This window comes from Schistocerca americana, chromosome 11 (assembly GCF_021461395.2).
Source record: "Schistocerca americana isolate TAMUIC-IGC-003095 chromosome 11, iqSchAmer2.1, whole genome shotgun sequence".
Lineage (NCBI taxonomy): Eukaryota > Metazoa > Arthropoda > Insecta > Orthoptera > Acrididae > Schistocerca > Schistocerca americana.
In genome coordinates this window covers 87,206,430-87,494,787 of record NC_060129.1, presented here as the reverse complement: position 1 = coordinate 87,494,787, position 288,358 = coordinate 87,206,430, and the positions used below count along the sequence as shown (strand labels likewise).

Genomic DNA, 288,358 nt, shown 5'->3' with positions numbered 1-288,358 from the left:
ACAAGATGATTTAGAACAATATGTAAACACATGTGTGCTTGCAGCACCAAGGGCTGCTACTATAATCCTATAAATATTGAAACCGTAGAGCCTGATTTACAGACAGAGAACGGAGATACGTCGTTGCTCCTGTTGGATTGAACACAATGGAAGCAGAATTTATAGCACAAAAAAACCAGTTATTTAAAGAATAATGTAGAGATATAAGACAGAATTAATATTAACAAATGTGTCAACAATTGTTTTTTTTATTTTGTGCATGTAAAAAATGTTAATAAACAAAGTTATTTAAAATGTGTATTTATCTTTCATTGGAAGAGCACCAGTGCAAAACAAATATTATGCAAGATATTTACAGATATGATAAATACGTCATACTATTCTGCAAACCCTCAATCATACATACAGTAAATATATTCACTCATTGAGTGAATAGAGCCAGTATGGTACAGTGTCAAAAAATTTCGACGATATAAACACAAATTTAAACAGCTTAAGAAGGGTTCAAGTTCCTTGCAAATACCCACATACTTAAAACAGAGATATGAGCAACTGAAGACGGTATTGACTTTGTAAGAGGAGGTCCAATAGTACTACCTTCAGGTTTTCTGTTAGGACAATGCTTAGCGTTTGATGCTAAAAAGGTTTGCAAATCTGATCTGCCTGTAGATACATACATCAAATTGTATTACATCACATCGGTTCCGAGAGATCCAGAACCTGTACAGAAAACTGAAGTAGAATCAAGATAAACATCATTTCCGCCCTTTTCATTGGTCATGAAAACCACACACTGCATATTGTTCCACCATACAGCGAGACCTTCAGAGGTGGTGGTCTAGATTGCTATGCACAACGGTATCTCTAATACGCAGTAGCACGTCCTCTTGCAATGATGCATGCCTGTATTCATCGTGGCATACTATCCACGTCAAGGCACTGTTGGTCCAGATTGTCCCACTCCTCAACAGCGATTCGGCGTAGATCCCTCAGAGTGGTTGGTGGGTCACGTCGCACATTAACAGCCCTTTTCAATCTGTCCCAGCCATGTTCGATAGGGCTTATGTCTGGAGAACATGCTGGCCGTGAGATACAGGAGGATTCCAGTTACATTACATTATAGTCAGGCAGAGGTTCCGAAATCAGATATTGGATTGTAGGCATACCCAGGAGCAGTTATAGACTCAGCTCAAAATTTAATAGTGGTGAAGAGTAGACTGAAGTTTGAAACATTAGTCAGGAAGAAACAATACGCAAAAAAGTGGAATACTTAAGTACTAAGTAATGGAGATGCAAGCTTAAATGTCTCCGATACTGCAATATAGCGCATTAGCCAGTTCAGTAGAATAAGAAGGACACTTCTATAAAGAGCGATCAGAGAGAAACGGTCCAGTAAACGAAGTTCTAAAAAGCATACCTTATGAGCTATGAGCACTTTTTCACGTTCTATACTGTGGAACGAGCACTAAATAGTTTACCTCTCGCTCTTTTTGACGTCTCAGTCCTCTTGTATTTCGTTCTTTGTACATTACGAATATGTCTATAGTAGTGGAAAAGGCCAGTCACTTGTGTGCTGATAGCAAAGTTTAATCATCCTCCACTCGACCGTCATTTCAGAATCGTCAGAGTTCTGAGGTGCAGCGATCATGGTTCATTAAGTTACTTCCTCAGTTTGCACACATACCTGCAAATCCATCGCTATCCTCCGGTGGAAATGATGAAAGTAACTGTGACTGTTGACATGTATGAGCTACGCGTGGGCATAATCGAGGCATTTCGAGCCGTGGAACAGAGAATAATTTTAGGAACTGGAAAATATATTTTAGAAAATGCTGCTTGTTCCAAATATAGGCACAGAAGCTCAGGATGACTCACGAGAAATATGCACAGACAGTCCAGTTACGCTGAATTCCCTGAAAAATTACAGCAATCTTAGATAAATAAGGGCATAAATGAGAACTGCGCAAAGGGAATTGGGACAATCCGGAACCAACACCAGCAATTGTCAGAAGCGAACAGCAGTCGGTGCCAGAAAATAACAGTATCACTTCATTATCAGACAGCAGGCAGTTTTACACAGGACATTACCTACGTATTTTTCGAAACCTCTTTCGAACAAAAGAAATCAGGAGATAGATTTCACACTTCTGGAGATTGTTGTAAAGGATTATTTGCCCTTCAACAGCCGGCCGCGGTGGCCGTGCGGTTCTAGGCGCTCCAGTCCGGAGCCGCGCTGTTGCTACGGTCGCAAGTTCGAATCCTGCCTCGGGCATGGGTGTATGTGATGCCCTTAAGTTAGTTAGGTTTAAGTAGTTCTAAGTTCTAGGGGACTGATGACCACAGCAGTTGAGTCCCATAGTGCTCAGAGCCATCTGAACCAGAGAATGCCAGCTCGGAGGACAATTTCCAATACACTACTAAAACAACAGTACGCCATGATGAAAGAAATTGTAAGAGTCAAAATAAATTCTGCGGAAGCGGTTGTGCTGACAATTGATGGGTGGACCTCAACCACCAATGAGAGTTACTTGTTGGTGACAGCACACTACGTTAAAGACCTGCAGAAGGCTTTAAATACGACGAAAGGCACACGTCAGAAAAACTCTCCGAAGAACTGCGACATGTCACAAGGGAATGGGGCATTCAAGAAAAAGTCGTGTGTGTTGTTAGCGACAATGCTGCTAATATTGTGGCAGCTGTAAGACTCACAGCCTGGAAACACAACCACTGCTTTGCGCACACACTCAATTTAATTGATCAGAATGGGCTTCCGCACATTCAAACCATTCTGAATAAAGTAAAAAAAATTGTTCAATTTTTTAAAAGAAGTTCACAGGCCTGCACGAAACTCAAAATGATGCAGGAACAGTTGAAAGAGCCTGTTCTGACACTAAGACAGGTCACTGGAATTCAACCTATGATATGCTGCGAAGAATAATCGAGGTTAAGAATTCCCTAATGACAGTTATCACTCTGAATTATCCGGATCTTCCAAATCTGGCTGCAGAGGACATTGCAAGTGTAACACAGGCCTGTGACCTGTTGAAAGTTTTCAAACACTGCACGGAGGAAAGGTAAAGTGAAAATGTCACTGCTTCAAAAGGTATACTCCTTAGTCGCTCGTTGAAAAAATGGTGTTGCAGCTTTGTTAACAATGGCCGAAAAGCTAGCTAAAGACCTAAAATGACGGCTTCGAAATATACAGGGAAATTCCATTTTTTCAGATGCAACTTCATTAAATCCCCGGTTCAAATTACAAGGTTTTTCTGATAAAAATTCTGCTGAGAAGGTGAAATTAAACCTGATCAGGCACTGTGAGAAATTTGAGACGAACACATCCACTGCTACTGCAACAATCTCAGTTCCAACCACTGAATCTACTTCTAGTCTCTGGCTCGAATTTGACGAAGTGTTTTCCAGGCTGCAGAGTAGTCCACACCCGAGAGCTGCTGCAATGGTGGAAGTGGACAAATATTTACAAGAGCCCCTCCTACAGAGACAAGGCAATCGACTTCAGTGGTGGTCTGAACGGCTGTCAGTATACCCCTCGCTCTCTAAACTTGCAAAAATATACGACTGTGTATTGTTGCAACCTCCACGCCGTCTGAAAGAGTGTTCTCGAAGACAGGACACCTTATAACTGACAGAAGAAATCGCCTGACAGGAAAATGTGGAACAAATCATGTTATCAAACGGAAATCTCTGAACATTCGCCAAATCCGTTGATGTTTATTCATAAATAGATATGTATTTTTTTTAATATAATTAGGACAATCCTTAAATTGACATTTAGTGTAAGTATTTCAATAATGTGTACGAGATGAGCAATCCAACATGAACGATTATCTTTCAAGCGTGGATTCGACTCATGCTTCAGTTCCAGACTCAGAAGGTAAGCATTTTACTTTCATATTGGCTGTGCGTGCTCACACAGACTTTCGTGTCCTACATGACACTTCAACCTTGAACCTTGACCCTAACTTCTTACCGGATGAGCAACCCGGACACATCTAACGACACTGGTCAAAACACATCTAGACGTGGAATGTTTACCTACGCCGTACTCTCATCTCTATGTGAAACGGTTCTGTACTGTGCCACGTCGGTTGTAGTTCACTGACACTGTTAACGGGCTGCCAGAGTACAGACACACTTCTACAACTGTGACTGGTGCCGCTTTTACTTTGTCTAACGCTTGCCCTTAATAGGTAATTTTATATAGTCAAACTCTGCTGTCTACTATTTGTAGAACTTTTGCCCTACTTCGATTTCTGAAGCTAAAGTGTCAGTTTTTATGTAAGACTCTGATTTATGTAATATTCTGAGCAAATGCTCACTTTGCTTTTGTTTCCATTCCATCACCTGGTAGCAAGGTGAACTGATGCGACGAAAATGACGTCAATAAAGTAACATCCTATGTTCTCCTACATTTTGAAATCACTAAAGGATTCTTTTACACATCAGTAGGAGTAAATATATAGAATTGTGAAATTCGCCTGTACTTCGCCTCTCCATAAACTGATGTCAACAGCGTTAGCAGATTTTTGTGAATCGAGCTTACACACTCCATGGCTAGCGGCGCCATCTGGCAGTCGGCGCTTTCGTGTAGTAAAAACATACATACATATATACATTACATACGCGGCCAGTTCCCTGACGGCCGTAGTACAGCCACTCCCTGGTTCCTGCAGCGTTGCGAGTGACGGGCCATACCTACATCCCCACACGGGCTGAGTGATAGTTACCTCTGTCAGAGTCTGTGCAATCCAACACAATAGTGGCATTGTGAGCAGTGGACCTGTATGGCTGACGTTGCACACTGCGTATCCAGTACGACCTACTGTCGGCAAGTATAGTGCTTGATTTGTGACGGTACGCATAGGTACTCCCCACTGGTGTCTCGGTCTTGGGTAAAAAAAAGGATCGATACTGCAAATTTTGAGATGCGGTACCCCCCCGCTGCCACTCTGGAAGGTCACCACAGTATCGGAACCTGTTTTTTACAGATCAACCACTATCTGAGGTTGAAGCTGTACACCACTTACCAAATGCACTTCATGTCATTATTTTTGTCACGGTATATTAAATTTTTCAGTGTGTGCATGGCAACAAGAGCGATTCAGCTCAACGGATTATGGCGCTGTGTAATGCCTGGTGGCTCATACGTACCAATAAATATTACTACTTGTGTGTGTGAATGGAATTTTAAGCATAAAACGTATTATGCTATAGTTGACCTCTTTTATGCTACCTTTTTGTATTTTAGATCTGAAGAAGTCTCGTCAATGATCTGAAACTAGTAATTAGTAGAGGAGTTTTGGCGATCTTGAAATACGATTTTTATCCACACATTTTAACATAACAGATCGCCCATCATCCCTTTTGAAAATGGGAAATAATAACGAAAAAGAACTTTAACTTTTGTGCCCAAGGGCATATTTTGCACTGGGTTGGCGCCACCTGCGACCGCAATTCTAATTCGGTGTAAATCTCATTTGGCAACCCAGAATGCCAGTTTTATGGCGCATTGTTGAATGTCTAGTTGCTTAGTTTCATTTTCATGGTTGATTTATAGACTAACCATTATTATTAGCAGTTTGTCACAGTTGAGCAAACGTGTTTCTTTTGAGGAAGATTTTCTACAATGAGTCATAGAGACCTGAACGAGGCGGAAATTTTCGCTTAACATCTAATAGACGAACAAGTATCCGAGTTACGGGATTTCGAGTCGAATTATATAGACATTGAAGAGAATACAAACAAAGAAGATACGGGGGGGGGGGGGGGCAGTGAAGAAACAATGCACACAGACAACACTCCCAATATGCTACATGTTCTGGTAGAGTGCATCCAAAAGCAGCTCGAAGAATACGTAAAAGTGGTTCTGCGAACTTGGCCCATAAACCTCAGCGAAGAAGTACAGCTGGGAAAGAAGTATCTGAATCAATCAAAAAAATTTTCACTCCTGAAATGGTTAGGAAAATAACTGACGATACAATTGTATCATGTGAATGCAAAAAATGGATCTCTTGTTAGCGATTCTGAACTATACGCTGTACAGTAACACATACTACAATATACTGCTCTTCTTAACTTAATCTGTTACATTAGTTTGCTTTTAGGATCTAAGATGTACGTACTCACTTTGCATTTGACGATGTATTCGTTGTGACGCCTGATTTGAAACCAACAATCTGCATAAATCGAATGTTTGAAAATAAGAGTTACCTCCCCAAATAAGCAACAACAAAAAAACTAACATTGGATCTTACAACCGATACATTTGTCCGAAAATGGAATAAAAATACGTAGTTTTTATGGGTAAGTCGCAAAAAGAGACGTCCTAAGGGACTTTATAAATACAGCGTTCATGTAGGGTTTAGATGGGACCATTAGATTCCTGTGTTATAGCCTAAATGCAGCATTCATGTACGGTTTAGATAGAACCATTACATTTCGATGTTATAGCCAATAAGTAGTTAAAAGTGATGTCGCTATGAACGGTCTCGACTGAATGTATCCACAGGACGTGTGGCCTGTAATTGAAAAAGTGGCGTGCCAACGCGTCTCCTCGAGGCTTTCAGGCTTGCAGCGAAATGACCACGATGAGAAAAATTGAGGAATTGCAGCCAATATACCAGGCCCTGCCGACGATGGCCCCAACCACGCGACATTCGCGAGAGGAACAGGAGTAGGCGGGTGACAGTGTGAGGAGAAATGTTGTTGAGAATAGGTTCTGGGTTCGAACCCCAGTCCTACACAAAGCTTCACGTCACGGCACTTCAAATAAGTTACATGTGAAGAAGCAATATTTAACATCCCTCCTAGTTCGTTAACAAGGACAATAGATGCTGGGTAGGAATCCCCGTCCGTTGAAAATGTTTACGTTATGTAATTTTTAGCTGATATTTCCTAACTGATACTGTCTAAAATCGAGGTATATCACTCTCTGTACGCCTAGTTAGGAATGACTGTTAGTTTCCGTCAGTCACGAAATCTTTGCTTAGTCTACATGACCCGGGTTTGAATCCATATGCAGAACGGGACGGTTCGTCGTGTCATTTGAAGTTCATAGATATTCTCAACTAGCTGCTCGTGTAATTTAAGTTTTTAATGTCATTTTGCGTTAAATAATAAGTGCGGTATGTTACTTTGAAGAAAAAATCATGGATATGACGAACTTGCTGCGTGCATTACCTATCCGACGTAACAATGAGAGTGGTAACATTTGAGGTATGTCATTTATTGTAATAAATATAAATGTGAGCTTACAAGCGTTAAGGACAGTTTATATGTGATAAGGGGTTGCCTAATATTAGCACTATCGTGGTATTACTTTACATCTTGAGTTACTGCGATACAGAACAGTGTTTCCTAGTGGTGACTTGTTGGAACCATTTTCAATAGTCAAACGGCTGTACTGAGAGGCGATTAGAGGACCTGCTAAACAGCTGCGTTATGCGGGTTGCATGCGATTCAGGCAAAATGCAATTCGATTCGTTCGGATACTTTTGAGCATGGCTATACGTACCTAAGTTGTGTACCAGAAAGGAGTATTGTGGGTCCGATACAAGTAGGCTATTCTCACCATTTACGTACGTAATCGTTCATTGCTTACGGAAAGATTCCGGACAGTAACGTACACAGTGTAAGTACTGGCATCAGAGGCGGTACCTTCAGTGTCGGCGCTGTGAGGTCAGGAAGGGGCAAAGTGCGAGCACGTTCTGTGAAAGAAATATTAGGCGCTGCTGTGATTAATAGTAAGGGCACAGAAGTATTTTGTTTGTAAACACTGTCGGGGGTGTTCTTGGAGGCAGATTATCTTTAAAAATATTCCTACGTTATTCAAAGAATTCGTAAATAAAATATTGTCAACCGATCTGACTAAAAATTGAGCTAACTTTGGGCATAACATAAAACCAGCAAGCGGATCGAAAGCATGAGCTGTGTCGCTCAGTGACCATACTGTTACAGAAACGGAAGACGACAGACAGAAGGCGAAATACAGAGCTGCCATGAATCATTCACTCGTATCGAGAATTCTAAATTTTCCGAAATATTACATGTAGAAATATGATTGGTGTATGGATATAACAGCCAATTCAGCGAGTTTAAACTGTGCCGACCACCTCACATTAACAATGCGGCGCCTTGCCAAAATGCCGACAAAGCGAGAGAAGAGTTTTCTCGTGTTGTAATATACGGGATATTTGACCAAATGTGGCAGCTGCAACCGTGTAGGGGGGTGAACGAGATTTATGTACGCGGTCCAGAGAAGTCAACAGCAGGCGCAAGCCGCGAACTCTAAACACCGCAGCAAAGTGTGTGGAACACCGTGCGTCGGCGGTCACACATCGAACCGCGCCGTCTGCATTTCTCACAACTATTAAAAGCAGAAGGTTGCGGCCTGCGCCTTCAGATTTGCGCCACAATGCACGGACCGGTTGAGGATGGACATTTCGTCCCCATGCTCATACTTAGCAACGAAGTAACCTCGCATTTATCCGAAAATGTTTATCTCCGCCATGTGAGAGTGTGGCGTACTGAGGATCGTCGTAGTTCCTTCACAGAATAACAACGGCCCATTCAAGCTTTGTCTGTGACACTGGACAGAAAACATTAACCATCTGCGAATCTGGTTGATGCGCCGCAATTTCATGAGGATTTTCAGTAGCCCACACTCACATTGCGGAGGTTAAGTTTTTCAGATATATTCTAGGTTGCTCCGTCGCTGAAGATCAGCATGGAGGTTCATCCTCCAGTGATCCCTCCGTTTTGGCGCGAATCTGAATGCGCCAGCCGCAACCCTCTGCTTTTAATTGTTGTACGAGCTGCAGACGGTACGGTTCGAAGTGTAACAGCCGACGCACGGTCTTCCACACACCTTGCTGCGGTATTCAGAGTTCGCGGTTTGTCGCTGCTGTTGACTTCTTTGTACAAAAATCTCGCTCACCCTCCTCCACGGCCGAAGCTGCCACATTTGGTCAAACATCCCGCACATTCCAACACACGAAAACTCTTCTCTCGCTTTGTCGGGATTTTCGCAAGGCGCTGCATTCGTAAGATCAGGTGTTCGGCACAGTCTAAACTCGCTGAGGCGGATAATATTTGAGAAAATGTAGAATTCTGGAAACCAGTGAATGATTTATTGGTAGACCCGTATTTCGCCTCCTGTGTCGTCTTTCGTTGCTGTGACGGTATGGTCACTGGGTGACTCAACTCATGATTTCGATCCCGTTGTTGTTTTCACGTCAGGCCAAAAGTTCTCTTAATTATTAGTCGGAAAGGTTGACAATGTTGCATTTACAAATTCTTTTAATAATATAGATAATATTTGCACACAAAACCTGCCTCCAACGGTTCTCCTGACAATGTTAAGAATCAAAGCACTTCTCTGCATACCCAATTAATCACCGCAGCGCCTAATATTTCATTCACAAAATGTACTAGCACTTCTGTACTAACTAATCACATACTGCCAAAACTATGTAGTGACTTCAATGCTACTACCTATACTACGTACATTACCATCTGCCATCTTGCCGTAAGCACTCAACGGTGACGTACGTAAATGGTGAGTATATGCCTACTTGCATCCGACTTTTATTACTCCTTTCCAGTACACTATTCAGTAAGTACGAACATGCAACCCAACGCAATTTCGCACCTGACTGACGTACTCATAGACCAAGACACAGGTATCGTTAATAGGTAGCGTGTGTCTGAATTCCGTAATTAAATCTAGAACTTCTTTCTGTGCAGCCTCAATAATTAAAAATTAATACCCCAATGACTTTATTCTTCCTGCAAAACAATGCTGAGAAATTTATGTATCATAGTGTTTTCTAACACGTATGGTGAGCTATCAGTGCTGCTATTCATGAACTTTTAATTCACGTCTTGCTGACAGTTTACTTATAGAATCAGTAACGAGTGGCTCCTTTCCTTACCTGAAATACCGATTACAAGATACGAAGTGCCACAGTAACTGTTCTAACTTTCTTTAAAGGGCAGATGGACCTGTACTGTATCGATGACATGTACAGATAATGTACATCATTTTCGTTACCACTCACGAATGATCCTGCTTCCTGTTTATTTTTCATTTAATGCATACTGAATGTTTAGCTGCGTTCGCTGTTGCGTTCCATCTAGTAATGTAGTGTCCGAACGCAAAGCTATGACGCGATTTGCATGGGAAAATTTAGTCGATAATTTCAGATCTCCAGAGAAAAACCGATCGTAAAGGTTTGATATTTTGCACAGAAACGAATATTCTTTTAAATGGCGGTTATCGCAAGTACTGATCAGCTTTTGAAAGCCACCTAACAACTTGTTTTTGAAAATCGGAAATCGGTAATGGTTTTGTGTAAATAATCTTTGCATATCATATTCGTGGTTGACTGCTCTAATTAAGTTGTAATCTTTATAATTTTACTACAGCCTGGTTTCTCATGCCGTTTCTTTTCGAGAATGCAGCGATAGATAGCAGGCACTATATAGTGTGTCTCAAATCAACATGAATGTTATTCAGAAGGCCATTAGTAATTGATAGGCGTTACCACTGCATTGGAAAGCACGTTTCCTCATAACATTAGCAGTAAACAACTCGATTATCCATTATATCATTCAGAAGACGCACTAGATGATACCGATAACTCGAGTCATAAGTATGCACGATAATATTCTTCAGATCCATTTGTTCCTTTTTAGGCCACTCGGCCAATGGGTTAACAAAAATTTGAAAGCGCACGAAAGACTAGAACTTAATATTGCGACGCAGCAAAACGGAGCAAACGAAACAAAACCGTGGACGGGACAGCACGGTCTGTATTCGCCTGGGACGTGTTGACTGCCCGCGCCCACGTGTCAACAGGCGTACGAGGCTGGCTGCACCGATGCCTCTTTGGCAAAGGCTGCGTCCGTCTTGCGCACACGCAAATTTACACAGGTGAAAACGTACGTTTACACTAGCTACGAACTGTGTCCAATGCTGAAAAATACTGAACCTGCCGTTCCAACTGTGTTTCGATCCATGACGACATCAAACCGGACTTAAAACACTCGTCGAAATCTAACGTCCATAAAATATCTGACACAGCAATAATTATCGTTACTGTAACACTCCATTTCTTTGGCTCCGCTAACTGACAGCCGTACAGTAACCTGTCAACCCAGCCTAGACCTCGGGCTACGCAACACGTCACTTTTCCACGACAACCAATATTAGAAAAAATACGTAATATAGCAGCCATGTAAACATCACCGCGTTCTGTTGTATCCGTAAGTATATATGACGTCACGGAGTACATCATTACGCCACGGGGCAATGTCGACGCCCCCTATCGGTAGCTGCGACCTGCTCCAGTTTAGACAGCCGTCTGTGCTGGGAAAACGGGTATTTGCAGAACCTAAGGAGTGTTGATGCTTCAAAAAGGTGAAACAAGACGGAAGTCAGACAACTGCAGACTTTTTTAACTGGCTAACTACTAAATGGTTTATGACCAAATGGGCCACAAATGCGACAGCGAAATTTTCGCGAATCGCTTTTTTCTTCAGCAGAGGCATAGAAGTACCGGGTGCTCGTAAGTAAAATGTAGCCACTCACCGAAGTCCATTCTGTGTAATTACCGTATGGCAACGAAACTTGGTAGGTATGCTAAGGCGTTAATGCGAAACCAGTTTGCGCCGGAGGAAATCAGTTCCGGTTTTAGTTACCAGGTGCGAATCTGTCGTTGTGCAACGTCTCGCCGCAGTCTTGGGTGCTCATACTGAACAAATTGTGCAGCTGCCGGTTAATAACAAGATCTACATTCTGCCTTTCTCACTTGTTTGACCCTTCCTGCCCACGTTCCGTTGCCAATCCATTACATATGGAAACATTTCTATACGTCTTTCTTCCGTTGATAGAGCCATTTGGTGGCCAAAATCGAAAATAATTCCTTTCCAGTGTAAATCGGTTCCGCAAGTGGGCTTTAGTATACCACGTTTCGCTACCATACAATAGTTACAGTCCACACTGGACCCCTGTGAGTGGCTCAACTTCAGATTATGAGCACCCAGTGGTACAGTACCGTTACTGCCAGCCCAAGTATCGTGTGAGACACCACACCGTCAAATATTCTGCTGGTGGACAGAACACGTGAAGAATTAAAAGCACCCAGAAACATTGTACACATTCGTAAGTCACCAGCGATCTTACTCCGTTATTATGAGCAATCGATGTGTGCCTCAGAGAGCGAATTCCACACATTATCGATTAAATGGCGGCCTTTTTCTGAAACTGTTTTGGCTCCAGCCACTCTTCATCCGTCAACGTCACATTTCCCGACAATTCAGCACTACTATTCTCGCTACACACGAGACGTTTTGGACAGGTCTTCAATACGGTGCTTCAATTGCGTTGCATATTTTGTGATAGCCGAGTATAAAAACGGAAACCACCACACACACACACACATACTTCAATGTCACGAAAGTGAGAGCCATTTGGAGCTCAGATTTCGGGTTACGCATTATTCATAAAATTCGTGGAACTTTTATTTAATCATCCCGTCCCTCACGTGTGAAGACAGTCACTTTTATGTGACATCACGCGTCCTGTGCTGCGATTGGATGCGGCGAGCAAACTGAACAGTTGCTGTGCTGATCTACCTGTTTGCGAAGTTAAAGTTAGCAATTTCATAGTTTTGGTACTCAAATTTGCGTTTTATGACGATATGTAATCTAAATGATATACGACATTTCAGAAGTCTTCATGATTTTCAGTATTTTATCATGCTAAAATGTCGATAAATCTGACGTCAGTGGCTACCGATAATTCCCAAACGGTGACTTACCATCAGTAAAGGGTAAGGCTTCTGTAGCAGTATCTGCCTAAACGAAATAATATTTGTTATAGGTTTCAGCCAAATATAATTAGCAAATGCCGCCACAAATGTAATTCCGACGTGATTCAGTGCTCTGACGGAAACTAGCAACAAATCTACCTCGATTCTCGCAAATATTGGACTGGAAATGGCACCAATTAAATCTAGATTCTGTCGTCGTTATAGGCCGCATATAAAAATTTACACTGCAGTTTAATTGTGTCATTTGAACGTCAGATAAAGAAGTTGGCAAGTGACAGTCAATCAGCATCATTCATTCTTTGGTCACGTAAGATACGACTATTGCGCAAGCACGATTGCGACAACTTTTCTGCACAACAAGCCGCAGAGAACACGACGCGTCTCAAAGACCTCTCATGCGTTGCTTTGTCTCTTATCAGGCAAATAATAACACGTGACAGCCACACAAAGCACTGCAGAGTTGGGTTCAAATGGCTCTGAGCACTATGGGATTTAACTTCTGTGGCCATCAGTCCCCTAGAACTTAGAACTACTTAAACCTAGCTAACCTAAGGACATCAGACACATCCATGCCCGAGGGAGGATTCGAACCTGCGACCGCAGCGGTCACGCGGTTCCAGACCGTAGCGCCTAGAACCGCTCGGCCACTCCGGCCGGCGCTGCAGACTTGTATAGAGCAAAAAAATTGTGGTGTGTGATCGCTTCTCTTTGATCAGCAAATCACAAACGAAACGTGACGTCACAGAACGATAAAAAGAATACGGAAGTTTTATTTCATGAAACGCAAACATTATGATAAATTTTCAAGAATTCGCCAACAAGCAACCAAATCTTCGCCTCAGTCTAACGTAGGTTGGGGAAAGCAACAGATCGCTCGTGCATCACAACCTAAATTCCAGAAAATGTAAAAATACTGAAATAAACACAAGTGCCGCGTTTCATCGTCAGAAACATGTCGGCATGACGCAACGAGTTCTGATTGGCGAGTGGAGTACAGGATTCGGAATGCCTACGCACTGAACAACTTCGGACGTCTGATTACTTTGCAGATGAGTTAACGCCTGTAATATCTGACGTTAAGCATGTAAGCGATCAAAAGTTTAGGAACGGTTTGAAATTATTCTCAACGTGTGCTCGAAGTCGCCAAGTGCTCAAATACTGGGTGTATAACGTTCGCGTATTTCAGCGCCGTGCGTTACGTTACCTCGCAACACGCCTTAAGTTCACAACTGTGATACTTTTCTTACTGTGTGAAAGCCGTAACGGCAGGTTATACCTTTGAATGAGTACCTTACAACATTTTAGATGTTCAAATTCGGCCAAATTAAGCGAAATATTGAAAAATAAACTTCTGTCAGCCCTGCAAGGCGCAACAGAGGCAACCTGCTGTCACTCTCGGCTGGCGGTCCAGAATTACAGACAGCCACGGCTGCTGGAGTCAGTGGCAGAAGACGCCGTGTCGCACTAAAACTCACTCAGTCCGAAGTGCTGACTGTTTGATGGTTTTCGCATACTTGCGTTCTCTACGAACATTGGTTATTTCGTTGCAGTGACGTAGCCAGGAACGCGTGGTTTTCGTTTCCAACAACTGTGGTACGAGAAATCTGCAGGAATCGACAATGGTACATCGAAACACTGGCCGACTGAATGTGGCGCTATTTTCCGTTCGTTGCACGCTATTCTCGCTCAAGGTATCAGTGATTAAACGACTGTAACAAGGCGATAAATAACGAATAATAAATTATTAAACACTCGACGCATTAATTTAACAAACTATTCGCCATCCCTAATGTTCGTATCGATCCTAATTGTTAAAGTAAGACAATGTATTAAACAAGAGCAGTTCCGTCGTGAGTTACGCGACAAGCCACACAAAAGCGAGCAGAACAACAGCCGCAGCTTCCAAGTAACCCAGTGGAGGCCGGCCGCCCGCCTCACCTGTCTCTGGTGTTCTCGCCGAGAGGCTGGACTGCGCCGCACGCCGACACACGCCTGCCCGCTCCGCCACAACTGGGCCGGACAGACAGCCGGGGCGCGCGGCTGCCCCACTTCTCACCCCCACCCCCCCCACCCCCTCAAACGAAACATTGACGTCATGGGGCGGCGCTGCTAGCTCGGCCCGCGGCATGCGAGGGAACGGCTGCACCAGAGAGCGAGACGTCTACGTCCGTGTCGGCATTGCCGGACCGCCAGCGTCCACCCACGCCACAGTCCGTTTATCTCGTTCCGTGCTATACAGCTGGTAACAACCCCCCCCCCCCTTTACATGGGGCTCCCAAAACCGCATTTCGTAAACCGATTTCCCAATACCACTTCTGGTGAACGCAACGATGGAACTGAGACGCTGTATTTTGGTCACGGGACCAGGAGAGGTGTGAACAGAAGATTGTATTCGCAGTTACGCATTAGCCATTCACTGTCGTATGACAGATTTGTAGTAGATGCAACCGAGGTGGTGGTGTTAAGTCCCAAACTGCTGAGGTCATCGGTCCCCAGGCTTACACACTAATTAATCTAACTGAAACTAAATTACGCCAAGGACAACAGACACACCCACACTCGAAACTCTGCCGGGGGGGGGGGGGGGGGGGGGAGCAGCGCAGATGGCACCGACGCGATGTCTTCGGACTGTTACAGACAACAGTGAGAAGCAGGCGGCAGTTGCAACACAGGTTTCGGCGAGTTCGCTTTAGTGCGCCCCATTGTCTGTTGGCTGTTATGTGTAAAACTAACTCGTGCCCCTTAATACGAGGAGAAGAAAGTGTTCTTCCTCTAAAACGATGAAAGAAGAGTTCCCTTTCTTGAAGTACACCACGACTATACAAACATACGCTGTGTCGTTCGGTGTTTTTCATTGAACATGGCGTACGTGTCGATAAAACACAACTCACAAAGAAAAACAAACACCTGTTGCCAGTTTTTGCAAGAATTTCTAGCAGCGTAACTTTCTTTTCAAGTACGAATAAAAACAAACGGAGGAAGACTTTGGCGTATCAGGTTGAAAATTATGTCACATTCTAGCTTCGATGGCGTGATGGCAGTGGAAAAGTTTTGTGCTTGTAGGTGAAGCCAGGGAAAAGTTACGGCCACGTATGTGACACGCTTGAACAGTCGAAACGACAAGCGGTGAAGAATGTCATTTAGATCTGACGACCAACATGCATCCACACCTTAAACGCATGCAAAGATTTTTAAACAGGTTTGTACAGTCATTTGGGCTAAAATTGTTTCTTTTGAAAGAGAGAACAGCCGGCCGCGGTGGCCGTGCGGTTCTGGCGCTGCAGTACGGAACCGTGGGGCTGCTACGGTCGCAGGTTCGAATCCTGCGTCGGGCATGGGTGTGTGTGATGTCCTTAGGTTAGTTAGGTTTAAGTAGTTCTAAGTTCTAGGGGACTTATGACCTAAGATGTTGAGCCCCATAGTGCTCAGAGCCATCCATTTGAAAGAGAGTGTTGAAGCATTCCTCATTGGTCCGTCACTGGGCAAACTACAACGACTTTTGTTCCAGTGTCAGTCTGCAACCACTTGCATATTAAGCACTGCCGATAATTCACTGCCGTCCATCCAGCCCGGGAAACGCAATATATGCAGATGTAGACACCTACTTTAGAAAATGTACACATATTCTGTACTGATCGCGGCCGGCCACGTTCCATGATACACAGCCGTGACGTCGTAACATGGGCACATTCGTGTCCGACTCTGCAGCACCACATGTACAGCCCCTACCATCGACAGAGCTTGGCCTTACAGTCCTTTTACTCACGATGATACACTTAGTATTGCAAACGATTTGTCCTACTATTAAGTTTTACCATTTGAATCGTGTAATTTTTGTGCTGCTACACTTTTAATATACTCTCAAAACATATAAATGGCGTACATCTAATCGATCGTTACGGAAACGGTGATCACAAGTGCCAAATGCACAAATTTCCATCATTTTATTTTCTGCATCGGCAATCAAATCGTACAACCTTTGTTGTCAGAGGGTTTTTGTTGCAGTTTGCTTCCTCCTCAGCGAAGTAGTGCTGTGATTTCTTACACACTCCAGTCACGTATCAAATCGGTATGGGCCGGCCGAAGTGGCCGAGCGGTTCTAGGCGCTACAGTCTGGAACCTCGCAACCGCTACGGTCGCAGGTTCGAATCCTGCCTCGGGCATGGATGTGTGTGATGTCCTTAGGTTAGTTAGGTTTAAGTAGTTCTAAGTTCTAGGGGACTGATGACCACAGCAGTTAAGTCCCATAGTGCTCAGAGCCATTTGAACCAAATCGGTATGAAAGTTGCCTTGATGGCAATAGAGAAGAAATTTATCATTACTAGGTGCTCGTACGAAGTTTGGTGTCCGCTATCCGACGTGTCCGGAAAGTCCATATTAGAAAACTGAACTGCAAACTGGCACGCATCGTTCATGTACGTAATCACTGAAAACCATGTCCCAACCAGGGCAAACACAGTTGCTGAGGTAAAACTAGTGTGTGCTATTAGAATCTTGTCTTTAATATACTGAGTTTACATAGGAAAGTCTCTGAGGGGCTCAGAACATTTCTGTGAATGACGCATACTACTTTTGTTTCGATCAGACCGATGCTTCGAAGTAAGTATCAAAAATTGCAGTTACTGTTCCGTAGTTTATCCACATACGGTTCCGGAGGCAATATGCAGCAGCTTTCAGACTAATCCAGATTTCTAACAAATGAAGCTACGTTGTCTTCTTGTCTTCAGAAACTGATAGCACCTCTTAGTTCCGACAGGTTATGCTTATCCGTCCCTCCATGTGGACCACAACGTCACACACGCTATGTTAGTCTTGTGGCGCTGGTATAGATTGAGACCAGAAAGAAAAAAAACGATGAAGTCATTATAAATAAGTTCCTCCCAGTGATTTCTGTGTATGTTATCCAGCTCTCTGTGTATGCAATGCTTTATTTGAGAAGTAAGGATGTGTCTCTAGTTACTAACGGTAGCAAAATTTTGCCCACAGCTGAAACTCCGGTTCCAAACCAGAGACACCATGAAATGATGTCGCCCTTACTAACGAGGCAATGAAGCGATTTGATCAACTCGGGTAAATTCTCTGTCTTTTTTTTATTTTCATCTCTTGCGGGGATAGACTGAAAGAGCATACTGATATCTCTCTTAATCATCAGAAAACATGATAAGAAATGGTCTCTCTCGAGATGAAACTATAAGAATAGCCTTCACCTCATCTTCGTAATCGCATTTCTTTCCAGTTCGCCGCTCTGTAGTTCGTTAGTATCATATAAACGGACGATTAAAACGACACGGCGTCTATAATAAACTGCCGCCAAATCTGCTGTGGGCAGAAAATTCCGTTACAACTGCAAACAGAGTTGCTGGCGACGCCATTCTTGCGTCAGACGTCGTCCGTGTTCTTACCGAGTTAAAACCTTAGTGGCAGTTCGACAATATTTTGCCCCACGTATCGACGTAAATGATTCGACGAATTGTTCTGGAGAAACGCCGCTGTCTCGATTGAAATTACTGTTGCGAAATCTGATCTGTGTGGCCTCTCTGATAACAGAAAACGTAAAGCAATATTATGATTTCAAAAAGTCTGTACGCCCGGTTTTGCGTTGATAGCAGTACTGTAAATATTTTTGTCTGAAACCAAGGTGCGAAATATTATATACATATAAGTCGAATTTATTTTTTCGGTAATTTTTCGTCTCTCGCAACCGCAACCGACAGAGCTTTGTCACTGCTTCAGCGACTGATTGTTGCTGTTAGCATCGCGGATTGTTGCCACTTCTAACTCTCCCGCGAGTAATGGCTGTTATATGGAGTAAATGAGAATGACAAAGAAATTTGCATGCATGAGTTTATCACCGAAATGAGAGTGAATCTATATTTGAAGCAGAGACTACTTTTTAAAAGTACCCACAGCACAGCCTCGCGTATCCCTCAAGTTGCGAGTCGCGTGTACACTCCCACATGTGGGTCACACTGACAGTCGCTGGCCAGTTTTACCAACTTAACGCATCCGCACAGTTCCTGTTTCGCACTCGGCACATTCATGGATGGCCTTCTGTCTCAGCTGCCTCCAGCTGATGTTATTCTACAGCCCCGAGAAGGAGGCGATTGTGTGAGAAGATCTTCCGGAAAACGTGCAGAAATCGTCAAAAAATACCGTCTAAACGTTTTTATCCAAACCAATTAAGACATGTGATACTTTTATTATGCTCACCTGGATGACACGCGTTTTGCGGAATAGGGATAGCGGTAAGGAGTACAACGTATTTACACCTCATTGTATTGAAGACATAATGGCTAGAAAAGTTCCTCTAGAGTCAAGGCGAAGTCTTAATCACGTACGTTGGATTAGCGGATACATTGTCACCAGCCATCGTGAACATGTAATAATCAACTTGACAGCATCGTCTGATTTTTATGGATGCGAATTTTGAACTCGTGGCAATGTGTCCAGCTGTTCACCTTCTGTTTCTACAAATTGCATTCGTTAAACCGTAACAGATAAAAAACGGTCCGTCGAGGGCCTTTAACCACTAAACATGAGAGGAGGAAGACTGCATTCAAGCCAACAATTAATTTCTCTGAAAAGGCGATGAAAAGGAAAAAGCTCGTGTCAGTGGTATTATTTTGTCGTTTGGCTGATCGGCGTCGATCGGGAAAACGAAGATCACCAAAGCTTTATTTTACGGCGCCTGACTGCTTTATACACCTCTCGTAGGCGCATGTGAAACTGTGCACACACACCACGTTTCATGCGTTCGGCCATAGAGGTAAACATATACACGGAGCACACATCTATTCTTCGAAACCTAAGTGGATTAGACAGTTACGTTATCTACGCTTGGAATCAATTACTGATTTCAACAATTGATCTTGTTGTATTAGTATCACACATGTAGTAATTCAATTAACCTACTTTCCCCAACAGTCACAATGTTAATGCGATAACTATTCTTGTTACGTTTGGCCAAGTGGAACGACAGCAAGCGTTTCAATCACTGTCCTGTCATTTCTTTATTTTCACAAACGACAGAACTTCAATAATTCGACGAATTCCTCATCTTGTTGTAATGTGGCTCATTTAGCTGGCCATTTACACAGAAGACTAAATATCGGGAAGGCAAGTAGTTTTCTGGCCATTTCCTCAGGACTGCGTGTTATGTGTGGCATTATGCTTTAAGAAGTAACATCCGTAATGTTCTATTTTTGTACGAAATAAAACGCTATGGTTTTTGCTTAATCCGGTACAGATGCCGACACAATATCGAGATAACAAGCGTAACGTACCAGAAAACTTTACTAGTAGAGTAAATTCATAATAGTGGGTTAGAGGTTCTGTCGTGTCAAAAATTTTCACCATTTATAGAGTTTTAGATCTGACCACCGACATAGCCTACTTTCATCCAACCCAAGGATTCTGGAATTTGTTTGCTGCGTAGCTTGTGCTGTCGTTTGGGTTCAAATTCCCCCTGTCGAAAGAGTGTCCAAACATTCGTCAGTGCTCCGTCAATGGGCAAGCTGTAACGACTTTTGTTTCACGTGTGTTTCTGATGGTTAGCAGGCACTTTCATGATACGTCATAGCGACAGTTGACCGCCGTCAGCCCAGCCCAGCCCTAGAAACGCATATGCAGATGCATAGACCTACTGCGGAAAATTTACGTATGTTCTACATATATCGCGTTCCATGAGACACAACCGCGACGTTATGACCTCTGCACTCGTGTCCTGTTTATTACGACCGACTTCCCTACCAAACGCCAGATATGCAGCCTCTACCTTATGCTCTGTTCACTAAGATGATACGTTTAGTGTTCCAAATACACGTTCAGAGTACCAGGTAAAAGGACTGGTGACGTAATCTTTTAAAACCGTCGCCCAATCACCGGAAACACAGTTGCTGTGCTAGAATCACTGTGTACTACTAGAATTTTTAATTTGTCATTGATGCGTTGACTTTTACGTAACAAAGCGACTGTTGCACTCAGAAGATTTGCATGCATAATGCATACTACGACTCTTCTGTTTCGTTCAGATCGACGCTTCGACGTAAACATTTTGGAGCCAGTGTAGTCAGAACTGGTAACATATTGGTAGTGTGTGATGCTACGCGTTCTTTTGGTCAGAAGAAACTGATAGATCCTCTTTGTTCCGACAGATTGTACTTCGCCGTCCCTGCACGTCACACAGAGTATGGTAGTTTTGTGCCATAGGTTTATAGTAAGACAAGAAAGAAAAACAAAAGACACCTGAGATCAGTATATGTAACGAAGTGATTCACTACCGTGTATGTTACTCACCTCTCGGTGTGTGAACTGCTCTAGCAAACTTTTGTCAACGGCTCAATCGTCCGTACTAGCGACACGATGAAGCGATTTGCCCACTCGGGGTAAATCTGTATTTTAGTTTCATTGCTTACGGGGACTGAAACAGCATAGTGTTGTCTCCCTTAATCCACAGAAAACACGGTAAAAAAGGTTACGCTCTTCCGATTAAACTACAGCTAAGAAAAGCCTTCAGCTTATCATCGTAATCGCAGTTCTTTCCTGCTGACCGCCCTGGCCGACCAGAGTGGCCGAGTGGTTCTAGGCACTACAGTCTGGAACCGCACGACCGCTACTGTCGCAGGTTCGAATCCTGCCTCGGGCATGAATGTGTGTGATGTCCTTAGATTGGTTTAAGTAGTTCTCAGTTCTAGGGGACTGATGACCTCAGAAGTTAAGTCCCATAGTGCTCAGAGCCATTTGAACCATTTTTTGACCGCTCTGTAATTCGTCAGAGTCAGATAAACGGACAACTAAAATGATGCGGTGTTTACAGTAAATTGCTGCGGAAACAGCTATGGGCTGGAAATTCCGTTACAACTGGGAACGGAGTTTCTCGCGACGGCATTCTTGCACCAGACACCGTCCGTGCTCTTGTCGAATTAAAACCTTAGTATTTTAGAAAGGTCCATCGCCTTTGTTTCGGCGCCGTATCACTACCGTCGTGCTGCCAGACAAGGTGTCGACGTCTGCGACGCTGTTTCCCCACGTCGGGACGTAAATGATTCGACGAACTTCTCTACTGAATAGTCGCTGTACATGTTGGAAGTTTTACGAAATCTGATCTGTGCGGCCTCTCTAACGACAGAAAAATATAAAGCCCTTTTCTTATACAAAAGAATGTCTTGTATTTCTCTGTTTCTCGTTGACAACAGTGCTCTAAATATTTTTACGTAAAACGCTAGGCGAAGTGTTACACTTAGATGAGGCAAGTAACAAAGGAGGTAAAATGTAAGAAATATGGCGCGCTTCCCAGTATTAACTGTTCCCGTCGCTACTCATATTCAGGTCTCAGCAGGGCGTCTATTGCTGACACAATATGGTGACGTCATAACATCGATACGATCCTGCACTGCCACTGTAATCTAGTGACCCTGGCCTCAAATTCTTACTACTAAGGTATTGAAGAAACATTTTTTTCCATTTTAATGTGACTCATTTTTGCTCTAATATGCGTCAAATATGAAAACGCAAACGGCGGACATCTTTCTGACCGGTTTCTACTCTTCTGGCTACAGCCGCCAACTAATAGAATTATTAATCGCTCTGTCTGCTGATTCAGCAAAAGAATCGCAAAAATGGTTCAAATGGCTCTGAGCACTATGGGACTCAACATCTTAGGTCATAAGTCCCCTAGAACTTAGAACTACTTAAACCTAACTAACCTAAGGACATCACACACACCCATGCCCGAGGCAGGATTCGAACCTGCGACCGTAGCAGTCGCTCGGCTCCAGACTGCAGCGCCCAGAACCGCACGGCCACTCCGACCGGCAGCTCGTAACATGGAGGCTTCTTCAGACTAGCAAAACCTATTAAGGTTTAATACGTAAACATGACTGGAGAAAAGCGATATCCAAATTTTTCGTCTTCTGAATGACGTGTTCCTTGTAAACGTCGTACCGTTCACCTTGCCTGCTCAGTAAATAGGCTACATGGAAATTCGCAGCAAATATTAAATTCTGGTCGACGGCTGCGTAGTGCAATAGATCATTGTCCATATATTTTAGGTACGTACTGAGATACTAAGAGAGGCTAATATCACCGTATTTAACAGTTTCTGAGTCATTACTGCCTAATATAAAAGGAGCAATGTGACCAACGCAGTTAAAAATTTTGTTTTGTTTTTAATGCTTTGGCAATTCACCAACGGTGCATAGTCTTTACTTTCATTAATACAAATTCTGTGGTGTCTTACGTTTTAACCCAATAATAACATGACTGACACTTGTCACAATACTTATACATTTGCTACATCACTAGAGAACTTTCTGTAATCAAGAAAAGTATTTTACATCTATTTTCTTAGCGCGTTTTAAACGTAGCGTAGTTGCCGTCTACTCAGTTTTAAAGTTACAGATCACTGCCAACGCATTCCGTCATTTTGCCGTTTTTAGCAATTTCTACCAAAGATTAAGTGTACTGGACTCGTTGAGAATTCGACCAACATTCTGTCCGTGTGGCATATACACGGTGCGGACACACAATGTGACCAAAAGTGTAGGGCACAAAGAATGAAGGAACTGAGTATAGAAGCTAGAGGCTGCAAATGAATATCTAAGGCGCTGCGCCAGGGTGAAAATGGTGGTCACTTTTAACACTTACTACAAATTATTTTGTTAATTAAGTGGTGGCTCAATTGCCATTCATTTTTGTCCTTTGAAGAAATATTGAAGAATGAAACATGAACACGTTATTATCTTCATTTCTGAAAAAGGACAGTCTGGTACGTCAGCTAAGTCCGATATGCGTGTAAATGATACTTTAAATTCATCAAGTTCTCACCGAGACGATTGGTTCTGTTTACGTATCCATACTCTGTAAGTTACCCATCATTTTGAGTAAACACATCTGAATGTCAGATTTAAATTACGTTCCTGTAGCGCTGAAAATATGCAGTTTCGTTCCGTAGTTGCCGTACACAAATTCCTGTGTTTCATGCTGTCTTTCCCCCCTGCACTTTTGGTCAAATATGTTTTCCACGCCTTGTATAACGGTGCTGGATCGCTTAACCTGTACTGTTTATGTTATTCCCTTTTTACGTACGTTACACATATCTGACTGAATGACTTCCAGCCGGTCGTCCGCCTATATTCCGCCACGTCACTGGAAAGCCAGCACGCGATTCACAAGATCACGAAACCATCACCAGATTCGCATAGTGACACTGTACTGATTGTGAGCACATTTAGACACGCAGACCGTAGTGATGTAGAATCTGAATTTATCTTTCCGTTAGTTCTTCGTCTTCTTCAGACCACACAGCTCCGTCGCTGCATCAACGGTCGATTGTTGCTGTTGGCGCCACGGAATGATGACAGTTAAATTCCGTTTTTCTCCGAAGTACGAAGGATTCTACGAAATTAATAAAAACGGAAAGAAGTAACGAGCGCGGCAAGGAGCAGTCAAACTGCACGTTTCGGGTAGATTAATGCGATGACAGTTTTAAACGGTATAGTACGTACGGGTATGATTTAACAGCCATTACACAAATCGACATTCAAAGCTACGCCCTCCACACACAAACTCACTAAAGTTAACGTCCTTACCACATCTCATGTAACACACGACTGTCCTTAACTATTTCTTATGAGCTACACTTAACTAAGCCTGTAATTCATTACGAAGTTGTCTATTACTACCAGTACTCTCGTATTTTTCTTAGGTAAAGTACGAGCAAAATACTCACACGAGATAGCAGTCTTTCTTCTAGCATGCAATCATCCAGGAAACAGTTCCTCCAGCCAGAGCATTTCCTATTGCGACACAAAAAGATTTTGTAATTATCTGTACCAGGAATTCATCTCTTAACATTATAAACTGAATATTTAGTAAAAGGGAGAACCGAATTACGTACTGCATAGTGTGAATGAATGTTGCAATTTTGGTGGGCAAAAACGATAAACAACCACAAAATAGAAAGCCTTAGCTAGAAATGTGTTCCATCATAGGGCTGTAGTGACAGCTGAGTCGTTCGTGAAATCTCAATGGTGACCACAGCGGCTGAGGCGCGTTTAGAGACAGAGGAATCGAAAAGCAGCAGCACACACCGACGTGTGACGTCACATGGAACCCCTGTCACCGTTGACGACGCGTGACGTGTTTCGCCACATATACTCATTTCTCTTTATCGATGATTTCGCTATTTTTTCACTTTGGAACATCAGTATCTTTTCTTGGTATCAACAGAATGAATAATACTTTACAACCGCTATGATTATTAACAGTTTTACATTATACTTTTTACCAAGTTCTTACTCGTTAGTTACCGTATTTCGTCACTCCACACTCAACTTCGAGCAAAATACGTGTACATTTGAAACTTGGCCAGCTTTTACAGGGTACACCTCCAGTAGTAATTGGTGCATAAAATATATGTGTAATATACACGCAAAACGTAATCTACGAAAAAGACAAAGGTCAATCCGTGTTTCTGTTTAAGTGAATCACTCGAGTCTCTCCCTGCTTGGGGCAACGAACTAATGTTTGAAACTCTGCCCACAGCACAATTTAGCGTACCCTGCCAGTTATGAGGTGCTTGCCTAGTACCGTGTCCCATTCAGTGATCAGTTACGTCGATTATAATCTGTCCAGAGAGTGCCGTACAGCCGCCCACACATTACTCGATACTCTTTCTACGTAACACAAACTGTCCGGCCCTTGCCTCACGCTGCTGTTCAGATTTCCCGTCTCAGGATCCGCCGGACAGCCGGTCGCTCCCAACACGTGACTCACGACGTCCTTCTCTGAAGATAGCGTCTCTTCCAGCGTCACACCTAACTGATTATGCTTCTTGTTACCCCATGCCACGAATGGTGCTATGTTTTTAGAAGTACCCAACAAAAAGAGAAATACAACGTATTATTTTAAGTTGCTGAAAATTACTCTTTGTAGGGAGTACGGTCAACGTGATATCCAGATAATTTTTTTCCTTCCTCTTTGAACAATTATATTCTGTGTAGTGTTGGAAAATCACACGATAAGAAGGGTTTGTTTACTTCCATTGTCTTAAAAAGCAAAACAAAACATAAACTTATTTCATGGTTTTAATACATACTTATTTCATAGCGCTTCCCACGGCTTTGCTCGAGAACGAAGGCAATCTGTAGTTCACACCGCGCCGCCTCTCTGCGTTATACGATACCCTCTGGCACAGCGCGGAGGCGGATTTGAAACTGCAGCCGCCTGTCTCTCTGACATGGCAGTCTTGCCCGCTCACAGTTATTTCACGTTACCTTCTTTCATGCTAACAGGCAACAAATTTCGACGTACGGATGCTCTGTTTTGTTTCACGAAAATACGTGATTTGCGCCGAACCAGCGATACGGAAAGACACATTCTGTTGCCGCCTCGCGATGCAGAAAGCAGTTGCGGAGGATGCAGTGTAGCCGTTGGCCGACAGATGGCAATATGCGACTTGCATAAATAATTAGATGTTACAAAGAAATAAACAGTACAAAAAAGGCTAATACGTCTATCGGGCGCCATTCTGTCACACAGCCATGAAGGACAATGTATAGAGTATAATACAGGAAATAGGATTTATGATACGATTTCAAATACAGCTGTAATTGTAGAACGGAGGAGGAATGTGGAGTGTAAAAATATTTTTTTTGTCTGTCTTCCCGTTCTGGAAAAGGAACGATATGTGAATATTCACTTTAATTGCGCCAACGAGAATATGAAACGTACTTAAAAAGTGCTACATATGGCTAGCAAATGTGGTTTTCATAAACCGATCTCCGAGTGTCATTTCCGGTTCGTTATGTGACCACTTTCGTATCGATTCTCGCAATGCGGTTTCAGATGCCGGTTTTGCTACCGTATATTGAAAGTGAAAGTCGATACCAGAGCAATCCATCATTTTGCGGTTTTGAAGCATATTACATTTTATCAAAGACTAAGTATTGAACTGCTGAAAATGCGGTTAGTACTCCTGTCACGTCATGTCCGGCATATGTAACGGTACTCGATGGCAAACCTTGCTCAATCTGCACAGCTGAAGTTACTCCTATTTTTGACATGCGTTACACATACATCGCTTAACAACTTCCAAACGCGTCGTCGGCCAGTGTTCCGCCACAAGCACGAAATAGTAAAACCATCTTCGGTTTCGCATATTGACGGTGTATTGATTCTGAAACGTTTAATGGGACCTTCAGATCGCAGTAATGGAGAATGTGACTTTATGTTTCCGTTATTCCTCCGTCTCCTGCAGTCCACGGAGCTCCGTCCGTACAGCGATTCATTGTTGGTGCCAGCGCTCCAACATGTCGGCAGTTTATCGCGAGTAATGGCTGTCTGCTGACGTTAAGTCGAAACAGGAAAAAATGATAATCAACGCACAACCACCAGCCAGACTATGGATTTAGCACAGTAACAAGCGAGTAAACTTGTACACGATAAATTACGTAAATGGGGCGCACATAACTGGGACTACGCTACATAAACCCACATTTAGAGTTATGCCTTCAGAGACAAACTCGCAAAAGTTATCTTTCTTCCCAAACGAAATTAGGTATCGTTTTCTTCGCTGAAAACGACACTGACTTCCACTAACCATTGCTGGCGTCATGTTTGCATGTGCTTCTTTATACCCTCTGTCCGCATGTAAAAATAGTTCAATAATTGTAACGGCCCCCCCCCCCCCCCCCCATGAACCTTGGACCTTGCCGTTGGTGGGGAGGCTTGCGTGCCTCAGCGATACAGATGGCCGTACCGTAGGTGCAACCACAACGGAGGGGTATCTGTTGAGAGGCCAGACAAACATGTGGTTCCTGAAGAGGGGCAGCAGCCTTTTCAGTAGTTGCAGGGGCAACAGTCTGGATGATTGACTCATCTGGCCTTGTAACATTAACCAAAACGGCCTTGCTGTGCTGGTACTGCGAACGGCTGAAAGCAAGGGGAAACTACAGCCGTAATTTTTCCCGAGGACATGCAGCTCTACTGTATGATTAAATGATGATGGCGTCCTCTTGGGTAAAATATTCCGGAGGTAAAATAGTCCCCCATTCGGATCTCCGGGCGGGGACTACTCAGGAGGACGTCGTTATCAGGAGAAAGAAAACTGGCGTTCTACGGATCGGAGCGTGGAATGTCAGATCCCTTAATCGGGCAGGTAGGTTAGAAAATTGAAAAAGGGAAATGGATAGGTTAAAGTTAGATATAATGGGAATTAGTGAAGTTCGGTGGCAGGAGGAACAAGACTATTGGTCAGGTGATTACAGGGTTATAAATACAAAATTAAATAGGGGTAATGCAGGAGTAGGTTTAATAATGAATAAAAAAATAGGAGTGCGGGTTAGCTACTACAAACAGCATAGTGAACGCATTATTGTGGCCAAGATAGACACAAAACCCTTGCCAACTACAGTAGTACAAGTTTATATGCCAACTAGCTCTGCAAATGATGAAGAAATAGGTGAAATGTATGACGAGATAAAAGAAATTATTCAGGTATTGAAGGGAGACGAAAATTTAATAGTCATGGGTGACTGGAATTCGTCAGTAGGAAAAGGGAGATAAGGAAACATAGTAGGTGAATATGGATTGGGGGGAAGGAATGACAGAGGAAGCCGCCTTGTAGAATTTTGCACAGAACATAACTTAATCATAGCTAACACTTGGTTCAAGAATCATAAAAGAAGGTTGTATACCTGGAAGAATCCTGGAGATACTAAAAGGTATCAGATAGATTATATAATGGTAAGACAGAGATTTAGGAACCAGATTTTAAATTGTAAGACATTTCCTGGGGCAGATGTGGATTCTGACCACAATCTATTGGTTATGAACTGCAGATTGAAACTGAAGAAACTGCAAAAAGGTGGGAATTTAAGGAGATGGGACCTGGATAAACTGAAAGAACCAGAGGTTTTAGAGAGTTTCAGGGAGAGCACAAGGGAACAATTGACAGGAATTGGGGAAAGAAATACAGTAGAAGAAGAATGGGTAGCTCTGACGGATGAATTAGTGAAGGCAGCAGACGATCAAGTAGGTAAAAAGACAAGGGCTAGTAGAAATCCTTGGGTAACAGAAGAAATATTGAATTTAATTGATGAAAGGAGAAAATATAAAAATGCAGTAAATGAAGCAGGCAAAAAGGAATACAAACGTCTCAAAAATGATATCAACAGGAAGTGCAAAATGGCTAAGCAGGGATGGCTAGAGGACAAATGTAAGGATGTAGAGGCCTGTCTCACTAGGGGTAAGATAGATACTGCCTACAGGAAAATTAAAGAGACCTTTGGAGAGAAGAGAACCACTTGTATGAATATCAAGAGCTCAGATGGCAAAGCAAAGAAGGGAAGGCAGAAAGGTGGAAGGAGTATATAGAGGATTTATACAAGGGCGATGTACTTGAGGATAATATTATGGAAATGGAAGAGGATGTAGATGAAGACGAAACGGGAGATAAGATACTGCGTGAAGAGTTTGACAGAGCACTGAAAGACCTGAGTCGAAACAAGACCCCGGCAGTAGACAACATTCCATGAGAACTACTGATGGCCTAGGAAGAGCCAGTCATGACAAAACTCTACCATCTGGTGAGCACGATGTATGAGACAGGCGAAATACCCTCAGACTTCAAGAAGAATATAATAATTCCAATCCCAAAGAAAGCAGGTGTTGACAGATGTGAAAATTACCGAACTATCAGTTTAATAAGTCACAGCTGCAAAATACTAACGCGAATTCTTTACAGACGAATGGAAAAACTGGTAGAAGCCGACCTCGGGGAAGATCAGTTTGGATTCCGTAGAAATGTTGGAACACGTGAGGCAATACTGACCTTACGAATTATCTTAGAAGAAAGATTAAGAAAAGGCAAACCTATGTTTCCAGCATTTGTAGACTTAGAGAAAGCTTTTGACAATGTTAACTCGAATACTCTCTTTCAAATTCTGAAGGTGGCAGGGGTAAAATACAGGGAGCGAAAGGCTATTTACAATTTGTACAGAAACCAGATGGCAGTTATAAGAGTCGAGGGGCATGAAAGGGAAGCAGTGGTTGGGAAAGGAGTGAGACAGGGTTTTAGCCTCTCCCCGATGTTATTCAATCTGTATATTGAGCAAGCAGTAAAAGAAAAAAAAGAAATATTCGGAGTAGGTATTAAAATTCATGGAGAAGAAGTATAAACTTTGAGGTTCGCCGATGACATTGTAATTCTGTCAGAGACAGCAAAGGACTTGGAAGAGCAGTTGAACGGAATGGACAGTGTCTTGAAAGGAGGATATAAGATGAACATCAACAAAAGCAAATCGAGGATAATGGAAGGTAGTCAAATTAAGTCGGGTGATGCTGAGGGAATTAGGTTAGGATATGAGACACTTAAAGTAGTAAAGGAGTTTTGCTATTTAGGGAGTAAAATAACCGATGATGGTCGAAGTAGAGAGGATATAAAATGTAGACTGGTAATAGCAAGGAATGCGTTTCTCAAGAAGAGAAATTTGTTAACATCAAATTTAGATTTAAGTGTCAGGAAGTCTTTTCTGAAAGTATTTGTATGGAGTGTAGCCATGTATGGAAGTGAAACATGGACGATAACTACACTCCTGGAAATGGAAAAAAGAACACATTGACACCGGTGTGTCAGACCCACCATACTTGCTCCGGACACTGCGAGAGGGCTGTACAAGCAATGATCACACGCACGGCACAGCGGACACACCAGGAACCGCGGTGTTAGCCGTCGAATGGCGCTAGCTGCGCAGCATTTGTGCACCGCCGCCGTCAGTGTCAGTCAGTTTGCCGTGGCATACGGAGCTCCATCGCAGTCTTTAACACTGGTAGCATGCCGCGACAGCGTGGACGTGAACCGTATGTGCAGTTGACGGACTTTGAGCGAGGGCGCATAGTGGGCATGCGGGAGGCCGGGTGGACGTACCGCCGAATTGCTCAACACGTGAGGCGTCAGGTCTCCACAGTACATCGATGTTGTCGCCAGTGGTCGGCGGAAGGTGCACGTGCCCGTCGACCTGGGACCGGACCGCAGCGACGCACGGATGCACGCCAAGACCGTAGGATCCTACGCAGTGCCGTAGGGGACCGCACCGCCACTTCCCAGCAAATTAGGGGCACTGTTGCTCCTGGGGTATCGGCGAGGACCATTCGCAACCGTCTCCATGAAGCTGGGCTACGGTCCTGCACACCGTTAGGCCGTCTTCTGCTCACGCCCCAACATCGTGCAGCCCGCCTCCAGTGGTGTCGCGACAGGCGTGAATGGAGGGACGAATGGAGACGTGTCGTCTTCAGCGATGAGAGTCGCTTCTGCCTTGGTGCCAATGATGGTCGTATGCGTGTTTGGCGCCGTGCAGGTGAGCGCCACAATCAGGACTGCATACGACCGAGGCACACAGGCCAACACCCGGCAACATGGTGTGGGGAGCGATCTCCTACACTGGCCGTACACCACTGGTGATCGTCGGGGGGACACTGAATAGTGCACGGTACATCCAAACCGTCATCGAACCCATCGTTCTACCATTCCTAGACCGGCAAGGGAACTTGCTGTTCCAACAGGACAATGCACGTCCGCATGTATCCCGTGCCACCTAACGTGCTCTAGAAGGTGTAAGTCAACTACCCTGGCCAGCAAGATCTCCGGATCTGTCCCCCATTGAGCATGTTTGGGACTGGATGAAGCGTCGTCTCACGCGGTCTGCACGTCCAGCACGAGCGCTGGTCCAACTGAGGCGCCAGGTGGAAATGGCATGGCAAGCCGTTCCACAGGACTACATCCAGCATCTCTACGATCGTCTCCATGGGAGAATAGCAGCCTGCATTGCTGCGAAAGGTGGATATACACTGTACTAGTGCCGACATTGTGCATGCTCTGTTGCCTGTGTCTATGTGCCTGTGGTTCTGTCAGCGTGATCATGTGATGTATCTGACCCCAGGAATGTATCAATAAAGTTTCCCCTTCCTGGGACAATGAATTCACGGTGTTCTTATTTCAATCTCTAGGAGTGTAGTTTGGACAAGAAGAGAATAGAAGCTTTCGAAATGTGGTGCTACAGAAGAATGTTGAAGATAAGGTGGGTAGATCACGTAACTAATGAGGAGGTACTGAATAGGATTGGGGAGAAGAGAAGTTTGTGGAACAACTTGACTAGAAGAGGGGATCGGTTGGTAGGACATGTTTTGAGGCATCAAGGGATCACAAATTTAGCATTGGAGGGCAGCGTGGAGGGTAAAAATCGTAGAGGGAGACCAAGAGATGAATACACTAAGCAGATTCAGAAGGATGTAGGTTGCAGTTGGTACTGGGAGATGAAGAAGCTTGCACAGGATAGAGTAGCATGGAGAGCTGCATCAAACCAGTCTCAGGACTGAAGACCACAACAACAACAATTGCAACGGTAGAGATATAAAAAATATCACCCTCTGGCTTCATAATTATCATGTCTGTATTCACACATGTGTCATGTGACGGTCGACCACTGGTTTCTTCGCATGGCAGCGAAAACGATTTATTGCCATGAGACAGTGTGTAAATCTTGTACGGAGACATGGAAAGCGAATCGCGAAGGTGACCATTCATCCCTACAGAAAGTAACCGTCGTATTCGTCACTGAAGAATGATATAAGTGATAATATTTTCCATAATCGATCGTTCTCGGAAGCTAAACGTTTTGTCGACCCATCACCGGAACTACATTTCTCCTCAGTTCTTAGGTTTTCAGGCCATCAGCAAAATATATGCGTACAATTACAAAGACGTGCAATTTATAAAATGCTGCGAAAAGAGTTGTGAACCGAACGTTCCGTTACAACTGGGAACGGAGTTTCTCACAGCGAAATTCTTGTGACACACGCTCTCGGTGTTCTTGCCGCGTTAGATCTGAATAGCAAATTTATCCAGCCGACTGCAGCCGTGCTGCGAAAGAAGGTGTCGATGTCGGCATGCCGAAAACGTAAACAAATGTCCGATATCCTCCGCAGTCTCTCAACGCTAAGACAACAACCGCCGTGCCGGTACAAGTTACTGCTGAACGTTCTCGTCTCTACGGCCTGTCTTATAACAGAACTGATGTCCCTTAGTTTTAAGTGAATACACATAATGTAGCTAATTTTGGCTAGTAGCGATCGTAGTTTATTTACGACGCTATGGCAGCATGAAAGCGGTGGTCAGATTGAACAGTAACTACGACATACTTACCTTAATTAAGAGGTAGCTCATTTTCGTTTACTTTGACGTTTTTAACACATGAAACATGATCATGTGATTGTTTTCATTTCGAAAGAAGTGCTGTGTGGTACGTCAGTTAAGTACGATACATGGAAATGAGAAGCTTTAAGTTTATCTTGTTCTCACCGTGAAGACTGGTTAGTCCAAAGACTGAGTTTAGGTGTTCATTTTCTGTGAATTACCTTTCATTTTGAGTAAAGACGTCCATATGACTGATTTCGGTTACGTTCCTGTAGAGCCTAAAATACGCTGTTGCGACCCTTAGTTGCTAAAATTCCTATGTTTCACACTATCTATTCGTCCTACACCTTTGGTCAAACGTTTTTTCCTAATCCTGTATAACGCTGCTGGATGGCAAACCTCGCTCAACCAGCACTGCTCAAATTATTCATTTTTTTACGTACGTTACATATACGTTGTTGGATGACTCCCAACCCGGTCGTCCGCCTATATTCGGCGATGTCACTGAAGGCCAGCACGCAATCCACAAAATCACGAAACTAGTACCATAGTTGCATATTGACGCATTACTGATTGTGAGTACATTCACAAATCCAGATGGTAGTGACGTAGAAGCTGCGTTGACTTTTACGTTAATTCTCCGTCTCTTGCAGCCGTAAGACCTTTGTCGCTCCCTCAGCGAATGATTGTTGCCGCTAGCGCCGTGGAAAGCTGGAATTTTAAACTCTCCCGCGAATAATGGCGGTGGTGTGAAGTGAATGTAAACGATTAAAAAATTTACACGCAAGAGTTCGTTATCAAAATAAGAGTGAATCCTTGCTTGGCTCAGCGACGTAATGTTTAAAATTTTCTCATAGCAGAACCTCGCATAGTCCTCCAGTTGCGAAGTGCGTGTCCATTCAAACACGTGAATCACAGCCCTAGTCGCTGGCCAGTTGTACCACTGTAACGCATCTGGACTGTGCTGTTTCGCACTCCACACATTCACGGGTGGCCTTCTGTCACAGTTGCCTCCAGCTGATGTTATCCTAAACTCCTGAGAATCAGGATATTGTGTGAGAAAATCTTCCGGAAAACAGGTACAGAAATCGTAAAAGCATAACGCCAAAACTTTTTTTATCCACGCCAGTTAACGCATGTGATACTGTTATATTATGCTCACCTGGGTCACACGCATTGTGAAGAATGGGCGAAGCGATAAGACGACGTGGAACGTATGTACACTCCAGGGCTCCTAACACATAGAAGGGCTACAATAATTCCTATCGCATCAAGGTAAAACCTTAATCATATACGTAAAACTGGCGGATACGTTGTCACCAGCCATCGATTGTGAAGATGTAATAAAGGAAGTTGACAGCATTGTCTGTTCCGTATTGATGGGGATTTTAAGAACAGTGTGAGACACGGTTTCGCTTCCTGCCAATGTTTTCAACTGTTGGCCTTCTGTTTCGACAGATTGCATTCGCGCCTCCAAACAGACAAAAAGAAAAGATCTAGCGAGGGCCTTTACACACTGCACGTGAGAGGAAGAGGACCGCATTAATGTTAACAATTAATTGATTGGAAAAGGCTATAAAAAGATAAAAAACCATGTGTCACCGTTATTATTCTGTCGTCCATCTGGGCAGCATCGATCGCGGGAACGAAAGCCACCAAAGCATTATTTTACGGTGCCTGACTGCGTTATAACACGCTCGTTTGCGTGGTGAAACTGTGGACACACATCTCCCTTACCTTGGACCGTAGAGACACACACATAGACGGCGCATGCCTCTATCACTGCCGTGTTGATGTTTGCAAACAAATGGATTAGACAATTAAGTATCTGTAGCTGGAATTAAGCACTGCTTTTTACAACTGAAGTACTAGTTCTGCTAGTGTCACACATGAAGTAACTCAGTTAACCTTAGTTCCCCAAGACTCGCATTCTTAATGCGATACGTATCCCTGTTCATTTGGCTACGCGAAATGACAGCAAGCGTCTCAAACACTGTCCCGACAATTCCGTATTTTGAAGAACGACAGAATTACTCATTCGATGAATTCCTGCTCTTGTTGGACTTGGCTCATGAACCTGGCCGCTTCCACGAAAGATCAAATGTTTCCTGGTCATTTCCTCATCAGTATGCGTGATAAGTTTTACAGTACTTTATAGATGAAATAACATCCGTAATGTCTGCTTAATCCAGTACAGATACCGACAGCATATCGAGATAAGAGGCGTGATGTACCAGAAAATGTTACTGGTGGAGGACACTAATATAGTGAGTTACAGATTAAGATCATGTCGACCGACGTTCATCCCCTCTTTCAACGCTTGAAAGGATTTTTAACAATTTTGCTCCGTAGCTTGTGCAAGCAGTAATTTGGCTTGAAATTCTCCCTTTTGAAAGAACGTGTCCAAACATTCCTCAGTACTCCGTCACTGTGTATAATGTAACGACTTTGGTTTCATGTGTGTTTGTAATGGTCGGCAAGTACCTGCTTCTTAAGCAGTGCCGACAACTCACCGCCGTCTACCCAGCCCTGAAAACGCACATTCAGATGTAGACACCTACTTTAGAAAATTTTCTAACGTTCTATACACCGCGGCAGACCTCGTTCCATGATACACAATCGTGTCGTCATAACATGGGCACTCGCGTCTTACTCTGCAACGCCACATATGCCGCCCCTACGATCGACAAGAGCTTAGGCCTTATACTCTTCTATCTAGCATGATACATTTAGTATTCCAAAAGAATCGTCCTATTATCAAGTTTATGAATTTAAACTGTTCTGCTACAGCTGTAAAAACTCTTAAAACATAACAGTGGCGTAGAACTAACCAATCTTTTGGCGCACCAATTACCATCGCTTTGTTTTCTGCCCCCACAATCGAATTGTGCAACCTCTGTCACCAAAGTGTTAACGTTGTAGTTCCAGCCATCTGGGCAAAGTAGTGCTGTGATTTCTTAAACGTCCGACCACGTATCAAATCCGTATCAGAGTTGCCTTGATAATGACAGAGAAGAAATTTGCGATTAATAGGTACTTGTACGAAATTTGGTGTCCGGTCTCCGACATGTCTGAATACTCCATACTAGAAAGCTGTATTAGAAATTTGCGCGAATCGTATCTGTACCTAGTCTTTGAAACCATGTTCCAATTATGGCAAACAAATTCGGCCGATTGTTCTGTGGTCTTTCGGCGCTAAGACAACAGTCGCTGTTGCGACATCTGATCTGTGAGGCCTCTCTGATGACAGAAAATGTAAAACCTTTTTATGATGCAAAAAAATATCTGTATTCCTCGGTTTTGCGTAGATAACAGTATTGTAAATATTTTCGTCAAAAACACTGGTTTGAAATATTATAGTTACATGAGCCATGTACAAAACGAGGGAAAATGTTGGAAATATGGCGCGCTTCTCAGAATTAACTGTTCCCTTCGCTTCAGTTGCGTAACATATATTCAAGTCTCGGGGGCGTCCCTTGCTGATACAGTGTGGTGACGTCACAACAACGACACTCGCGACTCATTCACTGCGAAAGATCCTGCACTGTCGCATATGCTTCCCCTGTAACCGAGTGTGTCTGGCCTGACATTCTTCTTACTACACTAATACACTGAGTACTCGTAAGTCTCGTGCGTTTATGATGAAACATTTTTTTTTTACGTTTTGTTGTAATGTATGTCTAATATACTTAGAAAACGCAAACGGCGGAGATCTTTGCGATCGGTTTTATCTCTCTTGGTTATGGCGTCCAAGTATATAATTATTTATCGCTTTATCTCCTGATTCAGCAAAAGGATCGCACGAGTCGTGTAGTCGACATGTTTACATCGCTGTGACATCTTCTTTCCCGAAATGGTGCTGTGGTCTCCTCCACATTACGGTCATATATAAGAACAGGCCCGTACTCGTATTGTTGACAATGTGGAAACGCGTAAAGTTATCATTTTTATAGCCCCCTGTCAAGGATGCTGTGCATTCTCCATCGAATTTGAATAGTGCATACCAAGAAGCTGTGTGAGAAATAGGTGCGCAACCTATATCTACACTCTTATCAAAACCAAGCCCCAAAAAGGCTTCCAAAAATGTAACTTAATGTGAACAACGTTATTTCATGCGGTCTGAAGCTATCGGTATGAAGGTATATGACTGTTGCATTGGACAGGGAGTTATTTTTTGTATGCATTCAACCAAAAGAATTTCGCTTAATGTTTTATTAAATGGAAAAATACAGACACGGTTATGTCTACATCTATATCTACATCCATACTCCGCAAGCCACCTGACGGTGTGTGGGGGAGGGCACCTTGAGTACCTCTATCGGCTCTCCCTTCTATTCCAGGCTCGTATTGTTCTCGGAAAGAAAGATTGTCGGTATGCCTCTGTGTGGGCTCTAATCTCTCTGATTTTATCCTCATGGTCTGCTTGACTCCTTGGTGAGCTGGCCAGATTGGCCGAGAGGATCTACGCGCTTCAGTCTGGAACCACGCGACCGCTACGGTCTCAAGTTCGAATCCTGCATCGGGCATGGATGTGTGTGATGTCCTTAGGTTAGTTAGGTTTAAGTAGTTTTGTCTAGGGGACTGATGACCTGAGATGTTAAGTCCCATAGTGCTCAGAGCCATTTGACTCCTTGGTGAAGGTATGTTCTCGAAACTTCAACAAAAGCCCGTACCGAGCTAATGAGTTTATCTATCATCTCCGTAACGCTTTCGCGATTACTAAATGATCCTGTAACGAAGAGCGCTGCTCTCCGTTGGATCTTCTCTATATCTTCTATCAACGCTATCTGGTACGGATCCCACACCAGTTAGCAGTATTCAAGCAGTGGGCGAACAAGTGTACTGTAACCTACTTCGCCGGCCGTTGGTGGCCAAGCGGTTCTAGGCGCTTCAGTCCGGAACCGCGCGGCTGCTACGGTTGCAGGTTCGAATCCTACCTCGGGCATGGATGTGTGTGATGTCCTTAGGTTAGTTAGGTTTAAGTAGTTCTAAGTTCTAGGGGACTGATGACCTGAGATGTTAAATCCCGTAGTGCTCAGAGCCATTTGAACCATCTGTAACCTACTTCCTTTGTTTTCGGACTGCATTTTCTTAGGATTCTTCCAATGAATCTCAGTCTGGCATCTGCTTTACCGACGATTCATTTTATATGGTCATTCCATTTTACATTAAACTAATTAACCTAAGGACATCACACACATTCATGCCCGAGGCAGTATTCGAACCTGCGACCGTAGCGGTCGCTCGGTTCCAGACTGTAGCGTCCTGAACCGTACGGCCACTCCGGCAGCTCGCACCGGCCAGACCGACGTCGTGGGTTGACTCCTGTTGCTCTCGTGTCGGCTGCGAAGCCACTACCCCTCGCTATACGGCGCGGCCCGCTGGACTTGCGTGGCGACCTCACATGCGCCGACGCTCAAGACGGACAAGTCATCTTGGAGCTCATAGCGCCCTTTAAATCCACATGAACAGGCAACTTTTCCCCTTTCCCACCAGAGGGAGACACAAAAGCTACGATTGCCACAGCGGCGCCACAGCTAGAAAAGGACGGAGACTGCTTTACACTACTCGCTGCGGCGCGCTCTTCAAACCAGCAATTTTTTTCCACGGCTTGTACATGTTGAGCACTTCACGTCTTACAACATCTTTGTCGAAATTATCTCAATTGGTTACAGCCCTCTCACGAGTGCGATATTTCCCTGGCGATCTGAAAAGTGGGCTTCCACCGGTCTCAGTGGATAATTTTCCTTCATTGGCAATCCGCTGAACGGTTCTCAAGCCAACGCCTGTCGCTTCTGCAGTGCGTTCCTGAGATCTGGCGACGTCTGTGATAGGTCCACCGCTCTCTGCTCCGCGCTTGAAAAAAACATGTATCCTGTGCATAACGTCCCTCACCTGTTTATGGAGAGTTTGTCGTTTACCACCATCATCAGCCATGACAAGTTGCAACAACGCACTCGCCAAGACATTCACAGCAGACCGCTCAAAAAACTGCTGAACACACATTGGCTGTGAGCGGATGCGTGACGTCAGGTGCGTAGAACGAGCCATAAATAGACCGCAGTCGTTCATGGTTCCAACTATACAGAGTGTTCATTTATATTGGAGACATTGAAATATCCGAAAATCTACACATCGGATCAAACATGTTGTTGTTGTTGTTGTTGTTGTTGTTGTGGTCTTCAGTCCTGAGACTGGTTTGATGCAGCTCTCCATGCTAATCTATCCTGTGCAAGCTTCTTCATCTCCCAGTACCTACTGCAACCTACATCCTTCTGAAACTGCTTAGTGTATTCATCTCTTGGTCTCCCTCTACGATTTTTACCCTCCACGCTCCCCTCCAATACAAAATTGGTGATCCCTTGATGCCTCAGAACATGTCCTACCAACCGATCCCTTCTTCTGGTCAAGTTGCGCCACAAACTTCTCTTCTCCCCAACCCTATTCAATACTTCCTCATTAGTTATGTGATCTACCCATGTAATCTTCAGCATTCTTCTGTAGCACCACATTTCGAAAGCTTCTATTCTCTTCTTGTCCAAACTATTTACCGTCCATGTTTCACTTCCATACATGGCTACACTCCATACAAATACTTTCAGAAATGACTTCCTGACACTTAAATCTATACTCGATGTTAACAAATTTCTCTTCTTGAGAAACGCTTTCCTTGCCATTGCCAGTCTACATTTTATATCCTCTCTACTACTCCCCAAATAGCAAAACTCCTTTAGTACTTTAAATGTCTCATTTACTAATCTAATACCCTTAACATCACCCGACTTAATTCGACTACATTCCATTATCCTCGTTTTGCTTTTGTTGATGTTCATCTTACATCCTCCCTTCAAGACACCATCCATCCCGTTCAACTGCTCTTCCAAGTCCTTTGCTGTCTCTGACAGAATTACAATGTCATCGGCGAACCTCAAAGTTTTTATTTCTTCTCCATGGATTTTAATACCTACTCCGAATTTTTCTTTTGTTTCCTTCACTGCTTGCTCAATATACAGATTGAATAGCATCGGGGAGAGGCTACAACCCTGTCTCACTCCCTTCCCAACCACTGCTTCCCTTTCATGTCCCTCGACTCTTATAACTGCCATCTGGTTTCTGTACAAATTGTAAATAGCCTTTCGCTCCCTGTATTTTACCCCTGCCACCTTTAGAATTTGAAAGAGCGTATTCCAATCAACATTGTCAAAAGCTTTCTCTAAGTCTACAAATGTTAGAAACGTAGGTTTGCCTTTCCTTAATCTTTCTTCTAAGATAAGTCGTAAGGTCAGTATTGCCTCACGTGTTCCAGTATTTCTACGGAATCCAAACTGATCTTCCCCGAGGTCGGCTTCTACTAGTTTTTCCATTCGTCTGTAAAGAATTCGTGTTGGTATTTTGCAGCTGTGGCTTATTAAACTGATTGTTCGGTAATTTTCACATCTGTCGACACCTGCTTTCTTTGGGATTGGAATTATTATATTCTTCTTGAAGTCTGAGGGTATTTCGCCTGTCTCATACATCTTGCTCACCAGATGGTAGAGTTTTGTCAGGACTGGCTCTCCCAAGGCCGTCAGTAGTTCCAATGGAATGTTGTCGACTCAGGCCTTTCAGTGACTGGTTTGTAAGACTGGTTTGTAAGGTTGAAGAAATTCACAGAGTTGCATCCAGTACGGTAATAGATTTTCCAAGTTCATGTCCAGGTTCAACGCCGTGCATTCGAGACGAAATGTGTCTCAGCACTTTCTGCCTGCAAAACGCTTTGAAGTTCTGAACAATCCCCTGGTCCAGTGGCTGGCTACGTGCACTTGGATTTGGCGGCAAGGAGATTGTATTCATATTTTTTAGTGCAGCATTTCAGTGGGAAGTGGCATTATCCAAAATCTTGCTTACCTTCTTTGTCTGTCCATCCTCCCATCAAATGCCAGCAACCAGTCAGTCAGTTATTGCTCAAATCATCCGAGAGCATGTTCAGTTTACTCAAGTCAGTACCCTTAGCGGTGTCGGCAGTAATTAAAGGCTCGTCACATTCGCCTGTTTCATTAACACGCAATAGAGCAGTGAGTCGTTCTTTTGAAATTTTACTTCCTGAACAGTTTTCACCTTTAGCAGCCACGTTTTACTCTGTAGAGTTCTGAAGGAAAGACCAATCTTGTCACAGTTGAAAACACCTCTTTCTTCATAACCCTCACAAATTCCTGTTATCCTTTTTTGCCAGTCTGACGCGGTGTTTTCGTCCACTGGACTGGACTCGCCACACACGGTTAGAGAAGAGATGATGTGTCTAACCCTAAATTTGTCAAGCCACCCTACAGATGCCTTAAAATCGTTAAGACCCAACTCCTTGGCGATTCCGAGTGCTTTTTCGCGGATCAGAAGTCCACAAACTGGAAAACTGGAGAGGTATTGCTGCGAGCGCGTCAGAACTATTCGGCTGCCGACTTTTAAGCCTGCTGTGTCGGGGAAACCGCGCTTACTGGTGAGCTCATCGTTCCCAGTCGACGATTTCAGAATGCCACGTTTGTACGCATCTTAAAATGTCACTAATCGGTGTTTTTCCAGGTCTGGATGGACTTTTAAGTGCGCTTTTGGCCGCTATTGGGTACTATTTTTAAGTCTCTTTTGAATGAAGTGTTACAGGTAGAGTAGTGCAGACCTCGTTCAAAATGCGAAAAATTGTTTTAATCTAGAAACGCCCTGGACCGGCTTCCCCTGATAGCTTTCGCCCAGTTACTTTGTTAAACTTTGATTATAAGACTGAAGTGAGGATGTCGGCTCTGATGGAGATGATCGTTGCCAAACATCAAGCTGCCTGCGTATCTGGTCGTACCATTCTTACGCCTATAGTCGAGTGTCGTGACCTGGTTTCGGTTGCTGCTGTACCGTTCGTCCCTCGTGTCCTTGCTTTCCTAGGCATTGATAAGGCATTTGGTCGTGTTAATCACGACCTCCTGCTTCGGATTCTGGAGGCAGCTGGTTTTACTGCTGACACACGGCGAGTGCTCTCAACTTTGTTTACAGGTATTTCAGCGTCGGTGGTTGTTAATGGCCAACTGACACCCCCCATAAATATCCGTCGGGGAGTGCCCCAAGGAAGCCCGCTTTCAATGACTTTGTGTTGTCTCTGGAGCCCCTACTTCGGAGCTTAGCATCCCAGTTGAAAGGTTGGACGCTTTCCGGAGGGACTATAGGTGTTGGTGCATACGTACATGATGTGATGGTTCTACTCCGCAATTCTGCAGAGATACCTCGACGGAAGGCTGTAAGGGAAGATTATTGTCGGAGTTCAGGTGCACTACTTAATGAAGGTAAATGCAGGCTTCTTACTTTGCGAGGTTTTGATGACGCAGTTGTTCCATGGGCTACTGCGGTGGATCGGCATACGTCTCTCGTTATCATAATTGATCGTTGTCCACTCAAAGTGGCGACGCTCAACCTGTAGTCTGATACGGGAAAAATTCAGGGCGCGATACTAGAGCATGAAAGGCGTTCTCTTACTCTGCTCCAGAAAGTCCGAATACTGGATACATACGTTTTATGCAAAACTTATTGCGTGGCACAAGTTTATCCGCTTCCCTCGATGATGGCGAAGAAACTACAGCTACTGTCTGGTCGTTTCTTATGCAACAGACAATCTTTCGCCTACGGTATGAAATGGTTACAAAGCCTCGTTCTTTTGGGGGGGTTGGGCCTGGCTGACATACGACGGAAGACGCACATGCTATATGTGCGACGCACTGTTTTAACGATAACTCAAGAAACTCACACATTCACGTCTCGTTTGTAAAAGTTAAACGAATAATTTAATAACAAGGGTTCTGTTCTCAAGCCTGTAATTGATGTAGACGACAGAGAATTGTACTGAATAACTGTTATTCAAGAAAGAACATCTCAGGTAAACGGGAAGTGGTCCAACGATATGCACTTGAAATACAGACAAAAATTACCCTCATCAAATGCAGTATTGTTTTTTTTTGAGAGCGTTACGATAATGATAGCCACATCCACGAACTAAACTGTAATCAAAGATAAGCAATACAGGATATACTCACCAGCTCAAAACAGTTCAGAGTCCAACATGATGATTTACAGATTATCAGGCACGATTCAAAGGATAGTAACTCATACTCTGTCTATCCTCAGTTACGTAAAACAAGTGGAAGAAGCAACAGTCCTGCTCTGGAGCACGTTCAGACCTCTCGACACATAAAGTCCGTTGAGAAGTTTAAGTATGGGAGGGGCCATACAGCGCCCAGAATCAAACACCTGCATCTTCGCATACCGCTCGTTACCACATCCACGTCTCTCTCCTTCCAGAACTCGCTCCATTAAGCTCTTCGCTCGAAATGTCCCGATCTCCACTTGACTCCCGTAGTGCTCCGCAACTGTCCCCTCTTCGATTGGCCGAAAGATGTACAAAAATACATCATTATTTGACTCAAATTCGCCACTTCCCGGACTAAATTAATACACTGTAGCGCCAAAGAAACTGGTATAGGTACGTGTATTCAAATATAGAGATATGTAAACGGGTACAATACGGCGCTTCGGTCGGCAACGCCCGTATAAGAAAACAAGTATCTGGCGGAGTTGTTACATCGGTTACTGCCGCTACAACGGCAGGTTATCAAGATTTAAGTGAGTTAGGACGTGGTGTTATAGATGGCGCACGAGCGATGGGACACAGCATATCCGATGTAGCGATGAAGTGGGGCTTTTCCCGTACGACCATTTCACGAGTTTACCGTGATAATCAGGAATCCAGTAAAGCATCAAATCTCCGACATGGATGAGTCCGGAAAAAAGATTTTGCAAGAACGGGACCAACGACGACTGAAAAGAATCGTTCAACGCGATAGAATTGCAAGGCTTCCGCAAATTGCTGCAGATTTCAATGCTGGGCCAGCAACAACTGTCAACGTGCGAACCATTGAACGAAACATCATCGATGTGAGCTTTCAGAATCGAAAGCCCACTCGAGTACCCCTGATGACTGCACGACACAATGATTTACGCCTCGCCTGGGCCCGTCAACACCGACTTGGTCAATTCCAGCAGCACAATGCGGCACCCCACACGTCCGGAATTGCTACAGAGTGGCTCGAGGAGCACTCTTCTGAGTTTAAGCACTTCCGCTGGCCACCAGATTGACGAGACACGAACATTACTGAGCATATGCTGGATGCCTTGCAACGTACTGTTCAGAAGAGATCTCAACCCATCGTACTGTTAAGAATTTATGGACAGCCCAGCAAGTTTCAGCCGGCCGGAGTGGCCGAGCGGTTCTAGGCGCTACAGTCTGGAACCGCGCGGCCGCTACGGTCGCAGGTTCGAATCCTGCCTCGGGCATGAATGTGTGTGGTGTCCTTAGGTTAGTTAGGTTTAGGTAGTTCTAAGTTCTAGGTGACTGATGACGTCAGAAGTTAAGTCTCATAGTCCTCAGAGCCATTTGAACCATTTTTTGCCAGATTCATGATTTCAGTTCGCTCCAGCACTACTTGAGACATTAATCCAGTCAATGCCACGTCGTGCTGCGGTTCTTCTGCGTGTTACCAGTTTGGCTCTTCAGTGTATATTACAACAATATTCGATATAGAAATGTAATAAACATTCGGTCACACTCAGACCATTCACAATGCCCGGGATTATCCGAGCGGTCTAAGGCGCTGCAGTCATGGACTGTGCGGCTGGTCCCGGCGGAGGTTCGAGTCCTCCCTCGGGCATGGGTGTGTGTGTGTTTGTCCTTAGGATAATTTAGTTTAAGTACTGTGTAAGCTTAGGGACTGATGACCTTAGCAGTTAAGTCCCATGAGATTTCACACACATTTGGACCATTCACAAGAAACAAAGGTTTGTAGAGACATAAGTAATCCAGTGTTGTTGCGCAAGTACTTTCCCGATAAATGACAACAGATTGTCGTTGGATATTTTTGAAACAATTATTTAGACCTCTTTGTGAAAAGCGTCTTTGGCAGTATTTTACGAAGTTGGTGCCAGCTAACACATCCGTCGGATCACTTCCTACATTACCACTGTGTTATATTTGTTATTTTAGCTCCGTTACGGAATACAAGGCAAGAATCGGTGACGTACCTCGGATTACCTGCAGGTGTGGGGAATTTCATCTGTGAGGGGACGGATGTTTTTTCCTCAGTCGGCGTTTCGCTGCCTTTTAAGCGGCGGCTGCACTCGGCCGAGACAGGGCGAGTCTGGGAGCTTCTCGGAAGGAGGCGAGGGCAGTGAGTGAAAGCGGCAGAGGGCCCCACGGTCGCACACGGTCCGCCTCTTTAAGTTTCCCCCGCTCCGCGACGGCCAGACCGCTTCACAGGCCTCTCCCCGCGTTGCTGGCGGCCTCTGTGTGTGTCGGCGGGGCAGACCGCCGGGCTGCGCTGCTGGCTGTGCCAGAGTTGGCAGAAACCGCCCGCCGGAGGCGCACCCGCTGACCCACTCGAACAGGGCGAGACCGGCTGGAGGCCTGCCACGCCTGCCCACGTTCGGGGCCGCCTCTCGATTTTGGAGGGAGCAGTGCCAGTTTTCAGAATGAGATTTTCACTCTGCAGCGGAGTGTGCGCTTCTGTAAAGTTTGGAAGGTAGGAGACGAGGTACTGGCAGAAGTAAAGCTGTGAGGACGGGGCGAGAGTCGTGCTTGGGTAGCTCAGTTGATAGACCACTTGCCTGCAAAAGGCAAAGGTCCCGAGTTCAAGTCTCCGTCCGGTAGACAGTTTTAATCTGCTACAAAGTTTCGTGCCGGTTTTGTTGCTACGGCAGGACTAGCCATTTGCGAGTCGAAGCTGGCGTTCTAGTATCCTGTGTCAAGATCCTAGTTTTAATTTTGTCCTCACACCAACACTGAAGAGTCAAAGAAACTTGTATTCCTACCTAACATCGTATAGGGTGGCTCAGAGCACGCAGAAGTGCCGCAACACGACGTGCCGTGGACTCGACTAACGTCCTAAGTAGTGCTGGAGGGAATTGACGCCGTGAATCCTGCAGGGCTGTCCGTAAATCCGTAAGAGTACGAGGAGGTGGCGATCCCTGGTGAACTGTACGTCGCAAGGCATCGCTGATAGGTTCAATAATGATCATGTGTGGGGAGTTTGGTGGCCAGCGGAAGTGCTTAAACTCAGAAGAGTCACTCTGTAGCAATTCTGGACGTGTGGGGTGCCGCATTGTCCTTATGGAATTGGCCAAGTCCGTCGGAATGCACCATGGACACGAACGGGTGCGGGTGATCAGACAGGGTGCTTACACACTTGTCAGAGTCGTATCCAGACGTATCAGGGGTCCCATATTACTCCAACAGCACACCCCCCACGGCATTACAGAACCTCCATCAGCTTGCACAGTCTCCTGCCGACATGTAGAAACGTCTCTTCCAGCCTTCAACAGTCAAATGTCGGTGTTGACGGGCCCAGGTGAGGCATAAAGTTTTGTGTCGTGCAGTCATCAAGGGCACACGCGTGGTCCTTCTGCCCCAAAAGCCCATATCCATGATGTTCCGTTGAATGGTTCGCACACTGACACTTGTTGATGAGCTAGTTTTGAAATCTGCCGCAATTTCCCGGGTGGTTGCACTTCGTCACGATGAACGATTTGTTCAATCGTCGTCGGTCCTGTTCTTGCAGAATCTTTTTCCGGATGCAGCGACGTCGGTGATTTGATGTTTTGCCGGATTCCTGATATTAACGGTAGACTCGCGAAACGGTCGTGGGGGAAAATACCCACTTCATCGCTACCTTGGAGATGCTGTGTCTCATCAATCGTGCGCCGACTATAACACCACGTTCAAACTCACTTAAATCTTGATAACCTGCCATTGTGGCAGCAGCAACCGGTCTAAGAACTGCACCAGGTATTTGTTGTCTTATATAGGCGTCACCGACAGCTGCGCCGTATTCTGCCTGTTTGCATATCGCTGTATTTGAATACGCATCCGTGTACCAGTCTCTTTCGCGTTTCAGTGTATTTTGGAGGGATTGTCTCACAATTTCTGTAGCAATTGTTTTTATGAGAAATTCGTCACCTCATCAGTGTATGTACGACAGCCAGAGAAACTATCGTTCGGCACTCCTTGTGCCTCCGTATCAGCGTGCATCCTCTCGAGGGTGGTGGATATCACAATTGTTCCCCTTTTAATAATGGCAGCGCCAAATAAGACGCACCACATGCTAACTTCCGACCCTCTAAACAACATATTCCGTGACAGGCGGATACATAGAGGTGGGCCGGTTCCTCGGCCTACACGCTCTCCAGACCTACCCCCACAAGTCTTTCAGCTGTGTGGCCATTGGAAAGCTCTTCTGTACGGCACCCCGGTACGAGACGTACAGAGTCTCCGTGAACGTACTGTGCACGGCTGTGAAACAATTTGCAATTCTCAGGGGCAACGTCAGCGTTTCAGGGATTGCGCGCGACAGCGGGTTGATGGATGTATCCCTGATAACGGTGGGCTTTTTGAACACTTAATTTAGGAGAGTGCTTCATACTGTGGCAGTGTGTTCTTTTTGCGAGCGTTTCGAATAATTAATGTGTTGAAAAGCTCTATAAACTGAGATGTGACTTGAAGCGCTTCCGGGCAAACGTGTGAGGAAAGCTTCCTGAAAGTTTGGCCACGCGATTCTGTGACGCCCTGCAGAGTTGGGCGTCGTCGCCACCTGCCGGAACGAGACGACAGCTGTGGCCGCCACAGCGCCGCCCCGCTGCTCCCCCGAGCTGCGCCACTGAGGGCCGCCGCTGGCCCCGCCCCCAATCCTAGTCTGCTGTCATTGGAGACGCAGCACAACTCGAGGAATGTCGGAGATATACAAGCAATACACGCTGACATGAAATACACGATGAGTATAATTTTTATTAAACACTAAACGTATGTTCGTAAGTGCTGTGTATACAATCGCACTACACGTTGTACGAGACAATACCGGTGGAATTCGAGTGAACGGTTGTTCTCGGCTTATTAGGTTGAGTAAGAGCGCGCAGTGCTCTACAAACGTCTATCCCCGAGGACTATCTTGGGCTGCGTCTTGGGTGCAGTGTTATCCTGTTTTATGGTGCCTGTAAACATTCGAGGAAATTATACACACTGCGACATGTCACTGCACAGATAGCGTGAATTCTCCCCACGCAGACGACATGAACATAAATACTACTTACAGTAATACAGAGTCTGCAAATGCTTCATTTGTTGTGCAAAAGCCAGTGCTCGTCATTTGGATTTTTTGTGCCTACTCTTACCGTGGAAACAATAAACTATTGAGATAAGTTTGTTACTACAAGTTAGAGAATATGAAATTTGATTACTTAGTTTCCAGTGTTAAAATTGATAACATTGTTTTTTTACCAAATTGCGGGAAGACAGCTTTCCTAATTACTGAACTGACACTGAAAGTAAGATTTCCTGCCTCCAGCATTCGATTTTTTTCCGAGCACATGTTCTGCGTTCACATTCCTGCTTCCCAGACACATTTCGCACATTTTCAATCAGAATATATTTAGGTTGACGTAGCTACAAATGTAAGTAACATGTATAAATGTATAGGTCAAAGTAAACAGCGGCTTCAGTTATTGTCATCGCTTCTCAGTTTTGGTTATTGATAACTTGATACCAGTGTCTGAGTTTAATTTGTACATATCAGGTTATGTTCTTTCCACCAGTTGGTTTATACTCTGGTGTATTTGTGGTTTTTTGTTTTTACTCACTGATCGCTATGTAAAAAATTTTTGACTTCCAGCACTGAAGATGATCACTATGTGATCGAAAATCGATTCTGCCATCAATAAAACATCAATATTACGGCCAACACTGACCTTCCATTTAATTTATAAATGTGTTTGCAATTTTCTTTATATTTAAATATAATGCCGGAAAAAATCAGAACATAATTAATGTAGAGTAATGAAATTTCGAAATCAAATGGCTCTGAGCACTATGGGACTTAACTTCTGAGGTCATCAGTCCCCTAGAACTTAGAACTACTTAAACCTAAGTAACCTAAGGACATCACACACATCCATGCCCGAGGCAGGATTCGAACCTGCGACAGTAGCAGTCGCGCAGTTCTGGACTGAAGCGCCTAGAACCGCTCGGCCACTTGGGCCTGCAATGAAATTTCGGGAATACGTTTGTCTGGGTTAGATATTTAAGTGATTAATCCTGCAAGCTCACAGGTTGGTGTAAGTGCAAGATAAGCCATTGCGAATGTGAAGTGCTGATACATCAATGACCGCTGTAACCGCCAGAATGTTAAATGCAAGCGTGAAAACGTGCATTCGTTGTGTTGTACAGGTGCGGGACGCCAGTTTGTGGGCTGGAGTTCCACGGCTGCTGCACCTGCTCGGTCAGTACGGGGACGGTTGACGCTATCTGTGGATAACGCCGCCGTCGGATCCTGCAGGTGTAGGTCTGGTGTGTTGAGCACGCAGACGAGCTGGTCGGAGGTGCTCGACTGCCGCCTCCTAAGCAGCACCCAGCCGTCAGCAGTGCAGGGGCAGAGCCAGCCGTCAGAGGGGAACGGAACAGTCCTCCATCTTGCTCTCGCTCCAGGCCTCTGAAGTCGCAAATGGCGGTGGTTTGTGGAACGTGCCCTACAGGGCGTCTGGCTCGGAGCTGTCCTCGAAGTAGCCGACGTCTGGCAGTCAGGCTGGCCGCAAGGTGAGGCGCAGGTCCGTGAGGTGACGCAGGGCGACTCACGGTGAGTTTTTGCGAACCGCACAGCTGAGTGGTGCTGCCCCCGCACGTTGGAGCGCAGCGTGACGTGGCGCAGTTGCTGCGCTCGGTGACCCTGCGGACCGCAGTCTCCTGTACGCAGTTTACTGCGAGGCTCACCGTGCTTCTGGCTGTTGGTAGTTCGAAATGGAGGAAAAGCTAACTGAAGCCGTACGTGTTCGCAAAGTTCTGTATGATACAAGCCATGAAGATTACTTGAAAACGAAGCTCAAAGAAAGCTGAGAAGTGGGAGGAAGTGGCCAAGGAAACGGACACACGAAATGGCAAGTTGCATTGTAATTCATTGTTAACATTCTACATTGACATTGTTAAAACTCTGTAGCAAATTTTCGTGATGTGCTCTGTCCTGGTTAAATGTTTATAAAAAAAAAAGAAATGCCTAGGTTCCTTACAATATCATTCCTTACTAGCGTGTAGCCCTCCATATCTACCAGTGAAAACGGAATAGATGGATTTAACCACGGCTTTGATATCAATATAGAATCGAAACTGTGGTCCGAGTATATATATATATATATATATATATATATATATATATATATATATATATATATATACAAATTTTATAATGGGGAAACATAGTTACGAAAAATCGTCAAAAATTACATGTATATTGGTTATATATAATATATTACAGAAATAGGTACCTAAAAAGCATCCTTTATTAGAATGCAAAGTTGTGTCAAAATTTCAAAGCAATCGGTCAATAGCTTTCGGAGGTTAGTGCCTATACACAAACCGACAAAACATTTTTATATATAGAGATACATGTTCATCATAATAGCTTACCTTAAAAACCCATCTAGTTTCTCCTTGGTTGCAATGGGCCTTGCAGCGTTGCATCCCTGTCTGTCAATTTCATTCTTGATGAAACTATGCACTTCTTGGAATTGATCACGGTTTAATCTAAAATAGTTCGTGAATTTTTCATCATCAAATTCCTTAGTTAAAGTGAAATCCCCATGACCTAGTCTTCTTTTCATGTACGCACTTTTTTCTGGGTTTTGTTTCATCAATACGATGTAACACACCGTTTCGAACTCAAACTCAGAATCGGAATCCGATTCTGAACTTACATCTATTAACACAGCAGAAGTAGTCGCCATCTCTGCCAGAGCCAAAGTTCCTCAGCAAACTGCGTATTGGAACTGCGATCCTTCTTGCGATGACTGTCGCCGTGACTCACGCTGCCGTGAGGAATTTGGCGTGAGCCCCCCTGCCTCACCTCACGGGCCTGCGTCTCATCGTGCGGCCCCGCCTTAGAGGTGTCACCGCGGTGCCAGCTGCTGCTCAAATTATTGCTGCAGCTGCAGTGCGAGTCAGCAGAGCCGCACGCCGAACGATGGGTCCGCGCAAACTGCGACGCGACGCGACTGGGACGCGACACGCGCCTGCGCCAGGTCGCGCGGCGTTGTGGTTGCGGCACAGTTTCTCGCGCCGCGCGTCGCCCGTGCCTCGCTAGCACCGTGGGAAATTTGAGGCGGGGAGCGGATAGGTAGCCCGGCCATATGCTCACTTGGGAACGGCGCATACCAGCAGTGGTAGCATTGCCCATACGATAAATTTTGCCTTACTGTATACTAAATTTTATTGCCTTTGGGTAGTGTTTCGTTTTACGCCATTTAAGCGCATTCTTCGTTAGTACATTATACTTTTCTGTTATTTATATCTGTATAGTTTTGTTTTGTTTTTCTTCTGCCAAGAAAAATGCATACTTCAGTAATTGATGAGCCATTGGCCGCTGGAATTGTATCATATGCCTCCGCGATGTTTTCAGATCGCAAGAAGGGACAGAGGGTAGAGAATAAGGAACTAAGGAATATTATAAAATCATGTGAATAGAATCAAAGTAGGAAAGTAAAACAAGGTTATCTTCTCGCTGCCTAGTACGCTGACGTATCTGTACGATCTGTTACAAAAATTTGGAAAGCGATAATCTCCACAGGTGTGATCCCTTTGTGCTCCTGGTAAAAAGCGTCCAGGATCTGAAGTATTGAAGTCTCACTGTGATTACTCTAATATGGATGTAATAATGTAATACGACACACTGTACTACATGCATGTGAACATCACATTTCCACTGCAAGCTAGAAACAGTCGAAAAGCAGTCACAAATAACCATGTTTTTATTGGTTCGCCATGATGAGAAAATGCATTTCAATTGTTTCATGCATATTATCAGCATTAATAAACTAATTGTACAACAGGCTACACAAATGAAGAAAATGGTCGGTATTATTACGAAAGTAGGAATATCCTAAAAGAGTGTTATGATTAGATACATTTAATTTGTTGAAATGTGCTGCTGACAAAAGCAGATCTACTTTGATGACAATGTTTTTCGAATTCCAACTCACAAGGCACACATGGCTAGCTTGTGCGTACCTGTCGCGCGCATTATCCTCCGCTGCTGACAATGCACTGACCATTGTGAAGGAATAAAATCCTTTGTTAAGTTTCCATTCCAGACGCTCATTGTTAAAAATCCGGTGGTTTACGGGGATTCCACCAAAATTCCAACAGAATTGGCAATCTATTTTTGCGTGAGTTGGTAACTTTTCTCAGTCAAAGAAGCATCACCGTTTGTGAGTAACGGCCACATTTCTCTTGGTGACTGGTTTAATTGTACTTGCTTTGTCACAGTATAATTTGTCAAACTCATCTCACAGCAGCTATTGCGACAGAATTCCGAAACGGAGTGCCTCATTAAACAAGTAATTGGCAATCACAGAGCTCAGTAGCTTACGAAAAACTCATAGTGTCGTTTTGCAGTAACATAAAAGAAGAAAATTCATGTTTATTTTCATACTAGGAAGCTCTTGATTCGGTAGCTGTCGATAACTCTTAAAAAATTACAGCCACTGGAGTAAAATAAATAAAAAGGGAAGTATAAATACTGATATATCGCCATAGATAAGAAAGTTCCGGGTATTTAAGAATTGGCAAAACAGTCTCCTCCTTGTGTGCTATCACTCGCCAAACTTTCCTTTCGATGTCTCGAGCGGTTTAGGAGATATGAGAGATTTTGCGAGAAATTCATTCTCGCGGGCGTGAGATCGGAAGTGAGCGCGCTACATGGGATTCATTTTCTCGAGATCGGAGGCAGACAGAGACCTTCTACCAAGGCTAAACAAAAATTCAACATGTTCGCTAAATTTCATACGCAGCAACATATGCTATAATACGCACCAAACGCAAAATCATAGCGACCCCTAATTTTCGTTGCAAACTTTTTCAGTTTGGCGTAGTGTCTTACTAAAATGTGTACATCACAATAAGCACTGTCATTAGCGAGATTATGGGCACTTGACCACGAAGCTGGCATGTAACGCTACAAGTAAGGCTAAAATCAAATATTTTCAGTGAATAGTTTCTGTAAAATCGTTTGAGAAAGGTAACAGGTTGCGCGCGCTTCGGCTCTGTCAGCGCAGAACGTCGCCAGTCGGCACGTGCGAAGTATGGTGTACGCGTCGCAATATGCGCTGCACCCGCGCGACGCGTGTGGCACTTGCTTGTCGCGCTGTAGGGTCGTGTCACGTCACACGTGCTATACGCGTCTCAATTTGCGCCTAGCCTAACACGGCCGCCCGGATCGCGGTCTTCCTTCAACCGCACATTCCCGTGACCGCCGCTGCCAGCAGTCAGCAACGCACAGCGGCTGCATCCCCGCCACGATTTTCTGCAGCATCGCAGCTTCTCGCCGTCCTGTTACGAGACCTCGTACAAACTCACTGAGGTGTCGATAATGGCGCCTTTGTCGCCTTAAAAGTATTCTTCTCTGACATCGACTCACCACGTCCTGTATTGACGACACTTAACCAAACCTGAGTCACATCCTCATAGTGGCGCCACTTATGCGACTGGCGTGAAATTTGAACACACGTCATCTTTCAAATGTAGAAACACTCGCTCTAACTTAGATTTTGTGTCGCACAACTCCTTCTCGGCGTTGGGACTTTTTCCTTCTGTGTACAATAATTTCGCAGTAAGAAAGCAGTTTGCAGCACACATGCGTGACTCGCCGTCGCCAAGATTGCGCTCTGAACTCCACACTTGTTCTGCAGAAGAGCAGAAGAAGACCTTCCAGCACTTTTATTACGACGTACAGTTTCATTCGTCCCAGCACAAGTTCCAATCGACGCATTACTGGACATTGCTTCATTAAGAAAAATGTTTAATTCCGCGCCGTCTGTTATTTCAGAAAACTATAAGTAGCTGTCACGATACACCTTGCCTAACGTTCTATTAGAATTAAAATAAAGTGGACTGTAGAGAAACAAAACTTGTCGTAATCTACGTCTCCAATATCCCACGCATCCACACCAATCAGTAGAATCACGAGTGAGTGTGCTAACGTTAAATACGAGTATATCCAGAAAGAATACCAGCGCCATGACTCTTTCGTGGAGAAGGAGACTGAATCAGTAGTGATAGGTACTGATTTGAAAAGTAGTGATGAAGACAATTATCAGGAATCAAAGAACACCACAGCTAGGGAATTGGATGGCAGCTCGACGGAAACCTGCACGGCAACGGAAAAAGCTGATACGGTTGATGAGCTTCCGACTTTGACTTGAGCAGCTACACAGTAACGAATTACTGTAATACGTACGTACGCCTCATTTAATTTTATTTCTTAGATTGCTATAATTTACTTTGGCTTCACTATACAACAAGAGGCTGAGTATTACACATTGAGGAAATGTGCGGTGCCAGTGTGTCTGCCGTGTGGAGTGCTGTGTGCCCGCTCGCTCCCTGGCCTGCCCACACATTTCAGTAAACAGACAGACACCAGCGCACTCGCCGTGTGTTGTGCAGCAGGCAGCTCACTGTAGCGCACTCGCCTGTAACACTGTCAGTGGCGCTTTGCGAGCCTTTCGTTCAGCACATATTTGAATCACCCTATCAAAGTCTAGCGGCCTTGCCAAAGTATGTTCAGTTGGCGAGGTCCCCAGATCTGAGAGACGTTGCTGGTGTGTGGTGGGTCTGACACAGTCTTTAACACGAGCCAGAGTGCTCACAGACTTTAATGCTTCAGCTGCAGCCATGGAAGAGGGTACGAGATGCGCACAGCTACACATACATTCGGAAATGAACTTGGAATTTTAAGCTCGTGCAACTTATTCGAGAGGTCTAATTGTTTCAAAGGAAGTATAAGCAGTTGGCACTCTGATAGTTTTCAAATATTTAACTTCTTCCTTTACATCTGTCCTGATATCGTTATGGTATTCATTGATAAATAACTTGCACGCCTCGGTGAACTGATCGTCACTCACCTTTGTGTATTTCTATAAAAACCCAAATGCTTCATCTGTAATCTTCAGTGTTTCACATTGGATTTTCAAGTTATACACTAGACTGTCAATTACGACATGAAAACGTTTTATTCTGAATAAATCTTCTGAATTTACATCTGTCACTTCGTACCTGGCTTCATCACGAGATGAGTTTCTGTTCTTAGTGCATACCTCCGAAAATTTAGGACCGGTATTAATTGCGCTGGCAACAACTTTAGATTCGGGAAGAATGGTGTCCCAATTAAAGGTTATGCAATAAGCTGCCAAAGCGTCGTGTCTCAATGTCCGTGGTAGTATTTCGAGCTCGTAGTAATTTGAGTCTGTAGCCAACTCGATGTCACGATTAATCACTTGAAAGATCTTCCGTAACGTAAAGAACCCTCTGCCACAGAGTGTGTTTCAGCTGACAGATTCAACTCGACTTTCCGGGGTTCCAGCAGCAACGGCAGTCTCGCCCACGTCAGCTGCAGCCGGCGCCACAGCTTCAAGCCGAGCACGCCAGACGTGGAGTACGAACAAGTCCCAGCACACTGTTTCAGAGTATCCCATCGTCGTGGACAGCAACTGAACAGCTCGTATAGAAGCTGAACCACTCCGAGAAACGTATGTACTTCGTGAGAGGGGCACAACTAGAAATAAATTCATTTTGAGTATCATTTGACAGATAACGCACTTGTAGCGCTTTCCAGCTCTTGTGCGTCTCTGACCTGGTAATGTATTTGCGATAAATGAATCGTAGTGACTCCAGAACACTGATATTCCGAGGAAATTTCCATTATGTGGACCTCCAATTTTCTGAGATCAATCTCTGAAAGCCAAACTTCTTTGACCAAGAAATAATTCACATCAAGTAACGCAAAGCTTCCCATGTAAGATGGTAAGATGCTCTTCTGCAAACGAACAAAAGAAGAACATTACCTCTTTACTTCCTAACATTAGCTTGGTCACTGTACCTCTTTTATTTCATTTCATTTCTTCACTTTTAGGGTCCTTCCAGGACAACAGATATACAGTAAAAATCGCTCAAAACGGAATCACGTTGGACTAAAATACTTTTCCAAATTGGGCAAGTTTCCGGATTACACAAAACTCACTAGGCTACATAAAATTTGTCACGTATCATGCACAAAGGTATAGATTTATGAACGTATTTACGCAGTACGTGCACTCCTGCACAATAGTTTACTGTATATTGTACAATAGAACAGTAGACTATTACACTAATTGATAAATTATACGGCATTTTTGCATTTTTACTCCGACTTTAAATTCGTGTATTGTTGTATTTAATACACAGTATTCCTATGTTTATTTCCGTTACAGTTCACTTATTTGTCACATAAATTCGTGTATTGTTGTATTTAATACACAGTATTCCTATGTTTATTTCCGTTACAGTTCACTTATTTGTCACATATCACGGAGGGAAATTATGCGAAATTCCTTTTCAAAATCATTTACTCTACGTAATGTTTTGCACTATACTGTAGTTCCAACAGCGGGGGAGTATTTGTGTGTACTGTAACTTGCATAACATCGTTTACGCCTGCAATAACTTCTTCGGGAAATTAATTTTTCTAGGGACATAATTTTGCTCCTTTTCTTCGTGTAGATCATCTTCTGTGTTTCGGATTCCTGTTAAATTTGTTGCTGACATCCCAAAGTGGAGTGAGTTGACAGAAAGTCATAACTTCGAATGTAGTCAGCTGCACTACAAGAAATGTTTCGCATTTTAATAAATTAACCAATTAATGCTGCATTTCCTTGAGTTTCGATGGCCATAAATGCGTCTTGTTCTTGAGCTCGAAACTCCGCTTTCCTGAAGCACTTGTAACAGTTTTTCACTTCATTTCGCTGACTGCCAAGCCAATCCAATTTACTCCATCCAGGACAGATACTGGCCGTGCCAGAGCAAATTCACTTTCTGCTTCTTCAGCACAAAGAATACGAGATTGCATCTACAATCGCACGTAACGGGACTGGTATATGTAAATAGCCCCCTGGTCCACTGTTTGTGGCGGGAACCGAGCCAGTTTCACGTTTGACAACTTACTTGACTTTCTCGTGGCAGGTTGCATTGTCTGGGAAAAGGAAAACTTGGCAATTTACTGTTTTCATTATGGCGTTGAAGATCACAGCCATTCTTCCGTAAGACCGCACATTATCCATGCCTTTACATTGCCTTGCCCTGTGACTAGAAGGTTACTGAGGCCTATATTTTCGAAACAACGCGGTTTTGCCCCCTATCCAGTCACCTTTGGCGTCTGTTTTACACGTAATATATTTCCACACAGTAGTACAGTGAGTCTCTCCTGGGACATTTTTCCACCGGTGAACTTTTTACCTCGAATTGCTAGAGATTTTGAAGGCAGTGCGCAACGAAACAGACCCGTTTTATCGGTTCCGAACACGTCTTTCGGATCATAATCCGCAATTAGGTCGCACAATATTGTCTTCCGTTCTGTTGCTACACTTTGCTGCACATCCTTAGCTTCCCCACAACTTCATTCCACACGATGTTGTGCCTAGCTCTGAAACTGTACAGCCTTCCCGTGTATGCATAATCCCGGTGTTTCCAAGCTCTTTGGCTCACTATGCAACGTGGGTCCAGAAAAAGGTAAGTTATTTTCCCACGCACTTACGAACCATTCCCACATTATTCCGTTAATTTCTTCATCTCCCGTCTACTTCGCCTTTCTTTTCGTTTGCCCCATCCCAATCATCCATTCATCCGGTATCTTCTTCTTGTTTCTGCACCGTAAATTTGTTTTTTACCGCATTTGAAACGCAGCATTATTTCGTGTACAGAGAGTTGTCTTTCTCACTCGCCTCGATTATCTTAATGTTTTCATTAAGTGTAAGTGTTTGCGACTTGTCCTTGTCCTTCGAATCATTTTATCACTTACGGCGCTACTGGTCAAATGAAACGGACAGACAATAATGCAGTTAGTGCGTCATCGGAACAACACTCGTCTCCTTCACTGCACCGACTGCAGCAGCGTCCACAGCTGCGCCACAGTGTTCCAGCGTGCGCCTCCCCCCCCCCTCCCCCCCCCCTATGCATCAATAATAATGGAAAACCAGAGACCCCGCCAAACCGAGCGCTCACGAACGAAACATTTCCTTTGATGCACCGACACTACTCGCTAACCTGTTCGTTGTTGCACAGAGCGATGCAATCTGGTGTCCACGCCCGCAGCACATATGCTCTTTTCTCGTTTTGCGCCGCCGAGCAGACAGTCAGGCATGTATTGTCTTTGTGTCAAAATTAACTTTCGGCATTACACAGTAAATTCTTAATAAAGTCGTAGAATTAGCGATCCGCTTTAGACACGTTCCGCTGTGTATATTTAAAAAAAAAGTTAGCTTGTAAAAGTGTATTGAATGTTTCGGGACTGAAATACATCTACGGTTTGGGCAGTTCTGCATTGATCAAATTTTACTGTACTTTATTTTGTGTCCATTCTCGAATGAAAATATTTTCTGCATATTTCGTGTAAAATCACCTTGTGATGCGATCAGATTACCTTAGATTTTAATGTTGCTGGCAATCGTAACAGATCATAGCGACATTCTACAGCTGTTGCTATGTACATTTGTTACGCACATGCTTTGGCAGTTTTTCCGACAGCATTTAAAGGAAGCACACTTCAGATTCCATCACAAGTAGCGCGGTTTCAATGTACAGTGTCTAAAGGAAAAGTCGTGCTTTTAAGATCAAGCAAGAAATAGAATTGCGTGCAATTCACCTGCAAGAATGGTAAAGGTGACAAGAAAGAGCTGGATGGGGCACGCTGTTGCAGGATGAAGAAATTGTTTTACAAAAGCAGCGTCATATTTGCCAGCTTTGTATTCTAGGGCAGCCGAAGCCTTGAGAGACGTGGGGCCCCCTATGACGCCTGATGGCCGGGGTTTATGCCCACACCCTGTTCCCCCCGCCTTCTATCTCTTCTGGCTTTCCCTTCACCTCTTCTGCGGTAGTGCTTCTCTCCTTAGTTTTGAAAGTTTGCTAGTTTCATAATTAAAAATTGCTTTCCCCGTAATAATGAACCCATCTTAAAACCGTTTTACTTGCAGCACGGGTAATCTACTGAAGTTATATTTCCCGAAACTTTTACACAGCAAATCGTGACCAAATCTGTACACTTTGGGGAGATCTCTGATTCTGCCCGTGAGTTACGCTGCACGTTTTCGTATGGCGTACGTATAACTGCTGAGACTATCAGATTCGCAATTCATCCTTAAAAACACCTAAAGGCCCGCTACACAATCAAATAGTGGCACCAAATTTTACTCTGTGTGCCAAATATTTGAACGTGTAGGGTTTTGTTTGACACGGGGCGTGTTTGACGCGTTTGAGCGAAATTTTGATTGATGGAAAATTTGAAAACGTGGCTGACTTGTGTGCTGGTGTTTTGCCGCACATGCTTAGTGAAGTACTTTTGTTAGAATTTATATATGAGTGTATCGTGAGTCACCACAACCCGTGCAAGCTACGATCAAGCAAGAAAGCAAAATAGCACTGGCAGTTACCAAAACAGTAGACGTGTCGCATCATTCCCAGCCATAGTTTACGCAGGATAAGGTTAAGAAGAAAATCACCATTCTACGCACAACACGCAGTAAAATAAAAAGTCGAAATTCTTCCAAGGGCGATGTACGCTTCATGTTCCCACATTGTGGTACCTTAATAATCTGTCATAGAATACCAAGTAGAAGAGAATAAATTTTCTCATACTTGTGTCTTCTTTTTAAATGTGAGCGGGAAGGTGCTCCAAAGTTATTCGAAGTTTCCCTGTCCATTCGCAGAAAGCTGACGTAGCCGTCACGTTCCGAGTGTAACATTTCCCTTTAACAGGTTACAGCTCGTGTATTTCTCATTCTAAATCACCTCTCGACCAGCATCTTGTTTTCTTCTTCTCTGAAGACAGTGCCAGGGTATGTTAGAAATGTTGTACCTGCATTTGGAGCATAGACAAGCAGCGTCTGCTCCAAAAGTGAGATTAAATTAACAGACTCGTTGGTTCACGATTGACAAATAAGTGCGCGGACCTTAAATCGACACGGCAGCCGCTTCGTGTTCTCCTGTCGGCCGGTCACAGCACGGGACACGTGACGCCACACGGACGTGCTTCTGGCGGTACGACACAGCACCGAGGACGCTCACCGCAGTATTCGTGCGGTATTATTTTCACTGTTCTGTCAAATGAAGTTTCTGGTGACGGCCTGATGTGTGGGAAACCGCGGCTGGCTGAAAGAAGCAAAGCGACGCGCCGCTACGTTTGTTTACGTGTTTGCAAAGCTAAAGTACCTTATTTGGTGGACCTATACGTGCATACTACGAAAATATGCAGTTTAATTAATGCACCGCACTAGAGACCTGTCCAGAACGCGGCGTTTTTTCTGCGATTTGTCGTACAGTAGGGTGAGGAAAGTTTGTTCAGCAGTTGTCGCCACATCACTTTTTTAAACAGAAAATGAAAATCACTTTAATCGCAAAATTTAAAGTGTTTCTCTTATGATCCATCAAATTCGGATGACGTGGGACCACTACGGATCGTTAAGACTCGCTCTCAGTTTTAAATATGCAACAGTCTTGTAGTAGTAAAGTAGACATTGTTGTCTAACGTGCGGTGTTGTGTGCACCGCTTACTATTATTGTCGAGAAAAATTAGCGAAAAGTCCGCACCTGGACGTTTTAGCGGGTCGCTATCGACTCTTCTGTCACGTCTGCTATGCATTGACGCATTTCATAATATTTTCTTTTATAAGGTGTAATCTGTTAATTATAATGTCTCAAACAGAAAACCGTCCCCAGTTGTCAGAAGAGAGCGCAGGTAAGGTGGGCAGCAGAAGCCATTCATAAAACTGCCGCCAACTATCCTCCACATCGATTTGTTGTGGAATTTTAGCAGATAATCTGAGTTAAAACATAGTGAGGTGCCTCGAACAGAATGAGGTCCTCTATGTCAAGTAGCACGCATTTCGGAAACGTCAATCTCGTGAAACCCAACTCACTTATTTCTCTCACGGCATACTAAAAGCCACGAGTGGAGGCAGTCAGGTAGACCCAGTACTTCTCGATGTCCGAAAGTCATTTGAATCAGTACCACATCTACTCTTATTATCAAAAGTAGAATTGTACGGTGTATCGAGCAAAATATGTGACCTGATCGAGCATTTTTTGGTAGGGAAGACGAAGAAAATTGTCACGCATCGAAGATTCATCGGCGGATGTAGAAGTAACTTCTTGCCTTAGGGAACTGTGTTGAGATCGTAGCTTTTCGTGTTCGTGATGTCCCGTTAATGACCATGCAGACAGTATTAATAGTAACCTCAAACATTTTGCAGATGATGCAATTCTCTGTATGGAAGTAGTGTTTGACAAAAGATGCATAAAATACTCAGTCAGGTTTTTAAAAGATTTCAAGGTGTACAAAAATCGGTATCTTGCTTGAAATGTTCGGAAATGCAGTATTGTGCACTTCACAAAACGAAAAAAAAAAACGTAGTATCCTGTGGCTGTATTATCGATGAGTCACAGCTGGAGTCGTTTACAAATGGCTGCGTGTCAGACGTTCTAGGGATACGGAATGGAATGAGCACGCAGGCTCTGCAGTGAGTGAAGCAGGTGGTGGGCATCGATTTGTTGGTAGGATACAGAGGAAGTGCAGCCGGTCCGGGACTGGTTTACGAATCACACGTGCGGCCCACCCTGGAGTGGGGAGTGCTACCCGCCGATCGCGAGCTCCTCCGCGAAAGGGTCGCCTGGAAGAGCGGCGTCAGCATCTCAGTCTTCAGAACAAAAATCCAGGTCTAACGTCGACATTAAGTAACTACCACTGTACAAAGTCTCTAAACTACTGGCATCCGATTTATAAGATGTTGCGCTCGAACGAGGAAAATGACAAATTTCGCCATTTTTCGTAAAAATCGCCGATTTCGCGTCATGTTGTCGTTTACGCGAAATCTCTCTGTCCACAGCCATAACATAAATGCCCATCTCTGTTACACTAAACTTAGATAATCAACACCTGCGCGTTCGCACAGGCTGTCGTTAACTCTGTCCTGAGAATAAAGGAAGCTCGGACTGAAATGTTTCGAAATGTGACATTCCGGAGCCCTGGGTGATTAGCGATGACGTTACCTGCACAGCTTTGTTAATAGAAGGGTGGTGGCACAGTAGTGCCTGGCAGGAATGGGAAAAACCGACCGGTTAAAACCGATACCGGTATTTTAGTTCCGAATAAACGGTATTTCTTGTAACAGGCGCTTTTTTTAATTTTTTACTGTATACAGAGTAAAAAACCGTAATATCAGTTCGAAATATTGCTTTATTATACAAAATGGCAAAGGCGATCAGTGCTATTTTACTAACAATGCTGACAGAAACGAGGAACAAACACACGGCGCAAGAACCGGTACGGAGCTGCTGAGACAGCGACGTCCCCGGCCGTACGGCTGCCATCACAGTGGCACCGACAACGGTCGTCACACACCGTCGCCAGACGTCGCCCGACAGAGTCAGTCGACAGCGTGCGCACACTGCGCCCGACCTCCTTCGTCATTTTTTGACTGGGCCAAAGGAGGTTAGGTCAGGTTAGAAACTACACTATGAATCAAGTAGGTTAGATTCTAAAGACGCCCCTCTCGTTGGATACGACTACTGCATAGCGGCTTCTGTTTTTAAGGAGACGCCGAATCCGTGGAATGAGCTTTCCTGTCTCGTAAACAACGTGACGAGTACTATACAAAAAATGGCTCTGAGCACTATAGGACTCTGAGGTCATCAGTCCCCTAGGACTTAGAACTACTTAAACCTAACTAACCTAAGGACATCACACACATCCATGCCCGAGGCAGGATTGGAACCTGCGACCGTAGCGGTCGCGCGGTTACTGACTGTAGGGCCTAGAACTGCTCGGCCACTCCGGCCGGCACTACTATACACGCTGTTGTCGGAATAACCAGACAAGTTGTACGAATATATGAGATGACGGGAGAAACGTTCCATTAATACTCGAGATAAAAGCAAGTTGTAAACACTTTGGTTCGCTGTGTTTGTTTAAAGTTGCGCAGACATGCGTCAATTAACTGTCAATGAATGTCACTGACCACACCAGTAAAACACAAACATAAGGTGTAGCGTAAGATACTGTGATAACCTACAGCACTTAAAAGTGTAGCTACACACTGTGGACCACCTTTGCAAACCACATGATATCAACACAATCACTGTGTGGACCACCTTTGCACACCACTTCATATCAACACAATCACTGTCCTACTGGCATAAAACGCCAGTAAGGAGTAATAATAAGTTGTGCGCAACTAACGGCAGCCTGCCCAAAAAAGACCCAGTACAGTAGCTATAAGTGCATAAGATACGCCACGCTTTTGACTCGAACAAATTATTTATTGAGGTTATGGTCTATGCCTAAAATTTCCAATATACATTTTACCTACTTGAGGTTTCGAATAAACCTCCGATTTCAGTCCAAAATTCCGGATTACATCCCGATATATTTTCATCCTCAGGATGCCAGAAACGGACTTTAGTCAGTTTCCTTTCGCTCCATATTTACTGCATGAAAACATCGGTCGGTTTGATCGAAGAAAACTAACTCATCTGAACTTCACCGATTGTCTTCCGAAGTCTGTACGTTCGGGAGAGAAGACGTGCCGTAGTGTGACGGCGCACGTAGCGGCGTACTGATTTGAAAAGATCGTCGGTCGTCGGCGGAATCCACCGACACCGGAGCCACCGCGGGCGCCGCCTCCGGCGCACACAGCACGCAGCAGAGGCAGAGCCGCCTTTGTGGAGCACGCTTTCCAGTGGGGCGCCGCATTCTGCACGCAGCCGAGGCGCAGCCCTCTGCCCCGCGGTCCGAACCGCACAGTTCTGCTCTGCCTGCGGCCCCAGGGGCCCGTTGTCTCAGGTCCCATCTCTGTCAGCGGTTCGCACCACCACAGAGGTGGTCTGTGGCACCGCGCTGAGCTCGGCCAGTAGTGACTTTCCAGCAGCAGTGTGTGCGTGTGTGACAGTACCTCACTTTCGTTCGTGTACGAAGTCTTTCAGTTATGGAACACCTCATTCAGTTAGTTCACGGCAACCTAGTGCTGTACGACTACATGCGGAGTAAATTGAAGGACGAAATATGGAAGAAGGTTGCAGAGGAATTACGTACATTACAGCAATTGTAAGTATTATTTATTAATTAATTTATTTATTTTATATGCATTTTCACAATATACATGTAATATTAATGACATAAGTCGTTCTCTTTAGTATTGGCCTCTTTTTATAGCTGCATACTGCCATTGAAAAGAACCTTCTGGTGAATTAAAACACTCATTACATTTTTCTCTCGTAAGGAAAGCTTCACTCATGCTTCTGCACCTACTTGGAGCAGGCGACGGAAGCTGGTTGGTACTCAGTGGTTCCATGTCGTCCTCCTTGGCGGGATCATTTGACGTAATGTTATCAGTCCTCAAGTAATTATGAAGTACACATGTAGCTGTCACAATTCTATCTACAGTCTCTAGTTTACACTCAAAACGCTGTTTAAACACACGAAATCGGGAACTCAAGATACCAAATGCACACTCCACAGTTTGGCGGCGTGGCGTGGCGGGGCATGGTGTGACGTGGCGTGGCGTGGCGTGGCGTATCGTAGCGGGTCACGACATGGCGTAGCGTGGCGTGGCGTGGCGCAGCGTCGCGTGGCTTGGTGGGGCGTGGCGTGAAATGGAGTGGCGTGGCGCGGTGTGGCGTGGCATGGAGTTGTGCAGCGGGGCTCAGCATGGCGTAGTGCGGCTTCGCGTGTTATGGCGCTGTGCGGCGTGGCGTGTCGCAGGGTGGCGCAGCATGGCGTTGTGTGGCATGGCTCGGCGTGGCGTGCAGTAGCGCGTCGCGGCGCGGCGAAGCGAGGGGGGCGTGGCGCGGCGTGCTGTGGGGTAACATGGCGTGCCGTGTCATGGCGTGGCGTGGTATGTCGTGGGGTGGCGTGCTGTGGCGGGCGTGGCGCGCCGTGGCGTTACGTGTCATGGCGTGGTGTGACGTGACGCACTGTGTGGCGCGGCGCGGCGTAGCGTGGCGTGATGCAGTGTGGTGTGGAGTGGCGTGGCATGGCGTCGCGGTAAGGCATGGCGCAGCGCCGTGGTGCGCTGCGTGGCGTGGTGTGGCGTGGTGTGGCGCGGAGTGGCACTGCGTAGCGTGGTGTGGCGTGGCATGGCGAGGCATGTGCGGCGTGGCGCGGTGTGGCGCGGTGCGGTGCGGCGTGGCGTGGCGTGGCGCAATGTTGTGTGGCGGGGCGTGGCGTGGCATGGCGTTGCGGTGTGACGTGCCGCTGCGCCATGGGGCGCGGTGTGGTGTGGCTAGGCGTGGCGCGGTATGGCGTGGCGTGACATGGCGTGGTGTGGCGTCCCACGGCGCGGTTGTGCGTGGCGTGGAGTGGCGCGGCGGAGGCAGATGTGGCGTGGAGTGGGTGGAGTGGCGTGGCGTGGCGTAGCGCGGCTTGCGTGGCGTGGCGTGGCGTGGCGTGGCGTGGAGTGTTGCAGCGAGGCATGACGTGGCGCGTCGTGGCGCACCGTGGCGCCGCCTCACCTGCTTGCCGCTGGCGGCGCTCTTCGCTCGCGTAGGGTCGCGTGGCAGCTGTACTGGCGAGGGGCCGCGATCAGAGGCAACTCTATAAATGTGTACTCGATTACAGACTGTGCCGTGCTCGCCGAACTTCTGGAAGTGCTGTTGGCTTGTTAGCAGAAGTTTTTCGCATTTTCTACGACCCTGTAAATTTACTCCCCCAAACTGTTGACAATCCGGTAATAATTTCCTGCTGCATCCACAACATAAAGTGGGATGCCTATATAGCACAAATTGGATGCTCTCTCCACGACCCAGATACTTCGCAACAGTGACTCGCAGACCATTTGATCAGTTTGGCAAGAGATCGTGGGTGTGCTAATGTTGAAGCATTTGAAGTAAGAGATTCCTTTGCTGGCAAGATCAACAAGTTAATAGAACCGACCGAAACTAATTCCGGACCCGTTATATTCTTCCTTCTATTACTATAACTGATCTCGGTTACCAACTAAATGTAGCGTATATCCCGGCTTCGAGTCCCCGTCGAGGCATACATTTTCAACTGCCCCGTTGATATTTATCGACGGCTGCATCAGCTAAAGGTCTGGATTTCAATGTAATTTCATTTGTCTTGTTATTATTATTATTCATAACTCTGTACCCGAACTGCACAATATTACATAATGTAGGTATTGAATTATTAAAACTTTGCTTATTATGCAGTGCCTTTTTGTCAACAAATTTTACACTCCAAATTATACAAGTAATTATTACTAGTAAATATTGTTATTTAGGTCACAGAGAACGACTTACTCGATCTTCCAACTTTATTGGCAGTCTCAGCCCCTATATTTTTCTCGGCGCTTTGACGCTTGTAGGACGCGTTTGACAGCTGCCACAGTGGCGGATGATTCGCCACTTCCTCGACAAGGTTTTCGCCATCTGCGTCAGAAAACGAAGGAGGCGTCACACGTGAGGCCTTCCACAACAGAAATCGCGAGCGACCGTAGGAACTATTCGAGACGAACGATCGTCGTTTAATGACCGTGTCGGCAGACGGAAGAACGAACACAGTACAATTCAGAGCAATAGCGTTCTACGATAATCGTTCCACGATCATTGTTGAACGATAATGGCAACAGTCGCAACAAGGAGAACGTACCTTAAGGAAGAACAATCGTTTACACACCGTGGGCAAGTCAATCTTCGCAACACGCTGTAATCGTCAGTTGAAAAATCAATACGAGTCGAAGAACTTGACAAAAGCGACGCCATCGGTATATTGTCATTCAGTGCGTGTTTTTCGAGACTCGCATCGTGGTCTGCGGTCTACTGACGGGAATCTAAACGCACCCGGGCATCTCGAGTTCCTCAGATGTGCTGCCGCCGCAGCTAGTGCGGGACATAAGGCAACCAATGTTTCATCATCGTGACCCCCGCTTTCTCACTTCTGGCGGCGGAGCCTCTGGAGAGAACACTTGGAGAGCACTGGAACGGTCGTTCAGAAAACGCGAAACGGTCTGCTCACTCGCCAAACCTAACACTACTATGTTTTCATCTGTGGCAAAAATTAAAACAAGCATTCTGTTAGGAAACACCCACGACTGCCAAAGGCACGAAATGCCGTATAACACGGACCTGTGCTGCCGCTAACTCCTGATGTAACTCAGCGTCCAGTATTATTTGTCGAAAATCATTTTATAGGGATGCTCGTTATCAACGTTTTGAGCACTTTGTATGACAGCCGTGACAATAAACAGACGACAGTATGTGAGAAAATGTTTTTTTGGAAGTTTGTCGTAAGGTCTTATGGGACCAAACTGCAGAGATCATGGGTCCCTAAGCCTACGCTCTACTTAAACTAACTTAAACTAACTTGCACTATGGAAAATACACACTGCCATGTCCGAGGGAGGATTCGAACCTCCGACGGGGGGAACCGCACGGACCGTGACAAGGCGCCCCAGACCGCGCGGCTACCCAGTGCGGCCCAGATGTGAGTTCGGGTTTGCTTACATTTGGTATAATAGGGCATACATTTGTGGAACCTGTACTCCTGACGATGGGCAGTGGTTTGCGGGTACGTATTCTGGTGAGTCACAGAGAATGTTAAGAAGACATCGAGATATTGAAGCGAGTGTGATTTTTTAAAATACGATGATATGGAGATTGTTGATTTTGGAGTTGAGCCGGCCGGAGTGGCCGCGAGGTTCTAGGCGCTACAGTGTGGAGCTGAGCGACCGCTACGGTCGCAGGTTCGAATCCTGCCTCGGGCATGAATGTGTGTGATGTCCTTAGGTTAGTTAGGTTTAATTAGTTCTAAGTTCTAGGCGACTGATGAGCTCAGAGGTTAAGTCGCATGGTGCTCAGAGCCATTTGAACCATTTGATTTTGGAGTTGAAACTTTTCGTAAAATAATCCGAGAAATGTTCTAAGAGTCAAAGTCAAGTCGGCTGGAGTCGACTATCGCGTTTAAAGAGGCTCATGGTAGGCTACTTGTTTGTGTAAGCATGTCGACTGTTTACTCGTCTGCATTGCGGGACCAGCAGGAACTGTGTCTGCTGTCGGCAGGTCATTTCCGCTGTAAGGCTCCTCGCACGCTGATGAGGAGAAGTTGGACGTGCCACTTCTGTACTGCGAATTCCGAAGAAATGCTGTCGAGACGGCAGGGACGGCCATCCCGATCGACGCTGCCCGTCGCGTGAGGCACGAGTTACGAGGCTAGCAGCGCGACCGGGCAGTTCCGGCGCCAGGCGGGGGGCGGCGACGAGGGCTGCGGCCGACGCAGCTCACCAGGGAGCCGTGCTGGCTGCGGCGGCTGTTCAGTCCGCGGGGTGTCGGGCAGAGGAACGCGGGATCGGCCAGGCGAGTGTCATCCGCATCTCGCATCGATACAAATTCCACCCTCGTCGTCTGTCACTGCATCAGCCGCCCGGAGGACGTGATTTCGAACGTCGGTGCAGAATTCTTCCGCTTTGCTCTGCGGCCCCAGGGACGCGACACTGCGATTTTCCAATGTGTTACCCATTTACCGAGGAAGCGACGCTGACGAACGGCAGTAATGTAGATTTACGTAACGTGCACTACTGGCCAGCTCAAAGTCCACGCTGGCCCCGTCACGCACAGCACCGACGACCGTGGAGCGTAAACGCCTGGTGCGGCGCCGTAGGAAACTCCACCGTGAGTTCTCACGTCATCACAGGGCTGTTGAATAGGCACCCTTCTCTACGAACACTCCGTCTCTTCTCCTGGAAGACGGACCGCTGGATAAGAGTCAGCGTACGTGGTTCCGACAAGACGGCTGCCCAGCTCGGTCATCCGATAGGAAGCAGTGCTGCACTACAGTGGAGGGCCGCTCTCGATTGCTCATCTCTGAGGGCAGCGCTGGAAGGTGCAGCCTGTCACGAAGCCCCCGTCACAGCCTGCCGTCGCATCCCCACAGTATGCTACGACGTAACATCCAGTCTACTTTTATCTGTTCATCTATCTCTCGAACGGCGGTTGCAAGTCTGCAGTCAATGGTAAACAATTCGAGCACGTAGTTAAGTAAAGTGTAAATCTACGTTTCATTAAGAAAAATATTTATTTTGTGGGTGGCATGTCGTCAGTCATTGTGAATAAAATGTTTATTTTAAGTGTCTTTCGACTGATTACAATTTCACGTAGTATCTGTAGACAAATTTTTCAACAGCAGGCGTTTTGCCTTTAAGAAGCATTCAGGAGTCTCCTGCGAAAGACGGTCAGGTCTTGTTATTATTATTATTATTGCGAATAGGTCATCCGGCGATCACATTCCAATTTCAGTTATTCGTTCTTCGTTCTCTTTTTTTTCTTCAGGTATGTCTTCATCTGCGCACTATGTTTCTTCGTTCTGTCTTCAGATCCTTTTGAACCAGTCTTTTTAGCTACCCCACCTTAGGATCCTTCCATTTTCAATCCTTTCACCCTAAAGGCTTCGCTGTTGTTTATAATTTCCAATTTCATATTGTTGCATTCTAAATCCTGTTTCATTTCGTTGACCCAGCTTGTTGTGGGCATCTGAAAATCTTATTAGTTAATCTACTGTCTTTCATTCGAAACAGATGTCAAAAAATCACGAGTCTTCTTTTTCTCGTTACGTTTGAAATATATTCTATACTTTGGTATACTTCAGCATTACTTCATAATTGCCAACTTTCTGCTGTGTTTTGTGCTCCTAATATTTTCCTTGTAATTCGCCTTTCTGGTACTTCTAATTTATCTAAATTGTAGTTTAATGCCCGGTATACGTTTGCATGTAGGCATTCTGGCTTCACTACTGTGCTGTAATACCTTAGTTTTGCATTTTTCGATAGACGCTTTGTATTGTAGATGTCTTTGCCGATACCAAACGCTTTCCCCCTGTCATGCAACCTTTCCTCTATTGCAGAATTTTCCAAAGCATTTCGTTGCATTATCTCCCCTAGCTATTTGAATTTTCTTACCTTCTCTATGGGGCCAATATCTGTTCTGAGAAATTTTGGAGCATCTTTAACGTTTGTTACAAAATTTGTGTTTTCTGCAGAAATTCTTAAGCCGGTTCTGCTGGCTATTTCTTCCAAGAGATTTATTTGTGTTATAGTAGGCGCCACATTTTCGGAAAGTATAACAAAATCATCTGCAAATGCTAGACAGTTGATATCGATCTACTTACTTCCTCTTTCTAACCTTATAGGTGAGATGTTGTTTAACAGTCATGGGGGACTGGAATTCAGTAGTAGTTTTTCGTTCCAAATTGTTACTCTTTTCCCTAACACACTATAAAAAGAATTGGTGAGAGGCCGTCACCTTGGAGTACGCCTGTTTTTATTTTGAAAGGCTGTGAAATTTCTCCCATAAATTTTACCTTGCTCACTGTATGTTTAATTGTTTCACGGATTAGGTTTGCCAGTTTAGATTTAACGCCGAATTATCGAATTATTTTATCTATAGTTTCTCTGTCAAGAGAATCAAAAGCCTTTTTGAAATCCAAGAACATACCTACAATATCTTTTGAATTAAGTAATCTGGAGCGCCCCCCCCCCCCCCCCCATGAGCCATGGAGCTTGCTGTTGCCGTTGGTGGGGAGGCTTGGGTGCCTCAGTGCTACAGACAGGTGTACCATAGGTGCAACCACAACTGAGGGGTATCTGTTGAGAGGACGGACAACGTGTGGTTCCTGAAGACGGGCAGCAGCCTTTTCAGTAGTTGCAGGGGCAACAGTCTGGATGATTGACTCATCTGGCCTTGTAACACTAACCGAAACGGCCTTGCTGTGCTGGTACTGCGAACAGCTGAAACCAAAAGGAAACGACAGCCGTAATTTTTCACAAGGGCATGCAGCATTACTGTATGGTTAAATGATGATGCGGTCCTCTTGGGTAAAATATTCTGGAGGTAAAAAAGTCCCCTGTCCGGCCTACAAAAGAGGTCGCCGTTATCAGGAGAAAGAAAACTGGCTTTCTACCGATCAGGGTGTGGAATGTCAGATTCCTTAATCGGACTGGTAGGTTAGAAAATTTAAAAAGGGAAATGGATAGGTTAAAGTTAGATATAGCGGGCATTAGTGAAGTTCAGTGGCAGGAGGAACAAGACTTTGGGTCAGGTGAATACAAGATTATAAGTACAAAATTAAGTAGGGGTTATGCAGGAGTAGGTTTAATAATGAATAAAAAGTATGAGTCCGAGTAAGCTACTATCAACAGCATATTGAACACATTATTGTAGCCAAGATAGACATGAGGCCCTTTGCCTACCACAGTAGTACAGGTTTATATGCCAACTAGCTCCGCAGATGACGAAGAGGTGGAAGAAATGTATGGTGAGATAAAGGAAATCGTTCAGATATTGAAATGAAACGAAAATTTAACAGTCATGGGGGACTGGAATTCAGTAGTAGTAAAAGGTAGAGAAGGAAAAGTAGTAGGTGAATATGGAATGGGGGTAAGGAATGAAAGAGGAATTTTGCACAGAGCATAACTTCGGTTCAAGAATCACGAAAGAAGGTTGTTTACATGGTAGAGGCCTGGAGATACTGGAAGGTTTTAGATACATTATATAATGGTAAGACAAAGATTTAGGAACCAGGTTTTAAACTGTAATACATTTTCAGGGGCAGATGTGGACTCTAACCACAATTTATTGGTTATGAGCTGTAGATTAAAATTGAAGACACTGCAAAAAGGTAGGAATTTAAGGAGATGGGACCTGGATAAACTGAAAGAACCAGTGGTTGTAGTGAGTTTTAGGGAGAGCTTTAGGGAACGATTGACAAGAATGGGGGGAAAAATACAGTAGAAGAAGAATGGGCAGCTTTGAGGGATGAAATAGTGAAGACAGCAGAGGATCAAGTAGGTAGAAAGACGAGAGCTAGTATAAATCCTTGGGTAACAGAAGATATACTGAATTAAATTGACGACAGAAGAAAATATAAAAATGCAATAAATGAAGCAGGCAAAAAGGAATACAAACATCACAAAAATGAGACCGACAGGAAGTTCAAATTTGCTAAGCAAGGATGGCTATAGGACAACTGTAAGGATGTAGAGGCATATATCACTAGGGGTAAGATAGATACTGCCTACAGGAAGAGACCTTTGAAGAAAACAGAACCACTTGTATGAATATCAAGAGCTCAGGTGGAAAATCAGTTCCAAGCAAAGATGGGAAAGCAGAAAAGTGGAAAGAGTACGTAGAGGGTCTATACAAGGGCGATGTACTGCAGGCAATATTATGGAAACGGGAGAGCACGTGGATGAAGATGAAATGGGAGATATGATAGTGGGTGATGAGTTTGACAGAGCACTGAAAGATCTGAGTTGAAACAAGGCCCCAGGAGTAGAAAACATTCCATTAGAACTACTGATAGCCTTGGGAGAGCCTGCCCTGACAAAACTCTACCATCTGGTGAGCAGGATGTACGAGACAGGCGAAATACCCTCAGGCTTCAAGAAGAATATAATAATCCCAAAGAAGGTAGGTGCTGACATGTATGAAAATTATCGAAGTATTAGTTTAATAAGTCACAGGTGCAAAATACTAACACGAGTTCTTTACAAACGAATGGAAAAACTGGTAGAAGCCGACCTTGGGGAAGATCAGTTTGGATTCCGTAGAAGTGTTGGAACACGTGAGGCTATACTGACTCTACGACTTACCTTAGATTAAGGAAAGGCGAACCTATGTTTCTAGCATATGTAGACTTAGAGAAAAGGACCTGGAAAAGCAGTTGAATGAAATGGACAGTGTCTTGAAAGGAGGATATAAGATGAACATTAACAAAGGCAAAGCGAGGGTAAGGGAATGTAGTAGAATTAAATCAGGGGTTGTTGAGGGAATTAGATTAGGGAATGAGACAAAGTTGTAAATGAGTTTTGCTGTTTGGGGAGCAAAATAACTGATGATGGTCGATATACAGAGGATATAAAATGTATACTAGCAATGGCAAGGAAAGCGTTTCTGAAGAAGAGGAATTTGTTAACATCGAGTATAGATTTAAGTGTCAGGAAGTCGTTTCTGAAAGTATTTGGATGGAGTTTAGCCATGTACGGAAGTGAAACATGGATGGTAAGTAGTTTAGAGAAGAAGAGAATAGAAGCTTTCGAAATGTGGTACTACAGAAGAATGCTGAAGATTAGATGGGTAGATCACATAACTAAAGAGGACGTACTGAATAGAATTGGGGAGAAGAGGAATTTGTGGCACAACTTGACAAGAAGAAGGGATTAGTTGCTAGAACATGTTCTGAGGCATCAAGGAATCATCAATTTTGTATTGGAAGGCAACGTGGATGGTGAAAATCGTAGAGGAAGGCCAAAAGATGAATACACTAAGCAGATTCAGAAGGATGTAGGCTGCAGTAGGTACTGGGAGATGAAGAACTTTGCATGGGATAGGGTAGCATGGAGAGCTGCATGAAACCAGTCTCTGGACTGAAGAACAAAACAACAACAACAACAACAGTTTTTTATTGATTATTTCGTTATAGTAAGCCTGTCTGTATTATACATTATTAATCTTTGTGACTTTCTATGTTCTTAATTCGGTAGGAGTTTGCCTGATTTTGGAGAGGTACTGATCAGAATCAGATTCACTATTCGGTACTGTTTTCACATTTACAGTTTCCGTTGCACTTTTTTGCGAAATAGCCACATGACCTAATTGAAATCGTCCTAACATTGGATTAGGAGATATCCACGTTTCACCTTTTCTTGGGAGTTTCCTAAATAAGATTGGTGTTAGTTTCTGATGAGACCTTTAACACGAGCTGATTAGCTCATAACATTTGTGTTGGTTATTCTATGAGCTGGGCAGTGTTCTACTACATTTCTAAATTTCTTTCCTCTGCGTATTTGTGTACTGATGTCGAGAAATAGTAATACAATGTTCATCTATGGAATTTTAGATATTTCAGTTTCTAAAAGACAGAAGAATTCCTCTGTTTTTTGGTGGATTTTTCTCGTTGTTTTCATTTATTGTATATCTTGTTTTTGCATCTTACTGACAAGAAAGATTGTGTGTCTGAGGTGGATCTAAATTCTGTAACTATTCTGATTACGTTTTTATGAACACAGAAAGCTGTACCCCATAATGGCATCGGATTCGTAATTTTTATTGCTGGTTTGCCTTTGAAGATTTTGTAGCTACAAGAATCTACTACATTTTCTTCCAGGAACCTTTGTTTCTTGAATTGCTAAAATCTGAATTTGTTTTTTTTAAGTATTTCCAGTTTTTTTTGTTTGCCATTCTTGATTAGAGAATTCGTTTTTCCGTGAACAGACTGTTTATCACGATGAAGCATGAATGGCATCTCTATTTCGGCACTGATAAGTGAGCAGCATTATGGAGGGTTTCAATGGGAAACTGCGTGACACAACTGTAGTTGTTCCTTAAAAACTGGAAACGTACATACGTCTGTAACAGTATACTTAAGACCCATCTGAAGCACCAGGAGTCGGCGTTCAGCGTAGTTCCATACACAAAGCTGACAGCTGGCCCTCTGTCTGCATGGCTACGTGGGGTTTCCCACAAGGGTGCAGCAGGTAGTGAAGCTGTCCAGAGCAACCAGTTCCGTAACGAGGTGTTTGCGAACTGAGCCTCCCCCCCTGCTTGTCTACCCCAGTCGCTCACCCTGAGTGCAGAAGTTGTCACCGTTTCTCAGACAGTGTCGTCGTCGATAGCTTTCATTCCGTGCGTTTTCCTATACGACTTCTGTTCTACGCAGTGTACATGATGGAAGTGAGGCCGTGTCTTATCAGGGATAGTCATTGCTACCGTATTCATAGGAAAAATGAAGAATATACGAACTGGATGTGCGTCAATTATGAACGGAGTAGGTGCAAAAGTTCGTTTAAAAATTGGAAATGGTGAAATTGTTGCTCAACAGCAACATTCTTGTCCAACTGACAAAACAGATGTGGAGATAAAGAAAAGACTACATAACAGCAGAAAAAGAATTCGTGAGGAAAAGACAGTGCCTGTAGCCCACATTTTTAAGCAGGAATTTCAAGATTTGAAAGATAAAGGGTTAGAATTCGTGGCAAATATGCCGAATTATGACAGCTCCAAGACTCAATTGTGTAAGGCGGGAAGAGGAGCTATTGGGACAACCCAGAACCCTGGCTCTAGTTCGGAAATTCACTTTAGCGAAGACCTTTTGAAATTAACAGAAAGTAATAGTTTTTTGAAGATTGATGATGGCTCTGTTCCAGGCAAGAGACTTCTAGTATTTGCTTGTGAAGAAGCAGAGAAAATCCTTTGTGACAATGGAACTGTGCTTATGGATGGCACATTTGACAGCTGTTTGAAACAGTTCAAACAATTGTACACAATCCATGTCGACATCGGAAGTACAGAAGAGGCAACTAAGATATTTCCTGTTTTATTTGCTTTGCTGCCAGACAAAAGTCAAAATTTATACGAAAGGCTTTTTTCTGGATTGAAATCTAAGATGCCTGAGTGGTCACCAAAAACTGCAGTGCTAGATTTTGAAATGGCTACAATTAAAGCAATGAATTCAGTGTTCCCTGAAACTCAACTTTCCGGTTGTAATTTTCACTTTAACCAGTGTCTGTGGAAAAAGATACAGGAACTGGGATTAACGGGAGACTACAGGGATATGGAGGAAATCCGATTGTTTTGTCGCATGTGTGCTGCAATGGCACATCTTCCACTTAACACTGTCGATGAAGCATGGATTTTAATAATGGAACAAATTCCCAGTGGAGAGAAGATCACAGCATTTGGAGACTATATGGTTGATCAGTGGATGGAAAATCCTAATATATCTATTGAAATGTGGAATGTTTATAACCAACGACACAGAACGACGAATGCTGTCAAATGTTGGCATAGAAAACTGAACTCCTCAATAAATCAGAAACATCCAAATGTATACTTTCTGGTTCAGAAGCTGAAGGAGGAGGCAGTGAATGCTATTCCATTGGCCTACCTCTTGAAAAAAGAAATGAAAGGTACATAGATCTTGACAAAAGATTAAAAGACATTATGAAAACATACGAAGACTCTGGAGATTTAAAAAGGCGTTTAAAATCTCTGGCTTTTTTACAAAAAATTGAATAAGAAATTACGATTGATAAGAAAAAATGTCTTTAATTTGCTACTGTAATTCTGGACAACAATAACAACAAAAACAAGAAGAAATAAATAAAAAGAAATAAAATGAAAAAACAAACATTTGAACATGCCTATGTACTACGTGCATAGCCAGTCCTAAGCCTGGATAAAATGTGAAGGGATGTTCTTATTATCATGTCAGTCGGAAAGTTCACTGTTACGATATTTATTTGTAGTCGGAAATACGAGCGTCACCACGGAGGTGGTCTAGAGACTCGAAAAGTTGGATGATAAAAAATTTACCGTGATGTTCTGTGTGAAAAATTGTGCAGCTTTCTGTGGGCCTTAAAAATATTGTTGTTTCAAAACGGTATGTGTAAATAAAGCACACATTTTACCAGCATCAATAATTTCGCAAAGTTAACTTGCCGATTCTGGAGTTTCGTCATATATGTCATACAAAACTAATTATTTGTATTTGGTGGATTTCATTCACAAAAGTACGCTTTGAACGGTATTTCTGAAGTTCTAATACAAAATCTGCTATTTATTGAATTTTTAATTCAACAAAACTGAAATTTTACTTGGTAAATTGCTTACATAACATGGTCACTCGTCCTGCGAAGCTTACAGAATTTTTGGTGAGGAAGGCGGAATGAGGACTCAGACAGCTGGTTGCCCACTTTTCTGTCACAGTCTTTTAAACACGAACATATTTGCCTTTATTGTGCTCCAACAGTAGCATTTTTCAGCTTATTGTTATGTAGTTCATTTTGTAAAGATGAAATTCCAACTAGATGAACTTTGGTGGAGTCATCTGTATTAAGCAACGAATTTTATCATATGTAGACATCAAGAACAACACTCTAGTTATCGAGACTTTAAATGCCTCATCGAACCATAGGGAAATATTGTGTAATTTCTTTAAAATGAACACGCCCGTTGTCACGTAAATCTTTATCTAATTACTAACAGAAACCCGGCGTTCCCCAGATATTTATTCACCCCAGTTTTATGTCAGTTCATCCCCTCTTCCCTCATCTCTCTTGTCCACTTAGTCCTGCCTCGTCTCTCTATCCACCTCCTCCTTCCGCCCATCCGTCTCCCTTTCCATCTCCTCCATTTGCCCCCTCGCTCACAACACATCCTCCTCCTCTCCATCCTCCTCTCCTTTTCCATCCATCTTACCGTCTCTATCCACCTCCTCTTCCCCTTTTTCTAATAGCACATCGAATTCACAATAACACCCCTAATTTATGCATTTATTACAGTGTTCCATTAGTCATTCACCACCTTCCCCCTTTCTCTGTTTACCTACTGCTCCCTCTCTCTTGTAATCTGCTTCTCTCACTTCTCTGGATGCAACTCCTCCCCCCTCCCCGCCCCCATCACATTCTCCTCACTCCGTAAATCTCCTCCTCCGCCTGTCATGCCATCTCCTCTCTCCCTGTCTATAAAAAAATACGTATATCTGCCAACTTTCATGCTGATTGACGAAACGATGTTGAAATTATTTAAAGGTAGGCCAACCCTCCGCCATCCAGCATACGTTGGCTTTTACAAATGCCTTCCCCACGAAAACATACTTACATGAGGCAACTCCCAAGCTGATCAGTCAAACGGTGTGTAATTATGTTGTAAGGTACCCTCCATCCACCATACACCGTCTGAAATTTCACGCAGACGGTGAGGTTCCCCTTGCTTTGAAGATCAAATGTACAAAATTTCATCAAGTTCGGAGCAACACTGTGGTTTTTGTTGAAATCCGTAAGTACCCTCCACCATGCACTGAACGAAGTTTTATGTAGACAGTGACCTTCCTCTTGGCTTGGGAAATAGGGATTCATTTTTATACGCCCCGCTCCCTCTATGCCGACTTAGTTGCGAAACATAAATAATAGATTCGAACAACAGAAATCATGTAATGAATTCTGTCGTATAAGGGGCAACATAGCTATTAAATAATAGCAACGAGATTACGAGAGCAGTCACTTACAGTGTTACGTAAAATAACGTTCTACATTGTAAATTATCACGACACAAAATGAAGATGATAAGCAATGTGGGACTTACTTACGTTTGCGTTTGAAACTCTCAGAGAACTCATGTGTGGTGAGGAGGGTGGGAGGGGAAAGCAAGGGTAGCCTCAATTTGTTTTGCCGGCCAGGGCCTCTGACAGGTTTAGTGCGAAACTGCTCCTAGGAAACTCCACGGTAGGAAACCCTACGACACCGCCTGTACGACGTCCGCAGCTCGTGGTCTAGTAGCTGACGTTGCTACCTCTGGATCACTGGCCCCTGGGTTCGATTCCAGGTCGGGTTGGTGATTTTCTCTGCTCGGGGACTGGGTGTTTGTGTTCTCCTCATCATTCCATCATCATTCATGAAAGTGTGCGACACACGGGACGAAGAGTATAAAAACAAAGACAACGGGAGAGAGTCGTGGCGAGCAGTTACTGCAGCCGTTTTGGCAGAAAGGGGGATGGTGTAGTTGACAAGCAGAAATCAGATCTTGGCCAGTACTAACAGTAAAATGTTTTTCTATTATCTGCATTTATTAACTAAAGTGCCAAATGCACATTCTACATGACGACATGATCGTGACATCCTCTAACTGAAGACTTTTTGTTTATTAGTCAGGTTTTTTGTGGGATATGGTCTCATTAAGTTGTTACTCGTTGTGAGAACCTCATAAGCTACAAACACGTAACGTGTACAGATTCATGTATAAAATGCCAACAAGTGAATTGCTACACTAATAAAACTACGTCTTTGTTCGAGAATGTTACCGCAACGATCTTGCAGCGGTACAGATCGAAGCCATGATACAGAAGTAATCAGCAAAACGATCTCTGATACTTTTCCCATTATTATTCCCTTTTGTCTCATGTGCAGGAATACTTTCCATACTGCATGTCAGAGTGTCACCGAAACTGTAGCCATCATGTTTGTTAAGTGCGCAACATGCCTGAATGACAGTATCTGCCACATTCACATTGACTTCGGTTGGACGACGAAAAATTCTCCATTTATTAACTAAAGTGCCAAATGCACATTCTACATCAAACACGTGACGCATTTTCGGCCACAACGATCACTGAGAAGTGGTGAAGCAGCTGGCCAATTCAAAGTTTGATTCTAAATTTTTTAGCTAATGCAGTAGCTTTGAATATGTTAGAGTCTCCTTGATGACCAAATGACCCAGCGTTTACGAATCTGAAATAATAATTGCTGTCTGATATGGCCGTCAGTACAACAGAAAAGTACTTCTTGCAATTGTAATAATCGCTGCCTGATATGCACGGTTTAACGATTGTGACGTGTTGTCCGTCTATGGATCCCGTACAGTGAGGGAAATTTGCTGTCTTCTCATGTTGGTCGCTAATATTCTTCCACTCTTCTGTGGTGAGTTGTTTCACGTATTCCTCTTTTAACATCTGCCAAATGGTCGTGGATGTGTGCCCAATAATGCCAGCAACTGTAAATCAGCCGAGCAGAAATTGAAAATGTAGAGAACGCTTCGAATTCCCATGCCCTAGATACCTGTGAAATTTGACTTGATGCATTATAAATGGTTGGCGAAAGCCTGCGGATTTTCTTTTTACTAATTTTTTGCACTTTGGGTTTCGGGAAATCAGTCCCATTTTAAAGTGTGTTTTCTGTGCGGTATGCCGTTTATTTGTGATGATTTACATGTGTGATGTGCTAAGTGATTTGTTGTCTTTACTGTAATGCATAAAAGCACATGAAATTTTTAATTAATGATCGATCTGAATATAAAGACCAATTAAAAAATTGCACGTGTTTTTATACGTTACAGTAAAGACAACAGAACAATGGAGCACTTCACATATGCGAAACATCACGAATAACTGGCGTATCACAGAGAAAAAGCAACTGAAAATAAGAACCGTTCCCCGAAACACGTTGTGGAGAATATAAATAATGAGAACATTGTGTTTCAAGAAAGGGCGTAAGGGTGAATTACACATTATTGTCGTTGGATGTACAACTGCACTCTTTGAGCTGTAGTAGCTCGTTCATTTAACAAACGAGGTGTACAACCTAGCTTCCGCCGTTTTCCGATAGGTGGCGACAACGGTAAGCAGCGGTCGAAAGAAACAGATCGCATACGTCAGGCAGTTAGCTTGGAACTCGGTCAACATTAATCGATTTGTGTCTGCATCATAAAGTTGTTCTTGATTGAAAATGTCAGTTTACGAGCCTACTCCTCGTCCTTTTCCCTTTTGTTTCAATATGAAGGAAACAGCGGCTGAGTCTCATCGGATGCTCTCAAGCACGTATGGTAAGGACGCTATTAGTGAAAGAACGGGTCGCGAGTGGTTTCAACGCCTCAAGAACGGTGATTGTAACGTCGTAGACTGGCATAGTGGTGGAAGAGAGAATGTTTTCGAAGATGCAGAATTGGAGGCGTTGCTGAGTGAAGACTCGCGTCAAACTGAAGAAGAACTGGCACGACTAGTGGGAGTGACACAGCAAGCCATTTCAAACATCTAAAGGCTATGAGCATGAATCAGAAAGAAGGAAGTTTGGTACCGTGTGAGCTGAAGCCGAGAGACGGGATTTCTGCATCGCATTGTGACCGGGGACGAAAAATGAGCTCATTACGTTAACCCTAAACGCAAACTATCATGGGCATATCCCGGCCGTGCTTCCACGTCGACGGCCAAACCCAATATTCACGGCTCCAAGATCATGCCCTGCATTTGGTGGGACCAGCTCGGCGTCGTGTACTGTGAGGTTTTAAAACCAAGTGAAACAATGACAGGTGCTCGATATCGAACGCAATCAATGCGTTTGAGCAGAGCATTAAAAGACAAACGGCCGCAATACAGCAAGAGGCGCGATAAGGTGATTTTGCAGCAGGACAACGCTCGACCCCACGTTGCAAAAGAAGTCAAAACGTACTTGGAAACGTTAAAATGGGAAGTCCTACCCCAGCCGCCGTATTCTCCAGACATAGCTCCCTCTGACTATCACCTGTTTAGATCAATGGCGCACGGCCTGGCTGACCAACACTTCCGGTCTCATGAAGAAGTCACAAACTGGATCGGTTCGTGGATCGCTTCAAAAGATGAAATATTTTATCGATGCAGGATTCGTACACTGCCCGAAAGTGGGAGAAAGTAGTGGCCAGCGATGGAAAAACTTTGAATGATAGATGTGTAACCAATTTGTTTCATGAAAGCCTCAAAAGTTGGGGAAAAAAAGGCGGAAGCCAAGTAGTACCCCTTTTTAATATTCGTTAAATTATATAAAAAGCGTTATTTTTTCAGAACTTGTGGGAATAAGAACACCATTGCAGGTGATCTGATTACAGTGATAACTCAGTCTCCATCAGGAGGAAGTACACTCAGGCAAAAATGTAAGACAAGTGTTAAAACGATATCTCATACTATCTACACCCCCTGTACGTGACACGGACTGGATGTTTTTCATATCGCAGATCCCTGTGATTAGAATACTCAAATTGCACGTGAAACAAGACTTCCAGTTTAAATTTATTCAGCTTTTAAAATCTTATTTAGCGCTCATGCCTTCCTCTTCACTGTTATGGTGTAATGTCAACGCCAGGACGCCAGTCGGGAGTGTCAGGGAAGAGAAGACTGTGAGAAGAGGACAGCCAATCGCACGCTGACCGACCTCCCTCCAGGATGACAACGCTACAGCAGCGGCTCCTACGTGAAGGGGACATAAGCGCCGCGCCCGAATGGTGGGAGCCCACTTCGGTAGCAACTTCTATGTTAGCCACTTCGTTAGGAATCTTTATGTAGCACAAACGAAGAATATTGATTGTTTTGTATGTCTCCCTTTGCTTCCGCACATCTATCAAAGTTAAGTTTTGTATTGGCTTTGTTGTAGTAAACCTCGTTAATACGAGTTGTTTGGTTGTTTGTCTACCGAACCGAGTATGTAGGATTCCTAGACACAACATCCATCATCTTCACCAAGTGGCAGCACAGTTAAACAGCATGTGCAGTACGACACTACGAAAGCAGTGCATGAAATTGTACTGAACAAGTTGAAGAAGAAGGTTCTGTTACACTTTTAGAGCTTTAATTGCCCTTTAATTATATTCCGTAAATTCTGTGGGCTCATGGACTTTAACATTATATATTAATTAAAATAATTTTCAACAATCATAGACACAAAGAATAGAAAATAAAAAATAAGACGTACCTTAAAGTAACTGCGAGTTTTTCTTCTGCACTGTTACATTGCCTTACAGATGTAGATGTGTTCCTTTTAAATTCCGTCTCTGACCATGCTCAGAAGCATTTCAAATCAGTCAACAGGCATGCTGTAGTATTCGAAAAATTTGTCTGGATTTGCCTTCAGTTTTCTGTGTAGGAGCACAAATTTTCCCTTTGTCGATCTCTCGCTTAGCATAGGATGAATCCGGTGGTTTTTCTCATATCGTAGTTTCTGGCCCCTGTGGACAACTATCGCAGCACATCATGCGAGAACGGCATTCTTATTCAATCAGCTTCCACTCACAGTCCCGGGACATGTGTCCGCAGCCTGCACCGGCGCGGCGCACTGCTGACGGGATTTCCCCGGGCATCACACTGCGTGAGAAGTGCGCCCTGCGGCTATCACTGACAAGTGTTGCGTGAATTACGTCACAGACGCCGGCGAAAAACGCGTTTGCGAGGCTGTAGCCTTGGAGCCTCAATATTTTTCTCTCTTCTTTCTCTGGTTATTCTGCACCAATTCTTCTTCCTGATGCGTCTCAACAGCATATTCCAGTGTTTTAATTTTTCCCATTCTTTTGTCCTATACAATTTACTAATCTCAATCTCTTAGCTACAAGTACTTTGATAAACGTTGTAGGTACATATCTACACCTACGTCTATATGGATACTCTGCAAATCACATTTAAATGTGTGGCAGAGGATTCATCGATCCACCTTCACAATTCTCTTTTATTCCAATCTCATATATCGCGCGGAAAGAACGAACACCCATTTCTTTCCGTATGAGCTCTGTTGTCCCTTTTGTATTATGGTGATCGTTTCTCCCTATGTAGGTCCGCGACAACAAAATATTTTCGCATTCGGAGGAGGAAGTTGGTGATTGAAATATCGTGAGAAGATTCCGCCACAACGAAAACGCCCAAATCCTGTATGATTTGAATGACACTCTCTCCCCTATTTCGGGATAATACAAAACGTGCTGCCCTCCTTTGAACTTTTTTGATGTACTCCGACAGTCCTATTTGGTAAGGATCCCACACCGCGCAGCAGTATTCTAAAATGGGACAGACAAGCGTACTGTAGGCAGTCTCTTTAGTAGATCTGTTACATTTCGTTAGCCTTCCCCACAGTATTTTATACGTGTTCCTTCCAATTTAAGTAGTTCGTAACTAATTACTAGGTATTTGGTTGAATTTACAACCTTTAGATTCGACTGATTTATCATGTAACCGAAGTTTAACAGATTCCTTTCACCACTCATGTGCATGACCTCACACTTTTCATTATTTAGGATCAATTTTCAACTATCGCACCATACAGATATCTATTCTAAATCGTTTTGCAATTTGTTTTGATCTTCAGATGACTTTATTAGTCGATAAACGACAGCGTCGTCTGCAAACAAGACGGCTGTTCAGACTGTCTCCCAAATCCTTTTTACGTATAAGGAACAGCAAATGGCCTGTAACACTACCTTGGGGAACGCCAGAAATCACTTCTTTTGGACTCAATGACTTTCCGTCAATTACTGCAAACTGTGATCTCTCTGACAGGAAATCACGAATCCAGTCACATTACTAAGACGATATTCCATAAGCACGCAGTGTCAAAAGCCTTCTGGAAATCCAGAAATACGATATCAATTTTAAATCCCTTGTCAATAGCACTCAGCACTTCATGCGAGTAAAGAGCTAGTTGTGTTTTAATATTACTAAGAACTGCAAATAAAATGTGTCAAAAAAAGGGAAAATCAAGGAATGACAAGTTCGAAATACTAGGCAGCGGTATCATTCAGTTTTCGACCCCAATAGGGATGCGTTGGAACCTGTGGCGTGGGGAAGAGTGGAGGGAGGGTGGCAGGGAGGGGGGGGGGGTGAGATAAGCACCCGCCAAGCGCGCCGGCAGAGAGGGGGCCCAAAAGCTGACCGCCAAACATTAATACAAACAAGACTGTTTAACCGTGCAGTACTGCACATATGCGCAATCCTCCTGAACCGGGGAACAGTTAATAATTAAATATTAATGAAATGCAGTTGCAAATTGCGAATGCGATTGTAAAATTACAGTCACCTTCGTCTGCTTCGTTGCATCCACATTCGTCTCGTCCTCCAGCGTCACTTTCGTCGTCACAAAAGAGTCGGTCGAGAATCTACTTGTACGGCAATTTTTTCACAGCCATTTGCAGCAAAACTGTTTGATAAAATAAAAAAAGCTCTATTATTCACCCCTTGGACTTGTGTAGTTTATAGTTATTAAAAGTTCCTCAGTTTTTCACTTTGGACTTGTTTTCTTCCTTGCGTCCATATGTTTTTGATTTTCAAATTCATTCCTATTGAGTTCTTGGGTATGAAGTTATGTGCACTGATTTTCTTCTTGTATATTGTACAAGTAATTGTCAGGAGGGCAATACCGATTTCCTGTAAAATCACTTCGGGTGTCTACTAGGCAGCGTATTTTAGACAGTCGGATTCTGTTGACGATGTGGAGGATTTTCTTGATCAAGCGAGAGTCGTCCACTCTTGCCATATGACCGTAGAATTCCATGCGCCTTTTCCGTGCAAGTGAGGTGAACCACTCAGTCAGCGAATATAGTTCTTCCGAGCGTTTGCGCTCCCAGATATCATTTGAATTTTGGGTCTAAATATTTTCTGTTTTGCCGTTCTATTTTCTCCGTGTCTTCGACATCGGTAGGCGTCTCCGTCGCGTGGAGCACTTCTGTGAGGCCGACTGTGTGGTGGTGACAAAGGTTGGCTCTGATGGGCAGCGACTTCTTGTTGTACACATACCACGTAATTGCGCAGGCTTGCGCAGTTTCTGTACACGTGTTTTGTAAGCTACTCTTCTGTTGCTAGTGTTTCCAGCAGTTTCCTCTAGGCACTTCAACTGTTCTACTTGTGTGGTGTTACCATACTTGGTTGCAAGTGGGGAGAATTTTGGGCTCTTGCAGTCTGTGTATTGCGTTTTTTCGTAAGAGATTTGGAATCCGGTCTTGATGGCGGTCTCATGGCGTGGCTGGCTTCCTTGCTAGACCCTGCTACGGTCGCAGGTTCGAATCCTGCCTCGGGCATGGATGTGCGTGATGTCCTTAGGTTAGTTAGGTTTAAGTAGTTCTAAGTTCTAGGGGACTGATGACCACAGATGTTAAGTCCCATAGTGCTCAGAGCCATTTGTACCATTTGAACCTTGCTAGATCGTCAGCAAAAGCAAGGCACTTGATGTTCATTCGTTTACCTTCCATTCCCATACTTATCGCAGGTATTTATTTCTCCCAAGTTTGGTGATCTTATTGAGTGCTGTTGAATAGGCGTGGGGATAGTCCAGATCTAATTTGAAAAGTTTCGGAGATTTCGCCCATTAATGTTACTTTAGAGCTGTACCTGTCGGGGCCTGCTCGATTAACATAGTCGTCTCGTTCTGCACACCGCATTCACCAAGATCATTAAACAGGGTGATGCGGTCAAATGAAACGCAACGCTGTTTTGAAGTCTATAAAAGTAGAAACTTTGAAGTTTGCAGTATCGTCTTGCGGTTCCAGATCTGTTGCGCATCTGGTCGGCCAGGTCGGAAGCCTGCCTATCAAATGGCCTGTCTGCTGCTCCAGTCTGGTAAGCAGAGCATGTGAGACAATTGCTAGAAGTGAAATACCTCGGTAAATGTTTGGATCTGTACCACACGCCTTTGTGTGTAGTGGCTGGATCAAAGCAGTTTTCCAAAGCTGGTATTATGCTGTTTTCCCATATACACTCCTGGAAATTGAAATAAGAACACCGTGAATTCATTGTCCCAGGAAGGGGAAACTTTATTGACACATTCCTGGGGTCAGATACATCACATGATCACACTGACAGAACCACAGGCACATAGACACAGGCAACAGAGCATGCACAATGTCGGCACTAGTACAGTGTATATCCACCTTTCGCAGCAATGCAGGCTGCTATTCTCCCATGGAGACGATCGTAGAGATGCTGGATGTAGTCCTGTGGAACGGCTTGCCATGCTATTTCCACCTGGCGCCTCAGTTGGACCAGCGTTCGTGATGGACGTGCAGACCGCGTGAGACGACGCTTCATCCAGTCCCAAACATGCTCAATGGGGGACAGATCCGGAGATCTTGCTGGCCAGGGTAGTTGACTTACACCTTCTAGAGCACGTTGGGTGGCACGGGATACATGCGGACGTGCATTGTCCTGTTGGAACAGCAAGTTCCCTTGCCGGTCTAGGAATGGTAGAACGATGGGTTCGATGACGGTTTGGATGTACCGTGCACTATTCAGTGTCCCCTCGACGATCACCAGTGGTGTACGGCCAGTGTAGGAGATCGCTCCCCACACCATGATGCCGGGTGTTGGCCCTGTGTGCCTCGGTCGTATGCAGTCCTGATTGTGGCGCTCACCTGCACGGCGCCAAACACGCATACGACCATCATTGGCACCAAAGCAGAAGCGACTCTCATCGCTGAAGACGACACGTCTCCATTCGTCCCTCCATTCACGCCTGTCGCGACACCACTGGAGGCGGGCTGCACGATGTTGGGGCGTGAGCGGAAGACGGCCTAACGGTGTGCGGGACCGTAGCCCAGCTTCATGGAGACGGTTGCGAATGGTCCTCGCCGATACCCCAGGAGCAACAGTGTCCCTAATTTGCTGGGAAGTGGCGGTGCGGTCCCCTACGGCACTGAGTAGGATCCTACGGTCTTGGCGTGCATCCGTGCGTCGCTGCGGTCCGGTCCCAGGTCGACGGGCACGTGCACGTTCCGCCGACCACTGGCGACAACATCGATTTACTGTGGAGACCTCACGCCCCACGTGTTGAGCAATCGGCGGTACGTCCACCCGGCCTCCCGCATGCCCACTATACGCCCTCGCTCAAAGTCCGTCAACTGCACATACGGTTCACGTCCACGCTGTCGCGGCATGCTACCAGTGTTAAAGACTGCGATGGAGCTCCGTATGCCACGGCAAACTGGCTGACACTGACGGCGGCGGTGCACAAATGCTGCGCAGCTAGCGCCATTCGACGGCCAACACCGCGGATCCTGGTGTGTCCGCTGTGCCGTGCGTGTGATCATTGCTTGTACAGCCCTCTCGCAGTGTCCGGAGCAAGTATGGTGGGTCTGATACACCGGTGTCAATGTGTTCTTTTTTCCATTTCCAGGAGTGTATTAGCAATGATGGTTGGTAATTTGTAAACCAAGAGTTCACTTCCGATTGTGAGCATTTTTATTATTATTATTATTACTATTATTGACGAATTCTCCCAGAAATGGATGACGTTAAGCAAATAACTCGATCAATGTTTCTTTGAGTTCTTCTTGTTCCTTCAATAGGCTTTCACTCTTTCCGAAAATGCTTGTTTAGGCTCATCCTACCACTTAGGTCTGTACTGTTCTGATATAACTTCCCATTCGTCTACTTTGTGTCTGAAGGTGTCTCTTTCTAGAATGTCGGCTGGTCTTATGTTTGCATTATTTATGTCCTTTCGCATTTCATCTAGCCAAGGTGTGGAATTCTTAAGTGAGGTTACATAATCTATTATTCTCTTCGGTTACATAATCTACTATTCTCTTCGTCAATAGATTTTCTGGTAGTTGGCTGAGATGCCCAAGAAATTTAATTCTCCTTTTCCTAATATCACTTCCGAAATTTGAAAACTTTTCTGTTGTTTAAATTGATTGTAGCCTATAACCGTCTTGGATATGTCTTCCTCCTAGAATTTTCCTGATGATCTTTCTCTCTTATTTTTTGATGTCTTCAAGTTATTGTTTTCTGTTAGGGGTAAGTGTTTCACTTGCATAGAGGATTGCTGGTTTTATGACAGTATTGTGGTGTCGAATTTTTGCCCCTCTTCACACTGACATTTTGTTGTAGAGGTTTTGCGTTAACCATAATCCTTTTTTAATTTTTTGGAGGCGTTATTCTGAGATGTTTTCAATACCTGTCGGTTCGGTGAATTCTCCAGGGTTTTAAAGTATGGGACCCTGTTAAGTTTACTATTTTTTGTTTTCAAGCTTGCAATTTCTGTTTTTAAACAAATAAATTCTGTCTTCTCAAATGAAGTTTGTAAACCTACTTTTTCTGCACATGATTTGAGTATTTCCAGCTGTTTGAGTGCAGTCTGCTCATCCTCTGTTAGTATCGCCAGGTCGTCCGCAAATGCAAGATATGGTATGTAGAGGTTGTTTTTGGCAACGCCCAGTCGGATTGGCTCCCAAAACCCACATTTCTTGAGCTCTTTCCCCCATTCTTCCATGACTTTGTCTAGAACTACGTTGAACAGAATAGGAGAGAATCCATCACCTTGTCTCACACCTGTTTGAATGTCGAAGGATTCTGAGACGACTCTCATACATTTTTATTCGGATTTCGTGCCAATTAGTGTTTGTTTTATGATTTCTCGTGTTTTGGGATACAATCCCCTCTCTTCTAAAATTTGGAATAGTGAGGGCCTGTCTATTGAATCGCATGATTTTTTGAAATCTACAAATGTGCATACTACACCCGTTCTTGTCTGAGAGCTCGCATTTTGAGTATGGTTTTGTGGTTGAAAATTTGTCCAAGCATGATCTGTTCAGTCTGAATTCTGCTTGATATTCTGCTATTTAGGGTTTTATTTGCTGTTGTGTTGTATTCAAGAGACAAGCTGATAGAATTTTGTAGGTGACTGGTAATCGAGAGATTCGCCTATAGTTGTTTACATCTGATTTATAACTTTTTTATGTAGTGGATGAATAGAGCAATCTTCCAGTCATCCAGGATTTTTTCGGTTTGCCATTATTATTATCATTGTTATTACTATTAATTGGAAAACTAGTACAGTTTCATATTGCAGTAAAAGAACTACATAAAAACGGAAATGTGGTAAGAAACGCTTAATGGCTACACTATACTGGGATAGGTGGTGCCTGAACAATGCTGATACCTGATAGTGAAAAACACAACTATTTCAAAAAAGATTGGACCTGCTACAGGAGCGTAACTACGTACAGTCTTGAGGACCGTGGGGTGAATACCCACAGTGAGTACCCCTCTGTCTCCTGCTTGTCCACCCCAGTGCCGACAAAATAAAACGTCGCCCACACATTGTTTCTCGTCTCTGTATCACGTTTAGACCAAAAAATTTGTAGATATTTTACACCACTCATGATAAATGTTCCGTTATAGTGTTGGCCAGTCCGCAACTCGTTGTCTAATCACTAGCGTTGCTGAATGTGGATCACGGGTTCGATTCCCGGCCGGGTTGGGGATTTTCTCTGCCCGAGGACTAGGTGTTTGTGCTGTCCTCCACATTTCGTCCTCATCATCATCATTCGTGACAGCGGCTAGATTGGACTGCGTAAAAAAATGGATTGCGTAAAAATTGGGACTTTGTGCGGGCGCTGATGACCACGCACTGGAGAGCCCCACAAACCAAACATCATCATCATTGTGTTGGCCATAACACTTGCCCACGTCTGGACGCCTTTCGTTCTATATATTCAATGAACTGATGTCCGAGATCGGTTTCTGACCTGGGTAATAGAGGTAAATGATTCTGCTATATTAAGGGCACCACACCGTGGTTCAAGTAGAAAAAAAACGATTTTCGGTTTTCATCATAATTCGATAGATCACGATTTTATTCAAATACTCTGGAAATTTTTTTTCCCAGCATTTAAAGAGCATTTTCCTACCACGTGTGTTTATGAACCACGCCCACTTCTCTGTCACCCACTTTTATGCATATATTTTAGATCTTTATATCCCCTACATTGCACGTTGGGGATTTCCTTTTACTCCCAAGTGTGTTGGCTATCCTTGCAATGCAACAGCCGATATTCTTTTGTTTCGGCAGTTTGTAAAATTGTTTGTAAAACTGTTCACCGGACAGGGTTGGTTAACTAAAACTGAAATAGAAAACTTACAGGTGTACTATGGGCAGGCAATTAGGAGAAACAAAAAAAATCTGGAGGCAATGAAGAGAGATGTTTGGGCCATATTCCTCCATAAGTCCTCTACTGATGATAAGCCATGTCATGGATTGTGTTCATCAGGAGAAAATTTGTGGCGCAAATACAATAGGGCTCAGGCAACTGGAGAATCTTATTCTCACCAGGATTCTCTTCCTGCTGCTGTTATTACAGCAATTAAACTTATTTTCAGAGACTTGGCTCACCCTGACCTTCTAACTAAATGTCTGCAGGGGCAGACACAGAACCCAAATGAATGTTTCAGCAGCATAATTTGAAACTGCCTTCCTAAAACTGTATTTGTAGGCATACATACAATGTAACTAGGAGTTCATAATGCTGTTATTACATTCAGTTGTGGTAGTATTGGAAAGTGTTGGGTACTGAAAAAGCTGGGAATTAGTCCTGGTGAAAATATGATCACTGGGCTGCAACACTGCGATAAAATGAGGATAGACGATGCAGGCAGGTCTGCATCTAATATGGCCAAGAAAGCAAGACAAACATCCAGCAAGATGAAAAAGAAGGTGGAAGACCTGCTAGAGGCCAAAGAAGGGCCATCATATGCAGCAGGACAGTTTTAATTAACTGTAAGTAACAAATTTCAAAAGTTTTTTCTTTAAAGTCAATTTCCCACAAACTAAAATTTTCAGCACATATGCCGCATCATATCAGAAACTATCATAGATAAATGAATGAAGTTTTCAGAGACTCTGCATAACATAAAAAGCCGCCTTTGGTACTACATTCATTAATATTTCCCCGTTAGGAAGTTAACAAAAAGATATTTTCTGCAGAAAATACTTAATATTTTTGTTAATAAATTTAAAAAAGTATTTCTTAAAAACTATAAAATGGATATTGTAGATTTTAGTACTGTTGACTCTGTTAGCATCATGTAACATATAGTAAAATATTAAGGTCCTGCATGAATTAGTTTTTTCATTAATGGATCAAATACTTGCCTAAATTAACATGGGTTAGATAGGCCGGATGTGGTCCCCTTAACAAATGAAAGATTTCCAAAACAATATATACAATCTAACTTCTGCATCATTTTGGTGCAGTAATGTGTTCACTGTAAATAAGTATTGTTGTAGTTTGTAACCACCCCACAAAAATTTTGTAATGAATGACAATATTATTTAAGAATGCTAATGCACATTGCGCTAAGTGTAACCTCTCCACTGAAATTTTAAAGACAGAAATAATAAATGAATAGGAGCCAAATGTAACATCCCTAGCAATTAAATTTAATGACAATAAAAGTGAGAATCGCAATCTGACTCAAGTATAAGTTCTTCATAAAAAATTAAGGTCCATTCAGTGATAAGAAAATTTCAGTGATAATAATGATTCAATTAAACCGAAATATCGGTCTTTGGCCCTGTGCAAAAAATCAAAATTAAAATTCTTACCTCATTACGACACCTAATCAAATTTCTGCTCTTGTTCTTGCGCACCGCTTGGAGGAACTGCATTGCAAATAATAATATTCCCTTTTTTTTTTGTAATCTAATTGAAAACTGAAACTTTTGTTTAAGGGAAGTGGAACGAAATAGTTACTTCAATTAAATGAAAATTTTATGTAAAATTGCTTTTGAAATCAAAGTTATTATTGGGGGCACTTGTTGAAAATTAGTTACAATAGTTAAACTTTACATTATCCGATGATTATCTTAATTAACAGTATACGTCATTCAGCATCTTGACCAGTGTTGTCCCCAGACCACATCACGCAATCCCACTGGACTGCTACCACTGACCGACCGCTCTGCATGACGACTACTGGCGTACAGCACGCGATGACTACTGACAGAGTACTGCCCTCAACTAGCCAGAGCTACAGACTCGCAACGACTGACTGACAGACTGAGAACCGCTCGCAACACTCGCGCGGTCAAGAGCATACTCTCTGGTCACAGATGCTACAATGCCTCGCCATCGCTGCTATGTTAAATACGTGTTTCATAACCCTCCACTGGGGGGGCAAAAATTTGGCAGCGATGGTGAGTCATTTGGACTTGCCAAGCGCGGCAAAATTTTTCTTTCATTAACAAAATTCTACAACTTACAGAATATTTAAATGTTGTGCACGCGCACTAAGTATAAAATATATCAGACAAAGACAAAATGTGAGTACAAAACATAGTAGCAAATCAGAAAAATGTATATACAAATTATTTGACAGATAACAATGTGCACAGGCACTGAAAAAAAAATTCTTTAGCATATTCAGAACAAACAAACAGACTGGCAAAAAATATTATGTTGACAAGTGACATGAGTGCACATGCACTGCAGTTGAGAACATATCAGTAATTGATGAAATGTATGTACAATTAGTAACAAATGACATAAGTGCATACGCATTAAGGTATTGAATATACAGAATAGTAGAAATCATATTGAAAAATGAGAAAAGTGTACAGGCACCGAAGTTCAGTAGAAAACATATTAACACCTAACAGAAGTGCACATGCACTGTAGTTCAGAAAATAAAACGTATATACAATATAAAAGACAAAGTGCACATATACTGTACTTCAGGACAAATAAAAAAAAATGTCTTTAGCATTTTGGCAATAAATAAACATAATAGCAAAAAAAATCATGTCGACCAGTGACATAAGTGTACTCGCACTGGAGTTTAGCGAATTGAAAAAATGTATAGCCATGAACATAAATAATGTTAGCAAGAATGATTTTCACTATGTGACAAGAATTAGGATAGGAAAGGGAAGGATTGCATCATGGTTGTAGCACTTTAGATTGCACACAGCTGTTTTGAAAGTCCATATCTTTCCACAGAAGTACAACACCAAGTGACACAACTTGAAGTTCTTTTCCCCTCAGAATTTATCAGTGTAGCCAAGACACTGAACTGTCGTATTAATGTTTCATGTTTTCATTTTGGCAGTACATTAGGTACACCAAACAGTGGGACCATAATAACGTCTTCATCGCTCACGGTGGTGGGCAGCATGTCGTGTCAACACCACGCTCTTACACGGCACATCAACGTAGAATTAGTGCAAAACCAAATATAGTGCTCCATGATCACTAGGATAAACAGGACAAATTGACATTGCAGTAATTCAGGGTAGTTAGCTCATAAGGTGAAGGACATTAAGTCACATAATATTGTCAATTACAGTAGTAGTTTGCGGCATTCATAGCCCAGTTATTGAACATTTCTGTACCATGTATGTAGTATTACAGAAAAATGTTCATTAATTGTTTTACATAGAATCAGTAATCTTCTTTTCCTAGTTACAAAGCATTATTAAATAATCGCATTCTTTTCCAGTTACAAAGTATGGCATAGTTAATTAATCATTTGTCATTTCAATAGTAATAATCATTAGCTTTTTCCTAATTACAAAGCACTATTAAACAGTCACATTCATTTCCAATTATAAAGCATAGTTAATTAATCATTTGTCATTTCAATAGTAATAATCATTAGCTTTTTCCTAATTACAAAACATTATGAAACAATAGCATAGTTAATTAATTATGTGTCATTCCAATCTAGTAAGAATCATTAGCCTTCTTCTAATTACAAAGCATTATTAAACAGTCACATTCATTTCCAATTACAAAGTATGAACATTGAAAACAAGAGCTAATTAATGGCATAATTAATAACAATTCATTAAGTGACACTAATTATTGGCACTCAGTGGCCATCAGGTATCGAATAGTATAAAGCATTGTTCCTCATTCAGTATTATTCAGATCATTACGAAGTCATTATTAAAAATCAGTTAATTATAGTCATAGCATTAATAATCATAGGGATTATAAGTAGTCTCATTACAATAACAGTGGCAATTACTAGCCAGTTACTAAGCATTATTTTATATATATGTGTATTTTTGTTGTCTCATTAAGAAGTCATTACTCAAGTGACATACTATTCAGAGCTAATCAGTATTATTCAGAATTTTCTCAAACTGATATCACTATTTGGGACTGTTAATACATTTTTTTGTTAGCAATGCATTGCGTTGGGATCGATAATTAATTGGTGAGGCATAACACTTTTTGCTTTTGACCTATTGCTGCAAATGAGGATAGGTAACGTCATTCGTCATGAGTCAGCTGTAGCAAGGTTATGTAACAAGGCAGTATATGTGATTACATTTATAAATGGTAAACACAAATGGGTAAAAAAAAAAATGCAAGTACTAGAACAGGTATAATAAGTAACAGTTTTAGTAAGTATCATGACAAGCATCTCCTGGAAAAAATACAAAATGGATTATTGACCTGAAAGAAGAAACGCACACTATGCTAAAAAGTAGTGAACTTCGAATTAACAAGTAGTGAAATGTGTATAAAATGTGTTCCATAGCTGTCCTTTCCAAAACTTTCCGTCATCCACCTATGCAATATAACACCTGCTGTCAAAACAAACTGCAACAAATACTTAAATAACTACATAGCATAAATATAAAACTCCAACATTATCCTCATCTGTAAAGAAAAAACTTCATTATCAATCACTTCATTATCCATATTATCATAACTTCACTATTATCATCACCTGTAAAGAAAAACTTCATTATTCATAATACCATATCCTTCATCATTATTCATCAGCATTCATTATCATCTGCAAAAAATCACTTCATTACTCATTATACAACTATTCCTTATCTCTAGCATATTTCATCACTAAAACTAAGATGTGTAGTTCAGTCTGACAGCCTGCATCAATCACCTTGTATTCTGAAAGAAAAAATTAGTTAAGACTGCTATTCTACGATGAGTATAGTATATTCTTGTTAATGCTTGTTAATCCTGATCCATTTACTCTTCCTCATAAAGTTATTGCATCTTCTTTCGTTTATTCCGTAGGTGAAATTCCCATTTCTGTTGAATTTATTTCTTACACGCATCATTTCTTTCTGAAATTGATGAACAGAGATTAATGTCTTGCATTTAAATCATATACCCACTAAATAATGACTGGTTTATGGCAACATAATTAACCATACAGCATAACATGACAGAAAACGTAATATGTCAAAGGCATTGACAGTGTTCAGAGGCAAAATGTACAGATAATATCACAATGCAGCAGCAAAAATGTAAAACAGTCACGATGTTGAGATGTCATAAGGCAAAAGATGTCAAAGTCAACAAGTGTGTTATATCTTAACTATTTCACAGTGCATACAAACAAAACTGGAGTACAATCATATACACAAAAAAAGTGGAAAATGTGCACGGTCTGATGAGTAACGACAAGAAAAGCGACTTGCTAACCTTACCTTGCCGGGCACTTGCCAAGAAAAAAAAATACGATAATCATCACTAATTAGTCAAGTGAAATAATTGCATTAATAAATGACATCATAGTGTGTTGAATCATAAAGTGTCTTCATTCAATAAACGGTTTAATGTTTGAGATATGGTGGTTGCCTTTCGATTTTCTAGTTCTCAAAGTTTCGACGTGTACAACATTGGGGTGAGGGATGCTGCGAATCCGATATGGACCTGCGTATAGAAGTTCAAATTTACTGCACTTACCTTTTAATTTGCTGGATAAATAGTGTGTACGCACTAATATTTTCTGTCCAACGTGAAAGTCTCGGCGTCTACAAACCTGTTTTTGCCGTCTTCTCCGGCGCTCTGCGGCACGTTTGATGTTGTTCAGCGCAATGTCAATTATTTCGTGGTGTCTTAGTCGACGACATTTAGGGAAGTTTACTAATTCTTTAATTTTGTTTGGGGGTTCAACGTTTTTCAGTATAATAGACGGAGATAGCATAGTGGATTCATTTGGAATGGAATTAATTACATCTTGTAATGAGAGTATGTGTGTATCCCAATCAATATGTCTTTTGTGGCAGTATATTCGGCACAGTTTACCAATTTCTTTCATTAATCTTTCACAGGGGTTCGAAGAAGCGTGGTACTTGGACATATAGATCGGAGAAATGTTTCTGGCTCGTAACATGCGTGTCCATACGCTACTACGAAATTGAGATCCATTGTCAGAAATTACTTTCATCACATGCCCTACATGAAATAGAAAATGTTTTACAAATGCTTTCGAAACAGTTTTAGCAGTAGCTTTACGTAACGGAGTGAAGGTAACAAATTTTGAAGTGAGTTCAACAGCGACAAAGATGTAGCAAAAACCTCTGTTAGTTCTCGGAATCGGACCAAAAATATCTACTGCGGCCATGTGTCTTAATTTAACAGGTATAATGGGATATAATGGAGGAATATGTGAAGTGGTGTCTGATTTAGCTTTCTGGCAAATTTTACAAGACGCTAAAACTCGTCGTATACGTTTCTCCATGTTAGTAAAATAAGAGTTCTGTCTCAGTATAAGAAAACATTTTCGTGCTCCGTAATGTGCGTAACTTAAATGAGTGTACCAAATTAATTTGTTAACCAGTTCGTCAGGAATGCGTAATAACCAATTGTTGCTGTCAGGATGAGAGCGGCGAAACAGAATGTCATTGCGTACAGTGTAGTGGTTCCTAATCGTAACATTTTTCCTATCTTGCCAAAGGTGTTGAATTTCTTTCCACACATTGTCTTTATTTTGCTTCTTTGCTATGTCCTGTAATGACGGTGAAATAAAGTTTTCAAATGCAACTTGCTGAATGTACATGACACTGAAATTTGTTTTGCAGAAGTTGGTTGCTACGTCTTGCTGATTGTTGCCGAGAGAACGCGATAGTGCGTCTGCCATAACATTTTGTGTGCCGGGAATGTGAACAATCGTAAAATTAAATTCTTGTAAATATAGTTTCCATCTACTTAACCTGTCGTGAGTAAATTTAGCCGAAAGTAAAAATTGTATTGCTCTGTGGTCTGTGTAGACGGTGGTATGTCTGCCGTAAAGAAAATGCCTAAATCTCGTAAAAGCCCATACAACACATAATGTTTCAAGTTCTGTAACGGAGTAATTTCGTTCAGCAGGTGACAAAATGCGACTTGCAAATGCGATGTTTTTAATTACAGTAGAACCATCTTCTTCAATTTCCTGGAAAATGTGTACGCCTAAAGCGGTGTTGGAACTGTCGGTAGCAATGGAAAAATTTCTAGTAAGATCGGGGTGCGATAACAGTGGAGCATTCAACAGAGCATGTTTCAGGTCCATGAATTCAGAATGTGCTTGCTATCCCAAGACCAAATAGTGTTTTTACCTGTTAATTGGCATAGTCTAGGCGTGTCTAAAGCGGAATAATGAATAAATTTACGAAAAAAGTTAATTAAGCCCAAAAAACTGCGTAATTGCTTCTTCGTCGTAGGAACAGTAATGTCACGTAGAGCTTGAAGTTTTTCCGGATCAGGTGCAATGCCTTCTGCTGAAATTACGTGTCCAAGAAATTTTATAGAAGTTTTGCCAGAATGCGATTTACTGAGGTTAACTGTAAGTCCTTGTGCACGAAAAGTTTGTAACAGTTGTTCAAGAATCAGATTGTGTTCAGACCAGTTAGCTTCTGCGATAAGAATGTCGTCTACATACGTCGTAATTCTGTCTTTAAGTTCTGTCGGAAGTATTGTGTTCAAACCGCGAATAAAAGCTGCAGAAGAAATAGTTAAACCGAATGGTAATTTGCAAAATTGATAACAGTCACCAAAACAAAGAAAAGCTGTGTATTTTCTGCAACTCGGATGAAGTTGAATTTGCCAAAATCCCGATTTCAAATCTAGTGTAGAATAAATAGCTGTACCATGAAATTTCTGTAAAAGTTCCTCTAATGTCTGTGGTCGATCTGTTTCGTTAATAATAATGTCATTAATGTGACGTGAATCAAGTACAAGGCGAAGTGAGCCATCTTTTTTCTTAACAATATGCAACGGGTTTATGTACGGACTAACTGCTGGTTCAATAATTCCTTGATCGAGCATATCCTGCAATTCTTTTTTAACTTGTTCTCTATGAATATACGGAATAGGATAATGCTTAGCTTTAAATGTATCGTGCTGCTTGACTTGAAATTCATACATAAATCCGGACATAGTACCAGGAACATTGTCAAAAACTGGAGCTTGCTGTAAAAGAATTTTGTGTAAGTGCGTTCGTTCGTCGTCTGTAGTTGCACTGCTCTCTTTAACCTTATCAGAAATCAATTGCATTACGTCGTAGTCAGCTTCGTCTGGAGTATTATAGTTGTGTACGTACGTATCCGTGAACAATGTGGGATTACAGTCTATGTTACGTGTTGCGGAAATGACCTCTGTGCGGTTAATTGTTTGTTCTTCCGCAGATAATGAGTGCTGAAATTCTAAAGCCAATTGTACATTTTCATCCTTTAACATTAAATAAGAATTTTGAAAATCGATAACTGCGTCGTGTTGTACCAGAAAATTCGTACCTAAAATAACGTCTGTTGTCAATAAAGGAACAATCCAAAAATTAGAGTGGAAAGTATGACCTCCAATACAAAATGATAAATGCGTCTGTAATCTAACGTGTACTCCTTTACTCGGTACTGCTCCCTTCACTTTTGTTTTGCCTAAAGGTAATGTCGGATAAGTATTCCCTTTGTTGCACTCGTTGAAAGTCTCCTCATTTATTACTGATATAGGCGAGCCGGAATCAATTACTGCTGAGAATTTCGATGAACCAATTTTAATTTCGATAACAGGATGTGAAATAGATTTCTGAACAAATGGTCTTTCCTGCAAGAGAGTGTCTCTGATATCGTCAAAAGTAATTACATTTTCGTGAACAACATTTTGCGTGTCTGAAGTAGTGCTTGTATTATTGGAAGATGCGATCTGTACAGTATCTAGTCAGATTCTATCTGACGTGTTATTATTATTAGGAGGATTCTGTGGCATTTCTACTATTTGAATAGTTCTATTACTTCTTCCAGACGTATTACGCTCTGGATGGTACCTACTGTCGGGTTCATTCATGAGAATATGTTCTTGCGTATAATTTTGCTGTTGGTGAGACCGACTGTTATTATAAGTACGCTGATAATTGTGCTCATCGTTTTTACGTCTGTCGTAATAGTCATTCCTATACGGTGCATTACGATAGCAATTGAAATACTGTCTTCTTTGTACGTAGTTGTTTCCTTGCTGACGTACGTTACTATTTGTTGTATCAGGGACTATACGTGCACGCGGCGGAACATTAAAGCCTGGTTGACCTTGTGCATTCCATTGTTGGTTAGGTATGCTAACCGGCTGGTTTTGATGTTGTTGTTGTGAAATACCTCTATTGTTACTAAAGTGTGGTTCCTGTTGCTGAAAATTTTGACGATATTGATAATTAAAATTTTGGCTGTTATTAGAGTTTTGGTAGTAGTCGTTCCTAAAGCGTCTGTTATCTTTCCTATTGAAATTACGTGTCTGATTATAATTGCCGTACTTTTGTTGACCTTGGTTATTATACGAAAAGTTTTTGTTTACAAAAGAATAATCAGATTGCTGTACTTCCAAGAGCTGTAAAAGATCTCTGAATGCTGAAATGTTTTCTTTTTGCTGGCCCGTTAGAAGTGACACTCGTAATGACCGTGGTAATTTAGAGATGCATAATTGTATAAGTGCGGATTCACTGTACGGCTCACTCAGGTATTGGTTTTGTTGTACCATGTGCTCAAAAAATTGCGTCACACTGGGAAATTTTGAGTTCTCGTAATTCGGCAAACTAATTAACTGATCTTTAATTCCGCGCTGTGTCGTCTTCGACCAGTACGCTGACAGAAAAGCATTCTGAAACTCTTCTACTGAATAGCATTGCCTCGCGATCGCTCTCATACGAGTTGCCGGTTCGCCTTCCAGAAAACTGTAAATAAATTCAAGTTTATGTGTTACAGGCCAAGTCGGTGGAAGAGCAAAGCTAAATTGTTGAATCGAATCCAGTGGGTGAATCTGCGTTCTATCGTTTTTGAAAACCTTAAACTTTCTCACTGACAGAAAATGTTTGTAGTCGAAATTATCATCTCTGTGTGATGGAACAGGTTCAGGATCGTAAGAGAATCTATTGAACTGTGGTTGATCGGAATCTAAGTCCCGTACTCTCTGTAGATTACCCAAATTATACGCGCTGCGTGAGTCTGACAAATGTTCATAAAGTGGCGTCTGTTGTGGTATGTTATTAACTGAAATGTTTTTCATCTCTGTTACTTCTTGTTGTAAATTTGACAACTTCCTACGTAACGTGTTGTTAGATGAATCGATCTCATTAATTGTCTGCTGTAAATTTTGAAATTCAGGTGTTTGGTTAAATGAAACCGGTGCAGTATCGTCTGATTTATTGTCATTAGTATTTTCGATAACATCAATACGACTGGCCAATTCATCACATTTTTCAGTCAGTATTTTAACCTGATCGTCGGTTTTAGAATCAGACGCATTAATCTGTTTTTGCAACTTACGCGTAGTTTCGCTCAGTTTTTTAATATCAGCTTTGATGACATCGCAATCCTGTGTTAGTTCTAATTGTTCGAATCTGTCTGTCACTGTTTGAATATTTACTGTGTGTGTATCTGTTTTTGATTTAAGATCAGAAATTTCATCCCGTAATTCCGCGTTCCATTGTTCTATGGTATTAATTTTGTCGGACACTGTAGTAATATTATTGTCTACATACGTCTTCGCTTTCGCGAATATTTTACGTTTGTCTTCTTGTCTTTGTGCAGAGATTGTTTCCATGACTTGTCGTTTTACTTTGTTTTGATCTTGAATAAATTTGCGGAAACGCGTATCACTGTTTTGTATGTGCTGATTAAAGCGCTCGTTCATCTGAGTGTTCTGTTGTTCAAATTTCGCGTCTATCTTTGCGTCCATTGTGCGCGAAAGTTCTACCGTCATTGCTTTAAACTCATCCCGTAATTGTGTAGCTTTTTCAGAGCATTGTTTAGCGACTCCGCTAATTTCGTCTCTGAGTGTGTCTGTTGCGGCTGTTTGCATTTCTCTTAATTCCTGCGCAACAGACTTAATTTCTTCGCTATTTTTTTTTTTGAACAAGCTTCAATTTCCACGCGCAACTGTTCCTTAGTGTCATGGCACTGCGCGGCAACGGCTCTAATTTGTTCACTAAGCTGTCTGGAATTGTCGTCTAATTTTTTATTAAGTTATTTGAGATTTTCGTCATTATTGTCAAGTTTTTCATTTAAGTGTTTGCTATCTTCCCTAAGTTGTCTGAAATTTTCATCAATTTTATTAAATTTTTTGTCCTGTTCACTAAATTGTTGTTTGAGCAATCTTGCCATAATTTGTTCAAAGCCAAAGTTAGCGTTTATACTCTCTGTGCTGTTTAGTGGTGGATCTGGAACTTTCTCGCTTACTGTAACCATTTGGTTATTCTCAGATTTAGAAAAACGTTTGTCAGTCGGATGTACACTGTCAGACATTATTTCGGAATTAAATAAATCCGTCGTACTTTCACTACACTGACCATTTTCATTCGAAAAATTTGTCTGTACATTACTTGGATTTTCTAAATCGGGTGTGTTAAGCTCGGCAGCGGTCATTACTATAGAGCGTTCTGCGTCATCAATTGTCGTCAAATTAACAGACGAGACAATTGAGTTCGTTTGTTCATTATCAGGGTAAAAGTCATCACTAGTGGTTGGAATGCACTGATTGTTAGTGAACGCAGGATTGTCATCATTACTCTGCGTGTCAAAATTATTATCAGTCACGTTGTTTAAGTCGGTAAATTCATTCACAATACCTCGCGATACACTATTCATAGTCTTTCGCGGCATTTTTACAACAGTCACAAATATTCACAAAACAATAAGCACAAATGCAAAAACAACACACAAATACAACAGAGCAACAAATTGCCGTTGACCTGTAGAAAGAAAGTCACAAGTTAATAAAAGCGTAGCGCCAAATCCTAATTATATCTAAGCAAATAAGAGCAGATATCTGACTGTTGCTCAAAAGACTCTCAACGAAATTCGATCCTGGACTGGGTGTCGCCAAGTGTAACCTCCCCACAAAAATTTTGTAGACAATATTATATGGAAATGGAGCCAAGCGGCAATATCGTCCCCTCAGAAATATTTAAATAAAAAATTATAATAATAAACGGGACCCAAGAATAATCTCCGTGCAATGAAATGTACTAACAAAGGCAACAAAAATGTGAAATTCGCAATCTGACTCTGGTGTAAGCTCCCACTAAAATAATGAAAGTCCATTCAGTGATAATGATTATTCAATTAAATCGAAATATCGGTCTTTGGCCCTGTGCAAAAAATCAAAATTAAAATTCTTACCTCATTACAACACCTAATCAAATTTCTGCTCTTGTTCTTGCGCACCGCTTGGAGGAACTGCATTGCAAATAATAATATTCCCTTTTTTTTTGTAATCTAATTGAAAACTGAAACTTTTGTTTAAGGGAAGTGGAACGAAATAGTTACTTCAATTAAATGAAAATTTTATGTAAAATTGCTTTTGAAATCAAAGTTATTATTGGGGGCACTTGTTGAAAATTAGTTACAATAGTTAAACTTTACATTATCCGATGATTATCTTAATTAACAGTATACCTCATTCAGCATCTTGACCAGTGTTGTCGCCAGACCACATCACGCAATCCCACTGGACTGCTACCACTGACCGACCGCTCTGCATGACGACTACTGGCGTACTGCACGCGACGACTACTGACAGAGTACTGCCCTCAACTAGCCAGAGCTACAGACTCGCAACGACTGACTGACAGACTGAGAACCGCTCGCAACACTCGCGCGGTCAAGAGCATACTCTCTGGTCACAGATGCTACAATGCCTCGCCATCGCTGCTATGTTACATACGTGTTTCAAGTTCTATTATATGTTTATTACCTTACATATAAAAACATTTTTTTTAATTTTAAATTCAGTGATTAATGCGATCTTAGTAAATGAGTGTTGTAAAGTGCTCGTTTCATATAGTTTCATTTCAAAAAAAAATAAAAAATAAAATGACAATCATTCCACTTGGGTCCTGTGGAAGGTATACTAGTTTATTTGTTTTAGTTGTAAATATTTGTCATGTGTTACTGCTTTTCTGAAATGTTCTACTTCCTATAGGACCTCCTCACTACGGATCAATTGGAATGAAAGTTAATCTCATCAAATCTAATCTATCGATAGATCGGGTTTTGCTAGGCACAGCCTGCGTGTCGATAGGTATGGGATGAGCGGCTGGCAAAGCTTATAGGTGACAGTGTAGTGGGGGAGGGTGGGATCGCTTATGGGAAAATTCCCGCAGTTGTTGGTGCTAGAGCTGTGCCCTTTTTGGATTGAAGTCGGCTGGCCTGCTGGGGTGGCCGAGCGGTTCTAGGCGCTTCAGTCTGGAACCGCGCGACTGCTACGGTCGCAGGTTCGAATCCTGCCTCGGGCATGGATGTGTGTGACGTCCTTAGGTTAGTTAGGTTTAAGTAGTTCTAAGTTCTAGGGGACTGATGACCTTAGTAGTCAAGTCCCATAGTGCTCAGAGCCATTTGAACCATTTTTGAAGTCGGCTGATAGGTATCTCAGCTTAAGGGAAGTCTCTCTAATCAAGAATTCACCTTTAGAAAAAGTCAGGTGTCTACATAATGAAGGAATTAGCACATTTCATCAAATGTAAGAAGTAATAGGGTTTAAATTAGTGAAATGCACATAGATGTTGATAGTGCCATTGCTGGAATATCAGAGCATCACTTAAATAATGTGAAAGTTCATAGGCGTCCTTTACCAGTTTACAGATTAGCTGGCTAGTTTTCAAGGCGCTCTTCTCGGAGTGGGGTATGGACATGTACGTGAAAAATGGTATTCTATTTCAGTCTTTTAACACAGCAAAGCACTGCGCCTTTTATGTCTACGAGTATTCTGCTGAAGCAGTCGAATTTAGTGAAATTTAAGTATTAATTACAGTTATTGATAGGTCCCCTAACTCTGATTTTAGGACATTTTCGTTCCAGCTAAGAAGAGCTCTTGGTTCACTTTACAGAAAGCACCAAAAATTACAACGTGTACAACTTTGCTTCTGCCGTTTGCCGATAGGTGGCTACAACGGTAAGTAGCGGTCGAAAGAAACAGATCGCAGACGTCAGGCAGTTAGCTTGGAACTCGTTCAGCATAACCTCATTCAAACATTAGTCTGTTTGTGTCTACATCATAAAGTTGTTCTCGATTGAAAATGTCAGTTTACGAGCATAATCATCGTCATTTGCGAGACTCGTTACTGTTTTGTTTCAGTATGAAGAAAACAGCGGCTGAGTGTCATCGACTGATCTCAAGTACGTCTGGGAGAGACGCTATTAGTGAAAGAAAGTGTCGTGAGTGGTTTCAACGGTTCAAAAAGGGCGATTTTAACGTAGACCGGCATAGTGGTGGAAGAGAGAATGTTTTCGAAGACGCAGAATTGGGAACATTGCTGAGTGAAGACTCACGTCAAACTCAAGAAGAATTGGCACAATTAGTGGGAGTGACACAGCAAGCCATTTCAAAACGTCTCAAAGCTATGGACATGATTCAGAAAGATGGAAGTTTGGTCCCGTGTGAGCTGAAACCAAGAGACGTTGAACGACGTTTGTGTGTTTGTGAACAGTTGCTTCAGAGGCAAAAACGGAAGGGATTTCTGCATCGCATTGTGACCGGGGACGAAAAATGGGTTCATTACGATACACCAAAGGCAAAAAATCATGGGCATATCCCGGCCATGCTTCCACGTCGACGGCCAAACCGAATATTCACGGCTGCAAGATCATGCCCTGCATTTGGTGGCACCAGCTCGGCGTCGTGTACTGTGAGGTTTTAAAACCAAGTGAAACAATGACAGGTGCTCGATATAGAACGCAATCAGTGTGTTTGAGCAGAGCATTAAAAGACAAACGGCCGCAATACAGCGAGAGGTACGATAAGGTGATTTTGCAGCAGGACAACGCTCGACCCCACGTTGCAAAAGAAGTCAAAACGTACCTGGAAACGTTAAAATGGGAAGTCCTACCCCAGCCGCCGTATTCTCCAGGCATTGCTCCCTCTGACTATCACCTGTTTAGATCAATGGCGCACGGCCTGGCTGACCAACACTTCCGGTCTCATGAAGAAGTCCAAACTGGATCGGTTCGTGGATCGCTTCAAAAGATGAACAATTTTTTTCGACATGGGATTCGTACACTGCCCGAAAAATGGGAGAAAGTAGTGGCCAGCGATGGAAAATACTTTGAATGATACATGCGTGACCAATTTGTTTCATGAAAGCCTCAAATGTTGGGGAAAAAGACGGCGGAAGCCAAAGTTGTACACGTGGTGACTTTAATATTAATTTTACAAGTGACTGTGCAACTAAAAGAATGCTGAAAGATATCCTAAATTCACATCATCTAATGCAGATTATATTCCTTGTGACAAGAGTGCAGGGGAACGGTAGCACAACCAAAGACAACATTCTGGTTCATTCTTCATTGCTAGACAGGCATTCTGTTTGTGAAAGGGTGAATTGCCTTCAAAACATGACACACAAATGTTAATGGTAAAAGAAATCTGTGCGTACACAAATGTTAAACATAATTGCAAACTATTTAGAAAAGTTAACCCAGCGCCAACAGACGTTTTTTCGAACCTCATTAAAGAAGAAGAGTGGCAGGACGTTTATACTGCTGGTATCATAGACGACTGACAAATAAACGCTTTCCTTATCACATTTCTCATGGCGTTTGGAAGTCGCTTTCCATTAGAACACTGAAAACAGGATACTAGCACTAACAGGCAATCTTGGTGGCTGACTAGTGGGAATTTATAATGTTAGAAACAGCCACAATCGAGTTGCTGTAGCCCGTTACAAACAGAACTGTAAACTGCTTAAAAGTGTTATTAAGGAGGCAAAAAGCGTGATATGCAAATACAGTACCTAATCCTCTGCATAAAATTAAAACCATTTGAGCAATATAGAAGGTGAATTAAAGAAAAATTTAGTTTGTAGGGGGAATCACATAACTCTCACAGAAGACGGCTTTTCGAGACTGCTTTCTGAAACACTCGTCAGTGATACTGACAGGGGGGGGGGGGGGGGGGGGTGTGGACTGAGTCAATACCTAGATCGCTGCAGACTAAGGGCTCTCGTAGATATGACGTGGTACGTAGCGGAATACTAAAGCACTGTGATGCGTATGTTATACTAGTAATTTTTCCTTTAAAAATGGTCGGTTTCCTGAACGATTTAAGTACTCAGAAGTGAAACCACTTTGTAAAAAAGAGAAAGGGGTAATGTCGACAATTTTAGACCTTTTCTATGCCATCGATGTATGCTGAAGTTATCGAAAAGACTGTACATATAAGCTTAGTTGATCATTTTAGTTCACAAAATTTGCTGTCAAGCCATCAGCTTCATGTGCTTTAACAACTGAAAATGCTGTATTCTTTTTTCTCTCTGACTCACTCGACGCGCTAAGCAAATATTCGCGAAGAGCAGGGATGTTTTTTGATTTAAATAAGGTATTTGATTGCGTTGGTCACAAAATGTAAAAAAATAGAAATGTCGTGTGGCTAGAGCCTCCTGTCGGGTAGACCGTTCGCCTGGTGCAAGTCTTCCGAGTCGACGCCACTTCGTCGACTTGCGTGTCGATGGGGATGAAATGACGATGATAACGACAAGACAACACCCAGTCCCTGAGCGGAGGAAATCTCCGACCTAGCCGGGAACCGAACCCAGGCCGTTAGGTATGACATTTCGTCGCACTGACCACTCAGCTGCTGGGGGCGGACGGTCACAAAATGTTATTGCAGAAGTTGGGCCATTATGGAATAATATGAATAAAACCCAACTAGTTCACTCATATCTTAAGAACATACAGCGAAAGATGATGTGTCCATAGTAAATAAGAACGGGCATAACACGGAGTCTGACTGGGAGACTGTTATGTAAAGCGGGGGTGGAGGGGGGGCGGGGTTGAGAGGTCGGTGCTGGGACCGTTCCCGTTTCTTATATATGTGAATGATATATGTTTATATATGACACGTGATTATAAGATATTTCTGTTTACTGATGACACTAACTTCATAGAGAAGGATGTTGAGTGCAACATAGGCAAAGTGTCAAATGGTGCAGTTCAAGACTTGTAGAAATAAAATTTATGCTAAATTACATTAAAACTCTTTTACAGTTTCCATCACTCAGTTTAAACAAAACCGTCGTTCTGATTTACACAGAAGGGGCAAATGATAAGGGAATCTGAACACTCCAAATTCGTAAGAGATAAGCTGTCAAGGAAAGCCCGTCTCCAAAAACGTGATGTTGCTGTATTTACTATTAGTACAGTATCTGCAGTAAGTGGTAGTCGAACGTGGAAATTAGTGTACTTTGTTAATTTTCATTCATTTATGCCATCTGTTATTACTTTCTCTGGGGTAACTCCACCCGTTCTCAAAGGGTATTTTTGGCTCAGAAATGGGCAGTTCGGGCAAAACGTGGTACACGATCGCGAACCTCTTCTCGACCCCTGGAATTCTGACACTGGCCTCTCAACAGGCATTTCCTTCAGTTCCGTTCGCTGTTAACAACATGAGCCTACTGTCGAGAAGCAGCAGCTTTCCGCTCGGTTAATGCCAGGCAGGAATCCAGTCTGCACTTGGCCCGCACCTCATTTACTACTGTACTCCTGTGCATCCATTTTCGGTAAGCTGCCACGAAGAAAACAGCTCAGTCCTTCTAGTGTGTCAGGGAGTTCCTGGATAAAAGAATGAAAATTAGTGTGTTATATTGTTGATTATGCTAGTTTTTGCTCATCATCGTGTAGATGTTATCTGTTGTCAACGTTTCTGATGTTAATTTCATGTACTGTCTCGTTCCATGACCACGGACATTTCCTCGTAAATTTGGTCCTAATGAACTAGACGTGTAAAATAAAAAAAAAAAAAATAAACTACTTGCCAGAATACAATTTTCACTCTGAGCAGAGCGAGCGTTGATGTGAAATTCCTGGCAGATTAAAACTGTGTGCCAGACCGAGAATCTAACTCGGCACCTTTGCCATTTGCGGGCGAGTGGTCTACCAGCTGAGCTACCCAAGTAGGACTCACGCCCCGCCCTCACAGCCGTACTTCCGCCAGTACCTCGGCTCCTGCCTTCCAAACTTCACAGAGGCTCTCCTGCGAAACGTGCAAGACCGGCGCTCCTGGAAGAAAGAAACTTGCGGAGGCGTTGCTTGGCTTCAGCCTGGAGCTATGCCGTGTCTCCGCAATATCCTTTCTTTCAGGACTGCCGGTCTTGCATGTTTCGCAGGAGAGTCTCTGTGATGTTCGGAAAGCGTTGGACGGGGCAGGAAGTAAGGCTGTGCGGGCGTTGTTTTCGGCGAAATTGCCCCGGACACAACACCCCATATACGCCTCCTGTAATTATATGGCGATAATTGTCCTCATACCCTCTTAGAGTAAACAACGGCAATCGCGACGTGATGCAGTTTTCAACAATACAGGAATCTCTTCGACGTCCCATGTCGTGTCTTAGCAACATTCTGAGACGAGTCGAATGTCGAGCATCACGAATGGTTCTGTCCGCGTTCAGCAAAACCTTAAAAAACCGTGAAATGCTGTAGCGGCACGGGCAACGCCAATAGCCGTCTCTGGTAAGTCTTGAACCAGCATATGTTTTCCGCCAATCCTTGGCAGCCAAAGCACAGGCGTTAAATCGCTCCAAGATTCCGCGGACGCATAACATTACTTCTCACATCACGTATGTTGGGTGAATACGGTCTTCGACACAGCAATTATATTCGAGGTAATTTAGTTTTGCAAAACAGGCGTCCAGACTTTTTATTACGGTTCGTCTAAAGCAGTTTGTGTTGGAGAACCGTTAACTTCATAAATCTTGTAATCAGAGTAAGCTCGGAATTACTACAAATTGTACATGGTGCTACGAAGATGCCCATGCGAAGTGCTTGCTGTATTCGCTCGCATAGACAACGTGACATGTTCAGTACATCACCGTGCTGCCGTGAAACACACATTTTCCATGGCAATATCGCAAGAAGTTACGTATTTTAAACACTTCCTAACTTATTTTAAATGAATTTCAGGCATTAAGTTCTATGTTGAAACAAATCTAGTGTCCGTTTCTACCTGTCAGCTTTGACCAATGACATCCCGAGTGAAGGATGCCATGAGTTTACGATGTTCAAGTGGCTTGTTATTAAATTTTATCTGTGGTTGTCTTTGCGTCTGACGTAAACTACGCTGTTTATTATAAACATATCTCGATTTACCAGGTTGTGGTTAGTCAAGAACCTAAGTGCACAGCTTAAGTTGCTGCGTGTCAATCAAGTAGCAATCGTATTCTCGTAAATATATATGGCTATTTTTTGCTAATACGGCATGATTTCCGAAGGCGGGGTTGGACAGGAACTTAAAGAGTGTAGCTGAAATTGCTGCGTGTGAGGCGATCCTCAGTTGCGTCTATAATCTTGCTTCTCACAAATATTTGGCCGTCTTTTTCCGAATGTGCCACGATTGCCGAGGGAGAGGCGTGGCAGCAACCAAAGACGACAGTTACATAGGTCAATTGTAGTTCTGCATCCCTCGGTTCGTTATTTTTCGTGGTTTTTCAAAAGTGTTTGTTGTTTCTTCTAGGATTATTTACTTATTTATTGTCTGATATACGCTAGGTTAAGTGTAGTTGTCGATTCCAAAGTTAGTAATGTTTTTCGTGCTTCCAAGAGCATAGCAAGCGATACGAAAACGTCAAACCCTTGACGAAATAATTAACAGCCAATAAAAATCATGAATGATAACAGAACGTGGAATCAACAAATGGAGTGATACCATACATGGCAATACTCAAACAATGGACAGTACACAGCTACAGCAACAATAGTAGTACCGAAAGCAACACCAAAACAGATGTTGTTGTGGTCTACAGTCCAGAGACTGGCATCGTATAACAAACCATTGCACACTCCTGCTATGCACTCTTTTAGAATTTTCAAGTCGGTGTCGCTCTCATTATTGACTCCACGTTCCTTTATTACGTCATTTTCAGGAGGCGTGAGTCCCTAGTTCTTTTAGGACTTACCTGTACTCCGTCAACTCTCTCTGGCAAGGATCCCACACCGGGCAACACTATTCTGAAAGACGGCGGACAAGCGTAGTGTAGGCAGTCTCTTTAGTAGCTCTGTTACATTTTGTGTACTGCCAATAAAACGCAGTCTTTGGTTAGCCTTCCCCACAACATTTTGTGTGTATTCCTTCCAATTTAAGTTGTTTGTAATTGTAATTCCTAGGTATTTTGTTGGATTTACGGCCCTTGGATTCGACTGATCTATCGTGTAACCGAAGTTTAACGGTTTTCCTTTAGTACTCATGTGGATGACGTCACACTTTTCGTTATTCAGGGTCAATTGCCAGTTTTCCCACCATACAGTCATTCACCATGATGACTTCGCACGGCGCCGCTAATGTTTCAGGCTGCCCTATATTGCACTTCTTGTTCTTCAACCGTTCGCTCTTCTATTTCTTTCACAGTTCAGTACAGCCTCTCCCTGTTTTCACGCTTGGTCTGTGTTCAGTTTTTGATGGGCTATCCTATCCACTGGGCCATCTTACCACTAAATACGACGGGGGTGCGATGGGGAGTTAACGTTGTAAGTAGCGACCGTGACTTAGGTCTGACGTCATTGGTGGAAGCCGACAGTTGGAAACGGAAGCGAGAATTTATCCTCTATTTTCGACAGAACGCTTATTTGCCATTTCAATCATAGCTGTCTACTTCATGGAGCGAGATGCCTTTCGAAATTGTTTTTCTGTTCAAGGGGACCACACCCTGCCTATCTAACCCATGTTAATTTAGGCAAGTATTTGACCCATTTCTGAAAAAAATTATTTGATGCAAGACGTTAATATTTTTACTGTATGTTACATGATGCTAATAGAGTGAAGTGTACTAAAATCTACTTTATACATTTTATAGTCTTCAAGATATACTTTTTAAATTTATTAACAAAGAATATAAATTTTTTTCAGCAGAAAATTCTTTTTGTTAACTTTCTAATGGGGAAATATTAATGAATGTAGTACCAGAGGTGGCTTTTTATGTTATGCAGAGTCTCTGAAAACTTCATTCATTTATCTATGACAGTTTCAGATATAAGGGGCATATGTACTGAAAATTTTAGTTTGCGGAAAATTGACTTCAAAGAAAAAACTTTTGAAATTTGTTATTTACAGCTAATTAAAACTGTCCTGCTGCAAATGATGGCCCTTCTTTGGTCTCTAGCAGGTCTTCCAGCTTCTTTTTCACCTTGCTGGATGTCTGTCTAGCTTTCTTGGCCATATTAGATGCAGACCTGTCTGCATCGGGTATCTTCATTTTATCGCAGTGTTGCAGCCCAGTGATCTTATTTTCACCAGGATTAATTGCCAGCTTTTTCAGTACTCAACACTTTCCAATATTACCACAACTGAATGCAATAACAGCATCATGAACTCCTAGTTTCATTGTATGCATGCCTACAAATACCGTTTTAGGAAGGTGGTTCCAAGTTATGCTGTTGAAACATTCATTTGGGTTCTGTGTCTGCCCCTGCAGACATTTCGTTAGAAGGTCAGGATGAGCCAAGTCTCTGAAAATATGTTTAATTGCTGTAATAACAGCAGCAGGAAGAAAATTCTGGTGAGAAAAAGATTCTCCAGTTGCCTGAGCCCTATTGTATTTGCACCACGAATTTTCTCCTGATGGACACAATCCATCACATGGCCTACCATCAGTAGAGGACTTACGGAAGAATGTGGTCCAAACATCTCTCTTCATTGCCTACAGATTTTCTTTATTTCTCCTAATTGCCTGCCCATAGTATACCTGCAAGTTTTCTATAACAACTACTCGCAATCACACTTGAACAAAACTGACCGCGTGTTTGCAAGTGTGTTGTTTACAAACAGCAGAAACAAAAGAACACCGACTGCTGCATTCCAAGGATAGCCAACACACTCGGAAGTAAAAAAAAAATCCTAACGTGCAATGTAGGGGATATAAAGATCTAAAATACACTCCTGGAAATTGAAATAAGAACACCGTAAATTCATTGTCCCAGGAAGGGGAAACTTTATTGACACATTCCTGGGGTCAGATACATCACATGATCACACTGACAGAACCACAGGCACATAGACACAGGCAACAGAGCATGCACAATGTCGGCACTAGTACAGTGTATATCCACCTTTCGCAGCAATGCAGGCTGCTGTTCTCCCATGGAGACGATCGTAGAGATGCTGGATGTAGTCCTGTGGAACGGCTTGCCATGCCATTTCCACCTGGCGCCTCAGTTGGACCAGCGTTCGTGCTGGACGTGCAGACCGCGTGAGACGACGCTTCATCCAGTCCCAAACATGCTCAGTGGGGGACAGATCCGGAGATCTTGCTGGCCAGGGTAGTTGACTTACACCTTCTAGAGCACGTTGGGTGGCACGGGATACATGCGGACGTGCATTGTCCTGTTGGAACAGCAAGTTCCCTTGCCGGTCTAGGAATGGTAGAACGATGGGTTCGATGACGGTTTGTATGTACCGTGCACTATTCAGTGTCCTCTCGACGATCACCAGTGGTGTACGGCCAGTGTAGGAGATCGCTCCCCACACCATGACGCCGGGTGTTGGCCCTGTGTGCCTCGGTCGTATGCAGTCCTGATTGTGGCGCTCACCTGCACGGCGCCAAACACGCATACGACCATCATTGGCACCAAGGCAGAAGCGACTCTCATCGCTGAAGACGACACGTCTCCATTCGTCCCTCCATTCACGCCTGTCGCGACACCACTGGAGGCGGGCTGCACGATGTTGGGGCGTGAGCGGAAGACGGCCTAACGGTGTGCGGGACCGTAGCCCAGCTTCATGGAGACGGTTGCGAATGGTCCTCGCCGATACCCCAGGAGCAACAGTGTCCCTAATTTGCTGGGAAGTGGCGGTGCGGTCCCCTACGGCACTGAGTAGGATCCTACGGTCTTGGCGTGCATACGTGCGTCGCTGCGGTCCGGTCCCAGGTCGACGGGCACGTGCACCTTCCGCCGACCACTGGCGACAACATCGATGTACTGTGGAGACCTCACGCCCCACGTGTTGAGCAATTCGGCGTTACGTCCACCCAGCCTCCCGCATGCCCACTATACACCCTCGCTCAAAATCCGTCAACTGCACATACGGTTCACGTCCACGCTGTCGCGGCGTGCTACCAGTGTTAAAGACTGCGATGGAGCTCCGTATGCCACGGCAAACTGGCTGACACTGACGGCGGCGGTGCACAAATGCTGCGCAGCTAGCGCCATTCGACGGCTAACACCACGGTTCCTGGTGTGTCCGCTGTGCCGTGCGTGTGATCATTGCTTGTACAGCCCTCTCGCAGTGTCCGGATCAAGTATGGTGGGTCTGACACACCGGTGTCAATGTGTTCTTTTTTCCATTTCCAGGAGTGTATATGCAGAAGAGTGGGTGACAGAAAAGTGGGCGTGGCACATGAACACACGTGGTAGGAAAATGCTCGAAAAATTTTTTTTCAGCACAATCCTTTTCAGATTACTTAAATAAAACCTTAATCCGTCGAAATATGATGAAAACCTGAAATCGATTTTTTTCGACTTGAACCACGGTATGGTCCCTTTAAGTGTCGTTAAATAAGGTGGGGGTGATTTATCGCCTTTGTGCTAGTGCTGTTCGCATCCTTAATAATAGTTTAGTGCTCCCACATTTCCTTGGCTTCTCGTCTCCTTTGTAATGAAGTGGTAGCGTTCGCTCAAATTCCAGCTGCTGGTAGGTGATTCATTTCGCATTCAGGTCCTACTGTGCGCCATGTGCCAAACACCATAGTCGTCATTGCTTGTAAAAAAACAAGAGCTGAAATCTGTTAAACCTTTCTTTGAAGTCAGTACCGATATTAGACCGTTGTTTATCTGGTGTTACATTTACACTTACACGATAAATTTCGGCTTCAAAGTGCCATTATCAAGTGTTTTAAGTGTTATACAGTGCCTAAGAAGGCATACTCTCGTATTTAAAATACACTATTAGACACATTGTCTAAGGGTCGATATTTCTGGTAAAGCCTACTGGTTTGTTTCATCACTGAGTATACCATTTTGCAAATGAACGACAGTCTAATGGCGGTACTGACTTTAAGGAAATATATTATGACTGTGGCCCCGCATTATGAAAAATAAATCGGTTAAACATGCTTTGGAATGTCTCCGGTTGGAAACCGTAAAATATCAACTATGATGGTATTCAAATTTAAGTTAGTTACTCTTCTTTCTCCTGGCCTGTGTCCTATATCTTCACAGGGTCAGTATATTAATCTGTTAGTGATATAAGGTGGCAGGATTAATTAATTCTGTCAACTTATACGTCGTACAACAAATTTTATGCTGTGCTGCGATGATTGTCATTAGTTAATTTTCCTCAAAACTGCCGGAACGAAGTGCTCACGACAAGTCAAACCTCTTCATGCAAAATATGTGTTTTTGCTACCTCATGCCCTGATCCCCAGAACTCCTGAAGATAGACGTTGACTGTGGATATTGTATCACAGACACAGTCCTTTTGACTGTTCAGAGAGCTCACTAAACCCGCCCAAAGGTGTAAACAACCATGCCTATTAGACGTCGGGGGGCCGACAGCCGATCAGTTCCAGACATTCCATGAAGAAGAAGGTACACGGCTCGTGTTGTCTGTAGTTCAACCATGCGTAGACGGTCAACACCGCGGTTCGATCGCGTCCGCATTGTTACTTTGTGCCAGGAAGCGCTCTCAGCAAGGGAAGTGTCCAGGCGTCTCGGAATGAACCAAAGCAATGTGTTCGGACATGGAGGAGATACTGAGAGACAGGAACTGTCGATGTCATGCCTCGCTCAGGCCGGCCAAGGGCTACTACTGCAGTGGGTGACCGCTACCTACGGATTATGGCTCGGAGCAACCCCGACAGCAACGCCACCATGTTGAACAATGCTTTTCGTGCAGTCACAGGACGTCGTGTTACCACTCAAACTGTGCGCAATAGGCTGCATGATGCGCAACTTCACTCGCGATGTCCATGGCGAGATCCATCTTTGCAACCGCGACACCGTGCAGTGCGGTAGGGATGGGCTCAACAACATGCCGAATGGACCGCTCAGGTTTGGTATCACGTTCTCTGCACTGATGAGTGTCGCATATGCCTTCAACCACACAATTGTCAGAGACGTGTTTGGAGGCAACCCGGTCAGGCTGAACGAATTAGACACACTGTTCAGCGAGTGCAGCAAGGTGGAGGTTCCCTGATGTTTTGGGGTGGCATTATGTGGGGCCGACGTACGCCGCTGGTGGTCACGGAAGGCGCCGTAACGGCTGTACGATACGTGAATGCCATCCTCCGACCGATAGTGGAACCATATCGGCAGCATATTGGCGAGGCATTCGTCTCCACGTGTCAATTCGCGCCTCCGTCGCGCACATCTTGTGAATAACTCCCTTCAAGATAACTACAACATTTGACTAGAGTGGCCAGCATGTTCTCCACATATGAACTCTGTCGAACATGCCTGGGGTACATTGAAAAGGACTGTCTGTGGACGACGTGATCCACCAAGCACTCAGAGGCATCTACGCCGAATCACCGTTGAGGAGTGGGACAATCTGGACCGGCAGTAGCTTGATGAACATGTGGATAGTTTGCCACAACGAATACAGGAATACAGGCATGCATCAATGCAAGAGCACGTGCTACTGGGTACCGGTGTGTACAGCAATCTGGACCACCACCTCTGAAGGTCTCGCTGTATGGCGGTACAACATGCAATGTGTGGTTTTCATGAGCAATAAAACGGGCGGAAATGGTGTTTATGTTGACCTCTATTCCAGTTTTCTGTACAGGTTCCGGAACTCTCGGAACCGAGGTGATGGAAAACTTTTTTTAGATGTGTATAAATAGCGTTATATCAATGGCTGGAAAACTCGGGAGGATTATTTCTGTAAACATACAGGTTGACAGAGGGCTAGTGCAATCGGCGGTGCTATTTACAAAACTATACATTACTTCAGATAATATATTTTATTTTTAGCTCATGTCAAAACTCTGTACGACTGATGCGCATCTTTCAGTAATATTCGCTGCGAGATTGTTTTTCCCGCCACGTATTATTTACTCTCTGAGCGTTTTCCCGCGACGAATAATTGCTCTCTGAATGGCGTATTTATACGAGCAGCTGTCGGTTTGCGACACTTGTCTTGTTGCGCTGCCCTCGAGAGTTACATACGACGCGAATTCGAAGCTTGCAGAATTCTATAACAGAGTTCTGTAACAGAAGCTTTTATTTTCGGTTTCCAGCGTCCAGCAGAAAATTCTCTCGGCGAAGAGGTAAGAGATACTCAACTTTTGTAGCACAAAACGTGGCTGACGCGTAATCAATAGCGATCGTGCTCATAGGTAGTTGCGAAAATGTGTGATGTTGGTGTTCTTCTAGGATGTTAAGGTTTTTGCGTCTTTATTAGACATGTCAACGTATATGAAAAACATACGTGGTCTAACTGCACGCAGTTTCTCGTGTTCTGCAGTTTCTGCGACAGTCATTTGCTTAGTGATCACCCACAAGCAAAATCACTACGATAACTGAAATGGTGTTTCTTCTGGTTGTCAGTGGCTTGGAATAGTAAAAAACTAGCTACGTGTGTCTTTAGTGTCGCTGCTCCGTAGTAAGTTCTTGGTCAGTTTTATGTTCATGATCTACTGCCTGTCGAGTTAATGTTCGAAACTTGCAAACATTCTGTTGATGGCAATGACTGCCTTGTACGTTTAGTACCACTCAACTGGTGCTATAGTTCCGTGATGCGTTTTCTCTAGAATGCGTTCAGTCAGTCTTGGCACTATGTGCAATAATGTAAATTATTTGTTAGCAGGTTGCGTTCATTTTTGGCAGTGTATATGAGCGCGCAAGCTCGCGCATGCGCACACCTATACGCTCTCATGTGCGCGCACGGACGTGTGTGTGTGTCTCTGAAGATGGGAATTTTGCAGACACCCCCCCAAACCCCCTCTCCCCACCACACAAACAGTCACAGCCCCCTCTTCACGAAGTAACATTAGACGCAACTTCAACGGCATTTAAATGAAAAATTCGTATTCCTCTGTTACAAGTTTCAGGTCACAAATATAACGCGAGTTTCTATCAGTTACGTTGTCATAATATAATAAATGGTAGATCTCTTACGTTTCGTGATCATTTCTGAGAAGGTATTTGTTAATGTGTGGCTGCAATTGAGGTTTTCCTGTAGAGTTGTAAATTACATCATGGGGACTATTGGGACAAAAATTCTGCTTTATCTCCATCCAGACTGTCTACTCTAATCACTCTGATTTAGTGACCGTTTTTTCTCAGCAGTTGTCCGCTGAAGCGTATAACCATTCTGAATGGATATTCAAATACACCCTATCTGTGTTGGTCAGATGGAATCTTTCAATACAGATACAGCAGAGTTCGTATCTCGGCAAGAAGTGCAGAGCGCGCCTATACGCTCATTGTTAACCGCACAACGCAAAGCGTCCCTCTACAGTAATTGCTGATCACAGTCGCAGCGAAATCTTCTTTACGTGACCTGATGAACGTAGAAGAGTTTCTTCTTGATAATTCTAAACCACAGGTTATCAGAAACCTTAGGAGCTCCCGTATTTACAGCAAACGCAGCAGGGGCCTATGGAAACCAGGCGCGAAAGAAGCAGCGATCTTTCAGGTAGGAATACGTCCTCTTGGAAGTACAGTCAAAGAACTTACGCCATTGTGTAAACATCTACAATTGTAAATCTAGTTTACTGTGCGAGGGATAATTGTTTGAAACAGGGTTGTGGCAGCTGTTCCAGAGAGTGAGGACCCGATGCTCGATGGCCACCAACCACTTTTGTGGAGGCGGGTGTGCGACGCATTCGGGGAGTGAACTTCGGCGCCTTCGGTGAGTGAACTTCGTTTGATAATCGAACGTCTGTCTCGTGTAGGTCACTACGGAATACACGCCCTATTTTGTCTTTGTGCTACAAGTACCCATGCGGCGAAACGTCTCTACACCATGTACACTATGTGATCAAAAGTATCCGGGCACCTGGCTGAAAATGACTTACAAGTACGTGGCCCCCTCCATCAGCAATGCTGGAATTCAATATGGTGTTGGCTCACCATTAGCTCTGATGACCGCTTCCACTCTCGCAGGCACACATTCAGTCAGGTGCTGGAAGGTTTCTTGGGGAATGGCAGCCCATTCTTCACGGAGTGCTGTACTGAGGAGAGGTATCGATGTCATTTGGAATGAGCTGACACGAAGTCGGCGTTCGAAAACATCCCAAAGGTGTTCTGTAGGACTCAGGTCGTGACTCTATGCAGGCCAGTCCATTACAGGGATGCTATTGTCGTGGAACCACTCCGCCACATGGCGTGCATTATGAACAGATGTTCGATCCTGTTGAAAGATACAGTCACCATCCCCAAATTTCCCTTCGACAGTGGGAAGCAAGAAGGTGCTTAAAACATCAATGTAGACCTGCGCTGTGATGGTGCCACGCGTAACCACAAAGGGTGCAAACGCCCTCAGTGAAAAACACGACACACCACAACACCACTCCCTCCGAATTTTACTGTTGGCACTACACACGCTGGCAGATGTCATTCACCGGGCATTCTCCATACCCACACCCTGCCATCAGATCGCCACATTGTGTACCGTGATTCGTCACTCCACACAAACTTTTTCCACTGTTTGATCCATCAGTGTTTACACTCCTTACACCAAGGGAGGCTTTGTTTAGTATTTACCGGCATGATGTGTGGCTTACAAGCAGCTGGTCGACCATGTAATCCAAGTTTTCTCACCTCCCGCCTAACTACCATAGCGCTTGCAGCGGATCCTGATGGAGTTTGGAATTTCTGTGTGATGGTCTGAATAGATGTCTGTCTATTACACATTATGGCACTGTTAGACTGTCGGCAGTGTCTGTCAGTCAACAGACGAGGTCGGCCTGTACGCTTTTATGCTGTACGTGTCCCTTCGCATTTCCACTTCATTATCACATCGGAAACAGTGGACCTAGGGATGTTTAGGAGTGTGGTGATCTCGCGTACAGACTTAGGACACAAATGACACCCAATCACCTGACCACATTCGAAGTCAGTGAGTTCTGCGGAGCACCCCTTTCTGGTTTAGATTAGATTAGATTAGATTACTACTAGTTCCATGGATCATGAATACGATATTTCGTAATGATGTGGAACGAGTCAAATTTTCCAATACATGACATAATTAGGTTAATTTAACAACATACTTAAGTTAATATAACAACTTTATTTTTTTGTGTTTTTTTATTTTTATTTTTTTTAAAATTTTTTTAATATTTTTTTTCTTAATTTATATCTAAAAATTCCTCTATGGAGTAGAAGGAGTTGTCATTCAGAAATTCTTTTAATTTCTTCTTAAATACTTGTTGGTTATCTGTCAGACTTTTGATACTATTTGGTAAGTGACCAAAGACTTTAGTGCCAGTATAATTCACCCCTTTCTGTGCCAAAGTTAGATTTAATCTTGAATAGTGAAGATCGTCCTTTCTCCTAGTATTGTAGTTATGCACACTGCTATTACTTTTGAATTGGGTTTGGTTGTTAATAACAAATTTCATAAGAGAGTATATATACTGAGAAGCTACTGTGAATATCCCTAGATCCTTAAATAAATGTCTGCAGGATGATCTTGGGTGGACTCCAGCTATTATTCTGATTACACGCTTCTGTGCAATAAATACTTTATTCCTCAGTGATGAATTACCCCAAAATATGATGCCATATGAAAGCAATGAGTGAAAATAGGCGTAGTAAGCTAATTTACTAAGATGTTTATCACCAAAATTTGCTATGACCCTTATTGCATAAGTAGCTGAACTCAAACGTTTCAGCAGATCATCAATGTGTTTCTTCCAATTTAATCTCTCATCAATGGACATACCTAAAAATTTGGAATATTCTACCTTAGCTATATGCTTCTGATTAAGGTCTATATTTATTAATGGTGTCATACCATTCACTGTACGGAACTGTATGTACTGTGTCTTATCAAAATTCAGTGAGAGTCCGTTTACAAGGAACCACTTAGTAATTTTCTGAAAGACAGTATTGACAATTTCATCAGTTAATTCTTGTTTCTCAGGTGTGATTACTATACTTGTATCATCAGCAAAGAGAACTAACTTTGCCTCTTCATGAATATAGAATGGCAAGTCATTAATATATAATAAGAAAAGCAAAGGACCCAAGACTGACCCTTGTGGAACCCCATTCTTGATAGTTCCCTAGTTTGAGGAATGTGCTGATGTTTGCATGTTACGAGAACTACTTATTTCAACTTTCTGTACTCTTCCAGTTAGGTACGAATTAAACCATTTGTGCACTGTTCCACTCATGCCACAATACTTGAGCTTGTCTAGCAGAATTTCATGATTTACACAATCAAAAGCCTTTGAGAGATCACAAAAAATCCCAATGGGAGGTGTTCGGTTATTCAGATCATTCAAAATTTGACTGGTGAAAGCATATATGGCATTTTCTGTTGAAAAACCTTTCTGGAAACCAAACTGACATTTTGTTAGTACTTGGTCTCTCACGATGTCTAATGACTACTGAGGTCGCTGATATGGAGTACCTGGAAGTTGGTGGCAGTACAACACACCTAATATTAAAAACGTATATTTTGGGTATGTCCGTATATTTTTGATGACATAGCGTATGTGCGTGCATTCCAAGTCACAAAATTGCTGAATTCGTGCACAAACATCATATACTTGTTTTCTCCTCGACTAAGGCAACCCAGAAGTCTGAGTGCTAGAATTCACGCAGATTTTGGGCAGACTGTCAGGATCGTTTAATACGAGTAATGTCGGCATCACTAACTATGATCATCGTTCTACTGAGAAAGGGAAAATTTATGACTGTGACTGATGAACCTTAAACGACAGCATTTCAGACGAAAGTGAGACGTATTTATCAATTTAATCCACTAATATTATTCAGTAATAATATTGCAGCAGTTTCTGTGTTGATCACACCTACATCAAATAAGATCATAGACCATCTTTTTCTTTTCTGTGCAGCAACTGCGCTTTACTTAATATCTGCGTAATCAATTTATACGTGATCGAAATTACAGAGTTACGATATCAAAAACTTCAACTCGCTAAATACACTGACGGAAAAAAATCGCACTACATCTGAAAAAAGGTTGTTGTTGTTGTGGTCTTCAGTCCTGAGACTGGTTCGATGCAGCTCTCCATGCTACTCTATCCTGTGCAAGCTTCTTCATCTCCCAGTACCTACTGCAACCTACATCCTTCTGAATCTGTTTAGTGTATTCATCTCATGGTCTCCCTCTACGAGTTTTACTCTCCACGCTGCTCTCCAATACTAAATTGGTGATCCTTTGATGCCTCAGAATATGTCCTACCAACTGATCCCTTCTTCTAGTCAAGTTGTGCCACAAAATCCTCTTCTCCCCAATTCTATTCAATACCTCGTCATTAGTTATGTGATATCCCATCTAATCTTCAGCATTCTTCTGTACCACCACATCTCGAAATCTTCCATTCTCTTCTTTTCTAAACTATTTATCGTCCACGTTTCACTTCCATACCTGGCTACACTCCATACAACTACTTTCAGAAACGACTTCCTGATATTTGAATCTATACTCGATGTTAACAAATTTCTCTTCTTCAGAAACGCTTTTCTTGCCATTGCCAGTCTACATTTTATTTCCTCTCTACTTCGACAATCCTCGGTTTTTTTGTTCCCCAAATACGAAACCTCATTTACTTCTTTAAGCGTCTCATTTCCTAGCCTTATACGCTCAGCATCCCCGATTTATTTCTACTACATTGCATTATTCTCGTTTTGCTTTTGTTTAAGTTCATCTTATATCCTCTTTTCAATACACTGTCCATTCTGTTCAACTGCTCTTCCAGGTCCTTTGCTGTCTCTGACAGAATTACAATGTCATTGGCGAACCTCAAAGTTTTTATTTCTTGTCCGTGGATTTTAATTCCTACTCCAAATTTTTCTTTTGTTTCCCTTACTGCTTGCTCAATATACAGTTTAAATAACATTGGGGACAGGCTTCAACCCTGTCTCACTCCCTTCCCAACCGCTGCTTCCCTTTCATGCCCCTCGACTTTTATAACTGCCATCTGGTTTCTGTACAAATTGTAAATAGCCTTTCGCTCCCTATATTTTACCCCTGCCACCTTCAGAATATGAAAGAGAGTATTCCAGTCGACATTGTCAAAAGCTTTCTCTAAGTCTACAAATGCTAGAAACGTAGGTTTGCCTTTCCTTAATCTTTCTTCTAAGATAAGTCGTAGGGTCAGTATTGCCTCACGTGTTCCAACATTTCTACGGAATCCAAACTGATCTTCTCCGAGGTCAGCTTCTTCCAGCTTTTCCATTCGTCTGTAAAGAATTCGTGTTAGTATTTTGCAGGCGTCGCTTATTAAACTGATAGTTCGGTAATTTTCACATCTGTCAACACCTGCTTTCTTTGGGACTGGAATTATTATATTCTTCTTGAAGGCTGAGGGTATTTCGCCTGTCTCATATATCTGGAAAATGATGTATGTTCCAATTTATTGCCAGTCGCATAGGAGTGGCGACAGCTGCGCCACTACGAGACAGCAAATCAGGTTTGCTCTAAATACGCGCTGTAACGGTCGTGAGCGTTAGTTACCTTTGAGACTGGACGTGACGAGTTGATGTTAGTCGAGAGTGCCTTTAAGGCGAGAACGATGCCATTATCAACTGCTGATGTCTGTCCAGGAGACCCTCCATACTCTTGTCCATTGCTGCCACTGTGTGGTCTCCTTGTGGATCCCGGGTCCTGTCGGCATTTCGGGAAACGGACGTGTCGACGCGCTGGACAAACGGGCTGTCGGTGCACCGGCGTCGGAGGTCGGCCTTTCGGAGAGTGACCTCGGGTTAGTTCTGTGGCAGAAGGTACTTCGCAGCTGGGGTGAAGAATGGCGCGCCCTTCCTTCACCCGACAAACTTCGGGCCACCGAGGAGGCTACCGGCGCGAGGCGAGAGATCCGCCAGGACTCTGTCGTCCTCTGCCGGCTCTGCATGGGCCACACCAGGATGACACACAGCTATTTATTGAACCGCGAGGATCAGCCTTTATGTGTCTGCGGGTCAGATTCGGCGGTGGTCCACATCTTGTCGGACTGCCCGCTTTTAACTCCTCTCGGGCTCACGTTTGCGCTGCCCGGTGCGCTTCTCGCACTTTTATCGGACGATGTTGCAATGGTAGATTTAGTTTTGAGTTTTATTCGTGCAGGGTTTTTTTATCGCTCGATCTATGCTTTTGTCCCTTTTTTTGTGTCGAGTCTGGCCTTTGGCCTACGGTTTTAGACTGGGGTTTTTAGTGCGTTTCTTGGTGGTTGGCTTTTCCTTTTTGTTTCTACGGTCGGCCAACCACTGTCACACTCGGTGTGATTTTAATTCCTTTTTTCTGGTCTCTGTCTAAGTCTTTCTTGTCCTGTGTCGTCTCTCGTCATGACCAGTGTTTGTTCTTATTCCCTGTGAGTGTTTCAAGTTCGTGGGAAAAGGGACCGATGGCCCTTGTAGTCTGGTCCCTTCAGTCCCACAAACCGACCGACCAATTTGAACGAGGTCGCGTTATTGGGCTACGAGAAGCCGGATGTTCCATCTACGGCATTGCAGAAATACTCGGCAGGAATGCAGGCACTGTACGTGACGGCGGGCAGCGTCGGTCACGAGGATGTACGGTCGCCAGAAGTCTGGGCTCTGGACGCCCACGCGGCACTGCCGAGAGCGAAGACCGTCGCGTTCAGACGTGGCTCCGTCGCATCGCTCTGCATCCGCTGCAGCAGTCTGAGCAGCGGTCGGCACCACAGTGACACAGCGAACTGCTACAAGTCGGTTACTTAAAGGACAGCTCCGAGCCAGACGCCCTGTAACGTGCATTCCACTGACCCCAAACCACCGCCGTTTACAGCTTCAGTGGTGACAGCAGGAGCGCTCTCGTGATTATCCCACGCACCCTGACTACAAATCTGGTGATCCGACACGTTGTACTTCCATTCTTGAACAGCACCGCAGTAGGTGTTTTCCAACAGGATAACGTTTTCCAACAAACCAGTGTTATAACCGGACATGCTCGTCGACACGTTGTCGTGGCCTGCTCAATCACCAGATCTGCCTCGAATGATATCGTCGGACAACAACTTCGGTGCCATCCACAAATGGCATTAACCATCCCTGTTTTGACCGACCGAGTGCAACTGGTACAGATCTTAGACCCACAAACTGACAACCAGCACCTGTACAACACAATGCGTGCACGTTTCCATATTTGCATGCAACATTCTGGCGGTTACACTGGTCACTGGAAATGGAAATGAGCGTTTGGCGTCATTGGCTGGGAGGGCCCTTACGGGGTAGGTCCGGCCGCCTCGGTGCAGGCCTTACTACATTCGGCGCCACATTGGGCGACCTGCGTGCCTAATGGGGATGAAATGATCATGAAGACAACGCAACACCCAGACCCTGAGCGGAGGAAATCCTCGACCCACCCGGGAATCGAACCCGGGCCCCTTAGGACGGCAGTCCGTCACGCTGACCATCGGGGCGGACACACTGGTCATTAATGTCCTAGCATTTCACAATTGCAATGGCTTATCTCGCACTTACATTAACGTGTGATCTCGCAATCTTAGTCACTTACATATATTACTAGACAAGTGTATTCACAAAATTTCATTACTCTACATTAGTTATTGTTTGGTGTTGCAGTTTTTTTCCTTCAGTTCATTTTCAGTAGCCCGATGAACATTTGCCCCAGATTGCAACTCTGTTCGACACAAATTTCGAATTACAAATAATCAGTACTTTTTTTTAAAAAAAATAAAAGTTTGAGGGTACTCCGACATGGGATATAATGCAGCGAAAAATAGTTATAATTGAAGCATGGGATACCACCGTCAGCTTTTAGCCATGACGTCATCAGCATGTCGAACTACGAAAACAAAAATTAGTATCGGACTCTTAAGTTGACTTTACAGCTCAAATGAAGCAGGCGATGCTGAGAAACATTCAAGAGAAAGTGGTGTCAAACACTTCAGTTTACATCACCTCAAGTGAAGCATGCGATTTGAGCGCACGCATATCCGTTTAGCACTACCATTGCCCACTATTAACGGGCGAAGGCACTACGTGCTTGTCCAACTGGCTGCCAGCGATTCAGTTGTCGAAAACGGTTGCCACAGCTTCGAAATGCTTGAAACAGTCAATGACATCGATTTTCCCACCAAAAACTGCACTGGTGTCGTTCGTATTGCAATTGCCAACACGACAAAAAGAAATAAAAAATTTACGTCCGTGAAATACATTTTTGGCACTCTTCCAAGTTCTCGACATCGTAAAAAAATTACTTTGTCGACGAAAATGTTTAGGGATACGCATCCCCCAGCGTTCCCCAGAAAAACAGCACTGCATATAGTGCTTAGAGGAACAAAGTTCAGTGAAACCCAAATATGATTAAGCCGGCATGGAACAAATATAATGCAAGGAACTTGGCGTGTTAGCGTCACAAGTCCTTTGATGAATGCCGTCACTCTCTTTATGCTGCCGAAGACGCTTTCCGAAAGTTGGAAAAAAAGAAAAGAAAACTCCGCCAAACATCACTGCGTAGATATCTGGGCCTAGTAACAAATATTAGTAGCAAAGGGCATTTTATAACATTACCTAGTGAGCAATTCTCGTAAGCATCGTATTTTATGAACAGTGTTCGTACTCTAATGAAATAATGAGACAGGTATAACTGGAAACACTGAAATCGGTTGTACACTATCTAAATTGAATTTAGGTGTAATATAATATAGAGTATACACTATGTGATCAAAAGTATCCGGATACCCCCAAAAACAAACGTTTTTCACATTAGGTGCATTGTGCTGCCACATATTGCCAGGTACTCCATATCAGCGACCTCAGTAGTCATTAGACATCGTGAGAGAGCAGAATGGGGCGCTCCGTGGAACTCACGGGCTTCAAACGTGACAGGTGATTAGGTGCCACTTGTGTCATATGTCTGTACGTGAGATTTCCATACTCCTAAACAAGCCTAGATCCACTGTTTCCGATGTGATAGTGAAGAGGACACGTACAGCACAAAAGCGTACAGGCCGACCTCGTCTGTTGACTGACAGAGACTGCTGACAGTTGAAGGGGGTCATAATGTGTTATAGGCAGACATCTATCCAGACCATCACACAGGAATTACAAACTTCATCAGGATCCACTGCAGGTACTATGACAGTCGGGGGGCAGATGAGAAAACTTGGATTTCATGATCGAGCGGCTACTCATAAGCCGGTAAATGCCAAACAATGCCTCGCTTGGTGTAAGGAGCGTGACCGAGTAGACCACATGTAGTGACGGAGGGGGACTGTCGAGTACTGTGGACGGGGTTGTAGAAAATCGCATGAAATCAGTGAAAGGAATCACTCGTGAGCTTCAAAGTGCTGACAGCAGTCCAGCTAGCAAAACAACTGCGCATAGAGAATGAAAAATGATGACATGTAATTGACAAGGTGATCCTCATAAGCTGGTCCCGGATCTAAGGCGAAACGGGAGGGGGGGGGGGGGGGAGGCAAACCGGGGTATCTTGGGTGACAATTTTAGGGGTGCCAAATTCATTTTTATTACACTACTGGCCATTAAAATTGCTACACCACGAAGATGACGTGCTACAGACACGAAATTTAACCGACAGGGAGAAGATGCTGTGATAAGCAAATGATTAGCTTTCAGAGCATTCACACAAGGTTGGCGCCGGTGGCGACACCTACAACGTGCTGACATGAGGAAAGTTTCCAACCGATTTGTCATACACAAACAGCAGTTGACTGGCGTAGCCTTGTGAAATGTTGTGACGCCTCGTGCAAGGAGGGGAAATGCGTACCATTACATTTCGAAAATTATATCTTCTGTGCTTGAAGGAAACCACAGACATAGGATGTGGTTAAAAATGTACACTGTGAAAGTGGGAACAGGGTTGAAAACAAGAACACAGAGGTTGTGAGGTAAAAAATCATTTATTTGTAATCCAACTTGGAAGTAATTTTACATTTTCATAAGTAGCCACATCAACAATATTTCCACACATCTTCTTGTTCTTCTTCTTGAGTCGATGGAGAGAAGGACACCTGTAGAATTCAAGGTCTTAAGTAGCAGCAAACTTAAAGATTCGATGCATCCATGAGCCCTTCTCCTTCACCTTCACGTAGATGATGGTATCCGTGTGGTCGAATAATTGAAGCGACGTCACAATATCTTTACAGGGTATGCCATGATCGTCCCAGTCAATTCTATGGTAGAAATGTGTTAACCACTTTGCACTCTTCCATGTCTTAGCACACTTCACACACTTGAAAGACCTAAGTGATGCAATGTTTACTGAGTCTTTATTATTCCTGCATCTTCTGTGTATGGTAAAAACGTAACATATTTAAATATGAACTGTCTACGCTCACCCTCATACAGACCCTGAGCATCCGCAATGATGTCCACACCTTGAGACGTCATTGTAAAATGCTCTAGGCATTTGCGCAGCTTGTTTCACAACACTGGCGCGTGGGCAGTAGTAGATCACACGGACATGTAGAACTAGAGCATACACGGCAATGTGTTCTGTGGAATTTGTCGAAGATTCAATTTCATTTCGCATGTCTATCAGTCCAGACTTAATTATTTTGTTCTGTTTCGAGCAGTCTATCACGATGATCCGTGATAGCTCTTTGAACTTCCATGGGCTGAGTAGAGAACCTCCTCCTTCTTCTTCACCACTTTCATAGTAAGAAGCGAGAAACCTTGCATATATGTCATATGGGTACAAATATGAATTCATTAGTTAACTTGCATTTGCCGGACACGGTGGAATCATTTGCTATATTTCCTCGTCTTTCAATCTGAAACGCAAGTACGATGTATATAGGTGTCTCTAACAGCGAAGAGGTTTTCCTAGCCCTTGTTTTACTGCTCGCAGTCGGTAACACTGGGTACTCGAAAAACTTCCATGACCGAAATGTCAGTGACAGAAATATACCAGAATTTAGGACTTTTAAAAGCTTCAAATGCTCCTCGTCTGATACACTGATGTGAGCCATTTTCCATATTATCTTTCTGATTGTGATAATTTTCTCCTCTTGAGCTCCTTGAATGTATGATTTATTATCTGTTGCACTCTGCACCAGAATGAGTTCCTGTTTAGCGTTCATAATAATGTGCCTCATGTCCTCAAAGTACTCCATAAGCATTTTTCGAGGTATGCATGCAGTAAATCGCTTATACCTGCAACTGCTCTGTCCTATGTATCATCTATGAATCATCTCGCAATTTCTAAACTATTCAAATCTGCACGTGAAGCAGAGTTGATGCTATGCTGACACTGAGTGTACAGTCAATCTCAGACCCACTGAGTTCATAGAGTCTCTCTTGGAACAGGAATGTCGTTCTTATTAAATGTGGTTGAAGCGTAAGGTTTACGCGAGAAGTATTCCTGAGGTATAATTCTCTCAACATTCTCTACTGGACTGATTATATTGAGTGAGGGCGTCGTTGCGGGGTTTCAAGCCAACTGACTTATGAAACTCATTGTTCTCACATGTTATCACTTAGCAGTTTGGTAACGTAGTGACATTCTGTAGATTGCGACCACTGGTTTTATGCTGTATGCCCATCTTGCCTTGGATGTAATCGTACAATGATTTCCTCACCACGAAAGTCCACAAGGTGTTTAACCTGGTGCACAATACGCAGCGTCAAATAATCCAATACCTGAGCTGTCACTGGAAGGTATACTGCATGGGCAGTAACTGCCAGGAGAGTTACCACGACACGTCACTCACAGAAGACGTGTGTCCTACAATTTCTGGCGCTATCAGGACTCTAATACACAGCACTGTGTACAACTATGTATCATGTTTCTCTTGACGTTTACAAAGAAGGAGAAGGAGACTGTATAAGGAGGAGCTTTAACCAGTCCTTCATCAGTTAAAGTTTAGATGCAATGTCGTAAACTTTGATGTTAAAAGAACGATCATCTGTATTGCATGCAAATTGCTTCCCTCCAATTGATTTGAGTATTGGTGAATGTAGTATTGCACTGAATGGACTGGAGATGTACAACAGCACCCCAAATATCACCGAGACTAACAACAAACTGCACCTGGATATTAATTGTGAAAAAGATATTGTGTAAATAGAACCGGGTGCATACGATATCGACAATTTAAATAAAGTCTGAAAACAGTCTGGAAAAGGTATTTAGCTATGTGCAGATATCAATACACTTAAGTCTGAAATAAGGACTGTAAATGCAACGATTGACTTTAACCAGAAAGGTTCTATAGGGCGCCTACTGGGTTTCACGAAAGGGCACGTTTGAAGAAGGAACGTAGTAAATTTTACAAGTCAGATCAGACTGTGGACATATTTCCCATCAGTACAGTCCTTATCAAGTGTAACATTGCAATGAACTCTTATCTCAACAACAGTCTGATTCGTACTATTTATGGATTCATCTCCTCAGTTGCAATGGGGTTTTAGATTGTTAGACTCCTGCCGATTCAATGTGCCTTCCAGTGACAGCTCTGACATTAGATTATTTGCCACTCATTCATCAACATCTCCCACCAATTGCCCATAATCTAGCCTCACAAGTCAAAGACCACTTCCTTCGCTGAGTCTCCCGTATCCCCATCTTTTTACCTCCTGAATCCCTATTCATCACTGTTGATGCCACCTCCCTATCAACCAACATCCCTCATGCCCATGGTCTTACCACTATTGAATGCTATATTTCCCAAGCCCCCTACCTAATTCCTCACACAGCTTACTAACTATATCCTAAAACACAACTACTTCTCATTTGAAGGGGAGATACATGAACAAATCAGCAGTATAGCTATGGGCATTGCATGGCACGCTCCTATGCCCACCTTTTTATGGGGCATCTAGAGGAGATCTTCCTAGCCTCTCAAAACACTGAACCTCTAGTCTCATTCTGGTTCATTGATGATATCTTCATGATTTAGTACCAAGACACCCTATCTTCGTTCCTTCACAACCTCAACACCTTCTCTCACAACCACTTCATGTGGTCTTCCTCAACCCAGTGTGCCAACTTCCAAGATGGTGACCTCCCCTTCTATGATGCTCCATCTGTACCTCTGTCCACAATAAACCCAGCAACTAACAACAGTACCTGCATTTTGACGGCTGTCATCCCTTTCACACCAAAGAACCCCTCGCATATAGCCTGGCTACCTGAGAATAGCATACCTGCAGTGACAAAAACTCCCTTCCTCAGTATGTGGATGCTCGTTAAGGCTTTCACAGGCAGGCACTATCTCCAGACATAGTCCACAAACAGATCTCTCATGCATGTGATTTCTCCTCATAACCCCAATCCTCCCAACACCCCCCAAAAACCAGCCACAAAGGAGTGTCCCCTTTGTCATCCAGTACCATCCTGAACTGGAACAACTGAACCATATCCTTCTGTGTCCAGAAATGAGGGATATCCTACATGCAATACTTCCCACTCCTCCTAAAACGTGTTCTGTCGCCCACCCAACCACAAAATCCCAGCCCATCCCTGTGCCACTCCAAATGCCAATCCCTTGTCACAAGAGGTCACATCCCTGTGAAGTAACTAGGTGCAAAACTTGCCCAATCCCCCACCAGCACTTCCTATTCGAGACTTGTCACAGGTTTATCCTACCCCATCAGGGGCTGGGTCGCCTGTGAAAACATCCATGTCATTTACCAACTCTGCTGCAATCACTGCACAGCTTTTTATATTTGTATTACTACCAACCAGCTGTCCTTCAGGATGAGTGGCCACTGTCAAACAGAGGCCAAGTAGACCATCCTGTGGCACAATATGTAGCTGAACGTAACACACTTGATTTCAGTGGCTGCTTCACTACCTGAGCCATCTGGATATTTCCCTCCACTATCAGCTTTACTGAGCTGCACAGATGGGAGTTATTCTTACAATACATTCTGCAGTCCTGTAATCATCCTGGCCTCAACCTTTGGTAACATATTGTTTCCACATCCTCCACCCAACAGTTTCCTCTGTCCTCACATCTCCTCCCAATTTTTGTCTCCCCCACAGTTTATTTGCAGCCCTCTCCCAACGCATCTGCCCGTCTTTTTCTGCTCCTCTCCTTTTTTGTTCCTTTTTCTCCCACCTGCCTAGTCCACAGTCTCCTGATGCTGCACCTGTTAGAAGTCTAGTCCCTGCACACTCCACCAGACAGTTTTCATCTCTCTACCCACATGCCATCCTCGGGTAGCCAGGCTACATGGGAGGGATTTTTTGGTCTGAAAGGGATGACAGCTGTCAAAATTCAGGTACTGATGGTGGTGGTTTGAAGCAAAGTTGACAATTTCGCGTCGCCTGGATGTTATTTCTGGAGCATATCTTTGAATGAAACTATTCAAACGTTCCTTCACATTTTGAATAAAACCGTCCAAAGAACGCTCCAGCAAATCAGGTTTACTCAAATCGGTGAAAATGGGGGTGAAGGCATCGATAACGACTTGTGGAAAGCGGTTCTCTAACGCCGAGGCGTGCAGTGCACACTCGGATTCACACGCTCACAGAATCGTTACTTTTTAGAGTTCTAGCATAATATTGTGGGGAATAATTCTGCAATGTATATACATTCGAATTTCATAATGAAAACAAATTCGAGATTTTTCGGCCGTCAGTCTGTCGTTCCTACGGCACTCACGAAGATCTACATCTGCGTGATTACTCTGCTGTCCACAATAAAGTGCCTGGCAGAGGTTTCAATTTCAAGCTGTCTGTCTACTGTTCCATTCTCGAACGGCGCGCGGGAAAAACGAGCACTTAAATTTTTCCTTGCGAGCCCCGATTTCTGTTATTTTATTGTGATGATCATTTCTCCGTATGAGGATGTGTGCCATCGGAATGTTTTTACATACCGGAGGAGAAAACTGATAACTGAAATTTCATGAGAAGATCCCGTCGCATCGAAAAATGTCTTTGTTTTAATGATTGCCACTCCAGTTCAAATATGATGTCTGTAGCACTATCCCCCCTCTTTCGCGATGATACAAAACGACCTGTCCTTTGAACTTTTTCGATGTCACTGAAGCATACTGTAGTTACCGAACGGCTCCAGTTCTGTATTCGGACATAATGGATCGATAAGCAAAATCGACTGTGGTTTCATTGCAATTTATTGTGCATGCACATAACTCAGTGTGATTGCCAACCACATGTGTTTTAAGCACATATCTCGGAATACAAAATGTTTTCTACCTGTTTCGTTTTCGTGCCGAAAGCTCAACAGATTACGGAGTTGGTCAGGCGTAACCTATACACTAAAATCTATCTGTCTAGCTTTCGGCTTCTTTCCCATAGCCACGATCTCGCTTCTATTCAACAGCTCACCTAAGCTTTCATCGGCTCCTTCCAGTGACGAACTGGCAACATGATCTAACGCACACCCACGTGTTGCCTGTGATGGAACATGGCTGGTCACAGCCCTGCCTGTACACGATGTTCTAGTTACACACATCTTCACAATTTACATTACAACTTTTTATACTTTGCGTTTTTACACTCGTTACTGCATGTGGATGCTAAACCCTCGCAGTCCAGCTTGTATTCCTCTTCATAATAGTAACACCAGAAGTGTAATTGCGCAGGCTTTCACGCCCATAGTCAGTCGACATAAGAGTTTTCTGGGTGTGGTATCGCGCGTCATACTGTATAAAATTCTGCTGTTGTAGAGAAACCTACGTTTCGGCCACGGTTGCAGCGGCCTTCTTCTGGGTCTACTGGTGCGTTCTAACTAACAAGTGTCCCTTATATTTTGTTGTTACTGTTCACTGCGTATGCCATTACGTCATAATTTTAAAAAGATAGTTCGTTTCATTGGTCACTTAAGGAAGAAGGAGAGGGAACTTTATTTTAATAGGTCACTGCGGTGAAGGAAGAGCGTAACCTCTGTTATCTGTTGGCTCCTGTGTTATGTGCCGTGATTGGTAGTCACCGTCGAATGATGAGTTGGCTGCTGTTTACCAAATGCTGTACGTCGGCCGCGCGGCGGCAGTTACTCGGGGGCAGTGCTCGGGCCTCGTGTTGACAGCGCGGTCTGTTGGGCTCTGATTGCTGGCAGCCAAGGTGGGGCAAGCCTGAGTCCATCCTCCCTGTTCTTGTTATTGGGGTGTTTAAGTATTTCGGTGGCGTCTCTGATTTTGCGTTTCGTCATAACCGGCTGCTTGGCTTCTGTGTTGGCCACACGCTTGCAGCCAGGCCCTTTTGGCAACCGGTCACTGCACCAACTCCGATAACGTCGCACACTGGGGAAGCAAAATTCCAGACAAAACTGTTAAGGGTGGACGTTGGCAAAATAGTTAAAAAAATTTATAGAAGAATTTTTGCCACCAGATAGTTCTGTAGCATGTTAGAAATACTGTCTACAATTTTCACTGATTAGTTCGAACTACAAATGATAAAAAAAACTGTCTTGTTTCAATCACTGCGCAGCGCCACGCCCACTTTTCTAGACGACACTCTCCTTGTTTGCGATGTTTTATTACTTCCTGCTGTCATAAAAGCATCGGAACAGTAAAGAACGCTGTGGACTCGTTTACGTCGTGTTACAATTGCCTTCCGCTAGCTATCTTTGGCAGCTCTTATTGTCTGTGGTGCAGAGATACTAACATTTCAGTTCTTGTGTTAGTGTGAGACTGTGTTCAGGCTTTTTTTGTGTGATTTACTGTATAAAATGCCAAGATATAGTGGCGAAGTGCTTAAGAAATTGGTCAAAGCTCACCATTTACGTGTGAATATCAGCATCTACAGGTGAGTGAACTAAGTCAGCAGAAGACAGTTGTGAAGATAAGACGACGAGCAGTTCACAGAAGAAACCTGGATCTAGTGTAGAGTTTCAGTCCACTAAAGACGAAGTGAATAGTGGTTTTACGATAAGTGATTTATAAATTATCTGTTCTATTATTAGAAATTCTTGTGGATGTGGTAACTATGGCAATAAATCTTTAAGATTATACGACATAATGACAGAGACGGTATTGTATGTATTATGCACTTGTTTTGAATTGAATGTCAATTTTACACCTTTCACAAAACATCAACTGCTAAGAATTGGGTGTACAAAGCCAATATAAGATTATGCTATGGGATGAGATGTGTTGGTGTAAGAAGGGAGGGTAGCAATTTGTTTTGCACAGTAATGTATATGCCATCTCTGTCTGCCCTGTACTCTGCACTAAACAATCGTCTTCTGAACTGACTGTGAAAAATATAGCCAAAAGAGCAGGCCAGAAACATCAGATAAAAGGGAGACAGGTACGCGAACAGCAAGAAGACCAAATGTATGGTTATGGTCAGCGTTAAGGTACTAGTTTATGGTGTAAATCTTTATAAAACTTTTATGTGCATTTCCCAGAACTTTCATTTTTCCGTGTACAAGAAACATTTTCCCCTGAACCATTGGATATAGAAAAGTAAAGTTTTCTGCAGAATTTGTTCATAGTGTAACACAACTTGGTGTGGTACAAATTTTTTCTAGCTGTATTTCTGTCAAAATTATTTACTGTTCTGTGAAATTGGAATTACTACCAACACTCATATTGCTGACCCCAGACAAAAACCTCGAAATCGCCGGACATCTGGGTCAAATCGTATTAATTTCCTGGGAACACACATTCTGTAGAGACGTTTTTATACCGAACTCGAAAACATTTACAAAAAACTAGTTTAAGCAACACCAAATTTTACCAATTTGTCGGTGGTGGACCCCAAGTCTCCTTTTGCTGAGCGATAGTCCATTCCCCCAAACCCCCTGCCCCCCTCTCCCCTTGACCAAATTCTAGAATCGCCCCTGCTGCAAACAACTAATTTTATTTCTATTAAGATACTTGCAGTCGTTTCTCTGATGAGTATGAACACAGTTTTTACGTTTCTAAGTCTACAGTCTCGATATGTCAGCTAAAAAGTCAGAGAGGTGTAGGAGGGTGTGCTGAAATGTAACGCTGTCGAGTCTGAATGAAATGAACTTTATACAATTCTACATCAATATATATTTCTCAAGATGGTCACTCTGGCGACGAACATATTTCTCCCAACGAGAGATCAGTTTGCTGATACCGTCACTGTAGATTGTCTGACTATGTTCAGGGAGGCACAACCACACCCCTGCTTGCGCTACGTCATCACTATGAAAGTGAAGTCTGCGTAGGTGTTCTTCGAGTTTCGGAAGCAGCTGAAACTGGAATGGTGCCAAGTCATGCACGCAAGGAGGATGATGGATGTCAGTGAACCCAGATTGTTCCAGATGTCGCAGTGCTCGAGTTTGGTCAGGTATTGTCATACTGAAGAAGAGCATGCTCTGTACGAGGACGAACAGTTCGAATTTGTGCTCTGGCCTTTCTGGGAGTCTCACCGTAATCTTCTAGAGTCTGTGATGGTATGAATTCGAAGTGCACCACACGCTGAACATCCTACAAAGCTATGAGTCTGATTTGCCTACTGAAGAAAAGGTCTTGTGCTTTTTGCTGTTGGTTATCCTGTGCAGCGGAATTCCATTGATGACATGACGAAATAATTAGCAGTCAGTGCCTTTCTTCAGCAGTTTATGCCTATCGTATTATTTGCGAGTGTCAACAATAACATTCACACAACAAAATGCCATTGTCATGTGGTTCACGTCCGTAAAAAATTGCGAGGGCTATTCTGAAAGTAAGGTCCTATTGCGTGCGAAATGGAAACCATAGTGGAAAGCCGATGAACCTTTGCACAGATGTGCTGGACAGCATCTCTAGTAATCTCGTCGATCGCGTCACGTCGCTCTTTTCAGTTCTGAGCGCACAGTGGGCACGTATAGATGCCTACAACAACAGCGTCTTCTGCCAAGTATGGGGGCCTAATGAGATATTTCGCCTGATGTCACGCAGCCCACATAACATAACTGTTCCGCGTTTCCTTCTTCATGACAATTCTCAGCTGCACTCTGCAGGGGAATGAAGACGCTCCTGCAGCGTTTTCGATTCGAAGTATTTGATCACCCACAATACAGCCCGTAATTGGCTCCCACCAAGATTCATCTCCGCTCACTTGAAACGCTGGCTATGAAGACAACATTTTGGCACACACTACAAGCTGCATAATAGCGTAGAGAATTGGCAGAGAGCAGAGGCATCTGCCTCCTATGACGAGGGTACTGGAAAGTTGGTACAGTGCTACAACAAATGTCTACATCTGAGCGGCGACTACGTAGACAAGTATTTGGAAGGTTTAGATAACTATTGAAAATAAAACATTTCTGATTTTCGCAGTGGTTTCCATTTCACGAGCGATCGGAACTTACTTTCGAATAGGCGTCGTAGTATAAAGAAGCGAAACAACATGACGTGGCGACAAGGGAGCAACATGTGAATGGTTTCGTCACGCAGATGGTCACAGTCTGGATTTTTGATAAGTGAGACGGGGTGATGTGATTAAGATAACTTGCCTGTGAATCCACTTCAAAAAATCGGTGTTTCTGTTTTTCATCTTAAATCGCTATTTAGATATTTTTGAAGAAAACGTTGGTTAAAGGAACTGAATTGGACATCAGGAAGTTGTTTAAAAATCAACCTACAGATCTCTCAGTCCATGTCCGCACCCACATCCCTGCCACTTTGACACGTGAATATAGTCATCACACTCCTGTTGGGGAAACATATACTACATAACTGTTTCTCAAGTTGACAGACCTGCCAGACGATATGCTGTGCGATGCTGGTATGTTTCCATTGTGTATTTCTAGTTTAGCGAACGTCGATTTTTTAAAAACTATTCTACAATTTGAGTTGCTGCTATTTTGGCATTCTCGAAAGTTATTATGCCTGTAACTCGTTTTATGGTGGGACAGTTAGCAGGTGTGGGGTTACTACAAGACAACCACTGTTGCCAATTGGTTCTGTGAGAGCTGTCAAACCTTGAAAGTCAGTCCCTAAGCCAACAACAACGCCAGAATAATGAGGAGAAAGAAGGAAGTGAAATGAGAAGATAAGAAACTTAATATTTCTAACAGAGCAGTTTTACTTTGCTGTTTGCATACGGGAGTAGTTGTTATATGTCACGAAACTGGCGGTACACTATGTGATCAAAAGTATACAGAGACCCCCCAAAAACATACTTTTTCATGTCACGTGCATTGTGCTGCCACCTTCTGCCAGGTACTACATGTCAATGACCTCAGCTGTAATTAGACATCGTATGAGAGCCGAATGGGGTGTTCCGTGGAACTCATGGTCTTTGAAGGTGGTCAGGTGATTGGGTGTCACTTGTGTCATACGTCTGTACGCGGTATTGCCACACTCCTAAGCTTCCCTAGGTCCACTGTTTCCGAAGTGATAGTGGTGGAAACGTGAAGGGACACGTACAGCACAAAAGCATACAGGCCGACCTCGTCTGTTGACTCACAGAGACCGCCGACTACTGAAGAGGGTCGTAATGTGTGATAGGCAGACATCTATCCAGACCATCACACAGGAATTCCAAACTGAATCAGGATCCACTGCAAGTACTATGTCAGTCGGGCGGGACGTGAGGAAACTTGGCTTTCATGGTCGAGCGGCCTCTCATAAGCCACACATCATGCTTGTAAATGCCACACGACGCCTCGCTCGGCATAAGGAGCGTAAACATTGGACAATTGAACAGTGGAAAAACGTTGTGTAGACTAACGAATCACGGTACACAACGTGGCGATCCGATGGCTGTAGATACGGCGAATGCCCAGTGAACGTTATCCGCCAGCGTGTGTAGTGCCAGCAGTAAATTCGGAGGCGGTGGTGTATGGTGTGCTCGTGTTTTTTATGGGAGGGCTTGCACACCTTGCTGTTTTGCGTGGCACTATAACAGCACAGGCCTACATTGATGTTTTAAGCCGGCCGCTGTGGCCGAGCGGTTCTATCCGCTTCAGTCTGGAATCGCACGACTGCTACAGTTGCAGGTTCGAATCTTGCCTCGGGCATGGATGTATGTGATGGCCTTAGCTTAGTCAGGTTTAAGTAGTTCTAAGTTCTAGGGCACTGATGACCTCAGATGTTAAGTCCAATAGTGCTCAGAGCCATTTGAACCATTTTGATGTTTTAAGGACCTTCTTACTTTCCACTTTTGAACAATTCGGGTATGGCGATTGCAACACGATCGATCACCCGTTCATATCAGACGGCCTGTGGCGGAGTGGTTACACGACAATAACATCCCTCTAGTGGACTGGCCTGCACAGAGCCTTGAGTCCTACAGAACACCTTTGGGATGTTTTGGAACGGCGCCTTCGTGCCGGGTATGACCAACCGTCATCAATACCTCTCTTCAGGGCAGCACTCCGTGAGGAGTGGGTCGCCACAATCTTGTAAGTCATTTTCAGTCAGGTGTCCGGATACTTTTGACCACAAAGTGTATATGCAACGTAGCGCAGCTCCGATGCGGGTATATAATCACCGACTTGTAGGCAAGGAATTAGTGTGACATTCGTGTTTTTCTCGGGTGCGAGAGGTAAATGCGAAATCGCGACGTTATTACAAAATGTATCCAGATAAGACCAACGTGCTGTTGCGATTCCACGCAAGACGTCAGTCGATCTGGGAAGCCAGCCCTATCCATTACGGGCAACGACCCGGCCCTGTAGTCCTGATTTCCCCCCGTGCGATTATCACGTCTTCGGCCCATTGAGAAAGGTCCTGACGTGTCGACGACTCCTGTCGGACGAAGGCGTGCGGCAGGCAGCCGCGGTCTTGCCTGCCCACTGTGGCCGTCCTCCGCCGACCTGCTGCCGTCGGCTTCTCTGACGTCACTGAGGTATTGATGTTGGCCTCTCCTGTATATCTACATATCAGACATGTTCCCTGTAAGGGCGATTAAATTTTGGGTTACCGTAATAATTAACGTTGTCTTTTTGCACAGTCGATCACCCTTCATTTGTTGCTGCGTTACCGAAGACAAGATGGTGAATAACGGTTTTAGATATTAGTTATTATCTCAAATTCCTTTTTCCCGCGTTACTACTTATCCGCACTGTTTCTGATTTCATATTATTTCTGTCCGATTTGGAAATGAAATGTTAAACAACTTTTAAGTCACAGTTTATGCTTCTTAATATTTGATAATCGAACCTTCCGTCATTCAGAGATAGAGTCCGCAGCTTGCCTATCATTATCATTGACCAATACACAGGCTGTTGTGGAAATCACTTCAGTTTTTTATTAACAACATTTAATAATAATTAAATGATCATGAATAATAGCATTTTGTAAATAGAGAAAAGGAGGGTTGTCCTACAATTGCTCTCAGCAGTTACAGGGCCTCAATGTCCGTGATTTTTATAGTTCGTCACTCAAAGATATTATAACAAGGAGTGTGGTCCCCCACTATAATACAGTTGTAGGCAACAAATTAAACACACATACAGCCTTGCACAAATTAATTAGTTTTTACAACTTGGAAAAGAAAAACTAACTCAACTAACAGTCAAAGAGTAAAAGCTTCTATCTAACGACCGCTGCACTTGCATGGAGTAAACGAAGCACACATCACTGGCTACTCCCACATTCCCACACAGCCGCCCCCTTAAGGTGCGGAGCACCCATGACAAATGGCTACATACCTGACTTGTCTTCCTGCTCTCGCATGGACGACTTGCTGCTGCCAGGATGAGGAGCCGATGTGGGCTGTTGCGCTGTGGTTCCATGTCCTGTTGCCATGGGTTCTTCTGCCATATCATGCATAGTGAGTTCCAAACACTGGTCCTTCTCCTCCTGTTGAGTGTCATCATACTCCAGTTCTGGTAAGCGCCATGTTGGTTTCACCCTCTCTGTGGACACACTAATAGTTTTGTCGTTCTGTGAGATGTCCATAGTATGGGTGTTGCGTCGTATTATTCGACAAGGTCCAGTATATGGAGGTTGTGGAGGCGCTCTGACTGAATCAGTGTGGAGCATGACATGTGTACAGTCCGCCAACGCCTTATGCACAAAAACCGGTCGCTCACCATATCAGGATACCGAAGGCCTTCTCATTGCTTCCACATGCTCACGGATTACATGTCTCGCTCATGAGAGTTTTCTTGGCATTAGTGATGCGACTGCAGTTAGGTAATATGCCGGGATTCTCAGTGGTTCCCCATACACCAATTCCGCCACTGAGGCATCGATGTCCGTTTTGTATGCAGTCTGTAATCCAAGGATAATCTGTCCAGCTTCTGTGATGACTCATGAGAGCTGCCTTCAACGTCTGTGCCACCTCTGCACCATACCATTTCTCTCTGGATGGTAGCTTGTAGTCTGGTGGTGCTGGAACTGACATAAATTAGCTATATCGTTGAACAGACTAGATTCGAACTGGCGGCCTTGATCTGTTGTGATGTAAACGGGGCACCAAAAACGAGCTAGCCATTGAGAGAGACAAACGCCTTTCCTACCGTTTCCGCCGCAATGTCAGTGATCGGAATGTTCTCAGCCCATTTCGTGCATCTGTCTACCATTGTTAACAAATATTTATAGCCATCCGAAACTGAGAGTGGACCCACGAAGTCCAGATGGACATGGGCAAATCATACTGGTGATCCTGTGAAGTTCCCAGTTTACACATGAACGCTGTGATATATCGCACCACAACTTAAGACTTCTTCCTGGCATGACTATCAGCTGTAAGTGTAACCCTGTTGTGCGCTCTGTCAATTGTCAATTACGTCTGTAGATCCAGACCCGCTTCCAGTGATATTGCGAATTCTTCATAGTTTATTGTGCTGGTCACATCGCAAACATGAGAAAAGTAATCTGCAACCAGATTCTCTGCACCTCTGAAGTGCCTTATATCCGTGGTGAATTGACTGACAAACTGTACGTGCCGGAACTGCCCTGGCGAGCACTTATCGCTGATGTTGCTGAAAGCTGACACTATAAGTTTATGATCAGCGAAAATTGTTACTGGCCTAGCTTCAATATACTGGCGGAAATGTCTGAGGCTTTCATATAATACCAACAGCTCTCTGTCATATGCACACCATTTTGTCCGTCGGAGTTGTAGCTTCTTTGACAAGAAACTAAGATGTGGCCAATGTCCATCGACCTGTTATTGCAAGGCTGCTCCAGCTGCGACCTGGCTGGCGTCTACTACAATGCTCAACGGTGCAGCAGGTATGGGGTGCGCGAGTAATACTGCCTCCTGTGAGCTTCTTTGTAAGTCGCCAAAAGCTTCTGATGTCCATTGCAGCTTTCGGTTTCCTGTGGTATTCTTGCCAGTCAGTTCATTCGTAAGCGGTGCCTGTGTTTCGGCGGTAATTGGTAAATGACGCCGGTAAAAATTTACCACACCGAGATAACGCCTAAGCTGTTTGTAGTCTGTAAGTTTGGGTAGGTTGCATAATATGTCGATCTTCTTTGATAATGGCTGTACACTGTTGGCTGACAGAATATAGCCGAGAAAAGTTCTTGACTCTTGTTCTTGACGCATTTGCGTTCATTTAACACTACTCCATGTGTATTGAGCCTCTGTCGTATCTCCTGAATATGTCTATCATGTGACTGCATATCCTCTGAAAATACCAAAATATCATCCAGAATTGCAAAACAGGAAGGTAATCCCTGGAGCACTTAATCAATGAATCTTTGCCAGGATTGGGCCGTATTTTCGAGTCTGAACGGCATAAACAGAAATTCGAATAGTGCAAAGAGTGTGATCACCGCCGTGTTTGCCACGTCAGCTGGAGCCACAGAAGTCTGGTTGTATGCCTTAAGACAATTCAGAACTGGGAATACTTTCCCACCCGCTAGAGCGTACGTAAACTCTTGAATGTTTATTATTGGGCACTTGTCCGGGATCAATCGGCAGTAGTCGCCACAGGGACGTCATGTGGTGTCTTTCTTGCGTACTAGGTGGAGAGGGGACGTCCAAGAGCTGTCAGACCTCCTAATTACTCCAGCCTGGAGCACCTCCTCAAATATCGCTTTTGTCTCCCAGCTAGTCGCTCTGGGGCTAATCTGCGGACACGTCTCGATACTGGCGGACCTATTTGATCCGGTGGTAAGAGAGTTATTTGCCAAGTACGCGGTGAGTGCGAAATGAGACAAGAATACTGCGTCTAAGATTGGCTGTAAAATATCTGCCACTACAAAATTCCACTTATAACGGGTAGATAAACATCTCTTCATAGCTGTACGTTTTTATACTTGAGAGTATCAACCACTTGTAACCTGTGCGATGTTAGCTTACACTCCCAGGTTGACGCAGAGTGGCATAAAGGTACAGCATACGGGAAGCCTTCAGGCGCCTCACCTTTACTGTGCGTGTTGCTGCCTGCTACTGTCGGCTGGTTCCTGGTTCATATACGGCGCCGTTCGTGAGTTCCGCAACCCGTGGTGCCTAGAGCGGGCTGCCCTCGCCATTTGGATAACCGCAAAGTTTGGCACACCTCGTAGCTTGTGGCCAGAGTCGTCTGTGATACCAGCAAAAACTGTCAGTGTGAGTTTCATCCTGCTTGGAGACTGACTTCTTGTTACTGGTGGACGTCTACAGCTCCAAGCTATGTAGCCGAGTAGCCATATTTTCCATCGCGTCTTGCAGTTTCTTGATCCCGTCAGCGATGCCTTGCTTTTGTCCGTAACCTGCGGCTGCACAGCTTAACTTCGAGTCTTCTAACCATTCCGATGAGTCATCATTGGCTTCCGTTGCTGAAGTGGCAGATGACGTTGCTACGGACGCTACGAGCGCCGACTGTAGAGTAGCGGAAGCTCTGTCAGCTGTTTGCAGTTGCTTGTCGAGAGACAGTCCGTCGTACGCAAATCGACGTCAGCTGAACTTGACGAGCAAGCTGCTATCGCCAGGCGTGCAGTAACAGTTCACTGGACATCAGACGATAGAGCGTAAATGTTTCAAAAATTCAGATGGCCTTCTGTCCCCGCGTTTCTCCTGATACATCACCTGGGAAGGTCGTGGTTCTGGTAATTTCTTGCAACGAGCGATCAAAACCGTTTAAAGTGTGGTGTTTATGATTGTCGGAGCGGCGGATGTGTGACCATATCAGAGACTATCGCTGTTGGCCTCTGATCCAGGTTGCTAACTGCGAGATTTTTCGCGGTCTTTGTGTATGCGTTCTTGCTCGAAGATATTCTCTGTAATCGCAAACAGTACATCTGGTTCCGCAGGCGTGAATGGAGGCGCTCTTAACTGCAACCGTGGTGCGGTTGATAGAACGGCGCGTTCGTGCGTGAAAACCCTTCAGCGTGTGAGTGTGCTCGTGGTGTCCCTGCTACTACCGGAGTTTGCAAATTCATGGATTCCGTTTTGCTATCACTCTTTGGCGTTGCAAGCTCCAAAAGCTCAATCTCTTGCTTTAGCCGTCGTATCTCGTCGTTTGTTGCTTGCAGAATTTGGTTAGCTTCTCTCACCTTGGGCGAAACTGTTGCACACTATTAAGTTGCGAGAGCTTTTCTTGCTTTTCCCGGGGTCACCAATTATGTAGGAAATAAATTAAACCCACATACAGCTTTGCAGAAAATGCTTTATTTATGCAACCCAGAAAAGAAAAACTAAATCAACTAACAGTCAAACAGTAAAAATTTATAACTGACGTGCGCTGCACTTGGATGGAGTGAACGAGGCACACATCACTGACTACTCCCACTTTCCCACAAGTTTATTAAAACGTTATTTCGCAACAAACAACACGAAACACCACTCAAAACTGTTAAATTTAATAACTCTATAACACTGCACAAATAACTTCGTCAGTTAAAATGGTTCAAATGGCTCTGAGCACTATGAGACTTAACTCCTGAGGTCATCAGTCCCCTAGAACTTAGAACTACTTAAACCTAACTAACCTAAGGACATCACACACATCTATGCCCGAGGCAGGAGTCGAACCTGCGACCGCAGCGGTCGCGCGGTTCCAGACTGCAGCCCCTAGAAGCGCTCGGCCGGCACTTCGTCAGTGATTAGCTTTATAGCCGCTACAGCTGCAACTGCAAGCTGCGAAATGTAAACACACTAGTGAGGTGTGAGGCTTGGATGAGCGACGTAAGTACATTCACGATCTCTCGAGTCAATGACATAGGAAGAAAGACTGAGATTAATGAGAATCCACTAATAAGTTATATTTGCAGCAAATACTGACACAAATAGAATAAGTAACTGAAGACAAAAACCTCATAAAATACTGACGAGCAATTTCAACAGCAGTCCAGAACAAGTGACGTCACACCTAAGAAGGTTGCATCTAGCGGGAAAGAATTGAACAGGCACAACGTTTGCAATTCTTTTTATTAAAAAGGTAAGCCACAACGAATTTCTTTGTAAGTGGATGTTTGCGAATACGTATCATTATACTGAATGAAATTAAAAATATACAAGGGATCTGATGGTGCTGGTTGGTTATGTTCATGGTATCTGTAATTACGTGGATGACGTGTTACTCTTATTCTACAGATTTTTACTGACAAAAATCATTTACCTGGGACCACGCTGTCTGCCCTTAACTAACCATACAGCAGATTTTATCAAGTAGGCAGCGTGTCAGGACGTACACACATTTCACCTTTCATTAACCTTCCATCTGTCACATTTTCTTTTCCTACTCAATTTCTCTTATTTCGTCAAAAATAATTCGTCTGCGACGCAAAATAATGCTCTCTGAATATCTGAGTTCTGCACTGTGTCTAACTCTGTGGTGTTCTGTCGCGTGTGTTGATCATCACCACAAAAAATAATGACGCAGCGTTCACAGGCTGTGGTCTGGTCGCTGTTTCGAGTCCTCTTCAGTTCCCGCTTGTTCGCGGGAATCGTGTGGTAGTGCCACTGGCGAACTGCCTACATTTTGCGTTCGCCTCCATTCGCCGTGGTGGACAGCTGCTTTAATATCGAAGCGACGGAGATGTTTTCTACTGCCAGATACAGACATGCGTGACGTCATGGGTCCTTAGCGGTGATTGGTGGAAGAAGCAAATGAGCAGACGCCGTAATGCACTACGTCTTTCTAAAGGTAAATTTCCATATTCATTAATTTCTGTAATGAAATTCGCGTGCTACGAGAACACGCTGGATCGACATAACACTGCATTATTAATGAATCTAAATCGTGTCGTTGTTGATACGATCAGTTTTACGAAGAAAGCCGGGCGACGGTCCGCTGCCTATAATAAAGAGCTGAAATTTTCGATATTGCTGTTTCCATTCGATACTCCTTAAAAGTGTCATCACATTTACATACGTGTTGAATGGAATTCACATCAAAGTCATTGTGAGAAACAAAAAAAACACACTGAACGCTTAAGATACACTTTAACTGATTTATAAGTTCAGTTTCCATGCTCTTTAGCCACAATTGACTACTCTGTCATTGGTTTGCGAGAGTCTTAGCAGCAGCCGTCTTGGCTGTTGGAAAACAGATACAGGCCAACTTCCCTGCCAAGTTCCGCACAGCTTCATGGACGACAACTTGACATTACGAATGCGTTAAATAAACTGACTTCTGTATCTAAATGACTACCGGACAACATTCTTAGTTGTGAAACAATACTTTTCAAATTCTTCTAACAAGAAATACAATTCGCTATTTAGATATATCTGTTTATGTGCACCAGCTCAACTCATTTCCACAACGAAGTCTATTCGGTATATCACGTATTTTCCTGGATCCAGCAGTTACTGTTGGTTGTGTGTAGTTCACAGGCTAAGTACTAATGATATGCCGTGTTGGCGTCGACTTTCTCTGCATAATTATGCTGTACAAATACAGGTGATATTTTGATTTTAACTACCGACGACGCGATTGGCACGATTGTTTTTTGTATCTGCACTGCAGGATGTGATTTTAGTGTATTTTTGTTTCTGGTGAAGGTATATTTAGATATACTGAAACCATGGTCTAGGGTTTCAATAAATCTTTATCCTATAACTCTTTGGCTGTTATCATTTACCGTGAGTTAATTTTCTATAAGTAACGAGAAAAATAATCTGATGCTAAAAGAGCACTAACACTGGGTTGTAATTTCTTAATTTAAGCGTCATGTCAAGCTTCGCTACAGCAATAAAGTGCAGACACTAAGCAGTTTCTCAACAGAATTACTCTGGTAACTGTTGAAATTAAAATTCTTCGTTTACATCACGTGCTAATTGCATTGATTACAAGAATAGTTGGAAGAGTACAGACATTGATAAACAAAATTCGAACAGTTTGGTTGTGAGTTGGTGAAGCCAAAGATTGTCAATGCGAATCTATCATTGTGGTAACATCTTGATCTGCTGTGTAGCCTCATATCTACGTTCGCACTTTGTTTAACATACTTTTCGTTATAAAGAGAAAAAGTCCAGACTGAATTCAGAAAATCTATATAATACAATGAACAAGCCTCCAACGAGTATTTTGATACATATTACGTATGACTCTAGGACATTAACTACAAAAAATGCAAGTGGAGAGGAGGCGAGGGTACACTTTTACAAAACGTAGTTAACCTGCTTGTCACAACGGATTGCAGTCGCAACCTCATCTCATTCTTTGTTATTTACATTTAACAGATGACCATCCATCGTTTTTTCCATCACATTAGGGACATCGACATATCGACAATGACTTCGAAAATAAGTTCGCGGCGGTATGAATCATTCTGGAACCCACACATAGACAACGCTTCTTAGTCGTCATTACTGCAGCAAGGCATCTGTGACCAAACAGTAGTTATGGCGCTACTAGAATACGTAATGGACCCCATAAGAAATTAAAATGACTTTTCACATCGTAACGAAATGTTTGGTACGCTGTTAACATATCGCAGAACTTTGACGGATGTGTTATCTGTCGCTCTAGAGCTGTTTGAATATGAGCGAGAGCACTGCAACTGCTGTTTGCATACCGGCTGTAACGGTGTCGTTCTGAACTTGAATCTGAGTACTTCCTCTGGTAATCCGGTCTTCAAATCATTTTCCTCATTTTGTTGGAAGTCTGTTTATAGCAATAACAGATTAGAAGCACAAAATATTGAAAATTTTTAGAAACTTTTCGTAACAAAAAATCTGCACGTGTAAGTGTTCATGTTTTTACACGACAATAGCAAGAGAACTGAAAGATGAGGCGATATTGGAGTTGTTCTAGGAACACTTTCCATCTGGTACTGACACTCCTATTCCATGAACGAATATGTGTTTAAAAACTGCTAGCATGAGTGTGGTTGAACGAGCAGAACTACAAAATAATGCGTCCATAATTCGTTCCACATCATGGCGATACGTGAATCGTTCAAATGGTCTAACTCTACATCCACACTCCGCAAATCATTGTGAGGTGCATGGTTGAGTGTACTTCCATTGTACCAGTTACTTGAGCTTCTACACGTTCCATTCATGTATGGGACACGGTTATTCAAATACCTCCATCTGTAGCGTAATTAATCTACTCTAGTCCTAACGATCTCTACGGGAGAAATATGTGGGCGACTGAAAGATGTTCCTAGAGTCGTAACTATCACTTCGTTAGTAGGCTTTCTCGAGCGAGTTTGTCTCTGCCAGTTCAGTTTCTGAAGAAATTCTGTGATGCTCTGCAATGGGCCAAACAAATCTGTGACCATTCATGCGGCCCTTCTCTGCCTGCACTCAGTATCCACTGTTAGTGCTATCTGGAACGAGTCCCACACACTTTCACAATATTCCTGAATGGGTCACCCAAGGGATTTGTAAGCATGTCCTTTGTAGACAGATTGCATTTTCACAGTTTTTTACCAGTGATACGATGTCTGCCACCTGCTTCACAATTGAGACTATGTGATCATTGCGTTTCACATTCCTATAAATTGTTGCATCCACGTATTTCTACTAGTTGACCTATTCTATCAGAGGATTATATGTTTGTACATTTAAAGCAAGTTTCCAATCATTGTACCACTTCAAAATTTTATCAACACCTGACTGAATATTTGTGCATATTTCTTCAGACAGTACCTGATTATGTACAACTGCATTATCTACGACAAGTCTGAGGTTACTATTGATATTGTACGTTAGGTCGTTAACATACATCATGAACAGCAACGGCTCCAACGAACTTTCCTGGACCATACCCGAAGTTACTTCTACATGTGTCGGAGACTCTCCATCCAAGACAACTTGCTGCATCCTACCTACCAAAAAACCTCTCAATCCAGTCATAGATTTCGCTTGATAACCAATACGCTCCCACTTTTGATAAAAAAAAAAAACTGCTGCGACTACCTGACTCCCTTGACCCATGAGTTTCAGGACGTGACGTGAGAAAAGTGTGGGTTGGCTTTCACATGCTCGATGTTTGCGGAATCCGTGCTCGCTGACAAGGTAAAAGAATTTTGTTCAAGATAACTCACCAAGTTTGAGGTCAGGTTCTGCAGCAAATGGGTATCAAGGACATTTGACAGTAGTTTTGTGAATCACCTCCACTGGGTGTAGTCTGTGTTTTCTGTCAGCTATTGGACACAGTTTCTTGTTCGTGGGACCTACGACAGATTATAGTTAAAACACAGGCTATCACTCCGAAATTTGATATAGAATTGAGTAGGGATTGCAACGGGCTTTGGAGCCTTCCTCAACTTAGAACAACTCGAACACCTACATCTGTATCATTCATCTTAACAATGTGTAACGCGACATCCTTCTCTAGCTTTACTTTTCCTCCGTAGCAGTTGTCGATACTAGTACTATTTTTCGAATTTTGGACGTGTCAGGATTATCTGAGTTGCTTTTCTGAAAACTTTCACATAATTTTATACATAGTAATTTATATTTCAAATTAAAATGTATGAAAATGAATTACTTTATAGAATGTTTTACTGTATGTTATAACCCATAAGTATTAGTTCTCAACGTGCAGTTAATTTTTTTTAAAGAGGTATTTGAAATCACGAAGTATTGGCATACTTAAAATTTGTATTTTTAACTATGCAATACTGTACTGGCCATTATCTTTATTTCTGGATTCATTTATGAAATAATAACGGAAAGTAATAATGTAACAGAAATTAGTAGAAATGCATTTATCAAGAAAACATGTAATCCCTTTGTACTATAGTTATTTTCCACAGAGTGAGTGCCGTAAGTATGCCTCTGATACGATCGGATATATTTTTCTATTTTGTGGAACAATGTAATTTCGGCTTTGTCAATGTGACCAAAAGACTATATGATAAACCAAAATGCGAGGAAATAGATTTACGTAAAAATAAAAATTCTGCAAGAAAAATCTTCAAATTTATTTACATCAACCGAACCGTGTGGACCTAAAATGTGACATTTTCAGCTTCAAACATCAGACCCCTAGACAAGAAGAAGCCAACTCTGTATGACAAGCTAAGTAAACAGAAAGTTTATGGTAATCTTCGACCCTTTCAAATTTTTCATAAAAGACTTTACTTATTGTGGACAATTGCTGCAAGTAAGATAGAGGGACGTAGATTACAAGTGGGGTGAGAATTAAACTGGATTTTCATTTACAAATGAACATCTGAAAGTGAAAGATTTCTGCTTTTATTTCGCTACTCTCAATTTCAGCCTCTTTATCGTGTATGAGTGGTTGGACAGAAAGTTTGGTACCATTAACAGTGTTTACATGTATGACCAGAATTTTTTTGGGTTTTGTGAGAGATCTCTTTCAACGTTCCGCTTCAGTAGGCGTTGAAAGCTTCATCATTGCCCTCTCGGCAGGAATGTGTTTAATTTAGCAACACTATCCCTAGCCCGAATCTATGTTTAACGTTTATTATGCAGTAGTCTGTTTCTTTAGAAGTTTTTTGCTGGGGTCGTATGCTATGGAGTGCGTTTCCCACGATGAAACGTTTTACTAGGTACATATCTATCGAACACATGGTCAAGTAATCTTATAAATGTGATCCAGAGTGCTTCAACATGCTTAGAGTTCCTAATTGAGATATAACGTTGCTATCCCACCAACTGCCAGAGATCGAAAAAGGACCTGAGTATTCAGGTATTAAATTCCAAAGAAGTCTGCCCTGAATGTGGTGTAACAGTGTTCATGACTATCTCTCCAGAGGACCTCAAACATTAACTGGTCGAAAAGAAATGTCACAGTGTTGAAGAGTACTTACCACATTAAATTTGTGTGTATTTTCATCAGTAATCATTGATGTTAGAACGTAGGGAAAAAGGTGAGGAAGTACTTGATAATGAATGTTTTCCTTTTTTTGACATAGGCTATATTACGTATACACCTTGTAATCCTACAGGATAAAATTCCATACAATTCAGTCTAATTTACTGAATATATAAATACTTCCTTTCGTTCTAGTCGCCCTTTGTACTTTGGTAATAAATCTTGCTGTAACAGCCTCATCAGGACTGATACCAGTATCTATGTGGACATCCTCAAAGCGATCAGGTCTATTTATTGTCATTAGATCTAACGTCTTTTGTGAATGGGATTCTGAACCATCACTTCACAGTTGTTTTCAGAAAACACACCTAGCAGTGTTTCACAGGATGTCTCATCATTCTCGCCATTAACAAAACTGTAATTATCTCAGCTGATTGCTGGATGACTAATGTCTCCTCGGATGACTACAGAGTGATTGTGAAAGTCATTTAGTAGCAAACTGAGGTTTTTCCTTAACGTTTTGTTACACCATGAAGTGACTACCTGTGTTATACCCACACTTGGTATTAGGTCTTAGTTAAAGAGTCTCCCATGCATCTTTATTTTCTGTATTGACGGTTTTATGCTTATTGTCTACCTCAACATTTACACCACATCCATCTCTCATTAGCCTATCCTTTCGATATAGGCTTGAATTTTTTCCACAAATCTCACTGCTCTGCAGTTCGGGAGTAACCAGTTATCTGGACCTAATATTACACGTGTTTTGCAGCTTTTTAAAGGCGCATCGAACTCGGCCACTTTGTTAAGAATTCTTCAGCAATTAACCTACGTGTGTCTAAAAGGGGGACAATACAGATAGACAACCCAAACACCAGGAAAGGTAGCTGTACCGTAGGGGAAACCACACAGTATTCAAGATACCTTAATATTAATGTCCAACAGCCTCCACACCCTAAGGCATCACAGTGGACTTATCCTCAATCGTCGTAAGTATAGAATGGCCTGAAATTCGAACAGTAGGTATAGTCAGCTAGTCAGGCACCATATCCTCAATCGTCGTAAGTATAGAATGGCCTGAAATTCAAACAGTAGGTATAGTCAGCTAGTCAGGCACCATATGTAGTGTTGCCAGAATTACATCCTTTTCTCTCATACCATGCATCGTTGCCAGATTTCCTCCTTCCCTGTCCCCCCTCCTCCTCCTCATCCTACAACATAGGCAAATTGCTCCATGTATTAAATGGCGAGAAATTCAAAAAAGGGAGTTAAGCTAAAAGATGGCGAGAAATTCGAAAGTAGTGCCGTTCTGCTAGTGGGTTTGCCCATCCCTCCTCCTATGATGTCACTGTGGAACCAGAACTCTTGTCCTAAGTATAAATGGGCAGGAAATCGTAGATGAGGCATTGTCTACTGCCATTCAATATGGTTCATCTCTGAAACTGGCACCACCCATATCGTTGCAACATTTCCAAGGTTCTCCAAAACACTCATTCTAGTCTTAGCCTGTGTGGGTTGCTATACACAGCCAGGACAAAAGGTGTTGGTTCTTCCTGTAGCTCGAGCCCTGCCTGTTAGACAAGATACATTTTGCCCCTGCTAGTCTGAGCCCGTTGGGTACTTCCAGGATATGTAAATAAATTTTTCATTCTATGGGTTGTAACCAAGGTGAACTTGTCTGCACTCCAACTTTCAGTTCAGATCCAACTCAACTCAACTCAGTTCAGATTCAACTCAACTCAGTTCAGTTCTGTTCTTATTCATCTCAGTTCAGATTCATCTCATCTCCATTCAGATTCATCTCATCTCAGTTCAGTTCTGTTCTTATTCATCTCAGTTCAGATTCATCTCATCTCCATTCAGATTCATCTCATCTCAGTTCAGATTCATCTCATTTCAGATTCATCTCAGTTCAGATTCATCAGATTCATCAGTTCAGATTCATCTCAGTCCAGTTCAGATTCATCTCACTTCAGTTCAGATTCATCTCAGTCCAGTTCAGATTCATCTCAGTCCAGTTCAGATTCATCTCAGTCCAGTTCAGATTCATCTCAGTCCAGTTCACATTCATCTCAGTCCATTTCACATTCATCTCAGTCCAGTTCACGTTGATCTCAGTCCAGTTCAGATTCATCTCAGTCCAATTCAGATTCATCTCAGTCTAGTTCAGATTCATCTCAGTCCAGTTCAGATTCATCTCAGTTCAGTTCAGATTCATCTCAGTTCAGTTCAGATTCATCTCAGTTCAGTTCAGATTCATCTCAGTTCAGTTCAGATTCATCTCAGTTCAGTTCAGATTCATCTCAGTTCAGTTCAGATTCATCTCAGTTCAGATTGATCTCAGTTCAGATTCATCTAAGTTCAGATTCATCTCAGTTCAGATTCATCTCAGTTCAGATTCATCTCAGTTCAGAATCATCTCAGTTCAGATTCATCTCAGTTCAGATTCATCTCAGTTCAGATTCATCTCATCTCCGTTCAGATTCATCTCATCTCAGTTCAGATTCATTTCATCTCAGTTCAGATTCATCTCATTTCAGATTCATCTCAGTTCAGATTCATCAGATTCATCAGTTCAGATTCATCACATTCATCTCAGTTCAGTTCAGATTCATCTCAGTCCAGTTCAGATTCATCTCAGTTCAGTTCAGATTCATCTCAGTTCAGTTCAGATTCATCTCAGTTCAGTACAGTCATCTCAGTTCAGTTCAGATTCATCTCAGTTCAGTTCAGATTCATCTCAGTCCAGTTCAGATTCATCTCTGTCCAGTTCAGATTCATCTCAGTTCAGTTCAGATTCATCTCAGTTCAGATTCATCTCAGTTCAGATTCATCTCAGTTCAGATTCATCTCAGTTCAGATTCATCTCAGTTCAGATTCATCTCAGTTTAGATTCATCTCAGTTCAGATTCATCAGTTCTGATTCATCAGATTCATGTCAGTTCAGTTCAGATTCATCTCAGTTCAGTTCAGATTCATCTCACTTCAGTTCAGATTCATCTCCATTCAGTTCAGATTCATCTCAGTCCAGTTCAGATTCATCTCAGTCCAGTTCACATTCATCTTGGTCCAGTTCAGATTCACCTCAGTTCAGATCAGATTCATCTCAGTTCAGTTCAGATTCATCTCAATTCAGTTCAGATTCATCTCAGTTCAGTTCAGATTCATCTCAGTTCAGATCAGATTCATCTGAGTTCAGATCAGATTCATCTCAGTTCAGATCAGATTCATCTCAGTTCAGTTCAGATTCATCTCAGTTCAGTTCAGATTCATCTCAGTTCAGTTCAGATTCATCTTAGTTCAGTTCAGATTCATCTCAGTTCAGTTGAAATCAATACAATTTCAGGTGACTTATACACCTTCTCTTTCCCTAAATTTAAATGATTCCTATCCTAGCTGACTGTAGTGGAAACAACTGAGCCATTGATATTACAATTGAAACAATTTAACCCACTGCAATTACCTTAAGTTCAGAACACAAGAGCTCATTACTCCTAAGTTTTAAATGGTGTGATGATTCAATTTTCACTTGTTCTAAAATTATAATGGTGACAAATTCACTTATCCTAAGTTTAATATGACAGGGAGCCCTCTGGTTGTCAGAACTAGATCGCTTATACCACACTGTATAGCTCGCTGGTGCAGCTAGTACAGTTGGCACATGAGACACTGTGTGTGGGATGGGGATAGGAGAGGTAGGCACTCACACCTTTATTTAGACAACAGGAAGGGCCTCCAGGGTGCAGTCTTGGGATGCATAAGAAGCCGCACTGTGCCCTGTGTGCCCACTGAGTCGTGCCACTCCACTATTGGAACCTCCCTGACTGTCAAAGGCAGCACATGCTGCACCCCCACCAGTGAGAGGCACCACTCAGGCCAGCTGCCTCTGTGCAACTCAGAGCTGCTGCTGCCGCACAGAACCTCCAACATGTTCTGCATGGCTTCTCATAGTCTACTGGCCAACAGGCAGGAAGGAGTCCTGTGCTAACAGGAGTATCTCTGCAGGCTGCAAAGTAGGTAAACACCTTTTTCTTCAGATCCAGACAGTTTCTCGCCTCTTTTTCCTCTGGAATGCATCGCTTTCAGACATATTTCTGATGTCTCAACCGAGTCTCAGTTTTACAAGTAGTGTGCAACCAGATTTGACGATTATGGCTGCACACGACAGAGCTGCAACCAAAGAGAGAATCTTCAGCACTGAAGTGGGTCACGTGTCAAGTTACATAACAATATGTCATCTAGGTGACCCAAGCGTTCCATATGTATATTCCAGAAGAATTTGAATATGTAAATACACTTTAGCAACGACTTTCAAGCACCTATAAACCATGATTTTCGATTGTGAGGCAAGCTCTCCTTCACTCATTCTTCCCATACACCATTCTTGAGTGGATCAGAAGAGTGTTGGGGCAGTGACAGTTTCCCAACAAGTAGCCACCCTAAATCAGCCTAAGGTTGCCTGTGGTATACAAGTGTGGATGCAGATTCACCTGCAGTCCCTGCCTCAACCCTACCCCCCCCCCCCCCACACCCTCGACTCAACTCCGCAACTGGCCATATGCTGACTCTCCCATCACTACCTTTTCTACAGTACTACACAATGCCATAGTGCCACTGCACTGCACCTGCTTGTATTACAGGAGTTTCTGCCTGTCGATCTATTGTAGACACCCCTTTACAAGATAGGCTGTGCCATCATCTCCTAAGTATTTCTCTTTCCCTGAACAGTCCCTAAATCCGATGTTAGCCTCAATGTTTGACAGTGTGAGAAAACTTCATCGTTCCGATGGCCTGACAGTTAAGTTCATCATACTTTGCTCTCATTTCCCAGTACGTAGATGAAAAGAACACATTGAAGGCCTCTATGAGGGGTAGGAGCTGTTGGCTGATTAGGTGATAGAAAAAGCAGTAGTTGATATAGAAGAGAGGGGTGATACAATATTAGAATCAGAATTTAAAAGAGCTTTGGAAGATAATCTCTAAAATCACTTGGGGAAGTGGCAACAAATCCACTGTTCACACTGGAGTGTAGAATGTATGATACTCACGATATACTGTCTGACATTCAGAAACCGGCATCCACACCATTTCGAATTTCGCAAGAGTCAATAACTCTGAGAATTCACATTAACAGCTCATGTGTCCAAGTTCTCATAAGGAATAGTATGCAGAAGAATGGAAAAGAAAATTCAGGATCTGTTAGATGGTTTATTTTTAGGAAGGATAAAGGCACAAGGGAGGCAGTTCTGGTGCTGCAGTTGATAAGGGAAGTGATACCGAAGAAAAATCGAGACATTTTCATACGATCTGTTGGCCTAGAACAGGTATTCGACAATGTAAAATGGTGCAACAAACTCTACATTCTGCGAAAGATATGGACAAGCTACAGAGAATAACAGGTAATATACAATACGTACAAGAACCAAGATGAAGGATAAGTCTGGAAGACCTAGAATGAAGTACACAAATTAAAAGATATAAGACAGGGGTCTAGTACTTCATCATTACCGTTCAGTTCAGAAATTGAAGAAGCAGTGATGAAATGAAAAAAAAAAAGGTTAAAGAGTGGGAGTAGAATTCGAAGTATAAGGATAGTGATAAGATTTGCTAATAGCAGCGCTATCCTCAGTAAAACTGAAGAAGAATGACAGGATCTGCTGAACGGAATAAACTGTCTACTGGAGTACAGGATATGAATTGAGACTAAATCGAAGAAACGCGAATACAATGAGAAGTAGCACAGATGACAACAGCAAGAAGTTGTACATCAGAATTGGTTATCACAAAGTAGATGAAGTTTAGGAATCTACCGCCTAGGCAGCAAAATAACCAAAGATGGACATAAAAAGCAGACCAGCACCGACAAAAGAAGTCTGGACAAGAGAAGTCTGCTAGTATCTAAAATAGATTTCAGCTTGAGGAAGATTTCGGAGAACGTACGTTTGGAGCACAGCATTATATGGTAGTGAGACACGGACCGTTGAAAAACTAGAACAGGACAGGATCGAAGCATTTGAGATGTGGTGCTACAGAAGAATGTTTAAAATCAGGTGGACTGATAAGATAAGAAATGAGGTGGTCGTCCCCAGAAAATACAAGCAAAGTAATGTATGAAAAACACTGAAAAGAAGAAGGGAAAGGATGGTAGGACATCTGTCAAGATATCTGGCAGTAATTTTCATGATACTGGAGGGAGCTGCAGAGAGTAAAAACTGTAGAGAAAGACAGACCTGACAAATCCAGCACGTATTTGGATATGTAGGTAGCGAGTGCTACTCTGATCTGAAAAGGTTGGCACAGGATAGGAATTAGTTGTGGAATACATCAAACCAGTCAAAAAATCGATAGCTCAAAAAAATTAATAGATTCACAATAGCCACATAATAAAGTTACAGTGGCCTAAGACTGGCCATGAAGAAATTTTTGTGTGTCTGCTGTATTACTGAGCAATGGAAACATAGTAGGTGGGGGTGTCCAACCTACTATATACTCTTATTACACTGACTGAAGGGTGTATGAAGAAAATGAAACATTTTTGGGTTTTTAACATGTATGAACATGAACAAAATATTTAATCAGGTGCTGAATCACATACAGTGCAAAGACTGACTTTGTTGCGGTTCCTACCTAGTAGATCATAGGTTTGATGTGGGTACCACTCAGTAAGGGTGTGTAGTTTGAGTGAAGCAAATCGACATTTGTGACTTTTACTATGTGTAGATTTTTCCGAAAGCTTAGTTCAATTATCTAGTGAACGAAGACTTCATGTGTAGGACAAGCTTACAGCAAACACTAATGCAATTTAGGGACACGAATATTTCATTCAGTTATTTTACACTATTTGGTGGAGTGACACTGTTCGTCGCTGTAGATCAGAAAGCAGATTTGTGGAATGTAGAGGTGGGTGTCTACAAATAGAAAAAGATTAAACCATCCCACCTAGCCAGATGTTAGCTCCGACATGCCTTACAGCCCACAGCGTTCTTGTTGCACATGACATGTTTCCATTATGTGAATAAAACCATGGTTCATGTTGACTGCCAATAAAACTGTGCTAAGTGATGACTAAACCATCTAGTGTTTCCATCATTCATTTGACATGTTCATTTCCTACCCCATTCACTATTTTGGTTCATATTAGTTCCTCAAAGTGAATTCTATCGGGCGTGTGTCACAACTGCCCACTGTAATGGACCCCATACAAGATGAACTCACACTAGCAGGGTCCAAGAAGCTGGATACAATGTTGTAGCTCCTTCGTCACTCAGCACAGCTTTATGGGCAGTCTAAGTGAACAATAGTTTTATCCATACGACAGAGAGATTGCAGGTGCTAACTGCACTCCTCTTTAATCGAAACTGCATTTTAAGACCACATTTAATAAGGAGTCACCATATTACACCTTGGGATGGTTTTAACAAAGCTTTGGTTTCTTAACGAGTCATGAGTTTTGACACTTTAGACGTTCAATTTACGCTGTAGAATTCAGAGTTAAGCTAATCTGATAACATTTCCATTGGTTATAGGATTAATCAGTTTACAACTTGAATGTTGGCACATCCTACATCGTCTCTAGCCTTATGCAGTGTAATTGTCACTGTACATTGCACCAATAATGGTGTGGCTGTGTTGTCTAATAAAAGAGCCTCTATACAGCTAATTTGACCCTGAGGCATTTTCATCTCTTCTCAGAACAAAATTATTTTGCAGAATTTCTGGAAATTTCTTTACACTAACAGTGTACAAGTATAGCCAAAGAAAGTAAAATGATAATTAAATAGACACTCTAGGTGCAAACAGGCGTTGATGTACTTCATTGGGGAGATGTCAAAAATGTGTGCCCCAACCGGGACTCGAACCCGGGATCTCCTGCTTACATGGCAGACGCTCTATCCATCTTTTTTTTTTTTTTTTTTTTTCACAATAACAGAACATTTATTGGTTTTCTTAGTTTACACAGGGATATACAGGTATACAGAAAACTTGTAATTTCCTTTTCTTGAACATTAAAACACATAATGCTTCAAACTGTACTAACATGCAAATTTTTAGAATGTTAACTTCCTTTTCTTTTGTAAAACATCAGGAGCAATAACCTTTCAAAAAACTTAAGATTATTCAAAATATTTAAAGGTAGTTACTGAGATTCTAAATTAAACAAAATTTCCTTTTCCTTAAACGTTATAGCCAATAACTTAAAAAAAAAAATTAAATCATGCAATGTATTTAGAATAATCACTGAAGCTCTATATTGCCCAAATTCCCTCATATTTAAACATTAAAACAAATAAGTTAAAAAAAAATAAAATAAACCAAGGTACTCCCCGCCGGGAATCGAACCCGAGAACCCGGGCGTTTTTTAGTCATAACATTCTACAGTAGTACATATTTTTCAACTGACATTTAAAAGTAATAAAGCAAAGGTTCCTTGGCATTTTAGAAAAAAAAAAAAAAATCCAAGTCTAAACCAGATAGTGATGTTCGTCACTTGATCGTATTTGTTTTTCAAAGATCAAATTGTCTCTCGTTTCTTCATGTTCTGAATCATTTTTTGTTTTTTTTTTAAATGGTTCAAATGGCTCTGAGCACTATGGGACTTAACATCTATGGTCATCAGTCCCCTAGAACTTAGAACTACTTAAACCTAACTAATCTAAGGACAGCACACAACACCCAGCCATCACGAGGCAGAGAAAATCCCTGACCCCGCCGGGAATCGAACCCGGGAACCCGGGCGTGGGAAGCGAGAACGCTACCGCACGACCACGAGATGCGGGCTCCATCTGAGCCACCGCGGGCACAGAGGCAAATGTAGTGGTGTGGACATGTTGAGAATGTGGACCTCACGGGGAGCGTGCAAGGGATAAGTCCCTGCAAACGCACTATCCTCTGTGCCCGCGGTGGCTCAGATGGATAGAGCGTCTGCCATGTAAGCAGGAGATCCCGGGTTCGAGTCCCGGTTGGGGCACACATTTTCAACACGTCCCCAATGAAGTACATCAACGCCTGTTTGCAGCTAGGGTGTCTATTTAATTATCATTTCATTTCTAGCAAAGCTGCATGGTCATCCACGGTAACTGTTCTTTCGAGAACAGATACTACCGTCATATATAGCCAAAGAAAGTGGTTGCTTTAACTACAAAATATCACGACTCTTCTATATTTGCTGAATGTCCAATGACTGACTACATAAAGGACATCAGTGGCATGGTTGTATCTAGGCGTTGAATTAATGAAAGGCACATTAATGCTGTTGGTACTTGAGTCGGTATGGAATACCTGCTCTTTCACGTAAGTGTAGAAGTTTTATTTCATCTAAAGATTTGTTTTAGTCACTGAAACTGTGCAATTACCAGCAATAAAGGAATAAACGAATTAAATAAGGTAAGACTATTCTCTTTGTTGGAACCCCCCTCCCACACACACACACACACACACACACACACACACACACACACACACACACACACACACACTTATTACTGTCATTCAATTGATTTGTGAGCCAAAGTTTATGTAATTTGTTACCTGTACTTTCATGAGTTGCATTAATGCCTCGCAGTATCATTCTCTCTGGTATGTGTCAAGCTCCCTGAGTGACATTGTAAAATCTGTCTTACAGTGTTGTGCTCAAAGTTAACAGTCACTCTTCTGCCTCAAATACGACTAATTTGATGGTTGTAATTTTATTATAGAGAGTACGCACAATGATACTAGAAACATAGAATTTTCTTTGGTTTTCTATGAGCCATTATTAATTCCTTACTATATCACTGGGCACTGTTTTAGTAGTTTGAACGTAATCAAAGAGGATCTTCGCTGTACTTAAAAATTAAGGGGTCTGCAACGAACTCCCTGTAAATCCCACAAATTTCCTACGTTCTGGCATATTTACAGACACTTCAAAAAAAATTTGCATCACCTCAGTTCCGAGAGTTCCAGAACCTGTACAGAAAACTGGAATAGAGATCAACATAAACATCATTTCTGCCCTTTCTATTCTTCATGAAAATCACACATTCCATATCGTACGACCATACAGCGAGACCTTCAGAGGTGGTGGTCCAGATTGCTCTACACACTGGTACCTCTAATACAGAGTAGCACTTCCTCTTATATTGATGCATGCCTGTATTCATCTTGGCATACCATCCACAAGTTCATCGAGGCACTGTTGGTCCAGATTGTCTCATACCTCAATGGCGATTCGGCCCAGATCCCTCAAGAGTCGTTGGTGGGTCACGTCGTCTATAAACAGAACTTTTAAATCTATCCCAGGCATGTTCAGTAGGGTTCATGTTTGGAGAACATGCTGACCACTCTAGTGAAGCGATGTCGTTATTCTGAAGGAAGTCATTCACAAATCGTTCAAATGGCTCTAAGCACTATAGGACTTTACATCTGAGGTCATCAGTCCCCTAGAGCTTAGAACTAGCCTACTTTAACCTAACTAACCTAAGGACATCACACACATTTATGCCTGGGGCATGATTCGAACCTATGACCATAGCCGCAGCGCGCTTCCAGACTGAAGCGCCTACAAAAGCTCGGGCACAGCGGCCGGCGAAGTCATTCACAAGATGAGCACAATGGGGGCTCGAATTGTCGTGCATGAAGACGAACGCCTCGCCAATATGCTGCTGATATGGTTGCACTATCGGTCGGAGGATGGCATTCACGTATCTTATAGCCATTACGGCGCCTTCCATGACCACCAGTGGCGTACGCTGACCTCGCCATTGACGTCGGGAATGACGTTGTGCATCATACAGCCCATTGCACACAGTTTGAGTCATAACACGACGTCCTGTGGCTGCACGAAAAACATTATTCAACATGGTGGCGTTGCTGTCAGGGCTCCTCCGAGCCATAATCCGTAGGTAGCGGTCATCCACTGCAGTAGCATCCCTTGAGAGGACTGAGCGAGGCATGTCATCGACAGTTCCTGTCTGTCTGTATCTCCTCCATGTTCGAACAACATTGCTTTGGTTCACTCGGTGATGCCTGGACGCTTCCCTTGTTGAGAGCCCTTCATGGCACAAAGTAACAATGCGGACATGATCGAACCGCAGTATTGACCGTCTAGGCATGGTTGAACTGCAGAAAACACGAGCCATGGTTGTTTTACATCTTTGGGCGTATTTAGTGACATCTCTGAACCATCAAAGGGACTGTTTCTGTGATACAATATCCACAATCAACGTCTATGTTCAGGAGTTCTGGGAAGTGGGGTGATGCAAAATATTTTTTGATGTGTGTATTATGTTTCATGTTATCACAACTTGCTGTGCTGCTCTCTGGTAGTCGTCTGTAAGTCCGCCCTTGGCAAATGAGACTGCCGACCATATTGCTTCTCATTTTCGCAAATTGCCAAGTTCTTTCTATCAGTATAGCTATTCCATAAAATGTAACAAGCCCAAATTTCTTCGTTTCTTTTGTATTGGGGCGGCATATATATCTAATGTTAAGTGTTCCTTTTAGTGACCCAATAGTCTACATAAGTACGTCACATTGTGGTATCGGCTGTAGAATTCCTGCAATTTGTAGTTACAAAGACTGCCAACTGGGGCAGTGAGGGTGCTGTCAGCAATGGCGCCTGTCTGTCCAGAGTTGCTACAAGCGCTCATCTGACGATACCTGGGTGGAGGAATGCACAGAAGGTTGAAAGAAGGGAAATGTTGAAAGTAGTGAGATTTGCCATGGCATCCCATACGTGGGGTGAAGTTCAACACTATCTGTCAGATCGTATCATGTTTCATGTCAGCAGCGTTACGGCCAAATGAAGGTCATGAGATTTTAGATTGTGCTTTGCTTCTCTGTAGTTAAACGTGAACTGCTTTTACAATTCCAGATGACCAGCACATAAGCTAATGTGAATAATGCTACCAGTATGACATTATAATAAAATAAACGAGCTATTCCATTATTGCAGCAGATGCAGAAGTAGATACCATGTTATATCAGAGAAACATATTCTTATCTTTTAATCTGGAAAGTTGGATATGTCCTTGTCTTTTATAAGAATTTACCTTATTTTTATTCTGTTGACAATGGAACTACAGCTGCATTGTCACATAGGACCATGAACAATAATCATTCTAACAGTTGTATGATTGTGTTGCATTCTATCAAAGTAAAGAATTTCTTGTTTAATCATTTGTCTGTCAATTCTGAATGTGGCAGGCACCTTGCATGAATTGCTGCTTAACCCCATTGCCTCGCACACCACACAATACAAAGTTTATGGTAATGGCACCACTGTACGTGAGTCCTACTTAAAGGTGAGTACAAATGATGGACTGTAGAATTCACATTCGCATTCTGTATTTAGAACAATATCACAAACAGATGTAGAGAGTCATTTCAGCATCATTGCAGAGATGTTTGTTGCACTGAATCCTTCACGATAGCATCTCCACGAGCTGCTGCTTGCCGTTCTGCCTGGCGATGGCGCAGGGTTCGTGCCCGTGTGCGTCCCTGGCCTCAGTGTCAGCCCCTGCATCAATCAGCACGGCCGCCACCTTTGTGTGGCCGCATCTTGCTGCACAGTGCAGCGGCGTCCACCCATACTTATCCCTGGCATCGGGGTCAGCAGAGGAGTCCAGCAATCGCCGTGTCACAGCCACGTGACCCCGGTATGCAGCCCAGTGCAGCGGCGTGTTGTGCCTGCTGTCCCTCACATCCACCTCTGCTCCACCTTCCACCAGACATGTTACTGCCTCCAGGTGTCCCCTCTCAGCTGCCCAGTGCAGAGCAGTCCACATGTCCTCGTCCCTCACCCCCACTTTCGCCCCTGTCGCGAGAAGCATCCTGAGCTCCTCCACCGCCCCCTCCTTAGCTGCCTGGATCAGTCCTCGGCTACTCTCCTTTCCAGGAAGGCTCCTGCACAAAACATAAAAATTCTCACACCTTGCTGAAAACACACACTTAATAAAGAAAACATACAACCAATAATGTATACATATGTCCAACAACGACCCTACTATATTCCCCTTCTATGAAACGAAACTCGTATATTAAGGTATAGTGGTTCTGTCTTCAACCATCAACCATTAAAAGTTTCTTTATGCAACCTCTCAAGATTTTCATCTGTCAAATTCCGACACGCTGATTCCTGTAACTCACTTTCTTTCAACTTGGTGTGCTGTTCCTTATCAGTCATTATATCCGCTAAAATAGATGCTTCAGGCAGCTTATTCTAGTTCTCTGTGAAACTATCAAAGATTACACACAAAACAATTTACATTTACATGTTAAAGACTTTCCTGACATTAAAGCAAAATCCCTCAACCCTCTTATTGGTAAATTTGGTGACCTTATCAGCAAATCTAGCCAGCTTCTGTTTCACATAAAAGAAATTCATCGAAAAACATTATATGTAACAATGGCATGTAATCTACTACCTCTCCATTGTGTGTGTGTGTGTGTGTGTGTGTGTGTGTGTGTGTGTGTGCACGCAACTGAAGCCTCTAACAGTGTACAGTCTTCTACATGAACATATTTGAAAAAACAGGGAAACACCGACACACACAAAGTGTCACTTGTATCTGATATGTTCACTACAGTCATCCTAGAATAGAATACATACTGTAAAATGCGTGTGGCATGTGCCGGTAACTAAAATGTGGCAACTTCTGGACAAACAAAGCAAATAAATGATATGTACTTTTCTTATTCTGCCAAGATATTTATTACAACTTTTCAACATAATATTCATCTTCCATATGCTCAGAGTCATTCTGTTAAAATATCAAATGCGCACTAAAATGGTAATACGACTGTTCCAAATTAAAATAAATCCATGAAATGGAATGAAAAATTATTGAACTCTTACATACATCATGTACTCTCGATGAATAAGCTTTTTGAAAATTTATGTAACATTCCATAACCTGTCCTATTGAATAATGAGGTAGACAATGTGAATCATGAACAAGTCTACAGTATTTAACAGCCCGCAAATCGTGTTGACCCCCATAGTGCTTTACTAGGTCCACCAATGGCTGTGGTGGTGGTGGTGGTGGTGGTGCTCCACTGCCTACCTCTGTTGTGTCCACTGGTTTACAGGGACCAACAATGACATTTACTACATAGTAGCAATGTTGCTACATCATTTTAGAACACAGAGTGCACAGAGATACCAAAATCAAGTTAAAGCATCATGGGACTGTGTATGAATAGACCCTGTTGTTTGGAATCTGAAGCTATGATAAAGAGCAACTAAGTCATTTCATCTATGTCTACATGTATACCATAAAATAACATATCATGAGTAAGGGCAAAACGACTCATTTTTGCCTGATCAACTGACGTAATAAAACCATTTAAAATATTTACAAATGCATTGCAGTAACATTACTAATACCATAAAAGAGCTTGGATCCCAGTTCCTACCAAATTTTTGCAGTTTGTTAAAATGTTTGTCCGAAAGACTACATGCCTGTCATGGGATAAATAAGCCATAGAAAGGGCCATCAATATAGTAAACAAGAATGAAATTGGCTGATTGAGAGCAGCCAGACAATTTGGTGTATCACAGGTGACTTTCAGAAGGCATGCCACAAACGAAGGGTCAGAGGTCTCGTCTACATTTGACGAGGGGTTTATGCAGGATATAGTGTCCCAAAGGAACTAGCTTACTAAGCCGCAGAACAAAATAGTAACTCTCACAAATTTAATAAGGAGAAGAAAATTGCTGGCCGGACTGACTGAAAGGATTTATGACACACAATCCTGATTTATCTTTAAGGGAGCTGGAAGCTGCTACTTTGGCTCATGCAGTGGTATTTAATAGAGTTCAGGTTAACAGATTTTACATGGTATATGAATGTCCTCAGTAAAGAAGGAAATTCGCCAGCATTAATTTATCTGTACTTTCATGTGTGGACATGAGTCAAAAATTTTTTGCAATGACTGGAGAAACAAGTGGGGGTACTTACAATTGTTGAAAGGGGGTTGCACATTACAACATTAGTGTGCATGAATTCTGCTGCTACCTTTATACCTCCAGCTTTACTCTACCCCAGAAAAAACTGGAAGAGCAATTAACTGATGGAGTACCTATAAGAACTCTAGAAATAGGGCCACAAAGTGGATGAATGGCTGGAGAAATTTTTCTAGTTTCATTAAGGTAAGCAAAGAGAATAAAGTGTTTATCACTGATAACGATTGCTGGAATCTCAAACATGTTCAAGTGCTGAAATGTGCCAATGAAAACGGAACTTCTCTATTTTGCATACTATCCCACTGTAATTGCCAAATTCAGCCAATACACGTTTGCATTTTTGGGTCCATGAAGACCCATTATAATGAAAGTTTCAAACCTCCTAGAAACACCCAACGTCACCCAGTGCCAAATGCGTTTGCTCTTTGCCACTGCATAAGGTATAGAAGCATGTGTGGTTAATACTAAGAGTGGATTTCCTAAGGTTGCTTGACTCACTCCAGGTCACACTGTTGCTGCCCTCTCGTTCACCTGCATCACTTAACTAGCTGGAATGTCCACATGCAAAAAGGGAGGCTAAGTCAAGCGAAAGTGAAAGTACCACTCAAGCAGGGCTGGGCTTCAGTTCCTAGTCAGCAGAATCCACCCTCTTTTGCGCAAGGCTAACTATGCAGGGCCTGTGGGTGCCCGGGCACCATTCCACCTCGCCACCATCACTGAGTACCTAGCAGCTGAGTGGTTGAACTGGATGGAATCGTAGCCTGCAACAATAAGACATACGTCACCCTGCACCACTTGGACCTGCAATCTGCAGCAATAAGATGCGCAACGAGCTGCCCTCTGACATCACCACAGAGACTTTTGTCCTGCCCAACATCCAAGCCATCGTGTTGCCAAAGGAGAGTGAGAAGAAGGCATAAACGGTGGCCGCCTCTCTGGCTCATGGGACACACAGTGCTGCATGCTCCCTGTATGGAATGGGCTCGGCCAGCAGCTTGGACAAAAACAATCTTCGCCTGTACATGGTGACCAAAATTCACATCCACCTAGGCGTGACAACGAATATCCCAATTTTCCTGCATGTTCACATGTTTTATAGAATATTTCACCATCTGAAGGGGAATACTTCCACAAACAGCTTTCAGACTTGTAAAACATAGCTCTAGATGACTCAAGGCACCATTTGATGAAGTATTTCCAATTCGTGCTGCAGTACAGTGCTCATTAAAGACACATAAAATAACTCTGGTTTCTTCTGGCTTCCTGAGCAGCTGCACCAACAACAAGCTTCTAGAAGAGAAAGTGAACCAGTGAAAATTAACTGAGGATTGACAGATATTTCGACAAGCTCGCAAAAGAATATAGTTAAGCAGGGTGGAAGCGTATAACTCAGATCTCGGTGCAGATGAAGATGACTGTGCTTGTATATACTGCACTATCTTCTCCCATTCAAGACCAGTGGAATCGTGCATTAAATATGCTAGATGTAAGGTATGGGCTCACAGTATGCTGATATCCCAGCTACAGTTATGAATTTTGTGAGAAGTCTTTTCAGACCTCAGAAACATATGCATGGATATGTATTAAACCCTCAAGACGTTTTGGCTTAGGGTGTTTAATTTTTCTTAAAATTGTGCACTATCATTTTGTCCCTATTGTAAGTATAAGATGACACATGGGCATAGTTTCTTGTCTTAATTTTTTCTGGATTTTGAAGTGTTTACATAATAAAAAATGATTAAATTTTTTGAATAAAAACAAAACATTAAAATAGTATGTCATTTCTGGAACTGTTCCCTACAGCGTTACAGGTCACTAAGGAACCAATGAAAAAGGAAGTTCTGGAGAGAAAGCAAAATGGTTGCTGGGAAAGTGTGAGCATTCAAGATCAAGAGTTAGAAAGGAATTCCATTGTTAAAAGTAGAGCAGAGCAAGGATAGAAACAGTATAGTGAAGACCTCTATGAACGAATGGAACTATCAGATAACATGACAAAAAAAATGGTCATCAAATTACAAAACATAGGGGACTCAGTATTAGAACTTAAGAAAAGCTTTGGAGTACTTGCACACAAACAAGACAATCTGGTTGGATAATATTACTTTGGAATTTCTATAATGTTTGGTGAAAGTGACACCCATATGACTGTTCAAGTTGGTTGCACAACCTATGACAAGGGACATACAAGCAGACCTTCAGAAAAAAATGTCATCCAGATACTATAGAAGCAGGCAAAGGCCAATAAGTGAAGACTTCCAAACAATCAGCTTGACAACTCATGCATCCAAATTTATGACGAGAACAACATACAGTAGAATGGTAAGGAAAATTTAAGATCTATTATATAGTCTGATAAGTTTGGATTTAGGAAAGATAAAGGCCTCAGAGAGGCACTTGCACTTGGTAATGGAAGCAATATTTACCAAAAATAAAGGAAAGTTCATTGGATTAGTCTATCTTTAGGAAGCTTTGGCAGTGTAAAATGGTGCAACTCATAGAAAATCCTGAAAAATAGTTTAATAAATAGGGGAAATGCAGATAATATATAGTTATATACAATAATCGACAGGGAAAAATAGGAATGGAAGAAAGAGGGCTGGCCGTGGTGGTCTCGCGGTTCTAGGCGCGCAGTCCGGAGCCATGCGACTACTACGGTCGCAGGTTCGAATCCTGCCTCGGCCATGGATGTGTGTGATGTCCTTAGGTTAGTTAGGTTTAAGTAGTTCTAAGTTCTAGGGGACTGATAACCACAGCAGTTGAGTCCCATAGTGCTCAGAGCCATTTGAACCATTTTGAAGAAAGAGGAACTAATTCAAAATATGCTAGAAATGGTTCACCCTCATCGTTTAAAACGAAAATCGAGGTATCACTGCTGCAACTTAAGAGATTCAGGAATAGAATTAAAATTCAGAATGAAAGGATTCACTGATGGTATTGTTATCATTAGCAAAAGTGAGAAAGAATCACCAGAGCGGTTGAATGGAATGAACAATCTAATGACTACAGCATTCGGATTTACAATCAAAAGAAAGATGAATGTATTGGGTAGTAGTAGAAATAACATTGATAACAAAGTTATGAAAATTAAGGGCCACACTAGCAACAAACATAGACATAAGGGACAATGAAAGTTGCTCCAGCAGGGTAATACGACATTCCTCAGAAAACAAGACTACAAATACCAAACACAGACCTTAATCTGTAGAAGAAGTATCTGAGAATGTACATCTGGAGCTGAGTAGTGAATGAAAATGAATCGTGGGCTGTGAGAAAAGCAAGAAAAGAATACCACATTCAGAATGGGAGGCTATAGAAAGATGTGAACTGATAAGAAAGGAACTGTGGAAGTTCTCCACAAAATAGGTGAGGATACTCATGTGTGGGAAACTGTGACAAGAAGAAGGGAGAGGGTAATAAATAGTATGTGAAGACATCAGGGAATAACAGCCATGGTACTACAGGGAGCAGTATTGTTACTCTCATGTGAAGAAACTCAGTTCCTCCCCCCACCTCCATATCTCACATAAACGTAGGTGGTGCTATCAGCACTAAATTTCTTCGAACAGCCAGAAAAGTAATCTATAACGAGTAGAGTTTCTGCTCTGTATGTGTGTCAATGCTGGGGCAGGCTGTTATGCAAAACTGCAGCGGCGCGACCAAGGTGCTCCATATCTTGAGGAGCTGAGGCAGAAGAGGAATTTTCCACTTTCTTCTGATTTGACTCTTTAAGATCATGTTTGTTACCAGTAGATATTTAATTCAGAATTCTAGGAAACTTTCTCCTCTCTCATTCTTTCCAATAATCTTATATTGTCTCTTAACTATGTCCTTTTACCTTCCCCTATTACAGCAAACCAATGATTATTATTAGATGTTTCTCTTTTTACATACAGAGATACCTATTCACTATTGTTGTATACTCTCTTGCTGTCACTTGATTTTCTGGGAGTGACAATGGCTTCCAAAACTGAATTATTGTTGCTATTGTTTTGCTAATTATGACACAAATAAATCACTGAACTATTCAAAATTACTCCTGGGTTGCTATTCAGTGTTGACCTTTTCCTCAACTTCCTCATCCTGTTGATATCATCACATATTTTCTTATTCATATTTCCCAGCCTTCCTACAACTCCCCCCTTTCCCCCTCACCACTCCAATCGAGGATCTTTGAGACTACCTCGAGTGTGCTGTTCATGCCATGGATTCTAAACTGAGAAGCCTAGTGCAGCTGGCCTGTCTGTACTTTCCAGAAACTCATTGACTCTCTTCCCACATACGTTGTGCTGCCAAAGGAGCTTATTCAGGCCTTTGACAGGTTGTCACATTAATGCGATTAGATAGTATATTCATGGGTGATGTGTTTCGAAAACAGCTTCTATAAAGAAAATGTAGAGCAGTTTTAATGTATTTCGTGTTTCAAACATGAATTTTCGTATCATGCTAACCAAACAAGAGAGAATCAGGCTGAATAATTAACAACAGAGGCTAGAAGTTAATTATCAATGATCTAGGAAGTGCAGCCAATTTAACCAAAAGAGAAAATTTCTAGTAAGTAGACAGCACAAAGTACTGCATAAATATTTAAGTCGAGCCAAAAATTTTATTAGCTATCAGAAATTCAGGGGAATATATAACTAAGTGGTGTGGAACAAATGGAAGTTAAGTATCAGTGACTCTTCAATGTTCTGGTTATCGGAGAAGGTACAGCAGCAGCAATGGGTAAGCTAGAGAAGGCCGTCAGCAGAACCCTAACTGAAGGAAATCCTGTGGTAGTTACTGGAGAGTTTTGTGAAGATACAGAAAACTTGAAAGACAGGCAGACAAATATGACGCCTTTTCATCAAGGATGCAAGCAAAGCATGTTGACCACTAAACCCCTTCTGTGGGAGTGAGTGTTGCATGTGCTCTGCATGATGGCTGAACAGAGAGAAACAATATGGGGAGACTCCACACTGCATGGGAGCACCCAGAGCTGCCGTAAGGCCTGGGTTTTTATCCTTTGAGCTGGTCACAGGTTGCATGCATAATGATCAACCACACATGGGTGCACAGATGCTCACTTCACCTTTTCTGCGAATCTTCTATACAAGCCATTAATGAGAAACTGTTTCATCTGCTGTGCCTTAAATGTAGTTGTCTTGTACTGTCTGAAGACAATAAAGGATTGTGCTGAGAAAATTATTTTCAGATTGTAAACACTGAGTTGGGAATAGCAATTGCTCTATCTACTTTACACGAACTGATTTCCTCAGGTCTATATTAGCTACATCATCAATCGAAAACTGTAAATATATTGTTGCCCAACATGATCTGTGCTGCAGTACGCTACTTTGTACCAGGTGTTGGTTATGAGTGACACACTTAGTCCTCATCTTTTCTTGTGTTTACGCAGGGTGACACTATTGCCAGGTATTTTACTGCAAGTAGCAGTTGCAGAAGACACACTAAACCGCTTTAAACTGTACTTTATGCAAACAGGATTTTAGTGACCTGCACAGTGCACAGAATGAGGCCAGAGGCACAGCTCGTCTTGGCCCCAAACTAGACACATCACTGCTTCGGCTTATGTGCTGAACAACACATCTTTGTGCCCACAGCAAAATGACTGATGCTGTATACAAAGGGTTTGTACCTTTGATGAGATACCTGATGCAGAAAGCTATAGGGCAACGTTTTGTACACATGCAATTTAACAGTGACAACAAATAAGGAGGGACTGTTTAAAGGTTAAAATTTTTGAAGCTATGAAAACTTGGGCTATTTCATGAGTTCTGCTGGTAAACACTGTTAAATTTAGAGATATGTCTGAATGTGACAAAACTGCCTGTTGGCTTCTATCTCTGTTTCTTTGGCCGATGTTCGTCTGATGATTTTACTGATGTTACGGCAGCATGAGTGGCTGGCATTGTCAAAGCTACACCCTCCATTGCCGGTGATGAACTGGAGCCGAGCTCACAGCCAGAGACCATATGTACCTGTTGCATCAATGTCTGGGGGCTTTTCCATGGTCATTTCCGATGCAATTGTACTCTTGCTACCTGCGACGGTCGTTCGCTGCATGACAGGAATCCAGGATCCGTTTACCTTAAGGCTTTCCGCTTTCTTGTTGAAGCCATTCACGTGTTTTTATATTTCTACAGCTTCTCTGAATAAGCGGCTGATTTCTCAAGCTGGCCCAACCTGCAATGTCTCTTATGTTCTTTGATCCTGGTAATGATTGATCGTCTAGTCATCCCGTCTGCGGCAGCGAGGTGGGCTCCAGTTCACCACTGGCAGTGGAGGGTGAAGCTTTGACAATGTCAGCCACTCGTGCTGGCGAAACGTCAGTAAAATCATCAGACGAACATCGGCCAAAGAACCCGAGATATAAGCCAGTAGGCAGTTTGCCAACAAGTGGCGACGAAAGCCTTAACAATTCCCTTTTAATCTGCCAGGCAACAAAAGTATTCTGAGGTACCAGCAAATGGCTGTTGTAGGCATCAATGAAGCTGCATTTTACAGGTCAGAGACATCTATACAAACTCAGTGGCAAACATTATAGCCTTGAACACACACACACACACACAGGTATGGGGACAGAGTTTCACACTTAACAATGGGAAATGCAGGTGATCATCTTGCCTCGCACTTACCTGGTTTCTGTTAGTGGCCCACCGAGCAACTGACTCACTTTGACCACCTCATCAGGGTGGTTGAGGACCGCATCGGCCCAACCCGCTGTGGCAAACACCAGCGAGTTGGCTTTTATGAAGGCGACAGCGACCTCTGCGAGGCTGGGACAGGAGTACCTCACTGCCAGCACTGCCGTGCGCGCCGCGTTCTCTGCTGACAGCTGACTGGCCAGCTGCTCCTCACACTGGACTTTCAGCCCCCACACGCCGTACCTGTCTGCAGCTGCCAGCAGCTGTGGGGCCATGCGGGGCATCTCGGGAGCATGGCGGGAGTTCATGTAGGCCAGCAGCTGGTGCAGCACCGGGCCCTCGACGTCGGGGACGGTGACCACACTGCTGCTGGCCTCCGGCGTGTCCTGGCAGAGCATGGCGGCGAACACGGGGCTCCTGTCTGCCAGGACGGCCCTGTGCGCCACCAGCCGCGTGTCCCCGGCCACCAGAATCACCGTGGCCCCTTCCCCAGCATCCGTAGCAGCAGCCTCTTGCACCTTCTTGGCGGCTGCCATTGTGAATGTTTCTGAAAAAAGGCATCACTGAACAGCCATTTGCCCTTACACAGCACCGTAAATTCATGTATTAGGCATAGGTGATCTGTGCTCAGCAGCAGCGGGTAAATATCGCCCATTACATGTCAATCACAACTGCATGACATCCTTCCATAGCCACAGGTGATAGCCACGTGTCTTCAACAATACAATATCAAACACCTGTATTTCCCACAAGAAGTCGACAGAAAGGGGTGAAGACACTATTTCTGTAATTTCTAGTCGCAGTACAGTGTTACAAAACAATGAAGGTTTTAAATATGGAGATCAGGAGCAATACAAACAAGGCCTGGCGAATCAATAGCTCATAATCACTCCCGGTATTTAGGAAACTGCTAGTAATTACCTTTCCTGTTCCACTCCCAAGCAGAGCGACGGTGAAACAAGTACTAAAATGTAGACTTTCACGGGCAGAAATATCATGTACATTATAATTATCCGGGCTGTTATGCCGTGGTCGGTTGATGAATTCTGTGTCAATTCCCAACGTTTCGTCTCCGACTGCGGGAGACATCTTCAAGGGGGTCAGTAGCTTGATGGAAGGTCCAACACACCCAGCACAGTCAGTAGCGAGCCAGTGGGTGTGTTGGACCTTCCATCGAGCTACAGACCTCCTTGAAGATATCTCCCGCAGTCTGAGACGAAACGTTGGGAATTGACACAGAATTCATCAATCGACCACGGCATAACAGCCCGGATAATTATAATGGACAGTGAAACAAGTGTCTATATGCCTCCTTATGAGTCCTAATTCCTAGCATCTTATCTTTGGGTCCTTACGCGAAATGTACGTTGGTAGCAGCAGAATCGTTCTGCTGTCAGCTGCCAAAGCCAATTCTCTACGTATTCTCAATGGTGTTCCTTGAAAGAACATCAGCTTCCCCCCAGGGATTGACATTTGAGTTTCCACAGCAGCTCTGTAACATTTTCTTCAAACCTATTGCTACCAAATGTTAGAAGCCTGCCTCAATTTCTTTGATGCCCTTCCTTCAATCCGACCCGGTGACGATCAACACTCACGCAGTACCCAAGAATGAGTCGCATTACTTTTCCATAGACATCTACTTTACAGGTTATTTACACATTCCTAAAATGTACTGAGTACTCGCCTTCCATTCTACGCTACTTACGTGCTCGTTTTATTTCATATCGCTTTGCAGCGTTACTCCAGGATATTTAATCGACGTGACTGTCCAGCAGCACACTTCTAATGCTGTAGTGGAGCACTAATGGATAGTTTTTCCTACTCATCTGCCATAGCTTAGATATTTCTACGTTTAAAGGTAGCTTTCATTCATTATACAAACAAGAAATTTCGTCTAAGTCACCTTGTACATTGCTAAGTCACTCAAAAACACCACCTTTCTGTACCTCAGCATCATCAGCAAATAGCTGCAGATTGCTGTCCACCCTGTCTGCCAGCTCATTTATGTATATGGAGGATCACAGGGATCCTCTCACACCACCCTGCCGATACCCTTGTCATTGATGAACGCTCTTCAACAAGGACAGCATATTAGATTCTATTATTGAAGAAGTCTTTCAGCCACTCACATATCTGGGAACCTTTTCTGTTGCTATCTCCATTAACAGGCTGCAGTGCGAAAGTTGCAGATACTTTCCGGAAATCTAGGAGTATGGACTACCTTTTGCCCTTCAACCAGAGTTCGCAGTATAATCATGTCAAATGACAAGGCGAGATTCACACATGCAATTATTTCTGAATTTGCGCTGATTTGCACACAGAGGCTCTTAAATAAAGGAAATTCATTTTCTTTCAACTGATAACATGTTCAAGGATTCTACAGCAGACGAATGTTGAGAACATTGATCTGTAATTTTGCAGATTCGTATTTTTATTCTGGTTATATGGATGCACTTTTTTCCAGTCGCTTGGAATTTTGTGCTGGATAAGAGATTCTCGACAAATGAAAGCTAAATTAGGGGCCTATGCCGTATATCGGGTGTCTCCAAACATTTTAGCCTAACGGCCACACTGGCTGTTCTGCTAAATCCCAAGGGCAAGACCTGGCTACAGCCTCTAAGTTTTCCTGAGGCCTGATACATGTTTTGCTCTGCTCACCTCGGTACAATTGAGTTTTTGTGACGCTTATCACTGTCGTCATTCTTTACGAGCTGACAGTGGCACTGCAGTTGCCATTACGCAATGAACAGCTATTATTGCTTGAAATCTGGGAGGGAATAAAATGTGTAAGACTCTGTGAGTAATCACACTGAAGTCGGAAACGAAATATCAAGCAAAAATAGGAAACACTAACGGAAAGGAATAAAAGCTGTTAAAAGTGTTAAAAACAATATAGCAGGTTGCCTTGGCTGGCTGACTGCAGTAATAAAAATGGATGAGCCAGCCACTGCCACACACTAAAATACCCAGCCTAAGAGCAAAAGGCAAGAGAAACACAAATGCTGAAAAGATGAATACCAAGTCGAATAGACAGCACCAGACGGGGCGGGGATGAGTTAAAATGCAGGTAGGGTGAAGGGATGGAAGACAAGGCCACATGCCAACCCTTAGACTGAATGTTAAAATCCTCCTCTCGAATAAAACTTGAAGCTAGATCGGCTGTTCAGGCACTGCCACCTAACACTGCAGGCAGTGCGCCAGGAAGGTTAAAGGTCCGTCTCAGGGCGGCTAAATCTGGACAGTCCAATAAGATTTCAGACACTCAAGTGTGAACCACAGCGACACTTAAGTGGGTCCTCGCAACGTAGGTGACCGTGAGCCAGCGAAGTATGTCCGATGAGGAGCCAGCAAAGGACGATGTAGTCCTTGTGAAAAGCTCGCATGGAGGACTACCACACATTCGTCGTCTCCTTTACCATTCGTAGCTTATTCAGCAAAGTCAGGGAGCAGCATTCTGTATACCAGAGCTCGAAAACTTTGCGACATAATACTGAACCAAACAACAGATTCCGGTAGGCCGATCTCCAGACTTTACAAGTAGTCTATCTGGCTAGACTTTCAGCAAATTCATTTCCCAGGATTCCGACGTTACCTGGGGTCCATAGATAGACTGATCGTCTACGTTGTTTGAGGATGTAAACAGACTCTTGGATGACCGTTAGCAAAGGATGGCGATGATAGCACTAGTGGAGAGCTTGTGAGGTGCTCAAGGTGCTCAAGGGGTCGCTACAAATGAAGAAGGACTTCTGATGCAGGGACAGATATGCTCAAGGGCGCCAGACAAGGCTACCAGCACTGCATTGGAAACACTGTGGCCATCTTGCAAGGAGCGCTGTTCAGTATGTCGTGCATAAGCGTAAACGAACTCAACATGACCATCAACCTTCGAGCCATCCATGTATACTACCACTGAGATGGGTACACTTCAAGAGAAACAGGCGACAGAGAGCCGCGGGGTGAACCGAGACTTTTGGGACTAGTGAGAGGTCTAGAGGAAGCTGCAGCCGAGGTACAGACCTTGGAGGTGTACGTGAGTGGGCCTGGAACGGAGGTGGTAGAGGAGAAGACGAGTCCAGAGAGAAGGCACCGGACACCCAATTTCTGTTCACCTATGGGAAGCATCCAGGTCATTTCATTGCCACGTTGATAGCCGATGCACGTGCTGCGCTTTACACATTGTTACAACTACTTCTGACAGTGTTAAATGTATGGCGGTGACGTCTTCCGAGGAGTACAAAGGTGCAGTAGTATAGCACCATGGTGTATTCAACATGTGCCACCCGAAAAGCAAAATGTAATGGACTATTGTGTTTTGTGACTGCTGTTTCTTAGTGAAGATACAGTCAGTTTAGCACTGAGTAATTTAATTTAAATTGCCTTAACGCTAAATTCAATGCAATTGCTTACTCAGAATCCAATTTTTGCATCAGCTCCGCAAACGGTTGATTCGCAATGTAGCGATTTTTATGAAGATGGCTGCTGGAATTTAATTCATCCACTCACACAGTTTGACCAGCTGCAGAAGTTTGCTCATGTCGTTCCCTTCCGCTTTTTTGACCTGTGAAGAAAAATGCTGCTAAGTGAAACAGACAAAAATATTTACAGATGTAAATTAAGTGATGAGCAGCATTTGAAGTCCTGCTCATGATTTCCACTAGTAAACTTGATTCACAACCATAGACAATTGTGAGTGGTGGTGGTGGTGGTGGTGGTTTGGTTTGTAGGGCGCTCAACATCCATCTTTTTCACATTCCAGTCTCCCCATTTTTCTGAATGGTGAGGAAATGGTGAGGAGAACACGAACACCCAGTCTCTGGGCAGAAAAAAATCCGCCGATCTAGCCGGTAATCGAACGTGAGACCCTGTGATAGACCGGTTCCAATACTAACCACTAGACCACGAGCTGTGGACAATTGTAAGTGGGATGTTACAATTACATAAATTTTATTAATCATAATTACAATGCTTAATTTCATTATGTTTATTGAATTACGTTACTTAGGCACAGTAAAGTTTCAGGAAGTGTCATAATTAATTACAATTAAAGTGTTCATTTACACGATATATATGTCAGTAGTTAATTTGTAGTTTAATTGGTGGTAGAATAAAAGTAAATGATTATTGCACGATTAAGTTTCACCGTAACTTCGCTTAATGAGCATGATGCATTTCTAAATCTCACTCAATTAACCCTCTTTAAGTGCAACAGTTTTTCGTAGGAATCCATGCAGAATAGGTCAATACGTTCCATTCCGATAATATAGGTACCCAAAAAGACATAATACAGTAATATAATTTATTTGTAGTACAGTATATCGTTTCAGAAGAATGATGTCTCAAGATAATTGTTAATGACTGTGGCTGAAAACTTGTCGACAAAGGGAAATAGCATGTTCATACTTCGCATAGCTACTATCTTATGGTTATCTTAAATTAATTCGTGTCAGTTAACGATCAAAAATCCTTGCCATTGCATCGTAGCAGAAGCAGTCCCAATCTTTGGCGCGAGGCGAATCGCGACCGGTACTTCTGGCTGAACGAAAACAGGCGGCACCGTCGGAGCTTCCATCCACTTCACAGAGCGCGGTGGTCTGCAGGTACGGCTGCCATCCGCCCCGATACGTCAGGACCGTCACTGGTACGGACCTCCCCCGACAAGAGGAAATTATGTCCCCATTTTGCAAAATACTCTTAACGAGCTTGGCTGACGTACTGACGCAACACCATCTCTTAGCGCAACACATAAATGCAGCCTCAATTCCTCTCTATGTCAACAAGTTTATGTTGATAAGATCATCTTACAGATGGCGTTGCATGTTCTGTATCCAGGATTGCCGATGCAAGCACCTTCTAGCTGCAGCACTGTCATTCGAGGTAATACCAAAAATCTCCAGTAGTACGTGGCTGCAACTATACAAGCAGCGCCACACGGAAAAATCGGCCAGTTCCCATTTGCAATCTGATAAGACGGTTCTTCCTAAACGTAATACGAACAACGTGTGCGAGTTGGTAATGTATAGTCACGTGTACGGTGACGAAAGTGTTGTCGACTTTTTACCGCCTAGTTACCGTATCACAGCTAAAAAATGTCTGGAAAAAGTGTGTCACTTTTCGAATGACTACACAAAAAAGCGGTCTTTTGTCAAGAAAGGACGTGCAGATCAGGCAGAGCTGAGAGCTTCGTTGCTGTTTCATCTCAGTAACTCACGGAGGTAAGCCAGACGTGAGGCATCCACCTTTCTACGAAGAATCTTACCAATAGATTCGCGGTAGCATCGACATCAAAGCACGTGTCTACATTTATGATGTAAGATGATACTGAGGAAGAATTACTCGTTGGTGCTGCGGCACTAACAGCAGCTTACGAAGTTGTCACGCATCGTCAGCCCTTCAGTTCTCTTGACTGTGACGTAAAAGTGAATGCCTCAATGTATCCCGACTACAAAGTCGCAGCAAAGCAGTCTACTGCCACAACCAAAGCTATAGCGATTGTTAAAAATATTATCGCACCACACTCCGTGTATGACCGCACAGAACATTTGCAAACAGTTTCATTTTAGAACACTGGCACCGACGCATCGAACCAGGAGGCCGAAGTGGTGTTTCCTTTAGTTGACCACTACTTAGCTGAAAGTGACGGAATCCAAAAGAAGCTGTTCAAGTTTGAGTCACGTAATAAGGAAACATCGGAGACAATTGCAAAGTTTTCTTTAGACCCTTTAAGACAACTGCAAATTCCATCGGATAAATTAATCGCTTTAGTGGAGGCAATACCAATAACTTCGGAAACCTTCATCGACGCGCTCAGCGGAATGTGTTTCACCAAATTAAGGAGCGACTAGGAGACAATGTAGAGGGAACTGGATGGCCTGCCCGTATTCTCCACAGTACTACTATCAAGCGCTGCTGCAATCTTATCTCTAGACATTGAAACAACCGTCGTGAAAATACGTAATTGTGTTTCAATACACTCTGGGAGGACAAGTTGAGAAAGTTCTGCTTATACGTTGATGTAAATCATGAAACTCTTCTATCTCATTGAAAAGCAAGATGGCTCTTGTTAATGCCCGCAGTTGAGAGAATTCTTAACTTTTAGACAATTTTTTGATGCCAAAGAGGTCACTTGAAATAATTTGATTTTTTCAGTAATCCCATGCGCGAAATTTATTTCACGTTACTACAGTCAAACTTGGCTCATCATCATCATCATTTAAGACTGATTATGCCTTTCAGCGTTCAGTCTGGAGCATAGCCCCCCTTACACAGTTCCTCCATGATCCCCTATTCAGTGCTAACATTGGTGCCTCTTCTGAAGTTAAGCCTATTACTTCAAAATCATTCTTAACCGAATCCAGGTACCTTCTCCTCGGTCTGCCCCGACTCCTCCTACCCTCTACTGCTGAATCCATGAGTCTCTTGGGTAACCTTGCTTCTCCCATGCGTGTAACATGACCCCACCATCTAAGCCTGTTCGCCCTGACTGCTACATCTATAGAGTTCATTCCCAGTTTTTCTTTGATTTCCTCATTGTGGACACCCTCCTGCCTTTGTTCCCATCTACTAGTACCTGCAATCATCCTAGCTACTTTCATATCCGTAACCTCAACCTTGTTGATAAGGTAACCTGAATCCACCCAGCTTTCGCTCCCATACAACAAAGTTGGTCGAAAGATTGAACGGTGCACAGATAACTTAGTCTTGGTACTGACTTCCTTCTTGCAGAAGAGAGTAGATCGCAGCTGAGCGCTCACTGCATTAGCTTTGCTACACCTCGCTTCCAGTTCTTTCACTATGTTGCCATCCTGCGAGAATATGCATCCTAAGTACTTGAAACCGTTCACCTGTTCTAACTTTGTTCCTCCTATTTGGCACTCAATCCGTTTATATTTCTTTCCCACTGACATTACTTTCGTTTTGGAGATGCTAATCTTCATACCATAGTCCTTACATTTCTGATCTAGCTCTGAAATATTACTTTGCAAACTTTCAATCGAATCTGCCATCACAACTAAGTCATCCGCATATACATGACTGCTTATTTTGTGTTCACATATCTTAATCTCACCCAGCCAGTCTATTGTTTTCAACATATGATCCATAAATAATATGAACAACAGTGGAGACAGGTTGCATCCTCGTCTTACCCCTGAAACTACTCTGAACCATGAACTCAATTTACCGTCAACTCTAACTGCTGCCTGACTATCCATGTAAAGACCTGTAATTGCTTGCAAAAGTTTGCCTCCTATTCCATAATCTTGTAGAACAGACAATAACTTCCTCCTAGGAACCCGGTCATATGCCTTTTCTAGATCTGTAAAGCATAGATACAATTCCCTGTTCCACTCATAACACTTCTCCATTATTTGCCGTAAGCTAAAGATCTGGTCCTGACAACCTCTAAGAGGCCTAAACCCACACTGATTTTCATCCAATTGGTCGTCAACTAATACTCGCACTTTCCTTTCAACAATACCTGCGAAGATTTCACCCACAACGCTGATTAAAGAAATACCTCTGTAGTTGTTACAATCTTTTCTGTTTCCATGTTTAAAGATTGGTGTGATTACTGCTTTTGTCCAGTCTGATGGAACCTGTCCCGACTCCCAGGCCATTTCAATTATCCTGTGTAGCCATTTAAGACCTGACATTCCACTGTATTTGATGAGTTCCGACTTAATTTCATCCACCCCAGCCGCTTTATTGCACTGCAGTCTATTGACCGTTTTTTCCACTTCCTCAAATGTGATCCTATTTCCATCATCATTCCTATCCCATTTTACCTCGCAATCTGAAACATTACTGATCGCATTTTCACCTACACTGAGCAACTCTTCAAAATATTCCCTCCATCTGCCCAAGGCATCCACATGATTCACCAGCAGTTTTCCTGACCTGTCCAGAATACTTGTCATTTCCTTCTTACCTCCCTTTCGAAGACTGCTAATTAAACTCCAGAATGGTTTTCCAGCAGCTTGACCCATAGTCTCCAACCTGTTTCCAAAGTCTTCCCACGATTTCTTCTTCGATGCTGCAATTATCTGTTTGGCTTTGTTTCTTTCTTCAACATAACTTTCTCTATCTACCTGGGTTCTGGTATGTAGCCATTTTTGATACGCCTTCTTTTTCCTTTTACAGGCTGCCTTGACTGTATCATTCCACCAAGCTGTTTGCTTCATCCTACTTTTACACACTACTGTTCCAAGACATTCTTTAGCCACTTCTAGTACTGTGTCCCTGTACCTTGTCAATTCCTTTTCCAAAGACTGTAATTGACTACATTCAACTAACTGGTACCTTTCTGAGATCGCTGTTATGTACTTGTGCATGATTTCCTTATCCTGAAGTTTCTCCACTCTTATCCTCCTACATATGGACCTGACCTCCTGCACTTTCGGCCTCACAATCCCAATTTCTCTGCAGATTAAATAATGATCAGAGTCATCAAAGAATCCCCTGAATACACGTGTGTCCCTCACAGCCTTCCGGAATTCCTGATCTGTTATTATATAGTCAATGACAGATCTGGTTCCCCTGCCTTCCCAAGTATACCGGTGAATGTTCTTATGTTTAAAAAAGGAGTTTGTGATTACTAAGCCCATACAGGCACAGAAATCCAATAGTTGTTTCCCATTCCTGTTGGCCTCCATATCCTCTCCAAATTTACCCATAACCTTTTCATACCCTTCTGTTCGATTTCCAATCCTGGCATTAAAATCACCCATGAGCAGAACACTGTCCTTGTCCTTTACTCTAACAACTACGTCACTGAGTGCCTCATAAAAACTATCCATCTTATCTTGATCTGCCCCTTCACAATGCGAATATACTGACACAATCCTAATTTTCTTGCTTGACACTGTCAAATCTATCCACATCAGTCGTTCGTTTACATACCTTATTGCAACTACACTGGGTTCAATTTCTTTCCTGATGTAAAGCCCTACACCCCATTGTGCTATTCCTGCTTTGACTCCTGACAGGTAGACCTTGTATTCTCCCACTTCCTCTTCTTTCTCACCCCTTACCCGAATGTCACTAACAGCTAAAACGTCCAGCCCCCTCTTACTTGCAGCCTCTGCCAGCTCTACCTTCTTCCCAGAGTAGCCCCCATTGATATTAATAGCTCCCCATCTCATTACCATTTGTTTGCCAAGTCGTATCTTAGGAGTCCCTGGTTTGTCAGTTAGAGGTGGGACTCCGTCACCTCCAAAGGTCCGAGGCATTTTGCTCTGATTATTGCCAGCATCATATTTTAAAGTACCAGGGAAGCAGGTTGCTAGCTTTACTTGCCCTGAGTCCCATTGGGTTTTACCCCTAACGGCTGAGGGACTAACCGGTGGATTTGATAGTCTTTGCCGTATGAGCACAAAGGTGACCATGACTCAGAATATGTCCGAGATGCCCAGCCTTATTCCAAAGTAACTGGTATCCCGACTGTTGGGACCACTTACTTGGCCACTCATACGTTGCCCGTGGTTCATGAACTAGGACATGACTACAGGAACCCACACCATGAACCACTCAAACTTGGCTCTGTTTGAAAAATATATTTGAAAACGAGAAGAGTAAAGTCTCGATAATTGAAGTAAGAAATATATTAATTTACACTTAAAGGTGTCTAAATGGTATACGTCAGACCCGCGTGTGGCCACTATTAGTGATTGCAGACCGAGCGCCCCCACACGGCAGGTCTAGAGAGACTTACTAGCACTCGCCCCAGTGGTACAACCGACTTTGCTAGCGATGGTTCACTGTCAAATTACGCTCTCATTTGCCGAGACGATAGTTAGCCTAGCCTTCAGCTACGTCATTTGCTACGACCTAGCAAGGCGCCATTATCATTTGCTATTTATCTTGTGATGCATGTACCGTCAAGACCGATGTTCACCAATTATGGATTAAAGTTAAGTATTCCAGCAGCAACGTACCTTATTGGCTATATTAATTACCTTGTCCTGTTCCAGACCTCACGCCAGCCTGCGTGAGCGTAACGCGTGCTTTTCGGCTACCAATCATAGTGGCTTGGCTGTCTTGCCAAGTCACAATAGTTTGGCGCCGAGGATTGGCGTCGAGCCAATTCGCGTTTGTACTAATACTACCGCTCCTGCCCTGATTTACTTGTGTCATGGCTTCGCCACAATCTCCAGATGTACTGTCCGAATTTTATCGCTTACAGAACCAGCAGACGCAGGCCTTATTGGATGCCCTTGGACAGCTCGTCCAGTGTCAACGTGCAATGCAAAACGATGCGGCAGCCGCAGCTCCACCGCTCACGCAGCCACAACACGCCGTTTCACCACCTTTTCGTCCTTTTGATGCGGAACTGGAAAGCTGGACAGAGTGGTCACGCCAATTTGGATTCCATCTCGCCGCCTACAAAATTCAAGGTAACGAGCGGCAGGCTTTCTTATTATCGTGTGTAGGGGTGCAAACGTACCGTGTGATAGTGTAATTATTTCCCCGACGCGACGTAGCAACTCTGTCCTACGACGAAATTTTATCTGCATTAGATGCATATTTCAAAGGATCAGTCAATGTAGTTGCGAAAAGGTATGCCTTCTTTCGTACAAAACGTACGGCCGGTCAGACTAATCGGGAGTGGGTTGCAACCTTGCAAGGCCTTACTAGGGATTGTGATTTTGAGTGTGAATGTGGACTCCCTTATTCAGATACTATGGTGCGTGATGCAATTGCACAGAATGTTTCTGATGTTCGTATAAGGGAACAGATTTTGAAACTAGTCAATCCCTCCCTTCAACAAGTGATGGACATATTGGATCGGCAGGACACACTTGACTTTGCTCAGGAATCATTTGCAACTTCGCCACCCGTGTGTCAGGTTAACTGGCCCGCTGGGCGAGCTGCACGGAACAGTAAACAGTCCTCGCGCCCGGCCGCGCCAATGCCACCTGGCTCTCAGCCACGTGTCCCATGCCAGCATGCAAATGCAGTGAAATCATGCCTGCAGTGTGCTACTAGACATTCGTGTGAGAATTGCCCGTCACGCCAGGCCATTTGCTTTTTCTGTAATACAAAAGGACATGTCAAAGTGTTTGCCAGAAAAAGCTCAGAACGGACACTCACAACCATTCCAGGCCCTTTGCTTCACGCTGGAATTGGAATCAAACAAAGGATACTCATGCTCGCAACTCTTCGCCTATGGAAATTCATGTAGTTCACTCCACTCCGCACAGTGCCACTCTCTCTAACAGTGACTGTGTTCGTCCCACAAATAGTGTGCGTTGACGTCACTGGAACTCCCGTCATGTCGCAAGTGATTCTGTACCAGTGTCAGTTCACATTGCACGAGACAGTCGCTCTTGTCGTCAGCAGGACAATAAACTTTTTGTTGTTTTGGACATCGATGGCAATGTGATACCATTCCAGCTCGATACCGCAACTGCAGTTACACTACTCAATCACGACATGTACAAACAGCTGGGCACACCTCTATTGCGTGCCGCAAATGTTAAGCTAACTAGTTATTCCGGACAGGCTATCCCTGTGTTAGGACAGTGCAGCCTTCTTGCAACATACAAGGGACATTTTATGTCCTTCGTTCTTCTTCTGCAGTGAACTTCTTTGTTTTCGATTTATTTCAGTTGTTTAACTTGTCTATAGTCAATCAGGTCCTATCAGTGAACCAGACTGTGCCTTCAGCCAGTGTTTCTCGTCTATGTGAAGAATTTGCAGACATTTTTGCACCGGGCCTCGGTTGCACTACGAACTATAAAGCACATTTGGAACTGAAAGTCAACGCGTAACCGAAATTTTTCAGAGCGCGCAATGTTCCCCACGCATTGCGTGATGAGATCGCAAGAACATTACACGATTTGGAATCTCAAGGTGTAATTGAACGTGTGCAGGCTTCTCTCTGGGCTTCACCCTTAGTAATTTTGCAAAAACCTTCCGGAAAATTGAGACTTTGCGTGGACTTCAAGACAACAGTGAATCCACAACTAGTGATTGGAACTTTTCCTTTACCCCGCCCAGAAGATCTTTTTGACAAACTGTGCCCAGGTAAATATTTTTCGAAGTTGGACCTAGCAGATGCGTACTTGCAAATACCGGTGGACGAAGAATCCCAGCACGTTTTGGTGGTTAACAAGCATCTTGGTTTGTACCAATTCAAACGACTGCCATTCAGGTGTGCATCTGCCCCTGCATTGTTTCAGCAATATCTACAAACTGTTTGTGTGTCGGTCCCTGCTGCAGCAAACTATCTGGACGATACTGTGATCTCCAGAAAGACGGAAGAAGAACATTTAGCCAATCTCAGAACATTATTTCAGGTCTTGCGACAAAATGGTCTTCGCTTGCGGAAGGACAAATGTGTGTTTTTTGCTCGTGATTTGCCATATCTGGGACATGTACTCAACGCCCAAGGCATCCATCCCAGTCCAGAGCACCTCTGTGCCATACAAGACTTGCCTTCGCCGCAGAATTTGAAGCAGATACAGAGTGTGCCGGGAAAAATAAATTACTACCAAAAATATGTGCGCCACGCCTCTTCCATTTCAGGTCTGTTTCATCGCTTACGCCGTAAAGGTGTTCCGTTCGTCTGGACGACGGAATGCGAACGCGCCTTTCGCCAGTTGAAATCGGCGTCGCTTTCCAATACTTGCCTTACGCCATTCGATCCCCAGAAACCCCTTTTGTTGATGGTGGAGGCATCGGATTTCGGGATCGGTGCTGTGTTTGCGCACAAAGATGGTTCGCACGATCGCCCTATTGTCTTTGCGTCCAAACTGGTCTCGTCTGCACAAAGAAATTATTCACACATCGAGAAAGAAGCATTGGCTCTAGTATTTGGTGTTACAAAGTTTCATTTCTTGTATGGTCGTCACTTTACCATCATCACAGACCAAAAACTTTTGACATCCCTTTTTCATCCGAATAAGCCTGTACCTCCACGTACAGCACAGAAATTCATTCGCTGGTCTATTTTCCTCTCGCAGTACCGCTACGATATCTTGTATCTGTCCACTGCTAAGCACGGCAACGCCGATGCGTTGTCCCGTTTGCCTGTTGCTGAGGATAGAGCATTCGATTCCTCCGAACTTGCTTGCTTGTTCATTGATTCGGAAACTGATGATGTGGTCGAATCGTTTCCGATTGATTTTCGTCGTGTAGCTACAGCCACAGCTGCCGACCCTGTCCTGCGTTTTGTTGCTACGCAGTGGCCCTTGTCAAAGTCACGGATCGAGGATCTGTTGGTTCGCCGATTTTTTGCTCACAAGGAGAGACTTTTTGTACAACGTGGTGTTTTGCTGTTGCATTCTGATAATGATCAGTCCAGGGTCGTGGTCCCACGTTCGTTACAGTGCTCTGTCTTAAAGCTTCTAAGCCAAGGACATTGGGGTATAGGGAGAACGAAACAACTTGCTCATCAGCACTGTACTTGGTTCGGAATCGGTGCTGCGATTACACAAATGTGCTCTTCTTGCATGGCGTGTGCTGAACAACAATCAGCACCACCGTGGAAATTCTTTGCATGGCCAAAAGCCACTTCCCCTTGGCAACACTTACCCATCGATTTTGCTGGTCCATTCTGGAATGCTCGGTGGTTGGTTGTGGTCGATTCATTCAGTAATTTTCCTTTTGTTGTCCGGATGTCTTCCACGACGTCTTCTGCCACCATCCAAGCGTTGTCCGCTATCTTTTGCGTTGAAGGTCTACCACAGACTATTGTTTCCGACAATGGCCCCCAATTCATGTCCGCAGAATTTCAGTCATTCTGCAAGGCCAATCGTATTCAACATCTGACGTCCGCGCCGTTTTCGCCACAGTCAAACGGTGCCGCTGAACGATTGGTCAGGACTTTCAAGTCCCAGATGTAGAAGTTGAAAAAGTAGCATGCTCGGGAGGACGCGTTATTACTCTTTTTGTCCTCATATCGCTCTCAGCCCCGAGATGGTCTCTCGCCAGCTGAGCTGCTTCACGGTCGCCCTCATCGAACCTTGATGTCTTTGCTACATCCGCCACATCAGGTTCCTGTGCAGCGGCAACCACCTGGTTTGCTCCAGGCGACGTTGTATACTATCGCAACTATCGCGGTTCACAGTGTTGGTTCGCAGGGCGCATTCTTCGCTGCCTCGGCCGCGCAATGTATCTGGTTTTGGGGGCCTCTGGTGAGGTGTGTCAGCATCTCAATCAGCTGCGCCTCTGTAGTCGCACGGGATCTGCCGCTCCCCGTCTGCTTTCAGCGACGGTGCCGTCCGGTCAGCGCCCTGGGGACCCATCTACTGGCTCGCCTCAGCCCCAGGTGTTACCGACGCTGCCTTCCATTTTGCCCCATGGCGACACGCCGCCGCCGCAGCCGCCGCCGACTGTTCTCCCGCCGGCGACGCCTGCAGTGGACGCGTCGCTGCAACCGCCGGGCGGCTCCCTGGGTATGCGTCGCCGATCGCTTCCTGTGACCAGTTGTCCTCCGCCATGGAACTCTTGCCCGCTCCGGACCATATGTCTTCGCCCGTCGGGTGCTCCGGTCCGATGGAGGTCGACCCTTCGGCCCCTCCTGATTATCTACGGGCACATACACCGCAAGTTGGCGTGCACCCTGGACTAGGTTTTCAGGCGTTTCCTAGCTCCCTCGGACTGAATGGCCGGGTGCGGGTGGCACAGCCTCGCCTGTTGTTAGGCTCCCCACCTCATCACATATGTCAACATGGGGTCCTCCCAACGGCGGGCGGAAGCCTTATAACACCACCGTACGCCGATTTCCGGGAAGGAATGTGGTGTCACCGCCAGACACCACACTTGCTAGGTGGTAGCCTTTAAATCGGCCGCGGTCCGCTAGTATACGTCGGACCCGCGTGTCGCCGCTGTCAGTGATTGCAGACCGAGCACCGCCACACTGCAGGTTTAGAGAGATTTCCTAGCACTCACCCCAGTTGTACAGCCGACTTTGCTATAAATGGTTCACTGTTAAATTACGCTCTCATTTGCCGAGACGATAGTTAGCCAAGCCTTCAGCTACGTCATTTGCTACGACCTAGCAAGACGCCATTATCATTTGCTATTTATCTTGTGATGCATGTGCTGTCAGACCGATGTTCACGAATTATGGATTAAAGTTAAGTATTCCAGCAGCAACGTACATTATTGGCTATATTAATTACCTTATCCTGTTCCAGACCTCACGCCAGCCTGCGTGAGCTTAATGCGTGCTTTTCGGCTACCAATCATAGTGGCTTGGCTGTCTTGCCAAGTCACTACACATGCTTTCTTCGAAACTCAGTGTAGCATGTGCCGAGAAAGGCTAAGTTAAATGTTGTGTTAATGCAAACACGTCACCACCTATTACATCTGAACCTTCTAGCAGGACGAGAGTTCTGGACCCTACACAATTTGATTTCTCATTTCAGTTCTGGCAACATTGCTTCACTCATTACCATATTTTTCCTTCGTCACTGCAGCACTGACTATTTAGGGGAAACATAACCTTTTCTGGTAGCATTCTGTGATAAGATTAAGGGTTTTCCTCCTGCAAGATCAGTGAGCAACTGAGCTGACATCTTTTCTTTATTCACTCACGGACCCAAACACCTTTCTTATTTCTTTCCTTATGATGTGATTTCATGCAAAGAGGCATTAATTAACTACGCCACCACTGGTGCAGTTGTCAAAACTTTCAGTTTAGACACGACTACGGCACTCACAAAACTATGAAACTTATGTGAACACAGGTTGCTGATCATGTTTGGTTTGTGGGTCGCTCAATTGCGCGGTTACCGGCGCCCATACAAATTGCCAATCATTACTCAGTCCGATCTCGCCATTTTCATAAATGATCATGAAATGATGAGGACGATACAAACACCTGGCCCCGAGCGGCGAAAATTCCCAACCCGGCCGGTAATAGAACCTAGGACCCCGCAATGCAGAGGTAGCAATGCTAGCCACTAGAACACGAGCTACAGATGTGAACACCACTGTCGCCGTGTGTTCTGTCATGTATTATGAAATCGCAGTGCAATGCCGTAGTGTACACTAGCCTTAATGGAACAACAGCCACACAGACACTAGTAGCGAATCACAAAACCAGATAATCACACTCCGAACAGCAGGCCTCTTGGACATTGCAGCAGAGTCCAGCTGGCCACCTTACCTCTCTCTCGGGTGTTCCAGCAGACGTCACTGCGCTCCTGACTGCCTTCTGAGCCGGGCGAGCGGCGCACACAGCTGAGAGCCGCAGCGGCAGCCGGCGCTGACGTCACGGGGCGGCGTTGCCCGCTCGCCCCCCAGCAGCAGGCCGACGGCAGGGACCGCACTGCGCGGCAGAGAGGCGGGGTGCGGCGCGGCGCGGCGCGGCTGCACTTCGGCCGGACTGTGTGGACGTCGCCAGCTGGGGATCGTGTCTGACGACAGATGAGAATCTGTTCCATCTTCTGGACTCAGCTGTACTGTGTAAACGCTATACCTGGATCCACTGGAGCAGGTTCAGGTGTCATCTAAGCTAGCACGTAACACACTTTGCAACACAGCTCAAGTCGCCTATCGAGACGATTATTGCGCTGCCATGCTGGATTAGCCAAGCGGTCTGATGCGCTACAGCTATGGATTGTGCGGCTGGTCCCGGCAGAGTTTCGAGTCCTCCCTCGGACATGGGTGTGTGTGTTTGTCCTTAGGATAATTTGGGTTAAGTAGTGTGTAAGCTTAGGGACTTATGACCTTAGCAGTTAAGTCCCATAAGATTTCACACTTGTTTGAACATTTGATTATTGCGCTGCGACCGCATATACAGGAAGTTTCAAAAATAATATTCGTATTTTGAATGCTATATATACGAATATGAATCATTACACACATATTTACGAGCCTCTCAAGTTCAGATTACATATGTTCAATATGTCCTCCATCAGTGACACGAACATTATCACATCGATACTCTAATTCCTTCTATACTCTGGCATGTCATTTATCACTGTTGTTATGGCAGTATGCATCCAGTTCTTCAACTCTTCCAGGTTCTGTGGGAATGTTAGAATATAAACGTTGTCTCTAACGAAACCTAACAGGAAAAAATCAGAGGGTATCAAACCCAGTGACCGTGGAGCCCAGGTGACACATGCTAACTCGCCAGTTCCTTGACGACCAATCCAACGGTTCGGTAGAGTTTCATTCAGATACTCGCGCACTTGGCAACTCCAGTGAGCGGCTGCCCCGTCTTGTTGAAAAATGAAGTTGTCTTTGTGCAGCCTCGAAAACAAGCAGTTTTGTAAAATGGCTAGATACTGCTGACCGTTAACCATGTTTCCATTAAAGAAGAATGGGCCGCACGAACAGATGATCGGGATATCGCACAAAACACATTGACTTTGGGCGAGTCTCGTACATGTTCAATGGCTGTTTATAGGTTCTGTAGGCCCCAAATTCGAACGTCGTGTTTGTTTACCTGACCACTAACATGAAAAGTCGCTTCTTCACTTAACACAATGTCTTATGCGAAAGTGTTATAATTGTCAGTAGCATAAAGAATCTCGTTTTCAAAATGCCACACTTTTGCGTTTGTCGTCGCGACGCAGAGCTTGTAACGGCTGTAACTTGTATAACAACACAACCAACCGACGTCTCAAAACACGCCAAGTGGTTGTTGTAGGCAGTTGTAACTCCCGACTAGCACGATGAGTTGATTTTGAACGACTAGATTGCAAAGTAGTATGAATTTGTGCAACATTTTCTTCATGAACATGACAGCAGGCAGGACTCTTTCCTTTACATACAAATCCTGTATCTAGAAACTGTCGATGCCATCTGCGAAAGTTCCGCCCATTCGGATGGATCAATTTGGTACCTCAGGCTGAAACGTCTTTTCACTGTAATCACGGAACTGCACTCGAGAACACAAAATGATTTCTGCTGCGGAGTAGCAATTTTAAACATATGTCGGTTACCAAGCAAAACAGAAGACAACTGACATCTAGCAGCTATTAACATAAACTAGTCTCTGTATTCCTTGCTCCAATAGCCAAGCCGAGGAGCAGCGATCGATAGTTTGCACAAAATAATACTTTGTAATATGTACATTCTTTTTGAAACACCCTGTATTCATCGTACATCTTACATACACAGGATTTATTATTGAAGATGTCGAGCTATAACGGTGGAGACAAGCAAATGGAAAAACATCATCAAACTTTTCCTAAATACAAGCAAGATTTGCTGCTGTAAATTGTGTTAGACCGGTACAAAGATACAACTGGAAAGAAACGAAAACTCAGATTAAACCCATTGCGGCCAACAAGGTAAAGGCATGGAGAGAAGTTGCTGTTGACTTTAATTCTCGTAACATCGCGGCAAATGGTGACTCGAAGAGCCTGAAAATGTGTTACCAAAAAGATAAGAAAAGGATCAACAAAGCATTTGCACGTGGCGAGGTCTAATTATGTATGTGATACGTAAACTGGAGCAAAAATGATGGCTGAACTCTTCAAGGCTGAAATGTGTAGAAGAGGAGACAGTAATTTCCTAAGGCTGTAATGGAAAGTGGAGCTCCTGAAGCCACAATTTTTTTGTGCACTGATCTGCCAGTTTTTTGCAACCAATTTTGCTGTTTAGAAGATATTTTATAACCCCATTCGTTATGTTCTTGTTCTGATACAGATTTGGATAACACAGGCTGCCGTTCATTCACATTATCAGTAAAAGAGGAGACAGCTGTATCTTCACGCGAAATTATTGCTCTCGTGGATGACAATGAAAATGAAAACGAAGAAAGGGATGTTTAGTCGAGCTGGTTACAACGATACTAAAATAATGTACAAACTATACTGTAACAGCACAACGCTACGTATTTTGCACTGAAAATAGCCTGTAGTTAAATGTAGATCAGCAACACACAAGCCAGTATTCTGTCATACGAGGGTGTGTAGTCTCCTTGGTCCAACGATGTTCCAGTGCCTTCATCACATCTCGAAAATGAGTTTCCTCCAGGCCTGCAAAATAGTTGTCAACTCTGGCTATCAGTTCTTCGTTTGAAGTGAATCTTCATCCTCTGAGACAAATTTTCAGTTTTCAGAAGAGATGGAAGTCTGACGGAGCCATATCAGGTGAATTAGTTCGCGTAATTTAGCAACGGCGACGGCACATGTGAGTGGGCGAGCATTGTCTTGATGACAGATGATTTCCTTCCTTGCTAAACCTGGCCTTTTGTAGTGTAGCTTTTGTTGCAATTTGACCAGGAGGTTAGCATAGTATTCTCCAGTAATTGTTTGCCCAGTGGGGAGATAATCTACAAACAGAATCCCCTTCGCATCCCAGAACACAGATGATGACCTTTCCTGCCAAAGGAATTGTCTTTGCTTTCTTTGGTGGCAGAGAATCAGCATGTTTCCACTGCTTTGACGGTTGTTTTGTCTCTGGGGTATAGTAGTGCACCCAGGTTTGATCTGTGATCACAAACCGATGCAAAAAATCTTGTTCGTTTCCCCTAAAATGGGCCAAACTTTGTTCCGATATGCCCATTCTCGTGTGTTTTGATTCAAATGGTTCAAATGGCTCTGAGCACTATGGGACTCAACATCTGTGGTCATCAGTCGCCTAGAACTTAGAACTAATTAAACCTAACTAACCTAAGGACATCACACACATCCATGCCCGAGGCAGGATTCGAACCTGCGACCGTAGCGGTCACTCGGCTCCGGACTGTAGCGCCTAGAACCGCAAGACCACTCCGGCCGGCTCGTGCGTTTTTGACCCAGCGTCGAGAGTCGCCGCACCCATCTTGCAGATATATTTTTTTTCATATCTAATTCTTCAGGTAAAATGTGATATACCCTTTCAGATGATATGTGGCTAGTGTGAGAAATTTCACGCCCTTTCAATCGGCGATCCTGCTTTGTGCACTTTTGCAATGATTTCTGGAGTAGTGACACATCTTGGCCGACCACTGCACGGATCATTACCTAATCTCTCCCGACCAACTCCCTCAGTGTATTCTGGAAGTCGGCACGAATGTCCTTTGCTTTCACACCTTTCTTTAATCACTGCTCGAATCTCGATTTTTTCCATCTTCGCAAATCATTGCGCCGGAACAACAACAGAGCCACGTCACCACCACAGCTCTCTTCAAAGAGCACTGACGTGACCCGTGTTTACAGGCGACAAACAGTCCAGTCGAAGAATTTTTAACACTTTGCAGCCCTGTCAGCAACTGTGATAAATTAATATGTCAAAAATCCGCCTCAGTTGCGAAATGTTACTGGTCTTTACCCAGGTTTCAGCTAGACTAATCTAGCCTTCTTCAGAAGCGTAAAATAAACTAACACATGCCAGAACAAGGCACGGTCAAACATAGAACGCTACAGTACCGTGGTGCCATGTGAGGCTACGTCGCTCAGCTGAGGAACAGCCCCGGCCCCACTTCGTGGAGAGCGGTCGGTTAATCGCGGACGCTACGTCGCAACTGACTGCGGCACGCGGGTGTGTACTGAGACGGCGGACCAGAGGTGCCTGCCATTGGCTGTCTTTTTCTTATCTACTGGGAAATTACCTATAATGTTAAACTGTAAATTTGTGAGAGAACAAGGCACTAAGTAGATAGGATCCCGATGAGCGTTAACTGTAACCCATCACCTTATTAACTGATAAGAAATTTACTTAGACGTTAAGTTCAGATTGTTACATTAAAAATCACATATTATCACCGCTATGTTGTATGGTTCCACACGATCTCATGTGGGGGGTGAGCAAGGTTATATATGTCCGTAACGCGAGAACTTCTCAGGGTTAGGACAAGGTGGAAATGACATAATTTCCATTATACAGAGAGCAATACATCAATTTGTTAACGCGAAATTTGACTAACGTTGTTATGCTATGGGACTACATTACTACGGATTTATAACTGACTGGGTGTGTAAAGCTTAGGGCATCATTTATAACTTTACGCACAGATGGTCAACGTTGTGTTTAGGAAACCTGTAGTAACTTAACCAAACATACACTAACTATAAACATAATATGTACGACCGTTCGTGATACAGGGTAGTCCATTGATCGTGACTGGGCCAAATATCTCACGAAATAAGCGTCAAACGAAAAAATTACAAAGAACGAAACTTGTCTATTTTCAAGGGGGAAACCAGATGGCGCTATGGTTGGCCCGCTAGATGGCGCTGCCATAGGTCAAACGGATATCAACTGCGTTTTTTTAAAAACAGGAACCCCCATTTTTAATTACATATTCGTGTAGTACGTAAAGAAATATTAATGTTTTAGTTGCACCACATTTTTCGCATTGTGATGGATGGCGCGGTCCCGGAGGAGGTTCGAGTCCTCCCTCGGGCATGGGTATGTGTGTTTGTCCTTAGGATAATTTAGGTTAAGTAGTGTGTAAGCTTAGGGACTGATGACCTTAGCAGTTAAGTCCCATAAGATTTCACACACATTTAAACATTTTTGATAGATGGCGCTGTAGTAGTCACAAGCATATGGCTCAAAATTTTAGATGAACAGTTGGTAACAGGTAGGTTGTTTTAAATTAAAATACAGTAAATACGTACATTTCAACATTTTATTTCGCTTGTTCCAATGTGATACATGTACCTTTGTGAACTTATCATTTCTGTGAACGCATGCTGTTACAGTGTGATTACTGTAAATACCACCTTAATGCAATAAATGCTCAAAATGATGTCCGTCAACCTCAATGTATTTGGCAACATGTGTAACGACATTCGTCTCTACAGCGAGTAGTTCGCCTTCCGTAATGTTCGCACATGCATTGACAATGCGCTGATGCATGTTGTCAGGCGCTGTCGGTGGATCATGGTGGCATATATCCTTCAACTTTCCCCACAGAAAGGAATCCGGGGACGTCAGATCCACTTTCTTAAGAACTGCCCCAACCTCGCTGCTCCTCCTTCCTGTAATACCTGCAATGGCCCCCATCCCACCTACTCCCACAAGTGTAAAGCTAAACCCCCTCCAGCCACCCCTGAGCTTACAGTCCCAGATCATACTGTCGATCCCCCTGTCCATCCCAACAATTCCCTCCGTCTACCCCCCACAGCTGAGGACATCATCCGGTTCCTTACCGTTGTGCTCCAAACCATTCACCCTTTTCAGCACCCCAACACCTTCCAACAAATCTCCCTTGCCGCTCGCTCCGTTTTCCACCTGAACACCTTCGCCACCTACTACCACAACCAAGCCCACTTCACCTTCACACGCCTCGACAGCCTAGTTGAAGTCTCTTCCCTTCCCTCTCTTCCCCCCCTCCTTCCCGCCATGGCGTGGCACGAGAATCTCATCCTCTTCCAGAACATTCGCTCCTTCTGCTCCAACAAATACCTCCTCATGCACACCCTCTCCCACCACCAGGTCAACACCTTCCTCTTGAACGAAACCTTTCTCCAGCCCCACCATTCTATCCGCACCTCTCCCTATATCCTCCACCGCACTGACACTCGTGGTCCTCGTGCGCAGGGTGGAGTCGCGATTGGCCACCTTAAGCATATCCCCGTCCGGCCACAACCTCTCCTCAATGAGCCCACTGAACACCTTATCCTTAGCGTCTTCTTCCCCTCCCTCACCATTACTTGTGCCACCGTCTATGTCCGCTCCACTGTTCCTCTTCCTTCTGACTTCATCTCACACATTGACCGCACCTTCTTCACCTATGTGATTGCCGCCGACCTTAACATCCATAGCCGCACTCCTGCTGCCCTTCGGCGGTGGCATCAGTTCCTCTCCACAATCTAAGGTGACCTTGATACCCTTCCCCAGCACACCCGACCTGAAAGTGACACCACCCACGATGTTGTCATTGCCTCCGCCAACCTCCTTGGGTGTATCGCTGTTACCGTCCTTGACCCCATAGGTAGCGATCACCTCCCTGTCCTTCTCACCATAACGTCTGCTCACTGCCCCCCTCCGGCTCCGCACCCTGCACCCCCTACCAAGGTCGTCCATGACTATTGCCGTGCCAACTGGGATGCCTACCGGGACTCCATCTCCACCCAGGTCGAAACCCACCCTCTTACGTATCGCCATCCTGACGACATCATCCACGCCTCGTCCTTCCTTCAGAAGGTAATTACTGACGCTGTGGAGGCACATGTTCCTACCAAAACCATCCACCGTCCCACTCTCCCTCTGCGGGCTGTCCTCCTCCTCCGTGAATCCCGCCGCCCCTATCGCTCCTTCCTGCGCACTCGTGACAGGGATACACTCCAACGCCACCGGCAAATACAGCGACACATACAGAACCTTATTACAGCAACGAAACGCCGACACTGGCACCAGACCTGCACAAGACTCAACACCACCCTCCCTATCAACTCCTCCGCCTTCCATCGCCTTACTGGTTCCCTTTCCACTCCCCACTACCCCCTTCTCCATAACGATCGCCCCCTTCCTGACAATCTCAGTAAGGCCATCCACTTCACTTCCCACCTTTCCGAGGTCTTCTCCATCCCCGATGATCCCCATTTTGATTATTCTCTTTTGCCCACCGTCATGGAACGTGCCGATACCTCGGTCTCTCCACTTGCTCCTAGTCTCCAGTACTTGGGGCAGTTGCCCCCCTCCAACATAAACACTCCCATCACAGCACGAGAAATTAAACTTATCCTCCGTTCCAAACGCAACACAGCCCCTGGTCACGACTGTGTCACCTACCGTCACCTTCAAGAAAGCCCCTATTCCTTCCTGACTGTCCTCGCCCATCTTTATAATGTCATCCTCTCTACTGGCTTCTACCCTGACCTGTGGAAGACCTCCCACATCTTCTTATTCCTCAAACACAACAAACCTCTTCCTATCGTCCCATCTGCCTCACCTCCGTCTTCAGTAAGGTCCTTGAATCCATCCTCTCCCACCGTATCCATCAGCACCTTGCTCAACACCACCTTCTCCCCCTTACCCAGTGTGGCTTCCGACCCTCCTTCTCTGCTGAAGACCAACTCCTCAGCCTTGTTCACCTTCTGTCCCTCCAGCTCAACTCCCATCGCTTCGCCATTTTTGTTTCCCTTGATCTCCAAAATGCATTTGACCGTGTATGGCATCCCGGGCTCCTCTTTAAACTCTAAAACTACGCCCTGTCTCTCAATTTTGTCCGTCTGGTCGCTTCCTTCCTCTCGCACCGTCCTTCCTATGTCACCCTCCACAACTCCAACTCCCGTATCTTTTATCCCACGGCTGGCATCCCCCAGGGTTCTGTCCTCTCCCCTCTCCTTTATCTCTTGTACACAGCTGATATGGCCAAGCCACCCCCACCGGTCCAAATTCTCCAGTATGCTGATGACACCGCCTTCCTGGCTCTCTATCCTACCCTTCAACGGTCTCAATGTACCCTCCAAACCCACCTTAACCAGTTCACCACTTGGTGTAACCAGTGGTTCCTCCATCTCAACCCCTCCAAAACCCAGGCAATCATCATAGGTCGCACCAGTCGCTCTTTTCGCCTCCATGATTTCTACCTCACCCTTTATGGTCGTCCCATGCAGCTTACCCCCACCCTGAAATACCTTGGCTTCACCCTTGACCGACACCTCACCTGGACCCCTCATCTCCAGACCATCCAGCAGAAAGCCCATTCCCGCCTCCACCTTCTGAAACTCCTATCTGGCCGGACGTGGGGATTGCATCCTTCTACCATCCTCCACACATACAAATCCCTCATCCGTCCTATCCTCTGTTATGCCAGCGTTGCCTGGAGCTCCGCCCACACCCGCTTTTACAAGGTCCTCCAAATCCTTGAATGCCATGCGCTCCGCCTTGCCTTCTGTATCCGCCTTCCTTCCCCCACACAGCTCCTGTATGAACTGATCCCCTTCCCCCACCTCCTCCTGTTACACCAACATCTCCGCATCATTTACATTGTCCGCAGGCTTGATCCCCCCCACCCTCTGGTTTCCTCCTTCCTCTCCACCCCCTGCCCGTTGCCGCGCCTCTATCGCTGTATCCCTCCCTCTCTCCACCTCCACACCCTCCATCAGGGCAATTTCCAACGCCTCCCCCTCCCGGTTAACGAACTTCGGCGTGACTTCTACCCTTCCTTCAAACTATAACCTGGCCTTGTTCCCGCCCCCCACCTCCCCATGGCCCCCTTTTTTCCTCTTCCCTCCTTCTCCCAGAGCGGATTTTCCTCCTTCCCCCCCCTCCCCTGAGACCCTGCACCCCATACTTGCCTCTTTCCTTCCCACATCCCTCCCTACCTGGCCCTCTTCAGCGCGCCCCCCGCTCATTTCCCCCATCTCTTCCCCTCCCTCCCTTCTTCCAGTCTCCCTTATCTCCTTGCGCCTGGCCAATCCTCTGTTTTGACCATCGTCAGCGTGCCACATCAGTGTTGTGTTTAGTGATGTTTCTCCTGTGCGTCAAGAGGTGTGATTTTAATTGTGTACTGCCTTGAGGTTCGCTGTCAGTGTTTGTTATGTGCTACGCCATCCGTTGATACCTTTTATGCTCCAGTCATACTGTGCTTTGTGTTCTTTTAATTGTTGCAGTGTGTGAATTTTTGTGTGTGCTACTTTTAAACAGTTTTCACAGTTTTTTATCTCCATTTTACGGTCACCCTGTTTTTTGTCTATTGCCTTCCATGATGTTCCCCCTTTTTTATATCTATGTTCGCCATATTCTCTCCTTTGTTATTTTTAAATGTCTTCTATTGTTTGTTCTATGTCTTTTGGCTGAAGAGCAGCGCATATGCTGCTGCCAGCCCACCCCGATGGGGAATCGAAATACAATAAAGAAAAAAAAAATATCAGATATAACCTGTTTAGGATATTTCCTGCAAGGCTATTAACTATTTAGGATGAGGATTATTATGAGCTTGGTGAAATTCTCACATAGACTACCAAGAAATAAGTACCTAATGTTTAAGGTAGGGTGTGTCAGGGTGCACAACGACACAGCCAACACACTTATATACTATTGACCGATATAGGTCAAGCATTTACAAAATATAGTCTGCTACCTAACCTTAGATAGGAATAATATCTCAAAGGTTACATTGTATACAGCGTGACAACGCGCAAAACGCTATAGTTTTCATTAAAAAAGATTCTTTAGTGCAACAAGGTCAAACTTATTTGCCTATGGAAGAATACTTTAAACCATATTGCATAAATATTAAACTTAAACTGGCGTCAAGATCTCATCAAAAGTATTGGCCGGCTTGAATTAAAGGTGGGCATAAGACTTAATGCCTGTGGGTAGAAAGAAAAGGCAACGTGTGCCGGCATCGTTAGTAGGTTTGACTACCACATTGTCAGTTCTGTTGGAACTAGAACTTTATTTACCGTAAGGAATATTAATTAAACCTTACTATTGAACGTTACCAAATACTTCGACGCTTAAGACATAGAAATTCACCACGACGTCAACAGCCCAACGAATATCACGTGAACAACTCGTTGCGCTAGGGCTGACCTCTCGTGGTGACTCCGAGAACTTTTCAAAACCACTCTTGCGGTGTCAGACTCTCGTTGCAAGTGCGAAAGAACAGAAAATATTCTCGATAAGAAGTGCCAGTTTGGGAATCAAAGATTTGCATGCCTCGAGCGTGAACATAAAATCAAAGTATAGTGCTCTCTTGCAGAACATGAAATAAGAATGGAAACCCTCGAAATACGTAAAGAAATTAAAGAATTAGAACTTGAAGAAATTAAAAGATTATCAGACTTTTCAACTGACACACTGTAAATTTCTTCCAGTCTTGTAATGTTCAATACATACCTTGTCAATAAATTTCGCACGCATTGCATTGTGACTGCTGTTACCTTCATTTCATTGGGGTATGTAGTCTGTTTTAATTTCTTTGTAGATTATTATAAGTGGGGTTTTGTATATATCTTAATACAATCTAATCAATTTTCTGAGACCAATTTGTTATGTAGAAGGCAGTTTTTAATATTATCCGTGGTGTTCTTCTTCTGATGGGGAATTAAATAACCAGGAGAAAGGGAAGGAAAATCTGCCTTTCAAATTGAAACTTTTCACATTTATTCAGTTTTTCAAAAACTTTTTACATACATTTATTGTTAATGAACGCCTTCCCTCACGCCATAATTATCTCTGTTGTCTTCATGCTCTGCAGATGCAGGAATTTCTGCACACACTCTTCTCCCAGCAAATACGTAGTCATCATTTCAGGTAGCCGCTCTGATGCATTGACAGCCATATCGTGGAAGACAAATGTTGGAACTGTGGTGTCACCGCCAGACACCACACTTGCTTGGTGGTAGCCTATAAATCGGCCGCGGTCCGTTAGTATACGTCGGACCCGCGTGTCAGTGATTGCAGACCGAGCGCCGCCACACGGCAGGTCTAGAGAGACTTACTAGCACTCGCCCCAGTGGTACAACCGACTTTGCTAGCGATGGTTCACTGACAAAATACGCTCTCATTTGCCGAGACGATAGTTAGCATAGCCTTCAGCTAAATCATTTGCTACGACCTAGCAAGGCGTCATTACCAGTTACTATTGATGCTGTTAAACATGTAACGTCAAGAGCGATGTTCACCAATTATGGATTAAAGTTAAGTATTCCAACAGATACGTACTATTTTTGCTAGTCTCAATTCCTTGTCCTGTTCCAGACCTCACGCCAGCCTGTGCGAGCTAAAACGCGTGCCTTTCGGCTTCCTCTCAAAACCGGGTTGGCTCTCTTGCCAATCCACAACAGCAACTATTATAACTGCTCCACGATTTACTTTCATCCTGAGTCCTAAACTGAAACAGGGAAACCGCCTTTTCGCCACTCCAAACATTCTTTCAACTTCTGGTCTGGCCTTCGCGTGGGCACGATTACAGATTCCCTCAGCCGCCGTTTCTTTGCGAAGTACCGGCGTCAGCAAATACCTCCTTCACTGACAGTCACTGTCTCCCAGAAGTACGCCTTCCAGAATTTCTCTTGTTCTTAACTGAACATGTACATGGGAGTTTCCGTAAATGTTGCTGTCATGGGCAGATTCTGGTCATCTAGCCACGATATTTAAATATCGCCGCTGAGCGTCTGACATCGCTTGTACATAAAATCACACGTGACGATTTCTAAATATCTCAGCACTGTCGCCAAAACTTTTTTGCAAATTTTTGGTAAGGTCCTATGGGACCAAACTGCTCAGGTCATCGGTCCCTAGGCTTACACACTACTTAACCTAACTTAAACTAACTTACGCTAAGGACATCACTCACACCCATGCCCGAGGGAGGATTCGAACCTCCGACGAGGGGGAGCCGCGCGAACCGTGACAAGGCGCCTGAGACCGCGCGGCGATCCCGTGCGACCACTGTCACCGCCAAGCGATTGATGGAGATTTGAGTGGGGTCAAGAGCACCTAAAACGACAGAAAAATGGCAAAAATCTCCTTCTACATCTACATATATACTCTGCAAACCACCGTGAGATGCATGGCAGAGGTTACGTCCCATTCTACCAGTTATTAGGGTTTCTTCCCGCTCCATTCACGTATGGAACACGGGAGGAATGATTGTTTGAACGCTTGTGGGCGTGCTGTAATTATTCTAATCTTACCCACACGACCCCAATATGAACAATAAGTAGGGGGTTGTAGTATATTCCTAGAGTAATCATTTAAAGCCGGTTCTTGAAACTTTGTTGATAGACTTTCTCGGGATAGTCATCAAGAGCCTTGCAATTCAGAACGTTCAGTACCCCTGTTACACTCTCCTACGGATGAAACAAACCTGTGACCATTCGTGCTGCCCTTCTCAGTACGGTTCACGCACACACTTGAGCAGTATTCTAGAACTGGTCACACAGGTGATTCGTAAGCCATCTCCTTTGAAGACTGACTGCACTTCCCCAGTATTCTAGCAGTAAACTGAAGTCCACCACCTGCTTTACCCATGACTGAACCTATCTGATCATTCGATTTCATATCCCTACGAAATGTTACACCCAGCTTTTTGTATGAGTCGGCCGACTTCAACAGTGACTCATTATATTAGAGTAATAGGACAATACGGTTCTTCATTTTGTGGTCTGAAATTTTACATTTCTGAACATTTAGAGCAATTTGCCACCCTTGCACCACGTAGAAATCCTATCAGTGCAGCTTCTTTGAGATAGTACTTCATTATAGTTAACTGCATTATCAGCACAAAGCTTGATTTTGCTATTAGTATTGTCTGTAAGGTCATTAATATACAGCATCAACAGCGAGGGTTCCAGCACACTGCCCTGTGGCGCACTTGAAGTTACTTCAACATCTGACAATAACTCTGCGTCTAAGATAACATGGTGTGTCGTCCCTACCAAAAAGTCCTCAGTCCCGTCATAAATTTCACTTGTTACCCCATACGAATGTTCTTTTGACAGTAAGTGTAGGTGTGGTACTGAGTCAAATGCTTTTCGGAAATCAACAAATACTGCATTTTCCTTCTTGCCTTGATCGAAAGCTATCAATATGTCATGTGAGAAAAGTGTGAGTAAGGTTTCACATCATCGATGTTTTCGAAATACATGCTTGTTGGCTTTGAGAATGTCATTCTGTTCAAGACACCACATTAAGTTTGATCTCAGAATATGTTCTACGAGTCTACAACAAATCGATGTTGGGTGTTCGTAGCGCCATTTTTTACCCAAAAGCAGTTTGATTAATACCTTGTGGACAACTCTGTCTGTCGACAGCTTAGGGTCTTCATTTAATTATCATTTCATTCTAAGTGAGCTGCATGGTCACCGATGGTATGTCCGAAAGAACCGATACCATCTTTATATAGTTAAGGCTGTCCGGGTATTGAACTTCTTCTTCTGTGCTGGATGCACACGCATTGCTCGAACTCTTACCGGACTCGGTAAGATTGTCTGCCGCGACTAATGAGTGTAGTGGGCAGACACACTACGAATGTAGTGTGTGGCCAGTAAGTTGGGAATGTGGGTCTCACGGGGAGAGAGCAAGGGACAAATCCCTGCAGTCCCACTATCCTCTGTGCAGCCATGTAGGCAGGAGATCGCGGGTTCGAGTCCCTGTCGAGGTACACAGTTTCAACTGCCCACGTTGATGTATGAACGTCCGTCGACAGCTTAGGGTCTTGATTTAATTATCATTTCAACTCTGCAAGCTGTTGCTACGTTAAATTTACAAAGGTATCCAACATCCATTTCAAAGGTTCCTGTGGCGTGAAATCTTCAAGCTAACAGCAACGTGCACGTTGCAGTCAGTGGCTGGTTTCTTTTGGTTGGTTTCATCAGATAGTCTCTGAACCTTAGTTGCAACCGCCCTGCAGTGTTTTTATCCAAGCGAAACGTCAGCATAAACGATTTGTTATTTACCTCCAACAGTGGGTTCGCCCTTTCGTGGAACGTGTGTGGAGCTCATAGGGTCTCGTCGTCGTCGTCGTCGTTTTTAGTGGACACACCCGAATGCTCAGATATCTGTAAAATGGACGAAATGAAACGATGGAATTCATATCGTGTAGGGTTGTTGCACACATAATTTTGCCCAACATTGGTCCAGAAAGCTCGGAAAACGGAGAGTATGGTTTGGTTTCAATAGTATGTAATGGAATCACATGGTAGTGTTCTGTAATTATCATTACGACCAATGCAGTGGTAGAACTAGTAACAAATGGAAAAAAATCCTTCCGAGAATTGACGTGGGTGCTAACCTGAGATCCTTTGCACTGCAGTGCATGACACAACCTCTGATCCAGTGATAAAGCTGAGATATTTGACGTCGTTAGTGGCATATCGCTAAATACTTGCTCAAGTTCTATTCATCAAGACACGTAGTATTGCCATAGCAGTCTGAGGACGTATTCGGTAGTTAAGAATTTGATACGAACTCCATATTTGCTGCCAATGGAGCCAAGAGATACCATACACAAGAGAGGGTGAATCGTTGTTGGTTGCTGTCAGAATTCCCATACTTAGCGGCAGAGTAAGAAAGGAAATTCGAAATATTTGCAGTAAACAGTTAAGGCCCTAAAATGTCTTTGAACTAATCACCTAAATAGGCAACTGTTATGAGATTAATCATTACATACAAATGGTCACCGGTAATTTCTTTAACTAACCTTCCAGACCCAGGAGGAAAGTATTTCGGGCATCAGCGAGGTGGGAATGGTGTAGTCATGTATTTACTTACCATTTTTGATGTTAATAATAATTTTTCATTATTTCTATTTCTTTTTGTTAAAAGCAAAAGCGATGTTTAGCTATACCACTACACTATAAACTGGCAGTTACAGTGGGAGATGATAGGGTGGAGAAGAGTTTGTAACTCTTTCATTCTGGCGAATTCTCCATGAAAACCAGAAATGCATTCGACCCCCCTCCTTACCTACCACCTAATTAATTATGTGCACAACGGTAACGAAGGGAGTTGATGGTGGACCCTGCTAGTTGGTAAGATAAGGAGTGCATACTCACAATAAAAATAGTAATCTACTGATTAAAGGAAGGAATTTTATCATATTAAATGACAGGAAATGGGACTCTGCATTTATCTACGAAACGCTATGTTGATTAAACATTACAGTGAGATTTATTATGAATCAGAACAGAAAGGTACAGGACTGTCGATACAAACAGTAGGCTAAACCATAGGGTATACTGAACTATTGTGAGAATAAGAGTTGGCTCGAGAACAAGGGGCTCCTACTCTCTGTGATGCAATAGATTGACGATAATAACTGTAGGTTCTAATTAATCAAATATTACTCCCCCGACTATAATGCACCGAGCGAGGTGGCGCAGTGGTTAGCACACTGGGCTCGCATTCGGAAGGACGACGGTTCAATCCCGTCTCCGGCCATCCTGATTTAGGTTTTCCGTGATTTCCCTAAATCGTTTCTGGCAAATGCCGGGATGGTTCCTTTGAAAGGGCGCGGCCGATTTCCTTCCCAATGCTTCCCTAATCCGAGCTTGCGCTCCGTCTCTAATGATCTCGTTGTCGACGGGACGTTAAACACTAACCACCACCACCACCACCGACTATAATGCAGTATCGCGATTAGTAGCGAGAGCTGAAATGAGAACACATGGGGAAACAAACAAGGTGGACTTGTAGCAAAGCTAGTCCTCGTGCTGCCGAGGACTTCTGTGCAGAAACGACAGGTTCTGCAGTGCTGGAGCCGCAGAATACTTTACCAGACCCGAAACCCGCAGCACGTGGTCGGAAGGCAGCGCTCTGATGATGTAGGCGCCGACTCCTGCCGTGCAGCAACTCTGTTTCAACCCGTGGCCTCGAATGCTGTCCGAGAATTCTAAGTTCTGCTCGCGAAGCAGGGAAACTCCTGGATGCACAAGGATGTATCTCCAGGAAGAGGCACAGCAAATCCGCCTAAACTCGCCCTGTCGGTACAGGTGCGAAAACGCGGAGAAAGAATCTACGTCTTAGGTAGCAGAACGAAACTGGAGTATGACCGAAGTCATACTCCACAACGATTCCGAAAGAGTGAGACTAAGTCGCAAGACCGTCCGATTCTCATGAACATCAGATCCCGAATGCCATGCGCCCGTGCAACGCAAGAGCGAATCCAACGTGACTCAGCTCACCACTACCCTCGAAAAGTCGCGAATCAGCACTCAATATTGATTCCGGAATTCCTCCACACTATGTCAGAACATCATTCGCGCCATTAGCGTCCGTTCCCTCCAATTTTGAGCTGGTCTTTGTGACGTCAACTGGCCTCAGTTTAAGTTGAACAACCATGCCTCTGCTATTTAGCTCGGGGCAATGAACTTGCCGTTTTACCGCCTACAGAAAACAACCTGCCAAGACCACCGGCCATCTGGTGCCAGACAGTCTCTCCCACCAGTGCACCGACCGCAAGAATTCTCAGAATCATGAAGACAGTACAGTCAGTCAGCGCCAACAACCTTCGCTCCAGATGCACCGGGACGGTAAACACACAAACTGGGGCGACACTCAGACAGCTTGTATGTCGTTTCGCCGTCCATACAACAGGCGAAACTCAACCGAGGTCAGTTGCCCCGCCAGATGCTCACAGCCCATTGGTGTACGACCCTCTCCGTATTTGCCGAAGTGCAGACCCCCCGCCCCCCCCCCCCCCCCCCACACAGAAATGCAGTGTGTCGCGTCCTCCGCTGCCCGCCTCGCCGCAAGCCACCCAGTGAAGTAGCAGAGGAAACTAAAAGCAAGACCACACACAGTTCCCAACATGCTTAGCAGTCAAGTGAAAAGTAATTTGAGATATCAGTACAAATACTCTCATCAGAATGATCTTATTCGGCCGGCTCCCACCGTGAAATGATACAAAACATTAATAAAATGCGTGAAAATGAGAGGCGAAATGCAAAAGAAGGCATGGGACCTCTCTACAAGTGAACCTGAGTTTGGAGCGCGGATTTTCGCGTCAAGCAGGATCCTGTTTTCAGGTCAAGCTTGATCTGAGGTTATATACAGCCTCAACCCAAGGATAAATGCTTCATACAGTTGGCCGCAGAAGTAGCAAACGAACTGTATAACATTGCCCATGACAAACATGACGCGAACACGAATCATTCTAATCATATGTATTCAAGGGTGCCGACTTTCCAGAACGTCGGTAGGTGCATATCAATGGCGGACTGTAGTATATGTTTTCTGGGGAGTCTTGATAGATTTTAAAATGATTCCCTTTCCTTTATAATCTTCAATGAACACTGCCTGTGTCAAAGATCTGTGTTGTGATAAAGCAAAATATATCAGTACTATAAGAATATGTTGAGACTGTGCTAGCTCAATTGGTAACGCAGCTGACTGAAATCCAACAGAAATGAGATCAAACTCACGTTCAAATGCAATTGGACAAGCCTACAGACTCAGAAGCTTAATGAATCAAGTATGGGCCTGCCTACAAAAATAAAAATCCTGACCCCCTTACATAAAATGTACAACTTGTCGTTAACTAACGTAACTTTCATTACAGCAGTTAGGAATAGAAACTGAATGAGATGTGTTGTAAAATAGCATGTGATATAAACAAAGAGGTCACTCCTTTATTATATTCAAAGTATTAAAGAAAAATGGTTAATAGTTACAAATGATTTTAAAAATTAAACACATTATAGTGATTGACAGTCACTATCAACAAGCATAGACCTACAGATCTATCTATTGTTTGATTGATTTGCACTTATAAAAATCCCCTGTAATCACATTGACCTCTACAGAAACTGGGCCATGGAGTGCACTTTCTTTGACGGAAGGTATTCATTATTTCACTGGGATCAACAGATCATTTTGAATACTATGGAGGCTGAGTTCACTAACTCTGTCTTGAGTCATAGAACTCCACAGACTGTTCTTTATGAGTTTCAAAAATAAGCATTCAGATGAAGAAAGAGCAAAAGGAATAGTTCAAAACAGGCAACATTTTATGTACTAATCTGGAACGCTATAGCTACGATTGAATTCTCTGTTACTGACAGTTCTGTTAACCAGCTGTCCAGGTTAATGAGGCTATTTCTTGTTTCTGAGCTTTTTTGGTCTAGGAATTTACTGGATAAATACTCCTCACATTCATTTCTAAGAATTACTATTGCAGTCTCTTCGTCGAAAGCAGAAAGTAGCCCAAGACACTGCTTCTTAAAAATTGTACTGATAGCAAGATAAATTATGAGCTGAACAAAATAACACGCTTTATCAAGCTCTACATTTTTCCACTGCAATATTTGAGATACTAAATTGTTTATCTTCATCAAAACTCTGCGCCATAGAACTGCACGATTCGATCAGCTCCAATTTTTAGCGATGACAAAAGCTTCAAATTATGAGATAAGTTCCAAAACATTTGAGTCAAATCTACGATTTAGCGAATCCACCCCCACATCAACTATTTAAAAAAATTAGTATTTTCAACATTGCAGCCCAGTCAGCAATCGTGATAATGTAATATATAAGAAACTATCAGCATCGATTGCGGTAATGAAACCAACCTTTACCTGGGTTTCAGCCCAAGTAATTGAGCCTTCTTCAGAAGATGAACCTGATTCTATAACATGTCTACGAGGGCATGGTCTGGAAATAAAACTGTTCAGGCTGTTTTAGTTTTATTTCTAGACCATGCCCTCGTAGACATAATATAGGATCAGGTTTATCTTCTGAAGAAGGTTCAATTTCTTGGGCTGAAACCTTGGTAAAGGTTGGTTTCATTACCACAATCGAGGCTGATAGTTTCTTATATATGTGAAAAAATATTCATGTGTACATTTCTTCTGGTGTTATATAATAATCTGGGTTAGTCAAAGATGGTAGCAGTAGGGTAGTTTTGCGCCAACATAACAACGTGAGCAGATTCTGGAGAGAGTTCGTGAGTCCAAAGATAGTGGGGATGAGCAGGGCAGAGTTTGTGAGGTTGGTCCTCACTGAGGTCCTACCCCCCACCACCAGTTTTTCTGAACGGTTGGCGGTTGGTCCTCGAACGCGACATGTTAGGGCTCTCTGGGGCCGTCGATTGAACGAGACGGACGCAGGGGTGCGGCGCTCGTCATGGATGGTGAGAAAAGTTATTCATAATGTAGGTCTTTTGGGGTAACATTGATTATGAAACATGTTCAAGTGTGAATTAATACCGGGAATCGTTCAGCGATGTTGTATTTGTAAAAATTTTTCAGATTAATGTGTTTCAACTAGCGGACCTGGGTGCCAGGTGATTGAGGGCATGAACCAACGGTTCTTGTTCTTAGGTCAATAGCAGATAGGTTTCATAATGTTTCATTTGTTGCATAGTTTAGTTCCAGATACAAGCAATATAAATTTTCCATGATTCAACGATTTATTTTACTCGTTTCTTTGTTGTCGAACTTGGCCACGTGTTGCCAGCATTCATAACGGTAGTCACTGGATTTGCCTTTCGTTAATCATAGCATGAATAATGTGGAGTCATGAAGCCTGGGCTGGTTTGCTCACGTTGCATTGCGGTAGCATAGTATGCGGTTTCAACATGAACTTATCCGCATGGTACTGCATGTGAAGTAACACAAGTAATGTTTGAGAGAGATTAAAGGACGAAAACCAGGCAATGTATGGTAAGGTGGAAGGAAGTCGTGTTTGCAGATCGAATGGCAAGAAGCAGTGAAAGAAAAAGGGGGGAAAGGAGAAGTATTTAATGACTGACAGTGGTGTTGCCAGTAGTAATGGCTGTAATGTTGTACTATTTTGGTGTGTTGTGTCCTGAGGGGTGAGAACACATTTCTCATGTTTTATAATTTGAACTCATTGGTAGAGGGTTATTCTTCTTGTAAATTTTGGTGTAAGGGCTTGAAGTAGTTCATCATCATCATCATCATCATTTAAGACTGATTATGCCTTTCAGCGTTCAGTCTGGAGCATAGCCCCTTTATAAAATTCCTCCATGATCCCCTATTCAGTGCTAACGTTGGTGCCTCTTCTGTTGTTAAACCTATTACTTCAAAATCATTCTTAACCGAATCCAGGTACCTTCCCCTTGGTCTGCCCCGACTCCCCCTACCATCTACTGCTGAACCCATGAGTCTGTTTGGCAACCTTGCTTCTCCCATGCGTGTAACATGACCCCACAATCTAAGCCTGTTCGCCCTGACTGCTACATCTATAGAGTTCATTCCCAGTTTTTCTTTGATTTCCTCACTGTGAACACCCTCCTGCCATTGTTCCCATCTACTAGCACCTGCAATCATCCTAGCTACTTTCATATCCGTAACCTCAACCTTGCTGACAAGGTAACCTGAATCCACCCAGCTTTCGCTCCCATACAACAAAGTTGGTCGAAAGATTGAACGGTGCACAGATAACTTAGTATTGGTACTGACTTCCTTCTTGCAGAAGAGAGTAGATCGTAGCTGAGCGCTCACTGCATTAGCTTTGCTACACCTCGCTTCCAGTTCTTTCACTATGTTGCCATCCTGTGAGAATATGCATCCTAAGTACTTGAAACCGTCCACCTGTTCTAACTTTGTTCCTCCTATTTGGCACTCAATCCGTTTATATTTCTTTCCCACTGACATTACTTTCATTTTGGAGATGCTAATCTTCATACCATAGTAAGTAAGTGGTCCCGACAGTCGGGATGCCAGTTACTTTGGAAGAAGACTGGGCATCTCGGACATATTCTGAGTCGTGGTCACCTTTGTGCTCATACGGCAAAGACTACCAAAGCCACCGGATAATCCCTCAACCGTTAGGGGTAAAACCAATGGGACTCGAGGCAAGTAAGGCTAGCAACCTGCTTCCCTGGTCCTTTAAATATGATGCTGGCAACAATCAGAGCAAAATGCCTTGAAGTAGTTAGTGGAATAATTTAACCAAGCAGCCCAATTTCTTTCATGATTGTAAATAAAGTTGTGGAAACGGTATCAAAGTAGTGATTTGCGGTTGCAGTATAGGATGAGGGACAACCACAATCCCATTCCATTCCTATGAAACTTCAATACATTCATCGGTTGATGATCCAGTCGTCAACCCAAAACAGGCGAACGTGTGTTTAGAAAAGAGGCCTAGATAACTTAAGTCTAACTGGCACCTCAATTTAATTGTAAAGGCTGTGAGGTAAATCGGTGTACGTCAAATTGTAAATAGGTTTAGATTTAATATCTGTTTAGGCTCTAACTGGTACCTCAATTTTATTGTAAACTTATGAGGTGGTCCACAGTACTGCAATTGTAATTCGTAACAGTTTGATTTTTTTTTCATCTGGATATTATTGTTTTTGTCACCTCCAATTCTGTAAAATCAGGGTCGACATAATTTTTGTAATAGGATTACTTTTAATTTTACTGTAAATAAAAGCCTGTGGATAAGTTGTGATGAACAATGAGAAAGTTGTACTTTGTAATATCTTATTTACAAAAATGTGTTTGTGTGCAAGTCGCTTCGAGTGGTCGAGAGGGACGGAGAGTGGCTGGGACTGCGTGGAGAGGGAGAGACGTAACGGGGCCACCTACCTGGAGCTGGCGCGTGTCTCGCTCCCCCCTAGCCCTGTCTCTGTCGCACTCTCCCACCACTTGGCGGGACGGAGACGGCGAAGCGATCAGCTGAGGGAAGCAGCTACGAGCCCTCCTCGCGTGAAAGGGAAAGTTGCAGGGGGGAGCCTCTGCTGACGTCACTCACCCCAGCTGAGCCTATGGCCAGTCTCAGGGGCCACGCCGCGCTAGCTGACAGCTGCGTCATCAGACACGCCTCACAGCAGGCATCACAGTGGTAACCACTGCTGACGTCACTCGCCCCTGATGAGCGGGCTGGCCACCTCCGTAGCCACGGCGTGCCAGTCAACAGTTGTGTCATCTGACACACCCCCACAGCAAGCATCGGCGGACACCGCTCGCCTTAGGTTGGGTAACCCCTGAGGTGAAGCAGCGGACTATGGCGCTCAAGCACCTATATGCAGCGGGGAATGACGACCGGATGACTGTCACCCTGGTCTCCGGTAGCCCTAGCTGTCATCATTATAGTTGTCGTCGAGACATTATGGGACTGATGAATGATGATGTGTTTCAAACTGCTCTGTCGTGAAGAAGGAGAGAGAGGAACTGTTTACGAGATATGATTTTTGCCAAGACTAAGGTACCTACGAAGAATTATTTGTGGCTCGCTAAGTAGGTATGAAGTAAAGAAGGACTGAGACAGGCGCCATTGTGAATGGTTCGACAAAGGAAGAAATGATCTCTCAGGCAATACGATTGTGATGACCAAGTGAAAAAGTAGAGCATGATGCTCGCCTAGTTTATCGGTGATCCATAGCTCAGGTCATAGTAATATTGAAAGTTTACTGACAAAGGTTAACTGAGGAGTTTTGTTCAGAGATAATCTGGTTGGTGATAGGCACAGGTGGCGGAGCTGATGAACAGATGTAAGAGGAGTGGGCCACGCTGTTACGTCATGTTTCGCGAGGTACATGATTACATAAACAGACGGCATACGGAGTCACCGGCACTTGGATGTCAAGTTAGGTTGTCCTCCAAGTATCTTTGGAATAATGCCCTCCCCATCGCCCCTAGGTTGTGGTACATTGTCGATTGGCGTGTGACGATATGAAAGTAGGTGAAGTGCATTTTGTGTTTGTTTATTTTCTGGTCCATCGATTTTTGTAACAACTTTTCTCTGTTCTAATGTTTGCCACTATTTTGTACGTTTGTTTTAGTGCTATGTGGTACAGTGTTGTTTTTGGATAATTTATCTTTATGATAGTTCACTTGAAGCTTTTTTGTTGGCGTTTTTTATCATTTTCATTTGGAATCTGTCAACAGGTTAGGTTAGTGGTTCTTTAATTTTATTATGTAGCTGATGTATGTGTCTTTTGTTGTTGTTTCTGTACTATGCACAGTGTTTTTACCATTGCAGTTAACTTTAGTGTTATTTTCTTTGTGTATCTAGGTTATGGACTTAGTTGTGACGTGCACAATGTGGGCGTTGTCCCATATAGTTTAGAGGCTTTTGTCTTTGTTTGTGTAATAATGTAACATTTAATTTTAGTATAACTTGTGTTCTTATAATTGTCATCGTTTCTTGATGTTCCTTTATGTGCATTAGAACAGTTCTATTGTAATTTGTTGATGTGTGTTTGCACACGTCCATGTTGGTAAGGATTTAATGAACATAATTTTACTGAAAGGTGTTCTTCTATTTTGTGATGTTTGTGATATTACCTGGAAAAAAACTTTTGTCTTCATTATAGAAGTACGATTTTCACGAATAACTTGATATTTCTCTTGAATTTTTTAGTTTTGCAGTTACATCATAGCTAGATAACTAAAATTAGTTGTCTTTAAGGTGTGTTTGAGAAATCCTTTGATAATTGATTGCTAAGACACGGACGTCGTGATGTGGTATAGTATTGTGTCGTTCCATAACAATATTTTGCTTTGTTTTGCCCTTAGTGTGAAACGGGCGCCCACTGAATTTTATGCCTAATTTATTTGTTAATTTTGCACTTTTCACTCAGATTTTTAAGTGTATGTCAGCATCATTTGATTTTGCAAATGACATTTCTTTGGCTCATCTTAATGTAAATTCTTTCGTAAATTATTTTAGCATTATTGGATTTGTTTGTTAATCTTGCACTTTTCACTTAGAATTGTACATTCGCTTGCCAGCACCATCTGATTTTACAAATGACATTTCTGTGGATCATTTTAACTTAAATTTTCATCACGAGATGAATGATTTTGAATGGTCGTCACTTGTTTGCCTAGGAGGTTAATTTAGACATTTCCTAAGTTATTCACTTACTATGTCGTTTAAATGCCATCGCCGTATGCCAAGTGGCCGCTTATTTGATCCGCTCATAGTGGGAATATTCATTCATGCCAGAGAGCAGGACGTTGCAATTTTTTTATCCTTTTCTATAGCACAAACTACTGTTTGCAATTGTTTTCATTTTTCTGTTACGTAAGCGTAGAACATAAGATTGGTAAAAGAAATGAACCAGAATTGTCCTCCCATGAGAAGAACATTCCGGATCATTTCTTTTCATCCACGCATGGGGTGATGAAACGGTACAGTAGTTTCTGCTCTATAAGCAGCAGGTTTCGCTGCTCGCTTGCACCCGGAAATACAAAGAGGCGGCTCCGCAGACAATTTTATTACACGATGCGGCCGGCCGCGGGTGCAACAGAACCCATGTGGACGGGTGGAAAGAAATGTGTCAGGCCTCATAATAAGTATTTATATGTGTCGTGTATTTGCATTTCTTGTACGAGGATGTGAATCTGCACATGAACTTTCCTAATCCTCCTCACACCTTTCCGTAAAGCGTGGCCAAATCTTTGTTGGGAAGTAGTTCTGTAGTATAGTAGTGCCAACCTTACTCCTGGCTAGGGGATCAGAGAGACACCACAGGCAGGTAAAAGTCACAGACTTTCCAGTGTCACAAGATTTGGGGTGGAGAGGTTGGTCACGGCCAAGTGGTTCGACCACCCCCTCCACCGGGCGCAGGAAGACCTCCGGGTGCCCGACATATTCTTGGAGTGTTACAGAAGACGGGTGAGTGAGCAGACGTGCCCTCAGTGCGTCTGTCTCAATGTTCACGCACGGAAGAGAAGTATTTGAATATTTGTACTAATTCTTTTATTTCCAGCTTCGGATTGTGTAAGGAAATGAATGATCTCGTTAATTTAGGAAATTTGACCCCCTGTGTTAATGTATCTGGTCCCCAGTTTGCCTGTTATCCTCCACACGTAGTGGATGTCCTATGCAAAATATTGGGAGGCTTTGGTGGTATACATTTGGCCAACGCAATTCCGTCTTGCACGTAGAAAAGTGCGTGCAGATTCCTATATAATATACCCGAGCTATAAGTTGTAAAATTGTAATATCTGTAAACTTGAATAATTGTGGCAATCGCTGTAAAATCGAGTGATAATATTTAAACTAAATACGTAATCAATTGTCATCAATCTTTAACATACCTTTAAAATCACAAAGAAGTTAAGTTAAAGGAATTTATTTAAAATACAAAATATAGAGTGCAGGGACCCACACATCAGCGTGTGAGCCCTCCAGCGCCTTGCCTAGTATTGTACAGACAGTGCACGCTCTCTAGGTAGCGCTCTCAAGCTCCCCTCCCCAGTTATCCGTTGCACAATTTTCATTCAGGGCTTGACGACATCAACTTTCATCTGGCGTCCCTAGGTAAGGAGGCTTGACGGTAATCTTTCAGTATTGTAGAATACATTTGGCAACCTCTCACTTACACCTGTCTCATACATGTGTGAAGCGTTTCGGGCTGAATGGAGGAAAGTAGATGGTTAATTTACAGTCTTTAGAAACGGTAATACACGATATCTTCTCAGTGCAAAAAGGGCTGAAAATGTCATTGACCTAAAAGGTTGAAAATTAACTGCATTTTTCAGAATTAAGGAAAGTCCTTTAGTGTGAGGTTGAGAGCGTATTATTTTCCTTCACAACAGTATGTGCAAGGCAAACCAACTTTCAGTTGTTCAGAACCGCACAGCGCTTAACGTCATGCAGGTCCATAATGTAAGAAAAAAAGTACTCACCGTTAAGTATACAGTACGTACTCCATATCTCTGGTAAACCAGGACTGACTGGGACTCTACCCGACAGGTCTGTTTACAGACACAAACGAGCAAAGCGTTGTCATTTGCTACCAGTAAATCCACCAACGATGCAGCTACGTCTCCCGGATTCATGATCAGCAGTTGGGACTGAAATAGAAACACGCACACCGTGCGCGCCGCACAGGGCACAGGCCCTATATGACGACATGCGTGGCGGGAGTCTTTCCGCAGGCCGTCCTGACCACAGCGAGTACGGCGCCTCTCGCCCGTGCGAAGGGCCAGCTGCCCACACACATCCCTCACACAAAGCTATCCGTTCCTTTTATCCGTACTACATCTACATTTACGTCTGATAGTCCGCAAGCCACCGTACGGTGCGTGGCGGTGGGTACCGTGTACCACTACTTGTCATCTCCTTTCCTGTCCCACTCGCAAATAGAGTGAGAGAGAAACGGCTGTCTGTATGCCTCCACATGAGCCCTAATTTCTCGTGCCTTATCTTCGTGGTCTTTACGCGCAGTGTATGGTGGCAGCAGTAGAATCGTTCAGCAGTCGTTCGGCGGTTCTCTAAATTATCTTAGTAGCGTTTCTCGAAAAAAACGTCGTCCTCGCATTCCCGAAGCACCTCCGCAATACTAATGCGTTGTTCGAACCTACTGTAAGTAGTAGAGTTGTGGTGATTCGTGAATGAGTCGTTCATTTGAACGACTCTAAACAAAGAGTCGTAAGAATCGAATCGTGATACGGACGAATCGTCGTTCAAAAGAATCGTAAGAACGATTGCGTGTTTCCGGGCCGTGACGATTCCAAGTTCCAACGATTCATCGATTCTTAGTACGCTATGCTTCGAAGGCAACTTATGAATCGTGCCGAATAATTACGACCGCCCGGTGGCAGTCAAGTGGAGGATGCGTGTGAACAAAGGAAGCTCGGAACGAACAAACGAAGTTCGTGGGTCGTAATATTACTCGTGAAAACCAAGCTGACATTTGGCGGTGGCTGACGGGAACGAGCGTAAAGGCATTTCCCATTTACTATCCCTATATAGTGCACATGGGCGGATTCATATCATCCTACGTTTTTCTGTGCTCTTTCCAATTCCACAGAACCTTATATTTCACAATAAAGCAACTGTCAGCCCTCACACACTGCAAATGTAGCTTAACTTTTTGTTTCGTCGAAATACAAAGCATAGGTATTTTGCTTTTAATTTGTCTGAGAACTTGCTTCTGCCACTACTATTTATGTGAGAAGACGACATACTTCTAAAGTGTAGGATACAATCGTATACAGCGACATTACTTCACTGCTAATTTGCTAATTCTGTTAGTCCCACCAGTGCCGCCACTAAATGGCTGTCGCACTAGACCAATATTACAGAGCGAATGTAAGCTCTCTAACCAATACCTTTCTTGACGGATCGCCGTGTAATACCGTCTTTAAAATTCTAGTTTTCGAATGTTACCGTGTTCAGATTCATACTAAATGTTAGTGAAATAACGTCGCGGTATACGATTGAATCCTATTGTTTAGAAGTATGTCGTCTTCTTACGTAAATAGCAGTGACAGCTGCAAGTTCTCAGACAAATTAAAAGCAAAATACCTATGCTTTGTATTTAGAAGAAACGAAAGTTAAGCTAAATTTGCTGTGTGGGAGGGCTGTTAGCTGCGTTATGAATTACAAGGGTGATGTGGACTTGGAAAGACATTTAGCGCAGGAAAACTTAGGATGATATGAGGCAAGCCACGTCTGCCTCACTGCTAGATTTTGTTACTATAAAACAGAGGTCTGTAGTTAAATACGTTCAAGCCACACAACTAAACTGGCATACCACGTAATTTTGCACCATCTTCCGCACAAATCGACTCCTCTTTTCTGGCATACTGAAATAAAACAATAGATGCAATCAAATCAAACGTGACCTTTCAACAATTAAGGCATTACACGTGTAAATCGAGAATCACACTTGCAACGTCATTTGCATGTTTACTCATAAATAAACTATTTGTGGCATATCTCATCATCACACAGTTCGATTCTAACCCCATTGACAATTTTAGACATGTCCTGCAATCTGTGAGTAAGATGTAGAACTTTTTGCATTCCGTAAGAATCGTGCCATCGAAGACTAGAATGAATCGTGAAAGAATCGTGAACGAATCGTAGTAATCGATTCGCAATGTGAGATTTAATCGTAGGAATCGAATCGGGAAAAAGAATCGTGTTGCCCAACTCTAGTAAGTAGGCTGTTTAGGTTTTTTTTATTGGTAACGCCACGTAGCGCTCTGTATGAAAATCACTGGCTGTGCTGTGTGCAGTCTGTGGCTGCTTTGCATTGTTGTAATACTCGCCATTGTAGTGTTAGGCAGCTGGCTGTGAACAGCGCGTAGCGTTGCGCAGTTGGAGGTGAGCCGCCAGCAGTGGTGGATGTGGGGAGAGAGATGGCGGAGTTTTGAAATTTGTCATGAACTGCTCTATATATATATATATATATATATATATATATATATATATATATATGATGATATTAAGGTAAATACATTGTTTGTTCTCTATTAATATCTTTCATTTGCTAACTATCCCTATCAGTAGATAGTGCCTTCCATAGTTTGAATCTTTTATTTAGCTGGCAGTAGTGGCGCTCGCTCTATTGCAGTAGTGGGAGTAACCAAGATTTTTGTGAGGTAAGCGATTTGTGAAACGCATAGGTTAATGTTAGTCAGGGTCATTTTTTTTGTAGGCATTTTTGAAAGTTTGATTGCGTTGCGCTAAAAAAATATTGTGTGTCAGTTTAAGCACAGTCGTGTATAATTGTTCAAAGGGGACGTTTCACTACCGGTAATAAAAGTAGCAGCCCGCCTCTGAATTGCTTCGATGCCTCCCTTCAGTCCGATGTGGCAGGCATCCCAAACACTCTTTCAGTGCTCAAGAATTGGTCGGACCTTTACAGGTGAAAAACTCTTTCCTTAAATTATCCCAATAAAGCGATATCAACCATTCGCCTTCCCTACCATAGTTCTCACATGCTCATACTATTTCATGTAACGTCGCAACGTTACACTCAGATATTTAAAGGACTTGTCTGAATCGAAAACGACTTCACTGTATCCAACATTACATGATTCATCTTCCTACTCATCTGCATTAACTTACCATTTCCACATCTAGGGCTAGTTGCCATTTACCACATCATCTGGAAAATTTTTGGAATTTTGTGGTAAATTTCTATGGGGCTAAACTGCTGAGGTCGTCGCTCCCTAGACGCACACACTACTTCAACAAACAAACGCTAAGGACAACACACACATACCTCCTGCGGGGGGGGGGGGGGAGGGGGGGAGGGCGGAGGAACCACGGTGGCAAGGCTCAAGGCTCCTCATACCACGCGGCTCACTTCAACTGGAAATTTTGTCTAAGTCGTCTTATATCTTCCTACGGTCACTGAACTTCGACGTACCACTGTACACGACATCATGATCAACAAACAACCTCAGATTTGCTCCCCACCGTGTCTGCCAAATCATTTATATACAGGGTGGTCCACTGATAGTCACCGAGCCAAATATCTCACGAAATAAGCGTCAAACGAAAAGACTACAAAGAACTAAACTCGTCTAGCTTGAAGGGGGAAACCAGATGGCGCTATGGTTGGCCCGCTAGATGGCGCTGCCATAGGTCACACGGATATCAATTGCGTTTTTTTAAACCCCCATTTTCATTACTTATTCGTGTAGTACGTAAAGAAATATGAACGTTTTAGTTGGACCACTTTTTTCACTTTGTGATAGATGGCGCTGTAATAGTCACAAACATATGGCTCACAATTTTAGACGAACAGTTGGTAACAAGTAGGACTTTTATATTAAAATACAGAACGTAGGTACGTTTGAACATTTTATTTCGGTTGTTCCAATGTGATACAAGTACTTTTCTGAACTTATCATTTCTGAGAACGCATGCTGTTACAGCGCGATTACCTGTAAATACTACATTAATGCAATAAATGCTCAAAATGATGTCCGTCAACCTCAATGCATTTGGTAATAGGTGTAACGACATTCCTCTCAACAGCGAGTAGTTCGCCTTCCGTAATGTTCGCACATGCATTGACAATGCGCTGACGCATGTTGTCAGGCGTTGTCGGCGGATCACAATAGCAAATATCCTTCAACTTTCGCCACAGAAAGAAATCTGGGGACGTCAGATCCGGTGAACTTGCGGGCCGTGGTATGGTGCTTCGACGACCAATCCACCTGTCATGAAATATGCTATTCAATGCTGCTTCAACCGCACGCGAGCTATGTGCCGGACATCCGTCATGTTGGAAGTACATCGCCATTCTGTCATGCAGTGAAACATCTTGTAGTAACATCGGTAGAACATTATGTAGGAAATCAGCATACATTGCACCATTTAGATTGCTATCGATAAAATGGGGGCCAATTATCGTTCCTCCCATAGTGGCGCATCATGCATTAACCAGCCAAGATCGCTGATGTTCCACTTGTCGCAGCCATCGTGGATTTTCCGTTTCCCAATAGTGCATATTATGCCGATTTAGGTTACCGGTGTTGGTGAATGACACTTCGTCGCTAAATAGAACGCGTGCAAAAAATCTGTGATCGTCCCGTAATATCCCTTGTACCCAGTGGCAGAACTGTACACCACGTTCAAAGTCGTCGCCATGCAATTCCTGGTGCATACAAATATGGTACGGGTGCAATCGATGTTGATGTAGCATTCTCGGCACCGACGTTTTTGAAATTCCCGATTCTCTGCTAGTGATGTGCGGATTAGCCGCGACACCACCTAAAACACCTACTTGGGCATCATCATTTGTCGCAGGTCGTGGTTGACGTTTCACATGTGGCTGAACACTTCCTGTTTCCTTAAATAACGTAACTATCCGGCGAACGGTCCGGACACTTGGATGATGTCGTCCAGGATACCGAGCACCATACATAGCACACGCCCGTTGGGCATTTTGATCACAATAGCCATACATCAACACGATATCGACATTTTCCGCAATTGGTAAACGGTCCGTTTTAACACGGGTAATGTACCACGAAGCAAATAGCGTCCGCACTGGCGGAATGTTACGTGATACCACGTACTTATACGTTTGCGACTATTACAGTACCATCTATCAGAAAGCGAAGAAAGTGGTGCAACTAGAACATTCAAATTTCTTTACGTACTAAACGAATATGTAATAAAAAATGGGGGTTCCTATTTTAAAAAAAAAACGCAGTTGATATCCGTTTGACGTATGGCACCGGCATCTAGCGGGCCAACCATAGCGCCATCTGTTTTCCCCCTTCAAGCTAGACGAGTTTCATTCTTTGTAGTTTTTTTGTTTGATGCTTATTTCATGAGATATTTGGCCTGGTCACTACCAATGGACCACCCTGTATATAAAGAACAACAACGGTCCTATCACACTACCGTGGGGGACTCCTGATGAACAGTCACCACGTTTTTAGGACGACAGCAAGTTCCACTAAGGGACTTGTAGGAGATGTACACAAGTGATGGCAAAAAAAAAAAAAAAAAAAAAAAAAAATCGACAGACCTGACCTTGTTTAGTATTGAAGTGAGAACTGAGACAGACTGTAGGTAGCTGCTCTTATTGTAAAAATTAATTTTGCTGATGACAATGAGTGATGCTGAACACTTTATGTAGATATTGCGAAGATGATTCAAAACATTCTGACCACCGGCCACCGAGATGAAGCCACCAGGGAGCGTCGCCGGCACGTGACGCGCTAAGCGAAGTTTGCAAACAGACTACTGACGAAGGGAAGGTCGTTCTTGCGACGGTAAGGGCAGTGAATCAGAAAAGATGCTGACGAAGCGACGACTCTGGCAGGTGGTTGTGATCCGGTGGCTTGGAGCGCGTGCTGCCGTAGTGAGGGGTGATGAGGGGGCGGCGAAGGGGCGGCGAGGGGGCGGTGCGCTGCCCGCCACGGGAGGCGCCCGCTCCGTGCAGGTCCGGCAGCGCAGCAGGCGCGGGCGCTCGGCTGAACAGCAGCCCCCGTAACACTACCACCGCCGGGAATGACCGCGCCCGTGCAGCGGATGTGGAGTAAAGCCGATACGTCCGTACTGAAACGTACACACGGACTGGTGTACGTAAAACTCTGGAGAATCCGAAACAGAGAAAATATAACTGTTGCCAGAAACAATTTAATATTACGCCGACACGGTAGGATCTGGTCATTAATCTTTACCTAATAAGAGGATGAGGCCTCACAGTGGCGTAGAATGCCGTCGCAGAGTGGTTGCTGATTTGCAAACACGTGCTATGCAACACGCCTCTGTAGGTTTCAGAGACTTCTAGCTACCTCACCAGCGAAAACACACATAATGTTTTGTGACTGACTGGTAGACGATGCACGTGTTCCCCCAACACACTGTCCGCCTCGGTAGCTCCCGGTCAGCGTGGCCGGGTGCCAACCGAACGGGCAAGGGATCGATTCCCTGTCGAGTTGGGGCTTTCCTCCTCTCTGGGACTGGATGTTGCGTTGTCCTCATTATCATTTCACGACCGACACGAAACTCGTCTAAATGGCCTCAAAAAAGACTTGCGCCCGGCGGCGAGTCCCAACACCACAGGATTAAGAAAAAGAAAATCAGCACACAGCAATAAAGACAAATTACGACGTAAAAACTGGACGACACGCAAAGTGCGAGACCAACACTTACGTACACTGACATTGTACATTTATATTCAGTGACAACGGAAGAAAAATAGACTGGAAAAGTGTGTGTCACTGCCAATAATAGTAGTCGGAAATGTAAAAATGAGTACAGTGTCGAGAGAAAAATTATTTGCTGAAATACAATATTGGTAATAAACGAAAAGCACCAGTTTGCTTTTGTTCTGCACTACTACTTTTCTTGTGTTAGCCGGTTTTCGGCTTACGCGGCCATGCCCAGACATTTACTGAGTATTCTCACCAAAGAAGTTACAATGTTTGAAAATGACATTGGAAGAAAAGTTACAAGTCTAGAGTGAAGCAGAAACATACAGTAAGTGACATCTTTGACAGTGTGGTGATCATGCAATGAAAAAGTAGAAAATGGAAAAGTAAATAAATAGAAATGGAGTAGACAGGAAAAACTTTAACTCAAAATCGGAACGGCACGCCTACATGACAGCTTCTATTAACAAACAAAACGAATAAAATAAAATAAAATTAGTACTTGACAAGGCTTCCTAAGCAGGTATAAAACATGGAGAGTGATACAAAAACCAATTAAAAGAAGAAACAATTATCAATGTAACTACAGAATACAACGTTGTTCGCAGATATTGTACCTTCCTTGGTGACAATACTCAGTAGATGTCTGAAAATGGCCTCGTAAGCCGAAAAACAATAAAAGTAATACTTTATAACGAAAGAAAACTGGTCCTTTTCATTTTTTATCATGTTTTTCTACCAACAACCGACGGAAGATTCAGTTAACACGATGTAATATTGGTTATGGAAAGTTGTTGAACAAATGAAGTTAATTCTGCCTGAAGGGTTTGAAATTTACGGGAAGCGCTATTAAAAAATGTCGAGAGCTTCATTTACGTAACAATAGCGAACAAAAATAACTTCAGCACCTTTGACTTTTTTTTTTTTTTTTTTTTTTGCGAAGATATTTCTAACATATGATCACGAGAGAAAATTTTCCTACTAGGTTATGCTCTATATTCGGATGATTAGTCACTTGGCTGACGAAATCGGTGTGACGTCGTCCGCGCTGCAGGTCTGAGATCCGTGAGTGTAGCCCTGGTAATAACGGCTCTAGGAACTGGCCACCTGTCTGAAGATGCCGCAATTACGTACGTTGTTTGTAGTACCCTCTTGATTGAAATTCTTAGTTGGCAACACTAACCAGACGCGCTTTAGTCAGAAGACACGTGGTGTATTCCAGAGTCACAGCGTTTGTTAATCGTTTCCAGTCACAGTTCAAATTTTGTAGCTTAATTTCAGACTACTCCCAGAAGCACATCATTTACAGCAGTTGGCGACGAGTGTCGGAAAATATTCACTCGTCAAACACATTGCTTCACATTCCCAACACTACAATGTTGCGATTATAATTATTGCACGAAATGTCGGTTCGTGGCACGAAGATGAATGTATTAACACAACATCGCAATTTGCAGTGTCCACAGAAAGCTTTCAGCACTGAGTAATCGTCTCATCACCACTCCAAATGATAGCTTTCACCTTCTAAGTTTACGACACAACACGTTAAAATGGAAACACTACAATTCGCTTGTTCAGTTTGCTCCGATTAACGAAAATTGTCCATACGGCAGTTAGCCTGCTGAACAGTCCACCCATGGCACTATTTAAGTTCACTACCTGAGACGACAGTTCTCGATGTAGAAGTTCACTGATACCCTATGTGATCAAAAGTATCGGGACACCTGGCTGAAAATGACTTACAAGTTCGTGGCGCCCCACACCGGTGATATGGTGTTGGCCCACCCTTAGCCTTCATGACAGCTTCCACTCTCGCAGGCATACGTTCAGTCAGGTGCAGGAAGGATGGCAGCCCATTCTTGATGGAGTGTTGCACTGAGGAGAGGTATCGATGTCGGTCGGTGAGGCCTGGCACGAAGTCGGCGTTCCAAAACGTCCCAAAGGTGTTCTATAGGATTCAGGTCAGGGCTCTGTGCAGGCCAATCCATTACAGGGATGTTATTGTCGTGCAACCACTCCGTCACAATTCGGGCATTACCAACAGGTGCTTGATCGTGTTGAAAGATGCAATCGCCATCCCCGAATTGCTCTTAAACAGTGGGAAGCAAGAACATGAAATCCAAGTATTCTCACCTCCGGCCTGTGACAGTACTTGCAGTGGATCCTGATGCAGTTTACAATTCCTGTGTGATGGTCTGGATAGATGTCTACCTATTACACATTAGACCCTCTTCAACTGTCGGCCGTCTCTGTCAGTCTACAGACGGGGTAGGCCTGTACGCTTTTGTGCTGTACGTGCCCCTTCACGTTTCCACTTCACTGTCACATCGGAAACAGTGGACCCAGGGATGTTTAGGAATGTGGAAATCTCGCGTACAGACGCATGACACAAGTGACACCCAATCACCTGACCACGTTCCAAGTCCGTGAGTTCCGCGGAGCGCCCCATTCTGCTCTCTCACGATGTCTAATGACTACTGTGGTCGCTGATATTTAGTACCTGGCAGTAGGTGGCAGCTCAATGGACCTAATATGAAAAACGTATATTTTTGGGGGTGTCCGGATACTTTTGATCACATAGTGTATATGATATTAAAATTTAGCAGTAGCGATAAGCACAACTTTGTACTGTTCGCAACAGATACCGTTCACACAGCTAACACACAATTCAGCTGTTTCTACATCGTAATTTCGAGGTTAAAATTCTGCTTGTCAGTCCACGATGTGATTCCTGTTTAGCTTTTCGCTTCATCGCTGGCAGTATGTGCCGATAAAGCACAGACTCAAAACGGCAGCTACGCTTTCCGGTTTCCGCACTCACGAGTGTCTGGACATTCAGTGCCTCACTCCCACCCACGCATCTTTGTTGGCGTTTCCTCCTATCGACCTCTCAATACGTTCCTGTATGTGTAAGCGGAACATCAAATGTGGCAAGTGTGAGCAGCACAATAAAATTAAATTTTTAATTCTGCTGGAACGCTACCCCAGATCAGATGTGAGATATTAACACATTTATATTCACCCCTTTTTCATGGAGCTCCCGCAACCGGATTTCGTAAAGCGGTTTCCCAATACCGCTTCTGAGTGGTCTTTCAAACACTTCATAATCGATTCTGGAGATCCGTTCCCAGTTGCCGGTTTTTCAGTTCCGCAATCGGTTTTCGATTCCATGTAAACGTAACCGGTTTTGAAACGTACTTGGACTGTCATATTTCGTCTTGTTTTTAAACATTTTCGGCTTATGTGGACGGACTGGCTTTTAGTACAGTCAAAGGTACGTGAAAATATTAGACTGAAGCTGTTTACAGAGAAATAGTGATTCTACGGACTAAATCAGCTGTTTTCCAGGCGCCATATTTAACTGGGGTAGCAAAGTTGTTCAGACCTTAACACGTAAAGACGACAGCGAAACCTGTTTCCAAAATTCGGTTTTCGTCTTTCGGAAGATGTGTCGCATGTAAACGTGGTAAGATGGAACATCAATCTCTTAGACCGCTTAGTCTTTTAAACTGTATTTTTCTCCCCCTTTTTCACTTTTTCGCTAGTGCACCTCGTTTTTATCACTCGTTAATATATATAAAACAGATTTTTAAAAAAATAAGCCCTGTCGAAATAACAAAAACACAAATATATTATTGCATACAACTTTAATTTTTTGCATTTCGTTGTTGATATTATATTGGCATTTTTTTAAAGAAATGGCCACAATGTAAAGTAACTGAATACCCAGGAACAATGCTACAAGAAAATTTTACATTTCACTGCACCAGTTTTGCACACGTTTCGTGAACACTCTTTGCCATTTCGCAGGAAATACAGTTGTAGACAGTTTTCATTTTTCTTTAATATGTACAAAATCAACTAGTTTTTCTTTTTTAATCGGTCTCGTTTGACATGACGTGTCATGAACTTGAACTAAAAATTTATTGCTGTTGGCTAACGATTGTGACTGTGGTTTTTTTAAACATCTTCTTCTACAGATTAAATAATATTTCGTAGCTCTTGAGGTACATTGGAGACTACCAGTCGTAATTTCAAAAAATCGTGGAACAAAATAGAGAAACTCTTATCAGGATGTCACAAGGCGATAGGGTTTCTTTTCTGCAAAAGGCCATAAGTAAATATTTGCGTTTTGTTCTTGGATGATTTTCAGCAAAGGACGCGCATACACGAGGTCTTTCGCACAACACAATGCAAAGAATTCCGTGGGTGTGAGACCCTGAGGTCCAGGTGGCAGAGGACGCAGTACGAGGGATTCGACGTTCTGGGAGACTTGATTCAAATCAGTGCGCCGGCCTCCGATGCAAAGCACTTGCGCATTGATGGAAATTTTGAACTTTCAGAAGGAAATTTTCACTCTGCAGCGGAGTATGCGCTGATATGAAACTTCCTGGTCGATTGAAACTGTGTGCCGGATCGTGAATCGAACACGAGACCTTTGCCTTTCGTGTGCAGGTGCTCTAAGGCTAAGGTCACGAGTTCGAGTCCCAGTATGGCACACAGTTTTAATCGGCCATGAAGTTTCATTCTGAACTTTCTTTTACAGCCTCTGTAATGCTTATCGATGAACCGCTATGCGGAAGTTACAGCCGTTTGTTACCGCTGTAGCGAATTTGAGTTGGTGTGTACAGTGGAACCGATACCGTGTTGCTGGCATCCCACGCCCTCTCGTAGCTTATTCAGAGTGTGAGAATATGCCTAGACTTATTCATTCTTTCGTGATACATACTGATTTCTTATACTACACTGTTTAGTTTATTTTGTACATAGCCATAATGTAGATTTTTTGTATATATTGTAGACAATAACGTAGTATGTACAGAGCTTCCTGTGGTTTGTTGTTTTTTTTTTCTTCCATGTAAATATTTCCTTATTTTAGTTCTCTTTCTCTCATTAGTTTTACTCATACGGTGTAAACCTCGTGTAAGTAGGCTGTTTAGATTTTTATGTTGGTAACGCCACGTAGCGCTCTGTATGAAAATCACTGGCTGTGCTGTGTGCAGTCTGAGGCTGGTCGGCACTGTTGCAATATTCGCCATTGTAGTTGGGCAGTTGGCTGTTACAAGCGCGTAGCGTTGCGCAGTTGGAGGTGAGCCGCCAGCGGTGGTGGATGTGGGGAAGTGAGATGGCGGATTTATGAGAGCGGATGATCTGGACGTGTGTCCATCAGAAACACTTCACTTATAAGAACGGATGTCATGAACTGATATATATATTATGATTTTTGAACACTATTAAGGTAAATACAGTGTTTGTTCTCTATCAAAATCTTTCATTTGCCTACTATGCCTATCAGTAGTTAGTGCCTTCAGTAGTTTGAATCTTTTATTTAGCTGGCAGTAGTGGCGCTCGCTGTATTGCAGTAGTTCGAGTAACGAAGATTTTTGTGAGGTAAGTGATTTGTGAAAGGTATAGGTTAATATTAGTCAGGGCCATTCTTTTGTAGGGATTGTTGAAAGTCATACTGCGTTGCGCTAAAAAAATATTGTGTGTCAGTTTAGTGTTGATCAGAATAAGTAAAGAGCGAAATGTCTGAGTACGTTCAGTTTTGCTCAGCTGTTTGAAAATCAAATAATGTAAGAGATTTATCAGCACAGTAATTCAATAATATTTCTAAGGGGACGTTTCACTCGGCACTTATTTCAGCAATCATTTTAGATTCATAATCTTTCGAATGCATTCTACTTGGTGTACAGATACTAATGCTGGTGTGTTAAGCAGCGTGTTGGACTTGTTTTGCCTTCGCCCATGCTTGAGGTCACTGTCCTGCGATTCAGCTTGCGCATTATCCCTCATCGTAATACTACACCGTTTATTTTCCCCCACCTTATTTATCAGTTTGCGGTTGGAGGGTGTATGTAGTTTAGTAGTGAACTGGCATCATGATGATTTAATTCGGCTTATTATTTCTTTCAAAACACACTTTTGTCAGTGAACAAAGCCTTAAATAACTAATGAATTATGTAATTTCTATTTACATATATAAATACGAAGAGAGAAACTTATTATAAAGCTAAGCGAACGTCTTTCATATTTCATAGTGAAATATGTTCACTATACTTAAACACACTAACTTCGTGAGATGCTCTAACCTTTTGTCAAACCCATTCAATGTACAAACTCTTTTAGACACCTGTGTGGATAAAGGCTCTTGTCTTTTCCGCTTATAGGGTAAGCCAGTCTATATGATCCTGGATGAGGGACTTGTGTAGTTCAGATCTTTGGTAGACTTTTGGTGTATGCACAACATACTTCTTATCCTATATGGAATTGTAAAGCGCGCCCTAATCTTTTGTCATAAGGCTTTTATCCCTGTTCGGCCTTTTCTCCTAGAGAAATAAAGGTTTGGCGTATTTGTCTTCAAATGACATATTTCCGTTAGGTACTTTAGGAAGTATTTTTTCCCACTCGTCCATTTCTCATTTCTTAAACTGAGACGCCCTGCTAAGCCTGCAGGACGGGACAGATACTTTAAGTTGTGGAAAGGGGCCGAAATAAGCGCCTGTCGGTTACACTCGAACATACATATTTGATCAAACATTACAAGAGCCCGGAAAAATTAAAAAAAACACACACACCTTTAGTTTTGGAACTTAATTAGCGGCTGAAAGCACCGTACAACCTCATACCCTAAGGGCAAGACCGCTTTAAAACGGCTGAAAGCTAATAAGTTAAAGCTCCACCAAAATCAGAAATTTAAAAGGCGAAATCTTATGTTAAAACAGTTCCTTAATTAGTCTGAAGGCCCAAAGAATCTGACACTTTATGAACATACAACCTAAATTCAAAATCGGCTGAAGGCCCAGCACTTACGGCTCAATAACATTAATTTTACAAATGCCAAAGGCTTTACGTAAAATAGTTCTTAAATTAGGCTGAAGGCCAAAACATTCTGACGCCCTTAATCTAAAAATCATAAACATTAATTCGGTTCGGGCAAAACCTGTCGACGTATGTGGCAAGTTATTAGTGGTTTGCTGAAATGGTTACACGAAATCGATCGATTTAACATGTTTCTGTAGTGTGTAGCAGCGTATCAATCAATCAAACTCCTTAAACACCTTTCTATGGGACTTGCTTTGCGGTGGAATCGTTATACCAGTATGCGTTTTATTTTATTTGTCGATTTGAATCCCTTCCATCTGTTAGGTGTGAAGTATGATGCATTGTCATTTACCAGTATCTGTCGCTTCCCTACTTTCGGAAGATAGTCATCCATCATTCTTCTAATAACTGAACCGACGGTCACTGACCTCACTGCATACAATTAATACGCCTGGGAGAAACGTCACAGAAGGCAATGACATCCCCTTTTCCTTTTGAACAACGACCGACAGCATCCAATGATTCTAAATCTAAAGGTTTTGTGGGAACTATTGGATGTAGTTCAAGTAATTTTCGTTTGGTGGAGTGTTTGGTCTTCTGACAAGTAATACTTTCTCGAATTACTTGGAGAACTCTACGCCGCATATTGCAGTAGCAGCAGTACGTGTTTTATCATATCAGAGAATTTAAAAACAAAATAACGACGCCGTACGTTGTGAGTGTAAAGAATGAATTCATGTACAAAATTTTCAGGTAAGAAGACGGAGCAGCGTTCTTGGCTACGTATATGCCACTGAAACAGTACTCCTTTATATACAGTATAAATGTTTTGAAGTTGTCATCATCTTCTCCTTCACACAGTTTGAGTCTTACCTTTTTCAGGCTCGGGTCTTGTTGCAATTGCTCCAGGCTGTTGTGCATTTTTAGGTAATAGGGTGGTGTGTTTTGTGTTGCATTAGTAGAACGCAGATTTCAGAAACCTGTTTGGTGAATTCTAAAAATTCCATTAATCCTTGGGGTAGCCTCGACAAGGCGCCAGCAATTACGTTTTGTTTACTTTTGATGTGCACTATCTCGAAACTGAATTCCTGCTACCAAAGACACCGCCTCGCTATACATCTGTGCAACAGTTTACAAGTCAACAGAAAAGAAAGTCCTTGCTGTTCGCAGTACTTTATTGTGTTTTCCCCGCGAATGATAACCGAATTTCTTAAAAGCTCACACTATAGAGAGAGCTTCGAGCTCCGTTACTGAATATGATCGCTCACATTCAGTAAGAGTTCTGTTTGCAAAACTAATTATCTTGGGTGTCGGTTGTCCCGGTGATTTGGAATAGGCATGACACGAGACTCCGGACACATCAGTGCTTAAACAAAACTCATGTCACATGCCTTGCTGATTCAATATATTTGCGTTGAGCAAAGCTTCTTTTACATTTACAACGTCGGTTTCACATTGATTGGTCCATATCCATGGGTTATCCATGGAAATCGCTGTTCAGCCACTGGTCAGGAATAAATTTTCTAAAGAAAGACATCAAGTCCAAGTAAGCTCTGACGTTTTTTTGTTATGAGGGGGGGGGGGAGGGGTGGACGGGGAAATTGATTGCATCTAGTGTCCGCGGATCTGGCAAAAGTACCGTGTGGTGATACGATTCGTCCTAGGAATTTGACCTTTTCCTTACCTAACTCAGACTTCTTTAAATTTGCTGTAACGCCATGTTCTGTGAATCAGTATACTTCTTGTACCAAAAGTCGTAAATGGTCTTCTCAGGTAGGCGTTGCAATTAGAAGGTCGTTTATTAAGTAGTTCTGCACCTAAAACTACACTATGTGATTAAAAGTGACCGGACACCTGGCTGAAAATGACTTATAAGTTCGTGGCGCCCTCCATCGGTAATGCTAGAATTCAATATGGTGTTGGTCCACCCTTAGCCTTCATGACAGCTTCCACTCTCGCAGGCATACCTGATTGGTGCAGGAAGGATGGCAGCCCATTCTTGATGGAGTGTTGCACTGAGGAGATGTATCGATGTCGGTCGGTGAGGCCTGGCTCGAAGTCGGCGTTCCAAAACGTCCCAGAGGTGTTGTATAGGATTCGGGTCAGGACTCTGTGCAGGCCAGTCCATTACAGGGTTGTTATTGTCGTGCACTCACTCCGCCACAGGCCGTGCACTATGAACAGGTGCTCGATCGTGTTGAAAGATGCAGTCGCCATCCCCAAATTGCTCTTCAACAGTGGGAACGAAGAAGGTTCTTAAAACATCAATGTAGGCCTCTGCCGTGATAGTGCCATGCAAAACAACAAGGAGTGCAAGCGACCTCCATGAAAAACACCACTACACCATAACACCACTGCCTCCAAATTGCACTGTTGGCACTACACACACTGGCAGATCACCGGGCATTCGCCATACCCACACCCTGCCATCGTATCGCCACGTTTTGTACTGTGATCCGTCACTACACAGAACGTTTTTCCACTGTTCAGTAGTCTAATGTTTACGCTGCTCACACCAGGCGAGGAGTCGTTTGGCATTTATCGGCGTGATGTGTGGCTCATGAGCAGCCGCTTGACCATGAAATACAAGTTTTCTCATATCCCGCCTAACTGTTTTAGTAGTTGCAATGGATCCTGATGCACTTTGGAATTCCTGTGTGATGGTCTGGATAGATGTCTGCCTATTACACATTATGACCCTCTTCAACAGTCGGCGGTCTCTGTCAGTCAACAGACAAGGTCGGCCTGTACGCTTTTGTGCTATACGTGCCCCTTCACTTTTCCACTTCACTATCACATCGGAAACAGTGGACCTAGGGGTGTTTAGGAGTGTGGAAATCTCGCGTACAGAAGTATGACACAAGTGACACCCAATCACCTGACCACGTTATAAGTCCGAGAGTTCCGCGGAGCGCTCCATTCTGGTCTCTCAGGATGTGTAACGACTACTGAGGTCGCTGGTATGGAGTACCTGGCAGGAGATGGCAGCTCAATGCACCTAATATGAAAAACGTGTATTTTTGGGGGTGCCCGGGTTCTTTTGATCACATAGTGTATGTCTAATGTGAAAATGAAGACACCCAGGCTCACACTTAAGCGGAGAGTAAGACACAAAGTTCATAGCTTCTGCCACCTAATCCTAAGCCTCTGTACTTCCCACAGTCCTCATGGAGATCTCTAAGCCAATTTGATGCCTTTAAATCGATTGTCTTAAGGTATTTTATTTTGTGGAACTTTGGTAACTGTTATAAGTTGTCACGACATGTTCTAACAGGAAGAATGATCTTGTTTATATTATGGGCGTCAAGTAAAAGCCTGAGGCACAATAGTGCTTAACGACAACTGAAGGGGACTACAGTGAGGCGAATATGAGTGTTGTATGACAACCCAATCTATCATCCTCTCAGTTTCCTTCCTTGTTGCCTCCTTCTTGGACCTGGTGTGGGGTATGATGGAAAACAGAATGTTTCATGTGGATAGGCGTCCATTTCATATGTGTAATCTTTTGTTATTGCTCGAAGGTTTTCAAATACAGGCACATACCGATGTATTAATACATGTAGCTCCTCTTTCTTATCTTCGGACACACAAACTGATTCACTTACCTTTGCTTGTACTATTGCTAGATCCATAATTCTATCACTTAGCTGTTCGTCTTTAGCGCATCACGGCGCAATATATCTGAATAAGAGAATTTTACTCTAATGACTGTATTTGGCAGAGGTTTGTTTTCTACTGTATTTTTTCTGATTACACTCACTGATAACTGAGCCGTGGTAAAAAATTGCTGTTCTGAAGAGCGAGCCGCAGCGCGTAGTGTGGAGCAGTCGCCCTCCGTTTCTGGCGGTGGCGCCGCTGTGGCAATCGCAGCTTTGGTGTCCCCCTCTGGTGGGAAAGGGGAAAGATTGCCCGTTCATGTGCATTTAACGGGCGCTATGAGCTCGCCAGTTGGCCAGTATGGGTCAGTCTCTCGTCTCCAGCTTGCTAGTCTGTGTCTCGTCCACATTTGTTAGGCAGTTAGTGTCGTTCGGAGTGCTAGTATGTCTGTCGTTCGGATCAACCTTTAAAGCCGGCAAAATGACTTTCCACTCCGCCAGTAAGAGAACTCAGCGAGTGGTCGCCCGGTCGGGGCTTAGTTCCTGCATCTGCGCGTTAGGCCGCCAGTCTGCTCGAGTTCATATGTCATTGGCGGTTGGATCGATCGGTTGGTCGGTCGCGCACTGGGGCACGAGATGACTTGTCCGCCTTGAACGTCGGCGGATGTGAGGTCGCCACGTGAGTCCAGTGGGCCGCGGTGTATAGCGAGGGGTAGTGGCTTCTCGTCCGACACGAGAGCAACAGGAGTCAACCCACGACGTCGGTCTGGCCGGGGCGAGCTGCGACGCCGTGAGACGGGAGATCGGCGCCTTCCTGCGTCCGTTGAAGCGGTTGGCAGCGGAAGGTTCGGGAGAGCGACTTGGGGGTTCAAAATGGTTCAAATGGCTCTGAGCACTATGGGACTTAACATCTGTGGTCACATCTGTGGTCATCAGTCCCTTAGAACTACTTAAACCCAACTAACCTAAGGGCATCACACACACCCATGCCCGAGGCAGGATTCGAATTTGCGACCGTAGCGGTCACGCGGTTCCAGACTGTAGCACCTAGAACGGCAGGGCCACACCCCCGGCGCGATTTGGGGGTGCTGCGCCAGGTCTACTCGAGAAATCGCAGTTTATTAGAAATCAAGCGACTGGCGATATATTGTTTCTTTACTCTTGTTAAATTCCACTTGTTTTGTGGGTGAGGTCATCAGCCGTTTTGCTTTGGGGTCGTCCCACCATTCTTCTCCGTTTGCCCACCCGCGGGAAGCTGGTTGTTTATAAATTGGGTGGTCCGTTTTTCCCTTGTGGGGTAGGGGCAGGTTAGAGCAACCTACGGTTCGGGTTGTTTGGTAATCTCCCTATCGATCTACCATACGTTAGTAGCTGCCTCTGTCACGTTTGTCGGATTTGGTGTGTTAACGAATTTATTACTCAGAGTGTAACGGCCTAATACCTGAAATATGTTTTGTTCTTTGGAAACTTTGATGTTATTGTCTATGATGTTGAGAGGCGGTATCTGTGTAATGTAGAGCATCTTAACTATTGTTTGGCCAACCTTGTAGAGTTTTATATAAGATTTCATTTCATGGGTTATTATTTAAATGATCATTTTAGTATATAAAGTTGCCACCCTTTCACCGTAAGACTTTTCTTACAAGTTAAAATCAAGTTTCACCTTCGGTGGCAAGGTTAATATTTTAACTGTTAGTGTTTTGTACTAGTTCCATCCCTCCTACGGGGGTGCATAGTTTGTGTGCTTGTGTAAATTGTTAAAACTCTTAGTTTAAAGTTATCTGGGGTGTTGCAGATTTGCGCCAGTGCAGTCTTTAAGAGGCCGTTGTGAGCGGTCGTAACTACAGCCATGTCAAAAGGGAGCGTCAAGGTTTTCTGCCCAAAAGCTCATACAGTCAAAACTTGTTTCCTTCTGCATCTGAATAAATTGTAAGCTAGATATTTAGAGGGTGCTTTCTGATTATAATTTTAAATCTGTTTCTTTCAAAAAATGCTTTTAGGCACTATTAAAATGAATAAAATTCCCATTTGTTAAAATGAATTTGGTTATGTTTTATCAGTTACTCCCTGGCAACTACTCCCATACTTACATAGTGTGATTAAATGTGTTAATGCTCTTGATGAATCGCTAATAAATAAAATAAATTCTTAAGAATATTCTTTGAAAATAAATCACGGTTCAGTAACCTTTGTTCATTAATTGCAAAGAAACAGTTTCAGTGTCCTGTGTGGAGCTCTACTTTGTACTGTCAGAAGATACCAAATAAGACAAGTACAAGTTTCTCAACCACTAAAAAAATGTATTTTAACGAAAAATTTTCGATTTTAATCGATATTGTGAACATTAGATTAGGAAATGAGACACTTAAAGTAGTAGATGAGTTTTGCTATTTGGGGAGCAAAATAACTGGTATTGGTCGAAGTAGAGAGGGTATAAAATGTAGACTGGTTATGGTAAGAAAAGCGTTTCTGAAGAAGAGGAATTTGTTAACAGCGATTATAGATTCAAGTGTCAGGATATCTTTTCGTAAAGTATTTGTATGGATTGTAGCCGTGTACAGAAGTGAAACATGGAACATAAATACTTTAGACAAGAAGAGAATAGACGCTTTCGAAATGTAGTGCCACAGAATAATGCTGAAGGTTAGATGGGTAGATCACGTAACTAGTGACGAGGTACTGAATATAATTGAAGAGGAATTTGTGGCACAACTTGACTAGAAGAAGGGATCGGTTGGTAGGACACGTTCTGAGGCATCAAGGGATCACCAGTTTACTATGCGAGGGCAGTGTGGAGGATAAAAATCGTATAGGGCGACCAAGGCATGAATACACTAAACAGATTCAGAAGGATGTAGGGTGCAGTAGGTACTTGGAAATGAAGAAGCTTGCACAGGATAGGGTAGCATGCAGAGCTGCATGAAACCAGTCTCTGGACTCAAGACGACAACGACAATGGCTATTAATGTTTGATGTTTTACCTCTTTAGATTATCTCCCTAATGCTGGAGGATTCGACAGTTCTGCACAGGGAAGGTTGGTATGCGTGTTCGCTTATATAACTCGTTAAATAAACCTTGTGAGATTATATTTGTCGATGCACGTGCATCCAGTACAATGTGGGTATCTAAATCAGCAATTCTGTCAGCAGCACTACTGTTCAAAACAAACAGTAGTTTTGAACAGTACTGGTGCTGACAAGATGACCCTTGCATATGCTGTTATTTATGCATATTTGACGATGCTGGTTATAATTTTGTGTTTAACATTTGACGATGCCACTATGGCTGCAGTACATTAAGACATGTCTTTTTATAAAACAGATCTGAAGATGATCATTATAGACTGAAACTGGTAGTCTCATGACAAGAAAACGTTTGACCACAGACGTAAAGAACTGTGACACCTCTGCCGAAAGAACTCTAAGCTTGTGCGCGCACAAGTGGTTTGGATCACACTGTTCGTCACACGTTGTAGAAAGTGGAGCTCTGCGGCAGACCACCCCTGCGTGTTCACATGCTGAGTGAACTACATCGACAATTACGACTGCAGTCTGCACGATTTCTGCTAGACTAGGTCTATGGTCGTCTCCACACACGCCGTCATCGAGGTGGACGGTGGCTCGAAACGTGCAGCGCGCCACGGACGCAGGCTGGTGGCAGCAGCATTGCGCTGTGGGAGACATTCTGCTGCGCATGCGTGGGGCCTGAGGTAGGAATAGAAGACACACTGACGGATGCGAACGACCTGCGTCCCTTCGCGCTCGATGTCTTCCCTGACGGCTGCGTCATCTTTCAGTGGTATAACTGTCCGTGGCTCGGAGCCAGAGCCGTGCTACAGCTGTTTGAGAATCGTTATAGTGAACCTACGTTGGTATCTAGGCGACCATATAAGCCTGATGTAAGTCCTATGGAACCCGTCTGGGTCGCTATCGTGTGCCATCACCACGTCTGCAAATCGGTGGCTCGTTATTTACGCGAATTGCGTGACCCACATCTACTTCTGTACTCCGCAAAACCCTCGTCAGATGCATGGCAGAGGACACGTCACACTGTACCAGTTATTTTCGTTTCGTCCTGTTTCATTCGGGTATGGAGCGCTGCAAGAATGACTGTTTGAATTCCTGTGTGCGTGCAGTAATTATTCTTACCTTATCCTCACTGTCGCTATATGAACCATACATAGGGGGTTTAGTATATTCGTAGAGTAATTATTTGAAGCAGGTTCTTGAAACTTTGTTAAGAGACTTTCGCAAGATAGTCTACGTCTGTCTTCAAGAATCTGCCGGTCTAGTTCCTTCAGTATTTCTGTGACACCACCCTACAGATTAAACAAACATGTGGCCATTGGTGCTGCCCTTTTCCGTGTACGTGCAATATCCCCTGTTAGTCCTACATGCTTTGGATGCCACACACTTGAGCTACACTCTAGAACCGGTCGAACGAGTGACTTGTAAGCATCTCCTTTGTAGACTGACTGCACTTCCTCATAATTCTACCAATAAACCGAAGTCTACCACCTGCTTTACCCACGACTGAACCTATGTCATCATTCTATTTAATATTCCTGGAAAGTGTTATCCCAGGTATTTGAAAGAGTTGGCCGATTCCAAGAGTGACTCATTGATATTATAGTCACAGGATAATATATTTTTTTTTTTTTGTTCTGTGAAATGCAAAATTCTACATTTCTGAACATTTAGAGCGAATTGACAATCTTTGCTACACTTTGAAATCTTATTGAGATGTGGCTGAATATTTTTGCACCTTCTTTCAGACAGTACTCATTACAGATAACTGCATCATCTGTAAAACTTCTGAGGTTACCCTTAATATTGTCCGCAAGGTGATTGATATACGATATGAACAACAAGAGTCTGAACACACTTCCCTGGGGAACACCCTAAGTTTCCTGTCCGTAGACATCTAATGCCACATATATCCTTAAACCTACCAACAAACTGTCGGATCCCGGATACGCAGAATCAGTAATTTATTTCGTTCGAAAAGGTGGACAAAGAAACTACTGAGGCGGTGGTCGTGTTTTGGTTCATCAATGTCTGCACTCCATACATAAGGAATGCGATGTAAACTCGAGCACAACTTCACAACTTAAACTGGAAAACAAAAATGACAAAAACAAACATATCAAATGGAGTACGAATACGTGAAATGGAGACTTCTCTGTATAACCACATGTATTTCTGTAACCTATAAAAACCGGACACCCGTATGAAACGTTCTCTTCGCCTGAACTATTTGCTATTCTTCTTTAACGACGCTGTATAGTTTACAGCAGAATACCAATCGATATCAGACTGTTTGGATGTAACTGGTATTACAGGCTTTTAGAAGACGTTAATTGATGTTGCTAAAAAGTACCACGTGCAAACGTCTAAGACAACATTTAAAAAAATTATGCAGAATGAAAATTTGTCAAAAACGAAACTTAATCATCTAATCGAGTGCATAAAACGCTGAAAGGAATGGTAGCTGTTTTTCTGAATCGAGGAAAATGGTGGAAGCTGGACATTCTGAGCAGAGAAATGCAGATCCTTGGCGACAGAGTCCATCATCGCTGTATCGACGTACCGTAGATTGGTGTTGTTTGGTGGGAGGTGAGTGGCGTCTTTTGAGAGAGAGCTGGAGACTGGATTGTAGGGATTGGTTCTAACGGGCCAGAAATCTTTTGACGCGCCGCTGAGAAGCTACCAACTATGTACGTTGTATAGCGACAAAGACAGGTTTCCACCCTCGTTGAATATTTCGCAATTACATGAAACAAAGGAGGTTTTTGTTGTTGTTGTTGTGGTCTTCAGTCCAGAGAGCAGCTCTCCATGGTACTCTATCCTGTGCAAGGTTCTTCATCTCCGAGTAACTACTGCAACCTCGTTCTTTCTCAATCAGTTTACTGTATTCGTGCCTCGCTTTCCCTCTACGATTTTTACCCTCCACACTTCCCTCCAATACTAAACTGATGACCTCTTGATGCCTCAGCCGGCCGGGGTGCCCAAGCGATTCTAGGCGCTACAGTCTGGAACCGCGCGACCGCTACGTCGCAGGTTCGAATACTGCTTCGGGCATGGATGTGTGTGATGTCCTTAGGTTAGTTCGTTTAAATAGTTCTAAGGTCTAGGGGACTGATGACCTCAGAAGTTAAGTCCCATAGTGCTCAGAGCCTTTTGAACCAATTTCATGCCTCAGGAGTCCTACCAACCGATCGGTTCTTCTAGTCAAGTTGTGCAACAAATTCCTCTTCTCCCCATTTCTGTTCAGTACCTCCTCATTATTTACGTGATCTACCCATCTAATCTTTAGCATTCTTCTGTAGCGCCACATTTCGAAAGCTACTATCCTCTTCTTGTCTTAACTATTTATTGTCCATTTTTCACTTCCTTGCATGGCTACACTCCATACAAAAACTTTCAGAAAAAGCTTGCTGACTCTTAAATCTATAGTCGATGTTAACAAATTTCTCAATTTCAGAATTTGCCATAGGCAATCGACATTTTGAATCCTCTCTACTTCGACTATCACCAGTTATTTTGCTCCCCAAATAGAAAAAACTCATCTACTACTTTAAGTGTCTCATATCCTAACCTAATTCTGTCAACATCACCTGGTTTAATTTGACTGCATTCCATTATCTTCGTCTTGCTTTTGTTGATGTTCATCTTATATCCTCCCTTCAAGACGCTGTCCATTCAGTTCAACTGCTCTTCCAGGTCCTTTGCTGTCTCTGACAGAATTACAATGTCATCGGCAAACCCCAAGGTTTTTATTTCTTCTCCATGGATTTTAATTCCTACTTCCAATTTTTCTTTTGCGTCGTTTACTGCTTGCTCACTATACAGATAGAATAACATCAGGGATAGGCTAAAACCCTGCCGCGCTCCCTTCCCAAACACTGCTTCCCTTTCGTGCCCCTCAACTCTTATGACTGTCATCCTGTTTCTGTACGAATTGTAAATAGTCTTTTGATCCCTGTATGTGACCCCTGCCACATTCAGAATTTGAAAGATAGTATTCCAGTCAACATCGTCAAATGCTAGGAATGTAGGTAATCTATCTTCTAAGATAAGTAGTATGGTCAGTACTGCCTCACGTGTTCCAACATTTCTACAGAATCCAAACTGATAGTCCCCGAGGTCAGCTTCTACCTGTTTTTCCATTCATCTGTAAAGAATTCGTGTTAGTATTTGGAGCCGTGACTTATTAAGCTGGTAGTTCGGTAATTTTTACACATGTCAACACTTGTTTTTTTTGGGACTGGAATTATTATATTCTTCTTGAAGTCTGAACAAAGGAAGAAACAGCATTAAATCCTACCATTCTACTAACTACTGTTGTATCTGAACAAATCTGCGGTCAGCACTGTCATAGGATATGAATGGAAACATATGGATTGATGGCGATATTAAAGTAAAGCTAAGGCGAAAATGTTGGCCTTTTTCTTGAGAGCTTTATAGCCTGAGGATAAAAATATATTAATTTTTCGACTTTCGTTTCCGAAACTCACTACACAGCTTACGTCCATTGAATATTGTAGCGACTTTTCTAGGTGACTCAGATCTCTCACCAATTGAAAACGTCTGGTCAATGGTGGCCGAGCAACTGGCTCGTCACAATACGCCAGTCACTACTCTCGATGAACTGTGGTATCGTTTTGAAGCTGCATGGGCAGCTGTACCTGTACACGCCATCCAAGCTCTGTTCGACTCAATGCCCAGGTGTATCAAGGCCGTTATTACGGCCAGAGTTGGTTGTTCTGGGCACTGATTTCTGAGGATCTCTGCACCCAAATTGCGTGAATATGTAATCACATGTCAGTTCTAGTATAATATATTTGTTCCATGAATACCCGTATATCATCATCTGCTTTTCCTCTTGGCGTAGCAATTTTAATGGCCAGTAGTGTATATCTTGTTTCCTCGTTTAATCGTCACAAGTACTGCGAAATATGATACATTTCTTATCACAAAGCACAGTTTAGGGCGGTACCGTGGAATCAAGGTGTGGTAGCAACAAAAACCATCGACCCTCTTATGAGAAAAACTAGAAAAATAGGCGTGTTCCATTAATGGGCAAGAATAGTGTCTCTCTGTAAACGTGGCTGTTAATGCTACACCGCTTATCACTTTCACTATATATGCACACACACACACACATATAATATATATTGTCACGTAGAAGAAGGTGTAATTAAATAAATGACGACCACTAACTTCACTTAACGAAGGTATATTCAGCACTTGGACATACAAGAGCGCCAGAGCGAACTGTCTCCGGCTAGAACACAGTATATATACAGCTATAGAACACTGATGTACTATCATTCTTCATATTTATGGATACTTCTAGAATGTACTGTAACCAAATACGGGAAACAAAACTGTATAGTACAGGCTTTTCTTTTTGTACAGGTGAGTATTGAAGTCACGACCCTCCAAGCAAAAGTTCAGTATTATAACCACTACAGCACGGTGTCACCCCGCTTCTTCTGCGACAGTGCGTGAATAGCTCCTCGGTGTTGCGTCGTCCTAGTCGGGGAACGAGTCCGCGGTCCGCTGACTTATACCCGCCCTGTCGGTGGTCTTCTTAGAACTTCTTTCGTCGTTACGCTCTTCGTCACCTTCCCGCTTGTTGCCTGTCGCTGGAGCTTCGAATTTACCCTGGGTTGCAGGATCCTTGTAGGGCTTCATTTGAAGGACGTGGACCTTATCTCTGATCTTTCGTCGTCTTGTGTCGGGGTCGAAATCTTCAACTTCATAAGAAACATCAAATAACTGTCTTACAACTTTATAAGGTCCAAAGTAGCGCCTGAGGAGCTTCCCCGAGAGACCAACCTTCCGAATAGGGATGAAGATCCAGACGAGCTCACCAGGCTGGTAGACAACAGGGCGGTGGCTCGCGCCTTACCTTCGGCGATCGTTTCCTTGAGCCTGCAGCGTGCGGAGTCGAGCTAACTGCCGAGCCTCCTCATCTCTGGTCAACACCTGGCCGATGTAGTCGTCGTCCACGTCATCAGGATGTGACGGAAACACAGCGTCCATCGTCGTAGTCGCCTTACGCCCATGCACCACGAAAAATGGTGTAAATCATATGGTGTCTTGTTGTAGGTAAACGTCACGAAAGGTAGCACCTCATCCCAGTTGCTCTGCTCAAATTGACGAACATTGATAGCATGTCGGCCAAGGTCTTAATGAGGCGTTCAGTAAGCCCGTTAGTTTGCACGTGGTAGGCAGTCGTCATGTGATGAGTAGTGTTGCACCGACACTTTACATCTGTCACAAGATTCGATTGAAAAACTTTCCCTCGATCCGTAATACAAAGGCTTCCACGATGAATTTGGTTACCTCGGATGCTTCGGCTGTTTTCACGGCTTTTGTAATGGCATATGGTGTCAGATAATCAGTGCAAACGATAATCAATCTATTGCCACTTGCCGACGTTGAAAATCGTCTGCGGAGGTCAATCACAACACGCTGGAAAGGCGTTTCGGTCAGGTGGTTTCTGAGGAACTGCCTTTCTCCTCTGGCACTCTTGACAGTGCGACACATAGTGAAGGACACTCCTGAATAAACTGGAGAGAAGACACTCTTGCGGATTCTATCGTATGTCTTAATAAATCCTAAATGTCCGGCCTTAGGTGTGTCATGGAATTTCTGTAGAACATCAAAGCGCATGTTTTTAGCAATCGCTGGTAGCCACCTCTTTCCAAACGGATCAAAGTTCTTCTTGCAGAGTGATCTATTAACCACCTTAAATTATCCTTTCACATCCTCTGACCGATTTAAGGCAAGCATAGTATGGGATATCTTGGCGTCCTTCTTCTGCTCAGCAGAGAGATCATGGAGTACGGCGAGTCAGTCACTAACTTCATCAATGTCTTGATGGTCTTGCACAGGGTTTCTTGAGAGTCAATTCTGTACACTATGGTAATGTCATACTTTTGAAGACGTAGTGAATGCCTGGCGAGTCGTCCTGTTGGACCCTTAAGACCTGTCACCCAACAAAGTGAATGATGGTCTGTAACAACTGTGAATGGTCTCCCATAGAGATACTGTCAAAATTTGCACATGGCTCAGATCACAGCAAGACACTCTCTTTCTGTAGTTGAATAGTATCTCTCGGCTGTTGTAAGTGTCCTAGAAGCATAGGCTATAACCTTCTCTTTTCCATCCGAAATTTGCACCAGAACAGCACCGATCCCATACCCACTGGCATCTGTTTGTAGTTCTGTAGGTGCTCTCTCCTCATACAGACCAAGTACAGGGTCAGCTGTCAGAGCTTTTTGCAGCACGTCGACAGAATCTTGTTGAGTACCGCCCCAGATAAATTTAGCATCAGCTTTTAACAACTCTTGGGGGGACCTGCCTTTGATACAAAAGTGTTTGATAAAAGGACAATAATAAGAAAATAATCCGAGGAAGCTTCTCACATCTGTAATACTTTTAGGAATAGGAAATTCCTTTAAATGCAAAAATTTTTTAGGTTAGGCTTTACCGTGACTGTTACTGACATTAAATGAAACAACAAGTTCACTGTTACCAGTCACCATTTTATTTATTTCCACGACGCGTTTCGAAGGTCGAAGGTTTAAACCTTCGAAACGCGTCGTGGAAATAAATAAAACGGTGACATAACAGTGAACTTGTTGTTTCATTTAATACGAAATTCCGTTATAGATCTCACATTTTCTCGGTCTGGCCGCACGCCTTTGTTTGACACAAGGTGTCCAAGTATTTTGATTTCTTTTCCTCCAAAGAGACACTTTCTTGGATTAAGTTTCAGTCTGCCTTGTTGGAGACACTTAAGAACGGCCCTCAGTCTTTTTATATGTTCATCAAAAGTTTCTGAGAACACTATAGTGCCATCTAAATAACAAAGACAGATAGTCCACTTCAGGTGACGTAGATTATCCATTATCCGTTCAGAAGTTGCTTGTGCATTACACAAACCAAATGGCATTACCTTAAACTCATACAGGGGTGACGAATGCAGTTTTCTCACGATCAGCCTCATCTACTTCGATTTCCCAGTATCCCGAGTGCATGTCCCTGGTTGAGAAAAACTTAGCCCCCTTCAGACAATCTAGTGTATCGTCAATTCGTGGAAGAGGGTAAACGTCCTTTCTAGTTATCTTATCAAGCTTCCTGTAATGAACACAAAAGCGCCAACTGCCATCCTTCTTCCTGACGAGGACCACTGGTGATGACCATGGGCTCTGCGAAAGCTGAATGATGTCATTCTTTATCATTTTCTCTACCTCGTCACGAATTCCACGTTCCGTTGCTCTCTGGCTTATTGGTTGATGGTCTCCAGTGCTAATCCGGTTCTTCGCCGTCGATTTGTGTAATTTGCTTCTCACCTGTGGGCTGAAGCATTCAGAGAACTCTTGAAGAATAGCAAGTAGCTTCTTCTGTTTTTCCTGACTGAGATCTGACGACAGTCGAACTAGAAGATCTTGTCCCGTAGTGGTAACACCACGACGATTTTGAGATATGATTGATGTGCTATGATGATATTATTACGACGACGATGTTTATTGTGCTTTTAAGGTATGTTTATGATCAATAAGCTGATGCTATATGAGAAATTTGATCATGCTGCGTATTTATTATGATGAAATACTGAAGAAGTGTCAACGAATACGTATATGTGTAATAAGGTAAGGAATAATGAGTTGTGGTTATGGACTCTGATTTGTGGAAAAGGATGTTGGAAACCAAGAATCGTACTTTAAGAGTTATGAAATATGTGTATTTGCGTGAATGTGAGTATTACAACAGTGCTATTCATGAGATTTCGTTTCTACACATTTCTACTGTAATTTTTCAATCTTCGAATTTTTTGTAGATATGAGACTGTCCCTGTAGCGGAAACTACTGTCGTAAATATTCCGGTAAGGAAAGTAAGTGACCTTGATGTCGCCTGGAAAAAGCCATTAGGTGGAGAAAAAGAGACCATTAACTTCGTTATTGACATTTCTTTGTAGAAAGCATCACAAATACGACACGCCCAAACTTGAAAACATATGATTACACTTTGGAGCTCGTACTTCCTGATATTTACTGAAATGCCATATGGCTAGTGAATGACATTATATGCTCATTTTATTTAATATCTAGTTTCTAGTTGCACTGCAGCATTGGTTAAAACAAAATTTAATACATGTACTAATATCACTATTTTCTGTCTACAGACGCATTAAATAAAAAATTTATGATCTACTTTCATGAAAAAGGGAGCACAAACAGACATTTCTCTTCACAGGAATTGCATACATAATTCTTTCAACCATTTGGTAACTTGTTTGGTAGAGTAAGTTATTGCAATGTATCACTCTAATGTTAAAATCTGACATAGGTATTAGACATTTCATATCTTTACTGTAATATTTTTTCTGCTTGAGCTTTGTCATGTTTAGGTATAACTTATTGCATTTGCTGCTGCTATTTGCCACACGTTGTCCTACTGAATTTTACATTGTATGAAGCCAGTTTTGCTACTGGTTTATTTTACTTGTTGCTGCACATTGGCTAATATTAATTGCAATGTTGCATTTGCTTTGCTAATTTAGATATACTACTGCTACACCAACCTTCCCCGTGCAGAACTGTCGAATCCTCTTGCATTAGGGAGATAATCTAAAGAGGTGAAACATCAAACATTAATAGCCATTGTCGTTGTGGTCTTGGGTCCAGAGACTGGTTTCATGCAGCTCTGCATGCTACCCTGTCCTGTGCAAGCTTCTTCATTTCCAAGTACCTACTGCACCCTACATCCTTCTGAATCTGTTTAGTGTATTCATGCCTTGGTCGCCCTATACGATTTTTATCCTCCACACTGCCCTCCAATACTAAACTGGTGATCCCTTGATGCCTTAGAACTTGTCCTACCAACCGATCCCTTCTTCTAGTCAAGTTGTGCCACAAATTCCTCTTCAATTATATTCAGTACCTCGTCATCTAACCTTCAGCATTATTCTGTGGCACTACATTTCGAAAGCGTCTATTCTCTTCTTGTCTAAACTGTTTATGTTCCATGTTTCACTTCTGTACAGGGCTACACTCCATACAAATACTTTCAGAAAAGATATCCTGACACTTGAATCTATAATCGCTGTTAACAAATTTCTCTTCTTCAGAAACGCTTTTCTGACCATAACCAGTCTAAATTTTTTACCCTCTCTACTTCGACCAATACCAGTTATTTTGCTCCCCAAATAGCAAAACTCATCTACTACTTTAAGTGTCTCATTTCCTAATCTGATGTTCACAATATCGATTAATATCGAAAATTTTTCCTTAAAATACATTTTTTTAGTGGTTGAGGAACTTGTACTTAATTGTCTTATTTGATATCTTCTGACAGTACAAGATCTGAAGCTCATCCTAATGTTTACTCATAAGTGAAAAATGTTCGAGAAGATGCAGAATACCACGGCCACCTAAATTTTGATGGGAAAAGAAGAAAGAAGGGCGTCAGCAATGAAGAATGGCGAGTCGGTTACAAAGGCCAAAGAAACTCCAGACTTGTGTAAACTTAAACCATTTCTGACTTGGGTGGGCTACGTACACAATTTGCAATGACGAAGAAAACGTCAGAACCATTGAAAAAAATTGTAAATGTTGGAAGGTGCTTTAATTGTTTGCTATCTTGTAAATACTGTAAATAATGACTACCGCCTCCTGGCGTTCCCTCGAAACGACACAAAGTCGACTACATGGCTCTTGAAATTTGTAAAATATTCTCTAATGAACACTGACAAGACTATCTCAAAGACCAAACCTTTTCTACGCAATAATCGCAGCACTTGCCTTGAGAGGGTCTTTTGAATCAAAATCTGCATGGGTGGACACCGAATAAAAATTCTTTACAGTGCAAACTTCAGCAAATGACGTGGAATTAAATCCATACCTCCTCCGTCTGTTACAAGACGAGCAAACCAGCATGTAACTGATAAGGGCGAAATAATCATAAAAAAGCGACTGGTCGCAGTTTTGCAGCCTTTCCACACTTGCTGAAGCTAATTTCCAGTAACACATGTCGTCGACTACAGAAGGCCTGTTCAGGATGCGGCTAGGCGCTCGCTCGCCGCAAAGTGGGACGATCAGATGATGTTACGCAGCGCATCTTTTGCTTGTAATTTTTGACTTATGGCGTTGAGGGTAATGTGTTTTTTTTTTTTTTTTTTTTTTTGCTTATGTATTTTCACTTTAATTCCTTTTCCACAATTTTTGCTATATTAACTGTTAAATCTTTCGCTTCAGTCCGGAACCGCGCTTCTGGTACGGTCGCAGCATCGAATCCTGCCTCGGGCATGGATGTGTGTGATGTCCTTAGGTCAGTTAGGTTTAAGTACCGTAGTTCTAAGTCTAGGGGACTAATGACCTAAGTTGTTAACTCCCATAGTGCTTAGAGCCATTTTTGTCAGTTCATTTCGCTTTCTAATTGACAGGCTTGCCATATCAATTGCTACTTTTGTAGTGGCTATTACGAGTATGTGTTTTAAGGAATTTTTGTGTTATTGCAAGTAAACGATGCAACTGCAGTAAAATCTGATAAAGGAAGTTTTACAGTTATAATCGACCTCAATGAATACAAGGTTTTGACATCATTCGAAGCTAACAACATAACAGAACTATCAAACAAACCAACAAATATACGGCATAACTAAAGAAAAGTACTAAAAGTTGTAATGCAATACTAACGGAATACCAAAAGAAATCATGTATTTTAATGAACCCACGCACACTGACGTTAGGTGCTTAACCGAAGATACATAAATTCAACTCATACCCGCTCAACTGTCAATCTGATAAATAGCGCAATATATTTGATCAGTAAAAACTGAACAAACTACTAACAGAGCTGAATACATATAACAAGAAATGTACCACAAAAAATTCAGGTACTTTTGCAAAAGCAATAAAAGACATCCAGATTTCACATAATGCGAAATTTCTCCCTTTTCTCGTTGCAAACCTATATACAAAGAAAGCAGTACAGGAAAGAATATGAATTATGTAGTAAAATCTATTACAGCAGAGGAAAACGACTGTAGAAACTTATTAAATCAGAGATCTCCTTAAAACGAATTTGTCAAAAAATTATTCTGAATGAAATGGAAAGATCTAATTTCAAGTATTGGAGTAGCTATAGGAAATTGTGTAGCTGGCACAATTGTGAACATTTTTCTCAACACATTAGAAGAAAACGTTTTCCGCTAACAGTGGCCAGTACTTAATAAGATCGTCTAGTATTATAGATATGTTTATGACACGCTAATGTTCATTGACGGAAACAATACAGACAACATTATCCGGAAGTTACTGAACATCCTCCATCCCAATACCAAGTTTACTATGGAATTGGAAATGGACAATTTAGCAAACTATCTTGACCTAAAAATTAGCAGAGGCAACAATTGCCACACATTTGACATACATAGAAAACCGACCACCAGAGATAATGTAATAAATGCTAACTCTAAGCATCCCAAAACAGAACAGCATGCCATTCTCCACTGCACGATTAATATAATTTACTTCTAGAAAAACCAGGTATATAAAAGGAACTGAAAACACTGTTACATACCCTACAAAAATGATTTTGTACCAGATAAACTAACCTAAAAAAAAAACACACCGAAACCCACCACGATACATAACAAATCTTACCAAAGGAACCTCAACAAAACATAGAATCTGCATACTCACAATTTACTTAGGACGAATATCAAATAAAGATAAATGCACTGTTTAAATCCACAAACATAGAACTGTCTTTGGATACCAACAACAATGTTACAACGAAATTTCGTTCAAGTGCAACCAAAATCTCAGAACATGCCACTTCTGGAATATACAAAACTAACTGACGATTGCAACAATTTCTATATTGGCTAAACCGCACGAAATTAATACCAGATTTAGAGAACACACTAGAAGCGGTAACAGTGATCCATCACGCTTCAGTTTCCACCTGAAAACTCAACACCACGAAGTGGAGCTAATTGAAACTCTGTTAGAAATATTACACTAAATACTATGAACATTCTCTAAGAACTGAAAATTTATATTCTTACACGGAAATGTCCACACGAAATTCTAACTGAACACAGATTTTAAACAGAAATATTACCTAGAAAACTGACAAAACAGAACACGAAAAGACAGTCAAATGTTAAACAAAATGTACATGGACCATGGAAAGACTTTAAAGGAAAATAAGTAGACCGATAAGTAACAATCTCTGGTAAGCTGTTATTTACTTTGTAAACACATAGTAAAGAACTGTCAAAACTGAATTGTCAAAGTATCTGACAAACTTCTTTTAACGTTTCGTAAGTACAAGATCTATTACACGTTATGAGACATGACAGAAAGACTAGTATATATATGCAATATGGTCGTCACTTCCAACTAGACGTTTAAGTACCAGTGCAAATGAAAAAGCGAGTCAGCCACAGTTCATGTACAGTTACTCTTACTAATGTTATTTCGCCGGACACTTGATAGCGGCAGTAAGCTGAAACAGATCTGTCGTGAAAAATATTGAAAAACATACCTTATTGCAGCTAGTTTGGAGCATTAGTATCCATAACGTCTTATACCCAGGAAATATAAATTTGTGTATCTACATTTCGTTCTAAAACAGCAGTCATCATAAGACTGCAACAGTTTTAAGAAATACGTTTCCTACTTACCTGCCCTCCACTCTTTCCATCTTCTAAAATGTTAAAAGTGACATTGAATTTCACTGTCAGTTCTCATTACGCTGAATCTTACTGCCAGTTCTCAATAATACAACAGACCTAAAACTAAAATTCACCACGGGACGTGATGACGGGCCCCCTGAAGCGACACGCGGTTGGCCGCTGCTCTTGTGAGCGCGGGCCAGGTCCGTGCAGAGCCGCTGGACGCGTCAGCCTGTGCGCCTGTCGCTGTTGAGAGCCAGCCAGTGTGTCGCTCCGGGCAAGTGTCGCAACCCCGAGGGAAGCGACAAGACCGTGACTCAAAGAGAACGTTTCACACCTGCGTGAACACTGCTAAGGTAAACGGCAGACCTACATCGACGGATGAGTTGGTAACAGATCGCTTCTGCATACCAAAACATTGAGAAACCAGCCAGCGACCGGACACCCTAGCTCACTGACCGATGAAGGTGTCGGGTTTAAAGCGAGGGAAATCAAAATTTTAAAATCAGCGTGCCTAATTTATCTGAGGAGTTAAGAGCAGAGGCACGAAACAGTATGTGCCAACAGAGAAGTAGAGATATAATGACCAGATAGCTCGAAAGACATGGGTTTCAACAGAGTCTGAAGAAATGTCTTATTTTGCCTGGGAACAAGGATTGAAGATGGTGAACTTCAGAAATACTTATATTTTGTGACGAAGTAAATATAGCACAAACAGATTGGGTGGCAGGCAAATAGGGTGGCGTACGAAAACACAGATATTGTCAAGGAAGCTTGTACCCACTGTGAAAGGTGCTGAGGATTCCCTGACTGTGTGGTTGCTGCGGGCACTGGAAGCTATATTTTAGAGAAGGTAGAATGCATCAAAACATGTTTATATACATCTTGAAAGAATATAATGAAACTCCACATCCATTCTCAGGACACAGACAATACCACTGAACACTTTTAGAAACTGCTTGAAGGAAACATTAGCAAAGGACAAATGTCTGACAAGCAAGACGTAAAACAAGCTCTTCAAGAAGAACAGGACAAAATTCCATTCTCCAGGCAGCAAACAGTGACAACTGCAAAATAAAACACAACTAATCTTGTGTTTTTTAGTTAAAGATTGTTTCAAGGGGAATACAGAAGCGTCCGATTCCACTTGTCTGCTTTGACCCATGACATCACCATTATTGCGGAAACGACCATTCTCAATGTCTCCAATAAGGCGCCTATTATGTCATTACATAATCACGACAACAGACACGAAAATACATTTAAAACGAACAAATACATCTCCCTCCAAAACTATAATCAAACTAACGGGACGAGCGCGGAAAATTGGGAGTTTTTGGGTGGGGAAAAACTAATTATAAACACATTCACACACAACGATCCCACACCACACAAAATGACGACATAAAAACACCACAAAATTCCCAAATTCCGCTACACTCACAATATCGACAGGAACCGGTCGCTTCCCTTCACCTACATAGCTCAACCGCAATTGTTGAAACCACAAAATAAAAACCAATTATTCCAACGATTATAATCACACCGCAACTGTCCATACCACAAAAGCAACACCTAAAACAACAAAAGTTGGAATCGGACACTTCCCTTGACCTATATAGGTAACAGCAGCTCACGATACCAAAAGACATACATAACTACGACACATTGGAATCTGATACTTCCCTTGACCTCTATAACTCAAATACAACTGACAATACCAAAAAAATTGAAATTGAGTACTTCTCCTACGATACATAAATCAACCACAAGTGCCGATACCAAATCGTCAACCACCAACACATGCAGGAAATAACACTGACCACAGAACACATAAAAACCTCACCAAACATCATAACACACGCACAATAGACCCAAAAAAAACGATTACCTACCACAAAAAAGTTCCGGTGCTATACACTAGGTCAGCCACCCCAATGACACACACACACACAAACAAACAAAGGAACACAACCAAAACAAACCCCCAACCCGCATATTCTGCTTGCATACGCCGTATGTCACTATCTCAGCCACAAGCCCAAAAGTTGCACAAACTTAATGACGGACAACATGTCGTCCGCCATTGCAACCAGCATACACGCACTATGAAACTTGTAAGTCATATCCACATGTAACAAAAGAAGTCGCAAATTGAATGAAACGACTTACCACACGATAAACAGCAAACCAACAACATCAAACAACACCGCAAAAACAAACACAACGGAAACTTAGTTCTTAACTCACTGAAACTAATTTCCGTTCTTCTATAACAGCCACCACCGACAAAATTCACACTTAAAGCACTGACACCCAAATGAACCCAGTACACCACACAACGCGCGGACCACACACACACACACACACACACACACACACACACCACCAGAGGACAACACCAACCGCAAAAAAGATGACATCTACAAACGCAACACACACAAAGTAAACTCCGCGCCGTCATGACGTCACACCACAACACCCTTACGTCATGGGTGAAAGCCGACAGGTGGCATTGGACGCTCCGTTGACCCGTTTCCAGGCTGTAAATATAAGAAACTTGAGTAGATGAATAATTTATGAAGTAGCTTTTGCATTAATTTTTCTATTTTATTAACTTGGTTATCGCTACGAACGTATTCTGTCCCTTGTTTGTCAGTAAAATCATTTATTGAAGTGTCCGCCCCTGGTAGCCGAGCGGTCAGCGTGACGGAATGTCATACGTAATGGCCTGGGTTCGATTCCCGGCTGGGTCGGAGATTTTCTCCGCTCAGGGACTGGGTGTTGTCTTGTCCTAATCATCATTTCATCCCCGCCGACACGCAAGTCGCTGACGTGGCAACTCTAAAGACTTGCACCAGGCGAACCGTCTACCCTACGGTAGGCCCTAGCCACACGGCATTTACATTTACATTTATTGAGGTACTGTTCTTTCCCCAGCATTGGCTCTTCAGATTTTGTATACACTTCTTTTCACATTGCATAACCTTACTTTCTTAAAAATATACAGATAGGTTAAGTACGTCTTGGTCTCACTGTACGCTGGTCTGTGTGCTTGCGAAGCTACTATGGCATATTTCATACTTTTGCATTCGCACTTACATATTACGACAATGTGTAGTTTAACTGATACACCACGTTAAGGATGCCTTCAAGATAAGTCAGTGTTCTACGTTTCCTTATGCTGGTGTCAGGAAACGGGATGTCACAGGCTGTCCATGTTTCAAAATCCATGACAGATTCACTAGTACTGCTGACGTCTCGTAAGATTAGCATTTGGCTAAGCAAAATCTGCTCAAACAAATTTAACAAATGCCTCTATCTATTTTATAACTCCGACAGGTTTCAGTCGTGTAATGGAAACTAATAAGAGGATCCAGGTCAGTTCATACATTTCTCACAATGAAAATGAATGGGGTGTTTTGGGCTCATGATGTTTCTATCGTCGGTAAAGGGGGCACAGAAATTTATGCTGCACTTTCATCGTGACATTTTAACGTCGAGGGCACAACTTCGTAAACGATAGCGTCGTGTCCACTAACATTCGCTGTTTTGCAACGAAATATACGACAAACGCACAGTCACGACTGCAGCAACTTGCCTGCACAACACGCCACACGGAAACGGACGCCATGCAGGTGGACCATTCACGCGCTGCGTGACGAGACGTCACGCTTTCCTGTCACGCAGATTTGAGTACAGCAAGAGCCTGGTAAGCGCTGCAAGGTTTATAAAGCTGTAAAGCCGCCTCATCCGTTTACTTACATCAGCAAATCACACAACATAACATTTTACGTCACAGAACCATGAAACACAGTCTACAAAAGGCAAAACGATCGTATGGTCGGGTTGTAACTATGTATTTGTTTACGTTATGGCACAATTAAATCCGACAATCCAGCTTAATTGTTGTATATCTCTTTACAGCAATTTAATATGAGCAAGTCCGTTCACTGTTATGTTCGTATTTCCCAAAAGTGGCGTAAATCTTAATTTGTTTGATATAGAATCTTTCGCACTAGTTGGTTGTTTACGTGCAGTTTGCATACAATGAAGTTACATTTTATTGTGATAAAGACAATTTAGTGAATACTGCAGTTGAGTGAGTTCTTAATTATTGTTGCAAGCGGTAATAACTTTTCACGTTGTATCATATAGCTGAAGCGCTAACATGGAGGCCTAATTCTTGCTGCTCATAAGTAACAAAAATTCGTGCAGGGAAAAGTGTGGTAAGTGATTTAATTCTATTTTTAAGCGTGTAATCTGTGTTGCCAGGCGTGACAAGTGTGGATGGATACTCCTCTGTGGAAATCACTTAGAATAATTATTGACTAGAGGGCAAATTCCTTCAGGAATAGCTTACAGGCGGGATGTAATTTATAGCGAACCAAATATTAACAAAAAAATTTAATGTATTCCATGATAAATTCATATTATTTGAAAACGGCCCTCTGCACAAGCTAATCAGAAGGGATACTAAACAGCCATGTAAAAGGATCACTACAGCGATCAAAGTATCTTTTGAAAGGAAAGGGAAATTTATCTTTTTGCAAGAACAAGTAGGAATCCTGAATAGTTGCACACTCTGAAGATACTTAAAATTACTAAGTAAGGTTATTAAAAAAATCAAAGAGAATGTACATAATGTTAGAAATTAGTATTCCTGACACCAGACCCAAGACTATATGGAATTTAGTGAAATGAGAGACAGGATAACAAGCCATAAAAGACATAACTATTTAACTGAATGGAAGGGCTATAAATGATGAGTCACAGGTAGCAAATGTATTTAATAATCATTTCTTATATATAATAGAAACGGGTAGGAATAGACAGTTAAAGACCAAAATCACAGCAGTATGTCCGAAACATAACTTCCACAAAATTCAATCATGTGAATGTATCCAAACTTCGCCTTCTGAAATTAATAAAATTACACATTGTCTCGAAAATAAAAACTCTTCTGATTTTGATGGTTTTTCCAACAGAGTACTAAAAATTTTTCCCATTCAATAAGCGCAGTCATATATGAAATGTGTAATGCATCACCAACTCCAGGTCATTTTTCCATGCGACTGAAATGTGCAGTTGTTAAACCTCTGTTGGAGGAAGCTAATGAGACGGATGTCGGTCAGTACCAAACTGTTTCACGGCTGACATTCTCAAACATTTTTGAGAAGATGACGTATTCTAAGATATTATCTCACTTTAGTGACAATAGTATCCTTATCAAATTACAGTTTGGGTTTCAACAGGGCTCCTCTACTGAGAATGCCAATTACACGTTCACTCACCAGATTTTACAAGCATTTGTAATTTCGATTCTGGCGACATTGTTTCACTCACTACCATATTTTTCCTTCGTCACTGCAGTACTGACTACTTAGGGGAAACATAACCTATTCTGGGAGCATTCTATGATAACGTGAAGGGTTTTGCATTACAGTTTCCCTCTGCAAGATCGCTGAACAATGGACAGCTGATACCTCTTTTTTATTCACTCACAGACCCTAACACGTTTCTTAATTCTTTTCTCATGCAGTGATTTCACGGAAACAGGCATTAATTGGCTCTGCCACAACTCGTGAAGTTGTGAAAACTTTCAGTTTAGCCGGCCGAAGTGGCCGTGCGGTTCTAGGAGCTGCAGTCTGGAACCACGAGACCGCTACGGTCGCAGGTTCGAATCCTGCCTCGGGCATCGATGTGTGTGATGTTCTTAGGTTAGTTAGGTTTAACAAGTTCTAAGTTCTCGGGGACCAATGACTTCAGAAGTTGAGTCCCATAGTGCTCAGAGCCATTTTCAGTTTAGACTCGACTACGGCACTCACAAAACTATGAAACTTATGTGAACACAGGTTGCTGATCATGTTTGGTTTGTGGGTCGCTCAATTGCGCGGTTATCGGCGCCCATACAAATTGCCAATCCTTACTCAGTCCGATCTCGCCATTTTCATAAATGATCATGAAATGATGAGGATGATACGAACACCCGGCCCCGAGCGGAGAAAATTCCCAACCCGGGCAGTAATCGAACCTAGGACCCCATAATGCAGAGGTAGCAATGCTAGCCACTAGAACACGAGCTACAGATGTGAACAACGGTGTCGCCGTGTGTTCTGTCATGTATTATGCACTCGCAGCGCAATGCCATAGTGTAAACTAGCCTTAATGGTACAACAGCCACACAGACATTAGTACTTAGCGAATCACAAAACCAGATAAACGCGCTCCAGCAGAGTGCAGCTGGCCGCCTTACCTCTCTCTCGGGTGTTCCAGCGGACGCCACTGCGCCGCCCATGGCTGCCGCCCGCCTGCCTTCTCTGTCAGGACTGAGCCGGGCGAGCGGCGCACACAGCTGAGAGCCGCAGCAGCCGGCGCTGACGTCACGGGGCGGCGTTGCCAGCTCATCCCCCAGCAGCAGGCCGACGGCCGGGACAGCACTGTGCGGCAGAGAGGCGGGGTGCGGCGCGGCGCGCCGCGGCTGTACTTCGGCCAGACTGTGAAAACGTCGCCGGCTGGGGATCGAGTCTGACAGATGAGAATCTGTTCCATCTTCTGGACTCAGCTGTACTGTGTAAACGCTATACCTGGATCCACCGGAGCAGGTTCAGGTGTCATCTAAACTAGCACGTAACACGCCTTGCAACACGCTGAAGTCGCCTATCGAGGCGATTATTGCGCTGCCACGCGGGATTAGCCAAGCGGTCTCAGGCGCTACAGTCATGGATTGTGCGGCTGGTCCCAGCGGAGGTTCGAGTCCTCCCTCGGACATGGGTGTGTGTGTGTTTGTCCTTTGGATAATTTGGGTTAAGTAATGCGTAAGCTTAGGGACTTATGACCCTAGCAGTTAAGTCGCATAGGATTTCACACATGTTTGAATATTTCATTACTGCGCTGCGACCGCATATACAGGGAGTTTCAAAAAGAATAAACGTATTTCGAATGCATATATTTAGTAAACCTTAAGACATACAGATATGAACCTTTACACACATATTTACGAACCTTTGAAGTTCAGATCAAAGATGTTCAATATGCCCTCCATCAGCGACATAAAAAATACAGGGTGAATCAAAAAGAATACCACAACTTTAGGAATTTAAAACTCTGCAACGACAAAAGGCAGAGCTAAGCACTATCTGTCGGCGAATTAAGGGAGCTATAAAGTTTCATCTAGTTGTACATTTGTTCGCTTGAGGCGCTGTTGACTAGGCGTCAGCGTCAATTGATGCTAAGATGGCGACCGCTCAACAGAAAGCTTTTTGTGTTATTGAGTACGGCAGAAGTGAATCGACGACAGTCGTTCAGCGTGCATTTCGAACGAAGTATGGTGTTAAACCTCCTGATAGGTGGTGTATTAAACGTTGGTGTAAACAATTTACAGAGAATGGGTGTTTGTGTAAAGGGAAAAGTTCTGGACGGCCGAGAACGAGTGATGAAAATGTAGCACGCATCCAGCAAGCATTTGTTCGCAGCCCAGGAAAATCGACTCGCAGAGCTAGCAGAGAGCTGCAAATTCCACAATCAACTGTATGGAGAGTCCTACAAAAAAGGTTAGTTGTGAAACCTTATCGTCTGAAATTGGTTCAAGCACTGTATGCAGCTGATAAGATTAAAAGAATCGATTTCTGTGATTTTATCCTTGCTCAAATGGAAACAGATGAATCTTTCGTTTCAAAGATTGTGTTTAGTGATGAAGCAATTTTCCACACTAACGGGAAAGTCAACCGTCACAATGTCTGTATATGGGGCACTGAGAATCTGCGCGAAACAACTCAGTATGAACGTGACTCGCCTAAGGTAAACGTTTTCTGTGCCATTTCAGCCAATAAAGTTTTTGGTCCCTTTTTCTTCGAAGGTGCTACTGTGATTGGACTACAGTATCTGGAGATGCTAGAGAATTGGCTGTTCCCTCAGCTCGAACAAGAAGCACAACAATTCATATTTCAGCAGGATGGAGCGCCACCACATTGGCACTTATCTGTCCATAACTACCTGAACGCCAACTACCCGAGGCGATGGATCGGCCGCCAGGCAGCCCGTGACAGAGCACTTCATCACTGGCCTCCAAGAAGCCCTGATCTTACCCCCTGCGATTTTTTCTTGTGGGGGTATGTTAAGGATATGGTGTTTCGGCCACCTCTCCCAGCCACCATTGATGATTTGAAACGAGAAATAACAGCAGCTATCCAAACTGTTACGCCTGATATGCTACAGAGAGTGTGGAACGAGTTGGAGTATCGGGTTGATATTGCTCGAGTGTCTGGAGGGGGCCATATTGAACATCTCTGAACTTGTTTTTGAGTGAAAAAAAACCTTTTTAAATACTCTTTGTAATGATGTATAACAGAAGGTTATATTATGTTTCTTTCATTAAATACACATTTTTAAAGTTGTGGTATTCTTTTTGAATCACCCTGTATTATATTGATACTCAAATTCCTTCCACACTCGGGTATGTCGTTTGTCACTGATGTTATAGCAGTACGAATCCGGTTCTTCAACTCCTCCAGATTCTGTGGGACTATTCATACATAAACCTTCTCTTGAACGAAACCCCATAGGAAGAAGTCAGAGGGTGTCAAATCTGGTGACCGTGGAGCCCAGGTGTCACATGCTAACTCGCCAGCTCCTTGACGACCAATCCAACGGTTCGGTAGAGTTTCATTCAGATATCCACGAACTTGGCCACTCCAGTGACGGGGTGCCCTCTCTCGTTGGAAAATGAAGTATTCTTCGTGCAGCCTCGAAAGCAAGCAGTTTTGTAACATAGCGACATACTGCTGACCGTTAACTGTGGATAATGCTTATTCTTTTCCATTTCAAAAATAAGTTACAGTTATGTACACTCACATTGGATAGAGAGATAATAAAACATATGAACTAAAGTGCTCATGTCAAATAAGCAACAGTTATCTATTAAATCCAACACTAAACCCACCAGTTTCGCAAGCCACTAGCACTGACATAAGACTCAAGGGTATATTATTTATTTCGATTATAAATTCGTAACTTCGATGTCTGAGAAAGCTTTTACCCTAAAAGTTTGCATATCCTACACACGTCTTCATTGTATGAGGACGTGCTGGAAAGTTCATGTGGAATAGAATGGGCCGTAAACATATGCTCGGGATATCGCACAAAACACATTGACTTTTGGCGAATCTCGTACATGTTCAATGGCAGCATGTGGGTTCTGTAGGCCCCAAATTCGAACATTGTGTTTGTTTACATGACCACTAACATCATCAAAAATGTTTTATTACTGAACACGGTATGTTATGCGAAAGTGTTATCTTGCCAACAGCATAAAGAATCTCGTTTACACAATGTCACACTTTTGGGTTTGTCATCATGGCGCAGAGCTTGCAACAGCTGTAACTTCTACGGCGACACAACCAACCGACGTTTCAAAACACGCCAAGTTGTTGTTGTAGGCAGTTGTAGCTACCGACTGGCACGACGAGTTGATTTTGAAGGAGTACACTGGAAATTAGTTTGAATTCATGTAACATTTTCTTCGGGAACATGATGGTGGCCAGCACTGTTTCCTCTACATACAAATCCTGTATCTAGAAACTGTCGATACCATCTGCGAATGTTCCGCCCATTCGGATACATCAATTTGGTACCTCAAACTGAAACGTCTTTGCACTGTAATCACGGAACTGCACGTCGCGCAAACTCGAGAACACAAAATGATTTCTGCTGCAGAGTAGCCATTTTAAACATATGTCGGTTACGACGAAAAACTGAAGACCACTGACATCTAGTGGCTATTAATAAAAACTAGATTACGTATTCGTTTCTCCAATAGCCGAGCCGAGACGCAGCAATCGATAGTTTAGACAAAATAATACTTCGTAATATGTATATTCTTTTTGAAACACCCTGTATTTATCGTACATCCTAGAGACACAGAAGATGTCGAGCTATAACCGTGGAGACAAGCAAAAGGAAAAGGAAGAGATCCTCAAACTTTTCCTAAATACATGCAAGATTTGCTGCCGGAAATTGTGTTAGACCAGTACAAAGATACAACTGAAAAAAAAAAAAGAAAACTCAGATTAAAGTCACTGCGGCCAAAAAAGATAAAGGTATGGAGAGAAGTTGCTGTTGACTTTAATTCTCGCAACATCGCGGCAAATCGCGACTGGAAGAGCCTGAAATTGTGTTACGAAAAAGTTAAGAAAGGGATCAACAAAGCATTCGCGCATGACGGGGTCTAATTATGTATGTGATACGTAAACTAGAGCAGAAACGGCGGCAAAACTCTTCAAGGCTGAAATGCGGAAAACAGGAGGCGGTAATTTCCTCTGACACAGATTCGGATATCACAGGCTGCAGTTCATTCGCTTCAACAGTAAACGAGGAGACAGCTGTATCTTCACGTGAAACTATTGCTCTCGTGGATGACAATGAAAATGAAAACGAAGGAGAGGATGTTCACTTGAGCCGGTACCAGCGGTACTAAAATAATGTACAAACTTTACCGTAACAGCACAATGCTGCGCATTTTGCACTGAAAATAACATCTAGTTGAATGTAGATGAGCAAGCCAGTATTCTGTTATAGGAGGGTGGTTTGAAAAGTTCTCGGAACGGAATAGAAAAAGTACTTACATTACTGAAACTTTTTTTATTTTTCAGTGTAGTCTCCTTGTAGATTAATGCACTTGGTCCTACGATGTTCCAGTGCCTTGATCACATCTCGAAAATAAGTTTCTTCCAGGCCTGCACAATAGTTGTCAACTCTGGCTATCAGTTCTTCGTTTGAAGTGAATCTGCGTCCACTAAGACAAATTTTCAGTTTTCGGAAGAGATGGATGTCTGACCGAGCCGTATCAAGTGAATTAGTTCGTGTAATTTTCCCATGGCGACGGCACATGTGAGCGGGCGTGCATTGTCTTGATGGAAGATGATTTCCTTCCTTCCTAAAACTGGCCTTTTTTGCCGTAGCTTTTGTTGCAACTTGACCAGGAGGTTAGCATAGTATTCTACAGTAATTGTTTGCCCAGTGGGGAGGTTATCTACAAACAGAATCCCCTTCGCATCCCAGAACACGGATGCCATAACCTTTCCTGCCGAAGGAATTGTCTTTGCTTTCTTTGGTGGCAGAGAATCAGCATGTTTCCACTGCTTTGACGGATGTTTTGTCTCTGGGGTATAGTAGTGCACCCAAGTTTCATCTGTGGTCATAGAACGGCGCAAAAAAATCATGTTCGTTTCTTCTAAAGTGGGCCAAACATTGTTCCCATGTGTCCATTCTCGTGTGTTTTTGACTCAGCGAGAAGAGCCGCCGCACCCATCTTGCAGATATTTTTTTCATATCTAATTCTTCAGTTATAATGTGATGTACCCTTTCAGATGACATCTGGCAAGCGTGAGCAATTTCACGCACTTTCAATAGGCATTCCTCCGTGACCATTTTGTGCACTTTTCTACATCTACATCTGCATCTACATGGATACTCTGCAAATCACATTTAAGTGCCTCGCAGAGGGTTCATCGAACCTCCTTCACAATTCTCTATTATTCCAATCTCGTATAGCGTGCGGAAAGAATGAACACCTATATCTTTCTGTACAAGCTCTGATTTCCCTTATTTTATCGTGGTGATCGTTCCGCCCTATGTAGGTCGGTGTCAACAAAATATTTTCGTATTCGGAGGAGAAAGTTGGTGATTGGAATTTCGTGAGAAGATTCTGTCGTAACGAAAAATGCCTTTCTTTTAATGATTTCCAGACCAAATCCTGTATCATTTCTGTGACACTCACTCCCATATTTCGCGATAATACAAAACGTGCTGCCTTTCTTTGAACTTTTTTATGTACTCCGTCAGTCCCACCTGGTAAGGATCTCACACCGCGCAGCAGTATTGTAAAAGAGGACGGACAAGCGTAGTGCAGGCAGTCTCCTTAGTAGGTCTGTTGCATTTTCTAAGTGTTCTGCCAATAAAACGCAGCCTTTGGTAATTGTAATAGCTGGGTATTTGGTTGACTTTACGGCTTTAACATTAGACTGATTTATCGTGCAACCGAAGTTTAACGAGTTCCTTTTAGCACTCATGTGGATGACCTCACACTTTTCGTTATTTAGGGTCAACTGTCACTTTTCACACCATTCAGATATTTTTTCTAAATCGTTTTGCATTTTGTTTAGATCTTCTGATGACTTTATTAGTCGATAAACGACAGCGTCATCTGCAAAACAACCGAAGACGGCTGCTCAGATTGTCTCCCAAATTGCTCACGTAGTTGAGGAACAGCAAAGGGCCTATAACAAACGTGTTCAAAAGTGTGTGAAATCTTATGGGACTTAACTGATAAGGTCATCAGTCCCTAAACTTACACACTACTTAACCTAAATTATCCTAAGGACAAACACACACAGCCATACCCGAGGGAGGACTCGAACCTCCGCCGGGACCGGCCGCACAGTCCACGACTGCAGCGCCCCCAGACCGCTGTGCTAATCCCGCCCGGCGGGCCTGTGACACTACCTTGGGGAACGCCTAAAATCACTTACTGTATTTACTCGATGACCTTCCGTCAATTACTACGAACTGTGACCTCTCTGACAGGAAATCGCAAATCCAGTCACATAACTGAGACGATATTCCATAAGCACGCAATTTTATTACGAGCCGCTTGTGTGGTACAGTGTCAAAGCCTTCTGGAAATCCTGGAATACGTAATCCATCTGAAATCCTTTGTCAATAGCACTCAGCACTTCATGTGAATAAAGAGCTAGTTGTGTTCCACAGGAACGATGTTTTCTAAACCCATGTTGACTGTGTGTCAATAGACCGTTTCCTTCTTGGTAATTCATAATGTTCGAACACAATATATGTTCTAAAATCCTGCTGCATATCGACGTTAACGATATGAGCCTGTAATTTAGTGGATTACTCCTACTACCCTTCTTGAATATTGGTGTGACCTTAAAACGGTACAGTAGTTTCCGCTCTATAAGCAGCAGTTTTCGCTGCTCGCTCGCACTGAGAAATACAAACAGAGGCGGCTCCACCGCCAATTTTATCGCACGACGCGGCCGGCTGCGGGTGCAACAGAACCCATGTGGACGGGTGGAAAGAAATGTGTCCGGCTTCATATTACGTATTTATATGTGTCGCGTATTATGCATTTCTTGTACGTGAATTTGAATCTGCACATGAACCTTCCTAACCCTCCTCACACCTTTCCCTAAAGCGTGGCCAAATCTTTGTTGGGAAGTAGTTCTGTAGTATAGTAGTGCCAACCTTACTCCTGGCTAGGGGATCAGAGAGACACCACAAGCAGGTCAAAGTCAAAGACTTTCCAGTGTCACAAGATTTGTGGTGGAGAGGTTGGTCACGGCCAAGTGGTTCGACCACCCCCTCCACTGGGCCCAGGAAGACCTCTGGGTGCCCGCCATATTATTGGAGTGTTACAGAAGACGGGTGAGTGAGCTGACGTGCCCTCAGTGCGTCTGTCTCAATGTTCATGCATGGGAGAGAGGTATTTGAATATTTGTACTAATTCTTTTATTTCCAGCTTCGGATTGTGTAAGGAAATGAATGATCTCGGTAATTTAGGAAATTTGACCCCCTGTGTTAATGTATCTGGTCCCCAGTTTGCCTGTTATCCTCCACACGTAGTGGATGTCCTATGTAAAATATTGGGAGGCTTTGGTGGTATACATTTGGCCAACGCAATTCCGTCTTGCACGTAGAAAAGTGCGTGCAGATTCCTATATAATATACCCGAGCTATAAGTTGTAAAATTGTAATGTCTGTAAACTGGAACAATTGTGGCAATCGCTGTAAAATCGAGTGATAATATTTAAAAGAAATACGTAATCAATTGTCATCAATCTTTAATATTCCTTAATAATCTCAAAGAAGTCAAGTTAAAGGAATTTATTTAAAATAAAAGCTATAGAATGCAGGGACCCACACATCAGCGTGTGAGCCCTCCAGCCCCTTGCCTAGTATCGTACGGAAAGGACACACTCTCTAGGTAGCGCTCTCAAGCTCCTCTCCCCAGTTACCCGTTGCGCAATTTTCATTCATAACGTGGAGTCATGAAGCGTGGGCTGGTTTGCTCACGTTGCATTGCGATTGCATAATACGCGGTTTCAACATGAACTTATCCGCATCGTACTGCATGTGAAGTAACACAAGTAATGTTAGAGAGAGATTAAAGGGTGATAACCAGGCAAGGTATGGTAACGTGGAAGGAAGTCGTGTTTGCAAATCGAATGGCAAGAAGCAGTGAAAGAAAAAGGGGGGAAAGGAGAAGTATTTAATGACTGACAGTGGTGCTGCCAGTAGCAATGGATGTAATGTTGTACTATTTTGGTGTGGTGTGTCCTGAGGGGTGAGAACACATTTCTCATGTTTTATCATTTGAACTCATTGGTAGAGGGTTATTCTTCTTGTAAGTTTTGGTGTAAGGGCTTGAAGTAGTTAGTGGAATAATTTAACCAAGCAGACTAATTTCTTTCATGATTGTAAATAAAGTTGTGGAAACGGTATCAATGTAGTGATTCGCGGTTGCGGTGTAGGATGAGGGACAACCACAATCCCATTCCTATGAAACTTCAATACCTTCATCGGTTGATGACCCAGTCATCAACCCAAAACAGGCGAACGTGTGTTTAGAAAATAGGCCTAGATAACTTAAGTCTAACTGGCACCTCAATTTAATTCTAAAGGCTGTGAGGTAAATCGGTGTATGTCAAATTGTTGTAAATAGGTTTAGATTTAATATCTGTTTAGGCTCTAACTGGTACCTCAATTTTATTGTAAACTTATGAGGTGATCCACAGTACTGCAATTGTAATTCGTAACAGTTTGATTTTTTTTATCTGGATATTATTGTTTTTGTCACCTCCAATTCTATAAAATAAGGGTCGACATAATTTTTGTAATAGGAATACTTTTAATTTTACTGTAAATAAAAGCCTGTGGATAAGTTGTGATGAACAATGAGAAAGTTGTACTTTGTAAAATCTTATTTACAAAAATGTGTTTGTGTGCAAGTCGCTTCGAGTGGTCGAGAGGCACGGAGAGTGGCTGGGACTGCGTGGAGAGGGAGAGACGTAACGGGGCTACCTACCTGGAGCTGGCGCGTGTCTCGCTCCCTCCTGGCCCTGTCTCTACCACCACCTGGCGGGTCGGAGAGGCCGAAGCGATCAGCAGAGGGAAGCAGCTACGAGCCCTCCTCGCGTGAAAGGGAAAGTTGCAGGGGGGAGCCTCTGCTGACGTCACTCACCCCAGCTGAGCCTACGGCCACTCTCAGGGGCCACGCCGCGCTAGCCGACAGCTGCGTCATCAGACACGCCTCACAGCAGGCATCACAGTGGTAACCACTGCTGACGTCACTCGCCCCAGATGAGCGGGCTGGCCACCTCCGTAGCCACGGCGCGCCAGTCAACAGCTGTGTCATCTGACACATCCCCACAGCAAGCATCGGCGGACACGGCTAGCCTTCAGTTGGGTAACCCCTGAGGTGAAGCAGTGGACTATGGCGCTGAAGCACCTATATGCAGCGGGGAATGACGACCGGATGACTGTCACCCTGGTCTCCGGTAGCCCTAGCTGTCATCATTATAGTTGTCGTCGAGACATTATGGGACTGATGAATGATGATGTGTTTCAAACTGCTCTGTCGTGAAGAAGGAGAGAAAGGAACTGTTTACGAGATATGATTTTTGCCAAGACTAAGGTACCTACGAAGATTTATTTACCCTGTGGATCGCTAAGTAGGTATAAAGTGAAGAAGGACTGAGACAGGCGCCATTGTGAATGGTTCGACAAAGGAAGAAATGATCTCTCAGGCAATACGATTGTGATGACCAAGTGAAAAAGTAGAGCATGATGCCCGCCTAGTTTATCGGTGATCCATAGCTCAGGTCATAGTAATATTGAAAGTTTACTGACAAAGGTTAACTGAGGAGTTTTGTTCAGAGATAATCTGGTTGGTGGTAGGCACAGGTGGCGGTGCTGATGAACAGATGTAAGAGGAGTGGGCCATGCTGTTACGTCGTGTTTGGCGAGGTACATGATCACATAAGCAGACGGCATACGGAGTCACTGGCACTTGGATGTGAAGTTAGGTTGTCCTCCTAGTATCTTTGGAATAATGCTCTGTCCATCGCCCCTAGGTTGTAGTAGATTGTCGATTAGCGTGTGACGATATGAAAGTAGGTAAAGTGCATTTTGTGTTTGTTTATTTTCAGGTCCATCGATTTTTGTAACAACTATTTTGTACGTTTGTTTTAGTGCTATGTGGTACAGTGTTGTGTTTGGATAATTTATCTTTATGATAGTTCACTTGAAGTTTTTTTGGTGACGTTTTTTATAATGTTCATTTGGAATTTGTCAACAGGTTAGGTTAGTGGTTCTTTAATTTTATTATGTAGCTGAAGTATGTTTCTTTTGTTGTTGTTTCTGTACTATGCACAGTGTTTTTACCATTGCAGACAACTTAAATGTTATTTTCTTTGTGTATATAAGTTATGGACTTAGTTGTGACATGCACAATGTGGGCGTTGTCCCATATAGTTTAGAGGCTTTTGTCTTTGTGTGTGTAATAAGATAACATTTAATTTTAGTATAACTTGTGTTCTTATAATTGTAATCGTTTCTTGATGTTCCTTTATGTGCATTAGAATAGTTCTATTGTAATTTGTTGATGTGTGTTTGCACACGTCCATGTTGGTAAGGATTTAATGAACATAATTTTATTGAAAGGTGTTCTTCTATTTTGTGATGTTTGTGATATTAAAAGGAAAAAAAGCTTTTGTCTCCATTATAGAACTACGATTTTCACGAATAATTTGATATTTCTCATGAATTTTTTAGTTTTGCACTTACATCATAGCTAGATAAGTAAAATTAGTTGTCTTTAAGGTGTGTTTGAGAAATCCTTTGATAATTGATTGCTAAGACACGGACGTCGTGATGTGGTATAGTATTGTGTCGTTCCATAACAATATTTTGCTTTGTTTTGCCCTTGGTGTAAAACGGGCGTCCACTGAATTTTATGCCTAATTTATTTGTTAATTTTGCACTTTTCACTCAGATTTTTAAGTGTATTCAGCATCATTTGATTTTTCAAATGACATTTCTTTGGCTCATCTTAACGTAAATTCTTTCATATATTATTTTAGCATTATTGGATTTGTTTGTTGATCTTGTACTTTTCACTTAGAAATTTACATTCGCTTGGCAGCACCATCTGATTTTACAAATGACATTTCTGTGGTTCATTTTAACTTAAATTTTCATCACGAAATGAATGATTTTGAATGGTCATCACTTGTTTGCCTAGGAGGTTAATTTAGACATTTCCTAAGTTATTCACTTACTATGTCGTTTAAATGCCATCGCCATATGCCAAGTGGCCGCTTATTTGATCCGTTCATAGTGGGAATATTCATTCATGCCAGAGAGCAGGACGTTGCAATTTTTTTATCCTTTTCTATAGCACTAACTACTGTTTCCAATTGTTTTCATTTTTCTGTTACGTAAGCATAGAACATAAGATTGGCAAAAGAAATGAACCAGAATTGTCCTCACATGAGAAGAACATTTCGGATCATTTCTTTTCATCCACGCATGGGGTGATGAAACGGTACAGTAGTTTCCGCTCTATAAGCAGCAGGTTTCGCTGCTCGCTCGCACCCGGAAATACAAAGAGGCGGCTCCGCAGACAATTTTATTACACGACACGGCCGGCCGCGGGTGCAACAGAACCCATGTGGACGGGTGGAAAGAAATGTGTCAGGCTTCATAATAAGTATTTATATGTGTTGTGTATTTGCATTTCTTGTACGAGGATGTGAATCTGCACATGAACTTTCCTAATCCTCCTCACACCTTTCCCTAAAGCGTGGCCAAATCTCTGTTGGGAAGTAGTTCTGTAGTATAGTAGTGCCAACCTTACTCCTGGCTAGGGGATCAGAGAGACACCACAAGCAGGTCAAAGTCAAAGACTTTCCAGTGTCACAAGATTTGTGGTGGAGAGGTTGGTCACGGCCAAGTGGTTCGACCACCCCCTCCACCGCGCCCAGGAAGACCTCTGGGTGCCCGCCATATTCTTGGAGTGTTACAGAAGACGGGTGAGTGAGCAGACGTGCCCTCAGTGCGTCTGTCTCAATGTTCACGCACGGAAGAGAGGTATTTGAATATTTGCACTAATTCTTTTATTTCCAGCTTCGAATTGTGTAAGGAAATGAATGTTCTTCTTTAACTTCGGAAATTTGACTCCCTGTGTTAATGTTTCTGGTCCTCAGTTTGCCCATTATCCTCCTCACATAGTGGATGTCCTACGTAAAATATTGGGAGACTTTGCCCATAGAAATTTGCGTATAATATACCCGAGCTAAAAGTTGTAAAATTGTAATATCTGTAAACTGGAACATTTGGTGCAATCGCTGTAAAATCGGGTGATAATGATTAAAATAAATAGGTAATCAATTGTCATCAATCTTTAACATACCTTAAAAATCACAAAGAAGTCAAGTTAAAGGAATTTATTTAAAATAAAAGATATAGAATGCAGGGACCCACACATCAGCGTGTGAGCCCTTGAGCCCCTTGCCTAGTATTGTACAGAAAGGACACGCTCTCTAGGTAGCGCTCTCAAATTCCCATCTCCAGTCATCCGTTGCGCAATTTTCATTCAGGGCTTGACGACATCAACTTTCATCTGGCGTCCCTAGGCTAGGACTGTAGACGTGAATCTTTCAATCTGTGCAACTTTCCAGTCTTTGCATACGGATCTTTCGTGGGGCGAATGGTTGGATATGATTGTTAAGTATGGAGCTAATGCATCAGCATACTCCGAAAAGAACCTAATTGGTGTACAGTCTGGACCAGAAGACTTGCTTTTATTGAGTGAAATGAGTTGCTTCACTACTCCGAGGATGTTTACTTCTACGTTACTCATGTTAGCAACTGTTCTCGATTCGAATTCTGGAATATTTACTTCATCTTCGTTTGTGAAGGGATTTCGGAAGGCTGTGTTTAGTAAATCTCCTTTAGCAGCACTGTCTTCGATAGTATCTTCATTATTATCGCGCAGAGAAGGCACTGATTGTGTCTTTCCGCTAACATGGTTCACATATGACCAGAATCTCTTAGGATTTTCTGCCAGGTTTCGAGACAAAGATTCGTTGTGGAAACTGTTATAGGCGTCTCGCATTGAACTCCGTTCTACGTTTCGAGCTTCTGTAAAGGATCGCCAATCTTGGGGATTTTGCGTCTGTTTAAATTTAGCATGTTTGTTTCGTTGTTTCTGCAACAGTGATCTAACCCTTTTTGTGTACCAAGGAGGATCAGCTCCGTCGTTTGTTAGTTTATTTGGTATAAATCTCTCATTTGCTGCCGATACTATTTCTTTGAATCTAAGCCACATCTGGTTTATACTTGTATTATTAATTTGAAATGAGTGGAGATTGTCTCTCAGGAAGGCGTCAAGTGAATTTTTATCTGCTTTTTAGAATAGGTAAATTTTTCGCTTATTTTTCTAGGATTTGGGGATTATAATATTCAATCTTCCTACGACAAACCTGTCTTCACTAATCCCTATATCGGTTTTGGTGCTGATTATTAACTCAGGATTATTTGTTGCTAAGAGGTCAAGTCTGTTTTCACAACCGTTTAGTATTCGTGTGGGTTGATGAACTAACTGCTCGAAATAATTTCCAGAGAATGCGTTTAGCACAATTTCGGATGATATTTTATGCACATCTACGGAATTAAGCAAGTATTTTCGCCAACATATCGAGGGGAAATTAATGTCAGCACCAACTATTAACGCATGAGTCGGGTACGTGTTTGAAATCAAACTCAAGTTTTCTTCGAACCTATCAGCAACTGTATCATCTGAACTGGGAGGTCGGTAAAAGGATCCAATTATTATTTTATTCCCGTTGCCAACAATGGCCTCTGCCCATACTAACTCACAGGAAGTATCCACTTCAATTTCGCGACAAGTTGAACTACTTCTGACAGCAACAAACACGCCTCCGCCTCCGCCTTTTGCAATGATTTCTGAAGTAGTGACACAATTTGGCCGACCACTGCACGGATCATTACCTAATCTCTCCCGGCCAATTCCCTCAGTGTATTCTGGAAGTCGGCACGAATGTCCTTTGCTTTCACACCTTTCTTTAATCACTGCTCGAATCTCAATTTTTTTCCATCTTCGCAAATCATTGCGCCGGAACAACAACAGAGCCACGTCACCGCCACAGCTCTCTTCAGAGAGCGCTGACGTGGCCCGTGTTTACAGGCGACAAACAGTCCAGTCTAAGAATTTTTAACGCGTTGCAGCCCTGTCAGCAACTGTGATAAATTAATACGTCAAAAATCCACCTCAGTTGCGAAATGTTACTGGTCTTTACCCAGGTTTCAGCTAGACTAATCTAGCCTTCTTCAGAAGCGTAAAATAAACTAACACATGTCAGAACAAGGCACGGTCAAACATAGAAAGCTACAGTACCGTGGTGCCATGTGAGGCTACGTCACTCAGCTGAGGAACAGCCCCGGCCCCACTTCTTGGAGAGTGGTCGGTTAGCCGCGGACGCTACGTCGCAACTGACTGTGGCACGTGGATATGTTCTGAGACGGCGGACCACGCGCATGCGCGCACGGAAAGTCAGAGGTGCCTGCCATTGGCTGACTTTTATGTTACATACTGGGAAATTACCTATAATGTTAAACTGTAAATTTGTGAGAGGACAAGGCACTAAGTAGATAGGATCCCGATGAGCGTTAACTGTAACCCAACACCTTATTAACTGATAAGAAATTTACTTAGACGTTAAGTTCAGATTGTTACATTAAAAACCACATATTATCACCGCTATGTTGTATGGTTCCGCACGATCTCATGTGGGGGATGAGTAAGGTTATATGTCCGTAACGCGAGAACTTCTCAGGGCTAGGACAAGGTGGAAATGAAAAAATTTCCATTATACAGAGAGCAATACGTCAATTTGTTAACGCGAAATTTGACTAAAGTTGTTATACTACTGCACTACATTACTACGGATTTATAACTGACTGGGTGTGTAAAGCTTAGAGCATCATTTATAACTTTATGCACAGATGGTCAACGTTGTGTTTAGTAAACCTGTAGTAACTTAACCAAACACACACCAACTATATGTAGTCACAAGGGTGACGTGGAACAAAACTCTTAAGGGGAAAGGTTAATTATTAGTTAGTAGTGGGTTCAAGACCCCTATGCATTTACATAGGTTATGCTACCGTAATTGTCGAAATATACACACTAGTGTGTCAGATATTACCTACTTAGGATATTGCCTGTAAGGCTATTAACAATTTGGATGAGGATTATTGTGAGCGTGGTGAAATTGTGACATACACTACCAAGAAATAAGGACCTAATATTTAAAGTAGGGTTTATCAGGGCGAACAACGCCACTGCTTATATACTATTGACCGACATAGGTTAAGCATTTACAAAATATAGTCTGCAACCTAACCTTTGATATCTCAAAGGTTACATTGTATACAGCGTGACCACGCGGAAAACGCTATAGTTTTCATTAAAAAAGATTTGCTCTTTAGAGCAACAATGTCAAAGTTATCTGCCTATGGAAGAATAATTTAAACCATACTGCATAAATATTAAACTTAGCTTAAATTGGCGTCAAGATCTCATCAATTTTTTTTCTTTATTGTTATTTTAAACCTGTACAACAGGCAGGCTGTAAGCAGCATTCTACGCTGCTCTTCAGCCATAGGATACACAATGAGAGAAAACACTGAGAAGACACATAAGTTACAGAATGGTGGGCAATAAAACAGTAGACACATAAACACAAACACGGAGCTGTTCACACTCGACGATAATCCACACTGCAAACTGTTGATACGACGCACAAACACTGAAGAAGCCGATGGCACTGGTGAACGATGGAGTGCGACGGTGAACACTGAACACTAAACATGACGGCACACACGTGACACTGATGGCAGTGATCTCCGGCGCGCGAATGTCCACTTAGCGTGTGCGAGTCCGGGGACCTGCCAACAGAGGAACATAGGTGAGGTGGGGGAGAGGGGAGATCAAGGATGCCAATGGCAGAGCATACAGGGGCAGGAGGAGAGGGACAGGGAAGCCCAGGGGAGGAGTGGGGAGAAATGGAGGAGGGAGGGAAAAGGGAGAGAAGGGAGGGAGGGTGCCCAGAGGAGCAAGCACAGGAGGAGGGTGGGAGGATCACAGTTGGTAGGAGGGGTAGATGGAGGGGAGGAGGGCATCATCAGGGAGAGGGAGCTGGCGGAAGCCACCTTGGGAGAGGTTAAGGAGGGTAAAGAGATGGAGACCAGGTGGGACGTGGGAATACAGGCGCGGCAGCGGGTGGGGGTGGGAGAGGATCGGGGAGACGAGCGGGTGAGGAGGATCGAGTTCACGGGAGGTGTACAGGATCCGTATCCTTTCAAGGAAAAGGAGGAGGTGGGGGAAGGGGATGAGATCGTACAGGATCTGCATGGGGGAGGGGAGACGGATGCGATAGGCGAGGCGGAGAGCAAGACGTTCAAGGATTTGGAGGGATTTATAAAAGGTAGGGGGGGCGGAGATCCAAGCCGGATGGGCATAACAAAGGATAGGGCGGATGAGGGATTTATAGGTGTGGAGGATGGTGGAGGGGTCCAGACCCCACGTACAGCCGGAGAGGAGTTTGAGGAGACTGAGTCGGGAGCGTGCCTTGGCTTGGATTGTCCGGAGGTGGGGAGTGCAGGAGAGGCGACGCTCGAGGGTGACGCCAAGGTACTTAAAGGTGGGAGTGAGGGCGATAGGACGGCCATAGATGGGTGAGATAGAAATCAAGGAGGCGGAAGGAAGGGGTGGTTTTGCCTACAATGATCGCCTGGGTTTTGGAGGGATTGACCTTGAGCAACCACTGGTTGCACCAAGTGGTGAACCGGTCAAGATGGGATTGGAGAAGGTGTTGAGACCGCTGCAGGGTGGGGGCGAGGGCAAGGAATGCGGTGTCGTCGGCAAACCGGAGAAGGTGGACGGGGGGTGACGGCGGCGGCATGTCCGCCGTGTACAAAGGGTACAGAAGGGGGGAGAGGACGGAGCCTAAGGGCACACCGGCGGAGGGGAAAAAGGTGTAGGAATCCGTGTTATGGATGGTGACGTAGGAAGGGCGGCGGGAGAGAAAGGAGCCGATAAGACGGACGTAGTTAATGGGAGGGGCGAAGGTTTGGAGCTTGAAGAGGAGACCGGAATGCCAGATGCGGTCATAAGCTCGTTCGAGGTCCAGGGAGTGGAAGATTGCGGAGCGACGGGAATTAAGCTGTTCGGAAAGGAGATGAGTGAGGTGAAGGAGAAGGTCGTCGGAAGAGAAGGACGGTCGAAAGCCACACTCAGTAACGGGAAGGAGGCAGTGCTGGCGGAGATGCTAGTGGGTGCGGCGGGTGAGGATAGATTCCAGGACCTTGCTGAAGACCGAGGTAAGGCTGATGGGACGGTAGGAGGAGACGGCGGATGGCGGTTTGCCAGGTTTAAGGAACATCAGGATATGGGAGGTTTTCCTCAGGTCGGGGTAGTAACCAGTGGACGGGACTACATTGTAGAGCCTGGCCAGGGTGGAGAGTAAAGAGACAGGAGCTTCACGAAGGTGGCGGTAGGTGACACGATCGTGACCAGGAGCGGTGTTGCCTTTTGTGCGGAGTGTAGCAATGAGATCCTGTGTAGTGATAGGGGCATTGAGTTCCGTGTGTGCAATGTTGTCCAAGTACTGGAAACCAGCAGCGAGGGGAGGGACAGTGGTGTCAGTTCGAACGCGGATACCCGGGAAGAGGGAGTAATCGAACTGGTGATCAATCAAATATTATTGGCCAGCTTGAATTAGAGGTGGGCATAAGGCTTCATGCCTGTGGATAGAAAGAATAGGCAATGTGCGCCAGCCTCGTTAGTAGGTTTCACAACCATATTGTCAGTTCTGTTCGAACTAGAACTATATTTACTGTAAGGAATTTTAATTAAACCGTAATACTGAACGTTACCAAATACCTGATACTTCGACGCTTAAGACTTAGAAATTCAACACGACATCAACAGCCCAATGAATATCGCGTGAACAACTCGTTGCGCTAGCGCTGACCTCTCGTGGTGACTCCGAGAACTTTTCAAACCACCCTCGTGGTGTCAGACTCTCGTTGCAAGAACGAAAGAACAGAAAATATTCTCGATAAGAAATGCCAGTTTGGGAAAGAAAGATTAGCACGCCTCGAGCGTGAACATAAAATCAAGGTACAGTGCTCTCTTGCAGAAGGTGAAATAAGAATGGAAACCCTAAAAATAAATAAAGAAATTAAAAGATTATCAAACTTTTAAACTGACACATTGTAGATATCTTCCAGTCTTCTAATTTCCGGTACATACCTTGTCAATAAATATCGCACGCATTGCATTGTGACTGCTGTTACCTTCATTTCCTTGGGGTATGTAGTCTGTTCTAATTTCTTTGTAGACAGATTGTCATCCTGAAATTATATGTGGGGTGTTGGATATATCTTAATACAATGTAATCATTTTTTTGAGACCAATTTGTTGTGTAAAAGGTAGCTTTTAATATTATTCGTGGTGTTCTTCTCCTGATGCGGAATTAAATAACCACGAGAAAGGGAAGTAACCAGACCTAAATGAAAGGAAAAGAAAATCTCCCTTTCAAACAGAGACTTTTGACATTTATTCAATTAATTCAAAAACTTTTTAAATAAATATATTGTTAATAACCGCCGCCCTCACGTCATAATTACCTCTGTTGTCTTCGTGTTCTGCAGATGCTGGAATTTCTGCGCACACCCTTCTCACTTCTGCTTGTCGTCATTTCAGGTAGCCGGTCTGAGGCATTGGCAGCCATACTGTGGAAGACAAATGCTGCAACTATGATAACTGCTGCACGATTTACTTTCATTCTGAGTCCTAAATTCAAACAGGGAAACCGCCACTCCAAACATTCTTTCAACGTCTGGTCTGGTCTTCTCGTGGGCACGATTACAGATTCGCTCAGCCGCCGTTTCTTCGCGAAGTACCGGCGTCAGCAAATACCTCCTTCACTGACAGTCACTGTCTCCCAGAAGTATGCCTTCCAGAATTTCTCTTGTTCTTAACTGAACATGTACATGTGAGTTTCCGTACATGTTGCTGTCGTGGACAGATCCTGGTCATCTAGCCACGATATTTAAATATCGCCGCTGAGCGTCTGACATCGCTTGTACATAAAATCACCCGTGACGATTTCTAAATATCTCAGCACTGTCGCCAAAACTTTTTTGCAAATTGTTGGTAAGGTCCTATGGGACCAAACTGCTGAGGTCATCGGTCCCTAGGCTTACACACTACTTAACCTAACTTAAACTAACTTACGCTAAGGACATCACTCACACCCATGCTCGAGGGAGGATTCGAACCTCCGAAGAGGGGGAGCCGCGTGAATCGTGGCAAGGCGCCTGAGACCGCGCGGCGATCCCGTGCAGCCACTTTCACCGCCAAGCCATTGATGGGGATGTGAGTGCAGTCAAGAGCACCTACAACGCCAGAAAAATGGCAAAAATCTCCGTCTAAATCTACATATATACTCTGCAAACCACCGTGAGGTGCATGGCAGAGGTTACGTCCCATTCTACCAGTTATTAGGGTTTCTTCCCGCTCCATTCACGTATGGAACGCGGGAGGAATGATGGTTTGAATGCCTGTGGGCGTGCTGTCATTATTCTAATCTTATCCACACGACCCCCATATGAACAATACGTAGGGGGTTGTAGTATATTCCTAGAGTAATCATTTAAAGCCGGTTCTTGAAACTTTGTTGATACACTTTCTCGCGATAGTCATCAAGAGCCTTTCAATTCAGAACGTTCAGTACCCCTGTTACACTCTCCTACGGATTAAACAAACCTGTGACCATTCATGCTGCTCTTCTCAGTACGGCTCACGCACACACTTGAGCAGTATTCTAGAACTGGTCACACAGGTGATTCGTAAGCCATCTCCTTTGTAGAATGACTGCACTTCCCCAGTATTCTACCAGTAAACCGAAGTCTACCACCCGCTTTACCCACGACTGAACCTATCTGATCACTCGATTTCATATCCCTACGAAATGTTACACCCAGGTTTTTATGTGAGTAGGCTGACTTCAACAGTGACTCATTATATTAGAGTAATAGGACAGTACGGTTCTTCATTTTGTGGTCTGAAATTTTACATTTCTGAACATTTAGAGCAATTTGCCAATCCTTGCACGATGTTGAAATCTTATCAGTCTAGCTTCTTTGAGATAGTATCTCATTATAGATAACTGCATTATCAGCACAAAGCCTGATTTTGCTATTAACACTGTCTGTAAGGTCATTAATATACAATATCAACACCAAGGGTTCCAACAAACTTCCCTGTGGCGCACTTGAAGTTACTTCCACATCTGACAATAACTCTCCATTGAAGATAACATGGTGTGTCGTCCCAACCAAAAAGTCCTCAGTCCCGTCATAAATTTCACTTGTTACCCCATACGAATGTACTTTTGACAATAAGTGTGAGTGTGGTACTGAGTCAAACGCTTTTCGGAAATCAACAAATACTCCATTTTCCTGCTTGCCTTGATCGAAAGCTTTCAATATGTCATGTGAGAAAAGTGTGTGTTTCACATGATCGATGTTTTCGAAATACATGCTTGTTGGCTTTGAGAAGGTCATTCTGTTCAAGACACCACATTAAGTTTGATCTCAGAATAAGTTCTACGAGTCTACAACAAATCGATGTTGGGTGTTCGTAGCGCCATTTTTTACCCATAAGCAGTTTGATTAATACCTTGTGGACAACTCTGCCTGTCGGCAGCTTAGGGTCTTCATTTAATTATCATTTCATTCTAAGTGAGCTGCATGGTCACCGATGGTATGTCCGAAAGAACAGATACCATCTTCATATAGTTAAGGCTAACCGGCCATTGACCTTCTTCGTCTGTGCTGGATGCACACGCATTGCCCCAACTCTTACGGGACTCGCTAAGATTGTCTGCGGCGAGTAACGAGTGCAGTTGGCAGAGACACTACGAATGTAGTGTGTGGGCATTAATTTGGAAATGTGGGTCTCAGGGAGAGAGTGCGAGGGATAAATCCCTGCAGTCGCAGTATCCTCTGAGCCCTCGGCGGCCATGTAGGCAGGAGATCACGGTTCGAGTCCCGACTGGGGCACACATTTTCAGCTGGCCCCGTTGATGTATATCAACGCGTGTCGACAGCTTAGGGTCTTGATTTAATTATCATTTCAGCTCTGCAAGCTGTTGCTACGTTTAATTTATACAGGTAACCAACTACCATGTGAAAGGTTCCTGTGGCGTGAAATCTTAAAGTTAAGAGCAGTATGCGCATTGCAGTCAATGGCTGGTATCTTTTGGTTGGTTTCCTCAGATAGTCTCTGAACCTTAGTTGCAACTGCTTTGCAATGTTTTTGTCCAAGCGAAACGTCAGCATAAACGATTTGTTATTTACCTCCAGCAGTGGATTCGTCCTTTCATGGAACATATGGGGAGCAAACTGGGTCTCGTCGTGGTCGTCGTTTTCAGTGGACACACCCGAATGCTGAGATATCCGTAAAATGAAAGAAATGAAACGATGGAATTCAAATCGTGTATGGTTGTTGCACACAGAATTTTGCCCAACACTGTTTCAGAAAGCTTGGAAAACGGAGAGTATAGTGGGTTTCAATAGTATGGAATGGAATGACATGGTAGTGTTGATGTATTTATCGTTACGACCAGTGCAGCGGAGAAACTAGCAACAAATGAAGAAAAAGATTCCGAAAAAGCCTGCTAAATGGTGCCGCTATGTTGATGACACATTTGTAGTGTGGACTCATGGTGAAGAAGAGTTGGATGTCTTCTTGGAGCATCTGAACAGTATTAACCCGAAGATACAGTTTACAATGGAGAAAGAGAGCAACGGTCAAGTCAGTGTCCTGGATGTGTCGGTAATTAAATGGGTGGATGGGACGCTGGGCCACAAGGTATATAGAAACAACACTCACACGGATCGATACCTCCACAAGGAATATAACCGTCATCCAAGGCAAAAAAGAGGTGTCATGAAAACCTTAGTGGACTGAGCCAACAAAATCTGCGAGCCGGCTTACTTACAAAATGTACTAAATCACTTACGGTCCCCTTCATGAAAAATGGATATACCAGCAAGGAAATTGATCGAGCCCTCCATCGAAGAAGAAAAGAAGCCAGAAGTCCAGAGCAACAACGGTCACCTACTGGAAAAGTTTTCCTACAGTTCATTAATAAAGTCACGGACCGTATCGGGAAAGTTCTGGCCAAGTATGGGATCGAAACAATCTTCAGCCCCACCAAGAAGATTAAGGAATATTTAAGAGCTGCAAAGGACGCCCGACACCCCGTAGCAACACCTGGGGTATACCAAATCCCATGCAGTTGTGGACAGATATATATTGGAACAACGAAGAGAAGTGTAAACATCCGCTTAGCCGAACATAAAAGAAACTGTCGCTTAGGACACATCGAGAAATCGCCCATAGCTAGGCATGTTTTTCGAATGGGAATCACGAAATTAAATTTAATGAGACAAGCGTTCTAGCAGGAACATCCCATAATCATGCGCGCATGTGTAGAGAAGCAATAGAGATTCACAAACAACATAACAATTTTAATAGAAAAGAGGAAGTTTTATAGACAAATTATGGATGTCGACTTTGCGCCAGCAGAATGACAATCGATTGCTTTTAATCGAGAATGATGACGCCTTCCAAAGATAGGCATATCGTCGGCATCAAGTGACGAATGGTGGTGCCCTCTATGCTCTCTATAAATGCTAGAGTACCTGGAGCCTCAGTGGCAATAGCCGGACGACCTCAGAAGATGCCTACCGCAGCTGGAGACGAAACGTCAGGTAGAAATTTTATACATCGTCCACGGCCTCTCAGCCCGGAAGTTTTAACTCAAGAAGATTCCGAGAATTGACGTGAGATATTTTGCAGTGCAGTGCATGACGCAACCTCTGATCCAGCGACAAAGCTGAGATATTGGACGTCGTTATTGGCATATCGCTAAATACTTTCTTATGTTCTATTCATCAACACATGTAGTATTGCCATAGCAGTATTCGGTAGTAAAAATTTTGATACGAACTCCGTAGTTGCTGCCAATCGCGCCAAGAGAGACCATACGTAAGAGATGGTGAAACGTTATTGTTTGCTGTCAGAATTCCCATACTTAACAGCAGACGAAGAAAGGAAAATTCGAAATATTTGCAGTGAACAGCTAAGTGCTTATGAAATGTGAACTAATCAGCTAAATAGCCAGTCATCTCCCAACAACTATTATGAGATTAATCATTGCATACAAACGGTCGCCGGTAATTTCTTTAACTAACCTTCCAGGTCGAGGAGGAAAGTATTTCGGACATCAGTGAGGTGGGAATGGCGTAGTCATGTATTTACTTACCATTTTTGGTGTTAATAATAATTTTTCATTATTTCTATTCCTTTTTGTTAAAAGCAAAAGCGATGTTTAGCAATGTCACTACACTATAAACTGGCAGTTACAGTGGGAGGTGACAGGGTGGAGAAGAGTTTGTAACTCTGTAATTCTGGCGAATTTTGCATGAAAACCAGAAATGCACTCGACCCCCTCCTTACCTACCACCTAATTAATTATGTGCACAACGGTAACGAAGGGAGTTGATGGTGAACCCTACTAGTTGGTAAAATGAGTGCATGCTTACAGTAAAAATAGTAATCTACTGATTAAAGAAAGGAATTTTATCATAATAAATGACAGGAAATGGGATTCTGCATTTATCTGCGAAACGCTATGTTGATTAAACATTACAGTGAGATTTATTATAAATCAGAACACAAAGGTACTTGGCTGTCGATACAAACAGTTGGCTAAACGATAGGGTATACTGAACTATTGTGAGAATAAGAGTTGGCTCGAGAACAAGGGGCTCCTACTCTCTGTGATGGAATAGACTGACGATAATGACTGTAGGTTCTAATTAATCAAATATTACTCCCCCGACTATAATGCACCGAGCGAGGTGGGGCAGTGGTTAGCACACTGGACTCGCATTCGGAAGAACGACGGTTCAATCCCGTCTCCGGCCATTCTGATTTAGGTTTTCCATGATTTCCCTAAATCGTTTCAGGCAAATGCCGGGATGGTTCCTTTGAAAGGGCGCGGCCGATTTCCTTCCCAATCCTTCCCTAATCCGAGCTTGCGCTCCGTCTCTAATGACCTCGTTGTCGACAGGACGTTAAACACTAACCACCACCACCACCACCACCGATTATAATGCAGTATCGCGATTAGTAGCGAGAGCTGAAATGGGAACACATGGGGAAACAAACAAGGTGGACTTGTAGCAAAGCGAGCCCTCGTGCTGCCGAGGACTTCTGTACAGAAACGACAGGTCCTACAGTACTGGAGCCGCAGAATACTTTACCAGACCTGAAACCCGCAGCACGTGGTCGGTAGGCAGCGCTCTGATGACGTAGGCGCCGACTCCTGCCGTGCAGCAATTCTGTTTCAACCCGAGGCCTCGAATGATGTCCGAGAATTCTAAGTTCTGCTCGCGAAGCAGGGAAACTCCTGGATGCACAAGGATGTATCTCCAGGAAGAGGCACAGCAAATCCGCCTAAACTCGCCCTGTCGGTACACGTGCGAAAACGCGGAGAAAGAATCTGCGTCTTAGGTCGCAGAACGAAACTGGAGTATGACCGAAGTCATACTCCACAACGATTCCGAAAGAGTGAGACTAAGTCGCAAGACCGTCCGATTCTCATGAACATCAGATCCCGAATGCCATGCGCCCGTGCAACACAAGAGCGAATCCAACGTGACTCAGCTCACCACTACCCTCGAAAAGTCGCGAATCAGCACTCAATATTGATTCCAGAATTCCTCCACACTATGTCAGAACATCATTCGCGCCGTTAGCGTCCGTTCCCTCCAATTTTGAGCAGGTCTTTGTGACGTCAACTGGCCTCAGTTTAAGTTGAACAACCATGCCTCTGCTATTTAGCTGGGGGCAATGAACTTGCCGTTTTACCGCCTACAGAAAACAACCTGCCAAGACCACCGGCCATCTGGCGCCAGACAGTCTCTCCCACCAGTGCACCGACCACAAGAATTCTCAGAATCATGAAGACAGTACAGTCAGTCAGCGCCAACAACCTTCGTTCAGACGCACCGGGACGGTAAACACACAAACTGGGGCGACACTCAGACAGCTCGTAGGTCGTTTCGCCGTCCATACAACAGGCGAAACTCGACCGAGGTCAGTTGCCCCGCCAGATGCTCAAGCCCATTGGTGTACGACCCTCTCCGTATTTGCCGAAGTACAGCCCCCCCCCCCCCCCCCAACAAAAATGCAGTGTGTCCCGTCCTCCGGTGCTCGCCTTGCCACAAGCCACCCAGAGAAAAGAAAACTAAAAGCAAGACCACACACAGTTCCTAACATGCATAGCAGTCAAGTGAAAAGTAATTTGAGATATCAGTACAAATACTCTCATCAGAATGATCTTATTCGGCCGGCTCCCACCGTGAAATGATACAAAACATTAATAAAATGCGTGAAAATGAGAGGCGAAATGCAAAAGAAGGCATGGGACCTGTCCACAAGTGAACCTGAGTTTGGAGCGCCGATTTCCGCGTCAAGCAGGATCCTGTTTTCAGGTCAAGCTTGATCTGAGGTTATTTACTGTCTCAACCCAAGGATAAATGCTTCCTTCATACAACTGGTTGCAGAAGTAGCAAGCGAACTGTATAGCATTGCCCATGACAAACATGAAGCGAACACTAATCATTCTAGCATACCTATTCAAGGGCGTCGACTTTCGAAAACATAGGTGGGTGTCTATCAATGGCGGAATGTAGTATATGTTTTCTGGGGAGTCTTGATAGATTTTAAAATGCTTCTCTTTCCTTTATAATCTTCTATGAACACTGCCTGTGTCAAAGATCTGTATTGTGATAAAGTAAAGTATACCAGTACTATTAGAGTATGTTGAGACTGCGCTAGCTCAATCGGTAAGGCAGCTGACTTAAATGCAACAGAAATGACATCAAACTCGCCTTCAGATGTATTTGGACGAACCTACAGACTCAAAGGCGCAATGTATACAATATGGATCCGCCTACAAAAATAAAAATCTTGACCCCCTAACATAAAATGTACAACTTATCATTAATTAATGTAACTTTTATTACGGCGGTTAAAAATAGAAATTGGAGTGTGTTGTAAAATCCCATGTAATATAAACAAAGAGGTCATTCGTTTATTATATTCAAAGTATTAAACAAAAGTTATTAATAGTTATAAATGTTTTTATAAATTAAATACATTATAGTGATTGGCAGTCACTGTCAACAAGCATAGATCTATAGATCTATCTATTGTTTGATTGCTTTGTACGTATAAAACCCGATTGTAATCAAATTGACCTCTAGAGAAACTGGACCATGGGGTGAACTTTCTGTCATGGAAGGTATTGATTATTTCACTGGCATCAACAGATCATTTTGAATACTGTGGAGGCTGAGTTCACTAACTCTGTCTTGGGTCATAAAACTCCACAGACTGTTCTTTACGAGTTTCAAAAATAAGCATTCAGCTGAAGAAACAGCAAAAGGAATAGTTAAAAACAGGCAACATTTTATACACTAATCTGGAACGCTATAGCTAAGATTGAATTCTCTGTTACTGACAGTTCTGTCAATTAACTGTCCAGGTTAATGAGGCTATTTCTTATTTCTGAGCTTTTTTGGTCTGGGAATTTACTGGATAAATCCTCCTCACATTCATTTCCAAGAATTACTACTGCAGTCTCTTCGTCGGAAACAGAATTTCTAAATTTTGTGAAAACAATTTCGAAGAAATAGTTAACGTTATGCATACCCTGAAATTTGCTCTTTTATTTGCCATTAAAATGTCCCACTTCTTCTTCAAAGTTGTAGCGTATGACACTCCTTCTTAAAAATTTTACTGATAGCAAGATAAATTATCAGCTGCATCTGAACAAGAGAACACGCTTTATCAAGCTCTACATTTTCCCACTGCAATATCTGAGATGCTAAATTGCAGAGATTTTATCGCAGCGCTATCTGAAAAATGAATTTACATCTCTCTAATTGGTTTTCCGAAACAACCGCTTGTTCTCTTCCTTCTCTTTACTTAAAGCTGCACTAAACTGCACTCGAACAGGGCTTGGAAGGCCCAACGGTTACCGACCGGCTGCCATGTCATCCTCACTCAAAGGGGTCACTGTATGCGGTTATGGAGGGGCATGTGCTCAGCACACCGCTCTCCCGGCCGTATGTCAGTTTACGAGACCGGAGCCGCTACTTCTCAGCCAAGCAGCTCCTCAGTTTGCCTCACAAGGGCTGAGTGTACACCGCTGGCCAACTGCACTCGGCAGACTGGGTGGTCACCCATCCAAGTGCTAGCACAGCCCGACAGAGCTGAACTTCAGTCATCTGACGGGAACCGGCGTTACCACTGCGGGAGGACCGTTGGCTTCCCTTTACTTAGATGTCAATATTATTATTTACTGGGCCTTAAGTAGCCTAATAGACGTAAGCATAACGGATGGCTTTTACAGACTGGTCTCACAAGGACCAACGTGTCGGACGAAGCTTTTTTAAGGTACAGGAAGATACCAGAAGTTTCCATCTTTTAATTGTATGATTGACGGAAAGATTCAACGTTTCTACTACGTCGTAAAAGGACCTTACTTCTTGAATTCCACATGTAGCATCGTTATAAGTTGCTAGACATAAAGTGAGCACTTCACAATGCACATATTTTGCAGTCTTTTGTCTTTCTTGAATTCACGTTCTGATCACTTTGCGTATGGCTGACATCTTGGCACCGTAACTGCAGCATTTAGTTAAAAAGTCCCCTTTCATCTATTGGACTAAGCATATCCTTTTCTGGTCCTAATGCACCTTCATCTTCACGAAAACTTAAAAAGCTTTCATTTATCTTCATGTGACAGGGCTTTGCACTGTAACATATCTAAATATCTGAGTTAACTCCTTTTTTTAGTGTGATATGTTGCTCGTGTAATAATATAAAATTATAAGGCATCATTATTATCACAAATAATTTTTTCAACGGCACAGGATAGGATATTCTGAATTGAAGGGCTAAGGTATTTTTGCGTATAGGCCTATTTTCGTTTACATATTAGATCGAGTAATACCGGATTCTACTTTGTGAGAAATTTGCTGGTTCCTAAACAGCTTACTCTGTTGGATTTTCCTGTTTTCTCCCTGTCCCCGAAAAGCTATGTTATTCGATTCCGTTCATATTCACCATGAGCTCAAGCCCCTATTCACCCGTTCTGACTTTTCGTTAGTTATGAATACATACCGGCCTCAAATGTGATCTTCTTACACCACCAGATGGGCAACCTCCCACCTCGAAACACTTCCCTCCAAGCTGAAGGATATTGTCAGGCAAATAACTTTTTAGTTATAACATAATCTGGGCGGTCATTTGTATAGTCCACCATATTAACAGGCCTAATTACATTAATAGCGATTTTGCTACTGTCTTCTTCTTCGCCTTAATACTTCCTGTTATAACTTCTCTCTTCATAATACCACTGACTTGTAACACTGCAAATTTCTGTAACCGTTGTTCTAAACTGAGTGGACTTGCCGTTATAACATCATTACTTCTTCCCGGATAATTGATGGTGTTGTCGAATAAAGATATGGCAAAAGTAAAATGTTCAGACACATGTGCATTACACAGTCTCCGGTACACAAAACATCTAAAATGGCTGATTATTTATCTAAATGAGATATTTTAGTATGCATATTGATTGTTGTCATTGTTTTGTTATAACTAATCTGTGCCACACTTTTGTGAGGTGCAAGGAACATGGTGCAATCAGAGTGTTACGAGAGACGGCAAAGACAAGGATTTTTTTTGTACTCTGTGCTAAAACTCTTCCCTTCACCTTCTCCCTCTCCTTGTTGTATGTTTTGCGCCTACATCCGGAGACTGACACTTTTGAACGAATGAAGCGGTTTCTCTTTTCTCATCTCTATAATGTAAAGTATCTGTCCTTACTTTATCCTTCTCTTTCGATGATTCTTCCCTTTACCTTTCCCGCTGCGGCGTTTGATAAATTTTGCTTTCTTTCCTTATCTTTGTTCATCCCTTTTTCTTTCTTTCCTCCCTGTGCGTCTGAAGACAAACCCACGTGTTCTCATACGTAGCCAGTGACGGGGTGACGCGTAATTCCCCACCTCGGGTAGACAAGTAAGACACATACGTACCACCTGGTAAAGGCCAGACCCAGGGAGGGGTGATTACTTGAGCTGGTACCTTCCAAACTTGCCGATTGTTCCCTCCGTCCGTTTCTTGGGAGCTGTGAACTGAGGTGTGGACAATCACTCAGAGAGGGCCCCCACTAGGAAGGAGCACGTTATCGGAGAGACGCCAGTAATCGTGGGGGATATGTCCGCAATTGTTTCTTCTACTTCTACAATTTCTGTCCACAAGATAAAACTAGATGACTCTCAGCCACAGAAAATTCTTCAATCAGTGCCAAAGTTCCTAGTTGTTTCTCGGTCTGATGGTCAAGACTTCTTAACAGTAAACACTTTCATTTTTCAGAAAGGTGTCGACACAACTGCAGATCTTGTAGTCTTGGTTCCAGTTACGAAGTGGCGCCTTGTTATTAGAAACAGGCAAAAAATTGCTTCGAACTACACTGTTGCAGGCCTTCCCTGTCTGGGTGGAAGCTCACCATGCTTTAAACTCAAGCCACAGTGTGGTTTATACAAGATCACTCGATGGATTATCAAATGAGGACATTCAAAATTACCTGTGTGATCAGGGAGTAACGGCCGTACATTGAGTAATGAAATGGATTGAGAAGGAATTGGTACCAACCCTCACTCTCTTCTTGACGTTTGACAGAGTTCAGCTTCCATTGAACATTGAAACAGGATATGAGATGAAACTTCCTGGCAGATTAAAACTGTGTGCCCGACCGAGACTCGAACTCGGGACCTTTGCCTTTCGCGGGCAAGTGCTCTACCATCTGAGCTACCGAAGCACGACTCACGCCCGGTACTCACAGCTTTACTTCTGCCAGTACCTCGTCTCCTACCTTCCAAACTTTACAGAAGCTCTCCTGCGAACCTTGCAGAACTAGCACTCCTGAAAGAAAGGATATTGCGGAGACATGGCTTAGCCACAGCCTGGGGGATGTTTCCAGAATGAGATTTTCACTCTGTAAAGTTTGGAAGGTAGGAGACGAGGTACTGGCAGAAGTAAAGCTGTGAGTACCGGGCGTGAGTCGTGCTTCGGTAGCTCAGATGGTAGAGCACTTGCCCGCGAAAGGCAAAGGTCCCGAGTTCGAGTCTCGGTCGGGCACACAGTTTTAATCTGCCAGGAAGTTTCATATCAGCGCACACTCCGCTGCAGAGTGAAAATCTCATTCTGGAAACATCCCCCAGGCTGTGGCTAAGCCATGTCTCCGCAATATCCTTTCTTTCAGGAGTGCTAGTTCTGCAAGGTTCGCAGGAGAGCTTCTGTAAAGTTTGGAAGGTAGGAGACGAGGTACTGGCAGAAGTAAAGCTGTGAGTACCGGGCGTGAGTCGTGCTTCGGTAGCTCAGATGGTAGAGCACTTGCCCGCGAAAGGCAAAGGTCCCGAGTTCGAGTCTCGGTCGGGCACACAGTTTTAATCTGCCAGGAAGTTTCATATCAGCGCACACTCCGCTGCAGAGTGAAAATCTCATTCAGGATATGAGATAATTTCAGTTCGCCCTTACATCCCCAATCCTACGCATTTCTGTCAGTATCAGAGGTTTAATCGTTCCAGCCAGTCATGTTCCAATATGGCCAAATGTGTTACCTGTGGTAGAGGTGCCCTTGAGGGTGATTGTCCACCACTATCCCCTCATTGCATCATCTGTATGGGCCACCACGCTGCTTCTTCTAGAGACCGTCCTATTTTTAAAAATTAACGAATTATTTAGGAAACCTGAGTGAAGGAGTGTTATTCGTCAGTAGTAAGCCCATTGTTCTCTCAGAGGGTAAATATAGCACTGTCCTCACCTCTCCTCCACCTACTAAGGAGGTAGCCATGCAGACTTGCGATCTCACCTTTAGCGCCACGGTCGTCATATCGACCAGCCCAAAGATCGCCCACCTCCCCATTATCACCTGCTGACTCTAGGACTTAACCTTCATCGGCTCCTGCTAAATCATGGGCCCCAAAATCGGACGCCTGGACTACCAAAAAGAGCCTACTCGAAGATTTTTTATGTAGCCAGACCTCACAATCATCTACTATTCCTTCATCTCAAAATCCTGCTTCAAAGTAGGCTCATAAGTAACACAGTTCCTCTGCCATGGCATGTCTCTTCTAAAGCGCCACCCAGCGGTATCCGCCCTCTGCCATCTTCTGTGTTCTCAGAGATGCAAAGCTGGTGGCCGATCAACAACCTGATTAGTAGCGGCAAGAGCTACTCCCAAACAATATATGGGTCAGGATCTTCTGCCTCTGACTAAATGCCATTCCATCTCATTGGCCACCAGCACTCAGTGGTCGCTGACCTTACGGCTACCATAGTGAGATTTTTCCTTTTTCTTCCACCATATGTCAATTATCCTTTTGCAATATGTCTTCCCTCATTTCCAATCAGTCTGGTTTGATCTCCTCTCTGTTGCTGGTGTTCTGGCACACAGGGGACTTATGATGCTATCCAGGATCACCCAATTCACTTACACTTCCTTCCAAGCTGGCGTTGGCGCTGTACATCTTTCCCTTCTCTGTTTGTACCATATACATCTCATCGTCCCCAGCAGTGACAATACCCGATGTGCTTCATCTCCTTGGTCAGTCCCCACCCCCCTACTTACTGGTATGGGACTTCAAAGCTGACCAGCCACTTTGGGGATCTCTGTGTCCTTATCCGAGATGCTCCCTATTGATTGACCTCTTCCACGAAGCGATTCTTGTTTGCCTCAGCACTGGGGAACCCACATTTTTGTCTGCCTCCACGTCAACCTACTCTCATTTTGACCTTGAATGGTTCGCTGCTGATACATGCTTGAGTGACCAATTTCCATGACTCCTTGGATGACAGCCACAAGTGCCATCTATGTGCCTAAGGCGCTGGAAGTTTTCCCAAGCCCATTGGACACTTTTCTCCTCTCTAGCAACATTTGATGACCATAAATTTCCTAGCATTGACGATCAGGTCACTCATGTTACGAAAGTTATTCTTACAGCTATGGAACGTTCAGTACCTTATACCTCCCCATTGCCCATGAGCCCCCGGTTCCTTGGTGGAACGAAGCGTGCTGTGACGCAGTACGTGTGCAGTGACATGCCCTTCGCGTTTTCCTCCATCATCTTATGTTGGCCAACTGTATCTGCCATAAGCAGTTACGTGCGCAATGTTGTGCAATACCAAGAAGGCAAGCTGGGACTTCTTTATTAGCTCCTTTAATACCTACACTCCCACATCAATTGTTTGGAGTCGAATCCGACTGTAACGTGCACATCAAGCCTCCCCTGACCTCTGGGCTAACTGTCATGCAGGATTCCTTAGTGGATCCACTCGCAATGTATAACTCATTGGGTCGACACTTTTCTGAGATTTTGAGCTTTTCTACTTACCCACCAGCATTTCTGCCAAAGAAACGATTAGCTGAAGAGCGACCTCTTGCTTTTTCCTCTCAAAGTCATGAAAGCTATAATGCTGTTTTTCCTATGCTGGAACTCAGACATGCACTCTCCCCCTCTCGCTCTTCTGCATTGGGATATGATGATATCGACGTCCAAATGTTGCTGCACCTATCATATCCTAGTTATGATACCTCCTTCGCCTTTGTAACTGACTTTAGGCCAACAGTAACTTTCCCATAAGATGGCGGGAAGCAATCGTCATTCCTGTTGCAAAACCGGGAAAGGACAAACATCTCCCCTCCAGCTATCGCCCAATCTCTCTCACACGTAGGGTTTGTAATGTTTTGGAGCCTATGGTAAATTGCCATTTAGGGTGGTGGCTGGAATCCCGAAGCCTTTTAACAACTGACCAATGCGGTTTCCGACAGCATCGTTCTGCCGTTGATCATCTTGTTGCTCTCCCCACTTATATCATTTACAATTTCCTCAGGAAACGCCAAATTGTAGCTGTATTATTTGATCCGGAGGGGGCAGACGTAATCCACACATCGTTCTCTTGGGCTTTCGTGGTTGGCAACCCCTTTTCATTCGTTAATTTATGACAGAGCGTACATTTAAGGTGCGGGTGAACACTACTCCGTACTTTCTCCCAAGAACACAGGGTGCCCCAGGGCTCCATGCTAAGTGTTGTACTTTTTGCCATCGCCATAGACCCAGTTATGGATTGCCTCCTTCCCGATGTCTCAGGCTCGCTTTTTGTCGATGAT

At 43.3% G+C, this 288,358-nt stretch overlaps 1 protein-coding gene and 1 non-coding gene across 2 annotated transcripts; one reads left to right on the top strand and one right to left on the bottom strand.

Annotated features, from left to right (window-relative positions):
• Positions 1–159,423: 159,423 nt before the first annotated feature.
• On the top strand, positions 159,424–159,498 carry Trnat-ugu. The gene has a single exon. It is a non-coding gene; the product is annotated as a tRNA-Thr (tRNA).
• Positions 159,499–162,541: 3,043 nt separating this feature from the next.
• On the bottom strand, positions 162,542–255,186 carry LOC124553759 (serine/threonine-protein phosphatase 6 regulatory ankyrin repeat subunit C-like). The gene is made up of 4 exons (XM_047127695.1): positions 255,127–255,186; positions 189,232–189,481; positions 172,110–172,665; positions 162,542–163,412 (listed from the first exon to the last, which is right to left on the bottom strand). The coding sequence occupies exons 1-4, from the start codon at positions 255,166–255,168 to the stop codon at positions 162,932–162,934; spliced, it is 1,329 nt and encodes a 442-aa protein (XP_046983651.1). The 5' UTR covers positions 255,169–255,186; the 3' UTR covers positions 162,542–162,931.
• Positions 255,187–288,358: the final 33,172 nt, after the last annotated feature.

Excerpts from the sequence above, each read along its gene's own strand:
- LOC124553759 (XM_047127695.1), bottom strand. The coding sequence starts at position 255,168 with ATGGGCGGCGCAGTGGCGTCCGCTGGAACACCCGAGAGAGAG. Across the intron at positions 189,482-255,126 it reads CTGGAACACCCGAGAGAGAG|ACACGATCCCCAGCTGGCGA; the intron begins GTAAGGCGGCCA and ends ATCTGTCGTCAG. Across the intron at positions 163,413-172,109 it reads GGGCCACTAACAGAAACCAG|GAGCCTTCCTGGAAAGGAGA; the intron begins GTAAGTGCGAGG and ends TGTTTTGTGCAG.